Source organism: Carcharhinus amblyrhynchos, chromosome 13 (assembly GCF_965287045.1).
Source record: "Carcharhinus amblyrhynchos chromosome 13, sCarAmb.v2.hapA, whole genome shotgun sequence".
NCBI lineage: Eukaryota > Metazoa > Chordata > Chondrichthyes > Carcharhiniformes > Carcharhinidae > Carcharhinus > Carcharhinus amblyrhynchos.
The window spans coordinates 67,242,750-67,493,209 of NC_137336.1; the positions used below are offsets into that span (position 1 = coordinate 67,242,750).

A 250,460-nucleotide genomic window follows, 5' to 3' on the forward strand; every position below is an offset into this window, starting at 1 on the left:
TAAGATGCTTACAGAGAAGAATTTCATAACAACACTGTACAGACAGAGAAAAGGTCAGGAAAGGGATATTCCTTCTCAAGTGTTGCAAAAGAGGAAACTGACAACAAATCATTGCGAGGTAACATATCCCTCCATACACAGGATTAGGATTCCTCCATATGCGGTATCTCTAGGAATTGTAACTCGTGTTTTTTCATTCATTAACAAAATTTGGGCATCAAAGGCCAGACCTGCATTTATTATCTATCCCTAATTTCCCTTGGGAAGGTGGTAGTGAACTGTTTTCTTGAATCGCTGCAGTCCCTGTGGTGTAAATACACCCACAGTGCTGATAGGCAGGGAATTCCAGGATTTTGATCAAGTGACAATGAAGGAATGGCGATATATTTCTAAATCAGAATGGAGAGTGACTTGGAGGGGCACTTGCAGTGATGGTGTTCCCAGGTATCTGCTGTTTTTGTCCTTCTAGATGATAATGTTTGTGGATTTGGAAGGTGCTACTTAAGGAGCCTCAGTGAATTCCTGTAGTGAATCTTGTGGATGGTACACATTGCTGCCACTGTTCATTGACGATGGAGGGAATGAATGTTTGTGTATCTGTATCCATTTCCTAGGACAAGGGGGGTGGATTTTCCAGCTGTGAACACCCAAGATCAAAAATTCCCGTCCAAGGTCAATGAACTTTTGCATTGTCCTTCCCTGCCCACTGTAGCTCCTGTGGTGGGCAGGATGGGATAAATCTGCCCAAAGATTTTGGGCAGCAGCATTCTGAAACATTGCCCAGCCTTAGAAATTGGGCCCTCATTGTCCATGTGCATTACCCCTTCCCTACGAATTTGAGCCTGTTTTAATCCTAAAGCTTCCCAAATCCTGGTGGATTGTATCCGCTGGGTTTCCCCCTTATACAGTAAGAAGTCTCACAATGCCAGGTTAAAGTCCAACAGGATTTGCTTTTGGAACTGGCTGTTCCTTCATCAGGTAGATGGGAATTCAATTTCTCCTCAGCCTCCCTGTGTTCCAGGAAAAAACCCCAGCCTATCCAATTTTCAGCTAGAATTCAATATCCTTGGAAATCTCTGTTATTCGATCATACCTTGCTGTAATGTTGTGACCAGGACAGTATACAGTACTCTAACTGTGTCTTAACCAGTGTCTGATACAGTTCAGACACATCCCTCCCTGCTTTTATATTCTATGCCTAAAGGCAAGTAACAGACATTGGTGAACATGCACTCCTATGTTCCTCCGGAATACAAACATTTATCATATATTCTTTTCTCTTATTAGCTTTCCCCAAATACATTATCATACATTTCTCTAGAACGAACTCCATTTTGTTCTGCCCACCTGACTAGTACATTGATAGCAGTCTCCTTCTCTCTATCAACCATAGAGTTTTGTATCATCAACAAATTCCCTTGCTTCTCTTATTAACCTCAGATACTTCACCTAAAGCCCAGGTGTTTTATCTGCTACCTCCAGGCATATACACACTCTGACACGCACACTCTCATACAAACATACTCAATCTCACCCACACACGCAGGCACACACATACACATGTATACACACACTCACATATATCACAAATATTTGGGTGTGGTAGAGGCAAACTATTTGGTGGTGGTAGAGGTGAACTTGCTGGGGTCTTTTAAGACACTTCTGGATGCGTACAAGGGATTTAATAGGATTGAGAGTTATAGATAGGCCTGGTAGATATGGATATGATCGGCCCAGCTTGTGGGCCGAAGGGCCTGTTTGTACTTTAGTGTTCTATGTTCTATATCATAGAGCCATAGAACTCCCTACACTGCAGAAGGGGGCCATTTGGCCCATCGAGTCTGCACCAACGCTTCGATAGAGCATTTTACCAAGGCCTGTCCTACCCCTGTAATCCCAAGCATTTACCCTCCTAATCCTCCTCACCTAGACACCTTTTGGACACTCAGGGGCAATTTACCATGGCCAATCCACCTCACATCTTTGGACTGGAGAACTTGGAGAAAACCCATGCAGACACGGGAGAACTTGCAGCCTCCACAGAGAGACAGTGACCCAAGGTCGTAATTGAACCAGAGTCACTAAGTGCTGTGAGGTAGCAGTGCTAACCACTGTAACACCATGCCACCCTAAAACCCAAATTACAATCCAAATCACACAATTCCTGCTCCTGTTATTTTATGCAGCACTTCTCTCGTGCTCTTGGGATTTTTCTTGAGTTTTGAATAGAATTGTCATTGATGTATCTAAATACAACCAGCCCCGTGTCCACTTGAAACATCTCAAGCTCTCATCTGGCAGGATGTTTACAGAGTTCTACAGTTCTACACAGAACTGTCAAGATCCACTAATTTGGAGCAATAATGTGGAAATATGGATGTTGCTGTCATTAAGTTGCTTCAGTTTCAATGCATCATTCCTTGTGATGGTAAATTATTCTCCTGATATCAATGGCTGTACTGGGGTCACAGTAACCCTGACCCCCTATTAGTGTAACATGTGGTGCTGGATGAGATGTGTCCACTTGGATTAGCCGAGATATTTGTGTTCCATGTTGAAACTATTACAGACATTCACCACAACATACTTTCCGCCTCTTAACTTTCCACCCCATTTTCCGAATCTACAGCTGTGAATCCAATTTACCAAAATTCCCACATCAATTCAGGAATGATTACTTTACACATAAAATAACAGAGTGCTGATGATTTACAAATTTGCTTAACCTGATTACCCATGACAAGTACTAAAAAGGCTCACAAAACGATCCCTAAATCATCACCACAAACTTGCTTTGACTTGTGCCTCCCAGAAGGATTGGGTAACTGGCTCCTCTAAAAACATGGAAAACTGATGGATCCTTCTCCGTGGAATCTGACAGATAATCAGCGATGACCAGGATGGGTTTTCAAATACTAGCTTTTTTTTCAAATTTCCCAGCACTTGTTCCAAACCGACTGTAGGGAATGGCAGCAGTGTGCTTTTCAGAGGAGGCCCTCACACGGGTGCTGGATGGGGCAGAGCAGAGGTGGGACACACCCTACCCCAGTTCCAGGAAGAGGCCTCCCACACCTGCCTGGGATGCAGTGGCAGTCCTTGGCAGTGCCAGCCCACTCCAGAAGAGGATGGGACAGCAGTGTTAGAAGAAGGTGAATGATCCTCTTCGCTCAACCAGGGTAATTGAACCACCCTCCCCAAGTCTCACACTGGACCCTTCTCACACACCTCTCGCACCTGCAACCCTTCCACAGGAGGGGCAACTTCTCCAACACCACACCCAGCACCAGCACAGACACTCACACCCTGGTGGGTTCATTAATAGACAGACATCTGGGTCACTCACTGGTGAACACCTCAAAGCTGATAATCCACAGGTGGAGGTTCACTTACCGTGGTTGAGCGAAGGAGATCATTCACCTTCCTCTAACACTGCTGTCCCCTCCTGTGTGTGGCACTGACAAGGGGAATCAGCACTTGAAGGGATGCCATATCCTAGGTCTCTGCTGAGCCCTAGGTTGATGATGTGCCTCTCGGCTCAGTTGTTCCACAGTTGCTGGCGCTGCAAAGGCAGTGTTGCGAATCTCGGGAAGGGGTGACAGCAGTTCTTCTCGGGCTGCAAAGCTGAGTGGAGGAGTCCAGTGACTTCTTGTCTGAGGAGATAGTGCTGAGACCTTGGCGTAGGAAGTATACTCCATGGCAAGAGATGTTCACACTATGGTCAGCTCATTACCTCCATGTCTAAGTGTGTGAACTCCATGGTGCAGGGCTTTGATTCCATGGTGCAGATACTGATGGGAATCAATGAGTGTCTGCGCTAGAGGAAGGGGCTTCTCACTCCAGCTGCCCCTCTGTCCTGTGGAAGGGCACATGGGACCCAGGAACCCAAAGAAAAAGGGATGTGTAGGACAACAGCCCAAAGCCCCCCAGCTAGCAGACCCTGGGTATTTCCGGCTCACCTGATACTCCCTCCCTCCCTGTGAGTAACATGCCTCCAGATCCTGATACTGAGGACAGCAGCAATCAAATATCCATGCTGCCCGAAAGCAAACCTGAATCCTGAAGGTCCCAGCACTCCATGGACTCCTGTCAAGGTCATCTCAAGCAAAAGGAGCGTGAAAGTCAGCAGGCCATCTCAGCCTCAACTATGGATTCTGGGGAGACACCTAGACATAGCATACATGTGAAGGAGATTAAGAAGCAGTAGGCACTTAGTGGGCATGGATGAATATAGGCACTAGTATAGATAGAGCACCATTTTTTTTTGTATTTTAGAATTATACCTCACTTAATTCGCCCACAGAGTCTCCACGCTGCCTGTCCATGCCACTAAGCTTAGGGGAACAACTGCGCTTACCTCAAGTGTGAGAATGGCAATGCTTTGTCCCTTCCACACTGGCAACGCAGTAAGCAGCCACTGTTGCTACCATGCCTCTGGAGCAGCATGGTGGTCATGATGTGGGTATGCCGGCGTTGGACTGGCGTAAACACAGTAAAAAGTCTGACAACACCAGGTTTTAGTCCAACCTATTTATTTGATAATATACTCACAAGCTTTCGGGTTAGTCCCTTCGTCAGGTGAATGGAGAGTTCTGGCCTCAGACAGAGCATATAAAGCACAGACAGTTTAGAGATTACTGATTAGAATGCGAATCCTTACACCTAACCTGCTGTTCAAGACCTGAAGTGGCTGACAATGTGAGTGGAAGGAGCACTGATCACAGTTTAAAGAGATGTGTATTGTCTCCAGACAGTACAGTAAGTGAGGTTTTGCAAACCCAGGCAAGTCACAGGGGTTACAGATAGTGCGACATGAACCCAAGATCCCTGTTGAGACCGTCCTCACGTGTGCGGAACTTGGCTATCAGTCTCTGTTCAGCGACTCTGCGCTGTCGTGTGTCGTGAAGGCCGCCTTGGAGAATGCTTACCCGAAGGTCAGAGGCTGAATGCCCGTGACCACTGAAGTGTTCGCCAACAGGAAGGGAACAGTCTTGCCTGGTGACTGTCGAGCGATGTTCATTCATCCGTTGTCGTAGCGTCTGCATGGTCTCCCCAATGTACCATGCTTCAACATTCCGGCCTCAGGTCAGTGTCTGTGTGGCATTTGCACATTCTCCTCATGTCTGCGTGGCTTTTCCCCGGCTGCTCCAGTTTCTTCCCACAGTCCAAAGATGTATGAGGGGTCAATTAATCTTGGGACTGGGGCAGAGTAATGTGTCCAGCAAACTGTGCCAAAGCTGACCCAGTGTCAAGGGGATTAGCTGAATTGTCCCACAGCTGCTGGAGCTGCAAAGGCAGTCATGTATCTCAGGAAGGGGTGACAGCAGTCCTCCTCGGGCTGCAAAGCTGATTGAAGGAGTCTCAGTGACTTCCTGTCCGAGGAGATTGACCCTAGTGTCAAGGGGATTAGCAGGGTAATGTGCAGGGTTATGGAAATAGGGTCTGGGTGAGATTGTGGTTGGTATAGTGGGCTGAATGGCCTCCTTCTGTACTATAGGGATTCTATGCACTCCCAGGTCTCAAGAGATGCAGAACTGAGGTGCCTTCCATGACCCCTTGAGATCTTCCAATTCACACAAGCACTCTTGACAATTGGTTTTGCAGCTCCAGCAGCTGAGGGATAATCGAGCTAATCCCCTTGACACTAGGTCAGCTTTGGCACAATTGGTTTTGGCCTTTCAGGCAGCATCTCCTCTTAGCCTCATACTGTTGCCTGAGTGTGGGTCTCACTCACACTACAGTTATTTTCCTCCAAGTGCAAGGCCCTTCTGGTCACATGAAGGGAGACACACTCTGTTCCTGATTCCCCTACTATCCTGACAGTCCAGCCTCTCATTGCACCCCACCCAGGTAACTCACTGTTGTCCCAGTGCTCAGCCTCTTTTTAAGCCCTCCCACCTTCTGGTCAGCTCCCATTAAGGGCATTCCCTCAGCTGTGATATGGACAGGAACCCAGGAAAGAGGAAATGGGAAGCACTGTCTGCGTACCAGCTCTCACAACCCCTTTAGAGCAAGGAGCGCCTGACCCCTATCCCTGAAATGGTAATTCTGGGATCTTCAACCCCCAGTCCCAAGTTGCAATTATCTGTGTGCTTCTGCATGCCCCCGGGTGCCCCCTGAGCAGTAAACAGCTCAGAGGAAGCTGGCTGCCAGGTTGCTTACCTCTGAACTCCCCTTCAGTGGTGAAGGTGCCAGGGTCATGTTTATGCGGAGCTGTTACAAATTCACCGGCATGACATCACACCAGTGTCCACTGAATATCCAGTGAGGGGGGCAGGGAAGTCCCAGAGAGAGTGCTCGCTAATGACATGCTAATGTATTAAAATGAGCTTCCTGCATTCCCACAGTGTGTTTCACGCCAATCCCAGGCGTGAGGGACCTAGGTGTGCAAGTTCACAAGTCCTTGAAGGTGGCAGCACAGGTGGAGAAGGTGGTGAAGGCGGCATATGGTATGCTTGCCTTTATAAGAAGGAGTATAGAGTATAAAAGCTGGCGTCTAATGTTGCAGTTGTATAGAACGTTGGTTAGACCACATTTAGAGTTCTGCGTCCAGTTCTGGTCGCCACACTATGGGAAGGACATGGAGGCCTTGGAGAGAGCGCAGAGGAGGTTTACCAGGATGCTGCCTGGTATGGAGGGTCTTAGCTATGAGGAGAGATTGGGTAAACTGGGGTTGTTCTCCCTGGTAAGATGGACAATGAGGGTAGACCTAAGAGAGGTGTATAAGATTATGAAGGGCATAGGTAGAGTGAATAGTGAGAAGCTGTTTCCCAGGTTGGATGCGAAAATCACGAGGGGTCACAGGCTCAAGGTGAGAGGGGCGTAGTATAACTCAGGTGCTAGAGGGATTTTTTTTACACAGAGGGTTGTGGGGGCCTGGAATGCACTGCCAAGTAGGGTGGTGGAGGCAGACACGCTAGGGCTGTTTAAGGCTTACCTAGATAGGCACATGAGCAGACTGGAGATGGAGGGATACAAAAGAATGTTCTAGTTGAAGTTCGAGAGCCTCAGGATGTTCCTGGGAATTAATAGATTCCTATCAGCCGTCCAACAAGTTTTAAGGCTCACCTGTCTCTTACGTTGGAGCTATTGGGGATCTTCCGTGAATGTCTGTACAGGCTGTTATATGTTTTATTGATGTCTCTTTTTTCACATCCACAGGTGATTCGGTCCGCCTTATTGGCCAACAAGGGGCATACACGCGGTGGGTCGTGCCAGGGCTGATCTTGGATGTTTCTTCGAGAGTTGCCTAGTGCTTCACGTCGTTAGTGTACGCTTATTCTGGACCAATTGACAGGCAACACGACAGCTCAGTGACTGTCACTGTCTGCTGTACAGTTACAGAGACCTGGGTCAGATCTCCGACTTGGGTCGGTGTCTGTGGGAGTTTGCACATTCTCCCCGTGCTTGTGTGGGTTTTCTCCGGGTGCTCCAGTTTCCTCCTACACCCCAAAAAGGCTGATTGGTGTCAATAAATTGTCCCTAAATTGGATCTCCCTTAATCTGGTGCATATATAATTCCCTAAATTTTCACTCTTTTATTGTGCAGTCCACTAGAGGTAGACAAAAATCGTAGGTAGGAGAAAGACACTCACTGAGTGTTAAATTGGGCGGCGCGGGCTTGTAGGGCCGGAGGGCCTGTTTCCTGTGCTGTTCTTTGTTCCACTGGCGAGGGGCCAGTAAGACTGAAACTTGGAAATTTGCCAGCGCGAATCGCGCTCTTTGGATTTAGAGCATGCGCCACCATTTCCACAGACGGAGAACGCTGACTGAAAATCCCCCATCCCCATATCAGTATCAAGTGCTTCCAGGTCAGCTTTAGCATAGTGTGCTGGACCCACTACCCTGCACCAGTCCCAATATTAATTGACACTTCCACATCCATCAATGTAGCATCTCCATTCCCCAAGCCAACTGTCCTTTGGCCTTTCTGAATGAGTTTGCTCAAATAATGTGAATCGATTAACAGCTTTTCATGCTGTGGCTCAGAAAGCCTCAAGTTTAAAATCTTTATCCTTGTGTTCAAGTCCCTGTGGCTTGACACTTCTTGATCTCTAGATCCTCCTTTCTTCTGAATAATCGATATTCTTTCAGTGTTGGCCTCTCGTGCAGCCTTGATTTCTCTTTCAGTTGGTGACCACCTTCAGTTGGCTAGACCCTCAACTCAGGAATTCACCCCCTTTTTCACTCCCTTGACATCTCTCTTTCTCAACAATAATCTTTAAAATCTACGTCTTTGATCAATATCTGATTACCTGTCCAAACATAACTCAGTAATTTATTCATACATTTCAGAGTGCAGTTAAGAGTTGACCTGTTGGTAATGGAACTGGAGTCACATTCAGACCAGGCCAGGTAAAGATAACAGCATTTCCTCCCTAAATAACATCCATGGAGGCACCACTCCATACAGAGTGTTCAAACACCACTGTCTAAATGTACACTGTGACAAAAATAATGAATGGAATGTAAACTCCATCACTCAGCAGCAATGTCATTGTACATAATGTTGAGGGACACACATATCCAGCAATATATGTTTGAAAGGGATTGCTGGGTGATGGAGGTCCAATATCCTTCAGCACAGCCTGACAGGAACCGTCAGCTGCTCATTCACAGGAAGGCTGCGTCTAAGCCTCGACTCAGTCTCACACCCTGCACTGCAAATGGCAAAAAATCCACCTGAATAACCATCCACCAGTGAGCATAGTTTTCAGGGAGAAGAGCCAAGCAGTAAAATGTCTGACATTTCAGCCACTGCAGCTTTAACATGACTTCAGTAACTCCTTGTCAAACCTGGCCATGTTACTGAGTGACTTTGCTCAGTAACATTTCACAAGTGTGTCATTGCTTTATGAACAGATGGAGGACAGTAGCAGAGATCACAACTGATCACAAGAGTGTGATCATTGAATGTGCCTATTGACTTGATCAATCTGATCTTTCTATTCCCTTTCTCAGGGACTGGAATTTTCCCTGGGTAGCAGGCATTGGGACTGGAAATGGGACATTTTGACCCCTGACAGGCCAGTTTCAGTTCCACTATAGGACTGAACTCTAGTGAGTACATGAGCAGCAGTGTGCACATTACCCGTACACTGTGACAAAAATAATGAATGGAATGTAAACTCCATCACTCAGTGACAATGTCATTGTACATAATGTTGAGGGACACACATATCCAGCAATATGTTTGAAAGGGATTGCTGGATGATGGAGGTCCAATATCCTTCAGCACAGCCTGACAGGAACCATCAGCTGCTCATTCACAGGAAGGCTGCGTCTGTTGTTACTGCCACACTCCTGTATTGTCTGAACACTCCCAAATCCCCATGTCTAACCTGTTTCCTCCCCCCTCTGCTTCCTGTAGTATATGTATATAATATACTTTGGGGTTTGGGCTACGCATGGCCCTTTTAAAAATATGGGTCAGGGACCCCTGGGGGATTAGCACAATCAGTGTGGGACTTGCTTTTTCAGTCTGAGTTCTGACTGTGGAACGGTGCACACCAACAATAAAGAGCTCCCGTTGTTATAGTTGGCAAGTCTACTTCATGGCTCTTTAGGCACCGGAAGTCAATAGGTGTATACATAACAGTTCCCAGTTGTGAACATTCTCCATTCCCACGTCATCCGTGTTTCCTCAGCAAGCATGGGATCTTTCTGAGGAGTGAGTCCACACCCAGGGAAGGGATTTGAAATCAGATGAGGTGATTGGAGATGGGGAGAGATGAGTGGATAGTATCATTCATTAAAAGGCAATTAGCAAAATAGAGAGGCAGAGTGGGACGGGAAGGGAGTGGATAATATCAGTGGGGAGAGGGAGTGTGCGGCTGTGACATGGAGATACACGTTCCATCATTAATCAGAGTAATTGATTTTAAACACATTTCATGCTTGGACCATTATCAGAAAATACTGCACTCATACAGCAAGTGTTTCTTGTTGTATATGAAACATGGACAGACACTTCGACCAGTTCATATCACTCAAACACGTTACTCAGGTGCCCTTATTTACCAATGAACAAACAGACAAGACTCAACCCAATTTTATTAACAACTTCATAAATATAAACACACAGTTACTATTTGCAAATTATCTATTTGCCTAAGATAAGATAGCCTAAGATTCTAACACTACCCGTGCTGATGGACTTGACTCAGCTGTGGGTCTAATTCTGAGCCTCTGCTGTCTCAGGGTGCTAGTCTGCGAAGGTGATTCTCAAATGCCCTCTTCTATTGTCTCTCAGTTGCCATTGAATCTTGTCCGGAATCTTCTTCACTGCTGAGTCTTCACTAGGTATGGCATGGTGGTACAGTGGTTAGCATTGCTGCCTCACAGCACCAGCGACCCAGATTCAACTCCCAGTTTGGGTCACTATGTGGAGTTTGTTCTCTCCATGTCTGCATGGGTTTCCTCCGGGAGCTCCGATTTCCTCCCACAGTCCAAAGATGTGCTGGTTCGGTGCATTGGTTGTTCTCCCCCATGGTACCTTAACAGGTGCCGGACTGTAGCAACTAGGGGATTTTCACTAAAAATTTTTACATGAAGTAACTTCATTACAGTGTTAATGTAAGCCTAGCTGTGACATTAATAAATAAACTTTAAACTAGGTATGGCTTCCAGGTGTCTCTTATCCCCTTCATCTGCATCCTTCTGGAAGCTTCCCTGGCTTGCAGCCAATGAGGTCACTGGCTAGAGGTCATGAAACCCAATGAGGTTGCAAATGCCTTACTTGGACGACATTAGGTGCACCCTAGGTGACCATCACCAGGTACGCATATTCCACGAAGCCCCCTCCAAATAACATCGTGATGGAAACCCGAAAGCCAGCCCGAAGCCAGGGAATACACAAACCACCTGCCAAATATGGTCAGGGTCAAGTCTTTCTGATTTCCGTTCCTGCTTGTTCCTGACCTGTATTGTTTTTGACATTGGTTTCTCGGGGTTTCCAGTGATCCCCACTGTAGCAGTTTAATATAGAGTGTCCAATTCTCCAATGGGCCTCTGATTCAGGGCCATCTGGCCACACTGTAGACTCTTGGATGGAGTTAGTAGATTAGTTCCACACTTCCTATACTTTCCCCATAGACCTGCAGAATCTGAGGACCCTTTCAAGCAGCACCTTCCAGATCACAGCACACTATCTTTTTCCTCATGTGGCAAAAGAGCAAACCTTTTGCCAATCACATCAAATCTGTTATGTCTGGTTACTGAATTGTACTGATGTACTTTCATTGACTTCATTAGAAACACAGAAGATACTTATTGATAAGAAAACCTGTACAGCAGTACAGCAGCCACCTGGCTGCACCTACTCCCCTACATGTCTCCTGCCTCAGAGAGGACTCCGGGGTAATTATCCAATTGGTACTCTAAGCCAGGTGATCCTTACTCTGCTGTGTTGTCCTTAAAGAAACAATTACCACAAATCAGCATATCTCTCCCCCTTTAATTCCTTTATACAATCTTTAACAATTAAATCATTCCATCCTAAATTCTAGCTAAACATTATGTAGATGAGTTGGATAATATAAATCAAGTCTTTGAGGGTTTTTGCTGTTTCTTGTAGAGCGGTGTAATTCTGCGGCCTGAGATTTTTCCACAGTATCGATATTAATGGAACTGCGATAATGGATACCTTTTCTGGCATTTCTACTTGATTCAGTTATGTCTGTAACAGATCGATCAGATACTTCAGTGTTACGAGTTCAAAACGTTTCTTGATGACAACACTGACTGCAAGTGGCGTCTTTCTGCTCCTCAGGTGATCCATGTTTACAAATGATCCTTCCTTCCATGTCTGTTTTATACGACAGGGGTTCGATCTCAGAGACAATAATTCAGAATCTAACTTGATCCACCGCCAAGTTTCATGCGATGATGCCATGTCATATTATGTATTTAATACAGGCTTTTTATAATGCATGCAGGCAAATAGCATCACAGTACAACTAAGTCTTATGTCTTGACAGTTATTTCACAATCTTGGTCTGTCACGTGTGAAGGGAAAGCTGTGGTTCTGTTTCTGGTACTCAGTCATGTGATAAGTTTTTTTCTCTATTTCCAACATTTCAATTCAGTATCTTTTTTACTGACCATTTTAAAGGTTCTTGTGCTCTTCTATTAGTATGACCATTTCAGTAATCTTATTCTGGTATCTAATCTCAGTTTCTTTCTCCGTTCAAATTGCTGATTCTGTGTCAATTTCAATGTTTTTATCTCTCCAGTTAATTTCTCATTGCCAAGTTTTCCTTCTTCAAGCTCATTCTCCAGATTCAATTCTTCACTGAGTTTGTTCTTATTTCTAGTTGCCTTTTCATGGAGCTTATCCTATACTGTCTCACCAGAGAGACGGTGTATAGTGGTAATATTGCTGGACTAGCATTCCAGAGGCCCAGGTTAATGCTTTGGGGAGATGGGCTCAAATCCCACCACTGAGCTGGTGAATTTAAATTCAATCAATAAATCTGGAATCTAAAGCTAGCCTCACTAATGGTGACTATGAAGCTATCATCAATTGTCATAAAAACCCATCTGATTAACTAAAGTCCTTTAGGGAAGAAAATCTGCTGTCCTTACCTGCTGTGGCCTACATACAACTACACAACCACAGCAATGTGGGTGACTCTTAATACCCTCTGGAATGGCCTGGCAAACCACACAGTTCAAGGGCAGGTAGGGATGGGCAATAAATGTTGGCCTTGCCAGTGACACCCACGCCCAATGAAAGAATAAGGGATTAATTTCTCAACTTCATTTTGTAAATTTTTGCAATTCTTCTTGACTTTGCTGTCAATAATATCTAATGTCTTCTCTAGGACTTTATTTTTGCTGATTCCCCTTTACGTTCAGTAGTTCTTAGTTTATTTTGAAGTCTTTAATTTCTGTGTTTCTTCTAAAGGGAATCCATTATGTTCTTACCGGACATATACATTGCACACATGGAACCTTCATTTCTACTTGTCTCAACTTCAGCCAAATTGTTTTGGCTTCATTGTTGATTGCATCTGTTTCTGACAAAGTGTTGACTTGCTTCCATTCTGCAAATCTCTCATTGTTCTTTATTTGGTCACTTTTTGTCTTTCTTGACCCTCCTTCTGTGGTCTTTCATTCCCTCCTGGGGTCTGTCATTGCCCTTCTTCTGGGATCTTTCATTGTCCTTCTTGGGTCTTCCATTGCCTTCTTTCTGGGGTCTTCTTTTGCTTATAGACCTTTATTTTGAGAGTTACCCTCCATCTGCGATCTCCTCCAATTTTCTTGTCCATAGCTGTTTGTTTCTTCTTGTGATTGCTGCTTTAAGTGTGTTATCTCTTTAAATGCATTGCTGCCTTAAGACTGTCATTTTTTTCACTGAGCTGGGAACTGAGCTTTCTCTGTTTTTCCCTTGTTTTGGCACAAACCTGGCTGCTCTCTTCTGAACGTTTAAAATTTCATTGCTGATGGAAAGCCCTTTTAGTGATCTCTGCAGATATTTTTATTCTGGCTGTTTGAAGAGTCCATTTTTAAATTCTTTTTGATGTGCTGGGTTTTTTTGTCAATTTCAGTGGCACTTGAAGTCCGCTGGGGCCTGTTGTTTTTAAACTGATTAACTTTTTTTAAATCAGTTGAAAAAAATGATTCATTTTAAAACTTCAGGACTTCTGTGTCTGCAGTATATCAATTGCTACCACAGACTCTACTCTGACTGGGAGCTAGTTAAGTTAAACTTAACTTTATTTATTAGTCACAAGTAAGGCTTACATTAATTCTGCAATGAAACTACTGTGAAATTTCCCTAGTCGCTTCAATCCAGCACCTATTTGGGTCAATACACCTAACCAGCGCACCTTTTAAATTAGAACCATAAAACATTACAGCACAGAAACAGGCCTTTTGGCCCTTCTTACATAAGAACATAAGAAATAGGAGCAGGAGTAGGCCATCTAGCCCTACGAGCCTGCCCCGCCATTCAATAAGATCATGGCTGATCTGTCTTGGCTCAGTTCCACATTCCCGCCCTCTCCCCATAACCCTTAATCTCCTCTCTTATCAAAAACCCATCAACCCGTGTCTTAAAAATATTTAGCGAGGTAGCCTCCACCACTTCAACGGAGAATTCCAGAGATTCACCACCCTTTGAGTGAAGAAGTTCCTCCTCAACTCCGTTCTAAACCACCCCCCCTTTATCTTGAGGCTGTGCCCCCTAGTCCTACTGTCCTTTCTGAGCAGGAAGAGTCTCTCCACCTCTATCCTATCCATCCCATTCATCATCTTATATGTCTCAATGAGATCTCCCCTCATTCTTCTAAACTCTAACGAGTACAAGCCTAGTGTGTCAAACTATTTTTCTACTTAGTCCCACTGACCTGCACCTGGACCATATCCCTCCACACCCCTCTCAAGCATGTACCTGTCCAAATTTTTCTTAAATGTTAAAAATAAGCCCGCTTTCACCACTTCATCCAGCAGCTCATTCCACACTCCCACTCCCTTCTCTGTGAAGAAGCCCCTCCTAATATTTCCTTTAAACCTTTCCCCCTTCACTCTTAACCCACGTCCTCTAGTTTTTTTCTCTCCTAGCTTCAGTGTAAAAAGCCTGCTTGCATTCACTCTGTCTATACCCATCATAATTTTATACACCTCTATCAAATCTCTCCTCATCCTTCTACGCTCCAGGAAATAAAGTCCTAACCTATTCAACCTTTCTCTGTAACTCAGTTTCTCAAGTCCCGGCAACATCCTTGTAAACCTTCTCTGCACTCTTTCAACCTTATTAATATCCCCCCTGTAATTAGGTGACCAGAACTGCACACAGTACTCTAAATTTAGCCTCACCAATGTCTTATACAACCTCACCATAACATTCCAACTCTTATACTCAATACTTTGATTTATAAAGGCCAATGTTCCAAAAGCACTCTTTACAATCCTATCCACCTGTGACACCACTTTTAGGGAATTATGTATCTGTATTCCCAGATCCCTCTGTTCTACTGCACTCTTCAGTGTCCTACCGTTTACCTTGTATGTTCTACCTTGGTTTGTCCTTCCAAAGTGCAATACCTCACACTTGTCTGCATTAAATTCCATTTGCCATTTTTCAGCCCATTTTTCTAGCTGGTTCAAATCCCTCTGCAAGCTTTGAAATCCTTCCTCACTGTCCACTATACCCCCAATCTTTGTATCATCAGCAAATTTGCTGATCCAATTTACCACATTATCATCCAGATCATTCATATAGATGACAAACAACAATGGACCCAGCACTGACCCTTGTGGCAAACCACTAGTCACAGGCCTCCACTCAGAAGCAATCCTCCACTACCACTTGCTGGCTTCTTCCATTGAGCCAATGTCTAATCCAATTCACTACCTCTCCATGTATACCTAGCGACTGAACCTTCCTAAGTATCCTCCCATGTGGGACCTTGTCAAAGACCTTACTGAAGTCCATGTAGACAACATCCACTGCCTTCCTTTCATCCTCCTTCCTGGTAACCTTCTTGAAAAACTCTGATTAAACATGACCTACCATGCACAAAGCCACGTTGACTCTCCCTAATAAGTCTCTGTTCATCCAAGTATTTATAGACCCTATCTCTTAGTACTCCTTCCAATAATTTACCTACTACTGACATCAAACTTACCGGCCTATAATTTCCTGGGTTACTTTTTGAGCCTTTTTTTAAGCAACGAAACAACATGAGCTAACCTCCAATCATCCGGCACCTCACCCGTGGGTACCGATATTTTAAATATATCTGCCAGGGCCCCTGCAGTTTCAACACTAGTCTCCTTCAAGGTCTGAGGGAATACCTTGTCCGGTCCTGGGGATTTATCTACTCTGATTTGCCTCAAGACAGGCAGCACCTCCCCTTTAATCTGTATAGGTTCCATGACCTCCCTACTTGTTTGCCTTATTTCCATAATCTCAATGCCAGTTTCCTTAGTAAATACAGATGCAAAAAACCCATTTAATATCTCCCCCATTTCTTTTGGTTCCATGCATAGCCGATCATTCTGATCTTCAAGAGGACAAATTTTATCCCTTACTATCCTTTTGCTCTTAATATACCTGTAGAAGCTCTTAGGGTTATCCTTCAGCTTGACTACCAAGCTGTCTTCTTTTAGCCCTCCTGATTTCTTTCTTAAGTAGTTTATTGCACTTTTTATACTCCTCAAGCATCTTATTTGTTCCCTGTTGCCTATACATGTTGTGCAGTTTTGGTCACCGCACTTGCGCAAGGATATTTTGGCCTTGGAGGGAGTGCAGAGGAGGTTCACTAGGCTGATACCAGAGATGAGGGGGTTGGACTATGAAGAGAGGCTGAATAGACTGGGTCTGTACTTGTTGGAGTTTAGAAGGATGAAGGGGGACCTTATAGAGACGTAAAAGACAATGAAGGGGATGGATAGGATAGAGGTAGATTCTTCCCGCTCAGAAAGGATAGCAGGACTAGAGGACACAGCCTCAAGATAAGGGGGGAGCAGTTTTGAACGGAGTTGAGGAGGAACTTCTTCACTCAAAGGGTGGTGAATCTTTGCCCGTTGAAGTGGTGGAGGCTACCTCGCTAAATATATTTAAGACACGGGTAGATAGGTTTTTGGTAGACAAGGGAATTAAGGGTTATGGGGGAAAAGCGGGAAAGTGGAACTGATCCACTTCAGGTCAGCCATGATCTTATTGAATGGCGGGGCAGGCTCGAAGGGCTAGATGGCCTACTCCTGCTCCTATTTCTTATGTTCTTATGTTGTTCTTCTTTATCAGAGTTCTAATATCCCTCGAGAACCAAGGTTCCTTATTCTTAGAAATCATAGAAAGAAAATCACAGAAACTCTACAGTGCAGAAAGAGGCCATTCAGCCCATCGGGTCTGCACCAACCACAAGCCCTCCCAGGCCCTACCCCCATATCCCTACATATTTACCCGCTAATCCCTCTAACGTATGCATCTCACAACTCTAAGGGACAATTTTTAGCATGGCCAATCAACTTAACCCGCACATCTTTGGACTGTGGGAGGAAACCACAGCACCTGGAGGAAGCCCATGCAGACACAGGGAGAATGTGCAAACTCCACACAGTGACCCAAGCCAAGAATCGAACCCAGGTCCCTGGAGCTGCGAAGCAGCAGTCTGAATGGCTAATTAACACACCTAATCTGCCTTGGAGGTAAAAGTCACTCCCTCCCAGAGCATTCCGTTCTCTCACTCATTGCCTTGTCTACGATTGAATTTTCTTCCATATGAGGTATGGAATGCCGAGTGCAGCTGCTTACGTTGGGACAGGTTCATGTGCTACCGTGCCACCCTTATTCACTTTGCCTTTAATCATGACAGAAACATACAAACTCTGCACTCTCAAAATTTCTCCTTTGAAGGCTTCCCACTTACCAATCACATCCTTGCCAGAGAACAGCCTGTCCCAATCCACGCTTTTTAGATCCTTTCTCATTTCTTCAAATTTGGCCCTTTTCCAGTTTAGAACCTCAACCCAAGGAGCAGATCTATCTTTATCCATAATCAAGTTGAAACTAATGGTGTTATGATCACTGGAACCAAAGTGTTCCCCTACACACACTTCTGTCACTTGTCCTAACTCATTTCCTAATAGGAGATCTAATATTGCATCCTCTCTAGTAGGTATCTCTATATATTGATTTGGAAAATTTTCCTGAGAACATTTTACAAATTCCAACCTTTAACAGTATGGGAGTCCCAATCTACATATGGAAAATTAAAATCCCCAAGTATTCCAACTTTACGTTCCCTGCAGTTGTCTGCTATCTTTCTGCAGATTTGCTCCTCCAATTCTCGCTGACTGTTGGGTGGTCTATAATACAACTCTATTAATGTGGTCATACCTTTCCTGTATCTCAGCTCTACCCATATGGCCTCGGTAGACAAGCCCTCTAATCTGTCCTGCCTGAGCACTGCTGCAACACCTTCCTTGACTAGCAATGCCATTCCCCCACCCCTCATCTCTCTGCCTCTATCACGTCTGAAACATCGGAACCCTGGAACATTGAGTCGCCAGTCCTGCCTCTTCTGTAGCCAAGTTTCACTAATGGCTATAATATCATAATTCCATGTGTCAATCCATGCCCTCAACTCATCTGCCTTCCCCACAATACTCCTGGCATTGAAACAGACACACCTTAGAAGATTATTACCACCACACACAACCCTTCTATTTGTGATTTTGCATGAACTAATAACATCATTTATTTTCACCCCCGCTCCACTATCTGCTCTGGCACTCTGGTTTCCATCCCCCTGCAAATCTAGTTTAAACCCTCCCCAATAACATAGAAAACCTCCCTGAAAGTATATTGCTCCCCTTGTAGTTCAGGTGTAACCTGTCTCTCTTGTATAGGTCCCACCTGCCCCAGAAGAGGTCCCAATGATCTAGAAATCTGAAACCCTGCCCCCTACAGCAGTTCCTTAGCCACATGTTCATACGCCCAAGCATCCTACACTTACCCTCACTGGCACGTGGCACAGGTAGCAATCCTGAGATTACTACCCTTGGGATCCTGCTTTTTAACTTCCTACCAAGCTTTCTATACTCACTCTTCAAGACCTCAACACTCTTCCTTCCAACATCATTGGTACCGATGTGTACCATGACATCTGGCTGATCACCCTCCCACTTCAGAATGTTGTGCATGCGATCAGAGACATCCCTGAATCTGGCACCCAGGAGCGACAAACCATCCAAGAATCTCTATCACGACCACAGAACCTCCTGTCTGTACCTCTATCAAGTCTCCTATCACTACCGCTCTCCTCTTCTTCCACCCTCCCTTCTGCGCTGCAGAACCAGACTCAGTGCCAGAGATCCGGCTTCCGCAGCTTGTCCCAGGTAAGGCATCCTCCACAACAGTATCCAAATCGGTATAGAACATAGAACATTACAGCGCAGAACAGGCCCTTCAGCCCACGATGTTGCGCCGACCAGCTTTTAAAAAAAAACACTAACCCACTAATCTAAACCAATCCCATTTCGTCCATAAACCTATCCACAGATCTCTTAAACGCCCCCAAACTAGGCGCATTTACAACTGCAGCTGGCAGGGCATTCCAGTCCCTCACCACCCTCTGGGTAAAGAACCTACCCCTGACATCAGTCCTATAACTACCCCCCCTTAATTTAAAGTCGTGCCCCCTCGTGCTAGCTTTCTCCATCAGAGGAAAAAGGCTATCACTATCTACCCTGTCTAAACCTCTAATCATCTTATATGTTTCAATAAGGTCCCCTCTTAGCCGCCTTCTTTCCAGCGAAAACAACCCCAAATCTCTCAGTCTCTCCTCATAGGATCTCCCCTCCATACCAGGCAACATCCTGGTAAACCTCCTCTGCACCCTCTCCAAAGCCTCTACATCCTTCCTGTAATGTGGGGACCAGAACTGCACACAATACTGCACACAATACACCAGAGTTGTGTACAGTTGCATCATGACGCTGCGACTCCTAAATTCAATCCCCCTACCAATAAAAATATACCTGCTGTGGAGGGGAATGGTCACATGGGCACCCTGCTCTGCCTGCCCTTTCCCCTTCCCTTGTCTGACGGTAACCTGTTGTCTGTGCTTTTGGCGAAACTACCTCCCTGAAGCTACGATCTATAAACTCCTCATTCTCCTGAATGATCTGGAGGTCAATTGTGGGAGGAAACCCATGCAGACACGGGTAGCACATGCAAACTCCACACAGACAATGACCCTAGTCAGGAATCGAACCTGGCGCAGTGAAGCAGCAGTGCTAACCATTGTGCTACCGTGCCACCTCTTTTCAGCCTCTTGATCTTTCTGTGCTTTGGCACACATAGCTTCTTGGAAAATGTTTTCTTTTTCAGTTAGAAGTGTGTTTAACTTAAAAGAAAGGGACAGCGAGAGGGAACAGGAGAGGGAAAGAAGAGAGATAGAGAAGAGGGAAAGAGTGACAGATGGAGAGAGAGAGGGAGTGAGAGAGTAGGGGAAAGATAGAGATAGAAAGGGAGGGGGTGAATGTGAGAGAGAGAGAGAAAAAGGGGGAGAGAGGGAGGAGAGAAAGGGATAGAGGGGCAGAGAGAGAAAAGGATAGAGAGAGAGAGACAAAGAGGAAGAGAGGACAGACACTAGTTAAGATTGTGTTGCATCTTAGACTGTGTTTTAGTCACAATGGGACTGTCTGATTATGGTATTGCTCTGTTTTGGTATTTGCTTCATAACACTGTCAATGCCATTTGGTGTTTGTGCCAGGCACAGTCTTGGTTTTGGTTATATGCTCATGATTTCTCCTGGATTCCACCATCATTGGGTGTTGGACATAAACTTTCCATCTGATATTCAATTTGGGTTATTTGTTACTTATATGCCAAAAATGGACATCTTACCTCCTCTCCTGTTTTTCAAGTGATGTATCACATACTCCTGGGAGTATTGAGCAGTAATGACTGGGGAGGTTCGTTTGCACGCATATGTCTGGAATGTAATTCCACACTGGTTTCGCAGTATGAAGAGAAAGTTTGCAATTCTGGAATGAAGAGCTATGTGCGGTTTAAATTGTGTGGATTTTGTTGCGACACTTGAATGTAATGGATCCCAGGGATGTGGGAAGTCCAAGCCATTGTCTCGTGCTGCATTATGGCGTTGGTTGGTTAAATCATCACTTGTCACTTCTATGAGTACATACATTACAGTGACAAGTGGAACACTATTTGTACCTAGGGGACAGAGGGGAAAGAAAACTGGTATCCAGATTTGCAAATAGTTATGCTCATCCTTCATCAGTTGCAAAGACTTCTGTTGATATTACAGTGTCAATACATTCTATGATGCACTCCATGCTGGATTCTGTCAGTTTGTGCAGCAATGGTCTGGTCATCCTCATCATTTGGCTCCATAGCATGACCATTCATCTCATGGATCTTGTCTTGACATTGTTTGGTGCGCAGCCCTGATTCTTTGGAATGCCAAATCTCTGTGGCTTTTTGTTATGTCTTCTTTGAAGCTGTCTAATATTCCCTGGATAATTATTTAGGTCAGTACCCTGGAATTGTCAGAAGTCAGAGAGCTCAGACATGGCAGGAGAGTCCTAGGGAGCAGGAGTATTGCCCATTGGAAGTTAAAATTACTTGGTCAATTACTATATCAACACATTCATTGGGCCCCAATGTGGATCTTTGAGTAATCTGCCTGGTCTCCTCTGACCCACAGTCTTAATTATAATGGTTTGTTTATCTGATTTAGAACACTAACATCCAGAAAACACAGTTTGACCTGTTGTCAGAACAAAATAAATTCTGATAGAAGTTCTGTTGCCATCCAATTGACTATTGGAAATTTTGTGGTCATCTTTTAGCTTTTCTGCTTTTAAAACTATGCAAGTTTCCTCCAGCTCTTGTTAGAATTTGGTTTTGAGATACAATTAACACCACTGCCATAGCTGGTTATAGGATATTGCTGAACTGCAATGGTGACCCTGTTGAGCTCTTCCTGATTTTTCCTGGTTTATTTCCAAGCTCCATCCACAAAACAGGATTCCACAAGGAGGTGGCTGCAGGACTTCCAAAGTAGAATCAGTGAGAAAAGCTTTTTACAGGCATCATCTCGCTGTTAGGAAATATTACTGGATAGACCCAGTTTACCAGCCAAGTCTGCAGTATTTAGTATCAGCAGGAATAAATTATCCTGTCTGTAGTTCTACTTAAGGTGAGACCACATGCAGTTTGCTATTTAACTACTGTTCAATCTTAAACTTTGGAGCAGTTATACTTTTACTGATGAAGCTCTCTCTCTCAAATTCAAATAATCTGACTGCGACCTGATACCCACTGGCTGGAGGGAACTGTAATCCCAGAATGAAGGAATAATATAGATATAGGACATCTGCAGTATTGTAGAACTGCTTACAGATGGTGAACTTTAAGAATGGTTTCACTTTCACACCAGTTTCTTCTATTGCATGTGAACAATTGAGGCTTGTACATTTTTCAGTCAAATTTTCAAAAACCATTACATTATTCTTCTTTGATATAGATGTATCAACCATGCATAAGGATTAGTGAAGCAGGGTTCTTTAAGGTAAAACTATACACAGCTAGTGTTCACTAGGAGATGAAGGCTGGGATTTTCCAACCCACCATGGCTTTTTTTTGTTAGCAGAGATGGCTTGCCATTGCATCTTCCAGGCCTGCCAAGGTCCAAACCATTTTGTATGACTCACCCACCCTTCCACTGGGGAATCTGCCGAGGAAGGATTCACCTGCAGTGGAACTGGAAGACCCTACCGGTGGGAAAACAGGATTTTCCTGCCTTAAATATTGTACCTTACTGCTTGAGGACTACCTGCAAATCATGAGAAATCATCATATGCCGTTGAGGTATGTAATCATTGACAGCAATTTTAAGATCTGCATATCATATCGCAACAGGGCTCTATCCTCTACATTACAGGTGTAGGTTCAAGCCTAGCTTCGAGCCTGTGATCTTGGCTAACAGCCCAGTGAAGGAAATGCTGCATTAGCAAAGACGTCACTAATAGAAGGAAATGGAAGCCTCAGACCCCAGAAGAGTGAATGAAGAAAGGTTTCATGGCATTTCTTTGAAGAGTTGTAATTCCAACATTAATTCTTCAACATTAATGTTGAAGCTATGGTAGGTTACAGGAACCATGGTGCACAAAAGCTCTAAGGAGTTTAGTCAAGAAGAAACGAAAAGCTTACAAAAGGTTCGGGGAGCTAGGTAATGTTAGAGATCTAGAAGAGTATACGGCTAGTAGAAACGATCTAAAGAAGGAAATTAGGAGAGCAAGAAGGGGTCATTAGAAGACCCTGGTAGGCAAGATTAAGGAAAACCCCAAAACATTCTACAAGTATGTGAAGAGCAAGAGGATAATACGTGAAAAAATAGGACCCATCAGGTGTGACGGTGGGAAGGTTTGTATGGAACCGGTAGAAACAGCAGAGGTACTCAATGAATACTTGACTTCAGTATTCACAGTGGAAAAGGATCTTGGTGGTTGTAGTGCAGATTTGGGCATGTAGATATTAAGAAAGAGGATGTGTTGGAGCTTTTGAAAAGCATCAAGTTAGATAAGTCACCAGGATCGGATGGGATGTACCCCAGGTTACTGTGGGAGGCAAGGGAGGAGATTGCTGAGGCTCTGGCAATTTACTTTGCATCAAAGATATGGGAGAGGTTCCGGAGGATTGCAGATGTGGTCCATTTATTCAAGACAGGGAGAAGTGATAGCCCAGGAAATTATAGACCAGTGAGTCTAGCCTCAGTGGTTGGTAAGTTGATGGAGAAGATCCTGAGAGGCAGGATTTATGAACATTTGGAGAGGTATAAGGATGATCAAGAATAGTCAGCACAGCTTTGCCAAAGGCAGACTGAATTTTTTGAGAATTTGTCTAAACACATTGATGAAGGAAGAGCAGTAGCTGTAGTTTATATGGGTTTCAGCAAGGCATTTGATAAGGTGTCCCATGCAAGGTTTATTGAGAAAGTGAGGGGGCATGAGATCCAAGGGGACATTGCTTTGTGGATTCAAAACTGGTTTGCCCACAGAAGGCAAAGAGTGGTTGTAGATGGGTCTTTTTCTGCATGGAGGTCGGTCACCAGTGGAGTGCCCCAGGGATCTGTTCTGGGACCCTTGCTCTTTGTGATTTTTATAAACGACCTGGATGAGGAAGTGGAGGGATGGGTTGGTAAGTTTGCTGATGACACAAAGGGTTGGAGGTGTTGTGGATAGTGTGGAGGGGTATCAGAAGTTGCAACAAGACATTGATAGGATGCAAAACCGGGTGGAGAAGTGGCAGATGGACTTCAACCCAGATTGGAAGGACATGGAGACTCTGGAGAGTGCAGAGGAGGTTTACCGGGATGTTGCCTGGTATGGAAGGACTGGGGTATGAGGAAAGATTGAAGAAATTGGGGGTCTTTTCCATTGAAAGACGCTGACTGAGGGGGGATCTAATAGAGGAATATAAGATTATGAAGGGAATAGATAAACAGAGGTAAGCTATTTCCTATGATAGACACATAGGACAAGGGGCCATGGACTTAAGGTGAGGGGGGAGAGGTACAACACAGATATTAGAGGTTTTGCACACAGAGGGTAGTGGGGGTATGGAATGCTCTGCCAAGTAAGGTGATGGAGGCAAACACGCGAGAGTCATTTAAGAGTAACTTAGACAGGCACAAGTGGGTTGGAGATGGGTGGATATAGGAGATTGTTTTAAATAAGGGTCATTAGCATTGGGGCGTCCCTGGTAAGGTAAATGGATATGGTACAATAATAATGTTTTTTTTCCTTTTCATTCACAGGTTTTAAGTCGGTCCGCCTTGTGTCCAACAAGGGGCGTACACGCGATGGGTCGTACTGGGGCTGCTCTTGGTTGTTCGAGATTGGCCTAGTGCTTCATGTCGTTAGTGTGTGCCTAAACTGGACCAGATACTGGGCAAGACGACAGCTCAGTGACTATCACTGATTGCTGTGCAGACACATGGATTTGGGCCGGTGTCTGTGGGAGTTTGCGCATTCTCCCCGTGCTTGCGTGGGTTTTCTCCGGGTGCTCTGGTTTCCTCCCACACCCCAAAGATATGCTATTAGGCTGATTGGCAGTAATAAGTTGTCCCTACATCAGTTTCCCTCAATCTGGATGGCCATAAAATATTAGACAAGGGTCGTGGGTGGAGAGGGGGACTGGTGGTGATGAGATGGCAGCGCGGGCGCGTTGGGCCGAAGGGCCTGTTTCCTGGGCTGTTTTTGTTCTTTGTTCAGATAAGTGTGTGGTGATTCATTTTGGCAGGTCAAATAAGATGACAGAATATAATATTAAGGGTAAGACTCTTGGCAGTGTGGAAGATCAGAAAGATCTTGGGGTCTGGGTTTGTAGGACGCTCAAAGCAGCTTAGCAGGTAGAGGCTGTTAAGAAGGTGTATGGTGTACTGCCATTCATCAATCAAGGAATTGAGTTTAGTAGTCAGGAGATAATGTTGCAGCTGTATAAGACCCTGGTCAGACCCCACGTAGAGTACTGTGCTCAGTTCTGGTCGCCTCATTACAGGAAGGATGTGGAAGCCATAGAAAGGGTGCAGAGGAGATTTACAAAGATGTTGCCTGGATTGGGTGGCATGCCTTATGAGGATAGGTTGAGTGAGCTCAGTCTTTTCTCCTTGGAGGGATGAAGAATGAGGGGTGACCTGATAGAGGTCTATAAGATATTGAGAGGTATTGATCGAGTGGATGCTCAGAGGCTTTTTCCCAAGGCTGAAATGGTTGCCACAAGAGGACACAGGTGTAGGGTGCTGGGGAGCAGGCACAGAGGAGATGTCAGGGGTAAGTTTTTCACTCAGAGGGTGGTGGGTGCGTGGAATCGGCTGCCGGCAGTGGTGGTGGAGGCAGATTCGATAGGGTCTTTTAACAGACTTTTGGATAAGTACATGGAACTTAGTAAGATAGAGGGCTTATTTCTATGTTTCTTACTAACACCATGAGTGTGTTTGAACTACTCCTTTATCTCATTGCTGTTTCTGGGATTTTGCTTTGTGGAAATTGGTTGCCATGTTTGTTTTCAAAACAACTGTGAAGATAGTGCTAAAGTGTTTCAATGGCTGGGTAGGAGTTTAGGGAGGCCTGAGAATGTGAAAAGTACTGCACACATGCAAACTCATTCATTCATGGTGACAACCTTAAAATTTTGATCAAGCTACTTTGACATTGGCTGGAATATTCCGGTTCATCCCACCGGGAGGATCTTCCTGTCCCGTCAAAGTCTACGGCATTTTGTCACCAGGGAACAGGCTACAAGGGGTCACCTTCAGCAAGACCAAAAGATCCCAGCACCAGGAAGGGCTGGAAAATCCCACCCACTGTCTCTGTTATCATTTATCGAAGGCCAGCAAGACGTAGGTAATTAAATTCACTCCAGTTGTGGTGTCATATATGAATTAAAAACCAATGTAAGCTATTGGTAACATTGAACAGCAGATCTCCCTCTGATTAACATAGAAACTTGTAGCAGGAGTAGATCATAAAAACCTATCTGATGCACTAATGTCCTTTAGAAAAGGAAATCTGTCATCCTTACCTGGTCTGGCTTACCTGTGACTCCACAGCCACAGCAATGCAGCTGACTCAAAATGCCCTGAATGAAAGGGCATTTAGGTATGGACAACAAATGCTGGCCCACACATCGTGAATAAACATTGCTGTGCAAATACACTTCTTGTCCCCGTCACCCGAATGGGAATTCTTGACTGGAGACTACAAGGTTCATATAATTCTCCACGATCCTGATGGAAAGCCATGCATGACTTCATTTAATATGGGGATCAGATTTTAGTGACCTGTTGAACAAGTGTGCCTCTGCAGCCCGAGAGATGCACAATCTTCCTCTGCCAGTTTTGCCATTGAGGATTTGTTAGAATGCACTTTGCCACATTTCCCGCAACATTGGTGCTATGGCAATCCCAACCAGGAGCAGGGAGCATTGTTGCAGGATTCATCGGAACACACAAAGTTCTCCACCACGTGAAGGTGACCCTCCTGTGATATTTCTACAGGCATACTTTAACCTGGTTGATCTTACTTCTATGCTCACCAGCATACGATCCAGAGATTGCTCCAGAAATTGCCTGCTACCTTTGAGATTCTGCTCTTGAAATCTAAAAACACTTGACTGAGTTTTTTTAAATTCATTCTTGGGACATGGGCTGGCTAGCTAGCATTTATTGCCCATCTCTAGTTGCTCTGGGAGGGAAGCTGACAATCAACAACGTTGCTGTGGCTCTGAAGTCACATGTAGGCCAGATCAGGTAAGGATGGCAGATTTCCTTCTCTAAAGGGCATTAATGAATCAGATGGATTTTTCTGACAATCAACTTCATTAAATTTTATTTGATCTTTTTGACCTTTTGAGTATAGTTTTGTTTGCTTAAAATCTATGGAATCTTGTGATTATTCTTTCAGCAAGTGACCTGAATCTCAAACTGTGTCTACTGAGATCTGGTTGTACAGGTACACAGGTCACTGAAAGTGACAGTGCAGGTGAAGGTTGTCAGGAAGGCATATGGCATGCTTGCCTTCATCGGCCGGGGCACTGAGTTTAAAAATTGGCAAGTCATGTTGCAGCTTTAAAGAACCTTAGGCTGCACTTGGAATATAGTGTTCAATTCTGGTTGCCATGCTACCAGAAGAATGTGGAGACTTTGGAGAGGGTACAGAAATGATTTACCAGGATGTTGCCTGGTATGGAGGGCATTACCTATGAGGAGAAGTTGGAGAAACTTGTTTTGAGAAATGACCTGATAGAAGTCTACAGGATAGAACATTACAGCGCAGAACAGCCCTTCGGCCCACGATGTTGCACCGACCAATTAAAAAAGCAATGACCCTCTAACCTAAACCAATCCCTTTCCATCCATAAACCTATCCACGGATCTCTTAAACGCCCCCAAACTAGGATTGAGAGAGGATAGTCAGAAGCTTTTTCCCCCACGATAGAAGTCAATTACTAGGGGCACAGGTTCAAGATGTGAGGGGCAAGGTTTAAACAAGATGTACGAGGCAGATTTTTTTTTTTAAACACAATAGTTGGTGCCTGGAACTTGTTGCTGGAGGTGGTAGTGGAAGCGGATACGGTAGTGACTTTTAAGGAGCGCCTTGACAAGTACATGAACAGGATGGGAATACAGAGATACGGTCCCCGGAAGGGTAGGGGGTTTTAGTTCAGTCGGGCAGCATGGTCGGTGCAGGCTTGGCGAGCCAAAGGACCTATTCCTGTGCTGTAATTTTCTTTGTTCTTTAAACAAAGCTGATTTAGTACCTAACCAGATCTTGCAAAAAATGTGGGGGTCATGTCCAAGATCGTAACACAATTCAATGACTTTATGGTGTTCAATATTGAACATCAGTTTGATGCTGCATGCTTCCAGAGAATTAGTGCAATGCCCACCTCTTTCTACTCTGCCAGGGGACCATCTACCCACTATCCCGATTTCTCTGTGGCCATGAGGTGATCACTGCCCGGGACATGCGATTGATTAGCCAACATTGCATGAATAGTTCCATTTTCATACATCCCTTTGTTCAGATGCTACTGGACCTGGGAAAACCCATGCCTTCATCTGGTGATAAGTGAGTCAATCCAGAATTCCTAGATGGCCTCCATTTCACTGGGTCCCATGGGTGAAGGAGGAACAGCAGACATACAGTCACAAGTTTTGTAATGGGAACAAACAGTGCAAGACAAGATGACTGGAACTCTGTGAAGGGTCATCCTGACTCAAAACATTGGTTCTATTCATTCTCCACAGATGCTGTCAGGCCTGCTGAGATTTTCCAGCATTTTCTGTTTTTGTCTTACCCAAGTCTCACAACACCAGGTTAAAGTCCAACAGGTTTATTTGGTAGCACAAGCTTTCAGAGTCCTGATGAAGAAGCAGCGCTCCAAAAGCTTGTGCTACCAAATAAACCTGTTGGACTTTAACCTGGTGTTGACAGACTTCTTACTGTGCCCACCCCTGTCCAACGCCAGCATCTCCACATTATGTCTTTTCACCCTGTGCACCAAATTTCCACTTTGAACCCAATTCCCAAACATACTCAGTCTCTGTCTCACGTTGGCCAAAGCTCCCCCGCTATGTGTCGCTTACTGACTGTGCACATTAAAAGTCCTTTTCTTATGAAGAGCTGTGATGAGTCATTCATTAGCAAAGCTTTCTGCTGTAATAATCAACATCTATTCATGCGAGGGTTGATTGACAATTAACTGCCATTAAGGCAGCTGCCTGTTTAACTAGCCCATTTAACCTTCTTAATGGCAGTTAATTTTAGACGATTAATTTTAGGTTAGAATCTGACTATGTTGCCCCTTCTAACTTGCCATTTTGATCAAGCTTTTTGTCACCCTTTTTATAAGGTCCAATATCAAGTAAGCTTTAGAAATGCCCGATGAAGCAGTTTGGGTCATTTTACATAGAAACTAGAAGCAGGAGTAGGCCATTCATTTTGATTAAGGCAGATCATCAAATTCAATATCCTGATCCTCCCTCCGCCCCCCCCCCCCCCCCCCCCCCCATATCTCTTGAGCTCCAAGAGCTAATGGGAGGTGCTATCAAAAAGGCCTCAGAGAGTTACTTTATGCAATACACAGTGGCCACTGCAACCAATAGTTATTTGAATACAACTGAAACCGGATCATTGGGAATGCAAATTAGGAGCAACACTCAGAAATATCTAGCATAAAACCCCAAATTTTGTACAATGGATTGGAGTGGTTTTGAGCAAACTATTATATTTTAAATTTAGTTTTGGTTCTGGACTGACCCTGAAATTTTATGAAGCAAAGTAACTGAGTTGGAATGTCTCTCTCAGCTGTTGAAAGGCCATGAATTGGGCCCTGTGGAGCTATTGATCTGTCCTCGTGACCCTTGGTAATGCTGCTGAATTCTGACAGTCTCAGATGCATCTTTAGTAAGTTGTAGGCCTCTCATTGCTGATAGATCAAGGCCCAATTCCTCATCAAATTACCCACTGGACCAAAAGTCACTGAGCAGATGATGCATAGACCACAGCCAAAAAAGGTTGATAATGGATAGCAGCTTTTGTAATTTGCCTAATGCTGGCCCCAGACACATCCTTTCCAACTCGGCCCCGATTAACCTGAGTCTTCAAAAAATCTCAAGAACTTATTATTTCAACTCACAAGCATTTTCATGAACATAAGTGAAAATCTGTGAATGCAAGTGACTTGAAAAAATAGGGAATGTTGGAAATACATCACAGCCCTCCTAGCAGCTCAGAGACAAACTTGCCAGTGTGGTTGTGATGAAGGCTGCATCGCTGAAACATTAACCCTTCTCTTTCCAATTCTGCTCAATAAATTGGAAAGCCTTTTAGAACTAGATCATATCATGCAAGAACCAATCAACTGCTGATTAAGGAGCCTGAATTCTAGTACAGTAAATACAGCATTTTCCACTGAGATATTCAGCATAAGTCATTACTCCTCGGACAGATAAGGCATGTCGTTAGATGCAGAATAAAGCTCCCCCTACAAAGTTCCGTCAAACATTTCCAGGACAGGGTTAGATACAGAGTAAAGCTCCCTCTACACTGTCCCCATCAAACATTCCCAGTACAGGAGCAGCACAGGGTTAGACACAGAATAAAGCTCCTCTAATGCAGCCCTCAAAGTAAAAAAGTGCCAAAATCTGCAAATTTGCAGTTAAGTCTGAGCATGGAACTGGACAGGGCTCATTATAATTCAAGGCATAATCAAGTGATTTTACCCATATGAGGAGAATTTTCCATTGCCTCAGATAGCAGCTGGATGGATTTCCTTCGGATGGACAGTGAACACTTCAACTTGAGGACTGCACAGGAACAGGAGTACATTATTCAGCCCCTCAAGCTTCCTTCAACCATTCAATCTGATCCTGGATTAACTATGTCTTTATCCTAATAAAAGCAAAATACTGCGAATCCTGGAAATTAAACAGAAAATATCAGATAAGCTCAGCAGGCCTGGCAGCATCTGTGGAGAGAGAAAGAGTTATATTTTCATTCCATATGAAGGGTTCATAGAAGGGTCATACAGACTTGAAATATTAATTCTGTTCCTCTCTCTACAAATGCTGCCAGGCATTTATCCAACAATTTCTATTCTCATTGCATCTTTATCCTCTCTGATTCAATAATCCCCAAAATCTTTAGCTGACAAAAATATTTTGATCAGAGAGCGTTCTAGACATCCACTGCCCTTATGTAAAAAACAAGTCGCACCGGACACTGCCCCTGAATAGGCTTGCTCAAATTTCAAAATTGTACCTCTGGATTTCCCTAACAGAGGAAACAGTTTCTCTCTATCTGAACAATAAGCACCTTAATTAGATCATCCCTTAATCATCTTTGTTCGAAGTAATACAAGTCAGATTGTGTGTGAATGCTGCAGTATTTATACATCTGCTATATTACTGATGACGTGCAATTGAAAGTCACAGCACGTCACCTTCCTTGTGAAACCCATGGCACTTCTGTGCCTACATTTGTCACCCCAAGGGCCAGACTACGTCTTAAGTGATGATCTGCAACAGGCTTCATATTTTGTAACTGAAGTAATTTATTAAGCACATTCCACGTTAAAAGCTTAAACTGATAAACAATTTTCTGTACATTTATAACAGTCTTTATGAACTGTCAAGACACGTACTTATTTCCACTGGAAAGTAGGCAGGGTTCAGAGGTTTCAAACATAATTACATGACATAATCATTGCATCCCAGCGCTTCCAGAGCATCAGTTGTACTGTCCCTTAACAGGGTCTACAGCTGTGAGCAGTAAGCATACTCGCAGAGTACAGCCAATGTCAAAACAGCTCCTTAATCCTTGGATCCTCACATTCCTGCTACATGGTTCTGCAGCTGACAACTGAGAAAAATTCCTTTGCAGTGACATACTGGGCACAGGACTTTGAAACAGGTCTTTAAATTAAAGCATTACAAAATATACACCTAACACAAAGAAGACACCAACTCTGTGTGGCTGCACACCTTGTGTCTCAACTTGTAAAACACAAGCAGCTGAGTCCCTTTCTCAAGGAGAGAGATAGAGAAAAAAAACAGTACAGAATCTCAGCTTTGGCCCTGACAATGTTCTATTCTAGTTGCCAGTTTTCAATATACACATAAACCATTGAGGCAATACTTACAGGTAACTGCTTGTGCAAAGATAATTACGTTAGTTGAGATGTCTTAAAACAAAGCTTTCACTTTTACAAAACATGTGCTCCAGTAAATCAGAATGTTTCTTCTTGTTTGAGGGGGTGGGAAAGCAGAGGAAACATTTTTATATAACCTGAAGCTTGTCCGGCAGATAGGTAGCAGGTGACCAAGTCTGAGTGAAACACAAGGAAGGATATGGAATATGTATGAAAAAAGATATTCAACAAATACTTGGGCCAAGAATTGTATCTAACTATATACCATTGGGAAGGTTTTGGGGAGTGGCAGGGTCAGAAACAGTCCCAGTTATTAAATCAATTTGTTTTCCAAATTTGTCTGATGAGTTGCATGAATTAAAATTTGACAGGGCTATTATGCTTTAAAAAATCTTTGAAAGGAGAAGTAGTAATGTGAATGGCCTGGGATTTTGAATGCATTTTGCTTTAAATCGCAGTAGTGGCATTGGTTTGAAAGGGGAAGGGGCACAGCAATCTATGCATAAATACATGCTTTTCACAGTTAGTGCAATATAGCCCTCCATAAGATTCAAGAACATTTTTGGAAAGAAAACAAAAATCCCAAGAGAAGGTTCAAATAGGTTACTATACAATCAGCACACGACGTTATATACAACTAACTACATTCGACACAGCTTGAATTGCATGTAATCTTTGAATATAAGCAGCTAACACTTCTATTTACTGTTAGTAATATATATATAATATATATTATATATATATATAAAAAAACCCTTTTTCAAAAGGCTCAAACTTTAGGAATTCATCCGATGCATTGTTTCCTTATGTCAAACATGCATCCCTTTGTAATCTAACTGAAGGAGAGAAAGGCAGCCAAATTGAGAGGCTTCTTCACAGGTTGTGGCAGAATTATGCTTCCTAATACATACTGAAGCTTCAAGAAATTCTGCTCGTTGTTCTAGAACAATATGGCACCTAAACAAAGAAACAAACGTTCGAAAAATGACTTCTTCATCCCCTTTCCTCAGGGCAAAGTGCAAAGCGATACCGAATGAGCCAAATCCTTTCTCTAATCAAAGGTTTGGCAGCATGTCCATTTTGAAGAACCCATTTCTGAAACCCAGCTTTAGGAAGCAGAGACTGTTCGTCCTTTCTGAACATAGTATGGCAGATGGCAAGGTTCCTCAAATGCAAGTTCTGCTGTAAATGCCATTTCAGAGTCCACTGAGGAAAGAAAATACACGAGGAGCATGCGCAAGAGACGTGGAGGGGGAGCGAGCGAGTAAGAGTGAGGGAGAGATTGTGGGGGGGGGGGGGGGAAAACAGCAAGCGAGCGAGACGACGGGGAGGGGGAGCGAGCAAGTGAGAGTGGGGGAGGAGCGAGCAAGCGGGGGGGGGGCGGGGGGGGAAGAGACAGCGGGCGGGGGGGGGGGGAAGAGACAGCGGGCGGGGGGGGGGGAAGAGACAGCGGGCGAGGGGGGGGGGGGAGAGACAGCGGGCGAGGGGGGGGGGGGGAGAGACAGCGGGCGAGGGGGGGGGGGGAGAGACAGCGGGCGAGGGGGGGGGGGAAGAGACAGCGGGCGGGGGGGGGGGAAGAGACAGCGGGCGAGGGGGGGGAAGAGACAGCGGGCGAGGGGGGGGAAGAGACAGCGGGCGAGGGGGGGGGAAGAGACAGCGGGCGAGGGGGGGGGGAAGAGACAGCGGGCGAGGGGGGGAAGAGACAGCGGGCGAGGGGGGGAAGAGACAGCGGGCGAGGGGGGGAAGAGACAGCGGGCGAGGGGGGGGGGGGGAAGAGACAGCGGGCGGGGGGGGGAAGAGACAGCGGGTGAGGGGGGGGAGAGACAGCGGGCGAGGGGGGGGAGAGACAGCGGGCGAGGGGGGGAGAGAGACAGCGGGCGAGGGGGGGGGGAAGAGACAGCGGGCGAGGGGAGGGGGGGGAAGAGACAGCGGGCGAGGGGGGGGGGAAGAGACAGCGGGCGAGGGGGGGGGGGAAGAGTCAGCGGGCGATGGGGGGGGGAAAGAGTCAGCGGGCGAGGGGGGGGTGAAGAGTCAGCGGGCGAGGGGCGGGAGAGACAGCGAGACAGAGAGAACTGGGGGGAGAGAGAGCACGAGCGCGGGGTTGGGGGGGGGCCGAGCTCTCTCTAGGGAGAAGGGGGAGAGAGTGGGCGGGGGGGAGAGGAAGACAGAAAAGGGGAGGGAGCAAGAGATTGAACGAGAGCGGAGGGAGGGGCGAGAGCTTGTAAGCATGACAGAAAGAATGCAACTGCGCACGTGCAAGAAAGGGGAAGAGAACCTAATGTGTGCGAGAGACCCAAAGTGCACGAGCCTGGGTGCAACAACACCAGAGGAAGAAGGGGGAGGGGCAGGGGCAGAGCCGAAGGGGGAGGGGGAGGGGCAGGGGCAGCGGCAGAGCCGAAGGGGGAGGGGGAGGGGCAGGGGCAGCGGCAGAGCCGAAGGGGGAGGGGGAGGGGCAGGGGCAGCGGCAGAGCCGAAGGGGGAGGGGGAGGGGCAGGGGCAGGGGCAGCGGCAGAGCCGAAGGGGGAGGGGGAGGGGCAGGGGCAGGGGCAGCGGCAGAGCCGAAGGGGGAGGGGGAGGGGCAGGGGCAGCGGCAGAGCCGAAGGGGGAGAGGGAGGGGCAGGGGCAGCGGCAGAGCCGAAGGGGGAGGGGGAGGGGCAGGGGCAGCGGCAGAGCCGAAGGGGGAGGGGGAGGGGGAGGGGGAGGGGCAGGGGCAGCGGCAGAGCCGAAGGGGGAGGGGGAGGGGCAGGGGCAGCGGCAGAGCCGAAGGGGGAGGGGGAGGGGCAGGGGCAGCGGCAGAGCCGAAGGGGGAGGGGGAGGGGCAGGGGCAGCGGCAGAGCCGAAGGGGGAGGGGGAGGGGCAGGGGCAGCGGCAGAGCCGAAGGGGGAGGGGGAGGGGCAGGGGCAGCGGCAGAGCCGAAGGGGGAGGGGCAGCGGCAGAGCCGAAGGGGGAGGGGCAGCGGCAGAGGGGAAGGGGGAGGGGCAGCGGCAGAGGGGAAGGGGGAGGGGCAGCGGCAGAGGGGAAGGGGGAGGGGCAGCGGCAGAGGGGAAGGGGGAGGGGCAGCGGCAGAGGGGAAGGGGGAGGGGCAGCGGCAGAGAGGAAGGGGGAGGGGCAGCGGCAGAGAGGAAGGGGGAGGGGCAGCGGCAGAGAGGAAGGGGGAGGGGCAGCGGCAGAGAGGAAGGGGGAGGGGCAGCGGCAGAGAGGAAGGGGGAGGGGCAGCGGCAGAGAGGAAGGGGGAGGGGCAGCGGCAGAGAGGAAGGGGGAGGGGCAGCGGCAGAGAGGAAGGGGGAGGGGCAGCGGCAGAGAGGAAGGGGGAGGGGCAGCGGCAGAGAGGAAGGGGGAGGGGCAGCGGCAGAGAGGAAGGGGGAGGGGCAGCGGCAGAGAGGAAGGGGGAGGGGCAGCGGCAGAGAGGAAGGGGGAGGGGCAGCGGCAGAGAGGAAGGGGGAGGGGCAGCGGCAGAGAGGAAGGGGGAGGGGCAGCGGCAGAGACAGACAGACAGACACAGATGGGCAGATTGAGAGAGAGATGGACAGAGAGACTCTGACAGAGAGAGCGCAAGATAAGGACAAAGAGGGAGACAAACAAACACATGTACACAGCGAGAGAGACAGACAGAGAGAGAAAGAAGGATCGGAACAGAAAGACAGGCACGGAGAATCAGAAAGACAGATAGATGGGCAGAGAGTGAGAGAGATGGTTGGGGATGTGGGGGAATGGGAAAGGTATAATGTACTGTACTGATAGCTTGCTGGCTTCAATCTATCCACATCCACAGAAACCAGATCACCACAACTAAACATGGCTCTTTGAGCATTTGTCATCTTCAGGCTCCATATAGCCAATATCCAGTAATAATTCCAGCCCCTGTAAACAAACAGAAGTATAGATTGTAAGTATTAGGTTTCAATTAGTCATCCCCTCTACCCATATTTCACCACCTTCCATTCCGGAGTGCAAAATCCAAATTGGACACCAGTGCAACAGTGAGTGAGTGCTTCATTCCCAGAAACACTGCCATTCAGATGAAACAAATGAGGTCCCATTCACTCTTCCAAGTGGATGTTAAAGATGCCAAGGCTGTATTCTAAAAAAGAGCATGCAAATTCTTGAGTGTACTGGCCAATATTTCACCCCCATTCAACAACACGGAAACAAATTATCACATTTTCACATTGCTGTTTGTGGGAGCTCACTACACAGAAACTGTTTTTCCCTACATTGCAACAATGACTAGACTTCAAAAAGTTTTCTGGCTGTAAAACACTTTCGGATGTCTGGAATCTGTGAAAGGTACTTTTGTTTTTATTTAAATGATGAAAGGTTTGCAATAAAACCAACATGTTTAATGGTCATAGTTCAGTGGGTTTCTATGATCCAAATAAATAATACAGCAGTGCACACACTTGGGAATGTGTTTGCAAGAAAGCGTGCCAAAGCCTGTGCAGATGAGCATTTGGGTGCATCAGTGTAGCGAGGGTGCATCTGAGAGGCTCCAAACACAGATACAGTCACATTATATGTGTTATTTCACAAAACCAATGACCTAACAATAAGCCCTTTCTGAACAATCTGATTAACATGATGGACATATTAACTCAGTTTTGCAGCACAGAAAGAGGCTCTTCAGCTGATCATGTCTATGCCAGCCATCAAGCACCTATCCATTCTAACCCCATTTCCAGCACTCAGCCAACCTTCACTGTGCATAAATTCTAATTCCCAAATTTCTCAATTCTCCCCAAAGATTCTCCTGAGCGACCTCTCCACTCCTGACCCTATTTCCTCACATCATTACAGGAATGATAACATTAAATTCAATGAAACTCCTGAAAAAAATTGTCGCAGTTCTGCTGGCTAGATTTGTCCAGCGATCAAATTCGCACACAGGTACACACTCACCTGGTGTTTGTCTTGTTCCTTCACAGGATGTCAGCATCGCTGGCAAGGCCAATACTTGTTGCTCATCCTTAAATGCTCAAGTCACAGGGTTCAAGTCCTACTTTTATCCTGAGCACATAATCTAGGCTGACACTCCAGTTTGGACTGAGGGAACCATGCAGTGTCAGCAGAGGTTAAAAGATCCTGCTGATTTTTGATTCAGCAGTGAGGGCATTTCCCATAAGCGAAATCCATATCCCTTGTGAAGCACAGTGTACTGGATAATCATTCTGGGACTAAAGAAAACACTTCTCCCTGTGCTTATGGGAAATGTTTGGGATTGATCATGTCACCAAATACTTCCAGCTTCGGAGACTAAAGAACATACTCCGGATATAAACTCACAGATGATTGGTTGCAGCAGAGAACCCTATACTTAGATACACAACCCAAACATTTAGAGAATGGAAACAGTAGCATCTCTATTTTCTCAAGAATTTTATAGTTCCACTCATATGGAAATTGTGAGAGACTATCACCAGGAAGTCTCATTTCACTTCACACTGCAGGATCCCTCCATATTTACAATGTAGGATCGGTTAGCTCTCATATCCAAGGATCTCTCCTTAATTCCCTACTATTTCTCACCCACATGCTGCCCCTTGGTGCCATCACGCAAAAACATGACACTCAGTTCATCTCACCACATCTCTTTCAATCCCCAATTCATCACAATGCTTGGTCAACATCCAGTACTGGATGACTAGAAATTTCCACCAACTACATATTAAGGCGGAAGTCAGTGTCTTTGGTTTTTGCTGCAAACTCTGTTCCCTTGCCACCAGGGCCACCATTTCCTTAGTCACTGTCTGAAAACTGAGCCAGACATTTGCAATCTTGGTGCCAGATTTGACCTCAAGATGAGCTCATGACTTCATACTCGTGTCATGACAAATGATACCTAACATCAGCTTTGTAGCATCAGCGATTTCGGCCCTGCCTCAGCCCAGAATATCTTTCCCTTTCCCCATCTCCAACCTCTGGCAGTTCTACAACCCTTTGATCGCCATGCTCCTCCCATATCAGACTCTTTTCTATTATCCATTTTAATCGCTCCACCTTCTTCAGCCATGCATTTAGCTGTATGGTCTCCAGCTATAGAATTTCCTCACTAAATCTCCCTTCCCCCTCTATCCTCCTTTCACAGACACTTTAAAAACCTGCCTTTTTGACCAAGCCTGTCCTAATATCTCATGTAGCTTGGTGTCACATTGTTTGCTAATGCACCATGAAGCACCGTGCAATATTTTACTGTGAGAAAGGCACTATATAAACGCAAGTTGTTCTGGATGGAGCAAATGAGCTGTGCCAAATTTGTGCAGAGTTTAGGGCTTTGAGTGTAAAAACAAGAAAGCAAGAGGGGATGGTGTTATAAATGTTATGTAGAAGCCAAATCTAGGTGCACGCAGCCCACAAAACTGTTTTTAACAATAAAAACTAGCTTTAGCCAGCAAAATCTTGAGTTTATTTATACAGAGCAGTTCTTCCAAAAGCACCAACAATAATAGAGGGAGTAAGGGGCGTGAGTATGGTTGGTGGCGTTCCGGCAAATAAGGTCCAGGTGAAGGCGGGGATGAAGGCGCTTTATCTGAATGCGCAAAGCATTAGGAATAAAGTGGATGAGTTGGTGGCGCAGATCGACACAAATGGATATGATCTGGTGGCCATTACAGAGACGTGGCTGCAAGGTGACAGGGACTGGGAGCTGAATGTCCAGGGGTATCAAGTGTTTAGGAAGGATAGGCGGGAGGAAAAAGGGAGGGGGGGGGGGCGTAGCTCTGCTGATAAAGGATAGCATCAGGGTGGTAGCAAGGGATGATATTGGAGCTAAGGAGCAGAACGTGGAATCGTTGTGGGTAGAGATTAGGAACAGCAAAGGGAGGAAGACGCTAGTGGGTGTCGTCTATAGACCCCCGAATAATGATCTGGAGGTGGGGCGGGCTGTTAACGCGCAAATAAGTGCGGCGTGCAGGAATGGGACGGCCGTGGTTATGGGGGATTTCAATCTGCATATTGATTGGTCGACCCATGTTGGACGTGGTGGGCTCAGGGAGGAGTTCTTGGAATGCTGCCGGGATAATTTCCTTGAACAGTGTGTGTTGGAGCCGACGAGGGAGCGAGCTATCTTGGATCTGGTGCTATGTAATGAGGCGGGTAGAATTAGGGAACTTGCGGTGAAGGATCCTCTTGGGGAGAGTGATCATTGTACGGTGGAGTTTCTGGTGCAGATGGAGGAGGAGAAAGTGGGTTCCCGGACACGCGTCCTTTGTTTGAACAGAGGGGAGTACGGTAGGATGAGAGAAGAATTAGCGAATGTGGACTGGGGGAGCGCGTTGGAAGGTAGGTCTGCTGAGGAGCAGTGGAGGATCTTTAAGGAGATCTTTCTTGGTGCTCAGCAGAAATTTATTCCGATGGTCAAAAAGGACCGTAGGAGGAGAGGTAATAAGCCGTGGATAACGAAGGAGGTGAAGGAAAGTGTTAAATTAAAAGCGGAGGCGTTTAGAGTAGCTAAGAGTAGTGGGCGAGAAGAGGATTGGGAGAGGTTTAAATGTCAACAAAGATTGACAAAGAAGTTGATAAAGAAGGGTAGGAGAAACTATGAAGCTGGGCTAGCGCTTAATATAAAAAAGGATAGCAAGAGTTTTTATAAATATATAAAAAGGAAGAGGCTGGCTAGGGTGAACGTTGGTCCCTTAGAGGATGAGAAGGGGGACTTAGTGGTAGGGGATGGGGAAATGGCTAAGGTATTGAATAACTTTTTTGTTTCGGTCTTCACGGAGGAGGATGTGAATAATTTACCGGATGTTAGCGATGGAAAGGTGGTAGGACTGGAGGGTCTCGATGACATTACTGTTACTAGAGAGGTGGTGCTCGACAGACTGGAGGGGCTGATTGTGGACAAGTCCCCAGGACTGGATGGAATGCATCCGAGGGTCCTGAAAGAAATGGTGGAGGTGATAGTGGATGCCTTGGTGGTTATTTTCCAGACGTCGCTGGATTCCGGGGAAGTGCCGGAAGATTGGAAAACGGCTAATGTTACGCCGTTGTTTAAGAAGGGTGCCAGGCAAAAGGCGGGGAATTATAGGCCTGTTAGTTTAACGTCTGTTGTAGGTAAAATGTTAGAATCCGTCATCAAGGAGGAAATTGCGAGGCATCTTGAGGGGAACTGCTTGATAGAGCAGACGCAGCACGGTTTTGTTAAAGGGAAGTCGTGTCTGACAAATTTACTGGAGTTCTATGAGGATGTGTCTAGGGCAGTGGATAGAGGAGAGCCGGTGGATGTGGTCTTTCTGGATTTTCAGAAGGCGTTTGACAAGGTACCTCACAAGAGATTATTGCAGAAGGTCAGGGGGCATGGAGTTGAGGGTAGGGTGTTAGCGTGGATAGAGCACTGGTTGTCAAATAGGAGGCAGAGAGTGGGGGTCAACGGGTGCTATTCGGATTGGCGGATGGTGACTAGTGGAGTGCCCCAGGGGTCGGTGCTGGGGCCTCAGCTATTTACCATTTATATAGATGATCTGGAGGAGGGAACCGAGTGTAGGGTGTCGAAATTTGCTGATGACACCAAAATTGGTGGAAAGGCAAATTGTGCGGAGGGTGGTGAGAGTCTACAGAAGGATCTAGATAGGCTGGGCGAATGGGCCAGGAAATGGCAAATGGAATTTAATGCTGGCAAGTGTGAGGTGGTCCACTTTGGTAGGAAGAATGGTAGGAAGGATTATTACTTACGTGGAGAAAAACTGCAGCAGGTGACGGTGCAGAGGGACCTCGGGGTCCTTGTGCATGAGTCACAAAAACCCAGCTTGCAGGTGCAGCAGGTGGTCAGGAAGGCAAATGGGATGCTGGCCTTCATTGCGAGGGGGATTGAATATAAAAGTAGGGAGGTCTTGCTGCGGCTGTATAGGGCATTGGTGAGGCCGCAGCTGGAGTACTGTGTGCAGTTTTGGGCACCGTACTTATGCAAGGATATTTTGGCCTTGGAGGAAGTGCAGAGGAGGTTTACTAGGCTGATGCTGGAGTTGAGGGGGTTGAGCTATGAGGAGAGGCTGAATAAATTAGGCTTGTACTCGTTAGAGTTTAGAAGAATGAGGGGAGATCTCATTGAGACGTATATGATGATGAATGGGATGGATAGGATAGAGGTGGAAAGACTGTTCTCGCTCAGAAAGGATAGTAGGACTAGGGGGCACAGCCTCAAGATAAAGGGGGGGTGGTTTAGAACAGAGTTGAGGAGGAACTTCTTCACTCAAAGGGTGGTGAATCTCTGGAATTCTCTGCCCGTTGAAGTGGTGGAGGCTACCTCGCTAAATATTTTTAAGACGCGGGTTGATGGGTTTTTGATAAGGGAGGGGATTAAGGGTTATGGGGAGAGGGCGGGAATGTGGAACTGAGCCAAACAGATCAGCCATGATCTTATTGAATGGCGGGGCAGGCTCGAAGGGCCAGTTGGCCTACTCCTGCTCCTATTTCTTATGTTCTTATGTACAAACTTTGAGTTGGTACTAAATAAAAATGAATACAGAATAGTTTGGGTCTGAGGTATTCAGCATCTGAGATCTGACACTGTGCTTCCAGCTGCTTCAAATGGTCATAAACAAGGAGTACTCTTTTAGAAAACAAAGATTACTCTCCCCAGATCTAACAGATCAAGAAAGTCAATTTCCGAAACCCAAATTTCCTAATCGATGACTTTGATGTCGAGACCTTTCACCAGTTTAGGAGGTTCAGATTGAATGGGATGACCAGCAGTCCGGCTGAGAACACTGAAACAAGGGCACAAGATCCTTGCATTAGTGTGTCAACTTCTCTCAAGGCTTCCTTTTAGGAATTCATCCCAGAACTCACACAGTGAACAAAGAACCTTTCTATAAGCTGACGGATGAAACCCTGTGTAGTTTTACACCTTCACCATTTCAAATACAGCTGCCACCAACACCGACATCCCTCATTCACTGCACTGGAGGTTGCATACAATACAAAACCACAAAAGGTTACATCCTCCAGGTGCGTCTCTTTACAAATTCATGGTTTGAGAACTCCCCATTAGCTCAGCTGGCAAATGTCTGACCTGGCAATGAACTGCACAGGCTGAAAAGACCCTGGTCCCGACTATTTGCAGGATCGCAGCCAGAGTAGCAGCAGGGACTTCGTCCTTGTATTAGGTTAAAAAAAATCAGGAGCAGTGAAGAGAGGGTGAATTCAACCAAGGCCTCCTAATGTCAGATTGGGTACCCCATATGGCAAAACGTCCAATTAAATGTTGTTGAACTTTGTACAACCAGAATGTCAACTAATGCCCATAAAAGTGAAGCCCAACAGCAGGAAGAGTTATATACTGAATCCCCGAAATACCAGGCTTTACTGAACAGTACAACACCAACAACAAATACATTCATAGCTGCACCCTCAGCAGCATTGCACTTTCACCTCTGATTCACAAGGTTGTTGGCACAAATCAAACTCAAGGCTTGGGCACATAATCTAGGCTGATACTCCACAGCAGTACTGAAGGAATGCTGCACTGTCAGAGATGCTGCATCAAGACTCTCTGCTACTTCTTCAATGGAGGAGAAAGATCTGTGCATCTTTTAAAGACATTTCCCCCTCAACCGACATCACAAAAACAAATTATCCACTCCTTATCTTAAAGCTACTTGAGGGAGCTTGCTGGATGCAAATTGGCGCTTCTTACAACATGATTATACCTTAAAACTATTTTATGGTAAAGTGCTTTGGGATTTCCTGAAAAGCTTGCATTTACAGAGTAATTTTCATGACAAGGGCATTCCAAACTGTATGAAAAGCCAATTAAATACTTTAAGGGACTGTTTTAATCAAAGAAACAAACAGCTAATTTGTGAACAGCAAGCTCTCACAAATCCACTGAGACAGAGTATCCATAATCAGTTTCAGCATCATGTTGATGGAGCATCTGTTCCCCACTGAGGAGCAAATATCAGCCCGGACACTGAAGAAATGCCCCTTTCTCATCTTCAAACAGCATGGGATCTTTTACATCCACCTGAGAAACAGACGCTGCTTTGATTAAATGTTTCAGTGAAGCATAGCACCTCCCAACAGTGCAGCACACCCTCAGTACTGTGCTGGATTTTATTAACATCGACTGAAACAGATTCCAAAGAACATGGTTTGGTCCAGGATGTGATTAACAGTAAAGTTTATTTATTAGTCACAAGTAAGGCTAATGCAATGAAATTACTGAGAAATTCCCCTAGTTGTCACATTCCAGCATCTGTTCAGGTAGTTGCAACTAACTAGCACATCTTTCAGATTATGGGAGGAAACTGGGGCACCCGGAGGAAACCCAAGCCTTCATGGAAGAACACGCAAATACCACACAGACAATGATCCAAAGCCGTGAATCGAACACTGGCGCTGTGAGGCAGCAGTGCTAACCACCACACTGCCCAAAATATAATCTCTGTAGTTACTTGTGAACTTGCTGATGTGTCCACAAGTTCGATCACTGGGTGAACCTCTTCCCACACACTGAGCAGGTGAAGGGTCACTCCAGAGTGAACTCACTGGTGTACAAGAGGTCTGATAACTTGAACTCATTCTCACAGCGAGAGCGTCTTAACGATTTCCCATCAGTGTGAACTCAAGAGTCAGGGTCATAGAGGTTTACAGCCTGGAAACAGGCTCTTCGGCCCAACTTGCCCATGCCGCCCTTTTAGAACATAGAACACTACAGCACAAACAGGCCCTTCGGCCCACAAGTTGCGCTGCTCATATCCATGCCTACCAGGCCTATCTATAACTCTCAATCCCATTAAATCCCATGTACTCATCCAGAAGTCTCTTAAAAGACCCCAGCGAGTTTGCCTCTACCACCACCAACGGCAGCCGATTCCACTCACTCACCACCCTCTGAGTGAAAAACTTACCCCTGACATCTCCTCTGTACCTGCTCCCCAGCACCTTAAACCTGTGTTTTTTTTAAACTCCTAAACTAATCCCAACTGCCTGCATTTGGCCCATAGCCCCCTATACCCATCGTACCCACGTAACCACCTAATACTTTTTAAAAGACAAAATGTACCCGCTTCTACTACTACCTCTAGCAGTTTGTTCCAGATACTTACCACCCTCTGTGCGAAAAAAATTGCCCCTCTGGACACTTTTGTATCTCTCCCCCTCACCTTTAACCTATGCCCTCTAATCTTAGACTCCCTGGCCTTTGGGAAAAGATGTTGACTACCTACCTTGTGTCTATGCCCCTCATTATTTTATAGACCTCTATAAGGTCAGCCCTCAGCTTCCTACACGCCAGAGAAAAAAGTCTCAGTAGATTCATCCTCTCCTTATAACTCATCAAGTCCTGGTAGCATCCTAGTCAATCTTTTCTGCACTCTTTCTAGTTTAATAATGTCCTTTCTATAATAGGGTGACCAGAATTGCACACAGTATTCCAAGTGTGGCCTTACCAATGTCTTGTACAACTTTAACAAGACGTCCCAACTCCTGTATTCAATGTTTAAAGCAGGTCCCACAGTCTAGGCATTTAAATGATCTCTTGTCATTGTGAACTCACTGGTCTCTCCTTGGTTTAGTCCGCTGATGTACAACAAGGTCAGATGACCACCTGAATCCACCCCACAGAGCACCTAAACGGTCAGTATGAACACATTGATGGAGTATCAGTCCTCTGGAATTCTTATAAAACTTCCTACAGTCTGAGCATTTAAAAGGACTCTCATCATTTTGGTGATAGTGACCACAATTCAATTACGTTTACTTTAGTGACGTAAAGGGATAGGTATATACCGCAGGGCAAGAGTTATAGCTGGGTGAAAGGAAATTATGATGCGATTAGACGAACATTAGAACATAACAGAAGCAGGAGTAGGCCATCTAGCCCTGTGAGCCTGCCCCGCCATTCAATCAGATCATGGCTGATCTGAAGTGGATCAGTTCCACTTTCCCGCTCTCTCCCCATAATCCTTAATTCCCTTGTTAATCAAAAACCTATCTACCCGTGACTTAAATATATTTAGCGAGGTAGCCTCCACCACTTCAACGGGCAGAGAATTCCAGAGATTCACCACCCTTTGAGTGAAGAAGTTCCTCCTCAACTCCGATCTAAACTGCCGCACCCCCCCCCCCCCCCCCCCCACATCTTGAGGCTGTGCCCTCGAGTCCTGCTATCTTTTCTAAGCGGGAAGAATCTCTCTACCTCTACCCTATCCATCCCCTTCATTATCTTATACAAGATTTAGGGTGCATAGAATGGGGAAGGAAACTGCAGGGGATAGGCACAATTGAAATGTGGAGTTTGTTCAAGAAACAGCTACTGCGTGTCCTTGTTAGATATGTGCTGTCAGACAGGGAGGAAGTGATCGAGCGAGGGAACCGTGGTTTACGAAAGAAGTTGCATCTCTTGAAGAGGGAGAAGGAGACTTACGTAAAGATGAAACGTGAGGGCTCAGTCAGGGTGCTTGAGAGTTACAAGTTAGCCAGGAAGGACCTAAAGAGAGAGCTAAGAAGAGTCAGGAGGAGACTTGAGAAGTCTTTGGCAGGTAGGATCAAGGAAAACCCTAAAGCTTTCTATAGGCATGTTAGGAATAAAAGAATGACTAGAGTAAGATTAGGGCCAGTAAAGGACAGAAGTGGGAAGTTGTGAGTGGAGTCTGAAAAGGTAGGAGAGGCGTTAAACAAATATTTTTCGTCAGTATTCACGCAGGAAAAAGACAAAGACAATGTTGTTGAGGAGAATACTGAGATACAGGCTATTAGACTAGACGTGATTGAGATTCATAAGGAGGTGTTAGCAATTCTGGAAAGTGTGAAAATAGATAAGCCCCTTGGGCTGGATGGGATTTATCCTAAGATCCTCTGAGAAGCTAGTGAGGAACTTGCACAGCCTTTAGCTTTGATCTTTATATTGTCATTGTCTACAGGAATAGTGCCAGAAGACTGGAGGGTAGCAAATGTTGTCCCCTTGTCCAAGAAGGGGAGTAGAGACAATCCTGGTAATTATTGACCAGTGAGCCTTACTTCTGTTGTGGGCAAAGTTTTGGAAAGGATTATAACAGATAGGATTTATAATCATCTAGAAACATAGAAAAACTACAGCACAGTACAGGCCCACAAAGTTGTGCCAAATATGTCCCAACCTTAGAGATTACTAGGCTTACCTATAACCCTCTGTCTTACTAAGTTCCATGTACTTACCTAAAAGTCTCTTAAAAGACCCTATCGAATCCACCTCCACCACTGTTGCCGGCAGCCCATTCCGCGCACCCACCACCCTGAGTGAAAAACTTACCCCTGACATCTCCTCTGTACCTACTCCCCAGCACCCTAAACCTGTGTCCTCTTGTGGCAGCCATTTCAGCCCTGGGAAAAAGCCTCTGACTATCCACTCGATCAATACCTCTCAACATCTTATACACCTCTATCAGGTCACCCCCATCCTTCGTCTCTAAGGAGAAAAGGCCGAGCTCCCTCAACCTATCCTCATAAAGCACGCTCCCCAATCCGGGGAGCATCCTTGTAAATCTCCTCTGCATCCTTTCTATGGCTTCCACATCCTTCCTGTAATGAAGTGACCAGAATTGAGCACAGTACTCCAAGTGGAGTCTGACCAGGGTCCTATATAGCTACAGCATTATCTCTCGACTCCTAAACTCAATTCCTCGATTGATAAATGGCAGTACACCAAATGCCTTCTTAAACACAGCTTCAACCTGCGTAGCTGCTCTGAGCGTCCTATGAACTCGGACCCCAAGATCTTTCTGATCTTCCACACTGCCAAGAGTCTGACCATTAATATTATATTCTGCCATCCTATTTGACCTGCCAAAGTGAACCACTTCACACTTATCTGGGTTGAACGCCATCTGCCACTTCTCCTCCCAGTCTTGCATCCTATCAATGTTTCGCTGCAACTTCTAACATCTTTCCACACTAGCCACAGCACCTCCAACCTTTGTGTCATCAGCAAACTTACCAACCCATCCCTCCACTTCCTCATCCAGGTCATTTATAAAAATCACAAAGAGTAAGGGTCCCAGAACAGATCCCTGGGGCACTCCACTGGTGACCAAACTCCGTGCATAATATGACCCATCTAAAACTACTCTTTGCCTTCTGTGGGCAAGCCAGTTCTGGAAAGGAATAATTTGATTAGGGATAGTCAACACTGTTTTGTGAAGGATAGATTGTGCCTCACAAATCTTGAGTTCTTTGAGAAGGTGACCAAAGAGGTGGATGAGGGTAAAGCATTTGATATGATGTATATGGATTTCAGTAAAGCGTTTGATAAGGTTCCCCATGGTAAGCTATTGCAGAAAATATGGAGGCATGGGATTGAGGGTGATTTAGCGGTTTGGATCAGAAATTGGTTAGCTGTAAGAAGACAGAGGGTGGTAGTTGATGAGAAATGTTCATCCTGGAGTTCAGTTACTCGTGGTGTACCGCAAGGATCTGTTTTGGGGCCACTGCTGTTTGTTATTTTCATAAATGACCTGTATGAGGGCATTGAAGGATGGGTTAGTAAATTTGCAGATAACACTAAAGTTGGTGGAGTTGTAGACAGTGCAGAAGGACGCTGCAGGTTACAGATGGACATAGATAAGCTGCAGAGCTGGGCTGAGATGGCAAATGGAGTTTAATGTGGAAAAGTGTGAGGTGATTCACTTTGGAAGGAGTAACAGGAATACAGAGTACTGGGCTAATGGTAAGATACTTGGTAGTGTGGATGAGCAGAGAGATCTCGGTGTCCATGTGCATAGATCCCTGAAAGTTGGATCCCAGGTTGATAGGGTTGTTAAGGTGTACGGGTGTGTTAGCTTTTATTGGTAGAGGGATTGAGTTTATGAGCCAAGAGGTCATGTTGCAGCTGTACAGAACTCTGGTGCAGCCGCACTTGGAGTATTGCGTATAGTTCTGGTCGCCGCATTATAGGAAGAATGTGGAGGCATGGGAAAGGGTGCAGAGGAGATTTACCAGGATGTTGCCTGGTATGGTGAGAAGGTCTTATGAGGAAAGGCTGAGGGACTTGAGGCTGTTTTTGTTAAACAGGAGGAGGTTAGGAGGTGACTTAATAGAGGCATACAAGATGATCAGAGGATTAGATAGGATAGACAGCGAGAGCCTTTTTCTTCAGATGGTGATGACTAGCATGAGGGGACATAGCTTTAAATCGAGGGATGATAAATATAGGACAGATGTCAGAGGTAGGTTCTTTACTCAGAGAATAGCAAGGGCGTGGAATGCCCTGCCTGCAACAGTAGTGGACCTGCCAACATTAAAGGCATTTAAATGGTCATTGGATAAATATATGGATGATATTGGAATAGCATAGGTTAGATGGGCTTTAAATTGGTTTCACAGGTCAGTGCAACATCGAGGGCTGAAGGGCCTGTACTGTGCTGTAATATTCTATCAGCGTGGACTCACTGGTGTCTGCAGACGGGATGAACTTGTGAATCCTTGAACATAAGAAATACGAGCAGGAGTAGGCCATCTAGCCCTTCGAGCCTGCCCCGCCATTCAATAAGATCATGGCTGATCTGTCGTGGCTCAGTTCCACTTTCCCGCCCTCTCCCCATAACCCTTAATCCCCTCTCTTATCAAGAACCCATCAACCCGCTTCTTAAAAATATTTAGCGAGGCAGCCTCCACCACTTCAACGGGCAGAGAATTCCAGAGATTCACCACCCTTTGAGTGAAGAAGTTCCTCCTCAACTCCGTTCTAAACCGCCTCCCCTTTATCTTGAGGCTGTGCCCCCTAGTCCTACTGTCTTTTTTGAGCGGGAAGAGTCTCTCCACCTCTATCCTATCCATCCCATTCGTCATCTTATACGTCTCAATGAGATCTCCCCTCATTCTTCTAAACTCTAACGAGTACAAGCCTAGTTTATTCAGCCTCTCCTCATAGCTCAACCCCGTCAACTCCGGTATCAGCCTAGTAAACTTCCTCTGCACTTCCTCCAAGGCCAAAATATCCTTGCGCAGGTGCAGCGCCCAAAACTGCACACAGTACTCCAGCTGCGGCCTCACCAATGCCCTATACAGTCGCAGCAACACCTCCCTACTTTTATATTCAATCCCCCTCGCAATGAAGGCCAGCATCCCATTCGCCTTTCTGACCACCTGCTGCACCTGCAAGCTGGGTTTTTGCGACTCATGCACAAGGACCCCGAGGTCCCTCTGCACCGTCGCCTGCTGCAGTTTTTCTCCACGTAAGTAATAGTCCTTCCTACCATTCTTCCTACCAAAGTGGACCACCTCACACTTGCCAACATTAAATTCCATTTGCCATTTCCTGGCCCATTCGCCCAGCCTATCTAGATCCTTCTGCAGACTCTCCACACCCTCCGCACAATTTGCCTTTCCCCCAATCTTGGTGTCATCCGCAAATTTCGACACCATACACTCGGTTCCCTCCTCCAGATCATCTATATAAATGGTAAATAGCTGAGGCCCCAGCACCGACCCCTGGGGCACCCCACTAGTCACCAACCACCAATCCGAATAGCACCCATTGACCCCCACTCTCTGTCTCCTATTTGACAACCAATCCTCTATCCACGCTAACACCCTACCCCCAACTCCATGTCCCCTGACCTTCTGCAATAACCTCGTGAGGTACCTTGTCAAACGCCTTCTGAAAATCCAGAATGACCACATCCACCGGCTCTCCTCTATCCACTGCCCTAGACACATCCTCATAGAACTCCAGTAAATTTTTCAGACACGACTTCCCTTTAATGAAACTGTGTTGCATCTGCCCTATCAAGCAATTCCCTTCAAGATGCCTCGCAATTTCCTCCTTAATGACGGATTCTTTCCTATGCTCGGTGAAAGATTTCTCCCCAGTGTGACTGTGCCAATGAGTTTCCAGTTCAAACGGATATTTGAATCTTTCCCCACTTTATTTTGTTCCGACAACAGGTCGTTTTCCGGATCACTGTGTTCTAAACCAGATAAACAAACCATTACAATTAAAACTGCTACAGACAATGAAGATCTCCACTGACTGAAAACATATAAGAACGTAAGAAATAGGAGCAGGAGTAGGCCAACTAGCCCTTCGAGCCTGCCCCGCCATTCAATAAGATCATGGCTGATCTGTCGTGGCTCAGTTCCACTTTCCCGCCCTCTCCCCATAACCCTTAATCCCCTCGCTTATCAAAAACCCATCAACCCGCGTCTTAAAAATATTTAGCGAGGCAGCCTCCACCACTTCAACGGGCAGAGAATTCCAGAGATTCACCACCCTTTGAGTGAAGAAGTTCCTCCTCAACTCCGTTCTAAACCGCCTCCCCTTTATCTTGAGGCTGTGCCTCCTAGTCCTACTGTCTTTTTTGAGCGGGAAGAGTCTCTCCACCTCTATCCTATCCATCCCATTCATCATCTTATACGTCTCAATGAGATCTCCCCTCATTCTTCTAAACTCTAACGAGTACAAGCCTAGTTTATTCAGCCCCCTTACCTTCTGCAATAACCTCTTGTGAGGTACCTTGTCAAACGCCTTCTGAAAATCCAGAAAGACCACATCCACCGGCTCTCCTCTATCCACCGCCCTAGACACATCCTCATAGAACTCCAATAAATTTGTCAGACGCGACTTCCCCTTAACGCAACCGTGCTGCGTCTGCTCTATCAAGCAATTCCCCTCAAGATGCCTCGCTATTTCCTCCTTGATGACGGATTCTAACATTTTACCTTCAACAGGCGTTAAACTAACCAGCCTATAATTCCCTGCCTTTTGCCTGCCACCCTTCTTAAACAACGGTCTAAGGCCATCTTTAAAAAAATCTAGATAGAATTCCCTAACCTTCTAAACTCCGGATCAGAGGAGACCAGGCAGATTACTCAAGATCCGCATTGAGGCCTAACGAGTGTGTTGATATGGTAATTGACAGTAGTTTCAACTTCCGATGGACAACTCTCCTGCTCCCTGGGAGTCTCCTGCCATGTCTCCAAGTCTGAGCTCGACTTCCAACAATTCCAGGGTACTGACCTAAATAATTATCCACGGAATATTAGACAGATTCAGAGAAGACAACAAAAAGCCACAGAGATGTGGCATTCCAAAGAACCAGGGATGCACAAAGAATGTCAAGACAAGGTCCATGAAATGAGTGGCCAAGCTATGGAGCCAAATGAGGGTGACTATGCCATTGCTACACAAAGTGACAGAATCCAGCATAGAGTGCATCATAGAATGTATTGACACAGTGATACCAACAGATGAAGGATCAGCATAACCTATATGCAAAACTGGATACCAGTTTTCTTCCCACCCCCGCCCACAGGTACAAGCACTTAACACACTGTAATGTATGTACACTCAGAAGTGACAAGTGATGATTTAACCAACCAATGCAATAATGCAGCAGGCGACAATGGCTTGGACTTCCCACATCCCCGGGATCCATTACAAGTGTCGCTACAAAATCTGCACAATTTAAACTGCACACAGCTCCCCATTCCAAAGTTGCAAACTTCATTGTGCGACACCAGTGTGGAATTACATTGCAGACATGTGCGGATGAACCTAACTAGTCATTACTGCTCAATACTCCCAGGAGTACGTGATACATTACTCAAAAAACAGGAGAGGAGGCAAGATGCCCATGATTGGCATACGGGTAGCAAATGACCCAAACTGAATATCAGATAGAAAGTTTAAGTCCAACACCCAATTCATTGGATAATAGAAACCCACACTGCAGAAAGAGGCCATTTGGCCCATCACGTCTGCACCGACCACAATCCCATCCAGGCCCTATCTCCACATCCCTACGTATTTACCTGCTAATCCCTATGCATCTCAGGACACTAAGGGGCAATTTTAGCATCAACCTAACCTGCACATTTTTGGACTGTGGGAGGAAACAGGAGCACCCAGAGGAAACCCACACAGACATGAGGAGAATGTGTAAACTCCACACAGATGGTGGCCCAAGCCAGGAATCGAACCCAGATCCCTGGAGCTGTGAAGCGGAAGTGCTAGCCACTGTGCTACTGTGCCGCCCAATTCCCGTTATCAATTGATGGTGGAACCCAGGAGAAATCATGAGCGTATAACTGAAACCAAGATTGTACCTGGCACAAACACCAAATGGCATTGACAGTGTTACGAAGCAAATAACAAAACAAAGCACTACCATAATCAGGCAGTCCTATTGTGACTAGAACACAGTCTAAGATGCAACACAAGTAAAGCAACTTTAACTAGTGTCTGTTCTATCTCCTCTTCTTTCTCTTTGTCTCTCTCTCTCCTCCCTTTCCCCCACGCTCTCATTTCCACTTGCTCCATATTTTGCACTATTTTTCTCTCTCCTCTGTCGCTCCTCTTTCCCTCTCTCTCAAAGAGAAGCACACTTTTAAGTGAAAAAGGAAACATTTCCCACGAAGCCATGTATCACAAAGTGCGAAAAAATCAAGAGGCTGAAAAGAGGATGGCACGGTAAGCACAGTGGTTGGCACTGCTGCTTCACAGCACCAGGGACCCAGGTTCGATTCCCGACTAGGGTCATCGTCTGTGTGGAGTTTGCACGTTCTACCCGTGTCTGCATGCATTTCCTCCAGGTGCTCCAGTTTCCTTCCACAATCTGAAAGGTGCGCTGGTTAGGTGTATTGACCTGAACAGGCGCTGGACTGTGGCGACTAGGGAAATTTCACAATAACTTCATTTCAATGTTAAGCCTTACTTGTGACGGATAAATAAACTTAACTTTAACACTCCCTACATTTACACTGTTTCACCCCATTATGACTGTGTTGGTGTTCCAATAAGTTAGATGATTGGCCTAATCCTTGCCCTCACACAGAAGACATGTACAGTTTCTCCTCACTGTGACTTTTTCTTTCCATGTTCAAAATCTGATTATACGCAGATTATGATAAATTGGGCAACTCCATCAGAGCCTGATGGGATGTTTTAATTTCCTGTTATCAAATCCTCCCCTTTGAATATTGAGCTACTTTATTCAACTGCTCTCTATTATTTCTTGCCGCTCCTCACAGCTCCAAGGACAGCCCACACTGGAGTGTCATTTAAATCCTATATTCAAGTCTCTGAAGTGGACTTGTACCCTCAGCTTTCTGGCTTAGACGCAACAGTGATATGACTGAGCCACAGCTGACACCTGAAAGGTAATGTAGAAATACGAGCTCTTGCTTCTGCGTCTGCAAGCTTTGATCTATTTCAAGGCAAAAAAAAAGTGACCCATAAATCGGAGTCTTCATTTTTTGAGTGACTGCTTTTGCAAATCACTCAATTTTCTGGACACACCAAGACTTGACTATTTCATTCAATGAATGTATAGGTTCTGCTTCAGTGAATTGCTCTTGTCTCTAAAAACTACTAAAGAGCCAAAAGTGCTCGTTAATATGTTCCAAGTGCAACTTTAAGAGAAGAAGGGCTTTACAAAATCATGAAATGAGACAGAAATCATCCCCAAAGTGGAATTAACAGGTTTGTGGTAATACCGCAGACATAGCCTGCACACTGCTAGCAGACAAACCTAACCCTCTCCTTCCTCATTTATGAATACAACTGTTAAAGCCTATGTTATAATGGCCAGATTGGCACTAGATCAGCTTTGAAGATGATGTGATGGAAAATGTACTCATTTACTGCTGCTATGAAATTCTGCACTAAAAGATCAAAGTCAAGATGTAAGGTGGGATAAGAACTACATTTTTGTAGGACTGTGATAAAATAATGCCCTTTAATATTATTTTTATTGGCCATGCTTTATCCTTTGAACTTATTTTTGGCAGGTAATTAATTGGGCAAGAATCCATACCTAAAGGCTGTACCCAAAAGGAAAGAAAACACTGTTCAGATATTTCAGCAGCAAGATTTTAAAATAAATGGAAGTTGATAAGAGACTATATTGGTAATCTCCCAAGCAATGGCACTGCATGGCAGGCTCAGTGCTTAGAGAAGGCCTCAGGTCAATTATGTGATTTTAACTCTTACCACCAGAAGAAGGAGCCTGACAGCTTTTTGCAACTCGAACCTTTAAGCAAAAGATTCAAAGGTCTTGTAGAAACATAACTGTTTTCTATGGTAGTTTTGCAAACGTGGCCAAATGAAGCGTGATTCAACTTTGTGAGAAATGAAATTCAGGATTGTTAAGTGGGAAAAGACATCCCATCAGCAACCTGGGAAAGTATGTGTTTGAAGATACGTTTACTAATGCAGAGATCATTACAGTCCTTTGCTCAGGCTGTTCATGAAAGTGCTGCATTATCTGCCCAACAATATTCAACAAGAGATTGAAATTGGGCCACAAATTAACAGTACTTCTTGAAGCTTGGATTTGGTGTGCTGGACAGATTCTCGTGGTTCATAATCTCTGGGCATCAGTTTCCCACTTCTCTCGTACAGGCAGAGAGAGCTTCCTGGTGCAGACAAATGTCTGAAAGACCAATTTATATCTCAAGTCATTACCTCAGACCTTGGATGAAGGCTTATTGAACAGTAAGGAGAGAGCTGAGAGGAAAGTAGTAGTAACGTTGGTTTACATGCAAGGAATTACTACTTACAACTCCCACCAGCAATTGCTGTTATCCAATCCTTTGATTTGGGCAAACTCCATAAGTATATAAACCTGCTGACAGGGTAGCGCCTCATCAGATAGGTCTACGAAGAGATATCTACAAAAGTTTTCACTTGGCTCCAATTGAGATGTGTACGTTGATAAAAACCTGGTACTTGTAGAATATGACAATACGGAATGGATTGTTAGGTAAGCCTGCTCTCTAGATTGTGAGAGGCCATCCTGCAATATTCAGTTGCACCAAAAGACATGATTGTGAGCAACGGACAGAAAAATGGAGGAAGACCAAAAGAGAACACGATGCACTGATACCTACAACTCCCAAGTTGATACAAATGAGTGACTCCATGCAAATAAGCTTGTGATTTATTGTACGAGTCTGCCCCCTCTCAGTGAACTGCCTGACTGAATTGAAGCAAATGTTGTCAATTTGAACTTTTCTTTTTTAAGGAGTCTGCTTGATTCCCATCAGGGAGGCAAGCAAATCCCCATCAGGGAAATAACACTCTTTGGGAGCCACACTATAGTACAAACATAATCCTTCCTTTCCTGATCTACAGAAATGATCTATAATCTCCTCCAGTCCTATAATCATTTAGGGTCTCTGCACTCCTCTAACTCTGGCCTTTTGCCTCTACTTTCACTGTTCAACTTTTGGCAGGCTTGGTTTCAGATGTTTAGGCCCTAAGCTCTGGAATTATCTCAATTAATCTTTCACCTCTCCATCCTCCTTTATGATGCCCCTTAAACCCTAGTTTATTACAATACAAATTTTAAAAACAAATCTACCTTAATAGCTTCTTATACAACTCAGTGTCAATTGTTTCCTTAATGACGCTCCTGTGATGTGCCTTGCTATAGTTTACTGTATAAATGCAAGGTATCATATCATTGCAAAAGATAGACGATTGGTCTAAAATGTAAGAGACAATCAATGTCAATGGCCTAGTCTCTTCAAGACTAATAGCTCACTGATCCAACAAGTCCTGTGAATTGTTCAAATTACTAATGAAAACCAGTCTGCATGAGGATCCGGTCTCTTCCCAATAGGCCCAGACTGAGGCCAGATTGAAAGCAACATTGTTGAGGAACATTAAAGGCACTAACCATGGTTAGTTCACATCTTCATTTGGTGCAGCGTTTGAAACCAGAGAATGTTTTAATCATTTTACCCATGAAATGACACAGACAAATGACACCAAACTGGACAAACCTTCAATGAAAACACAACAGAAATGGTACCAAATACGAGCAAAGATAAACTGGTGCTTTAATGTCAGAATGCTTCCATTATCCATTGCAAGGTTGGGAAAGCACATGCTGATGACATCACAGCAGCTTAAAAGATCAAAAGGAACGGTCATCCATAGAAGAACATTTTGTTCTTTTCAATTCCTCTTCACTCCAACCGTTTCCCCTGGTTTACAAAATACTGCATCAGCTTTGCCTATTCCCACTGTTCAGCATTTACGAATGAATAAATGTCCAAAGGCACAACATGTTCTTATACAGTCCTATGCCTCTTGTATACTGTTTTCATTGGAGTGATGATTCTGAATACGAACTATAAAGACAACTCCAAATGCACAAAACATTTGCAATAAAAGATAGCAAACACATTCACATTGGACGGTGTTCACCTCAGGCTACAGACATGTAACCACTATGCCTCAAAGAACAAAGAACAGTACAGCACAGGAAACAGGCCCTTCGGCCCTCTAAGCCTGTGCCATCATTGGTCCAGCTAGACCATTTGTTTGTATCCCTCCATTCCCAGACTGCTCATGTGACGATACAGGTAAGTCTTAAACGATCCCAGCATGTCTGCCTCCACCACCCTACTTGGCAGTGCATTCCAGGCCCCCACCATCCTCTGTGTAAAAAAACGTCCCTCTGATATCCGAGTTATACCTCACCCCCCTCACCTTGAGCCTGTGACCCCTCATGATCGTCACCACCGACCTGGGAAAAAGCTTCCTCCTACTATTCACCCAACTATACCCTTCATAATTTTGTACACCTCTATTAGGTCGCCCCTCATTCGCTGTCTTACCAGGGAGAACAACACCAGTTTACCCAATCTCTCCTCATAGCGAAGACCCTCCAAACCAGACAAATCCTGGTAAACCTCCTCTGCACTCTCAAGATGGGGGGTGGGGGGGGCAGTTTAGATCAGAGTTGAGGAGGAACTTCTTCACTCAAAGGGTGGTGAATCTCTGGAATTCTCTGCCCGTTGAAGTGATGGAGGCGACCTCGCTGAATATATTTACGTCACGGGTAGATAGGTTTCGGATACAGGGGAATTTAGGGTTATGGGGAGAGAGCAGGAAAGTGGAGCTGATCCACTTCAGATCAGCCATGATCTTATTGAATGGCGGGGCAGGCTTGAAGGCCTACTCCTGCTCCTATTTCTTATGTTCTTATGACCTCTTTCTGCCCTTCTAACTCCGCGTTTGAGTTCTTTCCTACTTTCTCTGTATTCCTCCAGAGTTCCGTCTGTTTTCAGTTGCCTGGACCTAATATATGCCTCTCTTTTCTTTTTGATCAGGTCCTCATTTTCCCTGGTTATTCATGGCTCTTGAATCCTACCTTTCCTGTCCTTCCTTTTTTACAGGCACATGTTTGTCCTGTAGCCTCATCAACTGTTCCTTAAAAGACTCCCACATGCCAGATGTGGACTTACCCTCGAACAGCCTCTCCCAATCAACTGCCACTAAGTCCTGCCTAATCTGGCTATAGTTAGCCTTTCCCCAATTTAGCACCCTACTCATAGGACAACCCTCATCCTTGTCCATTAATATCCTAAAGTTAACAGAATTGTGGTCACTATATGCAACATGTTCCACTACTGAAACTTTGACGACCTGACCGGGCTCATTTCCCAGTACTAGGTCCCATATAGCCCCCTCTCTAGTTGGGCTATCCACATATTGTTCCAAAGAACCTTCCTGTATGCATTTTACAAATTCCTCCCCGTCCAGACCCCCAGCACTAAGCACTTTCCAGTCTATGCCAGGGAAATTAAAGTTTCCCACTACAACAACCCTATTTTTTCTGCACCTGTAAGAACATAAGAAATAGGAGCAGGAGTAGGCCATCTAGCCCTTCGAGCCTGCCCCGCCATTCAATAAGATCATGGCTGATCTGTTGTGGCTCAGTTCCACTTTCCCGCCCTCTCCCCATAACCCTTAATCCCCTCTCTTATCAAAAACCCATCAACCCGCTTCTTAAAAATATTTAGCGAGGCAGCCTCCACCACTTCAACGGGCAGAGAATTCCAGAGATTCACCACCCTTTGAGTGAAGAAGTTCCTCTTCAACTCCGTTCTAAACCGCCTCCCCTTTATCTTGAGGCTGTGCCCCCTAGTCCTACTGTCTTTTTTGAGCGGGAAGAGTCTCTCCACCTCTATCCTATCCATCCCATTCATCATCTTATACGTCTCAATGAGATCTCCCCTCATTCTTCTAAACTCTAGCAAGTACAAGCCTAGTTTATTCAGCCTCTCCTCATAGCTCAACCCCCTCAACTCCGGTATCAGCCTAGTAAACCTCCTCTGCACTCCCTCCAGGGCCAAAATATCCTTGCGCAGGTGCGGCGCCCAAAACTGCACACAGTACTCCAGCTGCGGCCTCACCAATGCCCTATACAGCTGCAGCAAGACCTCCCTACTTTTATATTCAATCCCCCTCGCTATGAAGGCCAGCATCCCATTCGCCTTCCTGACCACCTGCTGCACCTGCAAGCTGGGTTTTTGCGACTCATGCACAAGGACCCCGAGGTCCCTCTGCACCGTCGCCTGCTGCAGTTTTTCTCCACGTAAGTAATAGTCCTTCCTACCATTCTTCCTACCAAAGTGGACCACCTCACACTTGCCAACATTAAATTCCATTTGCCATTTCCTGGCCCATTCGCCCAGCCTATCTAGATCCTTCTGCAGACTCTCCACACCCTCCGCACAATTTGCCTTTCCCCCAATCTTGGTGTCATCAGCAAATTTCGACACCCTGCACTCGGTTCCCTCCTCCAGATCATCTATATAAATGGTAAATAGCTGAGGCCCCAGCACCGACCCCTGGGGCACCCCACTAGTCACCAACCGCCAATCTGAATAGCACCCATTGACCCCCACTCTCTGCCTTCTATTTGACAACCAATTCTCTATCCACGCTAACACCCTACCCCCAACTCCATGTCCCCTGACCTTCCCTGACCTCCCCTGTCCAGAATCTCCTTACATATCCATCCCTCCTCTTCCCGTGGGCTGTTGGGCAGCCTGTAGTATACCCCCAGCATGGTGATTTCACCCTTCCTGTTTCTGAGCTCCACCCACAGCGACTCATTACATGACACCTCTAAATTGTCCACCCTCTACACCGCTGTAATATGCTCCCTCACCTCGTTTAGCCCCACCTCTGTCTCACCTAAAACACTTATAACCCTGGAATATTCAGCCTCCTACGATAGAGAAACTCAACCATAAATCACTCACCCAATATCACCACCAACGGTAGCCCTTCCACCTGCACTACAGAATGCATCAAACCAGGTACTGAAAGGCACTGATTTCTGACCAAACTTCTGGGGCTCACTGGTTAAAAAAACATCTTAGTTGAAGAATAACTAATTGAAATTAAAGAAACCAAAACACAAGACCTTTTATATGTTTTCAGCAGTGGTAGAGTACAAGGTTAAACCAGCCAGGTTATCATATGGGAACAATTTTAATCAGGTTACAGCAATGAAAATGAATTCAACAGCAAGGAATGAAGAATTTGTTCTTGGCCAAAACCTGTCAGGAATTATATTCTGAACTGCATATGATTTCCTTCAACAGCTGAAGGAGAGAAATGGGGAGTGTAGGCAGCACTGCTGAGTTGGGACTGTTAAAACTGTAGCTTCACTTTCTACGAAAATGTATATGATTACAACCAAGGCCCATATCAGTTTCTGTTGGAATGCAATGCACAATACAGAAATACCGCCAATATCCTTAAGATTAAAATTCAACTGGCCAAAGAAAAATACTGTATATAGATTTCCAAGTGATACATATGTGCAACTTTGCTGTGGGGAACTATCAGAACCACTAACTCTGCTTGCTCCATTGGAAAAAGGAATACATTCAAGAACTGGTTTAGTAATGCAGTGTGCAACCGACGTGCAAAACAGGTTTCACTGTGTGGAGTTAGCCGACTATGGTCAAGTGGTAAGGGCATTTCCATTCACCATTGTTGTCCAATGAATTCTGCCTGGAACTTCCAGCATGGACATCGAGTGAGAACTGAACCAGATTCAGTTGCCCACTGTACAGTCTGGCTTCACACACGATTTGTTAATTGGGACAGGTGTTAGGGTCACCTAGGCTTGTGGATCTATGCTGCATAAGATAAACTGTCAAATACAAATGCTGATTTAACAAACTGGGGATGTGACATTGGTTTCACATTCACATGAGGAATTCTAGTGGATGAATTTGGTGACTCGAGGAAATATGCCAAGTGATAGCTCACCTTAGAGCAACTAGAAATTTCTTTTGTGAAACTGTTCCACCTTCTGTAATTATGATTTTTTAAAAAATTTCTAATCTGTTTTAATTTGTCTGTCACTATGAGGCACTACACAATAATCAATATTCAGGAACTCAATTTGTTAGCAAATACAATTAAGAAATTTCACAACATTCAACAGGCCAAAATTCAGGGTGACATCTGTGAAGATATGAAAGACCTGATCTCTTTAAAAACACACATTGTGTGATAAGTAAAACTTGAGCTGTTCTTATGTATTATTATACAGGGAGATATAGTAATGTACATTAAGCTTGTGGCAACTTCTTGGAAGGAGGCGAGTGTGCAGCGTGTAACTGCTCCAGTTTACATCCCAACTGATGAGTGTGTCCCTAGAACCTCTATCAGATTGCAATAGCACTCTTCCTGCGTCAGGTGCTGAATTCACTTGCGTGCCACTGTGGGACTGCGTGGCTGCACAAGGGCTTCTAGTGTGCACATCTCCGTTTACTAAAACACATGACCCAGCCCATGCTGCTTGTACTGTTTGCTGCTTAGGGAGTTTCCAGGCTTCCACGTAAGATAGACTTCTTTATAGTGATCTATTAGCGGGGTGGGGGTGCTACATGCAAGGAAGGAGAAAGAGGTTGAGAGTGCCACTAAGTACATTGGTCATCCACTGTGTGGAGCTGATGGAACAGAGGTGACATCAAGCAGTAGCCATGTAGATTGACATGTTAAGCCACACAGCAAAAATTACAGCTAGGATGTCAACTTTCTGTTGGTAAAAATTTTGACCATCTGCTTGCTATAATGTCTTTGTTCTCCTGAGAATAAGGTGAACGTCAATGTTGTAGATATATTCATACGAAATTGTGAAGTCACGCATGGTCTTAATGTTCTTTATCCACTGAAGATGTAGATGAAGGCATCACCAGCATATGAACAATAAAAAAAAGTCTTCAGCTACTTTGGAATGGGTGTGTCAGGGAGCAGAGTTGATGCAAGTGGCATTCATTGTAGAGAAGTCAAGAGTGGGCACTCCAGAGCTGAATTCCATAAACTTGAAGGCTAATGCTAAAGTGGGAACAGGGAAAAGGATGTTGGGCAAGATGCAGGGGAAAAGCAAGCAGGGAAAGGGGTGTCGGGCAAGCTGTGGAGGAGGAAGAGCAGGTTATACAGACACAAATTGATGTAACTGGCTTGCATTTGCTTTGAAAATACAGAAATCTCTAAGGCAACCGAAGTGTGTTGTCCCAAGCAGGTGATGTTTGGCGTGACCTGAACGTCCATGCATGAGGATGGGCATTTACCAAATGCCCTCTTGATCTTCCCTCTCCAATTCACAACTCTTAAAAAGAAAACTCAAGGGTCAGGTTCAGTTGCTCTTAGCCAGAATATTGAAGGTACCTTCTCGTATGGTGGTGCAGCGGTTAGCACTGCAGCCTCACAGTATCAGGGACTCTGGTTCGATTTCCAGCTTGTGTGACTGTGCGGAGTCGGCACGCTTTCCCTGTGTCTGTGTGGGTTCCCTCAGGTACTCCGGATTCATCCCACAGACTGAAAGACATGCTGTGTGCAGTTTTGGGCGCCGCACCTGCGCAAGGATATTTTGGCCTTGGAGGGAGTGCAGAGGAGGTTTACTAGGCTGATACCGGAGTTGAGGGGGTTGAGCTATGAGGAGAGGCTGAATAAACTAGGCTTGTACTCGTTAGAGTTTAGAAGAATGAGGGGAGATCTCATTGAGACGTATAAGATGATGAATGGGATGGATAGGATAGAGGTGGAGAGACTCTTCCCGCTCAAAAAAGACAGTAGGACTAGGGGGCACAGCCTCAAGATAAAGGGGGGGCGGTTTAGAACGGAGTTGAGGAGGAACTTCTTCACTCAAAGGGTGGTGAATATCTGGAATTCTCTGCCCGTTGAAGTGGTGGAGGCTGCCTCGCTAAATATTTTTAAGAGGCGGGTTGATGGGTTTTTGATAGGAGAGGGGATTGGGGGTTATGGGGAGAGGGCGGGAAAGTGGAACTGAGCCACGACAGATCAGCCATGATCTTATTGAATGGCGGGGCAGGCTCGAGGGGCCAGATGGCCTACTCCTGCTCCTATTTCTTATGTTAGGTGCACTGGCCATGCTAAATTCTCCTTCAGTGTATCTGAACAGGCACTGGAGTGTGGCGACTACGAGTTTTCAGAGTAACTTCACTTCAGTGTTAATGTAAGTCTACTAGTGATGCTAATAAAAATAAACTAAACTAAGTGTTAATCCTAAAGTGAATGCTCTATCATTAGTATATTTAGTATCTTCATTTATTTCTTCAGATATTCTTCAATCTGGTATTTTACACTGGCACTGCAGTGAACATCAAACAAGAGCCACTCAATATTATCATAGCAGTGTTGGCAGGAAGTCAGTATGAGGTGGGACCATTCTCAGTATGCCCAAATGTAAATCCAAGTTACTGGGTGCAGCAGAGCTCAGAAAGAGCATGCACATTCCTCAAGAAACTATCACAGGACATCCCTTGTACAAACATTACCTACTTGTAGAGCAACTATAGTACAGGGGTAAATTCATGACAACTGAGAGGAGAATACAGTGAGAGAAAAATCAGGCTGGTTAAAAAGTGAAATGGGAATTACCTGCTCCAGGTAGTGGCCTTGCATTCCGTTATCTGGAGATGTACGTGTACGTCCTTGATGGAGAACGTGTTTCATTCTGGTTACTTGATGGCACATTCAGGAAATCCCAGATCAGAATGGTATCATCATGGGAACTACTGATGATCTGAAACTCATCGAACTGTAGTCGAAATACCCGGCCAGAGTGTTCCTGTAATCAAAGTAGTGGGTCATTGGCATGGCAATATACACAAACAATTATTGGAAACAAAAGAGGCTTCCCCCACACACTACTCAGGAATATTCTAATAAAATATGACTACCCTCTACTTGACATTTGATTGATATCTTGTGATCTAAGCCTTTCAGAACATTTTAACAATATACCAAAAACTCATTTGTCAACATCACCTGCCAGGTGAAGAAATGTAAACTCCAGAGGGAGGGGCCTTGCAGACTGCTGTACCTGTGTCTATCTAATTAGCCCCATACCCCTGCACTTTCCCTGTAGCATTGCAAATTTTTTTCAAGCACATATTCAATACTCTTTTAAAGTTGAATCTGCTTCTCCATCCTTTCGAACAATGCATACCGGATCATAAATCACTACCTGCAACAACTCTCCTCATCTCTCCTCTGGTTCTTCTGCCAATGATCTTTAATCCGTTTTCCCTGGTTACCAACTTTCCTGACAACAAAACAACTTTTTTCATATCTTTCAAAATCCTGTTACAAATATTTTCATGGGTCACAAGAGATGCCCAATGGAGGGGGAGCAAAATGTGGACCACTACCATACTTGTTCCTTCCCTTCGGTCTCCACGTGAGACAACTGCTACACAGACAAGCATCAGTTACAGGTGACTGCCTGGTACAGCTCCCCTGATGACTTAATGAGAGCTGGATGCTCCCTTCTGGTCCAATACACATTCCATGACTTTGATGTATTTGATGTGTAAGTAGAAAGGAATACTGTCAGAGGGGAGTACTGTCACACGGTCACACAAAGCTGCACAGGAAAAGTGCTGTGTGAAGCCTCTCTCAGCTCATGGACTCAGAATAGCAAGATACAGCCACAGCAACTCATCATTAAAATAAACAGGAAGGTCTGACAGCTCTGGTAGAGTTTTTCTTAACGTGTGGTGGGCTCTCCACATCCTTCCAATGCTGGATAGGCTCTGGCATGAAGCAAACCATCATCTTCCAGCCAGGGATCATAATTTATTTTGACTGTTCCAAACCCTTGAGCAAGTGTTAGTCTTTAACCTGTCAACGTGGCTATAATATTCTGCTAAACGCAATCATCAGTTTCAACAACTTTCTTCGTTTTACAAAAAAAGGCTGCTGCAAAATGCAAGATTCTGTTTAAAACTCTACACTACATGTTGAAAAAAGTATTTTGACAGGGTGGGCACATTAGTTTTTTTGTTGCTGGGTTTTCAGTCTGAATTGAGCCCAGACTAAAGGAACGCAAGCTGCTGCTTCCAGCTTTGAGCGAGAGCCTTACATGATAAGAGTAAAGCCAATTCAGATATAAGATGACACAACAGTCAGAGATAAAAAACACGTCAGTTTGGTGCGCCAGGGGTGCTATTGTAATGCTGGGGTTGGTGGGGCACCACAGAAAAATCTTTAAACTGCACCTCAATATATGACACCTAGCCTGGACCAACAGCACAAGACAACAAATTAACATCTGGTGTAACATGTTATTTGCGTGACTTCCCGAACAACTCAGTGGGTTATACAGTGAGCAGCTGAGTCAAATATATAATATGCAGAAAACCTGGAGGATAAAACTAGACCCAGTCCTTACACCCACCCATAAGGTGTTTATTTAAAGTTACACATCACAAGCATTCAGCTCCTCAACAACCGGAGTTTCAGTTCCTATTTATACTCATTTTGTTGCAAATAACTAAATGAAACAAAGGGACAATGAGGCACAAATGAATCCCCAGTTAATACCCACCACTTGTATACAATATCCAAGTAACAAGATATACCAGGACAGTTCCAGATTCACTCCGTGTTTCTGTGGCACTGGAATTAAGACTAAATCAGGAAAGGTTGGTAGGGCCTTTTTCCTAAAGTATAGTAGTTGGGTTCACCTGGCAGTCACTTTCACTGCTTTTCATTTTTGCTGTTAAAACAAAATTAAAGTTTCGAAGCTGCCTCAGAAAAGGTGGGGTTTTGAAGTCTCACTCTGCATAATTACTCCAGATCTCTGGATTACAATCCCAGTATCATAACTACTGCACTATCCTACCCAGAATCTAGACTTCATAATGCTGCAGCTCAAATAGTTTTGCTCAATACTACATGGTTATCAAATCATACATCACACCAGGAGGTCATTCACATAATCGTGCCTGATCTGTGAAAAAACTATCATCCACTGTCCCATTCTTCCCCCAGAGCCCTGCAACATGTCTTTTTAAAGAACATCAAAAGATTGGTAACTCTGAAGTGTGGATACATACCACCAAAGTGCGTAGACATAAAGTACTTGCAGGAGCACGGGGATCGAGGGCAGCTTGCAAGTCCCATACTTTGATTTTGCTGAAGAGAGAAGGAGACAAATATATATGTTAATCAGAGAAATATCATATAGCCCTGGGAAACACTGAGCAACAAAGAAGAGTTTCCTCCCACACCCCAAAGATGTGCTATTAGGCTGATTGGTGTAATAAATTGTCCCTAAATTAGCCTTCCCTCAATATGGAATGCTATAAGCATAGACAAGGGTCATGAGTGGAGGGGGGACTCGTAATGTTAAAATGGCGGCGCGGGCTCGTTGGGCCGAAGAGCCTGTTTCCCGGGCTGTTTTGTTCTTTGTTCAAAGTACCAAACTAGAACACAGTGCACTAAAGGACAGCAAGATTTCAATTCTGACAGCTATATATGTGCATACCTATCCCTTCTACCCATTAATTCACATACATCACTGGAAATGTTTCACAATTAGCTGGACGTGCTTGGATGAGACTGACTCTCCTGCCAATATACCAAGCACAATGTTAAGTGCCAATTGTTTATCTCGCTGCTGCTAGATGAATATTGCTCCATGAAATTTGGGTGCAAAGAAGCCATGAAGGATGTTAAATAAAAGGTTTTTTATGTTATGTTTTGTTCCGGAAAGTTTTAGTGTATGTATGTAATGCAGATACTGTTAAAGATTACAGACGTGTGGGTGAATGCAAGGGGCCTAAAGGGCTGAGAGAACAAGGCTGGGACATGGGGATTAGGACATTATGTGGAGGAGAAATACCAATTCAGACTGATTGAGTTTAATTGTTTGGATTTTTTTTCTCTGTAATCCTACATGTAGCAGCTATTCTATCAATAAAAACATAAATTGGGAGTATATTAAACATTGAATATTATATTTTTAAAAATTAGTGCAATAACGGGTCTCCAACATAATAAATCAAAGCCCAAGTTTTTACCACCATTTTGAGCATTTGAGATTGATCGTTAAAATGATTCCAAGAGAAGGTGCCAGAGTTAGATGAGAAGTTAGGAAGTATTTATTTTCTCAGGCAATCACCCTGCCAATGTGTGTCACAAGTATATCCATAGTCTTCCAAATGGGAGTTGGGACAGATTTCAGAAGATGATATTTTCAAATAGAGGGGCAAAGATTAGCAGGATTTGCATACTCTCCATTTGATTACATGAGAGAATTTGAGAATTTCCTGGAATTTGCCTTCTGGTAACTTGACTTTCCCAGCAGATTGAATGACCTGGGGACACGGGAGGAATGGCATACATGCCTTCATCATATTATAGCTTTCACTTGTTCTTCCTGTGTTCTGTATGTTGCCAGTAGCAGCAGATTTTGATATTTGCCGTTGCAATTTATCCACAAATGAGAACACAGTGTTCTGAGCTCAAACAGAATAAAAAGAAGAACGTAAGCAGTACTTGCATGTGTCCATGGGAGGTTTTCCAATATTACAACAAAAACTGCACTTCAAAAGTATCGCATTGGTTTTGAAGAGTTTTGGTACATCCCATTGTCATGATGCACTATTTGGGTGCAAGGTCTTCCTTTCCAGATTCCCTAAGTATTGTCCACAATCAGGACTACATACCCATCGTAAGCTCCACTCACAATCCTCTTGTTGTCAAATCGAATGCATCGGACTAACTCCTCATGCCCTTCTAAGACCCGCAGGCAGGCACCACATTCAATGTCCCACAACCTGCAAAAGGGGGAGAGCAACAATCCAAACAATTTCAACATTCTTACATTACAAAGAATTAAACTGACATTTATGCTACATTGATGAACAGATACATTCCTCTCAATTCTATTCCCAAAAGGTGGAGGTGCTGGTGGAACTGTTTTCCATTTGGGACTATCCCAAGTATCGGTACTCGCATTCCACCAAGTCAATTACAGAAAATATGCTTACCCCCAACCTCTCCACGGCCTTCCTTCCCCCAGCCATTTGTCTAGCGATGATTTGTTCAGGGTAAGCTCTTGGACTGGTCCAAGGACACCTTCAGACATTTTTCTAAAGGGCCAGTTCAGTAATGTCAAGAGAGCAGTCAAGCATGAAAGCCTCAAACATTTCCACACCAACAATAAAACTGAATCTGTACAAAGTTAAACTTATCCGTCCACTGGACACAATAAAGAACAGGAGGCACAGATTGGGGGGGGGGGGGGGGGGGGGGGGTGGGTGGGTGGGTGGGTGGGGGGGGGGGGGGGGGGTGGTGGAGTTACTTTGCCCCTTCCTTTGGTTGAGTTTTATCTTATTTGCTGTAACTTCTTATGCACAGTAGGAATATGAAGATTACAGAATCACAGAATACTACAGTGCAGAAGAGGCCCTTTGGCCTCGAGTCTGCACAGATGCATGAAATGTGCTGACCTGCCCACCCAATCCCACTTGCCAGCACTTTGCCCATAGCGTTGAATGTTGTGGCATGCCAAGTACACATCCAGGTACTTTTTAAAGGATGTAAGGCATCTCGCCTCCATCACCCTCCTAGGCAGTGCATTCCAGATCGTCACCACCCTCTGGGTAAAGAATGTTTTCCTCAAATCCCTCTAAGTCTCTCACCCCTCACTTTCAACTTGTGATCCCTCTAACTGACCCTTCAACTAAGAGGAACAGCTGCTTCCTATCCCCTCATAATTTTGGGCATCTCAATCAGGTCACCCCTCAGTCTTCTCTGCTCCAACAAAAACAACCCCAGCTGTACAATTCTCTTCATAACTTAAACATTTCATCCCAGGCAACATCCTGGCAAATCTCTTCTGCAGCCCCTCCAGTGTTCATGTCCTTCCTATAATGTGGCGACCAGGAGTGCACGCAGTCCAGCTGTGGTCTCACTGAAGTTCCATACAACTTCAACATGACTTCCCTGTTTTTGTAATCTATACCCCAATTGATAAAGGTGAGTGTGCTATATGCCTTTTTCACCACCCTATTTATGTCCCTTACTGCCTTCAGAGATCTATAGATAAACATGCCAAGGTCCCTTTGTTCTTCAGAACTTCCCAGTGTCAGACAATTTCATAGCGTACTTCCTTGTCAAATTACTCCTTCCAAAGTGCATCACCTCAATTTTCGGGGTTAAATTCCATCTGCCACTTATCTGCCTATTTGACCATCTCATCTATATCTTCCTGTAACCCAAGACACTCAACCTCACTGTTAACCACCCAGCCAATTTTTGTGTCGTCAACAAATTTACTGATGTTACCCCCCCGCCCCCCCAAGTCACTTATATAAATGACAAACAAAAGGGGGCCCAGCACAGATCCCTGTGGCCTCTGGTCACTGGCCTCCAGTCACTAAAGCAGCTGTCCGGCACCTGTCTCCTACCGCTAAGCCAATTAAGAATCCTCCTTGTCAGGAGGCTCTGCATTCCATGTGCATTAGCCTTCTTACTAAGTCTCCCATGTGGGACTTTGTCAAAGGCTTTGCCAAAATCCATGTAAACTACACCAACCATGCTACCCTCATTCACGCACTTGGTTATATGCTCAAAAAACTGAATTAAATTTGTTAGGCATGACTTCCCTCTGACAAAACCATGCTGACTATCCCTGATCAAACGATGCCTCTCCAAATGGAGATAGGTTCTCTCCTATAGAAACTTCTCCAGTAGTTTCCCAACTACAGATGAGACACTCACTGGTAGTTCTCTGGTTAGAAAAAAAATCAAAGTCCGTCCAGTTCCCATTCTACTGTCAGACATGCATGATGAAATGTTGTTGATAAACCTGGATCACTGAGGAACAACTTGTTCCTCCCAACCTCACCAAACATACCCTATCTCAAATTACCCGTAATACACAATATTATTTTCTGAAAGAATCTAAGTAAAATTCTAACTACTTCCAATATCTTTTTAAGGAATCTGTTTTATAGATCGAAAACTCATTCACTGCAGTAACATTTCTGTAAATTAGTTTTGAACGTGCCTCCCAAGTGCAATACTTGTCCTACTTCTAAGGTGAAGCAGCTCGGCATTGTCTTATGGTCTGACTACAACTCCCAAAACATCAAATTAATTCTTCCCTTTTTCAATGACATGCCCAATTTACATAACTTTTCCTCATTATCTAATACCTTCCTTCCCCTCAAATTCAGATTTTCCCCTCATCTATCCAACCTCCTCCATTATTCTTATTCACCATCTCTTGAGTACCACTGTCACACTGAATCAGCCATGCTGAATCAGACTGACTTGTCCTGATTGAGATGGGATAGAAAATAAATACCTATCTCTGTCAGTCTGAGTACTTTATAACATTAGGTTTTTTTTCTCTGTTGTTCAAAATGGACAACTGCCGCATAGCAAAATGGCCCCAGGTGATCACATGCTGGCTTCTGGAAGTTTGAGTAGTTTGAGAATGAATAAAGGCTAACATCTCATGTTCTGAACCTCTAATCTGCTGCTAACACATTACCTGCTCCAAAACACACTGTGTTTTCAAATATGGGCCTCACTTAGCAACCTGAAAACAGTACCACATGACTGAGACTTGGGCTATATGGCTTCCTTTAATTAACAAGTTGTTGGAAGTTATATTAGCAGTTAGTTACAGTTTGACCTCCACAGAGAAAGAGCAGCTCTAGGAAAGGAGCCTGTGTTATCCAGCATCTTACCATCAACCAGGCAGCAGCAGAAAGAACCCTGAGCCTCATCAAAGCTGTGAAATTACTGGAACATCAGAACTTGTGCATTCAAAACTAACTCAACTCTACATGCCTTCTCGTGGAAGTCTCGCTTCACACTTTTGATTCCAGACTCTGGATACACGGAAAACCTTACATTATATTTTATTGTGGTCAGCATTCGAACTTCGTTCCTTTTCCTTATCCCATAGGGGCAGAGCTGTGCGTGCGCGGGGTGTGAGAGGTGTGGGATGTGCACGTGCGTGCGTAACAAGAAACCAACCCCTTTTACTTTATCTTACCTCAAGTTTGTTGTGCAAGTTGTTCATAGAGAATTGGAACACGCCACGTTTAAGGAATGGGGACAATATGTCATCACTTAAAAAGGGGTGAATCATAAATCAAAATAAACTCCTCTGTTAAAAGACAAGTAGTGAAAGGAGAAATCATGGCCGTTATGAACCCCTTCCTGTCCAATAACACTGCTATGGAAAACTACTATAGCTTAGGCTCCTATTCACTGATCAACAACCTTTGTGTGTGGATGCCTGGAAGAGGACAGCAGTCAGCTTAAATGTGACTCCTTGAATAAACAGATCAACAGCATTGGGTGTTAGGCTCCCACAATGTATGCCAAGACCTGGAACATTACACCAATACTAGTCTGAATGTAGCGAAGAGATCAGCTAACTGCATTAGGTTCTTAATTAGTAGTATTAGCACATAACAAAACTGCCAAAAATATTATGCAAAGGCAGCTCAGTATTTATAAAGTGACCAGTCTATTGGTTAGAATAGGCATTACAACTGGGTGCATGATAAATTGTTATTGTTCCATATCTTATGCAGAATGGGATCAGACAGCTAGAGGCGGCCATTTGGTCTGTTGTGCCTGTGCCAGCTCTCAAAGCAATACAAATGGTTCCACTGTTCTGTTCTATCACTAAAGGCTTATAATGTGTTGATCATTACGTACAGATACAGAGAAAGATTCAACAGGCTATAGACTCTACCTGATGGTGTTGTCTGAGGAGCCACTGACAACTAGCCGGTCCCGATACTGAAGGCACGCTATTCCTCGTTTATGGCCATTCAAGGTACGTACAAATTCACAAGTGCTTGTGCTCCACACCTGCACGGATGAACACAAAAGATGTCTCAAATCAGGAAACAAATTTTTTTTTAAAAATCTCTACTTTTTAAGATCACATCAGACCAAAATAGCAAAGTTCCAAGCTTCTTAATGAAAGACATCTGATAAATAGATAAATATGCATCTCTACTCCTTCAAAGAGGAACAATCAGAGAAAGGGCACTGTCCAAATGTATTATTAAGCTACAAAGATCTCCTACATGACCTCGATCCCCAGTTTGAGCTGTTAAAATTCATTTAAACTGCATCACCAAAAGGGTCTACAACTGGACCTCCATCCTCCTAAGCTGTGGAGAAGGAAGAAAAATCCAGCAAAGACACCCAGTACTCATTGCTATCAAGAGACTCAGAGAAAAGACAAGAGTTTGCCAGTTACACCCCATAGCATCTGACAACCCGCCAACACTCACTAACAACCATTACTCAAACTGTCACCATTTGGGTACGGTATCAGAGTGTCACTTTATTCAAGGAGCTAAAGAGGGAGAAAACTGAGAACTACACCGCAAAACTATGGAAGACAGTGAAGCTTGGGGCACTAAATATACAATGAATACAGAATCTGTGATCAGAATCTAAACATCTTCCTGCTTTACAGTTCCAGCACTCCAGAGAAATCCAATGAGATCTCCTGGACACATGAATAAGATGCTGGAAATAACCGACAGGTCAGTCAGTGCAGGAAAGAAAACATTTTGAGAAGGATCCTCTTCATGATAACAAATATGCTGTGCCTCATATCTTTCAAACAGCATTCTGTACCAAATAAATACAGTGGCGAGGTTTGAGGCAGCCTAAGCAAAGAGAACTAGTGAGTCTAGTTCTCTTTGCTTAGGCTGCCTCAACCTCGCACTGTTCTTATCTTGGTACAGATGCCTGTTGAAAGATATGAGGCACCAAGCATAGTTCTGCACAACTGAGAGTGGGTAGGGAGAATTGCACCCTATCATGCCAAGTCAATGCCTACAAGGGTACTGGCAGAAATAATGGCAGTGTCTGTATACACAGAAAGAAGTCTCATAACACCAAGTTAAAGTCCAACAGGTCATTTGGTAGCACAAGCCACTGGCTTTGGAGCGCTATTAAGCACACAGGGAGCAACTTGGTAGATAAAAATGGAATCAATTACAAAAAGTAAAGAATCCTGGCCTCTTTCACAGAAGATTCCAACTAGTTAAAGCATGATTATTAGTCATGCAGTTACAGACACTGAAAACACACGGTGTCGCAGCAAGCACAGACTAAAGAAACAAAAGTAACAACTGCAGGTGCCGGAAATTTGAAATAAGCTCAAAACCAAAGGGACGAAAACACAAATTAAATAGGCAGGATTATTGGAGCAAAGAGTTGACATTTGAGGGTAGATTTTCTTTCAGCGCAAAACAGAGGAAGTTCACTCCATAGTGAGTACTCCAAGTTGGAGGGGAATGGTGAAGACACAGAGGACAAGCCAGTCAGAGCAAACTTACATACCGTTAGGTGAGGCGGGGTGCGGCCTCAGTGAGGTGGGAAGGGGGGGCCGGTGCGGCACAAACTCGGTGTGGGGGGGGGGGGGGGGGGGGGGGGGGGGGTGTGGTGGTCAGAGGGGCACAGCCACAGCAAGGAGGGAAAGGCACAGCCATAACAAGGATGGGCAGAGGCTTTTTAGGATAAATGTTTAAACTCACCTTTATAGTTCGGTCACCTGACGCTGATACAATATATTTGTCATCAAAGTCTACCACATTGACCGCTGCCCGATGACCAACTAACACCCGCCGAAGAGTGATGTCAGTTGGAGAGGCCATGTCCCACACAGCTATAGATCTGTCCTTTGAGCATGTGACCATCAGCCCATTACTGAAACGAAGGTGCAACACTGCCTCATTGTGATGAATTAGCGTGTTCAAAACCTCCGCCGTATTAACATCCCAGACCCTAGGAAATAAATCAGTGTTGTCAGGGCCTGTCACTGAATTACAATGTGACAATGGACATATGCTATAACACTGGATTGAATTGAGAAAAAGTTTAAATAAATAAAAACAATACAAGGAATTTTTTTCTCCAGTTCTATAGATGGTATACACTTTCACTGACACAACCTGGCCTGTCACATACCTCATCTGAGTGACATTCACGTGGGAGCCTGAGTAAGGGTTACAGACCGTTCCGCATTGAGAAGGGAATCACCTTTCAGCCTAGTTCACTCACACTACCTTTGCTCATTTAGAAAGCTGAGCAATTTAATCGTGTGGATCAAGTTTTTTATTCTTTCATTTGATACGATTTGTTGACATCAATAACTGCCCCTGAACCTAGTTTTTAATTATAAATCTCTGATAGTTTCATGGTCACCATCACCGAGACTAGTTTTATTCCAGATTTATTAACTGAATTTAAATTCCACTAACTGCCATGGGTCAGATTTGAATCTGTGTCCCTATTAGCCTGAGTCTCTGAATCACTAGTCCAGTGACATTAACATTTTGTCATCATCTCCTCCCATATACACACTACTTCAACAGCCGAGTTAACAAGGCTCATGCTGAGGTACAAAACTCACTCCAGGGTCTGGTATAGTAGAACATCTCAGGGCAGTTCGAGGAATGTCACATTGTGGTGTTTGCCAGGATTTGGATGAGATGCCAATTGCAGTGGTTTAGATGGGCAGTATAGCCCTTACAAAGAAAATGAGGGAGTCTCCAGGCAAAAGGGCCAACACCATCTCTTTAACCTTAAATTACAGTTCATCATTCATCTCGCTTGCTGTTTAGGAATCTTGCTGTGTGCAAAATTGGGCGACATGGTGGCGCAGTTGTTAGCACTGCTGCCTCAGTGTCAGGGGAGTTATGGGATAGGGCCTGTATGGAACTGTTTTCGGGGCAGGCTTGATGGCCTCCTTCTGTACTGTGGGGATTTTATGATTCCATGAAAATGGAAGTTATTTTTCTTACTCTTCTAGGGAAAGCTAAAAATCTATTTGTAAAAGAGGTGGCAGTCAACCTTCATTTCAGCAGGGCGAAGAGCTAAGGCATCCAACTAGTCAAATGCCTTTGTCAATGGTAGCACTTTCACTTTGGTATCAAACTGTTGTGGGTTCAAATCTCACATCAGACACTTGAGGATATGAAGTAAGTTGCCACTTCAGTGAAGTACTGAGGGAGTGCTGCACGAGTAGAATCTTTCAGGTGGGACCTTAATCCACGGCCCTGTTTACCCTCTCAATTGGAGGGAAAAGTTCCCAAAGCACTTTTAGAAAAAAAGCAGAGTTTTTAGGTTGTGGCCAATAATTAAGCCTTTAAAATTGCTAAAACAAGTTATTTGTTTTTTTTATTTCAGTGAACACATTTCAAAAATTGGCCATGAAATCTTGCAAATTCTTCCCTTCTTGCCATCAGACAAATTATTCAAGAGAGACAAATGAAAATAGAGGTAATCACTGTTCTTGTGTTCCCTCTGACGGTTGATATCTACCATCTTGGCAGTGTCCAAGAGCACACTGCAGAGGCAAATAAATAGCTAAAGATCTAGATTTTAGGTCACTGGATTCCTGCATCTTACCGGACTGTGGAGTCTGAAGACCCAGTAACAATGACTCTTTCATCATACTGCAGACACAACACAGAGCCTGTGTGACCCGTTAGTATCTTCAAACACTCCAATGACTGCTTGTCCCAAATCTGGAAACAAAGAAAACCATAAACACAAATGATCTTTGGTGTTGATCAATCCTCTTTACTACTGTTCTTCCCTAAACAGTAGTTTAGGGAAGCTTATGTGGATATTGAGCTTATTTTTCCATCTGTGCCATAAACGGGGACAGAAAAATGATCACGTTTTCATGATATACTCATTCTTAACTCCATCTCCAACTCCAACTGTTCCCATCTGACCATCCAGCATCAAGATATTCTCTTCCAACCAAAACTCATGAGCTCCCACAGAGAATTTATTCCTCGAGCAGGTTCAGAACAATTAGTGCCGAGTTAACTGATTCCAGCTGGTAGTATAACTGGCTTCAGCATGCTAATATTAGGGGGAAAGAATGACATGGGGTGTTGTTCCTGATCACCGTTTAGTTCGGTTTCCGTCCGGATTGTCCGAGTCTCCTGGAATGAAAGGTTAATTTCCCGGACACACAAACACAGCAGCCCCACAAACATCCAAAAGGATAGCAGAGAAAGCATTTTCTAGACTGAGTACCATAACCACCATTACCAACTGCCAGAAAGATTGGTGGGCACAAGATGTGATGAACAGCAGGCTCGCAGGAAAGTCTTGAGATGAAAACTTCTTGAATTTGATGCAGCTGGAGTATGCAACTCATTTGTGGGTAAGCGTGTGGGACACCATGGGATAGAAGACTCTTCAGCATTTATTTGCCAGTATACAAATATCCAGCATTCTTTTAATACTCCTTCTCTTAGCTCCAGCTTCTAATCCCTCCACCATAATTTTTCCAATCCCCCATACCCTCACAACCTGAGAGATTCTGTGCTTTTGGATGAATTTCAACACCACAATATAAACAATTGGGCTTGCACTAAACTCAAACCTTGTCACCTCGAAAACCAAGCAATTTAACAACTCAAGTGAGCAACTTGGATGAGATTCAAACTCCACAGTGGAAGCAGCATATGACAACGTTTATATGCAGTGTTTGCAGGAGTAAATCAAAGAATATACTGAATTTTGTGAACATTTATATACAAATTACATTTAGAAAATTCTAAACCAATCACACCATTTGTATGTAGGGTGTCACCATTTTGCAATATTCAATATGGTGAAACCGATAATGCTGTCGCTTTCATCACTTACTTTGATCGAATTATCTCTCAGACCACTGATTATTTTTTCATCATCGTATTGTAGACAATAAACTCCTTTGCTGTTCTCTGACCGGCACTGGATTCTCTGAAGGTTGTGTCGCCCACACCTCCAGTTGGATTCTATGGTCTGCAGGGAGAGGAAAGTGAACAAAATCAGCACAAAGTGCTTGGAATGCATGTTGGAAAGGCAGTAGGTATTGTAACAAACCAGAGATTTTTGTAGTTTATATGATTTTTAAATAGTCAGTGAAGTGCAATGTAAAAGTGGCCATTTTTACGTGAATCCATGATGATCTAACTGCATAGTTACATCATAAATGGATGATGTGTGCTCGAATTGGATATTGGCCAATGTGTCAATTCAGCTTCAGAAAATAGCTGTTTGAAGACTGGGGCTGGCTGCTTGAAATGGAAATGCAGACTGTTTAACAGACTGGGGAATAAATTAATTACTCTGGCTGCTAATCCACTGGTGAAAATTGGCAGGAGAAAGTGTAGTGCCAAGGCATTAACACCCAACTTCATAAGGTAGACGTTTTAAAGGGATGGTTGGAACATAAAAGTAGTCCCATGGCACGTCATAAACCTTGTTATTCCACTTGAGTTCTGTTTGGAGATCTGAAGGTTGAACCACCCACTTATAACCTCATATCTGCAAAAAACTGCTTCATACAACAGTTCTGTCTAACTTTAGCAAGGAATAGCTTTGCAGGAGGAACTGTTTTTTTTTACCCATTGCACATTCCTTTCTTTAATTATTATATTTTCAGTAACTTATAAAGTCTTGCTGTAGTAAAATAGAAATCCATTTGATTTAGCCTGAACATTTTGGAAGGTTTCTGTTTTCAAATCCAACAAAAGTAGCCGACATGATTGCCATTTTGCCAAACACCATAATTCACTGATGACTGTCATTCACCTGGCATGTAATCCCAAACATAACACATGTTATGTGTTATGCTCATGGGAGAACTGGCTTTGGAATAAATGAGGGGTTTTTTTTTGCCATGAACACAGACCAGAGCAGAGTTCTGAATTTTCGTAGCCCCCACATAGCTAGAGTTTAGTGCTATCACTTGATGTAAATAGCCTTCTCTTACAGATACATGACGGCTGATTTGTCACCTCAAATCCTTCACACCATTGTACTTTGGAATGTCAGCTAAAAATGACACTTTTCAAAAGGGCAGAATCTTTCATTGCATTGTAGGTTTTTCCTTCCGGATGCAAATTCTATGTTTCCATTGGTATACTTTATCAAAGTCTCTACGTACTTCATTCAATCTGTGAAGTTGCAAACATCACTGCCACTTGAATTTAGTTTTATCAGCACCAATTTCCAGAACTTCAGAAATCATACAAAACAGGTTCAAAGTGGGGCAAGCTGCTCTGGCACCTGCTTCCATGCTCACTTTATTGGCTCAATAGATCTGAATGATTTGCACTGCACCCAGCAAACAACTCAACATGACCATTGTATGCACTGATGTCTGAAGTGGTTTATAGAACAACTTGGCATTAATCTATCTGTGCCTTGAAGCTTAATATGACCCAGCCACCCAACATTGGACATGCCAGTAATCACAACATCCAACATTGGATTTAATTTTATGAAAAATTCTGTACTTATTCGTATCGGAGTCAAGCCAGCTGGACACAAATGAGTGGATAGGGTGAAACCATGGCTATCAGGTGATAGCACAAAAGCCAACTATGCAGTGCTATGTTTTTCGTTTAAAAAAAAGTTAAATTCTACCTATTTTTGGCATCACCTCAGATTCCTCTCTTCTTGTTGAGTTGGATGGTACCACCACTCTGCCGCATTCACTGAGGAGAGGGAGTGTCTGGTCCTGGTATGAGAACAGTACCACACTACACAGCATATCGATACACTGAGCGCAGGGGAGTGTCTGACCCAGGTGTGAAATCAGTATCACACTACACAGCGTGTTTATACACTGATGATAAGGGGTTGTCTGGATTTGAGGGAGCTCAGCACCACACCATCCAGTCTCCAAACACTGAGTCATTGGACAAGTCCATGAAATTTAAGTCTGCACTCCCATGATTGCTCCACTAAGCAGTGCACTCTCTGTCCCATAGACACATTCGAGTGATTACTGTCAAATTTCTCTAGGTCAAAGCAAATCTAGGCTGGTTACTGGCCAAAGCAAGAAGAGTCAGGTGAGGGAACATACAGGTGGCAGTGATCACTGTACTGTAAGGTTTAGGGTGATGATAGAAATGGATAAGATAGAAATAGGTAAGTAAAAATAATTAACTGGAAGAGAGCCAACTTTAATGGGGCAAGAATGGAGTTGGCCCAGTTAGACACGAACAAAAGGTTGGCAGGAAAATCTAACTGGACAATGGGTTACCTTCAAAACGAAAATGGTCCAGTCAAAATCAAGATATATTCCCTTCAAAGAGAAAGGTAAACAAATCCAGAGCCCCCGGGGTGAAGAAGGAGATAGAAATTAAGATACTAATATGCGTTTATAACCATGAGGAATACAGAAGGTAGGTGAGAACTCAGAAGTGTAAAGGGATTATGAGAAGACTGGCAGCCAACATGAAGTAGAATCCCTCATCTGTCTACATGCACGTAAATAGAAAGAGTGGCAAAACGAGTAGAGCCTATTAGGGGCCTAAAGGGAACTTGCACACAGAGGCTGGGGACATGGCTGAGATATGAATAAAATACTTTGTATCCATCCTTGCTAAGGAGTTAGATGCCATCCAGAATATGGTGGCAGACGAGAAAATTCTGTCCCTAGAAGGGTTCAAAATTGATGAGGAAGTGTTGATCAGACTGTCAGTACTGAAAGTTAACAAGGCACTGGGACAAGATGAGATACATCCAAGAATATGGAAGAAAGCGATAGTGGAAATGGCAGGGACCCTGGCCACAATCTTCCAGTTTAGAACCGACAAGGTGGTCATCTCTGGGCTACTGCCTGAACAGTGTGCAGACGGGCGTAGGGTTGACAGGATTAAGGAAGTGAATGGGTGGCTCAGAGATTGGTATGGGAGGAATGGGTTTGAATTTATGGGGCATTGGCACCAGTATTGGGGTAGGTGGGACCTGTTCGGGCGGGATGGGGCTGGTCTGAACCGTGCTGGGACCAGAGTGCTGGCGAATCGAGTAAAGAGGGCTGTAGACAGGGCTTTAAACTAATTGGGGGGGGGGGGGAGAGAGAGAGAGAGAGAGAGAGAGAGAGAGAGAGAGAGAGAGAGAGAGAGAGAGAGAGAGAGAGGAGGGTAGGTGACCTTACGAGGTCTAAAGTTAAGGAAAGGGTACAGGTAAGGGAAGAGGCTGAGGATGTCCCAATAATAGAGGGAGTAGGGGGCGTGAGTACGGTTGGTGGAGTTACGGCAAATAGGGTCCAGGTGAAGGCTGGGATGAAAGCGCTGTATCTGAACGCACGAAGCATTCGGAATAAAGTGGATGAGCTGGTGGCGCAGATCAACACAAATGGATATGATCTGGTGGCCATTACAGAGACGTGGCTGCAAGGTGACAGGGACTGGGAGCTGAATGTCCAAGGGTATCAAGTATTTAGGAAGGATAGGCAGGAGGAAAGAGGGGGGGGGGGGGCGTAGCTCTGCTGATTAAGGATAGCATCAAGGTGGTAGCAAGGGATGATATTGGAGCCAAGGAGCAGAACGTGGAATCGTTGTGGGTGGAGATTAGGAACAGCAAAGGGAGGAAGACGCTGGTGGGTGTCGTCTATAGGCCCCCGAATAATGATCTGGAGGTGGGGCGGGCTGTTAACGCGCAAATAAGTGCGGTGTGCAGGAATGGGACAGCCGTAGTTATGGGGGATTTCAATCTGCGTATTGATTGGTCGACCCATGTTGGACACGGTGGGCTCGAGGAGGAGTTCTTGGAATGCTGCCGGGATAATTTCCTGGAACAGTGTGTGTTGGAGCCGACGAGGGAGCGAGCTATCTTGGATCTGGTGCTATGTAATGAGGCGGGTAGAATTAGGGACCTTGCGGTGAAGGATCCTCTTGGAGAGAGTGATCATTGTATGGTGGAGTTTCTGGTGCAGATGGAGGAGGAGAAAGTGGGTTCCCGGACACGCGTCCTTTGTTTGAATAGAGGGGAGTACGGTAGGATGAGAGAAGAATTGGCGAATGTGGACTGGGGGAGTGCGTTGGAGGGAGGGTCTGCTGAGGAGCAGTGGAGGATCTTTAAGGAGATCTTTCTTGGTGCTCAGCAGAAATTTATTCCGATGGTCAAAAAGGACTGTAGGAGGAGAGGTAATAAGCCGTGGATAACGAAGGAGGTGAAGGAAAGTGTTAAATTAAAAGCGGAGGAATTTAGAGTAGCTAAGAGTAGTGGGCGAGAAGAGGATTGGGAGAGGTTTAAATGTCAACAAAGATTGACAAAGAAGTTGATAAAGAAGGGTAGGAGAAACTATGAAGTTGGGCTAGCGCTTAATATAAAAAAGGATAGCAAGAGTTTTTATAAATATATAAAAAGGAAGAGGCTGGCTAGGGTGAACGTTGGTCCTTTAGAGGATGAGAAAGGGGACCTAGTGGTAGGGGATGGGGATATGGCTAAGGTATTGAATAACTTTTTTGTTTCTGTCTTCACGGAGGAGGACGTGAATAATTTGCCGGGTGTTAGCGATGGAAAGGTGGTAGGACTGGAGGGTCTTAATGACATTACTGTTACTAGAGAGGAGGTGCTCGACAGACTGGAGGGGCTGATTGTGGACAAGTCCCCAGGGCCGGATGGAATGCATCCGAGGGTTCTGAAAGAAATGGCGGAGGTTATAGTGGATGCATTGGTGGTTATTTTCCAGACGTCGCTGGATTCCGGGGAAGTGCCGGAAGATTGGAAAACAGCTAATGTTACGCCGTTGTTTAAGAAGGGTGCCAGGCAAAAGGCAGGGAATTATAGGCCGGTTAGTTTAACGTCTGTGGTAGGTAAAATGTTAGAATCCGTCATTAAGGAGGAAATTGCGAGGCATCTTGAAGGCAATTGCTTGATAGAGCAGACGCAGCACGGTTTCATTAAAGGGAAGTCGTGTCTGACAAATTTACTGGAGTTCTATGAGGATGTGTCTAGGGCGGTCGATAGAGGAGAGCCGGTGGATGTGGTCTTTCTGGATTTTCAGAAGGCGTTTGACAAAGTACCTCATAAGAGGTTATTGCAGAAGGTCAGGGGACTTGGAGTTGGGGGTAGGGTGTTAGCGTGGATAGAGGATTGGTTGTCAAATAGAAGGCAGAGAGTGGGGGTCAACGGGTGCTATTCGGATTGGCGGATGGTGACTAGTGGAGTGCCCCAGGGGTTGGTGCTGGGGCCTCAGCTTTTTACCATTTATATAGATGATCTGGGGGAGGGAACCGAGTGTAGGGTGTCGAAATTTGCGGATGACACCAAGATTGGGGGAAAGGCAAATTGTGCGGAGGGTGTGGAGAGTCTGCAGAAGGATCTAGATAGGCTGGGCGAATGGGCCAGGAAATGGCAAATGGAATTTAATGTTGGCAAGTGTGAGGTGGTCCACTTTGGTAGGAATAATGGTAGGAAGGACTATTACTTACGGGGCGAAAAACTGTAGCAGGCAACGGTGCAGAGGGACCTCGGGGTCCTTGTGCATGAGTCGCAAAAACCCAGCTTGCAGGTGCAGCAGGTGGTCAGGAAGGCGAATGGGATGCCGGCCTTCATAGCGAAGGGGATTGAATATAAAAGTAGGGAGGTCTTGCTGCAGCTGTATAGGGCATTGGTGAGGCCGCAGCTGGAGTACTGTGTGCAGTTTTGGGCGCCGCACCTGCGCAAAGATATTTTGGCCTTGGAGGGAGTGCAGAGGAGGTTTACTAGGCTGATACCAGAGTTGAGGGGGTTGAGCTATGAGGAGAGGCTGAATAAACTAGGCTTGTACTCGTTGGAGTTCAGAAGAATGAGGGGAGATCTCATTGAGACGTATAAGATGATGAATGGGATGGATAGGATAGAGGTGGAGAGACTCTTCCCACTGAAAAAAGACAGTAGGACTAGGGGGCACAGCCTCAAGATAAAGGGGGGGCGTTTTAGAACGGAGTTGAGGAGGAACTTCTTCACTTAAAGGGTGGTGAATCTCTGGAATTCTCTACCCATTGAAGTGGTGGAGGCTGCCTCGCTAAATATTTTCAAGAAGCGGGTTGATGGGTTTTTGATAAGAGAGGGGATTAAGGGTTATGGGGAGAGGGCGGGAATGTGGAACTGAGCCACGACAGATCAGCCATGATCTTATTGAATGGCAGGGCAGGCTCGAAGGGCCAGATGGCCTACTCCTGCTCCTATTTCTTATGTTCTTATGTTCTAAGTTTTCTCCAGACTCAAAGAAGGTGCCAGAGGATCAGAGAATTGCAAATATTACGCCCTGGTTCAAAAAATAAGTTGCAAGGATAGCCCCAGCAATTATAGACCAATCAGTTTATCAGCAGTGGACAAGCATTTAGAAACAATTATTGTCAATAGGATTAATAGGAATTTCACAGTAACTTCATTGCAGTGTTAATGTAAGCCTTACTTGTGTCTAATAAACAAACTTTTAACTTTAGTCACATGGGAAAATCAACATAGGTTGATCAGGAAGAGCCAGCATGGATTTCTAAAGGGGATATCATGTTTAACTAACTTGCTGGAGTTTTTTGAGGAGGTAACAGAAAGGAGCAATGAGGGTAATGCTGTTGTGTGGTTTATATGGACTTTCAGAAGGCATTGAATACAGTGCCACAGACTTGAGAAAAATTATGGTTTATGAAATAAAACAAACAGTAGCAATGTGGACACAAAATTGGCTGAATAATAGGAAGCAGAGTGTAACAATCAATGGATACTTTTCAGGCTACAGGAAGGTTTGTAGTGACATTCCCCAATGGTCAGTACTGGGACCCTTGCTTTTCTTTATACTCACATAAATCATCTCGATCTTTTGTGTGCAGGGGACAGTTTCAAAGTCTGTGGGTGGCAAAACTTGGAAGTATTGTAAACTGTGAGGAGGACAGAGTTAAACTTCAAAAGACAAGTTGGTGGAGTGGGCAGATAGTGGCAGATGAATTTCCATGTGGAGAAAAGTGTTAGATTGTGCATTTTGGTAGGAAAAACATGGAGAGACAATATAAAATAAGGGATAAGATTCTTAAGGAGGTGCAGAGAGACCTGGGTGTTTACGAGTACATGTTATTGAAGGTGACGCTTTCGTGGGCTTTGTTAAGAACCTGAGCAAGGAGGTTATGCTAAACTTACAAGACACCTGTTAGACCTCAGCTGGAGTAATGGGTACAGTTCTGGGCACCAGTCTTTAGAAAGGATGTGAACACATTGGAGTATGTAGTAGAGGTTTGGAAGAATGGTTTCAGGGATGAGAAACTTCAGTTATGAAGTTTTACATCCCTTGATTTCTTGAGACATTAAAAATCTATCTATCTCAGCACAAATATAGTCTTGTGGAGCATCCACAACGTAGAACATAGAACACTACAGCGCAGAACAGGCCCTTCGGCCCACGATGTTGCGCCGACCAGTTAAAAAACAATGACCCTCTAACCTAAACCAAACCCTTTCCATCCATAAACCTATCCACGGATCTCTTAAACGCCCCCAAACTAGGCGCATCCACAACTGCAGCAGGCAGGGCATTCCAATCCCTCACCACCCTCTGGGTAAAGAACCTACCTCTGACATCCGTCCTATAACTACCACCCCTTTATTTAAAGCTATGCCCCCTCGTGCTAGCTTTCTCCATCTGAGGAAAAAGACTATCACTGTCCACCCTATCCAAACCTCTGATCATCTTATATGTTTCAATAAGGTATTCAACCTTCTAGTGTAGACAGCTTCAAAGATCCACAATCCTCTGAGTGAAGAAAGTTCTCCTCATCTCGGCCCTAAATGATTGGATCCTGAGACTGTGCCCCCATGTTCTATATTCCCCAGCTGGGGAGTATAGTGTCCATCCTATCAAACCCCCTCAAAATCGTGTTTCAATTAGGTCTCTCATTCCCCTGAATTCCAGCGAACATACACCCAATTTACTCAGCCTCTAATCATAGATAACCTTCTTATCCCAGGGCTCAATCTAGTGAATCTGCACCAAGCCATCTCCAAAACAAATATCTCCTTCCTTCAAAACGGCATTCAGTATTCCAGGTGTGCCCCCATCAAACCCCTGTACAATTGCAGGAAGCCTTCTCTATTCTTGTACTGCAATAAAGACCACAAAACTATTTGCTTTCTCAATTATTTCCTGCACGCTAACTTCTTATGTTCCTTGTACAAGTATATCCAAGTCCGAACATCAACATTTACAACTTTCCTGTCTTTTAACAAATATTCTGCTTTTCGACTGATACAACCGAAGTGGATTACCTCACAAATTTCCATTATAGTCCATCCACCACCTTGTTGCTTATTCACTTAACCTGTCTCTTTGCAAAAATATATAAATATTCTCAAGACCACAAGGACTTCAAAACAATCTTTCCGTTTGAGGCATGGAATCTAGAATCCAGTATTTAAAGATGAGTGAATGGGCAATATCTTATGACATGGGTGGAGGGGTCAGAATTTCCATTTAGATTTTTGCCTCACCATGGAGCACCATATGCCCCTTCCATCAGGCGCTGCTGAGATATAAACAGGAGACACACCTCCAGAATATTTATGCAGACAGAAGATTTATCTGATATATTCCAAAAGAAGCCTACAGTTCATGCTCAAAGTATCCTGCACTTTATTTTGGCTCCATCCACTAGTCCATTGCACAATTTCAACTTTCTAAATACACCTTCCACCAATTGGGATGAGTATCTTTGCCCTAATATCATGGTTTTAACTTGAAGTAATATTAAGAGGGTACCTTCTCTGTCACAGATTATTTCACATACCATGGATTTATGTTGCTATATCTATCCTACAATATCAACTGCACAAGCCTGGCACAACAGAAATTGGTATATCTATTATTGCCCTGTCATATTTAGGTCAGGTATTTCCCATGCTGGTGTTTCTTGTGAGATGTGGTGATACCAGCGTTGGACTGGGGTAAGCCAGAGTAAGTGGAGTAAGTACTCTAAGTACTGGAGTAAACGGAGAGGATCTCTAAGAGGATCATGCATATCGACTTCTTACTGTTTCTTGTGTGCACGTTTCCTACATCCCATTATATCCTCAACACATTGTGGATGAAACAACAGGAACAAATGCAAACTCTACTCAGCTTTTTAGAAAATACAAACTCCACTTGATAAAGGCAACAGTTCCTGACCCCAGCACAGAACTGCTCTGGTTGGCAGGGAGATATCACAATATAATATTATCTAATATTGCTGCTTTAAGTGAAACCAACCTAGCAGAGGAGGGGCAGCTAACAGAGCTATCAGCAAGCTATATATTCTTAGCCAGTTTAGCTCAGTTGGCTGTACAACTGGTTAGCAATGCAGGGCAACACCAAAAACGCAGGCTCAATTCCCGTACCGGTTGAAGTTATTCATAAAGGCCCCATCTTCTCAATCTCCCCCTCTCCTGAGGCATGGTGATCACAGGTTAAGTCACCACCAGTCAGCTCTCCCCCTCAAAAGGGAGGGCAGGCCATGGTCATGTGGGATTATGGCATCTTTACCTTATTACACATTCTCCCAAACAGGCAAGTCGAAGGACAACTGAACCATATAATCACTGCAGAGGCCATTTGACCCATCGAGTCTATACAGACTCTTCGAAAAAGGGTTCCACTCAGGCCTTCCCCTCTGTCTTATCCTCAAAACTCCGTGCATTTACCATGCTTAATCCACCTAGACCTACATTGAGGTGCTGGCTTTGTGATCAAGTCCAAAACAACAAAAAGGTTTGGATATTCTCCCTGAAGGGACGTAAGTGATCACATCCTGACTCTACGCCAACCTCGTGAACAATTATGTGTTAAACATCAGTGCGTATGCTCCACAATGACGAGTACCATGGAAATCAAGGGCAAATTCTTCAGTACTTGGACATCCCACAGGAGGACAAGCCCACCACGACAGGATGCTTTATTGCAAAAAAAAGCTGAAAAATTAGACTTGGGATGATGTACTGTGGAATCAGTGTTTGGGGAAATACGATCGTAAAAGCATGTTTCTCCTGAGTCTTTGCACCTACTGGACTATGTCAATCATCAACGTCACCTTTAGACAGAAAGCAAAGTGCAAAAATACTCAATGTACCCAAGGTGCAAACAATGACATCAGATGGACTTTACCATCACCAGTACAACATAAAAGATGATCACCAGGATTAGAATAAAAATTGAGTGGAGTGCTCTACAGATCACAGGACGCTGCACTCTAAGGTGAATTCTACTATCTTACTGCGAAAACCAGTCTACATTAAACCCCCCAAGAAAGCTCATTGTTCAGAAACTGGTATCCGCAGAGTGCTGAACAATTCAGACCGATCTTGAAGTAGCCACGGTCAACTTCTAGTTCTGAAAGTTATGAATTACCAAATAAAAGAACTGCCACAGGGGAAATACACAGCATATGCAGCATGATTGAGAAACTATATGCATCCACTGCTTAGAAATCACTCCAGGAAAGAATGGAGGCTGCAACAGGAGCTGTGTAGGGCACAAGGTGTTTGAACAAAGAACAGGACAGCACAAGAACAGGCCCTTCGGCCCTCCAAGTCTGTGCCGACACAGATGCCTCTCTAATCTAATATTTTCTTGCCTCCACGTGGTCCATATCCCTCGATTCCCTGCCTATTCAGTCTGTCCAGATGCCTCTTGAATGTTATAGAATCTGCTTCCACCACCTCCTCTAGCAGCACATTCCAGACATTCACCACCCTGTGCATGAAAAACTTGCCCCTTACATCTCCTTTAAAAACTTCTCCCCTCGCTTTTAACTATGCCCCTGAGTAACTGACCCTTTGACCTGGGAAAAGGACTGACTGTCCACTCCATCCAAGCCTGTCATAATCTTGTAAACCTCTATCAAGTCCCCTCTCATCCTCTAATGAAAAAAAATCCACGTTTGTTCAATGTTTCTTCATGGTCCATATCCATAAAACCAGGCAACATCCTAGTAAATCTCTTCTGCACCCTTTCCAATAAATCAACATTCTTCCGGTAGTGTGGCGACCAGAATTGTATACAATAGTCCAAACACAGCTTAACCAAAGTCTTTTACAGCTGCAACACAATTTTTCAGTTCCTATGCTCAATGCCCCAATGATGAAGGCCAGTATGCCGTACGCCTTCTTGAACATCTTGTGCACCTGAGTTGCCACCTTCAGGGAACCGTGGATCCAGATGCCTGGATTCCTCCGAATGCTAATATTTCTAAGGTCTCTACCATTTACTGTATAATTTCCTTCTGCAGCAGAGTTATCAAATCGCATCACCTCACATTTGTCCGGCTTAAATTCCATCTGCCATCTTTTGCCCCAGGTCGAGGGGCTGAATAGCCTACTCCCATTCTATACTTGCCTGAAACAGAATAAGCTGGGAATCTGGCAGGAACATACAGCGGATTTATCAGCCCCTTGGGCCTATTGCACCATTCAGCCTCTCGGGCCACTTTGTGTGTGGAGTCTGCAGGTTCTCCATGGGTTTCCTCCAGGTGCTCCAGTTTCCTCCCACACTCCAAAGATGTGCAGGTTAGGTTGATTGGCCATGTTAAAGTTCCCTTTAGTGTCAGAGGGTTAGCAGGGTACATACAGTCAGAGTTTACAGCATGGAAACAGGCCCTGGTCCATGCTGCCCCTTGTTTTAAACCCTGAAGCTAGGCCCAATTGCCCACGTTTGGCCTATATCGCTCTATATATATCTTACCCACATACTGTCTAAATGTTTTTTAAAAGACAAAATTGTACCCTCTTTTACTCTACTACCTCTGGCAGTTTGTTCCAGACACTCACCATCCTCTGTGTGAAAAAATTGCCCCTCTGGACACTTTTGTACCTCACCCCTCTCATCTTAAACCTATGCCCTTTAGTTTTAAACTTCCCTACATTTAGGGAAAAGATATTGACTATCAAGCTGATCTGTGCCTCATTATTTTAAAGACCTCTATAAGATCACCCCTCAGCCTTCTATGCTCCAGAGAAAAAAGTCCTAGTCTATCCAGCCTCGCCTTATAACTCAAGCCATCAAGTCCCAGTAGCATCCTAGTAAATCTTTTCTGCATCTTTTCTGTACTCTTTCTAGTTAATAATACCCTTTTGATAATAGGGTGACCAGAACCGTACACAGTACTCCAAGTGTGGCCTTACCACTGTCTTGTACAACTTCAACAAGACGTCCCAACTTTGTTTTCAACGTTCTGACCAATGAAACCGAGCATGATCAATGCCTTCTTCACCATTCTGTCCACCTGTGACTCCACTTTCAAGGATCTATGAACTTGTACCCCTAGATCTCTTTGTTCTCTAACTCTCCCCAACGCTCTACCATTAACTAAGTCCTGCCCTGGTTCAATCTACCAAAATGCATCACATCGCATTTACCTAAATTAAACTCCATCTGCCATTCATCAGCCCACTTGCCCAATTGATCAACATCCTGTTGCAATCGGAGATAACTTTCTTCACAGTCTACTGTGCCAATCTAGGTGTCATCTGCAAACTTGCTAACCATGCTTCCTATACCCTCATCCAAATCATTAATATAAATGACAAATAACAGTGGACCCAACACTGATCCCTGAGGCACACCGCTGGTCAGTTTGAAAAACAACCCTCTACGACCATCCTCTGGCTTCTGTCATCAAGTCAAATTTGTATCCATTTAGCTACCTCATCCTGGATCCCGTGAGATTTAACCTTATGCAACAACCTACCATGCAGTACCTTATCAAAGGCCTTGCCAAAGCCCAAGTAGACAACATCAACTGCACTGCCCTCATCTACCTTCGTGGTTATCCCTTCAAAAAATCCAATCAAATTTGAGACATGATTTTCCATTTACAAAGCCATGCTGACTGTCCCGAATCAGTCCTTGTGTCTCTAAATGTCTATAGATCCTGTCTCTCAAAATACCTTCCAACAACTTACCCATCATAGAAGTGAGGCTCTCTGGCCTGTAGTTCCCATGCTTTTCCTTGCAGCCCTTTTTAAACAAAGGCACAATATTTGCCACTCTCCAATCTTCAGGCACTTTACTTGTGAGTATTGATGATTCAAATATCCCTGCAAGGGACTTGCAATCTCCTCCCTAGGATCCCACAATGTCCTGGAACACACTTCATCAGGTCCTGGAGATTTATCTTGATGCACTTTAAGACTTCCAGCACTTCCTTCTCTGTAATATGTACACTCCTCAAGACATCACTGTTTATTTCCCCAGTGTTCCCTAACATCCATGCTTTTCTCAATATTAAATACTGTTGAGAAATATTAATTTAGGATCTTACCCAGCTCTTGGGGATCCACACATAGATGACCTTGTTGATCATTAAGAGACCCTACTCTCTCCCTTTTACTCTTTTGCCCTTTATTTGTAGAAGGTCTTTGGATTTTTCTTTGCCTCATCTGCCAAAGCAATCTCATGTCCCCTTTTTGCACTCCTGTTTTCTCTTATAACTCTAGTCCTACACCGCCCCCCCTTCTCTTCAAGGTATTCACTTGTTCCCAGCTGCCTATGCATTTCATGTGCTTCCTCCTTCTTCCTGACCTGGGTCTCAATATCCCGAGTCATCCAGAGTTCCCTACTTCTGCCAGCCTTGCCCTTCACTCTAAGGGGAATGTGCTTACCCTGAACCCTGGTCAACACACTTTCGAAAGCCTCCCACTTATCAGATGTCCCTTTGCCTTCCCACAGGCTCCCCCTATTAACTTTTGAACATTCCTGCCTGACACCATCAAAATTGGCCTTGCCCCAATTTAGAATTTGGGGTTATGGGGATAGGGCCCGAGTGGGATTGTGGTTGGTACAGACTCGATAGGCCAAATGACCTCCTCCTGCACTAAAGGGTTTCTATGAACTAAACCAAAGCACAAAAATACCTTTTCTTTCCAACATGCAGATTGCGCATACTATTACTTTTTGTTGTGGATCTATCACAGAGTACTGGCTTGGCATTAACCTATGATGTGGAAATGCCAGCGTTGGACTGAGGTAAACACAGTAAGAAGTCTCACAACACCAGGTTAAAGTGGTTGGACTTTAACCTAGTGTTGTGAGACTTCTTACTTGGCATTAATTTAAGGCAGAGACAGTCCAGACGTGTCTGAGACATGAAAGCTATCCTCCCAATAATGTTTTAAAATAAACACTTGTTATGGAATGGACATGAGAAATGGCTGGAGACTGGTATCTCATCAGCTGAAGTATTCATTGGGGGGGGGGGGGGGTTGGTGGTGGTAATGTTGCTTGGTACTGTTTGAGCGTTTTGTTTACTAAATGTTCTCAAACGTCAACCCATGGAAAGCAACTCATCTGGATGGGATACCCAGGCATTGCACTCAGATCCTGCATGGATCAGCTGGCAATGATATTGGCAACATCTTTAACCTCTCTTTATGCCAATCTGAGGTCCCTATCTGCTTCAAGAAGATGGCAATCATCCCTATACCAAAGAAAAGCCAGGCAATCTGCCTTAATGAATATCGTCCGCTGGCTCTGACATCCATCATTATGAAGTCCTTTGAAAGGTTAGTCATAGCACCAATCAATTCTGGCCTCCCTGATTGCGTGGATCCACTACAGTTCACCTATCACCGCAACAGATCCATAGCAGATGCCGTCTCCCAACCCTACACTCAACTCATGGAACACCTGAATAACAGGTTCCTATTTATTAACTACAGCTCAGCCTTTAACACCATTATTCCTACAAAACTCACTGCCAAGCTCCGTGGCCTGGGGCTCAGCTAATCTCTGTGCTCTGATCCTAGACCTCCTGACCCACAGACTGCAATCAGTAATGCCTTTTCCACAATTATCCTCAACATCGGTATCTCACAAGGCTGTGTCCTCAGCCGCTTATGATACTTCTTTGACACCATTGACTGTGTGGCCAAATTCTCCTCCAACTCAATTTTAAAGTTTGCTGGTAACACCACCGTAGCAGGTTGGATCTCAAACAACGATGAGGCAGAATACAGGAACTGGTGCAGCGGCAATAATTTCTCCTTCAATGTCAACAAAATAAAGGAGATAGTCACCGACTTCAGGAAGCAAAGTGGAGAACATTTCCCTGTCTACATCAATGGGGATGAAGTAGAAATGGTCGAGAGCTTCAAGTTTTTAGGTGTCCAGATCACCCACGACCTGCCTGGTCCCTCCACACCAACTTTATAGTTTAAAAAAGCGCACCAACGGCTCTACATTTTCAGGAGGCTAAGGAAATTTGGCATGTCCACTATGACTCCCACCAACCTTTACTGATGCACCATAGAAAGAATTCTTTCTGGTTGTATCACAGCTTGGTATTGCTCTTGCTCTGTCCAAGCTCGCAAAAAACTACAAAGGGTCGTGAACAATGTCCAGTCCATCACACAAACCAGCCTCCCATCCATTGACTTCGCCTCGGTAAAGCAGCCAGCATAATCAGGACGCCATGCACCATGGATATACTTTCTTCCACCAGTCTGAGATCACGTACCAATCGACTCAAGAATAGCTCCTTCCCTGCTGCCGTTAGACTTTAGAATGGACTTACTTCGCATGAAGTTGATCTTTCTCTACGCCCTAGCCATGACTGTAACACTACATTCTGCACTCTCTCACTTCCTTCTCTATATACAGTATGTTGTCTGTATAGCGTGCAAGGAACAATACTTTTCACAGCATATTAACATGTGACAATAATAAATCAAACCATAGCAAAAATTAAATTATCCAGCGTCATTACGGAAGCATGAAGTGAAGGACAATTTACTTTGCAACTCGGAAAGGGTGCCCTTCCGGGCAGACTTCCGGAACGGGAAACTGAAGTTGGGAGTTAAAATTGGCCAAGAACCTCGGATTAAAGGCCCTTCAAATATCCAAGGAGTAAACTATTAAATGTGATTAATGTCTCTGCCTTTGGTAAAGTTCATAATGCATTTTTTTAAAAAAGCGTGCAAAATCTTTGAACCCATCAGCTTATGACTCCCAATACAACACACACATTAATGGCTGCATTTATCAAACAGCACATTATGAAAATGTTGAGATGAGACTACTGCCTGCACACAATCTGACAAGATATGAAAAAGACAGCAGTTAAACTACAGGGAGAAATACTTCAATGACAGTACTGTCATTCTGCCTCACATGAACAGAAATCTACAGCTTTTGATATGTGGAATAGATTCTCAGAGGTTTTTCCTCAGGGCTGAAATGGCTGCCAGAAGAGGACACAGGTTTAGGGTGCTGGGGAGTAGGTACAGAGGAGATGTCAGGGGTAAGCTTTTCATTCAGAGGGCGGTGGGTATATGGAATCGGCTGCCGGAGGTGGTGATGGTGGAGGGGGGATTCGATAGAGTCTTTTAAGAGACTTTTGGATAAGTACATAGGACTTAGTAAGATACAGGGTTATAGGTAAGCCTAGTAGGTAGAGATAGAACATAGAACACTACAGCGCAGAACAGGCCTTCGGCCCACTATGTTGCGCCAACCTATTAAGAAAAAAGCAATGACCCTCTAACCTAAACCAATCCCTTTCCATCCATAAACCTATCCACGGATCTCTTAAACGCCCCCAAACTTGGCGCATCTACAACTGCAGCAGGCAGGGCATTCTATTCCCCCACCACCCTCTGGGTAAAGAACCTACCTCTGACATCCATCCTATAACTACCACCCCTTAATTTAAAGCTATGTCCCCTCCTGCTAGCTTTCTCCATCCGAGGAAAAAGGCTATCACTGTCCACCCTATCTAAACCTCTAATCATCTTGTATGTTTCAATAATGTCTCCTCTTAGCCGCCTTCTTTCCAACAAAAACAACCCCAATCCCTCAGTCTCTCCTCATAGGACCTTCCCTCCATACCAGGCAACATCCTGGTAAACCTCCTCTGCACCCTCTCCAATGCCTCCACATCCTTCCTGTAATGTGGGGACCAGAACTGCACACAGTACTCCAAGTGTGGCCGCACCAGAGTTTTGTACAGTTGCAACATGACGTTGCGGCTCTGAAATTCAATCCCCCTACCAATAAACGCCAAGACACCGTATGCCTTCCTAACAACCTTATCGACTTGATTTCCAGCTTTCAGGGATCTATGCACATATACACCTAGATCCCTCTGTTCGTCAACACTATTCAGAGTCCTACCGTTAGCCCCATACTCTACACATCTGTTATTCCTGCCAAAGTGAATTACCTCACACTTTTCCGCATTAAACTCCATCCGCCACCTCTCGGCCCAGCTCTGCAACTTGTCCAAGTCTCTCTGTAAACTATGATACCCCTCTTCACTATCTACCACTCCTCCAACTTTGGCGTCATCAGCAAATTTACTAATCCATCCTTCTATACCCTCATCCAGATCATTTATAAAAATTACAAACTGCAGTGGCCCCAAAACAGATCCCTGAGGCACACCTCTCGTAACCGAACTCCATGACAAATACCTTCCATCAACCACCACCCTCTGTCTTCTATCAGCTAGCCAATTCCTGATACAATTAACTAAATCACCCTCAATCCCATACATCTGCATTTTCTGCAGAAGCCTTCCATGGTGAACCTTATCAAACGCCTTACTAAAGTCCATATATACCACGTCAACTGCCTTACCCCCATCCACCTCTTTGGTCACTTTTTCAAAAAACTCAATAAGGTTAGTAAGGCACGACCTACCCTTCACAAAACCGTGCTGACTATCTCCAATCAATTCATTACTCTCTAAATAACTATAAATCCTATCTCTAATAATCTTTTCTAATACTTTGCCCACAACAGAAGTAAGACTCACCGGTCTATAATTCCCGGGGAAGTCTCTATTCCCCTTCTTAAACAATGGGGCAACATTCGCTATCCTCCAGTCTTCTGGCACTATACCCGTGACCAACGACGACCTGAAGATCAGAGCCAGAGGCTCTGCAATCGCCTCTCTTGCCTCCCAGAGAATCCTAGGGTAAATCCCATCCAGCCTAGGGGACTTATCTATTTTCAAACGCTCAAGAATATCTAGCACATCCTCCTTATCTACTGCAATACTATCCAGTTTACAACCCTGTAACCCAGTGTTCTCCACAACTACGTTTACGTCTCCCTGCATGAATACTGAAGAGAAATATTTGTTCAGTGCCTCTCCAATCTCTTCCGGTTCCACACATAACTTCCCACTGCTGTCTCTGACTGGCCCTAACCAATCTTCTATTCTTAACATATCTAAAGAAAGCCTTAGGATTAGATATGTTTGGCGCAACTTGTGGGCCGAAGGGCCTGTTTGTGCTGTAGTTTGTCTATGTTTCTATGTGCTGTTATAGTGAATATTAAAACTAGAATAAAAACCCACTCAGAGCAGGTGGTCCATGCACCCCTCAGCCTCCCCACCATTGTTGTGATCTGGACCAGCAAATTCTTCCTGTGAAACAAAACCCAAAGCCAAGTTAAATTAATTTGCAAGATGTCTAGTCCAGAGATTTAAAAGGACAGCCTGTGACTGCATGGGTGGTTTCAAAAAAATCTACATTTTGCTGAAATGTGTGGAGACCAACCAAGCATATTTATCATAATAATAACGAAAACAGAAAAATGCAAGATAAACTCAGCAGGTCTGGCAGAGTCTGTGGAGAAGGAAACAGTTGAGGTTTCAAGCCCGTATCACTCTCCTCCTGAGTTTTTCTAGCATTTTCTGTTGTTATTTCAGATTTCCAGCACCCAGTGTTTCGCTTTCATTTTAGTATACTCAGCAAGTTATCGATAGGGCTTTGCCATGATTGAAAAATTGGCATCAAAAATTGTTTTAACAAATAGGCTTTTGTGCTATTTTACCCCTTGCATCTGAAGCAGGCTGTTCCAAATACCACTGATTGGGCTTTGACCCAACCCCCCACCCCCCAACACACACCCACACACCCCTACTTTACAATAACTGGACAATAATAGCTTATTGAATGAATAACATAATTCCTGAATATAGAAGCTGATATATCAGCAAACAGAGATGCAGGTGCACATTTCAATCTCATGACTGGGTGTAATTCTATTTAGTCATCATTTCATTTCGAGCATTGTAGGAAATTTCACAAAATTTTGCACGACCAAAAGAATCCCAGTGCACTGTACATGAACACAGCAATGGGAAGAGTGCCCACGTTTCACAAAGGAGGAAGGCTTCTTTTTTCTGTCAAGCTGAATTTAGATTGGCAAAGGAGAGAACACAGATGTTAGAACAAAGAAATAACATTTGTTTAGGTTAAAGAAATCAATCTTGGGTGGGCAGAATTGAAAGGGATGGATCGCAACCATCCAAACCTCAAACATCTCTCAAGATTCCTTTTGCTGGAATAAGTCTATGGCGTACTTGAGAGCTCAAAAGGTACAAAAGCATGCCCTGCAATGTGGGACCTGAATGCCATCATTAGTTCATTATTCATGAAGACATTATTTTTTACTTTGTACATCAGAGGAGAACAGAGTCTGAAAACATACCACAAACACCCAGATTATTGCTGTCTACTGACAACTACATCTAATAAACAAAACGTTATGCCCCATTCACGGGGTACAGTGGTTAGTACTGCTGCCTCAGCTCCAGGGACCTGAGTTTAATTCTGGCCTCAAGTGACTGCCCATGTGGAGTTTGCACATTCTCCCCATGACTACATAGATTTTCTCCAGGTGCTCTGGTCTCCTCCCACAGTCCAAAGATGTGCAGTTTAGATAGATTGGCTATGCTAAATTGACCATTAGTGTCAGGGGGAGTAATAGGGTAAATACATGGGGTTACGGGGATAGAGCCTGTGTGGGATTGTTGTCAGTGCAGGCTCAATGGTCAAACGGCCTCCTCCTGCACCATAAGGATTCTACGAATTAAGAAAAGCACTCTTACTTTCATGACTGCAACAAGTTTCTACACAGCAGTTAGTACACTACATGGGTGCAGAGCTGCACTGAAGTAGAAAAACTACTGACCACTTTCACATGAATATACAGGTACCGAGATCAAAAAATCTATGCTTGTTGTTCTTCTGACAGGGTACAGCCATTCAGCAGAAAAGCCAAGACCACAGGACGGCAATGCAGATTTGCATTCAGTAATTAAGCTGTGGAGTTACAGGGGCGTGACGTCAGTGTGGAAAGGCTCATGCCAGATTTTGATGTGCATTTGGTTGAAAAGCCCGCCAATATCTGCTGCTTTACACACTCACACCAAGAATGGCCAGCTGGTCGCAGTACTGGAAAATTCAGCAGCAGCCCGCCAAGCTGGAATCACCCGCCTGCATTGTGGGAAGGGACATAAACTGATGAGGTTTTAAAAGAAAGTTGCACGTTTTCATCACTGACCAACTCCCAGAAAAGGTTGCAGTAAAATGCTCGTTTCTAAACCTTGTAAAAAAAACAGTTCACCATGACTCAACTATGTAAAATCACTTCACATCCAACGAATTACTCTGAAGTAAAAGTTCAATGTTATAAATACACTGCAAAATTCCACAAATAACAAGGAGGCTGAATGACCATTTGATGAGAGAGAAGTGTGATGTTGGTTATGATACAAATAGTGCCGTGCAATCTGCCTGACAGGCATCACCTCATCAGTATAGCTCCAAAACTAGAGGTCAGCCAGCAATTATATAAATGATTCTGATCCAGTGAGGGTGACTGGAATACTGGGATCACTCCCATGATCTTCTATTTTGCTGATGTTAATTGGGAGGCAAATATTGTGCAGGGACACTGGGGAGAAACCCTTATTCTCTGATTTAGTACTGTGGGATCACACATCCAACTGAGGGAGCAAGGGAGGCTGCAATTGCAAGACAGCACCTCTAACAGTGCAGCACTCCCTGACAACTACACTGAAGGGTCATCCTAGGTTTTGCTATGGAACTTGAGCACACTATTTTGGATTCAGAGGCAAGGACACAACCACTGATCCAGACTAAAAATTTCAACACTGAGATAGATACACTGCAGTTCAGGGTCCTTGCATGGTTTCTGTGAGAATGCGTGGAAGCAGAGTTGGGCCTATTAAAGATGCAAGTTTAATTCAATAAAGATTTTAGTCCTGATAATACTACCCTTAGCATAAACAGACACATCCCAAAGCAGCTGGAAAAATTGTATAATTTGCCTTTGAAAAGAAAAACATAGTTCTTTACGTAATGCATTTTTCTTCTAAACGGATGGAATGTCTGTGCTGCAGCCAAAAAGACCTTGGTTAATATTTCTGAACCACATCAAGAGTTTACAGGCTTATCCACATCATAAAAGATGTATTTTTTTAACAAGGTACGTCTTTATGAATAGAATGTATTCACTTGTAGTTAAAGTGTATAATGAAGCTAACTGATGGATAAAGAACAATACAGTCCACATCACCTTCCAGACAACAGCTGTTTTTTAAAATTAAAATGGTAAGATCAAGCTGATGACAAATGAGATGGTGGGTCTTTTGGGATGTCTGTTCTCAGCCTTAACTGAATCGATACTTAGAATCTGTGTGTTCTGCAGTGTTCTACCTGATGAAGGAGCAGCATGTGAAAGTGAGTGGCGTTTGCTACCAAATAAACCTGTTGGACTTTAACCTGGTGTTGTGAGATTTCTTACTGTGTTTACCCCAGTCCAATGCCAGCATCTCCACATCATGTTCTGCAGTTGGCCAGCTGGCAAAGGTACCAGTCAGCATCCATAACATAATTACCCTTGAAGATAGGTTAAACTACATTGAACAGAGCTTCTAGCAACGGCACACCAATGAGGCACGAACAAACATCTCTCTCTGGCCAAACTGGCAGATGGACATATTGATAATGTAATGGCTATTCACGTGGGAGAAATGAGCTGAGTGGAGTGTGTCAGATATCAGCGCTGGAAGAGGGGGACTGAGTGGAGTGTGATGGATATCAGTGCTGAAGGAAAGGGGCTGAAGGGAGAGTATCTGATATCAGTGCTGGGGCAATGATCTGAATGGAGAGTGCCGGATATCAGTGCTGGGGGATTGGACTGAGTGTGTGTCAAACATTAGTGCTGGGGGAATGCGCTGAGTGGAGAGTATCGGGTATCAGTGCTGGGTGAAAGAGGCTGAATGGAGAGTGGCAAGTATCAGTGCTGGGGGAATGCGCTGAGTGGAGTGCGTCGGATATCAGTGTGGGGAGAGGGACTGAGTGGAGAGTATCGGATATCAGTACTGGGGGAGCGGGACTGAATGGAGCGTGTCAGATACATTCCGTTGGGGGGAGGGAATCGAGATGAGGTGACAGAGCTATGAGGTTAGCTCCCAAGTAGAGAAGGATTGTAGACAGTATGAGAGGGAAGTTAGACAGGTGATCGAGAAGGGAAGCGCCCAGGCCGAGGGTCTGAGGTGTGTCTATTTTAACGCCAGGAGCATAGTGAATAAAGTGGATGAGCTTAGGACGTGGATTGCTGCTTGGGAATGTGATGTGGTGGCCATTATGGAGACTTGGATGTCTCAGGGGCAGGACTGGGTACTTCAGGTGCCGGGATTCAGATGTTTCAGGAAGGACAGGGAGGGAGGCAAAAAAGTGGTGAAGTGGCACTGTTGATCAGGGACAGTGTCACGGCAGTAGAGAAGGTGGATGCCGTAGAAGGACTGTCTACGGAGTTTCTGTGGGTGAAAGTTAGGAACAGCAAGCAGTTGAGGTGTTTTCTATAGGCTGCCCAATAGTGACAGGGAAGTTGAGGTGCAGATAGGGAAACAGATCCTAGAGAGATGTAGTAATAACAGAGTTGTCGTGATGGGAGACTTTAATTTCCCAAACATCGACTGGAATATCCCTAGGGTAAGGGGTCTGGATGGGGAGGAGTTTGTTGGGTGTGTTCAGGAGGGTTTCCTGACAGTACGTGGATAAGCCTACAAGAAGAGAGGCTGTACTTGACCTGGTGCTGGCTAATGAACCAGGACAGGTGTCGGATCTCTCAGTGGGAGAGCACCTCGGGGATGGCGATCATAATTCCATCTCCGTCACGTTAGCATTGGAAAGAGAGAGGATCAGGCAGGCTAGGAAGGTGTTTATCTGGAGTAAGGGGAAATATGAAGACATCAGGCAGATAATGGGACGAGTAAACTGGAAGGTAGTGTTCTTGGGGAAAAGTACTGAAGGAAGGTGGCAGATTTTCAAGGAATGTTTGTCTGGAGCTCTGCACAACGTTCCGATGAGACAGGGAGGTTTTGGTAGGTCACGGGAACTGCGGTGCACGAAGGTTGCGATCAACCTAGTCAGGAAGAAAAGAAAGGCATACAAAAGGTTCAGAGAGCTAGGAGATGTTAAGGTTCGAGAGGAGTATAAGGCTTGTAGAAAGGAGCTTAAAAAGAAAATTAGGAGAGCCAGAACGAGTCAAGAGAAGGCCTTGGCGGGTAAGATTAAGGAGAATCCCGAGGCCTTCTACAAATATGTGAAGAGTAAAAGGATGAGAAGTGAAGGGGTAGGACCTATAAAAGGTGAAGGGGGAAGTCTGTGTGGAACCGGAAGAAATGGCAGAGGTGCTTAATACTTTGCCTCAGTATTCACGGTGGAAAGTGATCTGGGAGGTTTGTGGCGGACTGAAAAGATTGAGTATGTGGACGTTAAGAAACAGGACGTGTTGGAACTTTTAAATTCTATCAAGATAGATAAGTCGCCGGGACGAGATGGGATGTACCCCAGGTTACTGTGGGAGGTGAGGGAAGTGATTGCAGAGCCCCTGGCGATGACCTTTGCGTCATCGATGGAGGCGGGAGGGGTTCCGGAGGATTGCGGACGTGGTTCCTATTTTCAAGAAAGGGAACAGGGATAGCCCGGGAAATTACCGACTGGTGAGTCTAACCTCAGTGGTTGGTAAATTGATGGAGATGATTCTGATGGACAGGATTTATGAGCATTTAGAGAAGTTTAGCATGATCAGAAATAGTCAGCATGGCTTTGTCAAGGGCAGGCTGTGCCTTACGAGCCTAGTTGAGTTCTTTGAAAATGTGACTGAACACATTGACAAAGGAAGAGCGGTGGATGTGGTCCCCCATGCAAGACTTCTTGAGAAGGTGAGAGGGCATGCGATCCAAGGGGCTGTTGCCTTGTGGGTCCAGAACTGGCTTGCCTGCAGAAGGCAGAGAGTGGTCGTGGATGGGTCTTTTTCTGCATGGAGGTCGGTCACCAGTGGAGTGCCCCAGGGATCTGTTCTAGGACCCTTGCTGTTTGTCATTTTCATAAATGACCTGGATGAGGAAGTGGAGGGATGGGTTAGTAAGTTTGCAGACGATACGAAGGTTGGTGGCATTGTGGATAGTCTGGAGGGATGTCAGAAGTTGCAGCATGACATAGATAGGATGCAAGACTGGGCGGAGAAGTGGCAGATGGACTTCAACACGGATAAATGTGTAGTGGTCCATTTTGGCAGGAACAATGGGATGAAGGAGTACAATATCAAGGGTAGGAGTCTTAGCAGTGTTGAGGAGCAGAAGGAGCTTGGGGTCCAGGTCCATAGAACTCTTAAATCGGCCTCGTAGGTGGAGGATGTGGTCAAGAAGGCGTATGGTGTACCGGCCTTCGTTAATCGAGGGATTGAGTTTAGGAGTCAGAAGATAATGCTGCAACTTTATAAGACCCTTGTCAGACCCCACTTGGAGTACTGTGTGCAGTTCTGCTCGCCTCACTACAGGAAGGATGTGGAAGCTATTGAGAGGGTACAGAGGAGATTTACAAGGATGTTGCCTGGATTGGGAGGCATGCCTTATGAAGATAGGTTGAGGGAGCTAGGTCTCTTCTCCCTGGAGAGAAGGAGGTTGAGAGGCGACCTGGTAGAGGTTTATAAAATGTTGAGAGGAATAGATAGGGTGGATTCTCAGAGGCTATTTGCCAGGGCTGAAATGGTTGCTACAAGAGGACACAGGTTTAAGGTGCTGGGAGCAAGTACAGGGGAGATGTCAGGGGTAAGTTTTTCACTCAGAGGGTGGTGAGTGAGTGGAATTGGCTGCCGTCGGTGGTGGTAGAGGCAAACTCGCTGAGGTCTTTTAAAAGACTTCTGGATGAGTACATGGAATTTAATGGGATTGGGAGTTACGGATAATTCTATGGCCTGGTAGGTATGGATATGATCGACACAACTTGCGGGCCAAAAGGCCTGTTTGTGCTGTAGTGTTCTATGTTCTATATCAGTGCCAGGGGAGCGGGACTGAGTGGAGTGTCAGATATCGGTGTTTTTGGGGGGGAGGAGGGAGGGAGGAAGGGAGAGACCAGTGGTATGCCTCAGGGATCAGTGCTGGGTCCACTGTTATTTGTCGTTTTATTAATGATTTGGATGAGAATATAGGAGGCATGGTTAGTAAGTTTGCAGATGACAGCAAGATTGGTGGCATAGTGGACAGTGAAGAAAGTTCTCTGATTGCAACAGGATCTTGGTCAATTGGGCCAGTGAGCTGATCAATGGCATAAGGAGTTTAATTTAGATAAATGCCAGGTGATGCATTTTGATAGACTGAACCAGGGCAGGACTTATTCAGTTAATGGTAGGGCGCTGGGGAGAGTAACTGAACAAAGAGTTGTAGGGGTACAAGTTCATAGCTCCTTGAAACTGGAGTCACAGGTGAAAGAGTGGTGAAGGCGGCATTCAGCGTGTTCGGTTTCATCTGTCAGAACACCGAATACAGGAGTTGAGGTGTCTTGTTGAAGTTGTATAAAACATTACTAAGGCCACATTTGGAATACTATGTACACTTCTGGTCACCCGATTATAGAAAGGATATTATTCAACTAGAAAGAGTGCAGAAAGATTTATTAGGATGCTACTGGGACTTGATGGTTTGAGTTATAAGGAGAAGCTGAATAGACTAGGACTTTTTTCTCTGGAGCATAGAAGGCTGAGGGGTGATCTTACAGAGGTCTATAAAATAATGGGGAGGCACAGATCAGCTAGACAGTCAATATCTTTTCCCAACATAGGGAAGTGTAAAACTAGAGGGCATAGGTTTAAGATGAGAGGGGTGAGATACAAAAGTGTCCAGAGGGGCAATTTTTTCACACAGAAGGTGTTGAGTGTCTGGAACAAGCTGCCAGAGGTAGTAGTAGAGGCGGGTACAATTTTATTTTTAAAAAGCGTTTAGACTGTTACATGGGTAAGATGGGTATAGAGGGATATGGGGGTTAAATGCGGGCAATTGAGATTAACTTAGTGTTTTTTAAAAAAAAGGCAGCATGGACAAGTTGAGCCGAAGGGCCTGTTTCCATGCTGTAAATCTCTATCATTCTATATCAATGCTAGGGAGAGGGACTGAATGGAGTGTCGGATGTCAGTTCTGGGGAGAGGGACTGAGTAGAAAGTGTCAGATATCAGTGCTGGGGCAATAGACTGAGTGGAAAGAGTCTGATATCAGTGCTGCGGGGAGAGGAATGATGTGGAGAGTCTCAGAGCTCGGAAATGGGTTGATTCAGAAACTCAACGCAAAAAAGTTATATTTGCAGATTGTTCTAACCCCTTGTGTAGTGACAGCAAAATGGAGGATTTGTGGAGTTGCAGTAGCAATTCAGAGAAAATTAGCAAGTGAGCTCGAGCTGTGTAAGCTAAAATAGATGGAAATAAAAACTGGATAAGTGGCAAGGGCAGAGGAAAGAGGAGAAGGAAAAATTTCAACAACAAATGTTGTTGAAGCAGCTCAGAAGAAACAAGAGGGATGTGAGAATGATCATGGACTGTACTCTAGTGATGTTCGATAAGCGCAGAACAGTGAAGAGTAATGATGTGCTATGCTGCCCAATCAGTACAGCTTCAGTGTAAAGCCTAGTGCTGACAGTGCATAAACGCTGGATATCATACTCAGTTCTGGTCATGAGGACACTGAAAAAACTGCACAGCAGGTGGTCAGCAAGGTCGATCCCTAATGTTGAGACTGAGTTATGAGTTAAAATCCACTTTGACAAAGGGTCCTATAGACTTGAAACATCAGCTCTTCTCTCTTTACAGAAGCTGCCAGACCTGCTGAGATTTTCCAGCATTTTCTCTTTTGGTTTCAGATTCCAGCATTTGCAGTAATTTGCTTTTATTTATTAGGAAATTACTGTCTGTTTAGGATAATATATTTAGTTCTGGGTGTCCCACTTTAGGAAGAGTGCCAAGGCCACAAAAATTCAGCCAAAAATGAAACCTTTGGGAACTTTGTTGAGAACTGATTTGTAATTGCTTTGCAAAGATTACATTACATTGTAAAAAGATTTCTGCTTTCACCCCCAGAGATATTTTCAGCAGGTTTTTTTTGTAGAAGAAAAATACATAAAAAGGTGCCACATCTTAATGAAAAATATTCTGCTAGGCAAAATGAGTATTTTAGCACATGGCAGAAGGTGTTGGTGACTTAATGCTTTAACCAATCAGAAGGCTTAATACAAGAAACGCTCTCAGCCAAACAGGGTCAACTGCTCAAAAGGAAGACACTTCTTGAAAAGCAAAACTGCACTGCCATAGCCTACAGGGCTATGGAGCAAACTGGAAAATGAAATTAAAATGGACAGTTCTGTCTTGGCTGCCAGGGACACAATGGGCTGAATGGTCTCTAGTGACAAAAATTTTTTGCTTCCATGTTTAATGAAACTAAAACACTAGAACAGATGGATGATCAATTGTCTTAATACTTTGTAGCTAAACTTGGAATGCCAGTTCCCCAGAAACCGTATCCTACAGTAGCAATAAATTTTCAATGTTACACAACATACACAAGAGTGTTGGGAATGGTGACAGAATAAAGACAGTTAAGGCTGCATTAGTAACTAACCACATAAACTGGGATTAAAAAGCACTTCAAAATTCAGCTATCTACCTTAAACTCAATCTGGAAAACCAGGATATCACAAACTGGCTTCATGTGACCCTGAGTTAGAAACCATAGAAAATTTACAACTCAGAAACAGGCTTCTTGGCCCTTCTTGTCTGTGCCGAACCATTTTTTGCCTAGTCCCACTGACCTGCACTTGGACCATATCCCTCCACACCCCTCTCATCCACGTACCTGTCCAAGTTTTTCTTAAATGTTAAAAGTAACCCCGCATTTACCACTTTATCCGGCAGTTCATTCCACACTCCCACCACTCTCTGCGTGAAGCCCCCCCTAATATTCCCTTTAAACTTTTCTCCTTTCACCCTTAACCCATGCCCTCTGGTTTTTTTCTCCACTAGCCTCGGTGGAAAAAGCCTGCTTGCATTCACTTTATCTATACCCATCAAAATCTTAATACACCTCTATCAAATCTCCCTCATTCTTCTACACTCCAGGGAATAAAGTGCTAACCTATTCAATCTCTCTCTGTAACTCAGCCTCTCAAGTCCCGGCAACATCCTCGTGAACCTTCTCTGCACTCTTTCAACCTTATTTACATTCTTCCTGTAACTAGGTGACCAAAACTGTACACAACACTCTAAATTCGGCCTCACCAATGCCTTATATAACCTTACCATGACACTCCAACTTTTATACTCGATACTCCAATTTATAAAGGCCAATGTACCAAAAGCACTCTTTACGACCCTACCCACCTGTGACACTACTTTTAGGGAATTCTGTACCTGTATTCCCAGATCCCTCTGTTCAACTGCACTCTTCAGAGTCCTACCATTTACCCTGTACATTCTCCTTTGACTTGTCCTTCCGAAGTGCAATACCTCACACTTGTCTGCATTAAATTCCATTTGCCATTTTTCAGCCCATTTTTCTAGTTGGTCCAAATCCCTCTGCAAGCTTTGAAAACCTTCCTCACTGTCCACTACACCTCCAATCTTTGTATCATCAGCAAATTTGCTGATCCAATTTACCATCTAGATGACAAACAACAATGGATCCAACACCGATCCCTGCGGCACGCCACTAGTCACAGGCCTCCACTCAGAGAAGCAATCCTCCACAACCACTCTCTGGCTTCTTCCATTAAGCCAGTGTCTAATCCAATTTACTACCTCCCCATGTGTACCTAGCGACTGAACCTTCCTAACTAACGTCCCATGAGGGACCTTATCAAAGGCCTTGCTAAAATTCAGTTCAGGTTAACTGTACGTACCTCTATATCCTGGATAATCTTTGGGTATAATCCTCTATAAAATGAATTTGGCGGACCATCAGCAGGCCTATTTTTAAACAGGTACTGTTCCCTAGGAAGGAAGGACATAGATGCGTAAATAGCAGTAAAAACACATTAAAGGTCAGTGTTAACATCGACATTTGTGTGTTAAAGATCGTTTGCCCAGCTAATAGTGAAAGGAGGAATTAGAATTTGATAGTTATACTGATCACACTGCAGTGTAGCTCACAAGTTTTTGAAAGGCACAAGGGTCTTTGTGCCTTCCCCACACGTCCTATTCTCAGCTTTACCAGATCCCAAATCCTCAGAAATTACATGCAAATATCACCAGAGAACTAGCAATACCTTCAATATTTTAAATTGCTTGGCAGCACTAGTGATATAATTTGGTGTCACCTCACTGCATCACAGCTCTTGGTTACTTTATCTGGTCAATACATTTTCCCTTGGTATGTGGAAGTAAAATAACAGCTGAAGGAGTTAGGCAAAATCCTCACACATGCAGGGAAAATCTACGGGAAATATTTTCATTAATGATTATAGCATTTTAAATTTTGTTGTGATTGGGCCATGCTTACAATTTTATCAATGACATTGCATAAAAACATAAAAGGCAGACAGCAGATGAAGCATTTATTAAAAATACAAAATCGCTTATTCAAACTTTTCACCTCTGCAAAACTCAGAATCGCCGTGGTATAGAAGGCTGCCATTCAGTCCATCGAGCCTGTACTGAGAACAATCCCCCCCTATTCCCGTAACCCCATATATTTACCCTGTTAATCTCCCAGAAACTAGAGTTAATTTAGCATGGCCAAACAACCTAGCCCGCACATTTTTGGATTGTGGGAGGAAACTCTCACAGACACAAGGAGAACATGCAGGTGACAGACGGTGACCTGAGCCAGGAATCGAACCCGGCTCTCTGGCGCTGAGGCAGCAATGCTAACCACTGTGCCACCATGCCATCCCCATCTTTGTCACTATGCCACTCCATGACATTATTAATGGGGAGGTAGGCATAAACATTGTAACATTAGTTTTTGTTTTGTATGTTTTGTTTCCCTCCCAATCACCAACCATCTCAGCTATACTTACCCACAATGTTTTTACATTTCTGCTGCATTCCTATACAGGAAAAACAGGTTATTTATTCTTTTGGGAAGGACAAGTGCCCTTTTAAACAAACTAAGAAGTCTCACAACACCAGTTTAAAGTCCAACAGGTTTATTTGGTAGCACGAGCTTTCGGAGCATTGTCCCTTCATCAGGTGAGCGATGTTTGGCAAAATAGGGCAGCACAACGAAAGCTCATGCTACCAAATAAGCCTGTTGGACTTTAACCTAGTATTGAGAGACTTCTTATTGTACCTATCCCACTCCAACCCTGGCATCTCCACATCCACCTTTTAAACACGGCTGTCTTCACAATGGGAACAAGGCAACTTCTGAGCAAACAAGGTACAAACCAATTCACTGGTTCAAATCCACAAACATGACCTAGTTTCCAAAAGTATCTGTTAGATTAGTTATTCTCAGCTGGGATGTTGATAGCGACTGATTTCAGCACCCATGGGTTAACTTGAGGCTGAAGAGGGTAGGGGAGAGCTCTGGAGGAGACTGAAGAGTCACTGGTGCCCCAGTTTCAAACCTGGCTCTCAAAGATAGGACACAATATATAGATACCCTTACACCACCCATTTTCACCTGACATGCTTCAAAGCAGAAGGGTTCAGATGCAATGTAGCCTTTTTACAGTTAAAAAATCCAAACTTTCACAGAGAAATAACCATTAAAAAACAGGACAATGAGCCAAAGAATGAGATAATAGGAGCGGGTAATCAAATGTCTACGTTACCAATACTATTATCTTGAATACCTCAATTTGATCTCCCTTCATTCTTCTAAATTCCAGAGTGCAGAGGCCTTAACTGATCAATCTCTCTTCATACGACAAACCCCTCATCTCTGGAACCAGTTTAGTGAACCTCTTCTGAAGTCAAAGTCATAAACTTAAAGAAGAATCTTCAGGGAGGAGGAGATAGAGATTTAGGGAAGGAATTCCAGAATTTACAGAAGTCACTGTGCCCTGAGATTCTCTAAATTCATATCCAGAAGTCTCTTTTTTCAGAAAAAGTAGGTATTCCTTATGGAAACTGAGATTGCTCTATTTCAATTGATTCATCATGTGATCTATGTAACTCACCATCCCCTCCTCTCTGCAAGCCCCCTCCACAGCGGGTCTGTGCGTACCATCCGCTCAATCAGCTTTTTCCACAGCATGCCCTCGCCAATCACCCGCTGCCATTCTTTACACACCACCTCAGCAGCACATAGTGACTTGGCATCCAGGTACGACAGAATGTTCTCCGCTATATGGTCCAATCCTTGGGCTGTGAACACAAGAATATTTGAGAAAAGCACATCCATTAATAGGGCTTTCCACTACTTAACACTTCTAGTCACAGGGCAGTACCTGGCAACCCATTATGTAACACAAGCGGTGAATTCTTTTCAATCAATCGCCATACTGTCACCACGCCCACCCTAATGGTTTTGTGGGTAAACATGGCAGGGGGCATAACCCCCAACCTCTCACTGAGAAGTGTCCAGCGTCAATTCTTGAACTGCACTAGTTTTGCTGATCTCAATTCAGCAATAATAATCATTCATCTCAGCATTCCTCGTGGGAGGGTAAAAGGACAGCCAGACAGATGGACAAGCTTGTTACCCAGTGGGTCCCACTGGAACATCTAGGTCTTAGGATCAGGCTCATCTGCGATTTCATTCTCTTCCCACCATCGCCTACTGCTTCTCCCTGTCCAGGTCAGAAAGCAGTCATTTGAGCAAGAGTTTTTGCCAAACGACCCCCAAGAAAGGGGAGAGATCTTGTTTCAAGCTTCAACCAAATATACTGAACATATTTCAACAGCAAGGAACAACCTCATGTTAGGGAGGCAGGTATCATTTTCAATTTGAATGAAGACTTGTACAAAAGACTTTGCATCCAGCCACTAAAGCTTCAGCACACCATGAAATAAAGTAAGTTGTGATCCACAACATAAGCTCCGAACCAAACCAACTCCAATTATTTTGCCACTAAGTAGTTGACAGGCCATTTAATCTCTTCTTACTCAAGTTCTTCTACACATTCCCCTTTTCATTTTTTACCCCACAACCCTATTGAAGTATTTTGCAATCCTTCATTTTCCAAATCTAAAACATCAATCTCTCTTTCTGCCTTTTCCAGCTGTTACTGGATTTGCTGTTTTCATTTCATAGGTTCGTAAGATATAGGAGCAGAATTAAGCCATTCGGCCCATCGAGTCTGCTCTGCCATTTGATCATGGCTGATATGCTCATCTCCATTTTCCTGCCTTCTCTCCATAACCTTTCAACCCATTACCAATTAAAAATCTGTCTAACTCCTCCTCAAATTTACTCTGTCCTAGCATCCACCTTAGGATAATGAATTCCACAGATTCACAACCCTTTGGGAGAAGTAGTTTCTGCTCAACTCTGTTTTAAATTTGCTACCCCTTATCCTAATGCTATGCCCTCAAGTCTGAGAATGCCCCACCAAAGGGAGCATTTGCTCCATGTCTACGTTATCAATACCATTTATTACCTTGAATACCTCAATTTGATCTCCCTTCATTCTTCTAAATTCCAGAGAGCAGAGGCCTTAACTGATCAATCTCTCTTCATATGACAAACCCCTCATCTCTGGAACCAGTTTAGTGAACCTCTTCTGAAGTGCCTCTAAGCCACTACATCTTTCCTCAAATACTGGGACTAAAACCGTGTACAGGTGCAGCCTTACCAATGTCTTGCATAGCTGCAACAATACTTTCTTACCTTTAAATTCTAGTCCTTTGCTATAAATGCCAACAGTTCATTCGCTTTCTTTGTTACCTGCTGTATCAGCATGCTAGTTTTCTGTGACTCATCAACGAGGATACCCAGATCCCTCTGCACCAGAGCACCCCTAAGTCTCTCCCCATTTAGATTATAAGTCGCCTTCCCATTTTTGTGACCAAAATGCATGACCTCACACTTATCCACATTAAACTCCAGCTGCCACAATTTGGACCACTCTCCTAACCTATCTACATCCAACTGTAAGTTTATTTCCACATTGTAACTTACTGTCCTACCTATTTTTGTGTCATCTGCAAAGTTGGCTAAAGAACCTTCTATCCCTGTATCCAAGTCATTAAAATAGATTGTAAATAGCTGGGGCGTCAAGGACCAAACCCTGTGGCACCCCACTAGTTACTTCTTGCCATCCAGAAAAAAATCCATTTACCCTGACTGTCTTCTGTCCATCAGCCAGTCACCTATCCAAGCTGATAAATTATCCTAATTCCATGTGATTTAACCTTGTGAATTAACCTTTTGCACAGCACCTTATCAAATGCCTTCCAGAAATCCAGATATACTACAGGATCCCCTTCATCCACTTTGCATGTTACATCCTTAAAAAAATTCGAGCAAGTTAGCCAAACATAATTTGCCTTTCATAAAACCATGCTAACTGATAGATAGTGCTTTGACTTTCCAAACATCCTAGTATTGCTTCCTTGATAACTGATTCTAATATTTTCCCAACAACAGATGTTAAACCAACTTCCCACATTTTGTCTCCCTCCTTTTTTGAATAGGACATGACATTAGCATTTTGCCAATCCACTGGAACCTCTCCTATATCTAGGGAATTTTGGAATATTATAACCAAAGGATCCACTATCTCCGCCACCGCTTCTTTTGATATCCTAGGATGTAAGCCGTCAGGTCCATGGGACTTATCTGCCCTCAATCCCAACAGTTTGCAGAGTAACTATTCATTCTTATTTGCATCAGATGCCCCTTTAAATTGAGAACAAATTCAAATGCATATTTCCCTTGTGTACAACATTAACTGGTTTGACTGAAACCTGGCAGAGACCATACAAGATACACAGTTTAGAGGCAATAATGGGTGAACCGCCCCACCCACCCACTTAAAAAGAAAACTTAGCTGCTCTGTACTCCTGGTGATTTTGTGATGCTGATTCAGCACGTTGCATGAGCATTCTATGAAAGAATGCAGCGTTACGTATGGCACAGACATGCAAGGTGAACTGGTACAGCCATCACGTTCAGACAGAGCTGCCTACAAACATCAACAACTCACCCCACCCAAACTGGACAATATTTTAGACACATCCACTCCAAACGAGGAGAAGTACTATGTTTAGAGCTTTGTTACTGACCTAACCCTATTTCCTAACACCATCCTTACAGCCTTGTGAAACAAGTCACAAAATTTCAATGCTGCATTAAAAACACTATAGTAGTCCTCCCCCTCTGATTTGAGGGTGACTGGACCTGCAAGCAGGCAGGTGCAGACTTCTCATACAACAGAACCATACTTAGTGCTCCAAATGTCACTGAGGCATGAGGTATGTTTTGACAGGATGCACACCCTTACAAAATTAATTGCCCAAGGCACGGAGGGATCTGGGAGGCAGGTTCACAAATCACAAAGTATCCAAGGCTAATAAGGCCATTTAAAAAAAAAATCAAACCAAACACCAAGGTGCATTTCTAGAGGAACAGAATTGAAAAGCAAAGCTGTTACGTTAGATACCATGGCTCAATCACTTTAATGCTACTCATTATGAAAAGGACATAATGGAAAAGCTGCAAAAACAAAAAAGAGCTGAGAGGATATACCTATCAGGAAAGATTTAATAGGCTTGAAATCTTGAAAAGAGATGACTGAGGAGTGACATGATTACAAGGCTTTTAAGATTATGAAAAAATTTGGTAGGGCAGATGTTAAGATGTTTCCACTTGTGCGGGAAACCAGAACTAGAGGCATAAAATATCTGGAATTAAGAATCTACTGATGACCATGAAACCATTGTCGATAGTCAGAAAAACCCAGTGGTTCAATAATGTCCATTAGGGAAGGAAATCTGAGTCCTTACCTAGTCTGGCCTAGATGTGTCTCCAGGGCCACAACGATGTGGTTGACTTTCAACTGCCTTCCAAAGGCAACCAGGGATGGGCAATAAATACTGATGTGGATATGCCGGCGTTGGACTGGGGTAAACACAGTAAAAAGTCTGACAACACCAGGTTTAAGTCCAACCGATTTATTTGATAGTAAACTCACAAGCTTTTGGGGTTTGTCCCTTCGTCAGGTGAATGGAGTGTTCGGGCCTCAGAACTCTCCATTCACCTGACGAAGGGACAAACCCTGAAAGCTTGTGAGTTTACTATCAAATAAATTGGTTGGACTTAAACCTGGTGTTGTCAGACTTTTTACAATAAATACTGGCCAAACTGATGCCTATCTTGCACTGATTAATTAAAAAATAAATGTGAGACAGTCACTGAGAAATATCTTTAGTGACCGAGAGGGTGGGGCGGGGAAGGGAGAAGTTAGGGAATTAATGAAACTTGCTATCACAAGGAGTATTTGAAACAATGAGCATAAAAGGTATAGCCAAGGGGTTATGACACGTTCATGAGCACAAACATCAGCATAAGCCTGTTTCTAACGCTAGGCAATAGAATCGTCACCCAGTAATAAACTTCAGCAACAGCACTTTATCGTTTGCAATACAACAGGTCCAATGATGTGCTGATGGAACAAGTTGAAAATTTTAAGTTTAATACAGTCCCACAGGGTTAACAGTACCAGAATGTCCCTGAATGTCCAGATGCACTAAGAATGCCTGAGGTGTCAGCCATGGTTCATTGGGAGCACTCTTGCCATGGGTTCAGAAGGTCATGAGTACAAACCCACCCCAGAAATTTAAGAATGTAATCAAGATAGACATTCTGTTCAGTACTCAGGGGGTGCTGGAAGTGCTGTCTTGTGGGTGAGTTTTAAACTAAGACCATGTCTGCCCTCAGATATTCATAAAACATTCCATAGCGCTTGACGGATGAGAATTGTCCTGCTATCCTGGACAAGGACCATAATATTACTGAATGAAGAAAAACAGATGATCGCGTCATTATCTCATGCTGTTTATGGGACTATGATGTGATATTATGCGATATGATGCCATATTTTCTCTCAAGAACAGAGTCTACATTTCAAAAGTAATTTTTTGGCTGTGAAGCACTTTGGAAAGGCTGTGAACGCTGCAATATAAACGTGAGTCCTTTCTCTTCTGTTGTTACGTCAGCACCAGCAAATTGCCAGCGTTATTAGTGTGCCTTGTATTTCCTTTAAAGCTGCGCAAGATCTCAGTCAAGATTGTCAGCATACAGCAAGAGTTCAACAGTCTACAAGGGCTAAACATTTTACACTCTTTTTGATCTAATTAACTTCAATTGCAATGTTGTCACCATCTATTGGCAGTAATGCATTCTAAGAAAATTTTCACTGAATGAAAACACTTCAATTGTTTAAAGTACACTTATTTCAACCGAAATTATTCCTGTGCACCCAGCACCTGCGCCAGGGGCATCAAGCGCCCAGCACTGGAATGGTTCAGTAGGACCTCTGCTGACTGAACTGGCTGAGTTCAAAGGCCTTGGCTGTCAGCTAGAGTTTGCAATTTGAATCCTAACTATCGCTGGTGCAAGAGCCAATGTGATTAACTGCTTTTGATATCAGGACAACATTTGATCAAATGTGGCACCAAACAGCAAGTAAAATTGAAACGAATATGGAGTGGGGAGAACTCTCCATTGCTGGAGCCATGCCGATCACAAAGGAAAACGCGTACGTTTGTTGGAGGTCACTTATCTCAGTCCCAGGACTGAGAGCACAGCAAGAGTTCCTTAGAAATGTAGCATAGGCCCAACCGTCGCCAGTTGCTTCAGTGACCTTCCCTCTGTCATCAGATTAGAAGAGGAAACATTTGCTCTTAATTAGTAACATCCAATTTACTTCTATATTCAATAGTTGTGGGGGATTCAGTTTGTAAGTGTGTTTCTTTGACCACAAATGAGACTTCAGGATGGTATTTTGCCTCCCTGGCACTAGAGTCAAGGCTGTCTCAGAGCAATTACTGGACATTCTGAAGGGGGAGGGTGAACAGCCTGTTGTCTTGGTATACATTGGTACAAACAATATAGGTTAAAAAAGGATGCAGTCCTAAAAGCAAAACATAAGGAGTTACGAAAGCAAGTTGAAAAGTAGGACCTCAAAGTGACATCAGGATTACTACCTGCGCCACATGCTAGTCAGAGCAGAAGCAGCAGGATACATCAGATGAATGCGTGCTTAAGAGGTGGCGCAAGGGGGAGGGTTTCAGATTTCTGGGGCATAGGGACCAGTACAAATGGGCTGCACCTGGGCACGACTATGACTGATGTCCTAGGAGTAGTATTTGCTCAAGTGGTTGGGAAGGATTAAACTAAAATGCAGGTGTTGGGAACCTAAGCAAGAAGTCAGAGGAGAGGCAAGCAAGGATAACAGCAAAAGGCAGAAAGGGGAATAAGTAAAGTGATAGGCAAATGAATCAAGGGCCAGAAGTAAACAGGACCAAAGTGAAAAATAATGGGAACGGATGTCGTTGAAAAGACAAGTCCTAATGCTTTATGCATTAATATGCAGAGCTTTTGCAATCAAGTGGATGAAATATTCGCACAAATAGATGTAAACTGTTACGACATAGTCAGGATTATGAAGACATGGCTGCATGGTGACCAAGGATGGGAACTGAACATCCAAGGGTATCCAATATTTAGGTTGGACAGTATAGAAAACATGGTGAGGTTGCATTGCTGGTTAAAGAGGATAATACAGCAATTGTAAGGAAGGATATTAGCTCCAACATCGTGGAATTTGTACGGGTTGAGCTGAGAAACACCAAGGGGCAAAAAAATGCTGGTGGAGGTTGTATACAGCCCTCAAAACTGTGGTGGTGATATTGGGGATGGCATTAAACTAGAAAATAAAGATGCATGCAATAAAGGAACATCTATCATTATGGGTGATTTTAATCTGCATAGATTGGGCAAATCAAAATAGTTAATATAAGAACATAAGAAATAGTAGCAGGAGTAGGCCATCCAGCCCTTCGAGCCTGCCCCGCCATTCAATAAGATCATGGCTGATCTGTCATGGCTCAGTTCCACATTCCTGCCCTCTCCCCATAACCCTTAATCCCCTCCCTTATCAAAAACCCATCAACCCGCGTCTTAAAAATATTTAAGAGGCAGCCTCCACCACCTCAACGCGCACAGAATTCCAGAGATTCACCACCCTTTGAGTGAAGAAGTTCCTCCTCAACTCCGTTCTAAACCGCCTCCCCTTTATCTTGAGGCTGTGCCCCCTAGTCCTACTGTCCTTTCTGAGCGGGAAGAGTCTCTCCACCTCTATCCTATCCATCCCATTCATCATCTTATATGTCTCAATGAGATCTCCCCTCATTCTTCTAAACTCTAACGAGTACAAGCCTAGTTTATTCAGCCTCTCCTCATAGCTCAACCCCCTCAACTCCGGTATCAGCCTAGTAAACCTCCTCTGCACTCCCTCCAAGGCCAAAATATCCTTGCGTAAGTACGGCGACCAAAACTGCACACAGTACTCCAGCTGCGGCCTCACCAGTACCCTATACAGCCGCAGCAAGACCTCCCTACTTTTATATTCAATCCCCCTCGCTATGAAGGCCAGCATCCCATTAGCCTTCCTGACCATCTGCTGCACCTGCAGGCTGGGTTTTTGCGACTCATGCACAAGGACCCCAAGGTCCCTCTGCACCGTCGCCTGCCGCAGTTTTTCGCCACGTAAGAAATAGTCCTTCCTACCATTATTCCTACCAAAGTGGACCACCTCGCACTTGCCAACATTAAATTCCATTTGCCAGTTCCTGGCCCATTCGCCCAGCCTATCTAGATCCTTCTGCAGACTCTCCACACCCTCCGCACAATTTGCCGTTCCCCCAATCTTGGTGTCATCAGCAAATTTCGACACCATACACTCGGTTCCCTCCTCCAGATCATCTATATAAATGGTAAATAGCTGAGGCCCCAGCACCGACCCCTGGGGCACTCCACTAGTCACCAACCGCCAATCCGAATAGCACCCATTAACCCCCACTCTCTGCCTCCTATTGGACAACCAATCCTCTATCCATGCTAACACCCTACCCCCAACTCCATGCCCCCTTACCTTCTGCAATAACCTCTTGTGAGGTACCTTGTCAAACGCCTTCTATCATAGAGGAATTATCCTGGAGTGTATATGGGATGGTTTTCTGGGTCAATATGTTGAGGAACCTACAAGAGAACAAGCCACCCAAGACTGGGCATTGCGTAATGAGAAAGGAATAATTGGTAATCTAGATACGTGAGGCTCTTGGGGATGAGTGACCATAACATAATAGAATTTTTCATCAAGATAGAGAACAATGTAGTTGATCCTGAGACTACTGCCCTGAATCTTAACAACGGTATGAGGCATCAGTTGGCTATGATGGGTTGGGGAATGTTACTTAAAAGGATGGCGGTGCATAAACAATGGCAAACATTCAGTGAGCGCAGGATGAACTGCAACAACTGTTCATTCTTTTCTCGTGTGGAAATAAAACCATGGTTTACAAGAGCAACTATGACAGTATTAGATCCAAGGAAGGTCTAACACAGACAGGAAATATACAGTAAATGGCAGAACCCTCAAGAATACTGACAGGCAAAGGGATCTGGGTGTACAGGTACACAGTTCACTGAAAGTGACAGTGCAGGTGGAGAATGTAGTCAAGGCGGCATACGACATGCTTGCCTTCATCAGCTGGGGCATTAAGTTTAAAAAATTGGCTTTATAGAACTTTTGTGAGGCTGCACTTGGAATATAGTGTTCAATTCTGGTTGCCATACTACCAGGATGATGTGGAGGCTTTGGGGAAGGTACAGAAATGATTTACCAGGATGTTGCCTAATATGGAGGTCATTAGCTATGAGGAGAGATTGGAGAAACTTGGGTTTGTTCTCACTGGAGCAACAGAGGTTGAGGGGAGATCTGATAGAAGTCTATTTTATGACTTATTTTATGACAAAATTGTGAGAGGCATGGACAGAGTGGATAGTTAGAAGCTTTTTCCCAGGGTGGAAGAGTCAATTACTGGGGGCGCATAGGTTTAAGGCGCGAGGGGCAAGGATTAAAGGAGATGTACGAGGCAGTTTTTTTTTTTTACACAGAGTAGTGGGTGCCTGGAACTTGTTGCCGGGGGAGATAGTGGAAGGGGATATGGTAGTGACTTTTAAGGGGCATCTTGACAAGTACATGAATAGGATGGGAAGAGGGATATGGTCGCCGGAAGGGGAGGGTTAGGGTTAAGTCGGGCAGCATGGTCAGTGCAGGTTTAAAGGGCCGAAGGGCCTGTTCCTGTGCTGTAATTTTCTTTGGTCTTTGAAAGCAGGCATTCAAATTGGCATTCGAGGATTGGGAGCAGTTTAGAATTCAGCAAAGGAGGACAGAGGTTGATTAAGAGGGAAATAGATACGAGAGAAAGCCTGCAGAGAACATAAAAACTGACCGTTACAGTTGCTTTAAATAGACTGGTTACGACAAACGTAGGTCTAACCCAGTCAGAAACAGGGAATTTATAATGGGGAGCAAAGAAATGGCTGACCAACTAAATATACACTCTGGTTCTGTCCTCACAAAGGAGGACACAAAGAACATACCAGAAATGTTAGAGAAAACAGATTTCCAGCATTCATGGTTTCTTGCTTTTAATTTAAAGTTCTTGTGCAATTTGTCATTTGATTCTGAACCTCTACGCAAGCTCATTGCAAAAGGGAAGTTCAGTCATATTGGGGCACAGAACAAGTAGCAGCTTTCACTCCAAAAAACTAGTAACGACAATGCCAGTATTGCAGGATTATGATGTCAATGACAAAGGCACTCTGCCAGCAGAATAGGACTTGGAGAAATTCTCATGCAGTTATGCATTAATGCTCTGCATGCAAACAAAGTGAATGAAACTATAGAGCGTTTGAGTAAGAGTTATTGCCTTTGCTTGTCAACATTTTCATCAAGACCTGTTTGGGAGAAACCAAGTGACAGTAGAATATGACCGTAAACCCCTTCAAAGCATTTTTCTTAAACTGTTTTTATTGGCTCCAAAGCATTTGCCAAGGATGTTATTTCATTTTCAGAGATATCATTTGGAAGTGAAGTATACAAAAGAGAAGCAGATGTACATCACCGATATGAAGTCAAGAGTTGCACTCGGCAAAAAGCAAGAGCACAGCACGTGCTGGACGTTATCAACCCAGCAGAGACATTGCATCTGACAGGCAAGCACCTTTCTTGGATCAAGCAAACTATAATTCTCCAGTGCTGCAGGACGTTGTGATGAAATGATGGCCAGAAACCATTAAAGATATACCTGTTGCTCTAAAAGCATACTGAGAATACAGGGAAGCAATGATTGCTCAAGGTGGCATATTGCACAAAGAAACTAGAGTAACTAGAGAAGCAGAAAGAATGCTGAAACACATCCATGAAAGTCATTGGGGAATTAAGTTTAGTCTGAAGGCAAGAGAAGCAATTTGCTGGCCAAACATGAAGAATAAGCTTAAGGAGTCCATCAGCCAGTGTACTGCTTGCAATGATGATCAGGCTGATCGGCCATACATGATTCCATCAGATTACGGATGAAGTCTGGAGTAGATCTCATCCCTGTCTTTGGAACAGTAAGAAGTCTCACAACACAGATAGCAAAGACGTGATTAGCTGGAAAGACTCATATTCCAACCATTCTTCACATTTCATCTGTAATTATCTTGCAATTGTGTCTCTGCCTATACATGCCATGTTTGTGAACCTACTTCTCCACTCACCTGATGAAGGAGCAGCGGTCCAAAATTCCAAACAAAACTGTTGGACTTCAACCTGGTGTTACGAGACTTCTTACTGTGCCCACCCCACTCCAAACGCTGACATCTCCAAATGTTGTCTTTGGAACTAATTACCTCCTCACAGGGAGTGAGTCTTACACTACCAAAGTAAGACAAGCTAATGTCAATGACTGCCAGTAATATTGCAGATTGCCTGAAAGCACATTTCAGCCGTTATGGCATTCCTGATATGGTGACAGGTGACAGTGGTCCTTGGTTCATGTGCGAAGAATTCAGTTACTTCATAAATGGTTGCAAAATTCAACATTACACATCAAATTCACACCATCCCCAGACAAATAGCAAGGCTGAGACACAATGTAAATTGCCAAATGGATAAAAAAAAACAGTAAATCCAGCCCAGATGTGTACATGGCAATTCTCGAGTGGAGAAACACACATTTTAATGGGCATGAGAAGATTTCAGTCCAGCAGCTGATGCCTCACCATTTCCAAAATACTCTTCAATAGCTTAAAAAAACACTGAAGTCAGAAGTAGCAACAGGGTCGAGTGATAAAATCAAAGTGGCACAACGGAGACAAATTTTGCATTGATAATGTTGCCAAATCACTGCCAGAGTTGAGAATTGAAGAGCTGTTCAGAGTACAAACATTCAACATTCTCAACAAAAGTCAGCACACATTAATCACCTTAATTGTATACAATGAAAATGAATAATCAACTATATTGTCATAACCGCAGACACACCCATACAAAAGAAACTGCACTTTCACACAGACAGCTGATGAAGAATGTGGGAGTTCGCCAAGTGCACAAGGATAAACAAAATCAGCTCCAGAGCTCATCCATATCCAATAAATGCAAAGGATCAGCAGCAATACTTGCTACAGCAGTGAAATTCTCCAGAGAGGGAGCGTCACCCAAGGGAGGAGCAGACAGCAGGTGAACAATTAATAACATTCCATCCATGTACCATCTGAAAACCTGACTGTGTTTAAGATTGTATACAATGTACGTGTAGGGACAGATTGATCAAATTGAAATGACCAGTTTTCTATTTGCATGATTTTCATTGTAGACCATGTGCATGCCTGACCTACAACAGTAAATTAGTGTAATTTAAAGAGGATGCTTGGAAAAGTGCCAGAGGCTTGCCATAGTCTGATTAAAGACTTGAGTGCAGAACATCAAGATACTATCAAGATTCACATACCCAGGATGCCCAGGTTCTTCTGTACAATCACTCCACATTTAAATAAAAAGCTGCTTTTTTATTCTTCCTGCCGAAGCGGACAAGTTCACATTTCCCACATGACATATTTCTGTAACACCTTGTCATGTTACTTTAGGGCCTTTCTGAACAGCAAGCTTACACTAACAGCAATGAGGCTCATGACGAACAAATATGTTTCTAATGTTGTTGGTTAACAGCAAAATCTTGACTTGAGATCCAGCAGGATTTCATCTCTGAATAGTGCAGTGGGATCTTTTGACATCAACCGGAAAAGGCAGACAACTCCACAGGTCAACAGCGCTTCTCTGACAATGTAGCATTCCCTCCTAAGAGCACAGTCTCATTTAACAAGCATGTTTTGTTTACTTTTCATTCATTCAGGATGGTGGTGAGCTACTGTCTCAAATCGATGCAATAAATGTGGCTCTTAACTCTGAAGACATGCGGCATCTTCAGTTACAGTTCTTTTTCATTCAGCTTCATCTGGAGAGTTATCTCTCTGCCTCAGATTCAGATAATGGTCTGCATTGGCTTTTCCCATTGCATCGCCACATCCATTGACTACCAAGTCATCCACGATTGCTTTCAGTCCTAGATCATCATTGACTATCTCATGCTGCTGTTGTTGACACTCATTCCAGAGCAGTAAGAATGCCACATGGCATCACAACCATGGGTGCCTTCCAAATCGCATCCAAAACGTAGTCAGGAAACTGCTTCTTTCATCCAACTTCACACCTACAGCTCTAATAATCTTTATCTTTGAAAGATATGGCAACATTTCTATTGATTGGCATGGAGTAGTGAGAACTTTTCAAAGCCTTGATATCCTTTGGATTTGTACATTCTTTCAGTTATCCAGTTTGTTCCACTGTTAACTTGCTGCTAATTCAGTCTGTAAGAGGTGTCACTTTCTTCATTGCTCCAACCTTTTGGAGCCCCTCTATATTGTTTTTCAGACTAGACTTCAGGGCAGAAGGAGCTCTCTTTGGAAGAAGTTGAGTTGGTCTTAGACACTCATCCACTTGTAGATGATGTTCACCAGGAAGCCATTTAAGATCCACGAAATGGCTTTGTGCCATGTGAAAAACTGCAAATCTCTCATAGCACATGGAGAGTCACCATCTTTCCAGCAAAAGTCATCTTTTGCTGGAAAGATGAAAAGCAGGCCCATAAAAAGGATTGCTGGAGAGATATCCGATGTTGAACCTGGCAAATCACTTATACCATAGAACAGGTTGATACCATCATGTCTTGGGGAAAAATGGTTTATGATTATTGGATTGATTATTGCGGAAGGACAGCATCAAATTAATGTGAAGTACCAGCTATATCCCAGTGTTGCGTCGAATCATGAGCTTTGCAGACCTCACTCAAATTGCTCAGGGTGGTGACCTAAAAATAAAGCCAAATAAAGCCAATAAGTTTTTTGCCTCGGGTCTTCACAGAGAAGGACACGAGTAGTTTGCCAGATCTTAAAGATAGAAGGATGGTAGGAGTTGAGGGCCTGAATGCGATTACTGTCACTAGAGAGATAGTGCTTGATAGACTAACGGGACTGCAGGTGGACAAGTCCCCAGGACCGGTTGGAATGCATCCCAGGGTTCTGAAAGAAATGGCAGGGGTGATAGTGGATGCCTTAGTAATTATTTACCAAAATTAGCTGGATTCCGGGTAAGTGCCGTAAGATTGGAAAACGGCAAGTCTTACGCCGCTGTTGAAAAAAGGTAGCAGACAAAAGGCAGGGAATTATAGGCTGGTTAGTTTAACGTCTGTAGTTGGAAAGATGCTTGAATCTGTCGTCAAAGAAGAAATAGCGAGGCACCTAGAAAAGAATGGTTTGATAGAGCAGACGCAGCACGGATTGGTTAAGTGGAAGTCGTGTTTGACGAATTTATTGGACTTCTCTGAGGATGTGACTAGTGCGGTAGAAAGAGGGGAACCGGTAGATGTGGTGTTTTTAGATTTCCAAAAGGCGTTTGATAAGGTGCCTCATAAAAGGTTGCTACAGGAGGTTAGCGTGCACGGAGTTGGGGATAAGGTGTTAGCGTGGATAGAGGATTGGCTATCTAATAGGAAGCAGAGAGTTGGTGTCAATGGGTGCTATTCTGATTGGCAGTTGGTGACTAGTGGAGTACCGCAGGGATCGGCGTTGGGGCCACAGCTATTTACCATTTATATCAACGATCTGGAGGAGGGGGCTGAGTGTAGGGTGACGAAATTTGCTGGTGACACGAAGATGAGTGGAAAAGCGAAATGCGTGGAGGGTGTGGAAAGTTTGCAGAGGGATCTGGATAGACTAAGCGAGTGGGCGAGGACCTGGCAGATGGAGTATAATGTTAGCAAGTGTGAGGTTAACCACTTTGGCAGAAATAATAGTAGGAGGGATTATCATTTAAAAGGCGAAAAGCTGCAGCATGCTACGGTGCAGAGGGACCTGGGGGTGCTTGTGCATGAGTCGCAAAAACCCAGTCTGCAGGTGATCAAGAAGGCTAACGGAATGTTGGCCTTTATAGCGAGGGGGATAGAATATAAAAGTAGGGAGGTCTTGCTGCAACTGTACAGGGTACTGGTGAGGCCGCAGCTGGAGTACTGTGTGCAGTTTTGGTCGCCACACTTGCACAAGGATATATTGGCCTTGGAGGGAGTGCAGAGGAGGTTCACTAGGCTGATACCAGAGATGAGGGGGTTGGACTATGAAGAGAGACTAAATAGACTGGGTCTGTACTCAGAGTTTAGAAGGATGAGGGGGGAATCTTATAGAGACATATAAGATAATGAAGGGGATGGATAGGATAGAGATAGAGGGATTCTTCCCGCTTAGAAAGGATAACGGAACTAGAGGGCACAGCCTGAAGATAAGGCGGTGCAGTTTAGATCGGAGTTGAGGAGGAACTTCTTCACTCAAAGGGTGGTGAATCTCTGGAATTCTCTGCCCGTTGAAGTGGTGGAGGCTACCTCGTTAAATATATTTAAGTCACGGGTAGATAGGTTTTTGATAGACAAGGGAATTAAGGGTTATGGGGAGAGAGCGGGAAAGTGGAACTGATCGACTTCAGATCAGCTATGATCTTACTGAATGGCGGGGCAGGCTCGAAGGGATAGATGGCCTACTCCTGCTCCTATTTCTTATGTTATGTTCCAAAGTTAAAACTGAAGCTATGTCATGAAGTGATGTTAACTCCCAGAGGGTAAGCTTAAGCTGAGAGCCTATGCAAACAGTCCAAGCTTTTGACTTGTTTGAACTGAGATGAGTAAATTTTGCAAGTGCTTACTGACTGGAATTGTAGATCATCTTTCTTCCAATTGCATAGGCTCTCAGCATAAGCTTGCCCTCTTGGAGTTATCATTTCATGACATAGCTTAAATTTTAACTTTGGCTTTATTTTTGGGGCACCACCCTGAGCAACTTGAGTGAGGTCTGCAAAGCTCATGATTGGACACAACACTGGGATATAGCTGGTACTTCATATTAATTTGATACTCTCCTTCCACAATAATCAATCCAATAATCACAAACCATTTTTCGCCATGACATGATGGTACCAACCTGTTCTATGGTATAAGTGATTCGCCAGGTTCATCAACCAACATCTCTCCAGCAATCCTTTTTATAGACCTGCTTATCATCTTTCCAGCAAAATGGTTGTGTGCAAGGTGATTCAGCTCCTTGCAGTTTCAATATTGCGTTCGCCATGCTGGACGTACTTGCTTTTTTGCGTGGTGCTGTCAGCAACAGTATTCTGGCCTTGATCTTTCTGCTAAACCTTCTGCAAATAGGTCTTCCTTCTTTCCACTGTTTTGTGCTGGGAAGATCTGAACTGCCTCTCAGAAGAGTTCAAAGCCTGGTCAGTTCTCCCATTATTACTCTGCAGCTGACCATTTAAGAGCTTCTGCATGTCAATAGTTTTCTTGAGAAAAAGCTTCTTTTTGTTCAGCGAATGTGCTCCCACAGTAGGATCGCTTATTCCTAAAACAATCTTATCTCTGATCATATCATCCTTCAGTTGCCTGAGCTCAACATTCAGCTAGATATCTCAAAGCAATCATATACTGGGCAACGGTCTCCCCCACTTCCTGAGCTCTGGCATTGAGCACACAGAATTCTTAAGTAATATTAGTACAAGGCTTAAAGTTGATCTTTAAGAGCTCTGAAATTTCCTAAGCCTGGCTCTTCTGTTTCTTAGTGAGAGCTGCACTAAAGCTGGTGGTACTCTGCCCAGCACTGATAAGAGTTGCTGCTCTGATTTGGTCAGGTTTTTTGTCTATGGCAATTTTATAGTTTTGCCATTGAGACAGGGCATCTCTGTAGGAGCAGCTACTAAAATATTCAAAGCCACACTGACTCACCAAGCAGTCAATATCCTTCGCAAAGTGGCAGACAGAAATTTTAATGATTCTCTGCTGTTTAGCAGAGCTGCTGGCTTATACAGTTATAAAAATCCACTCAACTTCAGGTGCACACTTCAGACACCACGTTCCAGGTGTTGCATAAAATGGCTTGCTTGCAAGCCTTTATACACCAAAGATTACAACAAGTCACATGACTATGGCACACACCACATAAAGACAAAGACATTCTCCAAACAGTATCCATTGGTATTTAAAAGATCAATAGGTGATCTTATTGATATTATTATGCTGGGGAGATACGACAGAGTGGATGTTGAAAGAATGTTTCTCCTTGAGGGAGAGACTAGAACCAGGAGACAAATTTTAAAAATAAAAAAAAGTTCCAGTTAAAATGGAGCACAGGCACCTGGGTGTTCTGGAGGCTGGCATGCACAAGATGAGCTGAACGGCCTCCTTCTGCGCTGTAAAACTTTTCTATGGTTCTAATAGGCCCAATAGATATAGGGGGTCAGAAGGAAAGATGGAGTTCAAATCACCATCAAATCAACCATGACCTTACCTGACAGGTGGAGCAGACTCAAGTGGCCTAATGACCTATTGCTGCTCCTATTAAGCTCATAATTCATATGTTATGAGAGCCTTTTCTGAGACATCGCTGACTTGTACAATAGCAAGCAAAATGGTTATCCAAACTTAAAAATATGACACACATACTTGCGACCTTCTATCACACTGGAGATGGATTGAGGAACGGCCTTGCGTTTGTCACCAAATTCCATGCCTTAACCAATATTGAAGCACAAGTAAGTCAGGATGCATTGAAATGGCTCATACGCTCTCAAAATTTGTAATGATAGCTTGTCCCAGAATATTTATAAATGAATGGGAGGGATCAGTAAAAGAAAGTAAAACACGAGTTAACTGGGAAGGTGTCCCAGGAGCTAAATAATGCTCATGTAGCCAGGGTTTCAACTTGCACAGAATTGTACTTTTCAAAAACATGTTTAAATGCATTCAAGGCAGGCATCATTATTTAAAATTATTCCATTGTTGACCCAGTTGAGGTAGGAGGAAAAATACAGAGTCAGAGTCAATCAGGCTACTATGCGAAAACAACTTATATTTTAAAAATGGACAAGGTTTTATCCTGACTTGCCATTACTCATATCAGAGGAATTTCTAACCTTTCGACAAACCAGCAGTCTCGTTATCAGTAATACCCCTTCCTGGAGCTGACCAAAGCTTCTTTGCATTTCTAAAGCAGAATTCTGGCCACTAGAGAGACTATGTTGCCAAGGGCGCCAGCATCCGATGTGATGTTAATGGCCTGACCATTACCTGCTCAGAAACACAATGGGTTTCAAACAGGGCCTCATCAACCTGAAACTACACTGTCACATGTCAGAAACTTGAGCTGCCTGAATGCCTTTAATTAATAGACTGTTTGGATCTTATCTTCAATGACTGTTCTGACCTCTGAAGAAAACAGGATTCCAGGCAAATGGTCTATCACTGTCTACTATCTTACCAAACAGATAGTAGCAGAAGGAACTTTGTTCACCACTGGAACACTTGAATTAGTGCCTTCAAGTCTAAATCAACTCATGTCTTCTCCCCTTGTCAAAGTCTCGCTTCTGTAAAAGTGGATGACACAGTCAACTAACTTACGCTTTGCAAAAGCACTCCATCAGACTTGTGAAAAACCATAACTTGTATTTTTATTTTTGTCTGGCCCTGTACTCCTTTCTTTCCCTTCTCTCTCTTTTACGGCAAAATGGGGCAAAGATTGCAAAACCCCTTTCTGCATTTTTTGTGCATGTGAAATAAACCAATCCGTTTATTTTATCTTATCTCAAATTTGATGTGCAAGGTATTCCTGAAGAATTCGAACACTCCAAATTTGATTTGGAGAACAAAAGCCACCATTTATAAAGGGAGCAATCAAAAATCAAAAACACGCTTGCACGTTCTGTTTACAGACAGGTAGTGAGGGGAGAAATCAGGGCTGTTCAAATTAACCCCCATCTTGTTAATGATTGCACATAGGAAGGATACAGAGTGTCTGCTTTAAAATGTCAAATATATTCTAGTCAAATGCTCTTGCAGATGAGTCAATCTGTAAGCTCTCTGGTGTGTATACAGCAAACCCAGTATGCAGCATACCTTCCCCATGGTCTGGCAGCTCTGGATCATAGCAATTCCATGTAAAGCCAGCCCACCCCAGGAAACCACAGCACCAGCTGTGTATGTAGAATGCACATCGATATCACCAAATTGCCCATAAGCTCAGTGTCTGTGAAGTAAACATTTCGAGGAACAAATTCCAGTTGGATGAAAAGGCAGAGTTATGGGGAAAGTGAACATTTCTAAATTGAGACTGATAGATTTTTGTTGGGCTAGGGTATTAAAAGAGATGGAGGCAGGTCGATAAAGTGAAGATAGACCATTATCAAAAGAAATGATTGAAAAATGTTTGATGACCTGAATGGCCTAACACACTGCTTTCTTGTAGATAAGGACTTCCTAGGTCAGGTTCTAAAAACAACCACCACCGCCACCACCACCCACCCCCCCGGCTTTTCAATCAACATAACACTGGATCCTATCAAGGAGGACACAAGCAGAACACAAGTGCAACGTTTCCTTAGGAAATCCTAAAGAGACATGAAACTATATCCCTTAATTCAGTGCTTTGGCTGGAGCAATAAGCAAGCAGTGCAGCCTATTTATAAAAGCTAGAATGACAAAATGTCAGCTGGCCAGGATGGCAGAGAAGGTATTGGGGGAGGGGGGGTGGGAAGGAAAGAAAGTAATATTGATTATTTCAGAAATGGGATCAATAGCATCTTCTGCAGCTGTTATAATCAGAGAAAACTGTACTGTCTGGAAGCATGGAGTCAGGGGTTTAATGACCCTCTGCAGCTGGCAATAGCACTCTGGATCTCATCTATTATCCTTAGATTTAAATCTTCTAACTGCAGTATAACCATTTACTTAATTATTGAAACCGTAATCCACATGTCCTTTTTCCACAGTATGCCTTCTTCTCAGGTTACTGAAAAGAATGAAAATATTCTCGAGAATGCAAGGAGAAAAAGAGCAAAAACGACAAAGCAAGACTGCCCCCAGCAGCCAGGCACACAGCCCCAGAGGTCCCACTTCCTGCATTACTCCAGGAACCTAAAGCCCTCCCACCTGTACCGTCTTTCCAGCCAGGCATTCATCTGTTCTACTCTCTGATTTGCGTACTCACTAATGTGTGGCCCCGAAAGTAAGCTTGAGATTACTACCAATGAGGTCCTACATAGTCTCTCCTTATTCCCCAAAATCTAACCACAGATCACATTCCTCTTTCTACCAATGCCACTAGCACCAATATGAAGAACAACTTCTGACTGTTCCCCCGAATTCAAGATGCTGAAAAGCCAGCAACAATCTCAACCTTGGCACAAATACACCATCATAGAAATCATAGAAACCCTACAGTACAGGAAGAGGCCATTCGGCCCATTGAGTCTGCACTGGCCACAATCCCACCCAGGCCCTATCCCCATCTCTCTACATATATACACACTAATCCCTCTAACCTACGCCTCTTAGGACACTAAGGGCAATTTTTTAGCATGGCCAATCAACCTAACCCACACCATCTTTGGACTGTGGGAGGAAACCGGAGCACCCAGAGGAAACCAACGCAGACACGAGGAGGATGTGCAAACTCCACACAGACAGTGACACAAGCCGGGAATTGAACTTAGGTCCTGGAACCTCATCTGTAGCAAAGTCTATCTGTTTGTTCCCTTAACTATAAAATCCTCCCACTGCATGAGATGGGACCAAGGTGCTTTGTCATATCTCTCTTTATTATACTATTAATTAAGAAATGAACTTTAAACTTAAACAGTCCTCAGCTGAAGGAGAGTTTCTGTGCATTTTTCTTTATAGGAGGGACACTGCAGACAGACAAGTTACTAACCATCCATTGTGTCAAGTTTACCCAATTCCTGATCTAAGTGGCTTCACGCCCCAGATCTGGGAATTGGCAAAAACGCTGTGGCTATTTGAAATAGTACTAACCTTCCAGGTTACTTTTGGACATACAATGGATGCCCATTTAGAAAACTCAGAATCAAAACATCTTCAACAATGTCTTAATTTTGTTTGCAGTACAGGATCATGGATCATTAGCCAATGAAACAGGAGGTATGTTTGAAGCACTAACATAATTGGCCAGTGACCCAACCAGCAACTGGAGAAATTGGCTGAAACTCCCCAAGGAAATGTCGCTCATTTACAACATCTCTTTACGTAGGTTACAATATACATACCACACCACAATAACTCCATCTACTGGCTGTGGGAATGGAGTTTCACACAAGACCAGCTCCATTACTGCAGCTTTATTGAATCATTAAACAATGCTGTAAGTCAGACTTTGATTTTTGTTCAAACTGACAGTCACTCCTAAAGGCATTGCCTCTTACTGCAGTACAGGTAAACATCCACCACCCACACCAAATGGTCACTCCTTGTACACAGCTGGACAGGTCATTGGCATTTAATGACAGGAGACATCATAGAAAGCAAGAATTGGAAAATGTTGGTGGGAGCCACTTATCAGCCCCTACAGCTAATCACACCATTGGACAGAGTATTAGCAAGAAATAACTGGAGTTTGACACAAATGTATTGCAATAATCATGGGAAACTTTAATCTGTACATATAATGGACAAATCAAATTGACAAAGGTGGTGCAGAAGATGAGTTTTTGAAGAATGCTTTTGTCAGTTTTCTAGGATACATTCAAACTGGGGACAAGATACTTAAGATCTTGTTTTGAGCAATAAGATAGGTTTAGTCTCATTGTAAATAATACTCTGGGAAAAAGATCAAAATGCACTTAAATTTCAGATTAAGATTAAGAATGACACAATCCCAAACAGGAATGCTAAATGTAATCAAAACCAATAACATGAGTGGCTACAATTGCTTGGACAAACAGACTAAAAGATATGGCACCTAAAGTCAAAATGTTCAACAAAAATACATTCCATTGAAAAACTAAAACTCAAAAATGATTGATCCGAGGGGCTTACTTATAATATTGCAAGGTATAGGAGCTGGAGGGTTGGGAGAGATTTAGAAACCAACAAAAGACAGACGAAGCTGATTTTGCGGGGTGAGGGACATCGTGGCTGATCTATGCCAGCCTCAACTTCTTTTCTGTGCCACTGCCCCATAGCCCCCTAATTCCACAATTTAGCAAATATTTATCCACTTCCACTTTAAACACTTCTGATGATCCACCTTCCAGCAATTTTTGGAGCAGAGAATTCAAGACAGTTACCACTCTGCAAGAAGAAATTTCTATGCACCTCAGTTTTAACTGACCAGCCCTTTATCTTGTAGCCATATGTCCTCTTGGTCTGCACCTTTAAGACCTGATTACTTGTAAAGACTCACATTCCAACCATTATTTTGTAAATTGAGTTTGTGTCTTTATATGCCCAGCTTGTGAACAGAACTCCCACTCACCTGATGAAGCAGCAGCACTCTGAAAACTTGTTGTTTGTGCTACCAAACAAACCTGTTGGACTTTAACCTGGTGTTAAGAGGCTTCTTACTGTTCCACATGACAGCCAGTTTTCAATCCATGCTAACATACTTCTTCCAATTCTATGGCTTCTACTTTACGTAACAGTCCCTTAAGTGGCAGTGTTAAATGCCTTTCGGAAATCTAAATACACTACATCTACACGTTCTCCTCTATCTTCTCTCCCTGTTACAATCCAAAAGAATTTGAGCAAATTTGTCAAACATGATTTGGTTTTCATACAAACATTGATTATATTCAGCTTTCCTAAATGATTAGCTATTTCCTCCAGCATCGTGCTAATAATAGATGTTAAACTAACTTGCCCCTACCTTCCATCTTGTAAAAAACTGAAATACAGAAAAATGCTTTAAAGTGTCATACAGACTCAAAACATTAACTCTATTTCTTTCTCCACAGATACTGCCAAACTTGCTGAGCTATTCCAGCATTTTGTTTTAATTAAGTAAACGATAGTCTTTTCAAGGTAGAAACAGAAAGGATCAGAGGAAACAAGGAAATGGCAGTGATTATACAAATTACCTTGTGCTTTTTTTCTACACTGGAGGAAACAAAACAGGTTCTAGGCAGAGAAGGTGAGTAAGGGGTAAAGGATGCAAGGTAAGTACTGGAAAAAGTATTAGAGGAACTTAATGGACTATAAGCTGACAAATTCCCGGGATCTAATGGCCTGCATCTTAAGATTCAGAAGAGGTAGCTACAGTTTTGGCCACAATATCTAAGGAATGGTGTACTTGCCTTGGAGACGATCTGCAAGAAAGTCATCAGCAGCAGTAACCCACTGAATGTTTGTTTCAAATCTTGTATAGGTCAAAGTTCACAGGCATAAACTGTACCACATTATAGGTACCAATTATTAAAACGAACCTCTTCCTGACAATACAGATGTATTGTTGCATGTGAACAACAGACCGACAAAAGCCACGTTATTTTGACCATACACTGAGGTAACGAGAGGCTCCTTTTTAATCACATGTAAAGCCCTTCACTTACATTCCATTGCCTTAAACCTGGTATCCCTAAGGCTTTGCTGCAAAGGGATACATGAATAAGTATCCATTGTTTCCATTAATTGCAGGTGTCTAGTTGCATTTTTTGGGGGATGTTGGATCATATAGAGGACATTTGTTTGCATGTGCTCTGAACGGAAAACATTTTGGATTCAAGTGGCATAGCACAGTCTGAAACTGCTGAATAATTGGCATTAATTTGAATGGGATAAAATTCTGGGAGCTTTATTCTGCATTCACTATATCTAGGTTGGGAGTGTTTCAGGTCAACACCAGGCACCAGAAATAGAAACGAGAGAGAAAAAAGGCTTGCATTTATATAGCACCTTTCATGAACAGCAGACATGTCAGAGTGCTTTTGAAATGCAGCCACTGTTGTAATATAGAAAGTGAAGCAGCTAATTTACACACTCCCAGAGATAGTAAATTCATAACGATTAGATAATCTTCTTTGTCATGATGTTAATTAAGGAATGAACATTGGCCAGGGCTCCCTTTCTCTCGTTTGAAGTTAAGCCATGTGGTCTTCATGGCGTACAATTCTGAAATCCAAATTATGAGTTATCATGAGGATCAGCTCTTCCCAAACCCCAAAATCCATAAAATTCAAAAATAGGGCAAACTAAGAAAGAAGAACTGAGTTCACACCAGACCAAGTGACCTACGTTTTCAGTATGAACGTCAGAGCCATGCAACTACAGGTTAGATATCTTCGCCTGAAACTATTTGCATTAACCAGTGGAGCTGCAGTGGAAACACTGCTTCACTCTGGCCATGCACTCATCCCACAATCACCAGAGTTAGGACATCAGGAAATGGGTCTGAGCATCCTCTCTCCTATCAAGTACTCACTGTACCATCCAAGCTACGTAGGTCACGAAATTAAACAGCCTTATAGAGCCACAAGTCAAATAATGCCACAGTAGAAAATGGAACAATTTTCTATTTCCAGTGCCTGGTGTTGACCTGAAACACTCCCAACCTAGATAAAGTGAATGTAGAATAAAGTTCCCTGAATTTTACCCCATTCAAATTAATGCCAATTAATCCAGCAGTTTCAGATTGTGCTATGCCACTTGAATCCAAAATGTTTTCCGTTCAGAGCTCATGCAAACAAATGACTGTCAATCCAGTCTGTCCTCTGCACGAACCAACATCCCCCAAAGAATGCAACTCACTACATCAGTCATCAACTCCCATACATTTCCTATAATCTCAGGCAGGTGCTGAAAGTTCTTTGAATAAAGCTTTACAAAAAAAGTCCTGAGCTTAATCTGGTTGGAAAGTTTCCTTGTAATAAAAACATTTCTAGGGATAGGAAAAAGCAATTAGACACAAATGCTCTCTTTCTTTCAACAGATTAATCCCACTTCTCTCCTTTCAGGAAATACATCTCATCTTTTTTTCCATTTATTCACTCTTGGGTTGTGGGCGTGACAGGCATTGACTGCTGGCTCCAGCAGTCCAAATGTGACTTGCTATGACACTCCAGAAGGCAGCTAAGAATTAACTACACTAGTATGCAATGAGAATCACATATAGGCCAGACCTAGAAAATAATGGAAGCTTCCTTCCCTAAAGGACATTATTGAACCAGTCATGATAACCTGGACAACTTCACTGTCATTTTTACTGATATCAGATTTTTATTTCCAGATTGATTTATTTTCTGATTGTCAATATGCCACAGAGGGATTTGAATTTATGATTTCAGGGACACTGGCTCAAACCTTCAGACCACCAGTACTGGTTACAGGCCTCCATTATCACTATGCTGGAGGCCTGTGGCCAGTGTTGTGCCTCAGGGATTGGTGCTGGATCCACTGTTGTTTGTCACTTATATTAATGATCTGGATGAGAATTTAGGAGGTATGGTTAGTAAGTTTGCAGATGATATCAAGATTGTTGTCATAGTGGACAGTGAAGGTGGTTATCTAGGATTGCATTAGGATCTTGATCAATTGGACAGTGGGCTGATGAATGGCAGAGTTTAGTTTAGATAAATGTGAGGTGATGCACTTTGGTAGACTGAACCAGAGCAAGACTTACTCAGTTAATGGCAGGGTGTTGGGGAAAGTTATAGAACAAAAATCTAGGGTACAGGTTCATAGCTCCTTGAAAGTGGAGTCACAGGTGGACAGGGTGGCGAAGGCAGCATTTGGCATGATTGGCTTCACTGGTCAACACTGAATACAGGATTTGGGATGTCTTGTTGAAGTTGTACAAAACATTTGTTTGGCCACACTTGGAATACTGTGTACAGTTCTCGTCACCCCATTACAGAAAGGATATTATTAAACTAGAAAGAAGAGGAGCTTTACTAGGACGCTACCAGCACTTGATGGTTTGAGTTATGAGAGGAGGCTGGACAGACCAGCACTTTTTTCCCTCAAGCGTAGGAGGCTTAGGAGTGATCTTAATGGTCTGTAAAAAAGGAGGGCTATAAGTAGATAGTCAACATCTTTTCCCAAAGGTAGGAGAGTCCAAAACCAGAAGACATAGGTTTTAAGGTAGAGGGGAGAGATAATAAAAGGGTCCAACAGGGCAGTTTTTTCACAGAGGGTGGTGAATATCTGGAATGAGCTGCCAGAGGTAGTAGTAGTAGGGGCAGGTACAATTTTGGCTTTTAAAAAGCATTTAGACAGTTACATGGATAAGTCGGGTATAGAGGGACACAGGCCCAACACAGACAATTGGGACTAGCTTAGTGGAAAAAAAAACAGCAGCAATGGACATTGCTTTGCTGTAAACCTCTATGATTCTCTGACTGCTATACCTGACCCGTTTTATGGTGCCCACTTCAATAACTGCCCCTCAATTAACCGAGGTCTAAAAACACTCCCTTCGGCTTCCTTGCTAACTCTTAAATTCCAATTTTTGATTGATGCAATAGAAAGTTATTTTTCAGAAAGAGAAATAGTGTGGGCTGAAGAAAAGGCCTGTGAACACAGCAGTAGCATGTCTCTCCCCTACCCAAGAAAACAGTTAGCAATATTTCACTTTATATATACAGGAAATACAGCAATTTAAGAAATGTTCTATGGTTCTAAATGTTTCTCTAGTCCCACTCTTAATATTCAACATTAGAAATGTTTCCATTGATACAAAATATTTCAAATGTAGATGCTTATTCTGGCTGGTCACCCGTTTCCCTTCAAGAATATTTGTTTAATGTTAATGCTCCAACACATTGAACTAAATGTTCCACAAGCCCAAACACGGATCATTGGCCAGTTTGCATGCAATTTAGGGACTTAAGCAGGCTACCGTGCACTACGCTTTGCACCGGGTGCCCTGCCCATGGGGCTAATTTATTATCCATTACCAAATATATCTCGCTGACACCAGGGTTATGTGGAGGATGCCCAAGATCTTGGTGACCAAAGGCCAAATCCTCAAGTGAGCAAGATGAAGTCATGTTCGGTTACTAAATCAGTCTGACACCATGCAACGCCACTGAGCAGCTCTTGCTGATCCAAATATATTTATTTTGGAGGAAGGTGAGGAAGAGACACACAAGCAAAGAAATTCAGCACATAGAATACAACTTTTCTGATTAAAATAGAGATTTGATTCTCTTTAATACTGTAAACAGCCCCCTCTGGAGGCTGACTGCCTGAGCTGAGATGCACTTTTAAACATTCTGAAAGATTTGTTTTCACATAGGTGGAGAAGGGATAAAGAAGCCAGTTGAATCCAGATGTGGGTATGCTATCAGTTCAAATGTGGCTTTCATCTGTTATTCCAGCTCTATCCAGTCAAAGCATTAACCAGTCTCACGCTACACTCTGAACGAAGCTATTTCAATAGAGTTCCTTGCGAGACAGGAATCCCATATGGTGTGGTGAATATTAAACTAAAGGGTTTGGGAGATTCCATCTTGCATACCAGTTTAAAGCCCAGCCATATCATTAATTTCCATGGCATGAGATGAATGAGAGTTTTAAAAGCTTGGTTCAGGAAGAACAGTCAGAGTAACACTGCCATCTCCTGGTTATTTGGTAATATGTACAAGCTATTTGGTCATCATGCCTGACCACATTTCCAGTCAGTTGTCTGACTCTGAAAAAGTCATATGGACTCGAAATTTTTCTCCATCCATCTGCCAGACCTGCTGAGATTTTCCAGCTTTTTTTATGTCAAAGATAGATAGTTATTTACCTTTTATTGGTAGAGGGATTGAATTTTGGAGCCGTGAGGTCATGTTACAACTGTACAAAACTCTGGTGCGGCCGCACCTGGAGTATTGTGTACAGTTCTGGTCGCCACATTATAAGAAAGATGTGGAGGCATTGGAAAGGGTGCAGAGGAGGTTTACCAGGATGTTGCCTGGTATGGTGGGAATGTCTTATGAGGAAAGGCTGAGGGACTTGAGGTTATTTTCATTGGAGAGAAGGTGGTTACGAGGTGACCTGATTGAGGCATATAAGATGATCAAAGGATTGGATAGGGTGGACAGTGAGAGCCTTTTACCTCAGATGGTGATGGCTAATACAAGGGAACATAGCTTTAAATTAAGAGGTGGTAATTATAGGATGGATGTCAGAGGTAGGTTCTTTACTCAGAGGGTAGTAAGGTTGTGGAATGCCCTGCCTGCAGCAGTTGTGGACTCGCCAACTTTAAGGGCGTTCTGTGGATAGGCATATGGATAACATTGGAATAGTTTAGGTTAGAGGGGCATTGGATTGGTTCCACTGGTCGGCGCAACATCGAGGGCCAAAGGGCCTGTACTGCGCTGTAACGTTCTATGTTCTTATTGGTCTGTACTGGGCAGATGGTTGCTGCAGGTATGAGGAAGAATTGAGATAAATATATGCGAACCATATGAGACACATCGTATAACATTAAGGTATTTTAGATTAAATGGAACTATGTTGAGACTAATTCTATAAATAACCTGTGACACACAAGCTGTTAAAGAGGACTCAAAGTGTTTTATCATAAAAATAATGCATCTTTCGAGAATTAAGAGATCATTTAATGGCACATTTTGCATTGATGTCAGTCATGTCATCAGAAGCACAGCTACCTTTATTGTCCTCAGAAAATATTGAGGAACTGGCTGGTGCTTTAGCTGGGTTAGACAGTGGCCTTTCATCTCAAAAAGCTGATGAGAGGAACAACTCTTCACCCTTTGCCTGTATATGAACTAAGGTTGGGCAGAATCTGTTCAATTTCTCAATGTAGGGCACAAACCTCTCCCTAATCCCAACAGGCCCACAGACAGCAGGTGTGGGAAATACCACAGTGGTGCTCAGAAAATAGTAACCTGCATTATACCTAATCTGGTATTGCGTGGGGCTGTCAATTCATTTGAAATGGGAAAAAGTGTTGTTTTGCAACAAAAGAACTAACTTTGATGAGCCTTCAAAGCCATTTGTTATCCTGACGCTTAGGTTAGTGGGCCACAAATTTGTTGCTGGAATTAGTAACACACCACTTGGAGCAAAGTCATACAATCAGAATTACAACATGCCAAAAAGGACAAACTACTGGGCATTTTTGTAACGATTCCAGAAATACCAAATGCCATAAAGCTCTGCTCAGAGTGTGGGTAAGTTTACAACCTGATCTTGAAAGCACTGTAATTATCCATAAATATCCTGAAACAGCATTAGTAATACAAAACAGAAGAAAAAATTCTTTCATAGCGGATTTCTTGAAGCTTTACGACAAATGATTACTGAGGTAGAGACTATAATAAAGTTTAAAAGTATTTGAAAAGGCATAATAAGATACATTAAAGAGCAGTGAGATGTTAAAGTTAGTAGCTCCAATTGAAGAGCTATCACCAGGACAGGTACAGTAAGCTGAATGAATTGTCTGCACTGCCATTTAAATATCAAATGCAAAATATTCTCTTTGTTAGGTGTTTGGAAGTTAACAGGGTTAACAGTCAATTTGAGACGAAAACAAAAATAAAAGACAACTAACAGATTATCAGGTGTCTAAAGGAATAATGAGATGCGATTTACCCGGTAACGATTAGTAGGCGACTAGAAAAACTGGTGTGTGAATTACCATATCAGAAACATTGCTTATCAGAGGTCAGTAGTGCTATACAAATGCTAACTTCTAAAGGCAAGGAATTTGAGATTGACAGCCGAAACCACATCAGAGGCTGAACATTGGGGAAGGAGGTTGGTGTTACATCCAACAGCCAAGTACGCTAAAATCTTCAGAGAGGCCAGTTCTATCTCAGCAGAGCCACAGAGGCCCAATCCATCTAACCTTTACAGCAACAGCAGATTGTAGATATTCTCCTTTAAAAGACACAGTTTCGTACCTTCACTGAACCAGCAAAAGATGGCTTCCCAGGTTTGGTCACCTAAGCTGTATTGTGTGGTAGCTATGAGCTGGATTTGACTTATAGAGTTAATAAAGTGGATGTTGTTTGGGAAAAGGGGTGCCTTAGTTCAGAGAAAGTGGGTGTATTTTTAGAACAAAAGATTATTTCAGATAAAGTGGTATGTTTAGTTATTACTATACTTGAGTATCATGGTGTACATCAGTCGTTCTTGCTGTGTGTTTTTCTTTAATAAGTACTCTACATTCACTGTTTACATAAAGACTGGACCAGTTCCTCACTGGGCTGTATATTGCTGCTCACATTATTCCAAACGAATATACACCACTAAGCCAGTGTTTCACATTATCCTTTGGGGCTTTGAGACACTCTTGCAGCTAGCATCAGGGGAGAGGGATTCTTAACAACTTGTATTCTTCAGGCTTTGCAAACCTAAGCTTAGCTTCATTTAAGTACAGCTTTAGTCACCTTGTCTTATAACTACCAATTTCATAAAAATAGAGGTCATCATAAGCCATTGCAAAAGGGATTAACAGAGATGGTGAAGTCAGCTTATATTTAAAACTATTTTATAATTTGTGCTTTGGGAGTTCTTTTTCAATGGCCTACACATACTTTTAAAACCATCCGAGATTAATTTACCAATGTGACAGACGAGAACTTATTGTACATTCCCATTTTATCATCCAAGCTCCAGGTATGTACCTGAATACTTGTAATCAGGGAAAACTTATCCTTCCCACAGTCATCTTACCTGTCTTTACCAGATATTGCGTCTGTCCTCTCTCTATTAACCTCCAAACCAACCAAAATCATCTTCCTCCTGTCTGTTTCTCAAATTAACTCATTCCCAGCTTCTCAGAATGATCAAGCCACTTGGCTCATTCAGCCGGCCTTTCTTCCTGTGAGCCCCACCTTGTGAACGCAAATATCCTGCTCTTAGGTCACTCAGTAACTTACTCGTGCTTCCAAGTTGATTGTTTGCAACTTTAATCATACATGACATACTGGGCTTTGGCTCTTCATCTCGACTTCTCAAATTTCTATTAATTTAAAATGCCTATACCCAAAGAGGTTCTCACACTGTTCACATTCACTCTCTCATACATTATTGCCCCTACCTGGTAAAGCAGTGATGAAGTCCCGCTGCAACATTGGTTTCAGATACGAGTTAATATGTCCATGCTGGTAATGGCACATCCGTGAGATTAAGTGCTCCACAAATTCCACCTGATCAGATTCAGACCACTGGTCAAAATATTTAATACACAAATCCTTCTCCTTTTCGTAATTTCCTGAAGGTCGCTTTCTGGAGACGATCATAGAAGGGGGTCCATTAGTGATCTGGGTTCATTAATCGGAAAAGGAAATAAAAGAGACGAAAACATTATGGATACTTGAATTCAAGTTCCACACCAAATCAATACAGATGCTTCGATGCTAAACAGTTTAAAGACTGCAGCAGACTTTCGGCACTAAGCTGAGATGGGTGGGGGTGGGGAATAGGAGCAAGAAAGCAGCATTCAGATCTGTCAAAGCAAATAGGCTTTTAGGAAATATTTTAGACATCAAGGTCTGCTGAGCTTGATAAATCAGCATTCTCCTTTGAAAAATATTCACTTGACAGAAAACATGCACAATACACGAGGCAGCTCAAATTAAATAGGTGCAATATATCCAAAGAAAATATGCAGAAATTGTTTTTAAATCAGCTCTGTGATCTTGGCCTACATAAGCTTTAAGTACAAAAATTAAATCCTACCTACTTTTAAATTTGGTGCCTCATAGGTGTTAACTTAAAAAAAATGACAACAGCAGATCATCCTAAGTGAGGCAAAGAGACCGATATGGTATTGATCTGGTCATGTATCTCTCCATGGTGTTATACTGGGAAACTAGGTCAAGCAGCAGGAGAGGCAGAAGAGCACAGCACAGAAAATGAGATTGAAATATCAGAATCACTGAGTTAGCTAATCTCAGTCAGGACACAGTAATTATCTCATCCACTTCTGATCTGGAGAAAGGCTCGCATTACAACTTTGGGATGTCTCAACCACACTCAAGCTTTTGGAGTGGGGCTGATCAATGAGAACAAGAGTACAATCCAACTGTCTCCAAGCTCCTGATCAGTGCTCACTGCAGTAAACGTGCATGTGTGGATACTGAGTTGGGACACAATCAAAGTCAACTACAATGTTCTGTCAAACAACCTGTGGCCAGAGTTCTGGTCCGAGGAGACAGGCTAAAGTAAAAAGAACAAAAGCATGTAAAAAAAAAAGTGGAAAAGAGTGGTGTGTGTTTGGCTCAAACAATGTAAAACCCGACATTAACTTAGTGACAAACAGGTTAAGACCAAGGCGAGGACATTAAGTTCATTCTGTAGGATCTGGTTCGCCGGTTAGCTCATCATTTCTTAATTCACAGATGTTCTTGAAGCCTTCTTTTGGAACCTCAAATTGATGGGAAAGTGCTCCTACAATGTTGTTAAGTAGGGAATCCCCGGATTTTGATCTAGAGGTGATTGAAAAATGGTGATACGTTGCCAAGTCAGGACTTGGAAGGGCTGATGTTCCAATGCACTTGTGGCATCTATCCAGTTGGGTGCTAGAGATCGGGCAGTTTTGAGATGGCTGCTGTCAAAGACACCACAAACCATCAACACACCACACATCTGCTCCACGATGGAGGAGAGGGAAGGGAGGGCAATGAGCGATCAAAGATCCAATTTACTGAACTGAGAGATGCAAGATGGACTGAGGGTATTTGATAGAACATTGGGATGTAGCAGTATCCCTTACTCAGTATCTAACCCCGTATTGTACCAGTCCTAGGAATGTTTGATGGGCACAGTGTAGAGAGAGCTTTACTCTTTATCTAACCCAGCCGTTAACATCTTCAGGTAGTACTGGTCCTGCTGATATTCCCAAGACTCAATTTCATATTTCCAGCAATCACTTTGTTCATCAACATTCCTTACCTTGTGCAGAAAATGTCACCGTTAATTTAAGAAAAAACAAGATATTAAAGTTTCCAACCAGCACATCTAAATAAAGACTTCATGAACAGAGTTAATTTTCATTCAAATGTATATTTTTAAGCACTGAATCGCTACAGCATAGTGAGTGTTGACATGACTACACTTACATTTGCGGCCACTTTCTAAAGAACATTTGTTCAACCTGCAACCTGGGTGTTGCACGTGGCCCTGGATGAATTGATGAAGTAAGAAGTCTCATAACACCAGGTTAAAGTCTAACAGGTTTATTTGATAGCAAAAGCCACTAGCTTTTGGAGCACTGCTCCTTCATCAGGCGAGTGGGATTTCAGTTCACAAACAGGGCATATAAAGACAAACTCAATTTACAAAATAATGGTTGGAATGCAAGTCTTTACAGGTAATCAAGTCTTAGAGGTACAGAAAATGAGTGGAGAGAGGGTTAAGCAAATGAGAGTGATGTCTATTGTCTCCAGAAGGACAGTTAGTGAGATTTTGCAAGCCCAGGCAAGTCGTGAGGGTTACAGATAGCGTGACATGAATCCAAGGTCCTGGATGAGGCCATCCTCATGTGTGCAGAACTTGGCTATCAGTCTCTGCTCAGCGACTGTGTTGTCGTGTGTCAAGAAGGCCGCCTTGGAGAACGCTTATCTGAAGATCAGAGGCCGAATGCCCATGACGTCTGAAGTGTTCCCCAACAGGAAGAGAACATTGTCGGTGATTATAGAGCGGTGTTCATTCATCCTTTGTCGTAGCGTCTGCACGGCCTCCCCAATGTACCATGCCTCGGGACATCCTTTCCTGCAGCATATCAGGTAGATAACATTGGCTGAGTTGCAAGAGTATATACCATGTACCTGGTGGATGGTGTTCTCATGAGAGATGATGGCACCTGTGCCAACGATCCAGCACATCTTAGAGGTTGCTGTGGCAAGGTTGTGTGGTGTCATGGTCACTGTTCTCCAGAAGGCTGGGTTGTTTGCTGCAGACAATGGTCTGTTTGAGGTTGTGCAGTGTTTGAAGGCAATAAGTGGGGGTGCAGGGATGGCATTGATGAAGATGAACATCTCGCCAATGACATGTTAAAGACTCCAGAGAGGATGCTGTAGCTTCTCTGCTCCGGGAAAGTACTGGACGACGAAGAGTACTGTGTCTGCCACATCCCATGTTTGTCTTCTGAGGGGGTCGATGTGGTTTTTCGCTGTCGGAACTATGGACTGATGAGTTCAGCGCAAATCTTGTTCTTGTGAGGGCATCTTTCAGCATCTGCAGGTGTCTGTTGCGATCCTCCTCATCTGAGCAGATCCTATGTATACGGAGGGCTCATCCGTAGGAGATGGCTTTTTTAACATATTTAGGGTGGAAGCTGGAGAAGTGGAGCATCATGAGGTTATCCATGGGCTTGCAGTACAGTGAAGTGCTGAGTTGACCTGACCTTCCTTGATGGAGGTGCGCATGTCCAAGAATACAACTGATTCCGGAGAGTAGTCCATGGTGAGTCTGATGGTGGGATGGAACTTGATGTCATCATGTAGTTGTTTCAGTGATTGTTCACCATGAGTCCAAAGGAAGAAAATGTCATCCATGTATATAGTGTATAGCATCAGTTGAAGGTACTTTGTGGTGAAGAGGTCTTGTTCGAACCTATGTATGAAGATATCGGCGTTTTAAGGTGCGAATTTGGTCCCCATGGCTGTTGTGTCTAGATGAAGAACTGGTTGTTGAAGTCCTGGACGACGAAGGATACTCTGTCCACCGTGTCCCGGTTTGTCTTCTGAGGGGGCCAGTGCGGTTTTTCACTGTGGCGTGCCAGAACTGTCGACTGATGAGTTGAGCGCCATATCCTGTCCTTATGAGGGCATCTTTCAACGTCTGTAGGTGTCTGTTGCGATCCTCCTCATCTGAGCAGATCCTTTGTATACGGAGGGGATTGCTTCTTTAACGTGTTTAGGGTGGAAGCTGGAGAAGTGGAGCATCGTGAGGTTATCTGTGGACTTGCGGTAGTGAGATGCTGAGGTGACCATCCTTGATGGAGATGTGCGCGTCCAAGAATGCAACTGATTCCAGAGAATAGTCCATAGTGAGTCTGATGGTGGGATAGAACTCAATGTCATCATACAGTTGTTTCAGTGACTGTTGACTATGAGTCCAAAGGAAGAAAATATCAATGTATCTAGTGTATAGCATCAGTTGAAGGTCCTGTGCAGTGAAGAGGTCTTGTTCAAACCTGTGCATGAAGATGTTGGCATTATTGAGGTGCAAATTTGATGAAAGCATTGATAAAAGAGTCAGTGTGAATATATTGTCAAGGAGCTCTCCTCCAATCACGGTCTGTTTCATTACTGATGAACAAGAAAGCAGGGGAGGACACGCAGGAGAGGGAGGGCGGGGGCTGCGCGGCAAAGGGCCTGTGAGAGAGAGAAGAGAAAAGGGGAAAATGAGGGAGGGGATATGATGACATTTAGGGAGAGAGCACAGTGATTAGCATCTCACAGCACCACGGACCCCTATTCGATTCCTGCCTTGGGTGACCATGTGTGGAGTTTCCACATTCTCCTTGTACCTGCATGAGTTTCCTCCTAGTGCTCCGGTTTCCCCCCCAACAGTCCAAACATGTGCAGGTTAGGTGGACTGGCCCTGCTAAAATCGTCCTTCAGTGTCCGAAGACGTGTAGGTTAGAGCAACTCATGAGGTAAATACATGGGGTAGGGCCTGGGTAAGATCCTCTGTTGGAGAGTCAGTGCAGGCCCAATCAGCTAAATGGTCTCCTCCTGTACTGGAGGGATTCTGTGATTCTAAAGAGAGTGCACGCACGGATGTATGCACTGAGCGAGTGTGATGATTGAAAGGACACACACTGTGTGCACGTGAGGGGGGTGGGGTGGTTGTGTGCGCTTATGAGCAAAACAGACAGGTGATAGTAAGGGAGTGTTTGTTTGGCTCAGTCTCAGGTGAGGGTGACACCTTGAGACTGCAACTAATTTTGACACTTACCTTTTCACACTCTAATGGTCATCTTTATTTATTTTTTTTTAAATTGTTAATTGACTTTGTCAGTGACTTTTTTGTTCAGCAAGTTTTTCCATTTGTCAGCTCTTTTTTGAGAAAAAAGATGTGTTTGGTCAAACCTCATCTTTCCAAAATTTGCTCATTCTCACCCCACTCGCTTAGAGAGATAAAATTGAAATCTACCCTCATGCTGCATGTGAAAAGTTTGGACACGCCTGATTTAAATGATCAAAGTCCATAATGTTTTGAACACTTTACATGATTGAACTGAAGCTACACAGTGCTTCAGCCTAATGACATAACTGTGCTTAAATAACCAAGACCAAATGTCTGACATTGATATTGAATACATAACAAACAAAAGGATGATGATTCCAGGCAGCACCAGTGATCTCTCCAAGCAGCAAAAACGTTAACTTCACTCAATTAGGAATGAATTACTCCAATTAAAACTACATAATCAATCCAAAATAAATATTATAGGCTCTACCTGCGGTTACGATTGTGAAGTTCCATTTTCAACATTCTCAACAGTTAAGGACTCAATCAAAATCTAACATGGTAAAGTGTAAAGAGTAAAGGGCTAGTTTAGTGTGCTGCCACCCATATGCAATTGGCTTTGGACCCTGATCCCCAGCCTGGTCTTTACCCTGAGTTAGGAAACAGCCAGACAAATTGTGAAGCAACAGGACTAGGCCTCAGGCTATTCTCTACTTCAATAGGACTCTGGACTCTTTTCATATACAACCAGGTCCTCAGATTTTCTCCATTAGATTTTGGCTAAGTGCTGGGAGAGAAGTGGCAGCCCGGTAATATTTTCAGCTTTCAACAGCCCACGAGACACACAGCCCCATCTTGCAGCTCACGTTCTTGGACACATTTCAACTTCAGAATCTTCATTCTTCATCTGCAAGGTCTCCCATGGCATCTGACTCCCCAACTTCCTTCATTCCTGCCATCTCTGCTCCACCTTCAGCTGTCTTGACCTCACACGGTGCAGTACCATTCTTCAATTCCCCTCCTTCAAAAGTCTGATCCATCACCCATTCTTTGACCATGCATTTACCAAAGTCAACTCTTCTCTCATTGTGTCCAGGTTATTTTTGTCTGGAGTCTTCTGGGATGGTTTTACATAGCTTCAACTACAGGCGAAGTTTAGAGAGTGAACTCTGCCAGCTTGCAGATGAGTTGGATTTCAGTATTGGTTGCTATGTGAAGAGTCAACATCAAGAATAGAATTATAGATTATGTCCCATCTGGAGAAGCACTTGAAATTGTATAACTTAAAGGTGAAGTAGTCAAGGCATTGATATATCACGGTAGTGGGAGCAATTGAGATTAGTCAAGCGTATACTGACAGAACCCTTGCTGATTCTTAATTCAGTATGTTTAGATGCTGGACAGCACCTCATCCATACACTATATGAGCCTAAAAGAAAGAGATTGCTGGAAGTACTCAACCAGTCAGGCAGCATCTGTGGGAAGCGTAACAGAGCTAACATTCTAGGTCGATGACCATTTATGAGGCTAAATGAACTTTATAATGACACTGATCCGTAGATATGGAGAGTCCTGACAATTTCCCACCAGCTACAATGAAAATGCTCATGAAAGAGCGAGGTCGCAGGTCTACTTGATGTTACCTACATCCATGGTACTCAGAGTTCCCTGCACTCAACTCTTACCTGCCATACTGTATTCTTCTTGGGAGACTCGTCTTCATTCTGATCCTCCATACCAGATGTATTCTGCAATGCAAGAAGCAGATGCATCAACAGTTGGGAATTGTGCAGGGAAACATTAAATGCTTCAGGGGCATTTGTATTCACAAAAGACAGATAATTCCAAATCTAAACCCTTCTGTACAAACCGCTTTCCATCTCAAGACTGATGGGGGTTTTGAATTTTGTGCAGAAGCTAAGTTCTAGAAATGTATGTCGTGAAGCTTGCTAATAGGAAGTTGGTGATAACTTATTCAATAAGATCCACAAGATTACAGGCTTTAGAAAACTAACTCAGTGGAAACAACCTGTGGCCCATCACTGTCCACAGTACTAATGGGGGATTAGGGTAAGAAGGTGTCTTCCCCCCTCCACCCTCCCATTCCACTATAGGACAAAACATACAATGTGTTGCACTATATTATTAACAGAGTTTTCAATATCCAGAGAGCTACAAAATCCAACTGGAACCTGGAACCAGAGCACTCAAACTGCAATTCTGAACACCACCCCTGGTTATCACACAGCATCATAGAATCCCTTCAGTGTATAAGGAAGCCATTTGGCCCATCAAATCTGTGCCAACTCTCCAGCAGTTCATCTACCCAGGCCTAACCCTGCCCTATCCCTGTAACCATACACATTTACCCAGCTAATCCCCCTAATGCGCACATCTCTGGAGGAAGCCAGAGCAACCAACGCAAACCCACACAGATCCAGAGAGAATGTGCAAACTCCTGTCACCCAAAGCTGGAATCAAACCAAGGTCCCAGGCATTGTGAGGCAGCAGTGTTAATCACTGCACCACTGTGCCGTCCTTCTATTTCAAAGGTTCTTCCCTGAACTCTCAATGGATTCAGGAGTTTAGTAGAACAATGCACAATATTTACCAGTATGCCAGCCATAGCAGCATGTTCACCTCAGTCAAAAGGTCTAGGTTCAAGTCCTACTTCAGGATTTGAGTACAAAAGCAAAGACCGACACCCTCCAGTGCAATGTTGGAGGAGCAGCACACTGTCCAAGTGCAGCCTTTCAGATGATATGTTAAAATCAGTCCCCACCTGCCAGCTCAAGATGTAAAAGTTCTGATGGCACCTTTCCAAAGGGCTGGGGGTTATTCCTTGTGTCCTGACCAATACACATCCCACAATGGACTTCACAAATGAACAGTGCAGAAAGGCATGCCATGAGCAACTCCAGGTATACCATAAAGTGTGTCAACCTAATGACGCTACAAAACAAGACTACTTGCCTGCCAAACAACTTAAGCAGCAAATAATAGACAGAGCTAAACAATCCACAACCAACAGTTCAGGATGCAATCCTGCTACATCCAGTCGTGAATGGTGGTGAACAATGAAACAATTCATTAGAGGCACCTCCACAAATATCCCTATCCTGAGTGATGGAGGAACCTAGCACATCTGGGCAAAAGGTAAGGCTGAAACATTCGTAACATCTCTAGCCAGAGCTGCCAAGTGGGTGATCCTTCTAGATTTCCTCTGAAGGTCCCCAGTACACAGATTTCAAGTTTCAGCCAATTTGATTTACTCCACATGATATCAAGAACGAGCTGAAGGCATTAATACGGCAAAGGCTATGGGCCCTGATGATATTCCAACTGTAGTACCAAAGACTCCATAGTGCTCCAGAACTTGCTGCAGCCTTAGCCAAGCCGTTTCAGGACAGCGACAACACTAGCACCTACCCACCAATGTGGAAAACTGCCCAGATACATCCTTGTATATAAGAAACATGACAGATCCAACCCAATTACCATCCCATCAGCCTACCCTGGATCATCAGTAAAATGATGGAAGGGGTCAACAGTGCTGTAAAGCAGATTTACTCAATAATAACCTGCTCAGTGATTTGTGTTCCACCTCAACTCCTGACCTCATTACGATCTTGGTTCAAACATCGACACAAGAACCGAATGCCCGAGGTGAGGTGAGGGAGACTGCCCTTGACATAAAGGCAGCATCTGACCAGGTGTGGCATTAAGGAGCCCTAGAAAACTGGAGTCAATGGGAACCAAGGGAAAATTCTTCACTAGTTGGAGCCATACTTGACATTAAGAAAGATGCTTGTGGTGATTGGAGGTCAATTATCTCAGCTCCAGGACATCACTGCAGGAATTCCTCAGGATAGTGTCCCAGGCCCAACCTAGGATCTTCAACGGCTTCATCAATGACCTTCCTTCCATCATAAAATCAGAAGTGGGGATGTTCACTGATGATTGCACAATGTTCATGCCGTTCCCGGCTCATCAGATATTGAAGCAGTATATGTCCACCAATAAACAGTAGTAGCTGTGTACAATCTATAGATGCACTGCAGGAACTCACCAAGATTCCTTAGGGGGCAGCACCTACCAAACCAATGACTACTATCATCTGGAAGGACAAGAGTGACAGATGCCTGGATCACCACCACCTGGGGGTTCCCTTCTAAGCTATACATCATCCTGACCTGGAAATATATTGCCATACCTTCACTGTTGCTGGGTCAAAATACTGGAATTCTCTCCCTAATGGCCCTGAGTATACCTACACACCTCATGGACTGCAGCGACTCAAGGCAGCAACTCACCACCACCCTCCCAAGGACAACTAGAGATGGGTAATAAATGCTGGCCTAGCCAGTGAGGTCCACACCCCATAAATTAATTTTTAAAAATTATCCACTCATTATCAAATCCTGTTTCTAGGAATTTGCTCACTGTAAACTGGCTGCTACATTTTCTACATTGCCAGTGACTAGATTTTAGAAAGCATGTCATTGGTGGTAGAAAGTTTGTCGTGTGATTGGAGAAGTACTAGGTAAATGCAACTTTCTTTCTTTTCAACCCACCACAGGTCAAGTTTTCAACATTTGACACACGACCAATTGATAAATTTTTTTTTATATGGACATTCCCTTCTCAAATGATTCCATTTCTAGAAAACAATTTAACATCTCAAGCAATAACTGAACTCATTACAACTAAATGATAGCCCTACCATGGTATAAAGCTGACAAAACCCATCCCTCACGTGGCCATGTTGTTCACGCTGAGGTGACTGAGATGTGTGTGCATGTGTTGGAATTATTGATTCATTTACTCTACCAAACTCTTTCATAATCTTAAAAGACTTTTATCACTGAGAAAAAAGCCTGTTTAGTCTTTGCTGAGGCAAAACCTGTTTTATTGCATTAACCTGAGCCACTAATTATAATTTAATTATCTGCATCCTCTGATTCCTTAACTCCTCCATTCAACTTGGATACTTATTTTCAAGGAGTGACTCCCCCCCGCCTTATTCTTCCTACCAAAATGCTTCCATCCCAATTTTAATATTACATTTTATTTTCTAATCACTTATCCATTCTACAAGTTTAACATCTTATCCAATCAGAAAAATTCAATCCAAAATAAGGATTGTACAGTCATAGGTTGCCCAAGGTGTTTATTTGGACTTGCAATTCTGCACTCTGCTCTTTCCTGATCATAATTACATAGTCTTTAAAAGACACAGGTATTCTCCACCAGGTGCTATTAGCTAAGAGTTCAGAACTGCCATACCTAGGAATAAACTTTGGCCCGCTGTCCTCCACCAGGTTAAACTAGCCAGCAGCTATAACACAGGCCCAGCCTGGTTTGCGCAGCCCCCACCCATATTCTCAGGATACTTAAGGCTCTGGGAAAAGTAGAGCAATGGAACAGGTCAGGTGGACGTCACTGGCTAGACCAGCATTTATTGTCCATCCCTAATTATCCTTGAACTGAGTGGTTTTCTGGGCTACTTCAGGGGGCAATTAGAAGTCAATCGCATTGCTGTGACTCTGGAGTCACATGTAAAGATGGACCAGGTAAGAACAGCAGATTTCCTTCCCTAAAGGGCATCTCCCACTTTCTATGTCTTTTAGCTTTGACAAAGGGTCATCTGGATGAGAAACATCAGCTCTTTTCTCTTCTTACAGATGCTGCCAGACCAGCTGAGATTTTCCAGGGTTTTCTCTTTTGGTTTCAGATTCCAGCATCCACAGTAATTTGCTTTTATCTGGGGAGTGGGATTTGAACAGAGCCGAAGGTGCAAGCTACAGAGCCACAAGTTTACAATATGAGGATCAAGTGAAGAGCTGAAACCCGTGGGACCTCCTTCAGATAGCTCATCAATTAACCTTTGAACTGATACACAAACTCCCTCTGTCTGGTCAGTTAGTGGTACTACCTTGGAATTGTTTTTAGTTTACAATTTTGTATTCTACTAAAATAAATCTACCCTCAAAAAAAAAATCAATGGTCAAGTAATAACACAAAATGAAGGGGGGGTGGAAACAAGAGGGAGGAAGACAAGAGCAGGGAGGTGAGTGGGAAGGGGAAAGAGACGGAGGGAAAGAAAGGTGAGAGGTGGGAAGTGGGAGTTGGAGATGAATAAAATAGAGCAAGTGAGTCCAATGGGCAGGTGGGCTGCCAGACAAACTGTCACTGAACAAATTTCAATGCTAAACTGGTTGAATTTACAAGCAAAAAAGCTTCTAGTCATCTTTGTCATCTTTTCAGTCGATTAACAAATTAATCATTGAGCCCTACCCTTTGTACCCTGGAGATTTCAGTTACAATGAAACCCAATAAGCGATGAAAAGGAGGGAGATTTCTTTTTACATCTAGCATCTATCACAATAACGACCCCTGTTAGAAGCAGCGAGCAGCAAGAAATTCAATATATTTTCCCATCATGGCTGTAACATATTGGGCTCTGCTAGGCACAACTCAGCACACATCTGAGCAATCAGACCGCTTCCTGGCTGTTACTCTGCTCTTGGTACTGTTAGTTATTCCTATTGCAACAAGGAGGAGAAAAATAACTTCCCATCTCCCTTCAGCACAAATATAATCATTACTTACTGCAATCCACTGGAAAGCTAAAGTCAAAGATTAGCATTGATATTGAGCTTTGCCACAGTGATGGCTGTCTGCCTTAAACTGCAAATCGAAGGGGAGAAAAAAAAAGCTGAGTTAACATAGCAGTAAAAAAAGCCAATATCCTCAGGGCTGAAGAGATGGCTGATGTCTGATAGGGTACTCAGCTGTAATAAGTATGTGTATGTTGGGGTAACCTATGTTCGAGACCAGCAGCTAACATCTCTGTTATTTCCTAAGCATTGTCCAACTCAAGGGCATTTAGTACATTATTTTGTTTTTAGATATCTTCATTTATTTTTATGAAGAGTTTGAGCAGCCTCTGTGCTGCAGAATAAATGCTCGTTTCAAACACAGAACTCTATAATCAAACATCCGAGTACAAAAATCATTAATGTATTAAAGGTAAAGTTGCCACAGTCCCAGCTGACCATGGCTGCTCTCCTCTTAGAGGGGGAGAGCTGACTGGTGGTGATTTAACCCGAGGATCACCAGGGCAACGTTGAGAAGTCAGGGCCTTCAACTGGTACAGCAATTGAACCTGCAGAGTTAGCATTATCCTGCATCACGATCCAGCTGTCCAGCCAACACTACCAAACCAGCCCTTATTAATGTGTTACAGTCAAATGGACCATGTTTACAACTAAAGATTTCTTTGATGGTTAGGGAGTGGGCTTCTCCTTTTTATTCCTTTTTTAAATAGATATATGAAAAATTGGACGTCATAGTGACACACTGGTTAGCACTGCTGTCTCACAGCATCAGGGACACAGGTTCAATTCCAGCTTTGGATAACTGCACAAGTTTACAAGAAAGGGTTGAGAGCTTCAAGTTTTTAGATATCCAGATGATCAACAACCTGTCCTGGCTCCCCCCATGCCAACACTATAGTTAAAAAAGCACATCAACACCTCTACTTCCTCAGAAGACTAAGGAAATTTGGCATGTCAGCTGCAACCCTCACTAACTTTCACAGATGCACCATAGAAAGCATTCTTTCTGGTTTATCACAACTTGGTATGGTTCCTGCTCTGCCCAACACCGCAAGGAATTACAAAAGGTCGTGAACGTAGCTCAAACCATCATGCAAACTAGGTTCCCATTCACTGACTGTCTGCACTTCCCACTGCCTCAGCAAAGCAGCTAGCATAATTATGTATCCCACACACCCCGGACATACTCTCCTCCATATTCTTCCGTCGGGAAAAAGATACAAAAGTTTGAGGTCACATACCAACTGACTCGAGAACAGCTTCTTCCCTTCTGCTGTCAGACTCTTGGGTGGACTTACCTTGCATTAAGGTGATTTTTCTCAATACCTTAGCTACGATTGAAACATTACATTCTGCACTCTCTCTTTTCCTTCTCTATGAATGATATGCTTTGTCTGTATAGCATGCAAGAAACAATACTTCTCACTGTATGTTAATATATGCGACAATAATAAATCAAGTCAAAACGTTCTCCCCGTGTCTCCGTGGGTTTCTCCAAGTGCTCTGGTCCCACTGTCCAAAGATGTGCAGGTTAGTAGATTTGGCCAGGATAAATTACACCTTAAGTGTCCCAAAATGTATAGGTTAAGGGGATTATTGGGGTAAATACATTGGGTTACAGCAATGGGGTGGGGGATGGGGCCGGACGAGTGAAGGAGCAGAGAGAGATAAGATTTTACCTGTTAAAAACCTGTTTAAATAAGTTTAAAGCACTTTGTTCTTTGTAGAACTGTTTAAAGCATTTATTTTATTGTATTTACTGCTTTAAGAATTCTGAGGGAGTGGTTAGGAGGAGTTGTGGGCCAACCAGCTTTAATTATCAAGTGGTCACACGGTGAAGCCTTCCATTGTTTGCTGGAGCAGACGAGTGAAGGAGCAGAGAGAGATAAGATTTTACCTGTTAAAAACCTGTTTAAATAAGTTTAAAGCACTTTGTTCTTTGTAGAACTGTTTAAAGCATTTATTTTATTGTATTTACTGCTTTAAGAATTCTGAGGGAGTGGTTCGGAGGAGTTGTGGGCCACCAGCTTTAAATCAGCGCCAGGTTTAAAAGGAGGCCTGGTGTAGACAGCGGGCAGCGTATGAGCAGGCAGCGGAGTGAGAGGGAAGCAGAGTGAGCAATTAGGGCTTAATATCAAAAGGGCTGGGGAGAAAAAGGGTCAGGTGAGTTCGTGTGGAAATTTTCAAAATTACTGCAGTGAATAATGGAGGGGCATGTGATGTGTGGTTTTTGTATGATGTGGGAACTGGTGGACCCCAGGGTCCTCCCCAGTGACCATGTCTGCAGTAAGTGCAGGTTGCTGGAGGAGCTCCAGCTCAAGGTAGATGAGCTGGCCTCTGAGCTACGGACGCTGAGGCTCATCAGGGGGAGAAAGGGTGCCATTGTCAATGGGGTGCAAGTAACATCCACCCCCCGTAGACTGGCTAACTCTAAGGGTCAGGAACAAGAGGGGGCTGCTGAGAGGAGGAAGGGGGGTGGGGAGAGGAGGCCTCAGCCTCTCAAGCTGCATAACAGGTTTGAGGTTCTTGCTTCCAGTCTGGACGAGAACGAGGGAGGTGAGGTCGGTGAGCAGACTGCACATGGTACAGTGATGCAGCAGGCCATAGGCAAAGAGAAGGGGAAAAGGAACGTAGTTGTAATTGGGGATAGTGGGGTGAAGGGTTTTGACAATGTCCTTTGTCACAATGACAAAGTGCACAGAAGGGTGTGTTGTCTGCCTGGTGCTTGGGTCCGGGATGTCACATCTGGGCTGCAGAGGAACCTGGAGTGGGAGGGTGAGAATCCGGTCGTAGTTGTTCATGTGGGTGCCGACGACGTAGTCAAAATGCGAACTGAGGATCTGGGGAGAAAGTATGAAAAGCTGGGAACGGAATTAAAAACCGACAAGGTGGTCATCTCTGGGCTACTGCCTGAACCGAGTGCAGACGGGCGTAGAGTTGATAGGATTAAGGAAGTGAATGGGTGGCTCAGGGATTTGTGTGGGAGGAATGGGTTTGAATTTATGGGGCATTGGCACCAGTATTGGGGTAGGTGGGACGGGGTTGGTCTGAACCGTGCTGGGATCAGAGTGCTGGCTAATCGTGTAAAGAGGACTGTAGACAGGGCTTTAAACTAATTAGCTGGGGGGGGGGGGGGGAGGGTGTGAGGGTAGGTGACATTGCAGGGTCTAAAGTTAAGGAGACGGTACAGGTAAGGATAGAGGCCGAGGGTGTCCCAATAATAGAGGGAGTAAGGGGCGTGAGTATGGTTGGTGGCGTTCCAGCAAATAAGGTCCAGGTGAAGGCTGGGATGAAGGCGCTTTATCTGAATGCGCGAAGCGTTAGGAATAAAGTGGATGAGTTGGTGACGCAGATCGACACAAATGGATATGATCTGGTGGCCATTACAGAGATGTGGCTGCAAGGTGACAGGGACTGGGAGCTGCATGTCCAGGGGTATCAAGCGTTTAGGAAGGATAGGCAGGAGGGAAAAGGTGGGGGGGGGGGGCGTAGCTCTGCTGATTAAGGATAGCATCAGGGTGGTAGCGAGGGATGATATAGGAGCCAAGGAGCAGAAGGTGGAATCGTTGTGGGTAGAGATTAGGAACAGCAAAGGGAGGAAGACGCTGGTGGGTGTCATCTATAGGCCCCCCAATAATGATCTGGAGGTGGGGCGGGCTGTTAACGCACAAATAAGTGCGGCGTGCAGGAATGGGACGGCCGTGGTTATGGGGGATTTCAATCTGCATATTGATTGGTCGACCCATGTTGGATGCGGTGGGCTCGAGGAGTTGTTCTTGGAATGCTGCCGGGATAGTTTCCTCAAACAGTGTGTGTTGGAGCCGACGAGGGAGCGAGCTATCTTGGATCTGGTGCTATGTAATGAGGCGGGTAGAATTAGGGAGCTTGCGGTGAAGGATCCTCTTGGGGAGATTGATCATTGTATGGTGGAGTTTCTGGTGCAGATGGAGGAGGAGAAAGTGGGTTCCCGGACATGCGTCCTTTGTTTGAACAGAGGGGAGTACGGTAGGATGAGAGAAGAATTAGCGAATGTGGACTGGGGGAGCGCGTTGGAAGGTAGGTCTGCTGAGGAACAGTGGAGGATCTTTAAGGAGATCTTTCTTGGTGCTCAGCGGAAATTTATTCCAATGGTCAAAAAGGACCGTAGGAGGAGAGGTAATAAGCCGTGGATAACGAAGGAGGTGAAGGAAAGTGTTAAATTAAAAGCGGAGGCGTTTAGAGTAGCTAAGAGTAGTGGGCGAGAAGAGGATTGGGAGAGGTTTAAATGTCAACAAAGATTGACAAAGAAGTTGATAAAGGAGGGTAGGAGAAACTATGAAGCTGGGCTAGCGCTTAATATAAAAAAGGATAGCAAGAGTTTTTATAAATACATAAAAAGGAAGAGGCTGGCTAGGGTGAACGTTGGTCCCTTGGAGGATGAGAAGGGGGACTTAGTGGTAGGGGATGGGGATATGGCTGAGGTCTTGAATAACTTTTTTGTTTCCGTCTTCACGGAGGAGGACGTGAATAATTTGCCGGATGTTAGAGATGGAAAGGTGGTAGGACTGGAGGGTCTCAATGACATTACTGTTACTAGAGTTGTGGTGCTCGACAGGCTGGAGGGGCTGTTCGTGGACAAGTCCCCAGGACCGGATGGAATGCATCCGAGGGTCCTGAAAGAAATGGCGGAGGTGATAGTGGATGCCTTGGTGGTTATTTTCCAGACGTCGCTGGATTCTGGAGAAGTGCCGGAAGATTGGAAAACGGCTAATGTTATGCCGTTGTTTAAGAAGGGTGCCAGGCAAAAGGCGGGGAATTATAGGCCGGTTAGTTTAACGTCTGTTGTAGGTAAAATGTTAGAATCCGTCATCAAGGAGGAAATAGCGAGGCATCTTGAGGGGAACTGCTTGATAGAGCAGACACAGCACAGTTTCCTTAAGGGAAGTCGGGTCTGACAAATTTACTGGAGTTCTATGAGAATGTGTCTAGGGTGGTGGATGTGGTCTTTCTGGATTTTCAGAAGGCGTTTGACAAGGTACCTCACAAGCGGTTATTACAGAAGGTCAGGGGGCATGGAGTTGGGGGTAGGGTGTTAGCGTGGATAGAGGACTGGTTGTCAAATAGGAGGCAGAGAGTGGGGGTCAATGGGTGCTATTCGGATTGGCGGACGGTGACTAGTGGAGTGCCCCAGGGGTTGGTGCTGGGGACTCAGCTATTTACCATTTATATAGATGATCTGGAGGAGGGAACCGAGTGCAGGGTGTCGAAATTTGCTGATGACACCAAAATTGGTGGAAAGGCAAATTGTGCGGAGGGTGGGGAGAGTCCACAGAAGGATCTAGATAGGCTGGGCGAATGGGCCAGGAAATGGCAAATGAAATTTAATGTTGGCAAGTGCGAGGTGGTCCACTTTGGTACGAATAATGGTAGGAAGGATTATTACTTACGTGGAGAAAAACTGCAGCAGGCGATGGTGCAGAGGGACCTCGGGGTCCTTGTGCACGAGTCGCAAAAACCCAGCCTGCAGGTGCAGCAGGTGGTCAGGGAGGCAAATGGGATGCTGGCCTTCATTGCGAGGGGGATTGAATATAAAAGTAGGGAGGTCTTGCTGCGGCTGTATAGGGCGTTGGTGAGGCCGCAGCTGGAGTACTGTGTGCAGTTTTGGGCGCCGTACTTACGCAAGGATATTTTAGCCTTGGAGGGAGTGCAGAGGAGGTTTACTAGGCTGATGCCGGAGTTGAGGGGGTTCAGCTATGAGGAGAGGCTGAATAGATTAGGCTTGTACTCGTTAGAGTTTAGAAGAATGAGGGGAGATCTCATTGAGACGTATAAGATGATGAATGGGATGGATAGGATAGAGGTGGAGAGGCTCTTCCCGCTCAGAAAGGATAGTAGGACTAGGGGGCATAGCCTCAAGATAAAGGGGGGGCGGTTTAGAACGGAGTTGAAGAGGAACTTCTTCACTCAAAGGGTGGTGAATCTCTGGAATTCTCTGCCCGTTGAAGTGGTGGAGGCTGCCTCGCTAAATATTTTTAAGATGCAGGTTGATGGGTTTTTGATGAGGGGGGGGATTAAGGGTTATGGGGAGAGGGCGGGAAGGTGGAGCTGAGCCACGACAGATCAGCCATGATCTTATTGAATGGCGGGGCAGGCTCGAAGGGCTAGTTGGCCTACTCCTGCTCCTATTTCTTATGTTCTTATGTTCTCATGTCAACTTGAGAGTCAGTACAGATCTGATGGGGCAAATGGTCTCCTTCTGCAGTATAAAGATTCTATGATTCCATATTCATTTCTTAATACAGAGAAGAGAATATATTCTTTATGTTACTGGGCCTCTGGATGAAATTTTTGCAAACTGCTATTATCCAGAATCCAGGGAAGTGTTTTACCTCTCCGATGTCAGAGGCCAAGGGTGGCACCAAGTGACTGCAGTGAGGGAAAGTGTTGGGGGGGCAGGGAGAAAGATCATGAACAGCCAGCAGTCTTGGTCCACATCAGTACCAGTGACATATGTCCAATGAGGGATGCAGTCCTGCTGTCTGAATTTAAGAAGCTAGGTCAGATATTAGCAAATAGGACCTCAAAGGTAGTAATCTCCAGGCTACCCCTACTGCCATACGTGAGAGCAGAAACGGAGGATAAAGCAGATTAGCGTTTGGCTAGAGAGATGGTTCAGGAGGGAAGGCTTTAAATTATTGGGCACTAGGGGAAGATAGGATCTGTACCAGCTGGACAACTGACACTTGTGCCAGGACTGAGTTGTTTGCAGGGCATTTTACTAGTGCTGTTGGGGAAGGCTTAAACTAACATGGCAGGGCATGGGAACTAGGAAATAATATCAGAATACTAAGGTGCAGAGGTTTCTGAGAGAGATAGCAAACACTAAAATAAAAAACAGTAGAAGGATTAAAGAAGAAATCACTATAAAAACAAATTACTGCAGATGTTGGAATCTGACAAAGGGTCATCTCGACTCAAAACGTCAACTCTTTTCTCTCCTTAGAGTCTGCCAGACCTGCCAAGATTTTCCAGCATTTTCTATTTTGGAAGGAGAAGTCAGGGTTGCTGTGCACATGTGGATGCATAGAGTGTGGTAAAATAAAATTGGGGAGTTACAGGCACAGGTTGTCATGTGAAAATGATGTGGCTCTAACAGAGACCTGGTTCAAGGAAGAGGTGTTTAATACCTCCAAATGCAAGAGAAAGTAAAGAAGGGATGGTGATATTGATAAAGGAAAACATTATAGCGCTGGAGAAAGAATGGCTTAAAGGAATCAGGAAAAGACCATTTGGCTAGAATAAGGAACAAAAAAAAAATCCAATTACACTGTTTGGTAGAGTCTATAGGCCACCAGCTGGTGAGAAGGACGAGGAACAGACTTACAAAGAAATTAGAGGAATTTAATTACTGGAATATAGTAAAGTAAAAATAAAGTTATTTATTAGTCACAAGTAAGGCTTACATTAACACTGCAATGAAGTTATTGTGAAATTCCCCTAGTCAGTACACTTCAGCGCTAGTTCAGGTCAACACACCTAACCAGTATGTCTTTCAAACCGTGGGAGAAAACCAGAGTACCCGGAGGAAATCCACGCAGACACGGGGAGAATGTGTAAACTCACAGAGACAGTGACCCAAGCTGGGAATCGAACCCGAGTCCCTAGTGCTGTCAGGCAGCAGTGCTTATCACTATGCCGCTCCAATACAGATTGGGATAGTAGTAGCCTAAAGGACAGACTGTGCGCTCAGGAAAATTTTCTATAGCAGCATATGTCCAGTCCAATGAAAAAGGACGCGCTGCTGAACTTGGTTCTTGGGAATGAGGAGGGCCAAGTAAATCAGGCAACAGTAGGAGAACATTTAGGAAACAGTGATCATTGTAATAAGAATTAGGTTGGCTATGGAAGAGAACGAAGAACAACCACAGTAAGAATAATTAACTAGGAGAAAGTCAACTTCAGTAAGGTAAGAAAAGATCTAAGCCAAATAAATTGCAACAAAAGGTCAGCAGGAAAAACAGCGGTTAAACAATGGCCCATGTTCAAAAAGGAGATACTTTGGGCAGAGTCAAAGTATATTCAAACAAAAGGGAAAAGGTAGGGCTAACAAAAAGGATAGAAACGAAGAAGAAAAAAGTGTGCTTATGACAGATGTCAGGCAGAAAATACAATTAGAAGTAGGCTGATTGCAGGAAGTTTAAAAAGATGAGAAAGCAAACATGAGAAGTAAAAAGTATAACAAGAGACTGACAGCCAACATAAAAGGGAATCCCAAAGTCTTCTGCATATAAATCATAAAAGAATGGTACTGAGAAGTAGGGCCAATTAGGAACCAAGAAAGGTAGAAGCAGGAAAGAATAGCTGTGATATTAAATTAATATTTGCACCATATCTATCAAGGAAGAATTAACCAGACTGTGGTGAAATAGGACGTAATTCAGGCACTAGATGGGTTTATAATCAGATCAGCCATCTACATGACCAGATGAGATACATCCAAAGATACTGGGGAAAGTGGGTGGGAATTGTGAAGGCACGAGACAATTTCTCAGCCTTCCTTCGGCTCGAAGATGGTGCCGGAGGACAGCGGAATTGCAAATGCTACACCTTTGTTCAAAAAAAGGGGGCAAAGCTAAGCCCAATTATAGGTCAATCCATTTAACCTCAAGTGATAGGAAGTTTCTAGAAACTATAATTCAGAACAAAACTAGTTATCACATAAATAAATGCTGGTTAATTAAGGAAAGTAGCACTGATTTCTTAAGGGATAGTGTTCCAAGGATGAGAAACTTCAGTTGTGAAGATAGATTGGAAAAGTTAGGACTGTTTTCCTTAAGAGAAGGTTGAGGAGATTTGATAGAGGTATTCAAAATCATGAGGGGTCTGGACAAAACAGATAGGGAGTAACGGCTCCCACTTGTGAAAGGACAGAGATTGAGAGGGCACAGATTTAAAGCAATTGGAAAAAGCAGAAGCAATATGAGAAAAGGCTTTTTCACACAGCAAGTGGTTAGGGTCTGGAATGCAATGACTGAGTGAGTGGTGGAGGCCGGTTTAGTCAAAGAATTCAGAAGGGAACTAGGCTGTTAACTGAAAAGGAAGAATTTACAGGGTTAGAGAGAGAACGCAGCAGAATGGCACTGAAGGAATTATTCATTCAGAGAGCCAGTTTAGACAGAATGGGCCAAAGTGCCTCCTCCTATGTGGTAACAATTCTGAGATTCAGCTCAGGGAAGATGGCCTGAGCAAAACCTCCAGAGCTACGCTGCCAGATTCTAGCAGCAAAACACTGCAACAAAGCCAAATGCCTGGACTGAAATTCCCCCTTCAGTACCTAAGGACACAGAGGTTAATCACATGGCTCTGAAAAAGAGCCATACAGACTCAAAGCATTAACTCCCCTCACAGATGCTGCCAGACCTGTTAAGTATTTCCAGCAATTTTTGTTTCATTTCAGATTTCCAGCATCTGCAGTATTTTGTTTTTTAATCAAAGTCTTGACCAAGACTAACAGGGTATTTTCCCAGGAATCAAACTCGTTACCTTGGGACTGTATGACTTAGTTCAGCGTAGGATCTTTCAGCCAGTTATCTGGCCTCTTCCTCTCTGCAGTAAGTGTTATTCTGTATGGTGCATTTAATGGCCAAATAACCTTGTATTAGTATGTGTCACACCCTGGATAAATAATTTCTCAGGATTGTCTGTATAACCAGTCAGGCCTTGATCAGATTGGTGTGATGTGACCTGCTCTCCTACACTGCCCTTAGCATGAATCCATACAGGAAGAGGAAAGTGAAAGCCAAGGAACGATTGTATAATTGGTAATCCAATCAGAAAGTTGCCAGGAACACAAATATTCAGCAGTGTTGCTAGCCCTGGTCAACAACTCACTAATGATCCTTTGTCATCAGTATAATCCCCAAGATTCATTAGATGAAGCCCAGTTAATATTTTAGCAAATTATTTATCAACTGATTATCAACTCAGTCTGAAAAGGTCTGGCACTGTGCACTATTGTATCCTCACAACATCTGCCTTATAAACCAACCCTATTTAAATACACCAATTCTGTGAGAAGGCCTCTTGTTGCTAACAGTACCTGGCAGCTAGAATGTTTCTCCTTCAGGGTATTTAGATCTTTCACCACTCATTCATATCTTCCTATCCCTCTAACTTCCAACGAGACTCCGATGCCACCTCCATCACTCAAGCTATCTTCAAACCATTCCATTCTCTATTTTGTGTCACATGTATCCAACTCTGCAGAGTTTGCCCGAGACTTAGGAGCTCTGATTTCATACCTGGAAAGGCCATTGCTTCTCGGCCTTTTGGCTAAGACCAAGCATCAGATCAAGCCCAAGATTGGGCGCAATGCCTCATCTTTCAGCTTGGATCTGGTTTGCCTCTCTTGTAGGAACCATGAATAGCATTCAATTGGAATTTGAATTTGGTCTTTGGAACAAAGAATGGATTTGGGTCCGCCCAGTCCAGTCTAAGCATTGGCTTTGTAACTTAAAAGAAAGGAAGTAAAAAAGTAAAACCTAACTACCTGATTGATGATCCTTCTCTTAGCCAATGACCTCCAATCTTGTTCTCTAACAATGAATTGCACATTTTTTGATCTCAATCAACAACTATAGTTACTACCTCTCAACGTCCAACATGGTGAATTCAAATTCTAAACACTTCACCACACAAGTTGTTTTTCTTGCCTATAGCTCCATAAGGCACAGCTTTCTACACTAGTTGGTTCTTATCCAGGGCCTCAAAAATTGTGGAATCCTTTATGTTCTTCACTGCCAGCGACCCCTCCCCCCAGAATTCCTAAGGATTAATAGGTGCTATTTAAATGTAATGACGGCACGGTGGCACTGCTGCCTCACAACGCCAATAACCCAAGTTCAATTCTGGCCTTGGGTGACCATGTGGAGTCTGCACATTCTCTCCTTGTATATGAGGATTTCCTCCAAGTGCTCCAGTTTCTTCCCACAGTCCAAAGGTGCAGGTTAGGCTGATTGGTCATGATCAATGTGTGGTGTTATGGGAATAGGGTGGGGGCAGTGGGCCAAGGTAGAGTGTTCTTTCAGAGGGTTAGAACATAAGAAATAGGAGGAGTAGGCCATCTAGCCCTTCAAGCCTGCCCTGCCATTCAATAAGATCATGGCTGATCTGAAGTGGATCAGTTCCACTTTCCCGCTTTCTCCCCATAACCCTTAATTCCCTTGTCTATCAGAAATCTATCTACCCGTGACTTAAATATATTCAACAAGGTAGCCTCCACCACATCAATGGGCAGAGAATTCCAGAGATTCACCACTCAGTGAAGAAGTTCCTCCTCAACTCCGATCTAAACTGCACCCGTCCCCCCCTTATTTTGAGGCTGTGCCCTCTAGTTCTGTTTTCCTTTCTAAGCAGAAAGAATCTCTCTAGCCCCTACTCCATCTAGCCCCTTCATTATCTTGTAAGTCTCTACAAGATCCCCCCTCAGCCTTCTAAACTCTGAGTACAGACCCAGTCCATTCAATCTCTCCTCATAAGGTAACCCCCTCATCTCCAATATCAGCCTACTGAACCTTCTCTGTACTCCCTCCAAGGCCAATTTATCCTTTCGCAAATAAGGGGACCAAAACTGCACACCGTACTCCAGTTGCGGCTTCACCAGTGCCTTGTACCATTGCAGCAAGACCTCCCTGCTTTTATATTCTATCCCTCTCGTTAAAGGCCAACAATCTATTCGCCTTCTTGATCACCTGCTGCACCTACAGACTGAGTTTTTGCGATACGCGCACAAGGACCCCCAGGTCCCTCTGCACAGCAGCATGCTGCAGCTTTTCACCTTTTAAGTAATAATCCCTCCTACTATTATTTCTACCAAAGTGGATAACCTCATTTGTTAACATTATACTCCATCTGCCAGGTCCTCGCCCACTCAGTCAGCCGATCCAGATCTCTCTGCAGACTTTCCGCACCCTCCACGCAATTCGCTTTTCCACTCATCTTCGTGTCATCAGCAAATTTTGTTACCCTACACTCAGCCCCTTCCTCCAGATTGTCTATGTAAATGGTAGACAGTTGAGGCCCCAGCATCGATCCCTGTGGCACTCCACTAGTCACCAACTGCCAACCAGAAAAGCATCCACTGATGCCAACTCTCTGCTTCCTGTTAGATAACCAATCCTCAATCCACGCTAACACTTTACCCCCAACTCCGTGCACCCTAACTTTCTGCAGCAACCTTTTGTGAGGCACCTTATTGAACGCCTTCTGGAAATCTAAAAACACCACATCCACCAGTTCCCCTCTGTCTACCGCACTCGTCACATCTTCATAGAAATCCAGTAAATTCGTTAAACACGACTTCCCCTTCATGAACCCGCGTTGCGTTTGCTTGATCAAACTGTTCTTTGAGGTGTCAATGTTGGTGCAGGAATCAGGGTTGGTGCAGACCTGATGGGTCCTCCTACACAGTCTAGACATTCTATGAACCCTAATTTAAAAATATAGTTACATACTTTTCCATTTGTTTTAGCACAAGTTTATTTTCTATCTCTTGTAAAATTTGTGCTAATTTGATGTGGGCTCACATGGAGCTGTTTGGAGGAGTAACCAAAAGTTGAGTAAAAGGTGGATTTTAAATAGGGTGTTCAGACAGAAGAGGTTGATACAAGAGAGGAGAAGGTGATACAAGAGTTTCAGAAGCACAGCCTCTGTTGGGATGATTACAAAAGGTCAGAGTCAAGAGTTTGGAGAGAGATGCGAATTGCAAGAGGTGTTGGGAAGTCTGAAGGGAATTAAACATGAGGATGAGAATTTTAAATTTGAGGCATTGAGGAATCAAGAATGATTGATGAATTCTAATTAAGATAGTGGCACTGGAGTTTGTCAGAAGTTTGAGGATCAGAGGCCAGAAAGGAAAACACTGGAGTAAAAGAGGAAAGCAGAGGAGGAAATCTAATGTCTGTCTAATTATACTAACCATACCTATTAATGAAGAGAAAGCAATCAGTCATTCATTTTTCCACTTAACATCTAGCAAATCTAGGACTGACCCATCATATTCAGCTGATACAGCTCACTCGACTGAGGAGCAAATGGAGCCAGTTAACACTACTTATTATACATTACTAAATAACTCATCAGTTGGATTCGTGTGCCAATTTAATGAGAAGGCTCCTTACTTTCCTGACAATAGAGGGCAAGTATAAAATATGAAGCAAACAATACAAATCTTTCCATTCCCTAAAAAAGCAATAATTAATTGCAGTAAATCAATGTCTGGCTTGTATAGAGGTTTAAATCGTTCAGGCTTCAAAATTCACAGATTTCACACCAGGCTCAATCTACAAATTACATAAATCACTGGCATTTCATCCAAACTTACAACAAATCATTTTAAATCATTTCTAGAAGAACTCAATGGCTTCCAAAGTTTCAGAACATTTAAGCAACCAGCAGTGCTGATATTTTGGTGCAATAGAACAGACCACAAGGAGAACTGCACTTGATCAAACAGCTGAAATCCAGGAACATAGGAATAAGAGATGACCACTCAGACGCTTGAATGTCTTCAGTCACTCAGACGAATTGGTGCTCTAACTTCACATACATACACCTTAATAAGTTTAGTTAACAAAATTATAAAATCATATTTAAAATTTACAATTGATCTAGCATCAACTGCCCCTTGCAGAAAAATGCTCCAAACTTCTACCAGAACAACTGTATGTAGAACAGCTTGTTAATTTCAATCCCGCAAGATCCGGCTCTAAATTGCAGACACTGCTCTCTAATTTCCATTCGGCACCAACTAGTCTATCATATCTTGAAAACAGCAACCAAAAACCACTTAATCTCAAATTCCAGGAAACACAAAGAACAAAACAGCACAGGAAACAGGTCCTTCGGCCCTCCAAGCCTGTGCTGCTCATTGGTCCAACTAGACCATTCATTTGTATCCCTCCATTCCCAGTCTGCTCATGTGACAATCCAGGTAAGTCTTAAACGATCCCAGCGTGTCCGCCTCCACCACCCTACTTGGCAGTGCATTCCAGGCCCCCACCACTCTCTGTGTAAGAAATGTCCCTCTGATTTCCAAGTTAAACCTCGCCCATCTCACTTTGAGCCTGTGACCTCCTCGGAATCGTCACAACCTTACTTTTTCAGCATTTAGGTCCAAAAGAGGTAATATCAAATTTGTCTACAATATTCACAATCAATCAATATTTCTTGGTAATTTAGTATTTGTAGCTACAATGCCACCTTTGTATCATTGGCCAATCTGGATGTGTGGCTTTCTATCTCATTCAATTTGTTAATGCATGTTATGAAAAATTTGAGGTCCCAACACAGATTCTTGCAAGACACCATTAGTCACATCCTGCCAATTATCCCTTCTCACCTCACTCTGCTCAGCCAATTTCCTAACCAGCTCAATCATTTAAGCAAACATTCTATTATCAGGAATTTTAGCAAGTGTCTTCTGGAAGTTTGTATAAATAATACCCATAGACATACCCATCCACTACTATAGTTACTGCTTCAAAAAAAAAATCAGATTCGTTAGACATGACCTACTCTTTACAAATCCTTGCCAGTCCTATCTGACAAACTGAATATTGTCAAGATGCTCTCAGCTACTTCTCCTAAACCTCAGGGGTGGAAATCATATGGTCCCAGGAATGTCACCCTTAGGAACATTACTTTCTTAGTTACCTTCCTGATGTTCATTTGGTGCTCTTACTTTTCTTAAGATTTTCAGCAATTTGATTTGATTTTCTACTATAAATGCAGGCATAAAATAATTATTCATTGTGCTATCTTCTTATTTTCATTGCTAATATTAGCATTATCTATTCCAGCAGCTCAATTTCTCTTGACCCATCTCTTTCTCCAAATAAAATTGTAAAAAATGATCTTGATTTTAATATCCCCTACAAGTTTTTTTTCTATAACTCCCTTTTCATAGTTCTGTTTTAACATTCTTTTGTTTTTTGTGTCACTCATTTGCTTGATACTTTTTTTTTTAACTTTGTTTTAGGAATTTAGGCTATTTCTTCGCTCGAGTTGGGCATGGCTCCACGTTTTGCCATTTTACCCATTAACAGACTTGTCCTTAATCTAGATTCTTAGTAGTCGTTTCACATTTCTTCATTTCAAATACTGCATTAATTCATGTTGTCGTCGTTATTAGATGAACATGAACACTTTAATTAAATCTGGTTCACTACCAAATTTAATAGGGCACCCTACCTTGTTGGTACACGAACATATTATAAAAAACTGTCGGACACACAAGAAATTCTTCATCTTTTTGATATGTGCCTGTCTTCTTACCCAATCTGTGTGAAAGTTAAAATCTCTCCTTAAAACCACTCTGCCTTTGCGACACGCTTGTTTAATCGCTGAACTGACATTCTACCATTTCACAAATGTTACCAGGGAGGCCTTTGCACAACTTCCTGTACAACCTCGATTTTAATTCTATTCAAATTTTCACTGCCTGCTTACCTCTAATTATGCAATTTCTCAATGAAATCATTTCCTCCATCACCAAGATGAATCCTCTCACTCAATTATCTCCAGTTTTCCTTTGGACATTATGACTGGATCCATATAGTTCCAATCTTGATTATCTTGCAGCCATTTCTCAATAACGATGAACATATCAAACCCCCTGAATTTACCTCTGTAATTAATTCTATTTGTTCCTTATACTCTGATAAAGAAGCTCTTTGAGCCACACACCCTAACCTGTTCTGCATAAATTGTTTTATTCATGTTTCCTGCTTTCTTTCCTGGTTTAATTACTTTCCATACTTTAATTTTTTTCTTTATTTGAAATGCATAAAGTACAACTTCTTTCTACACCTTTACTCGCCTCTCTTGTTTCTTTTCAATACATACTACCTGAGTACCCTGCCCAACTCCCTCACCCCATTCCCCCAACTCACTTGTTCAAAGTCTTTATGACTGCTTTCCTTATCCTTTTTGCTAGTACCCTACTAACAACCTAGGTAATTCAGGTGGAATCTCTCGCAACATTACATTTCTTCCAATAAAAGGAATAAAATGTCTTTACACCAATCTGAAGGCCCTATCTGCTTCAAGATGACAACCATTATCCCAGTACCAACAAAAAGCCAGGCAAAATAATCATTAAGGCAAATGACTATTGTCCGGTGGCTCTGACATCCGTCATTGTGAAGTGCTTCGAAAGGTTAGTCATGTTCAAATCAATTCTGGTCTCCCAGATTGTCTGGATTCATGACAGTTTGCCAATCGCCGCTGCAGGTCTAGAGCAGACGCCATCTCCCTGCCCTACACTCAACAGTGCAACATCTAGATAACAAAGATAAACAGAAGTCTGACAATATGTCAGACCTCTATTTATTTATTACAGTTCAGCCTTCAACATAATTTCTACAAAACCAATCTCTGTGGTCTGGTGCTCAATTTCTCCCTCTACTACTGGATCCTGAACTTCCTAACCCAGAGACCACAATCAGTAAAAGGACAAACATCACCTTCACAAATCATCCTCAACACCAGTGCCCCACAAGGCTCTGCCCTCAGCCCCTTAATATACACCTTATTCACCTATGACTGTGTGGCCATACTCCTCTCCAACTTGACCTTCAAGTTTACTGATGACACCACAGTAATAAGAACATAAGAAATAGGAGCAGGAGTAGGCCATCTAGCCCTTCGAGCCTGCCCCGCCATTCAATAAGATCATGGCTGATCTGTCGTGGCTCAGTTCCACATTCCCGCCCTCTCCCCATAACCTTAATCCCCTCTCTCATCAAAAACCCATCAACCCGCGTCTCAAAAATATTTAGCAAAGCAGCCTCCACCACATCAACGGGCAGAGAATTCCAGAGATTCACCACCCTTTGAGTGAAGAAGTTCCTCCTCAACTCCGTTCTAAACCGCACCCCCTTTATCTTGAGGCTGTGCCCCCTAGTCCTACTATCCTTTCTGAGCGGGAAGAGTCTCTCCACCTCTATCCTATCCATCCCATTCATCATCTTATACGTCTCAATGAGATCTCCCCTCATTCTTCTAAACTCTAACGAGTACAAGCCTAGTTTATTCAGCCTCTCCTCATAGCTCAACCCCCTCAACTCCGGCATCAGCCTAGTAAACCTCCTCTGCACTCCCTCCAAGGCCAAAATATCCTTGCGTAAGTACGGCGACCAAAACTGCACACAGTACTCCAGCTGCGGCCTCACCAATGCCCTATACAGCCGCAGCAAGACCTCCCTACTTTTATATTCAATCCCCCTCGCTATGAAGGCCAGCATCCCATTAGCCTTCCTGACCACCTGCTGCACCTGCAAGGGTCAGATCTCAAGGGTTAGATCACATCTCTCTAATGGGTCAGATGTCAAGCAATAATGAAACAGTATACAGGAAAGAGATAGGGAATCTGGTGAACTGGTGCAACAACAATAATCTGTCCCTCAATGTCAACAAAGGAGATAGTCCATCGACTTCAGGAAATGTAGTGCTTCTGTCTATGTTAATGGGGATGAAGTAGAAATGATCCAGAGCTTCAAGTTCTTAGATGTCCAGATCATAACAACCTGTCTGATCCCTCCACACTGATGCTATAGTTAAGAAAGCTACAAACGTCTCTAATTTCCCACGAGGCTAAGGAAATTTGGCACGTCTGCTACGACTCTCACCAACCTTTACAGATACACAATAGAAAGCATTTTTTTCTAGTTGTATCACAACGTTGTATGGCTCCTGCTCTGCCCAAGCAGCAATAAGCTACAAAGGGTCGTGAATGAAACTCAGTCCATCACTCAAAGAAGCCTCCCATCTATTGTCACTTTCTACACCTCCCACTGCCTTAGAAAAGCAGCCAGCATAATCAAGGTTTCCATGCACCCTGGACATACTCTCTTCCATCTTCTTTCGTGGGGAAAAAAGATAAAGTCTGAGGACACATACCAACCGACTCAAGAATAGCTTCTTCCCTGCTGCTATTAGAATTTTGAATGGACTTACCTTCATTGAGTTCATCTTTCTCTACACCCCAGCCATGACTGTAACACTATATTCTGCACTCTCTCCTCTCCTTCTCTATGTACGGTATGCTTCGTCTGTATAGCATGCAAGAAACAATGCTTTTCACTGTATACTAATACACGTGACAATAATAAATCAAATACAAGAGCTTGGAAAATTAAAAATAAATATTGTACTTCCAGGTGGTTCTGAGTTGCTTGAATATTTTACTCTCCCATCATCGTACTTCACTCAAAATGCTGGGGAAAGATTTCAGTTATTCAACACTATAGACTGATAACATTTAAGGTTTTAGTTTCACAGCTTCCTACTTCAATTAAAAAGGAACATCCGATAATGAGCTCCTATCTGATTGAATGTTTTTCTGCCCTGTGGGATCTGACTTGTATGATGTTGTGCCACTGCATTATTCGTGACGGAAAAATTAGAGGTGACTTTTACACTATTATAGTTATGCTGCTGTTCACAGTGAACTGGAACCTATTGCTTTTCAATAGGGATTTGAAAGAGCTACCTGTGACCACAGTGACACTTGTTTTAATCATATGCACTCACTTTAGTAGAAACCCCTTCCGTTAAATCTCAGTGTTGGTAAATGTACTTCACATGTAACATTTACTTCAATGGCTTCCATTATTCTGTAACCTCCAAGCAGTGTAAAGCACTCAACAATCAAAAAAAACAGACTGAACTTCACATCTTACCCACTAAGATTATTAAAATTCACATGCATGGAGTATATGAATACAAATATCGAGAATACATAATTTTTTGCAATATATTTATCACGTCTTAGTCACTGCCCAACTGCAATTGGCCACATCTGGATTCCTAATTGGCCATGTCGCTAACAGCTAATTCACCTAACTGGGTTGACATAAGCTTCATAACAGGTACACAGTCAGTACCTAGACGTTTGCTTAAACACCTGATAATCTTAGAAAATACAAGCTCAAGGGCCCTGTTTATTTGTTGCCGCAGCAAAAAATGATGACCATAACCAACTGATCCAAATATGAATCATGTTTAGAAAGGGACACGCAGCTTTCTTCAGCATTCATGTTAGAGGTTTTTCACCGTGAGACTGCATTCCATAATTAGGTACGTTAAACAGGGCAAATTTAATCTGACATCATGGATTACAGTAGAGAACACAAGAGGTAGTGCTCTGGAGGCCAGAGTTGATAATGGTGGCATTTTTGTTTTAATGCAATCTTTCATGGGGCATGGAAGTCACTGGCAAAGCCAGCATTAGTTGCTCATCCTTAATTGCCCTTGAACTGAGTGTCCAGGTTGGCCTTTTCAGACGGCAGTAGAGTCAATCTCACTACTGTGGGTCTGCAGTCACATGCAGGCCAGACCAGGCAAAGACGGCAGATTCCTTTCCCTAAAGGTTAGTGAACCAGATGGGTTTTTAATGACAATCAATATGCTTCATGACTATCAGTGAAACCAGCTTTCAAATTTCAGATTTATTCACTGAATTTAACTTTCACCAGCAGCTGTGTCCCCAGAGCATTGGCCTGCCCTTTGGGATTTCTAGCCCAGTGACATCACCACCTTGCCACCATATCCCCCAACATAACTTAGCCACACAAAGCACATGCTGGTCTGCACAGGAGCTGAATGAGCAGGAGGAAATGGTCACTGGACAGAGTTCCTGTCCCTTACCAATAATTAAGAACATAAGAACATAAGAACATAAGAACATAAGAAATAGGAGCAGGAGTAGGCCATCTGGCCCTTCGAGCCTGCCCCGCCATTCAATAAGATCATGGCTGATCTGTCGTGGCTCAGTTCCACTTTCCCGCCCTCTCCCCATAACCCTTAATCCCCTCTCTTATCAAAAACCCATCAACCCGCTTCTTAAAAATATTTAGCGAGGCAGCCTCCACCACTTCAACGGGCAGAGAATTCCAGAGATTCACCACCCTCTGAGTGAAGAAGTTCCTCCTCAACTCCGTTCTGAACCGCCCCCCCTTTATCTTGAGGCTGTGCCCCCTAGTCCTACTGTCTTTTTTGAGCGGGAAGAGTCTTTCCACCTCTATCCTATCCATCCCATTCATCATCTTATACGTCTCAATGAGATCTCCCCTCATTCTTCTAAACTCTAACGAGTACAAGCCTAGTTTATTCAGCCTCTCCTCATAGCTCAACCCCCTCAACTCCGGTATCAGCCTAGTAAACCTCCTCTGCACTCCCTCCAAGGCCAAAATATCCTTGCGCAGGTGCGGCGCCCAAAACTGCACACAGTACTCCAGCTGCGGCCTCACCAATGCCCTATACAGCTGCAGCAAGACCTCCCTACTTTTATATTCAATCCCCCTCGCTATGAAGGCCAGCATCCCATTCGCCTTCCTGACCACCTGCTGCACCTGCAGGCTGTTGGAAAACACATCAGCCTGCATACAGGTCAAGTCAGTGAGGAATGGGATGAATTGGAACATGCAGCCTGACTGGAGGAGAATATTGTTACACAGCAAATATTTATATCACTCAGTACAAGTCACAACTTTTATCAGAAAAAAGAGAATTGAGGACAAGGCACAAAGCGAAGAAATCCCAGACAGCTCCACAAAAAGGTATATTGCAAATTGCATAATTTCACCTGAAAACTCTTTAATGGTAGCTGATATAGGTAGATCTAACACACTTCTTGTGAATCAGTGAATGATTCAAGATTAATCTAATCTTGCAGTTCAAAATGAACTTTACAAATCAAACCAAGTAAAGAAAATGAAATACAATAGAACCAAGATTACAGTCTGAAGTTGTTGAGGTTTCCAACAATAGTGGAATCAATGGAAACTGGGGGAAACCCTCCACTGGTTGTAATCACACCCAGCACAAAGGAAGATGGTTGTGGTAGTTGGAGGTCAATAATCTCAGTTTCCTGACATCAGTGCAGGACTTCCCAAGGTTGTGATTTAGGCCCAACCATCTTCATCAAACACCTTTCCATCATCATAAGGTCAGAAGTGGAATGTTCACAGTTGACTGCACAATGTTCAGTATCATTCACAACTCCTCAGATACCGATTAAATGACGGTTCATGTCCAAATGCAGTGAGGCGTTTGACAAAGTCCCTCATGGTAGGTTGGTAGAAAAGATTAAGGCTCATGGAATATAAGGCCAGGTATCCAGATGGATTGATAACTGGTTTGGTAAGAGGAGATAGAGTAGTAGTGGAAGGGTCCTTTTCTAGCTGGAGGTCTGTCACTAGTGGTGTGCCACAGGGCTCAGTACTGGGACCTCTTTTTGTAATATACATAAATGACTTGGAAGAGGGAGTAAGTGCATGATCAGCAAATTTGCAGATGACACTAAGATGGCTAGACTGGCAGGCAGTGAGGAGCAGTGTCTGGCAATACAACAGGATATTGATAGGCTGGTATATTGGGCAGATATATGGCAAATGGAGTTTAACCCTGATAAATGTGAGGTGATGAATTTTGGCCGAAATAATGTAGGGGGAGTTATATGATAAAGGGTAAACCTATAAAGAGTATAGAAACGCAGCGGGACCTGGGGGTGCAAGCGCACAAGTCTTTAAAGGTGGCAGTACAAGTGGAGAAGGTTATGAAGAAAGCTTATGGTATGTTAGCCTTTTTAGGAAGGGGTATAGAGTATAAGAGCTGGAGTCTAATGTTGCAGTTGTATAGAACGTTGGTTAGGCCACATTTGGAGTACTGCATCCAGTTCTGGTCACCTTACTAGCGGAGAGGTAGAGACCCTGGAGAGAGTGCAGAGGAGGTTCACCAGGATGCTGCCTGGTATGGAAGGACAGGGCTATGAGGAAAGATTGAGCAAATTGGGGTTGTTTTCCCTTGAAAGACGGCGACTGAGGGGAGATCTAATAGAGGTGTATAAGATTATGAAGGGTATAGATAGAGTAAACAGTGGTAAGCTTTTTCCTATGTCAGAAACACACATTATGAGGGGCCACAGGCTTAGGGTGAGGGGGATGAGATATAACACAGATGTTAAAGGGAGGTTTTTCACACAGAGGGTACTGGGGGTATGGAATGCTCTGCCAAGCAAGGTGGTGGAGGCAGGCATGCTGGAGTTGTTAAGAGTTACTTAGACAGGCACATGAGTGGGTTGGAGATGGAGGGATATAGGAGATTGTTTTTAAATAAGGTTCAGTAGCCTTGGGACGTCCCTGGTAACGTATCCCGGCCTGTTCTGCGCTGTAATGTTCTATGTTCTAATGTTTTACTCTTTTAATTCACAGGCGCTTCGGTCCACCTTATTGTCCAACGAGGGGTTGTACAAGGGCTGCTCTTGGTTGTTTCGAGAATAGCCTAGTACTTCATGTCGTTAATGTACACTTAAACTGGACCAGATGCTGGGCAACACGACAGCTCAGTGACCATCACTGTTTGCTGTGCAGACACATGGATTTGGGCCAGTGTCTGTGGGAGTTCGCACATTCTCCCCGTGCTTGCATGGGTTTTCTCCGGGTGCTCCGGTTTCCTCCCACACCCCAAAGATGTGCTGTTAGGCTGATTGGCAGGAATAAATTGTCCCTAAATCAGATTCCCTCAATCTGGATGGCCATAAGACATTAGACAGGGGTCGTGGGTGGAGAGGGGGACTGGTGGTGTTGAGATGGCGGCGCGGGCTCGTTGGGCCGAAGGGCCTGTTTCCCACGCTGATTTTGTTCTTTTATTCCATTCAATTAGGCACTTTTCATCCTAGCAGACAAAACATTTGAGTTTTTAAAGTTCATTTTATTGGATGTGGCCGTCACTGGCTCGGCCAGCATTTATTGCCTTTCCCATAATGAATGTGCAGGGTTATGGGGATGGGCCTGGGTGAAATGCACTTTAAGGGTTAGAACAAAAATACCTGGAAGCTCCTGTCCAAGAAACTTGGAAATATAATCGTCGTTCCTTCACGGTCACGAGGTCAAAATCCTGGAATTCCTCCCCAACAGGGCTGAGTATCTACACCTCGGGGACTGCAGTGGTTGAAGGCAGCAGCTCATTACCATCATTTGAATTGCAACTAAGGAAAGGCAATAAATGCCGACCGAGCCAGTGACGGCCACATCCAGTAAAATTAGCTTTAAAAACGCAAACGTTTTGTCTGGAAGGATGTAAAGTGCCTAAATGAAAGATGAGGTACTTTTCCTGAAACTTACATTGAGCCTCACTGGAGCAGTGCAGCAGGTCAAGGACAGGGATGTCTGCATGAGAGCAAGGTGGAGAATTCAATGACAGGACACAGGAAGATTAGGATTATGCTAACTAACAGAACACAGACATTCCACATGATTTCACGCTGAACCAGGATATCAATCACCCAACGCCACCATGAACCAGGGGAGTCAGTCACTCACCATCACCCTGAACCAAGAGATCAGTTACCCATCTTCACCATGAACCAGGACACAGGGGATTAATTACTCACCATCATCTGGCACTGTGAGCCAGCAGTGCTAGCCACTTGCCATCGTGCTGCCCCATGTGACTAGGGGAAAACAATGGGGTATAGAGGAGGTAGCTACAAACTGGAAAGATTGGCACTTACATGCTAAAAAGCTGGGTCCACAGGGTGGGTAACATCACAGGGAAAAAATGAATGATTCTCCAGTTATTGTGCTATGGATGTAAGGAATACTGTAGAAGCAGCTACCATCACAACCACACCGAGCTGCAGAAAACAGTTCCCTCAAAATTAAGGAATTGCTAAAAGGGCAGCTGGTTAAAATCAAAAACTTGAACCAAGATTATGCCTTCACTGAAACTGTAGATGATTTTCCAAAAGTGGACTGTGCGGCAATTATCTGGATTTAGCGCTCAGTTGTGTAATACTGGATGCTGTTTGGGAACAAGGGGCATCTCAAAGTTCAGGAAATGTTGAGAACAAGAGGGAACCTCGTAACACTGTGCATGTATAGCCATCAGTGTAGTTAAGTATACTTTTGTAGTCTATTATGGTCCTTCTTGTTTGCTTTTCTTTTAATAAATATTCTTTATTAATTAACCCCATGCCAACTTGATTGAACATAGAACATAGAACATAGAACATTACAGCGCAGAACAGGCCCTTCGGCCCACGATGTTGCGCCGACCAGTTACAAAAACAATGACCCACTAGCCTATACCAATCCCTTTTCGTCCATAAACCTATCCAGAGATCTCTTAAACGCCCCCAAACTAGACGCATTTACAACTGCAGCAGGCAGGGCATTCCAATCCCTCACCACCCGCTGGGTAAAGAACCTACCCCTGACATCCGTCCTGTAGCTACCCCCCCTTAATTTAAAGCCATGCCCCCTCGTGCTAGCTTTCTCCATCCGAGGAAAAAGGCTATCACTATCCACCCTATCTAAACCTCTAATCATCTTATATGTTTCAATAAGATCCCCTCTTAGCCGCCTTCTTTCCAACGAAAACAACCCTAAATCCCTCAGTCTCTCCTCATAGGACCTCCCCACCATACCAGGCAACATCCTAGTAAACCTCCTCTGCACCCTCTCCAACGCCTCCACATCCTTCTTGTAATGCGGGGACCAGAACTGCACACAGTACTCCAAGTGCGGCCGCACTAGAGTAGTGTACAGTTGCAACATTACACTGCGACTCCTAAATTCAATCCCCCTACCAATAAACGCCAAGACACCGTACGCCTTCTTACGCCTTCCTCTTTATTTGCATATCTTTTCTCGAAGTATACCAAATTGACCACTAAGAACCGATGTCCCAAGTTACCCTTCTGGGTTTTAGGACACCTTCGCATTTAACATCAGTGGAGTCCTTAACACACTGAAATGAGGACTTGTAACTGGACACTGACAATCTCACGGTTCCAGGCAAGGCAAAGAGTGCCCAGGCAGGGCAGTTTTTCCCCTTCTCAAGTCAGTCCCAAGCTCAAAACTTGAAGCTCATTTCTGTCATGCGATTTCCAGTAAATTACTACCCATTGACTTTAAACCATTTTTTCTCCAGTTAAAATTGATTGCAACACAAAAACAACTCTCTCCATCAAGTACCATACTGCTCAGGTGATTTCACAGAATCACAAAACTTTTACAGTGCAGCAGGAAGCCATCCGGGCCATAATGTTTGCGCCAGTTCTCCAAATGAGATTATGGCTTGGTGCCACCCTCTCTCCCTGCACAAGGTTTCTATTCAAGTAATCATCTAATGTGCCCTTGAATGCAACAATTGAACCTGCCTCCACATACTTCCACTGCATTGCAGGCTCAAACCACTCGTTGTAAAAGATTTATCTCACATCACGCTTTTTTTTGGCAAATCACTTTAAATCTATGCCTTCTCGATCTTGATCCTTTTATGAATGGGATCACTTTCTTCTCATCTACTCTACCCAGCCCTCATGATTTTGAACATCTCTACCAATCTCCTCTTCATCATCTTGTCTCCAAGGAGAACAGTCCCAATCTCCCCAACCTATCCTCATAACTGAAGTTTCTCATCCCAGGAAGTATTCTTGTAAATCTCTTCTGCACTCTCTCCAATGCATTCACATCCTTCCTTCGGTCTGGAAATTTCTTGGAAAAGGCATTGCTTGCTCCTAATCCAAAGGTGAGCATGTGAATGTTTAATAAGGAGGAAATCAAGCTCAACTTTCAAGTATCCAATAATGCAATATCCTTCCATATTTTGAAAGAAAATATTGTCCTGGTAGATATGATTCTAACAATGGGTCACCACAAACAGCATCAGAACTTCAAATGGATAATGCAACCAACTGTGCCAGAAAAAGCTGAAGGTTAGCCTGTTGACGCGTGGCTGTGTCGAATCCACTAAGAAAGGACCATCTCACACTTGCTTAGTGGTCAAAAATGAGATGTTGAAAATTATTTTTTCAACCATCATATGAAGGGCAGGTGGATAAATCCTGAATTTGACACTAGGGCACGAACAAACTTGAGATTCATTCCCTCACTGCACACTCAAATGGCCTCACTATATTGGGAAAGGTTAATGAGGTTCCCATCTTCAGAACTGGGAGTTAATACAAATGGGAATGGCAGGTATATTGCATCTGCTTCATTCCATAAATAATGGAATCCGGAATTACAACCTAACAGTCAGCATGGATTCCGAAGGAGACAATCACATCTAAAGCAAGGTGGTTAAGGAAGTAACGTCACAATTAGGTGGTGGAAAGGCCTGTGGTCATATGTCCAGAAATCCAAAAGGAATTTAACAAAGTCCCATAAGAAAGGCCATTAATCAAACACCGTTATTCCTCATTCTCACCGGAATGGGTGAGAAACTAGCTGAAAGGTAGAAAACAATGAGCATGCATGAGAAGATTTAAATAATGAGTAGAGTATGGTGCCCCAGGGTCCACTGTTGGAGCCATGATCTTTTGTTTACATAAAGACATGAACTCAATCAGAAGTGTTGAAATTTGCTGACTAACATAAGAACATAAGAAACAGGAGCAGGAGTAGGCCATCTAGCCCTAAATGTGATGGAATTGGAAAAAACAACTCAAAATCTAGTTAATTGGCTGTGATTCTGTTTGAAAAGCTTAGTGGTCATTAAAAGGTGCTGTATAAATACAAGACTTGCTTCCAGTATACTAAATTCAATTGCTCTTCTCAAGTGCAATTAGGGATATGCAATAAATGCTCGCCTAGCCAGTAATACCATTGCCCATGAACAGATGAATTAAAAAATTATCCTCTGCATACTAGATTAAAATTCTGGATAGCAACTGTAGATTATCCCACCATATCACCAATCCTCCAAACTATTCGAAAATTTCAATTCTGCTTACTAAAGCATTCTCCTCAAAGCAGAAGTTGAGACAGCAAAAGGACTGGTGTAATACAGCAGAACCAAAGGTTGTAAAATACAATCAGAAGTTGTATTTTACAACCTCACAACTCAAGATATCACCACATCAACCATCTTACATTTCATGACACTTGCACCCTCATTAAAATGCCTGGCTGAAATCACAATTTGCCAAAAATCCAGGCTCCAGTTCGGGATAACAGAACAAATCTCAACTAATAAAATATTTAATAAATTTTCCAAGGAATTAAAACTTCTCATTCAGAAGCTAAATAAATAAATCAATGGAACTAAAACTAAGCTCTGAGAATGATTGCCAAAAGGGTGAGGAAAAATTCAAGGTAATTTTCTTTTACTCTAGGTCTTATTTGTTCACCTCCTCTGTGGCTGAAGGGCTGGCGTAGAACTACAAGCTGACTTCCAGTTATCATTCTAAGTCATCAAAAATGAACTGTGACTGGCCATATGACCAAGGAAGGTATCATAGTCAATGTCCTTTGACAGATGTCACTGGGGGGGCCAGGGGCGGCAGCTGGCACAGTGGGATGTAGAATGATGCATTTAGCTGACTTGTTGGCTGACTACTCCAGTGCCATACTGTGCAGCTACTGTCAGAGGTGCTGTCTTTCGAGTGAGATGTTAAATCGAAGCCCTATTTGCCCTCAGTTGAATGCAAACAATCCCACAGCACTGTTTGGAAGAAAAGCTGGAGGCAGATACCCCTGGTGGTCTAATATTCATCCCTCAATCAACATCACATTATAAATTACCTGGTCATTAGGAAAAGTCACCTTAATCCCAGCTGACCATAGGCTGCTCTTCCATTTGAGGGGAAGAGCTGACTGCTGGTGCTGTAACCTGAAGATCACTCAGGCAAAGGGCAAGGTTGACGAGACAGGGACTTCATGAATAACTTCAGCCGGTACGGGAACTGAACCCACACTGTTGGCTTTATTCCACATCATGAACCAGCCATCTAGCCAATTGAGCTGGTCATCATCACACTGCTGTTTGTGAGGGTTTGCTGTGCATAGATTGGCCACCCTGCTCCCTGTATTGCAACAATGACAGCATTTCAAAAAGTACTATAAATTTCTTTCCAAACCAGTGATCATGAAGTAAGTTATTTAAATGCACCTATTCTTTTAGCATTCTTTTGCCCAGGCATAGAGGGGCCAACTCCAATGCTGAAACCCTACCACCTCATCCGTCCTGATTTCAGGGCGGGCAAGGTTCCCAGAACAGAAAACTGTTGGCCTCAGGCAGGATTTTACAATCTCACCTGTAAAATCTGGCCTCTAGTGTCCCCCCTGCTGCCTGGTTGAGATCAGCGAACACAGAATAAAGCAAAAAACAAATGTGGAATCTCCCAAAATCTCCAGGTCAAATGAAATGCTCGACAGTGCTTTTACCAACTGAACATAGAAGTAGTCATGTGTTAAGTGCAAATGTGAAATAGGTTACTATCATGAATGGAATGCAAGGATTGGCAACAAGAAACTATGCTGTTCAGGGACATATCAGGACACGCAAGCTGCTTAACAATTTTCATCAACTAATGCTCGATATAAAGGTACACAATGCTCCCATTGTAGGATTCAACCAACTCCATGGAAATTTAAATATTTCAGTGTGAAATTAGGAGACAATTCTTCACACAGAGTGAAAGAAGTTTGGAACTCTCCTCCACAAACAGCAATTGATGCTTGATCAATTGTTAATGTTAAAATAGAGATTGATAGACATTGTCTTGCATAATTTAGTCAGGAATAATGTTTCCTTCCTCAGCGCACTTGCATTTGTGCATGCATGCAGTAACATGTGCCAGGAGACTGTAAAAAAACTCTTCACATAAAAAGATCCCTCTGCCCACTTTCTGCATTATTCTGAAGCACTCAGCACTTTTTGGAGCATCTCTCTGCAAATACTGATAGTCATATAACCCAGCTGCTCACTCTGTGTGTGAATATAGACAGCCAATACAGTTTAAAGCTTATTTATCAGTGTCACAAGTAGGCTTATATTAACACTGCAATTAAGTTACTGTGAAAGTCCAAAGATGCACAAGTTAGGTGGATTGGCCACGTTAAATTGCTCCTTAGTGTGAGGGTGACTAGTTAGGGTAAATGCATGGGGTTATACAGATGGGGCCTGGGTGGGATTGTGGTCAGTGTAGATTCAATGGGCCATGTGGCCTCCTTCTGCGCTGTAAGATTCTATGAAGATCCCCTAAGTTGCCACACTCGAGTCTTTTCAGGTACACTGAGGCAGAATTCAGCATGGCCAATACACTAATCACCACGTCTTTCAGATTTGTAGGAGAAATCCGAAGCACCCAGGGGAAACAGGGAGAGCATACAACTCCACACAGACAGTGACCCAAGCGTCCTTGACGCTGTGAGGCAGCAGTGCTAACCACTGTGCCACCAACATCTGTGAACTCTGGGGGCTACAACGCAAATATGGAGCTGGTTCACTTTCTAGCAGGGAGAGTAACCAGGAACTAGAAACTCTCCTGTTTACCTGCAACCCCCGCTCAAAGGCAATTGGGTAAAACGTTGTGCCCAAGTGAGGTTAGCTAGTTCAGAGGCAAGGGATCATATCTAAAGCCTTCTGGTCCATGTGACTTAGCAAGGCATTGGACAATGCCTTCACTCAATAAGCTAGAAGTTTAAAAATAAGGTCACCTAGAACAGTATGACAAAGTGATTCCTATATTATTCAAGCACATCATAGACAATTCAAAGAATTCACATTGTAACTGCAAAGACCTTTGGGAGTTGAGGAGAAAATGATCTGCTTGCATTTTGTATTAATAATTTACAAAAGCAAAATTGAATAGGACATAAAACTCCAAGTTAGGAACAAAAAGAGTGGCTGAATCCAAGATTAAAATGTATACAGGTCTCAAGCCTGATTTCTGTCATCCCTCAGGTTCTCCTTAAGAGTCAATATGCCCAATGTCCACATTACTCCCAGAGTGCAAGAGTTTCTAGACAAGAACTTCCTTCGATTTATGCAAAAAGGGTGAAGTTTTTGATTGGGCTACTTTTACATCAGATCAATTCATTCAAATAATGTCATCAGCCCCATACAGTCTTACATGACAAACAGATTCAGTGAAAAATATTCAACTAAACATTTTTGCAATCACTCAGCCATGTCCTGAGCATCAAAATGGGACAGAAACTCCTGGGCAAAGAAACACTGGTGACAAATTTCAATACAGCATTCTGCATTGCTTATATCCACAGGACAGAGAAGCAAAACAATGGTATGTGCTGTAAGTGGGCTCAGTGTCAAATTGCAAACCCTCAAACAGCTTGATGCTGCTTCCTCTTACCCACAAACTACATTTTCAGTCATTAACAGCTCAGGAAGTGGAATCTCGAGGAGCAGCAGCAAGGCTCCACCCCATGTTCATGTTGAAATATTTGAGTCGACTGGCACGGTCTCTTCCCATAACAACTCACAAAGACAATAGCAGCTAAAGGATTAACAGTAAACCACAATGGTGCATCAAAGGTAATTAGGTTGGAGAGAAGGTGACAATTTTAAATCTCTCAATCTACAGAACAGAAACAGGGTAATTGGACCATGCTGCATAAGAGCCTTTTCTCACTTCAACTACCTCCTCTTCCCCACACCTATCCACATTCCAATCTTACTAACCCCAGATTTAGATGACAATAGAGCCCTCAAGGGAAAAGAGGAAGTGTTCACCTACTGCACCAGCTAATTGCTCATGCTTACAAATCACTTTGAGAATGTCATTAGCTAAACTCCAACTGAAAAGTTAACTAGTTTATCCCAGCCACAGGTGACTATGATTGAGTTACTGCTATTTGGTGACAAGCGAACACAAGATACCTACTCAGTGTGGCATCCATCCTGGGTTGTGTATTTGAAAACTCCTACAATTTGGTAGTCTTGTCACAGAAAGCAGTCACAATTTGACAATTATCCGTTGAAAAGTACATCCTTGGCACGCCCCATAAAATCTTATTATTTGCAAAATCTATAACATTTCCCAGTGGTAAGCTGCCTGAAATGCTAGCTCCATTTCTCTCTCCATACATGCTGCCTGGCCTGAGTATTTCTTAGAAATCTCAGAAACCCTACAGTACAGAAAGAGGTCATGCAACCCATCAAGCCTGCACCAACCACCATCCCACCCAGGCCCTACATAACTACCCACTAATCCCTCTAACCTATGCATCTCTGGATACAAAGGGGAATTTTAGCATGGCCAATCAACCTAACCCGCACATCTTTGGACTGTGGGAGGAAGCCGGAGCACCCGGAGGAAACCCACGCAGACACAAGGAGAATTGCAAACTCCACACTGTGACTCAAGCCGGGAATCAAACCCAGGTCCCTGGAGCTGTGAAGCAACAGTGCTAACCACTGTACTACCGTGCTGTACCAAAGAACAGTACAGCACAGGAACACAGCCTTTGACCACCAAGTCTGTGCCAACTAGACTTATCTAATATTTTCTTGCCTCTACATGGTCCACATCCTCTATTCCCTGCCTATGTATCCAGATGCCTCATGAACATTGCTATAAATTCTGCTTCCACTACCTCCTTCAGCAGCACATTCCAAGCATTCACCACCCTGTGTGTGAAAAACCTGCCCCTTGCATCTCTTTTAAACTCCACCCCCCCTTTCACTTTCTACCTAAGCCCTTAAGTAATTAACCCTTCAACCTTGGGAAATAAACTGACTATCCACTCTATCCAAGCCTGTCATAATCTTGTAAACCTCTATCAGGTCATCCTCCAACACGCCAAACGAACACAATGCAAGTTTGTTCCACCTTTCGTCATTGTCCACAGCCTCCAAACCAGGCAACATCCTGGCAAATCCTTTCTGCACCCTTTCCAATGCATCAACATCCTTCCGGTAGTGTGGTGACCAGAACTGTACATACTACTCCAACGCGGCCAAACCAAAAAGTCTTATACAGCTGCAACATGATTTTCCAATTCCTATATGCAATAGCCCAATCAATGAAGGTCAGCATGCCATATGCCTTCTTGACCACATTGTCCATCTGAGTTGCCACCTTGAGGGAACTACAGATCTGCACACCTATATAGAACATAGAACATTACAGCGCAGAACAGGCCCTTCAGCCCACGATGTTGCGCCGACCAGTTAAAAAAAAACAATGACCCACTAATCTAAACCAATCCCTTTTCGTCCATAAACCTATCCACGGATCTCTTAAACGCCCCCAAACTAGGCGCATTTACAACCGCAGCAGGCAGGGCATTCCAATCCCTCACCACCCTCTGGGTAAAGAACCTACCCCTGACATCCGTCCTATAACTACCCCCACTTAATTTAAAGCCATGCCCCCTCGTGCTAGCTTTCTCCATCCGAGGAAAAAGGCTATCACTATCCACCCTATCTAAACCTCTAATCATCTTATATGTTTCAATAAGATCCCCTCTTAGCCGCCCTCTTTCTAGCGAAAACAACCCCAAATCCCTCAGTCTCTCCTCATAGGACCTCCCCTCCATACCAGGCAACATCCTGGTAAACCTCCTCTGCACCCTCTCCAAAGCCTCCACATCCTTCCTGTAATGTGGGGACCAGAACTGCACACAGTACTCCAAGTGCAGCCGCACCAGAGTAGTGTACAGTTGCAACATGACGCTGCGACTCCTAAATTCAATCCCCCTACCAATAAACGCCAAGACACCGTATGCCTTCTTAACAACCTTATCTACTTGATTCCCAACTTTCAGGGATCTATGTACACATACACCTAGATCCCTCTGTTCATCCACACTATTCAAAGTCCTCCCGTTAGCCCTATACTCAACACATCTGTTATTCCTACCAAAGTGAATCACCTCACACTTCTCCGCATTAAACTCCATCCGCCACCTCTCGGCCCAGCTCTGCAACCTGTCTAAGTCTCCCTGCAAACTATGACACCCTTCCTCACAATCTACCACACCTCCGACTTTGGTGTCATCAGCAAATTTACTAATCCACCCAGCTATACCCTCATCCAGATCATTAATAAAAATTACAAACAGCAGTGGCCCCAAAACAGATCCCTGAGGCACACCTCTCGTAACCGAACTCCATGACAAATACTTACCATCAACCACCACCCTCTGTCTCCTATCTGCTAGCCAATTCCTGATCCAATTTCCTAGATTACCCTCAATCCCATACATCTGCATTTTCTGCAGAAGCCTACCATGGTGAACCTTATCAAACGCCTTACTAAAATCCATATATACCACGTCAACTGCCTTACCCCCATCCACCTCTTTGGTCACTTTCTCAAAAAACTCAATAAGGTTAGTAAGGCACAACCTACCCGCTACAAAACCATGCTGACTATCTCCAATCAATTCATTACTCTCTAAATAACTATAAATCCTATCCCTAATAATTTTTTCTAAAACCTTGCCCACAACAGAAGTAAGACTCACCGGTCTATAATTCCCGGGGAAGTCTCTGTTCCCCTTCTTAAACAATGGGACAACATTCGCTATCCTCCAATCTTCCGGTACTATACCAGAGACCAACGACGACCTGAAGATCAGAACCAGAGGCTCTGCAATCACCTCTCTTGCCTCTCAGAGAATCCTAGGGTAAATCCCATCCGGACCAGGGGACTTACCTATTTTCAAACCCTCTAGAATATCCAGCACATCCCCCTTATCAACTGCAATACTGTCTATTTTACACCCCTGCAACCCAGTGTCCTCCTCAGCTATATTCATGTCCCCCTGCGTGAACACCGAAGAGAAATATTGGTTCAATGCCTCACCAATCTCTTCCGGTTCCACACACAATTTCCCTCTACTGTCTGTAACTGGCCCTAATCTTGCCCTAACCAACCTTCTGTTCTTGACATACCTATAGAACGCCTTAGGATTCTCCTTAATCCTATCAGCCAAAGTCTTCTCATGTCCTCTTTTAGCCCTTCTTAACTCACTCTTCAACTCCCTCCTAGCCAATCTAAAGCTTTCTAATGCACTACCTGAGCCCTCAAGCCTCATCCGAACATAAGCCTCCTTTTTCTTTTTAACCAACGAATCAACTTTCTCTGTATGCTAATATTTCTAAGGGCTCTACAATTTACTGGATACTTTCCTTCTGCAGTAGACCTTTTGTCCGTGTTAATTTCTATTTGCCATCTTTCAGCCCAGGTCTCCAGCCAATTTACATCCTGCTGTATCCTCTGATAATCCTCCTCACCATCTGCTACTCCCCCAATTTTTATATCATCTGCAAATTTATCAGGGCAACTAAATTTTCCTCCAATTCATTTATATATATTGCAGAGGCCCCAACACTGATTCTCGTCACAGACTTCCAGTTAAAAAAGTACCCTTTCACTGTTACTCTGCTTTCTATGCCCAAGCCAGTTTTATATCAATCTTACCTGCTCGCCTCAGATCCCATATGACTTCACCTCTGTGTCTGCCTATGAAGAGCCTTATCAAAGGTTTTACTAAAGTCTATGAATACAAAATCCAATGCCCTGCCCTGGTCAATTTTTCTTGTCACTTCCTCAAAGAACTCAATCAAGTTTGTGAGACACGATCACCCCACCCCAAAACCATGTTGCCAAGGCTAATAAGCCTATTCTCTTCCAGATGTGAATTACCCTGTCCCTAAGAATCGTCTCCAATAATTTTCCCATGAATAATGTAAGGCTCACAGGCCTGTAATTTCCCAGATTGTCTCTTTTGCTTTTCTTAAACAGAGGAACAACGTTAGCAGTCTCCATTCATCTGGTACTTTGTCCATGGCTAAAGAGGATAAAAAGATATTGGCCAAACCTCAGCAATTTCTTTCCTCACTTCTCAGTATTCTGGGATAACCATATCTGGCCCTGGGGACTTGTCCATCTTAATGTTCTTCAAAGCCTCCAATATGCCCTCTCTTTTTATCTCGACATGCCTTAGAATGTCAACATCCTCCTTTCTACATTCCTCATCCACCACATCCTTCTCCTTTGTGAATACTGATGCAAAGTACTCGTTAAGGACCTCACTCACCTCATCTGGCTCCAAATTCCCTCCATTGTCCTTGAATGGACCCACCCTTTCCTTAGCCACCCTCTTCCTCCTTGCATACACGTAAAAAGCCTTGGGATTCTCCTAATCTTGCCTGCCAAAAACATTTCATGGCCCTTTTTAGCCTTCCTAAATCCCTATTTAAGCTCTTTCCTGCTCTCTTTGTATTCCTCAAGAGCTTATCTGTTTTCAATTTCCTGAAATTTATGTATGCCTCCTTTTTCACTAAGCTCATAATCCCTCATCATCCACAGTTCCTGCATCTTGCCATCTTCATCCTTCATTTTTACAGGGACATACTTGTCCTGAATGGTTAATGACTGACTTTTAAAAGGCCACGACGTATCGTATGTGGATGTACCCTCAAACAACTACCCCAGACTACATTCCTTTGCTCCTGCCAAATACTGGCACAGTTTAGCCTTTGCCCAGTTTAGTACTTTTACTCTGGGACTACTTCTATCCTTTTCTAGAAGTATTTTGAAACTTATAGAATTGTGATCACTGGTCCCAAAATCGTTCCCCACTGAGACAATCACCTGCCCAGGGCTCGTTTCCCAGAACCAGGTCTAAGATAATTGAACTCGGGAAGGGGCTATCTACATAGTCTCAAGAAGCACTCTTGGATGCTGAAAGAAACTGCCCCGTCCAAGCCCCTAGCACTAAAGGAATCCCAGTCTACGTTGGGGAAGTTAAAATCACCCATCACAACAACCCTGTTATTTTGACACCTTCCCACAATCTGCTGACATATCAATTCCTCCACTCACGCTGGCTATTCAGAGGTCACTAGGACAACCCCAACTGTGTGATTGCACCAGTCCTGTTACTGAGTTCTACCCATATGGCTCTCTGCATGATCCCACCAAGGTGTCTTCCCTCTGTGTAGCTGTGACATTCTCCTTAATCAGTAAAGCAACACCTCCACCTCTTTTGCCACCCTCTTGATCGCACCTGAAGCAAATCCTGGAATAAGCTGCCAGTCCTGCCCTTCTTTGATCCAAGTCTCCATAATTGCCACAACATAATAGTTTCATCTAGTAAACCAAGCTTTAAGTTCATCTGCCTTACCTGTCATACTCCATTTCCAGAACATTATTTTCTTTTTTTTGTGTAAGGCTTCCATCTACAGTTTTTTTTGCCTTTGTAAGATGCAGGATGCCAGCCTGAGTTCTCAAAAGACAGTTTTCAATTCTCACAATCAAGTGTCAACATCAAGCACTCTAAAGCACAATCAGACAAAGATCAATACACATACAAAATACTGTGGATGCTGGAAATCTGAAGCAAAAACAAGTAGAATTGGAAATGCTCAGGTCAGGCAACATCTATGGAGGGAAACAGCATTAACACTTCAGGTCAATGACCTATCAGAACAGAAAATGGCCGCCCTGAACTGTCTCTGAAAATGTTAATTCCATCTGCACACAGAAACAAAGATTTTATTCTCTGTCAATAAGATTTAACACCAACCTCAAAAGGGCATTCCTTATTGCACCACTGCTTCCAGTTTTTCCCACACAGCAGGAGCTGGTTATTATCCTGCCTCTATCATTTCCCACATTATCTTGCTTTCTGATTGAGTGCCCTTTGTGGGCAGTTTGTGCTTTAAGTTCACATCTTTCATCTGGATTGTGTACCTAAATTAACAATTCTTTGAAGTGGAGGGGTATTTTCATCTCATTTGTCTGGGCTGATTCAAACTCATCCCACAGAGATGAGCAGATTAACTGGCTGCATCATCAATTCTTTCCATCGACCTTTCTATTCCTGTCAGCACCATTTCACTCCAAGTGTGGACTCTTGTATGTATCTATGCTACATACAGGCTGACCACTCTCCTATAGTCGCCAAAAACAGTAACTGTACACAAAGTATTAAAATGTAGAAAAGCATTACATCACAGTTTGATATGCATTGAATTTTTCAAACAAGCTCATATCACCACATCAGATGGGAATGTGATGTGGTGGCCATTACAGAGACTTGGATATCTCAGGGACAGGACTGGGTACTTCAGGTGCCAGGATTCAGATGCTTCAGGAAGGACAGGGTTGGGGGCAAAAGAGGTGGTGGAGTGGCACTGTTGATCAGGGACAGTGTCATGGCTGCAGAGAAGGAGGATGCCATGGAGGGACTGTCTACAGAGTCTGTGGGTGGAAGTTAGGAACAGCAAAGGGTCGATAACTTTGCTGGGTGTTTTCTATAGGCCGCCCAATAGTGACAGGGAAGTTGAGGTGCAGATAGGGAAACAGATCCTAGAGAGATGTAGAAATAACAGAGTTGTCGTGACGGGAGACTTTAATTTCCCAAACATCGACTGGAATATCCCTAGGGTAAGGGGTTTGGATGGGGAGGAGTTTGTTAGGTGTATTCAGGAGGGTTTCCTGACAGTACATGGATAAGCCTACGAGAGGAGAGGCTGTACTTGACCTGGTGCTGGCTAATGAACCAGGACAGGTGTGGGGTCTCTCAGTAGGAGAGCATCTTGGGGATGGAGATCATAACTCTATCTCCTTCACGATAGCATTCGAAAGAGGTAGGATCAGGCAGGCTAGGAAGGTGTTTGTCTGGAGTAAGGGGAAATATGAAAACATCAGGCAGAAAGTTGGATGAATAAACTGGAAGGAGGCATTCTTGGGGAAAGTACAGAAGGAAGGTGGCGGATATTCAAGGAATGTTTGACTGGAGCTCTGTACGATAACGTTCTGATGAGACAAGGAGGTTCTGGTAGGGCGTGGGAACCGTGGTGCGTGAAGGTTGTGGTGAACCTAGTCAGGAAGAAAAGAAAGGTGTATAAAAGATTCAGAGAGCTAGGAGATGTTAAAGATCTAGAGGAGTATAAGGCTTGTAGAAAGGAGCTCAACAAGGAAATTAGGAGAGCCAGAAGGGGTCATGAGAAGGCCTTGGCAGGTAATATTAAGGAGAATCCCAAGGCCTTCTACAAGTATGTGAAAAGTCAAAGGATGAGAAGAGAAGGGATACGACCTATAAAAGGTGAAGGGGGAAAAGTCTGTGTGGAACCGGAAGAAATGGCAGAGGTGCTTAATGAGTACTTTGCCTTGGTACCCACGGTGGAAAGTGATCTGGGAGGTTGTACTACAGGTTTGCGGCAGTCTGAAAAGATTGAGTATGTGGATGTTAAGGAAGAGGATGTGTTAAAACTTTTAAACTCTATCAAGATAGACAAGTCACCAGGACCGGATGGGATGTACCCCAGGTTACTGTGGGAGGTGAGGGAAGCGATTGCAGAACCCCTGGCGATGATCGCTGCGTCGTTGATGGAGACGGGAGCGGTTCCAGGGGATCGGAGGATTGCGAATGTGGTTCCTATTTTCAAGAGAGGGAACAGGGATAGCCCAGGAAATTACCGACCGGTGAGTGTGATCTCAGTGGTTGGTAAGCTGATGGAGAGGCTTTTGAGGGACAAAATTTATGAGCATTTGGAGAAGTTTAGAATGATCAGAAATAGTCAACATGGTTTTGTCAAGGGCAGGTCGTGCCTTACAAGCCTAGTTGAGTTCTTTGAAAATGTGACTGAACACATTGATGAAGGAAGAGCGGTGGACGTGATTTACGTGGACTTCAGCAAGGTGTTTGATAAGGTCCCCCATGCAAGACTTCTTGAGAAAGCGAGAGGGCATGGTATCCAAGGGGCTTTGGCCTTGTGGGTCCAGAACTGGCTTGCCTGCAGAAGGCAGAGAGTGGTTGTGGATGGGTCTTTTTCTGCATGGAGGTCGGTCACCAGTGGAGTGCCCCAGGGATCTGTTCTAGGACCCTTGCTGTTTGTCATTTTCATAAATGACCTGGATGAGGAAGTGGAGGGATGGGTTAGTAAGTTCGCCAGCAATACGAAGGTTGGTGGTGTTGTGGATAGTCGGGAGGGATGTCAGAAGTTGCAGCGTGACATGGATAGGATGCAAGACTGGGCGGAGAAGTGGCAGATGGACTTCAACGCAGATAAATGTGTAGTGGTCCATTTTGGCAGGACCAATGGGATGAAGGAATACAATATCAAGGGTAGGAGTCTTAGCTGTGTTGAAGAGCAGAAGGATCTTGGAGTCTAGGTCCAAAGGACTCTTAAATCGGCCTCGCAGAAGGCGTATGGTGTACTGGCCTTCATTACTCAAGGGACTGAGTTTAGGAGTCAGGAGGTAATGCTGCAACTTTATAAGACCCTTGTCAGACCCTACTTGGAGTACTGTGCGCAGTTCTGGTCGCCTCACTATAGGAAGGATGTGGAAGCTATTGAAAGGGTGCAGAGGAGATTCACAAGGATGTTGCCTGGATTGGGAGGCATGCCTTATGAAGATAGGTTGAGGGAGCTGGTTGAGGGTGGATTCTCAGAGGCTATTTCCCCGGGCTGAAATGGTCGCTACGAGAGGGCACAGATTTAAGGTGCAGGGAAGCAAGTACAGAGGAGATGGTAGGGGTAAGTTTTTCACTCAGAGGGTGGTGAGTGAATGGAATCGGCTGCCATCGGTGGTGGTGGAGGCGAACTCGCTGGGGTCTTTTAAAAGACTTCTGGATGAGTATATGGGATCTAATGGGATTGGGAGTTATAGATAGGTCTATGGCTTAGTAGATATAGATGTGATCGGCACAACTTGTGGGCCGAAGGGCCTGTTTGTGCTGTACTGTTCTATCATTGTCGTCATATAAATAGAAATTTCAGTCATACCCATATTACTTAAGATAATACAGACTCCATCCATGATGATTGAGGGATGGATGTTTACCAGGACACCACGTAGAACTCCCTACACTTTATCAAATAATGCAACATAATATTTTATATCGCATGAGGATTATCCACTCGTCTCAAATAAGAAACTTCAATAATACTTAATTCCTTAGCAGTGAAGTGCTTGCCTGGATTGTGTCTAGAGTTGGGCTTGAACCCACAACCTTTTGGTACCGGAGTGCTATCCACCAAATTACATTTGACAACCAAAATGAAATCCATTCCAAGCTAGCATACAATCCAAGGAAACACTTGAACAGCCTTCATAAAAATCAACTGAATGGTCTGCAAATCAATAGAGTTTCTAGACTTTGGTGCTTCTATCAAATTTGGCAATATTCACAGTAGTCCTTTCTTCAGGTTTAAGGTGTAGCTTCCGCTTTGTAATCTGCATCTCACTGTTTAAGAAAGATGAAGCCAAGAAACGCAACAGCCAGAAAACCCCAAGTGTTAAACATTGGTCTTTTCTTGTCCAAAATGACCATCTGATCAGTGGACATAAGTCATCCTAAAAGCATACACCAGATCTTAACCCCTTAACCCCAATCCATTCCTAGATAGTCTTCCACATCTAATTCTGTTCAGAAAAGTCCAGAAACAATGCCAGAATAAAAAGCCCCGATCGAAGAGAAAATTTACAGCTCAGCAGATACAGACTACACACTGGATACCAGATCAAAATCTCAAGAAAAGGCTCACTTTTCTAAGAATGTATGTACAAGTTTAGGGTAACTAAATCTTATAGTTGTGTGTGCGTATTGAGACTGGATCTGCTGTGTACGAATCTGAGCCTTCTGGCATAGTGTGCTAGCTTGAAATTAGGCACAATTTAGTCCATTGTACTGCATAATTCATTTCATGATTCAGGATGACAAAAGGCACTCTACAGAAAATGTAGTACTTCAGTTAATTAGGTCAGAATCACAGCAGCTAATTTGCAATGTCCCACAGACAGCAATATGACAACGACTAGATGCACTGATTTAGCAATGTTTACTGTGGGATAAATATTTGCTAGAACAATAGGGAGAAATCCTCAACTCATCTCCAAAATGGTACCATGGCATCTTTTCCTTCCATCCGAGAAGACAGAGGTCCCCATGTTTAATTTACCTGAAAGATGACCTCTCGGACACTGCAGCCCTCCTTCAGTATCACAGGGAAATGCCAAGCTGGATAACGTGCTACTCCCTGGATGGCCAAAGCACTACTACTGAGACATTGATGACAAGTGACTTAATATGATACAAGTCATCCTGTCTCATTGTTACTTGAGAGAGAATGGCCCGTAGCCAGATCCATGATTCTATGATATCACCAATACTATGTGGTGTTTCCCCCATATTTCTATATTTTTTTCTTAAAATCATACAATGTTTTGGCCTCAACTACTTTGTGGTAACAAATTCCACACTTTTATCCTCTGGGTGAAGGACTTTGTTAGTCCCAAAACATTGATCCCGTATCCTCAAACTATTACCCTTAGTTCTGGACGCCCTCCATCATCAGGAACATTCTTTCTGAATGCACCCTGTCTAACCCTGTTAGAAACTTACATGATTCTATGAGATCTCCTCACACTCTTCTAAACTCCAATGAATACAATCCTAACCAACCTAGTTTCTCCTCATACATGTTTTCACTTTGTTTTTAATTCGAGTGTTATTTTTGCAATTTAATTTCCTCACAAAATATATAAAGCACACAAGTGAACCTTGGCATATTTCACAGTTCTAGCTTAGAGCATGGCAAAAAACACTGTAAATGTTAAAACCATAGATTAACTGTACTGGTTTGTGAATTAAACTAGAGTGTTATTTTGTGGATGGCAGTTACAAGAACCCTCATTAAACCAATGAGTTCAAACTGACTACTTTAAAACCACCAGATCTCGCAAATACAACTCCCAATGGACAAGCTGCCAATGAGATCAAATCTGACCAGTGTTTGCAAAGTTTGCATGACAAATTCCTATATTTGCATTTCAACAGTTAAGTTATTCTGAGTGATAACTTGTACAGTAATACATGTACAATTTCCTGAGTTAGTGAGGTAATGGGGAAGTCAGACAGCTGAACACTATGCAGTAACTGATGCCAAAATGTGTGGCCACACATGTATTTGCTCCAAATGATGAATGGATCCGATCATGGTTCAGCATGTTACTTGGGCAAGATATGCAAATGGGTCCAGCAGATGTACAACGGTATCCACAGCCATTTTAAAAGAGGAAAGGCCATGTCAGAATAAGTGAAGAAAAATCTATACATTCAAATTTTTAAATGACGGAAATTGCAATGATCAATGGAATTTCTCTTCTACTCCTCCCACTTCCGCAACTAGCCAGCTTGGGATCACAACTTGCAAAACAACGAGAATGTGACTCAGGTTCACCTCCTCATCTTGTCTCTGCTCCGCACCTTTAACAGGTTTGACAAGATGAAAAACTTGTCACAGGAGCTTACTGTAGAATTGGTTGCTGAGCACAATGTGTAGCTGAACCATACCAAGCAGGCAATTTAGGCTCAATTCCCAATCTCAGCTGGATTAGCTGATCAACTATTATCCCTTGCCTCAGAGGACAAAATCAGTCAGGACTCACTCCTTACCCAATGACCTATGACAGCTGGCACCAGCAGGCGAGCACATGGAACAAACAGAAGGCACCCAGTGTATTGTGTCCCAAAATCAGGCACAGTTCAAGGCGAGAGAATATGCTTAGTTCAAATAAAAAGTGAAATACGTTTCTTTCCTTCGCTCTCTTACTTCACACCAACCAAACACAACGTTTCATAAGACTATATTCCTTCTCAGCTTGTGCTGCAAAACCCATTGTTTGACCAGCCTTTGGGACATACATCAGTGAGGCTCAGGAATATCCACCCCTGCAGAAGACTGTTCAGCACCCAGCAATGACCTTATCCAGATTAAATAGGCTTATATGGAGGAACGGTGCAGAAAACCACATGCTAAAACACGGCCTACAGTACACAACTATGCTTCCCAAATGGAATGTGAACAAACAATACTCTGGGAAGTGTCAGATACATACGCATCAAATTCCATCACGAATTTCAAAGAGAAAAAAATTCAACTGATTCCACTATTGTTTATATGTTTCAACGTAATAGGGCAAAAGATTTCCAGAAGAATGAACCACTTTCCAAGGAAATACTTGCACCCTCTATTTATTTGTGGCTTTATTATTAATTTATAATACAATCTAACAGCTTTCAGCTCATTTAAGTACAATTGAATAACTAGACAATTAAACAGCTATAAAAATATTCTTTAAAAAGAGTCAGGGGAGATCAGCACAAACAAGTTCCATTAAGCTGCAAAAGCAGCATTTTCAGAGTCAAATTGATGCAGATTTGAATAGTACTTCATTCGAATGCTCAATTGCAACATGCATGAGTTTCACAAACCAGTGTGTTGCACGCATTCAGCCCAGGTGTTTGAAGAAAGCTCCACAAAGGCTACATTTGGCCTCCGTACTCTTAAATGAAGCAAAAGAGCAAAATTAGGTTGGATAAAAGGTCATCAAGGGTCAACTTAGATTTTCTCTTCACAGATGCTGCCTGGCCCAGAGATTTTTTGAGTATTTTGTTTTTATTTCAGAAGCAGCCAACAAATTGCATTCAGGTACATTTTTAATCTCTTCACTGAATGCTGGGAGCAAAAGCAAATCTGACATTTGTTGCCCCTCCCTAACTATCCTCAAGAAGGTGGTGAGCTGCCTTCTTGAACAATGATGTAGTGATGCTGGCACTGGACTGGGGTAAACACAGTAAGAAGTCTCACAACGCCAGGTTAAAGTCCAACAGGTTTATTTGGTAGCAAAAGCTTTTCGAGCGCTGCTCTTTCATCAGGTGAGTGGGATTTCAGTTCACAAACAGGGCATATAAAGACACAAACTCAATTTACAAAATAATGGCTGGAATGCGAGCTTTTACAGGTAACCAAGTCTTAAAGGTACAGACAATGTGAGTGGAGACAGGGTTAAGCACAGCTTAAAGAGATGTGAATTGTCTCCAGCCAGGACAGTTAGTGAGATTTTGCAAGCCCAGACAAGTCGTAGGGTTTACAGATACTGTAACATGAACCCAAGATCCTGATTAAGGCCATCCTCATGTGTGCGGAACTTGGCCATCAGTCTCTGCCTGGCGACTCTGCATTGACGTGTGTCATGAAGGCCACCTTGGAGAACGCTTACCCAAGGATCAGAACCGAATGCCCGCGACTGCTGAACTGCTCCCCAACAGGGACAGAACACTCTTGTATAGTGATTGTCAAGCGGGGTTCATTCATCGTTGCCGTAGCGTCTGTATGGTCTCCCCAATGTACCATGCCTCGGGACATCCTCTCCCGCAGTGTACCAGGCAGACAATGTTGGCCAAGTTGTAAGTGAATGCACCATGTACCTGGTGAATGGCGTTCTCACATGAGATGATGGCATCCGTGTCGATGATCTGGCATGTCTTGCAGAGGTTGCTGTGGCAGGGTTGTGTGGCGTTGTGGTCACTGTTCTCCTGAAGGCTGGGCAGTCTGCTGCAAACAATGGCCTGTTTGAGGCTGTGCGGTTGCCTGAAGGTAAGAAGTGGATGCCTCGGCAAGATGCTTGCTCCCACCAACGACACGTTGAAGGCTCCGGAGAAGATGTCATAGCTTCTCCGCCCCAGGGAAGTAACGGACGACGAAGGGGGACAAGCACAGGGCACGGTGGACAGAGTGCCCTTTGTCATCCAGTACTTCCCTGGAGCAGAGAAGCTACGACATCTTCTCTAAAGCCTTCAACCTGTTGTTTTTAGTGGGAGCGAGCATCTCGCCAAGGCCAGCCTGCACCCCCACTTCTTGCCTCGGGCAACCGCACAGCCTCAAACTGGCTATTGTCCGCAACAGACTGCCCAGCCTCCAGGAGAACAGTGACCACGACACCACACAACCCTGCCACAGCAACCTCTGCGAGACGTGCCAACTCATCGACACAGATGCCATCATCTCACTTGAGAAAGCCTCCAACGGGTACACAGCGCATACACTTACAACTTGACCTTTTGCTGTCTGCCTGATACACTGCGGGAGAGGGAATGTCCCGAGGCATGGTACACCGGGGAGACCATGCAGTCTCTGACAATAGATGGATGAACGCTACTCGACAATCATCAGGCAAGAGAGAGCGTTCTCTTCCTGTTGGGGAGCACTTCAGCGGTCGCAGGCACTCGGCCTCTGATCTTTGGGTAAGTGTTCTCCAGGGCGGCCTTCACGACACACGACAGTGCAGAGTCACTGAGCAGAGACTGATCGCCAAGTTCCTCACACATGACGACGGTCTTAACCGGGGTCTTGGGTTCATGTCACACTATCTGTAACCCCCACGGCTTGTCTGGGCTTGCAAAATCTCATGGCTGGAGACAATACACATCTCTAACCTGTGCTTAACGCTCTCTCCACTCTCACTGTCTGTAACTTTAAGACTTGATTAGCTGTAAAGTCTCGCATTCCAACCATTATTTTGTAAATTGAGTTTGTGTCTTTACATGCCCTGTTTGTGAACTGAAATCCCACTCACCTGACAAAGGAGAAGCGCTCCGAAAGCTAGTGGCTTTTGCTATCAAATAAACCTGTTGGACTTTAACCTGGTGTTGTGAGACTTCTTAGGTACATCTGCTGTGCTGTTAAGAGTTTTTCAGGATTTTTGATTCAGCGACATGAAGGAATGGTGATATATTTCCAAGTCTGGATGGTGAGTGACTCAGAGGGGAACTTGCAGGTAATGGTGCTCCCAGCTAGCTGCTGCCTTTGTCCTCTGGGTGTTGTCAAAACATCCTTGATAAGATGCTCCATGGCATTTTGTAGATGGCACACACTGCTGCCACTGTGTGTCAGTGAGGAGGAAATGTTGAAAGTGATGGATAGGGTGCTAACCAAGCAGGCTGCTTTATCGTGGATGGTGTTGAGTTTCTTGAGTGTTGTTAGAGCTGCACTTATCCAAACAAGTAGAGAGTATTCCACCACACTGTGCCTTTGTAGATGGTGGAATGGCTTGGGAAGTCACTCACCATAAAATTCCCAACCTCTTGAGCTACTCGTTACCCCAGTATTTATACGACTGGTCCAGTTAAGTTTCAGGTTGAGATGGTGATTGACTGGCACTTGTTTGGCAGGAACATTCATGGTCACTTATCAGCCTAAGTCAGAATGCTGTCCAGGTCTTACTGCATGAGGGCACAGACTGTTTTAGGAATTGTGAATAGAACTGAACACTTTGCAAACATCCCTACTTCTCACCATATCATGGAATGGCAATAAGCTGAAGATGACTAGGCCTAAGGCACTAAGCTTGAGTAACTCCTGCAGCGATGTCCCAGTACTGAACTGATTGACCTCCAACAACAACCACCTGTTTTGCAAGGCATAATGCCAATGAAGAGATTTTTTCCTTGATGCTGCATTAGGTTAAATGTTGCCTCAATGTCAAGGGCAGTCACCTCAAACTCAGCTCTTTTGCCCACGCTTCATTGACACTGTGATGATATTAGCTTAGTGGTCCTGGCATAACTCAAATTGAGCACCAGTGAACAATTATTGATAAGTGCCAGTCAATAGTGTTGTCGGACTCCTCCAAATACTTTGCTGAAGAGTAGACTGATGGGGTAGTAATTGGCTGGGTTGGATTTGTCCTAATTTTTGTGGACAGGACTTCCTTGGACAATTTTCAACATCAGTTAAAAGTCAGTGCTGTAGCAGTACTGGAATAACCTGGATAGGTGCACAGTTAGTTCTAGAGCGTGCCTTCAGCACTGCAGCCAGGATATTGTCAACTGTCAGATCTGTCCTGCTCAAGGAGATTGAGCAAGTAGGTTCTCTCACTATCTGCTTCAGGTCCAGTCTGGCAGGACTCAGCCAGTTCAGTCAGTAGTTGTGCTATTCCACTTATGGTGATGGTCACCACCCAACCCAACCCAAGAGTACATTCTGTATTCTTGTTATCCTCAGTGCCTAATCCAAAAGATATTCAACATGGATATGAGTACCAATTCATCAACTGAGAGGATGTAGGGGCATATCAGTAGGATGTTTACTTGCCCATGTCTGACCTGAATCTGAGATTTCATATGGTCAACAGTTGACACTAAGGCCCCCCAGAGTCAATCCCTCCTAACTGTATACCACTGTGCTGTCACAACAGAGCAGGCCATAGTCAGGGAAATTAGTTGAATGGTAGACAATGGAAACAGAGACTCAACAAGGCTGGAATTGAAGCTGAAAGGTCAAGGGGCTGTAGGGTTACACATGCTAATATCAACAGTTAGTATGTGGATGAACACAGCAACTTGCCTTTTGCCTTCAGCAAGTTTATTCTACTCTCAACTTGCAAAGGCAAAGTGCTTATGGTTTTCCCACAGCAACTGTTCCAGCTGTGTTCATTTATACTCCTTGGGGAGAGTTTAACCATATACCATTATATTTAATAAGGCATTTAGCTTAACAATGTAGTTGTCACAGCATGCACTTGCTAATACTGACAACAGAGGTCGGGAGGCAAGGACAGAAAGGGATTTGAACACAAGATGGAGAATTTTTAAATCTCAGGTCCTTTTCAATTAATACCAATACAATGGCTCCACCTGCGTTCCAATGAACAAGAATTTCCATTTCTAATCTGAGCACCTATCCACAGTAACTCAAGATTCAAACTAACAGCCCATCAATGTCAAAAAGGTCCTTATGACAGAAACAAGCTTGAGCACAATTCACAGGATGCAAAAGGCAGTGGAGAAGTGAGTCACCTCTTGGATTGCATGGTGAGATTAGAAAGTAAATCTAGACACAAGTGAACTCAGCTGTGTTATCGTCCAAAGTAGGACCGTATGCCAATATTGACTGTCACAGATTACACCCAAGTGCCCACTTGGCTGAGGCCTGGTGACAATGAGCTGACAGTATGCTCAGGATAACAGTGCAGACTGAATCAGCATCTTCAGGAAGGGGAAAACCAAAACCCACAAGAACACCATACATCTTTCATTACAGCTACAATCTTGTAAGGTGCTAGACAGCAGCAAATGTACAAACATGATTCAGTAGCCATTAGTTGAAACCCATCTTAGAATAGAAAGTAAATCTAAGAATCAGGGAAACATATTTAACATTTACTGCTGCCGCTACGTTGAGTTGCACAACCAAGCAGACTTCAGCACCCAATGGCACACATGCATGTTAAACCACAAACTGGTTTAACATGCATACAAACTCCAGGTTCTGAAATCAAGTCAAACCTTTGCATCATCTTAAATATTGAAAGCAAGATTGGAAAATGTTCAGATTTCTCTGCATGACCAGGACATATACACTGGTGAACTGATCGTAATACATCAGCATATCAACCTTCCAAACTGAACAAAGCAACTTCTCCAGTGTAAGTACAAAACTATAGAATTGTTCAATTAGTTAAACATGTCAAGGATGTCAAGGCCCAGCACAGAACAGAATACACCCATTCTCCCCTGCCCCTTTTTGGCAGTTTCACGCACAATCTACCCAGCCCTTCAGATGTGAGCCCAAGCTGTGAATCTCAGCAATGTATTGCAACGAGCTAGGTGCTACAGGGGTCACTATAACAGGAATGGCTAACGGTTCAAAGGCTAAGGTATGAAAGCCAGCCCTTCTGATTCATGCAACCTGATATCACAGCAGACTTCCAACAGAGCAAATTTAAATACATCATTCATTCAAAAGCTGTTTCTGTCCCATCCTGACTGCATCCATGAAACATTACTGAATCCTTGCAAAAGCAAGATGCACTGCACCATAGAGGTTTCAAATTGAAATTCAGAGCACCAGCATTCTATAAACAATCAGTACGTTGACATTACCAGTTTCCTCATTTCACACTGCTGCTAACCAAACCCCTTACAAAAACAGATTGCTTCAGCGTAATCTGCATTTTATTGGGGTGCTGCAACAGGAGTTATCTAGAGGCCTTCAAGAATGAAAAACTAACCACCTAACAATCAGTTATGACCATTCTGTGGATGGTGAAAAAGGCCATTTAACTGGAAGGGGAGTTAGGAAGGAGCAGTCTTGGGATGAAACCATCAGGAATTCATGGTGAGGGCTGTGGGAGTGAGGTTAGAATCTTCTGAGCAAACATATTCACTTCAATGGGCACAGCAAACCTACAACTGTGTTTTCAAACTTCTCTAGATTTGAACAATGCATCTTTTGAACAGGAACTATGCGTGGATGAGCTCTATTTAAACTGATTGCTATTAAAAAGAGATAGAGACAAATCTCATGCTCGGTAAGGGGAAGTGAAACGCTAAAACACACAATTCTTCCAGACACATGGCAACTTTCACATCATGTAAAATGATGATCCATACACACACACACACACACACACACACACACACACACACACACACACACACACACACACACACACACACAATCAGTCTGGTTGTAACTCAAAGCAAAGTTTTCTGCTCTCTATTCCACTCTTCTCCTGAAGGTGCCAACTCTTACTGGACTAGGACTCCGTAGGCCCAGCCCAGGAACTGCAGCAGACATCAATTTGCAAGCCAAGTGAACACAACAGTTTGTTTGACGATGAAAAACATTGCAGCCAAAAGCAATAATTCCCTCTGCTAGTGCATATGCTTGCACTCTTTCCCAAAATAATCATTGGACTCGAGCAGAAGCAGGAATACCAACTGCTTCTTCCTCCCTACCATTTTGACATGGCTTTCATGCCGTGGTCATTCCAGTAGTCATCTTGCCGTGATTGGCTAACAGTATCATGACCAGCAGCCATAACTCAGCTCGAACTCTCAAAGGCAGAATGTGGGTTCAAGCTCAATTTGCAAATCTTGGACGCAAGATCTAGGATGACATTCCAGCACAATATTGCACTGTCAAAGTCACTATTTTTTGGATAATCTTCTCAAGTGATTGGAAAGGATTCCAAAGCATTACTCTGTAGAAGAGCAGGGGAATTCTTGGTTAATAATTGACCCTTGCCTAACATCACAGATTACTTTGCAATGGCTTTTTGTGGGATCTTGATATGTAAACTGCCATCATATTGCAGCATTGACCACAGTGCAACAGTACTTTACTGGTTGTAAAGCACTTTGAGGTCCCCAAAATTATGAAAAGTGCTTTTTTTTTAAAATTAAATGTGAATTATAGTTTAGCTACATAATGTCTCAGCTAGAAAAAGCAGTATCTCAGAACTAGTTTACTAGTTAATCAATTGATTAGCACAAAAACTGGTCAGTTCAACTTATTCCAACAGCTCCAAAGAGTCTAATTCCAAAAATGGATGCAAGTTTGCCAACATTTCTGGTCCACAACATTCTGTCAAACCAGGTTTCTGACATTACTGGCCTAATAACACAATGAGTTTATATCAATTGTTCCAGGGAACACAGGATGTAAAATCTAACTGGTACACACTGCACTATCAATCCAGAAGCTAAATGTCATCAGCTATATAGCAAATGACATAAAAACATGCCACATGCAAAGACATACAAAATTTTACATTTAGTATTGTTGTAGAACATGATAAATTTACACATTAGCACACACAACACTAAGCCGTACAAACAAAGCCAAACGGGATTTATCAAAATAAATAAATTTAACCCTCTGAGTGCTGCAAAACATAGCTTACAGAATTAAATTTAGACCAATGCCAATACAGATTAAATAGTTTCAGGTCCATGCATTTTAGCAGAAGAACTCTGTAACCTTGAATCCTCTCCATATTCCAAGCTCATTTTTCAGACTTGCTCTTCCATGTTGCAATGGCCTAAACTGATTGCTTGAGCTTGTTACAATTTTCTTTGGCCCTGAAATTTTGTCCCTGAAAGGGAAACCTAGTCTAGTTATTCAAGGAACAAACAATAGCCCCTTGTCCTCCCCGGTTTCTATCAGGACACCTCTAAACACACTACAGATAATTTTCCCCCTCGTTACTGTGTAAACTGTTTCTCATCTTAGTTTGATGGGAAGGAAAAATCGAAGAAGTAGTTTACAGTGTCTGTTACAAACTACAGATCATTACCCTATTCTCACTGCCAACCACAAAAAAGTGAAGAGCAGATGGCATCAAGCAGCCTAGAGCATGGTGTTCAATGAGATATGCAACATCAACCCTCAGCAACAAGCAATCACACAGGCAATACCCATGGGCCCACCAGCAAAACCCAATAATACCCACAGACCTCTCCCCCCAGCTCCCAGTAACACCCACAGGCCCCACTCACCCACCCGAGCAACATTCATAGAACCCCCAGCAACCACTTCAGCCAGCCTAACAGCAAATATAGCTAGTGAAACTGACCTGGAAGAAACTCCACATCGGCCCTCCCCACTGATCCCATAGCCTGCACAGCTCAATGATTCTTCTCTTTATTTAGAGGTCTTCCTCCAGTCTCAGAGGCACCATTGGATAGACAGAGGCAAACACAAATACAACACCAAGTTGCAATTGATCATGAATGAATCTGGCAATGAAGAGCCAACATGCAATTTGGCCAAAGATTGCATGATAGCCAAGCCCCCAGTCATACACTCACTTGATATACACATAAGGAACCCTTTCCAGCAATAGTTACAGAATGATGATTGGGACCCCAAGCCAAGAGTACTGAGACCAAGTAGAGTGCCTCTACCTCCACTGTGGGCAAAGTAAGCTAATGCAGCACAGGCTGACTTTAGCTTCAAGCTTTAAAGAAGCATATTAGCACGTACAGTGAGAACCCCTCACCCTCCCTCCTCAACCTCAACACTGTCCAACCTCCAACCTGACTAAAACTGGTCAGTACTCAGAGGGTTACAAACACAGTCACAGAACCAGAACAAAAAAAACCACAGTAAGTAAAGAAGATAAGGCACCTGGAGACATCTGACACTGGGCATGCTCTGCAGGCATCTCAGTGCGCACATGCTCTCTACCAGGTTGGAGCAGCCTAGCCACAAAGACCTGGGCACAGAACACTGCAGGATAACAAAAGGAAGGAAGAGAAGCAGTTAGAAGCCAGACACGATCACATTGAAGTAGACAGCTTTATTTGTTAGCAATTATCAGCACTAAGCATAGGTTGCATTCCAAGAAGTAGTTGAAATAAGCATTGACCCTCAGAAAATTGTTTAAGGTTACACATGAATATATTAGCTAAGCAAAGTGCAGTGCTAGTAGAATCATCACGCAGAACTATTAGGAAAGCAAAAGGCCATTAAATCCATCAAGGGCATGTCTTTTTCAGAGATGGACCATCCTTCCCAAATTTTTCCAGCTTCTCAATTCTAATTTCAAGACTTCACAACTGCTCAGCACATATGATTAAACAAGTAACTTTTTTTTTAAACATTTCTTTTTTTTAAAAAAACCAAATAATCCCTTCAGTAATCATTTTATTACAAACTAGCACTGCACTGGAATAACTATATATGGAAATCAGGCTTTGTATAAATACCATCAACTTCCCTTTTGAAAGTGCCTTGGGAACATATGGATAAATATATAGATGTACAATAAAGTTTTGATTTAAAAAAAACACAAGTTGCCAACACAGGGTTGGAAATCACTTCTAAAAACAGTTATAACTGCCTAAAAATCAAACAGTCATTTCTATGACCAATGAATACATAAAACTCCCGCTGCAGCTACGATCAAATCTCACTTCATGAGGTTCCACACTTCAATCAAACCGAGTTGACCAACTTCACTAATTGCCAGCAGCTGGAATGGCCTCAGCTCCTCTTTAAAAAGACTTTTTTAAAAAGTGCAGAGTATGCACATGGTGGAGGAATAGTGCACTCGGGCTTCTAATTCTCCACAGGAGGACAGCTCTCGACATTCACTGTTGAGACTCATCTGAAAACTGTCATTGGAATATTTTTGAAAACTAGAATTAGTGTAATATTTTTAAGGAACATGAAAAGGCTGTCAGACTCAAAAAGCCTGCCCACAGATTAGCCATTCAGCCCATTTTAATCTCACCCTTCCTTTGTATTAAAACATCTGATGCCTTAACTAATTTCAGTGTCTGGTCTTAATTATCCCTCTTTGCAATCCACTGCAGTAGTTGATCATTCACTGTAAAGCAGCATCTACTGGCACTAACTGAAACCTACTTGTCACAACCTTGTCTCTTACTCTGGTGTGCCTGAACATGTGGCTTTGGATTTACACCACATTTTCTACCACATTAAGTACTCCATATGACATCTAGGATCACCCAGAGGTCTTGAAGACTACAGAACCAGCACTCAGCAAGTCATTCTAATCTCTTTGCTGATCTCTTTACTCTTCCTGCTCTAAGACCTGGGTAGCCATTATATCACTGAACAGGACTAAGCAATATTATATACAAGCGCAGGCTGATCAAAACCCAAACACGGCTTTACCACGATTAGCAGGCCTAAGTATTTGAACTCAACTAATTTAACAATTTAATCTTGTATCCTATTTATTTTCTTAATTGTGACCTCAAGTCAACTAACATGCCCCAGCTTGTGTGGCGCCTTATGACAACCTAGCTCACGCTAACCATGAATCATTATGCTCCTGTCATCAGCGCACACACACCTATACTTGAGACAACAGACAATGCCACAGAGAGATTCCATTCCAACTTTGAGCAAGTGCCTGCTGGCTGATCCTCCTCAGAGATTACCGTGCCAGTCAGGGAGGATGCAAATCTCTGGAAACACAGTAAAAAGTCAGACAACACCAGGTTTTAGTCCAACTGATTTAGTCCAACCAATCTCTGGAAAGGCATGATAGGCAAAGAAAGCAAACTCCGACTGAGTCTTTTGAATCTAGAACATGGCCTTGCCATAACCAACACCCTGTTCCACCAATGAGAAGAGCACAAGACCTCATGACACCAAAGTCCAAATGCTGGCACTGGCTTCATTGTGCCAGAAAGGGATCAGAGAGGTCTCCACATTACCCACACTACAGGTACTGGCAATAGATGGATCTCCAGCTCTTCCTAGCCATCACTTCTTTGTCTTGTGTTTTATGCGGTACCACTGCCTTCATGTGCCTATAAGGCTGCTGCTTTTCCCTTAGGCTTTGATGAATTTTTCCATAAATGAAGGCTTTGCGCTTGCACTCAATTGGATTCTATGTCACAGTGACTGGTTCGATTAAAAACAACCATGTTTCCTGGTAGAGGGACCAAAAGCTTCTTTGTAGGTGCTTATTTTAGTGTACTTCATGGACAGGTATTGGCAACTGACAGACTGATCACCACCTTGTCTGATCTACTATTTCCATCAGCCTGACCCTCAAACCGTGGAGGCAACAGAATCAATGCTGCCAGAAAATTATCATTGACTTCAAAGATTCCATCAAGATGGTCCTCTTCAGTCAGCACCTCACTAACAAACACTCGATTCTCAAGTCATCACCAATCACACCACTGCCATACTGCTTAGTCAACCATAAAGTCCATTAAAACAAGCACCTACAAAGAAGCGTGTGATGCAATTCAAGGTCCACTCCCCATTTCTACTGGCATAAAGCTCTTCCTTCAGTTTTGGTGAAAGGTCATCCAACCTGAAACATTAACACTCTCTCTCCACAGATGCTGCCCCAACTTGTGTACTTTGAGCACTATGTTCTTATTTCAGATTTCTAGCATTTGGGATATGGAAACAGTAAATAAATGTGATTCAAACTATTTCCTCGCACTGTTGGTAAACACTGACAGGCTGCTTATGCCATATGGCCTATTTTATAACTTCTATATACTTTCATGGTAATTTTCTTCTCCCTCTGCACCCCTCCCCAGTATGCAGGGATTGTTACTGTCACCGAGCATACATTCACTTACTAAAGAAAACACAACACAACAGCAACATTCCACTTTGAAAACAAATAAAAACTGCAGAGAAATTAGTCATTTCCAAATTACCCCAAGATACTCAGGCAAGTTGATTCAATCCACCAAAAATCAATCATGTTTTGGCTAAAGCAGGCAGTCCAATGTTCCCATTAGGCCAAGAATGAATGAAATGCCAAATAGATGAGGCGCAAGCCTGGTCAACACACAAGAGAATACATTAATAGCAAGGGCAGTGCTGAGAATAGGGATGCTCTGGGACACTGCCACTTCAAAAAGTTTATATTTGTTTCTATCTCTATTGAAACTAGTTTCTAACATCCACATATAATCTAAAATCAGTTGCCATAGTCACACAAGAGACTACAGCATCATAGGGTGTTGCTGTAAGCTGTAAAGCAAAGCTCTCCACTTCAATAATGCTTCAAATCTGTGTTTAAACCAGACAATTCCATACAGCAAATTAAACTGCTCCCACAGGGAAATAGAGCCATTTCAACAAGAGTACTCTATGGCCAGTGGATATTGCTAACCACTTTCCCACTTTAATCACAACCCTCAACCTTCATCCCCATGAAGCCTAGCCCTATGCCCCCTTGCTCAAAACCTCCTTTCCCTTCAAATCTCTCCCACACCCCCAACACTCCCCTCCCCTTGCTCCTCTGCATGGTCACCATAACCTTCAATCCCAACTTCCCACCATGTGTAACCTTCAACTCTTTCTAAAGAGCTCTCTTTTTGACTCCAAGTTCAAGAGTTCGCTGTTCCACGGCCTGGTAACTGTTAAACTGTGGTATGAGCAAAGCTATATAATGCACAGCATTTAGATAGAAATCGGAAAAATAAAAATTACCTTTTTAAAAACAAAAATAAGAGACTAAAATACTTTTTAACTTGTGGAAAAAATTCATAAAACACACCATAAATGTTTGCTTTAGGTCAGTTTTCACTTTACTTACCAGAATCCAAGAATTTTTTCAGATACCTCTTCGTAACATTTGAGCAATCTCCGCAGGAGGCTGTGATATCTGTCCTTCCAACTCAAACTAACTAAATAAACCCCAGCTTTCAATCCACCTGACTATTTGATCAGGGAGCTGCCAGACTGCAAGGTAAACAGCATAAGTGAACTGTTTGTACAGGTGAGCATGAGGCCGCTCTTTCATACAGGCCATTCAAAATGGATAATTTCAGAACAATTAGTCAGTTTGGGATGAAGGGGTTAGAAACATTTGAGACTTTGTTGGAATCCGGCACACGTGATAACTGAGCTCGACAAAGTCGCAAGATCCCAACTGCTTAGTTCTTCGCAACTCAAGTGGCAAAACTATGCTAAAAGTAATTTCATTTCTCCTGATTTAGAAATATCTCAAATGGCCAAGAGATACTAAGCAGCACATGCTCGGACACAATTCTAATCTTTCCCAATGTTTAAATAGTATTATTTATTTACGGATGTGGGCATTGTTGACTGGGCCAGCGTTTATTGTCCATCCCATTTCGAAGGGTATTTAAGACCATATTGCTATGTATCTGGAATCACGTGTAGGCCAGGCCAAATAAGGATGACAGATTTCCTTTCTGAAAGAGCATGAGTGAACCAAACAGCTTTTTATGGCACTCATTTTGTGGTCATCATTAGACTTTTTTTTTTATAAACTGATTTCAAATTTCACCATCTGCCAACGTTGATTTGAACCTAGGTCTCCATTCTTACCCTGGGTGTCTGGATTACTAATCCAGCGACAATACCACTACCTCCCCATGCTGATATTTACAACTGAGCATTGCACAAGGGTAGACACCTAGTATGCAACACCACCTACACCACTGTCTCCCCATACTGATATTCACAATCAGACATTGCATGTAAGGGCAGGCACCTAAACACCCCCCCGAAGAGTCAACAGCATCATTCAAGATGGGGATGAAGAGGTAGTGTAACAGGCTGTAAACAAAATAAACTGTAAAGTGCTAAGAGGTGAAAGTATTGCTTGGTCCCTTTTAAAAAGCAGTGTTTTGCTGTGTTTAAAAAGTTAAAAATGCAGGTGCATATGGTGCTAGTACACAGGCTGAAACATTGTATCAAAGGCCAAACAGCAGTGTTGCCAAGACAACAGGCTGTTTTTGAATTTTAGTCTAAATTAGGCACTTAGCAACCAGCAACCTATTAGATTTGAAATTGATGTTTTCGTAACCTGAAAACCATTCATATTGTGGGAAATACTGATACGTCATCACAGGTATAAGAGATGGGGGCACAAACTGGAAAAGCACCTGCCACCACTCTCAGATCCAGACACAGATTTGCTGGCTCTCATAGCTGCATTTATGTCTTAAAAGAAAGTCTCGTCTCAATAGCGAAGAGAGCAAAGACAGAAGATGCTGCAAGATGCCAAGCCTGATTGCAATTTAGAGAGCAATTAAAAATTCTATTCTTTTTCTTAACAAGTGGGAATTGTATTTATCTAAACAGCATTCCATTAGAATAGTGCTTATTTGGTTTGTTAATAGTTTAGTTAATCTGTTCACTGTTAGACAATAAAATGTTATTTGTTGATTTTAAACGAGAGTCTCTGGTAATTATTTTTGATTTAACCACAAAAAGTTGCTGAAGAGCAGATTATACTACTTCTCAAACATTTTTAACACGTTATGAGGCAAGCTTTGGGTGGTGGTGTGAGTTCTCAGAGTGGGGAATTAATCTCTGCTTCATAGCACCATGCTAATGTCCATTTGCATATGTGCACGAGGAGTACCAGACTTAAACAGCTCATGAGGAGCAATTATGGAGCGCAGCATCTCAGCCCCTGAAGCTTCGATACAATGAGGGAGCACTGACAAAAAGAAAACAAAATGTTCTGAAAGCAAGTCTAGACAACACTGGTGGTGACCTGAAGGAAAAAAGGATTAAAGGAATATTGGGAAAGGGTGAAACTTGGTTAATGTTTCTGATTTGTTATTGTCACATGTATTAGCATACAGTGAAAGGTATTGCTTCTTGCGCATTATACAGACAAAGCATACCATTCACAGAGAAGGAAAGGAGAGAGTGTAGAATGTAGTATTACAGTCATAACTAGGGAGTCGTGAAAGATCAATATAATGCGAGGTAGGTCCATTCAAAAGTCTAATGGCAGCAGGGATGAAGCTGTTTGAGTCGGTTGGTACGTGGCCTCAGACTTTTGTATCTTTCTCCCCATGGAAGAAGGTGGAAGAGTGTGCATCCAGGGTGCATGGGGTCCTTAATTATGGTGGCTGCTTTGCTGAGGCAGCAGGAAGTGTAAACAGAGTCGATGGATGGAAGGCTAGTTTGTGTAATGGATTGGGCTACATTCAAAGTTTCTTGCGGTCTTGGGAAGCGTACCAGCAACTGTGACACAACCAGAAAGAATTCTCTCTAATAGTGCATTTGTAAAAACTGGAGAGAATCAAAACTGACGTGCAAAATTTCCTTAGTCTTCTGAGAAAGTAGACGCGTTAGTAGGTTCTCTTAACTATACTGTCAGCGTGGGGGGGACCAGGACAAGTTGGCGGTGATCCGGACACCTAAAAACCTGAAACTTTCAACCATTTTTACTTTGTCCCCATTGATGTAGACAGGGGCATGTTCTCCACCATGCTTGCTGAAGTCAAATGCAACCTCCTTCATTTTGTTGACATTGAGGGAGACATTACTGTTGTTGCACGAGTTCACCAGATTCTCTTTCTCATTCCTGTACTCCATCTTGTCACTATTTAAGATTTGACCCACTGCGGTGGTATCATCAGCAAACTTGAAAATCGAGTTGAACGGGAATTTGGCCACATAGTCATAGACAGACAGGGGTGTTGTAGGGGCTGAGAACAAGCCTTGTGAGGCATCAGTGTTGAGGATGATTGTGGAGGAGATGCTGCCTATCCTTACTGATTGTCATCTGCGGGTTCGGAAGTTCAGGATCCAGTTGCAGAGGGAGGTGGTGAGGCCCAGGCCACGGGGTTTGGAGACGGGTTTCGTAGGAATAATGAAGGTTGAGCTGTACTAAATAAATAGGAGTCTGACATAGGTGTCTTTGTTTATCGAGATGTTCGAGGGTTGAGTGCAGGGCCAGGCTGTGGGCCTGTTGCAGCAGTAGGCAAACTGTCGTGGATCCAGGCAGTCTAGGAGGCTAAAATTGATTTGTGCCATGACTAACCTTTCAAAGCACTTCATAATGATGGATGTCAAGCCACCAGACGATAGTCATCAAAAGTATGCTGCCTGGCTTTCCTTTGGAACTGGGATGATGGTTGTCTTCTTGAAGCAGATAGGGACCCCGGACTGGTGTAAAGAGAGGTTGAAGACATGTGGAACTGGGATGATGGTTGTCTTCTTGAAGCAGATAGGGACCCCGGACTGGTGTAAAGAGAGGTTGAAGAAATGTGTGAATACACCCGCCAGCTGATCCGCACAGGATCTAAGTGCATGCTTGGATACCCCATTCAAAATGTGGAGATGCCGGCATCGAACTGGGGTAAACACTTGACTAAGGATCAGAGCCCCGAAAGCTTGTGGCGTTAACTACCAAATAAACCTGTTGGACTTTAACCTGATGTTGTGAAACTTCTTACTGTGTTTACCCCATTCAAGCCAGTTGATTTCCGTGGACTGACCTTCAAGAAGATTGCTCTGACATCTGCAATAGTGACCTCGATATAGGTTCATCCAAGGTTTCCAGGACGTAGGGCGTGCTCAAAACGGGCATAGAACGCATTGAGCTCATCAGGAAGGGGTGCGTTGGAACCAGCGTCTTGAAGCCCGTTACATCTTGCAGACTTTGCCATAGACGGCAGGAGTCCTTGCGGCTAGCCTGGGACGATACTGTCTTTTGGGATCTTTGATGGATCTCATTAGATCCAAAGGATGTGCAGGATGAACACTGACAGGTGGGTGAACTGACCAGATTCTATATCATACTCTGTCATCATCAACACTGGCCCCACGCCCATGTTTTTACAGAATTGGTGGGGACAAAACATAGCAATTTCTTTGGTAGTCTTTTCACTTGTCCAAGCTTGATATCACACAGCAAAGAATTCCAGTACAAGACAGTGCACAGAAAATCAATAACTTATGATTCCTAATTTGCCCAATACATACACCAAATATTTCCAGACAGAGCTCATCGCACCAAGATAAGAGCACTTATTCTTAAAATGTGGATGAAAGGATTTCTTGAAGAAGGCAGGCAGACAAGAGACTGATGGTTTCTGTGTTTTAGTCCCACTTTGTAGATTTGGATGAATTCAGAGGGCAGCAGTTCGCACCTTGGTATCCTTTGAAGGGGAATAGTTGAAGGGTATGAGAAAAAGAGAATCAGGCTGATTCTTAATTTCTGTGTGGTGACCCTGATGAAAAGTACTTGCATACAGGCTGAACAAGAATGGAACAGGCTCAGCTATGATGGGTTACGTGTTGAACCCAATGTCTGCATTCTCAGAAGAACCACCACCACTTGGGCAAAGCAGCAGTTGTTTTGTGTCTCGCGCAAAGGACACTGAAGCACAACATGGTCAAAGAATCCTCAGGAGAAAAACAAGAAAACCTACAAAATATATTAATGAAGTCCCAAATTAAAGCCTTCACTAAAGAAACCTTTCAACTTAAAATTATGCATTTGTGTTCTCTCAAAAACTATACATATGAATTTTAAATATTGAATTCATTCATTCTGGGCAAATAGTTTGCATGAATTTATTTTCAAATGCTACGAGCATGCAATACCCTAAAAATAATTTTAATTTGAGGCATGAATCTTGAATTCCAGTCTTTAGTCATACTTTTAATGTTAGTATGAAAAATAGACTAGATTAAAGGTTTTCGGAGCTTGTCTACTGACTGCTGTCTGGATGACGGGCCATGGGACAAATTTTGCTCAGGATTTTGAGACAAAACTAGACAATATAACATGTTGCATAGATAAAACATTTTCAAATACACAGAAAGAATTGAGAGCCTTACGATTATGTTAAGGATAGATCACAGGTCATGTAAACTGCCAGACGAGGCTGACCCAAGCCTGCAGTCTCAAGTGGAAAGAGACCATGGATTAAAGTTGTTAATAAGTGGTCTTGCCTCCATCCGCAAAACCTTAAACCAGTCCTGTCAGCAAGGGGGCCAAAAATAAATGAGCGCGTCAAAATTAAACAGAATAAAAACACATGGAAATAAAAGTTAAATAACACAGTTCATGGTACATCATCAGAAAAGCACTGCAGCAAAATAATTAAATGCAAAAAGGTTCCCATAATTGCTAAAATGTTTCTTTAAAATTCATCTTCAATTTGCACACTTCTTTTGAACACAGGAACAAGCCATTAAATCACAGCCCATTCTGCCATTCAATTAAAATACAGTTGATTCATGCTTCAACTCCATTTTCTTGCCAATATCCTTTGTTATTTGAGATCACAATTTCCAGTGGACCCTGTCATTCTCCAATAATTCACCAAGTGGTCATTCCTCATGCGGACAGCGAGAAAATGCAGATGATTTAACCGTGGGACCGTGACAGTGAAATCCGGTATGCTTCTCACTAGATCCCTATCTGGACAGCATTCAATGGAGCAATCATGATTACCCTTTCTGTAATCTCATTATAACGCTCCAGCTAACTCTGCACCAAGCACCTTCTTGGTCTGTCGAGATGATTTGCTTTAAACAGGAATCCCAGTCATTTTTAAAAATGTTGCAAGGATGAAAAGCTGCCATTTTAAGATTTTTAACAGGAATTATATACTCACATGTAAAAAGCCCTTGCTTCCCTGCCAATACAAGGGCTATTACAGACATCACTGACTACCTGCCTGTTTCACATAACTGTCTTTTTATGAATAATGAATGAGAGTTTAAGAGAACAGCTTAAAGAAGAAACCCTGAGGCCATAGCTCGCCAGTACACAGCCCTGACCCGCAGCTTACCCGAGTGGCAGAGGCGCTACTTACCCTGATCTCCAGCAGCACTTGGTCTTGTCAGCAGTGGTTTATCAGTTGAAAAGCACTATGTCCCGCAACAAGACAAGATCCCTCTGGTTATATCGTATGACAATGTGTGAACACCAGCAAAAACAACACCCACTGACAACAAACAGCCTTGGAGATATGCCCCCTACTTTCAGCCTTTGAACAGACATTATTCTTTTCTTATTCACAGCATCCTTTCATAATTTCTATAACCTGGCTGCTTTGACTGCTCATTACTCCTGTTCTTACAAGACTACACGAGGGAGGGGTTTTAGACATTCCAAATAGATGCAGCTCAGGGTGAGTTTCTCCAAATACAGGATGGAATTGTCAGTTGCCATTTTCAGTTTCTATCAAGTTGACAAAATTTACAGCAAAGAAACAGGCTATCCGGCACAGATAGTCTGTGAGCTGTAAATGCTACATGTGACACTCTTTCTACTGACCTCATCCTGCCAGCATATCTTTCCTCCCAAATGTATCTATGTGATTCACCACGAACTCTGTGGGAAAGAGTTCCACATTCTCCTGCTCTATGGATAATGGAGATTCTCCTGAATTCCCCCATCGGATTTAGTGATGATACAATCATATCCCCGTTTTAGACACTCTTCTACCTACTGCCTCCAGTACCACCTCAGTTTAGTATCCCAAGTGGAATGGCTGACCAGGTACAAATGTCACACCAGTGCCCAGAATCCATGGTGGTGTCCCTTGTGTGAAAGAGATACAAACATTAATCTGACTCATTACTCGTGCCCTGAATACAGGTTGCAACAGTGGCTCAAAAGAGGTTTCTTCAGATGGTAAACACTCAACATTTGTTAAAAATCAAAATCCTGATTCTTCAAGATGTTGAGACTTCATATTCAAACAATACCAGAGTGAAACAGGGTGCAGTGGGAATGGTAGCAATATATTAATGTTACTGAACCACTCCAGAGGCCTAGACTAATACTCCACGACATGCTTTCAAATCCTGCCACAACACGCATTCAAACCCTACCACGACAGGTGGGAAAATTTAAATTCCATTCATTAATAAATCTGGAATAAACTGCTAACTGCAGTAACTATCATGAGATTAATAAACTTGCACTATTGTCTCTAGGTAAGGATCGTTACATGGTCTGGCTTACAAGCGGCTCCTGAGCCACAGCAAAGTATTTGACTCTTATTCACCCTCTGAAAGCCACCTGGTTCTATTACCTCACCTTAGAAACAAAAAAGGCAAACCCCACTCTTTCAGCCAAAGTTCTCCTCATCAACATTTGGGGATATGCGTAAATGTGGGAGAACTGTACCTCAGACTTAATTCAGGCAACAGCCTGACATTGTCCATTAGGCATGAGTCAGTGAGCTTAACTATATTCAAGGCATCACCATCCTTACGGATGCCCTGTTCTATCAGCAGGACAAATTCAGAAGTGGCAGCACAGTATGTTCAGCTGGGGCAGTGTGGCGCTGGAAGTCTTCAACATTTTGATCAGATCAAACATGAGTAAGAAAGTCTCTTGATTACCAAACCATCTGGTGATGAATTGGTACTCCACCATGTTAAACACCAGTGGACAGAGGTAACGAGTGGCAAGGGTACAGAACTTACCCTGTGAGGCTCATCACCAAAAGTATCTTGACAGCACTATTGCTGGCCAAGCTGGTCACGGTTGCCATGCTGGGCCTGAGGCAATCAACATGACTGGGAAAACCTACTTGAGCTCATCCTCACTAAACGATATGTCACAGATGTGTCTGTTCATGACAGTACGCGTAGGAGTGACCACTGCACAGTCCTTGTGGCGATGAAACCCTAACATCACACTGAAAACATGCTTCACCATGTTTTGTGCCACCATGCTAAATAGGATAGATTCAGATCTAATCCAGCAAATCAAAACTGGCAATTTATGAGGCACTGTGGGCCATCAGCAGCAGCAGATATCCATTCAACCCCAATCTGTACTTCATAGCATATTTCTCACTCAAATATTACCATTAAACCTAGGATCCAACCCTAGTTCAATGAACAGTACAAGAAAGGATACCAGGAGCAGCATCATGCACACCTAACAATGAGGTGTCAACTTAGTAAAGCTAAGTGGAGAATATTCCATTGCATTCCTGACTTGCGCCTTCTAGATGGTTGACAGGCTTTGGGGGAAGTCTCAAACATGGAAAACAGCATGAAATAAACAAAGCCAAGCAATCCCACAATCAACAGAACAGCTTGAAGCTCTGCAGCTCTGCCACTTCTGGACATGAATGTTGGTGGTTAAAGAAACAGAAAGGGGCAGTTCCACATATAGCAATGATGGCAGAATCCAACATGTCCATGCAAAAGACAAAGATGACATTTGAAACCATCTTCAATCAGAAGTGCTACCACTTGGCATACTACTGAAATCCAGGCATCACAGAATCAGCCAATTCAATTTAAGCATGTTTTACAGTGAGTAACTCACCTCCAGACTCCCCCAAAATCTACTTACCATCTACAAGGTACAAGTCAGGAAAGCAATGGAATATTCTCCACTTGCCTGGATGAGTACAGCTCCAACACCACTCAAGCTCAACACCATCCAGGGCAAAGCAGCCAAATGACTGACGACCCACCTAGCACGTTCAACATTCCCTCACTCCACACCTACACAGTGACAGCTGTGTGCACCATCTGCAAGGGGCACTGCAGCAACTCACAAAGACACCCTCGGCAGCACCTTCTGAATTCGCGGCCTCTACCAGGTAGAAGGACAAGGCAACACACATGCACGTGCGCACACTTAGTTCCACTCCAAACCGCATTCTATTCTGACTTCGAAATATATCACTGCTCCTTCATTGTCACTGGGTCAAAATCCTAGGACCCCCTCCTTAATAGCACTGAGTGTGCCTACACAGCAGCGACTCAAAATTGCAGCTGACCATCAACTTCTCAAGGGTAACTAGGGATGGGCAATAAACGCTGGTTGAACCTGCGATGCTCATATCACAACAATGAATTTTTTTAAAAAAGCAACTTGAATGGTGATTATTGTCTGTAGAGTACAGTTTTGCTTGCAGGATTCATCTTTTTGCATTGTCAGAAAGTGTGGCTTGAAGAATCAGTTGAGGATTTAACAAAAGACCCAGACCAGAGCAGCATTGTGTTGCAAGAGAAGCCAACCTTTGGCCCAGACATTAAAGCAGCCTGCCTATTAAAAGAACCTGTGGTAGCAATTTCACCAAGAACTGAAGTTTCCTTAACTACCACCTCAAAAAGATAAACAGGGAAACTCAAAGAATTTGTTGATAGACACAAACTCATGCATTTCCTGAAATGAGATAGAGAATCTGGAGAACTGGTGTGGCGACAATAGTCTCTCCCTCAATGTCAACAAAACGAAGAAGATTGTCATCGGCTTCAGGAAGTGTAGTGTACACAACGGGACAAAGTAGAAAGGGTCAAGAGCTTCAAGTTTTTACGTGTCCAGGTCACCAATAACCTGTCCTAGTCCCCCCCATGCCAACACTATAGTTAAGAAAGCCCACCAATGCCTCTACTTTCTCAGAAGACAAAGGAAATTTGGCATGTCAGCTGCAACTCTCACCAACTTTTACAGATGCACCAAAGAAAGCATTATTTCTGGCTATATCACAACTTGGTATGGCACCTGCTCTGTCCAAGACCACAAGGAACTACAAAAAGTTGTGAACGTAGCCCAATCCATCACGCAAACGTGCCTCCCATCCAATGACACTGTCTACACTTCCCGCTGCCTCGGCAAAGCAGCCAACATAATTAAGGACCCCACCCACCCCAGACACACACACTTCCACCTTCTTCTGTTGAGGAAAAAGATACAAAAGTCTGAGTACTAACTGACTCAAGAACAGCTTCTTCCCTGCTGCCGTCAGACTTTTGAATGGACCTACCTTGAATTAAGTTGATCTTTCTCTAGCTATGACTGTGACATTACATTCTGCACTCTCTCATTTCTTTCTCTATGAACTGTATGCTCTATCATAGCACGCAAGAAATAATACTTTTCACTGTATGCTAATACATGTGACAATAATAAAATCAAAATCAAATCAAGTAGCAAGGTTGTCACTAAAACACTATCTAAATAATGACTGCTCTCTGTAGTGAGCCTGGCCACAAAGACTACACCTCTCCCTCACCTCCACCAACCTCCAATTCAAGGTCCGATTCTCATTTTTCATTCACTCCCCCACCACCCTCCCATGGAAAAATAATCTCCAAAACTCATTTCTACATAAACGTACTTCCTGAATTTATTTTAATCTGGCATCTGATATTCAATCTTATGCCCAAAGAGAACTAAGCCAGATAGAAATTGACTACACCCATGATAGAAACGTGCAAGCCCTTCTCAACGTACACACTATTAACCTTCACCTACAACATCATGAGAATTTGTTGCACAATTTTATAATTGTGTTGCTCATAATGCAAACACAGTGAAGCAGCAAGCTGGAAATAAAATGCATACAGATCATAAGAAAGGAATAAGAAGGATGAAAATTAAGTACCAGATTAGATTAACTACTAACATCAAAAGGGCAAAACATCAAAACCCCTTTTGAAAATGAACACAGCAAAAAGGAACGGTGATCTTTATTAGGAATAAAGCAGATCTTGAGGAGGCAAAGAGCATGCTCGATGTGAATCTTTTGCGTCTGTCTTTACTGGAAATGATGCTGTTCACATGACATGACAGGAGGAAGCATGAGTAATATAGGATAAAAATGAATGGAGGATGTAGTAAAAAGGCTAGGAGTCCTCAAAAGTAGAAAAGTTACCCAGATGGAACATATTGTAATTTGCTAAGGATAGATACTGCAATGGCTCCGAAAACAATATTCTCATCCTCCCAGTATATCCAGAAGCTGAGAGGGATACCACTTTCACTCCCATTTTAAAAAGATAAGATGGGGATTAAACTAGGAATCTACAGGCAGCCAGCCAAACATCAGTGGTGGGGAAAACTTACAAGCTACAACCCAATAACAGGTTAACTGCCATTTCCAAATGTATGGGCCCCAGTCAGCATAGATTTCTTAAAAGGCAAAGTGTGCACTAATAATGCGTCAAAAATTTTAATGATATAATGGAATGAGTGGATGAGGGTAGAACAATCAATGTTGCACGTATGGACTTTCAAAAAGGTGTTTGACAAAATTACAATCCATGGGGTGAAAGGTGCAGCGAGAGCAACACTAAGAGATAGAAAGCAGCAAGAAAAGGCAAACAGTTGTTTTACAGACCAGAAGGAAACATACACTGATGTTCCCCAAGGTCGATATTTGGCCCACTGCTCTTTTCGATATTTACTAATGACCTGAATGTGGGTGCACTGGAAATAATTTCTAAGTTTTCTGACAATACAAAACTTGGAAAGGTAGTAAATAATGAGGATGGTAACAAACTTGGAGGACAGAGATTAGTGAACTGGGCAGAAATTTAATACAGAGAAGTGCATATATTTTGGTAGGAAGGATGAAAAACGGCAGGGTTAATTAAATGGTATAATTTTGAATAGGGTGAACTTAGAAACCTAGGGTGCTTGTACAAAAATCCTAGTCGTAAGACTTATAAAAAAAATCATACAGCAGCCTTGGCTATATTAGTAGAGATGGCATAAAAACACAAAGTTATGCTTTTACAAATCACTGGTTAGGCCTCAGTTGAAGTATAATGTTCAATTCTTGGCACCATAGCTTAAGAAGGATGGCAAAGCCTCGCACAGGAAGGAGAATAGATTTTCTAGCTATATGCAGAGATTGTAGAAGCTAATGCTGTCCTGCACAGATCAGAATGAGTTCAGAAGACATTTGATATCATGAATCATTCTGAAGCCGTAAATAAAGAAACCATGTGCAGTGGCAGAAGGGTTAATAACTGGAAGACACAGGTTGAAGTCAACTGCTGAATCACGAGGAAACTTTTTTAGCCCTCATATCCAGCTTTTGTGATGAGAATCAAGAGGACAGCTCCATGCCCATCTCCTCAGTGATTGAAGTGGCTTTTTGTTATTTGAGATCAGTATGTGACAGTTCTGCTTTTATCTCATGCCCAGACGCAAGGATTTTACAATGAGGAAAACTGCTCATGAACAACAAAGTTAATTAGGGGAGACCAAGATCAGCTAACCACACCCAGGTACCAACTGAACCTTATGACATAGGTGGAATTAATTTACAATATAACACAAATGTGTTATTTTAAACATGTTTTGCAGGGACATACAAGTAATGCCATCTTACATTTATCTGTTTATGTCAATGAAGGATGTGGTGTCAGGAGACGAAATGCAAGTATGTTATGGTATCTAATTTCAAGGTGCAAAGTGCTTGTTGGGAAGAGGATCAGGCTGTTAATCCATTAGCAGCGGTCACACTACAAAACATGCACAATTAACAAAATAATCTTTCCTGATTCTTTCTTACAGCTTCCAAGTTAACAGAAGGGGATCTGGAATTGGAGCATGTGGATAAGTACTGTTCTCAAAAAGCAAACTGGTAACATATCTGGCTTGTATTTTTATTAAAAAATCGCCAAATTATAATTTCCCTTTCTAAACTTTGTCATCTCTGAATGTTTCAGATCTTTGCATTTGTTTCCAGTTTACTTCTCAAATGGAAGTTTACTTCCATTTCACTGAATGTCAGCCTCATCATGTGTAAGCAGAGTAATACTAGATTTTACAAATATACAGAGTATTAAAGCAAGGTCCATACCTGCCTGCACCCAATACCCTCCCACCTATGTACTTGCTGGCAACTACATTCTCTTCATTTATTTTTGATATACCTTCCTCCTCTCATGACTGGATAGCAATCAGGGAAAATAACTCATTCTCTGTGCCCTGAACTCAGGTGGACAGTAATTCCTTTCATGTTGTTCTGGCTAACATGACACTGAAATCCAGTCCATTACCGAAACCTTGGAGGAGACTGATCTAAAACTGAAAATGCTGGAAAATCTCAGTAGGTCTGACAGCATCTGTGGAGAGAGCATAGGAGCCAATGTTTCAAGTCAGAATGATCCTTCATCAGAGCTCCTTTTTTTGATCTATCAGGTTTAGAGCTAATCTAAAAATAAAACCATCAAAATGCCCTTTCTAAATAAAAGCAAATTACCATGGATGCTGGAATGTGAAACCAAAAGAAAAAATGCTGGAAAATCTCAGGAGGTCTGGCAGCATCTGTAAGAAGAGAAAAGAGCTGATGTTTTGAGGCCAGGTGACCTTTTCTAACAACTTGGCAGTAACTGTGCCTCTGGCTCAAGAAGTTCTAGCCCTCAAATACATGATGTTGGCTGTCTACCAAAGCAGTATTTGTAGGAGTCTGCACTGTCAGAGATGCGAGTCCCTCCAGTATGTTCCACTGTTCTGTTAGGATAGCCTCACTGTGTTTTCCAGAACGTTCCATCTAATTTTGAACACCAACTAAATACACCATCCTCATAGATATATATTAAATCAAGGTGCAGGTTGACCAGGTAGGCTTTGAAAATCTTACGTCATTGTTTACTGAAGCAAGTTCTCTCTTTGTTGTGGCCAATGCGTCCCTCAACCAACATTTCAAAAACATAACTGTTCCTATATCTCACTGATATTTGTCAGTCATTGCTTGCATAAAATGGCTGTTTCATCTGCCCATGCAACATTATACATTATACAAAACACTTGGAGGCAGAGACAAGTGAAGATGCAACAATGCAAGTACCACTCTATTCTTAACTGCAGAGCCATGCTTTTCCTAATTCCAGATGCAGTCTCCCTTCCTCTCAAAATGCCTTCTTGCCCAACTGATGAGAAGCAATTCACATCCTACTACTGCTCCAAATTTCACACCAAATTCTAGTGTTTCAGCAGAAAGACAGAAGCAGGAATTTTGTTGATACAGTCCCGTCCAACAAGGCAAACATGGCAGGCATAGTTAGCCAAGAGATCAGTAAAATTACCATTTGCACCAGTAAAAGAATATTTGTAAAATACCAACAGTAGCTTGGAAGTGATTCAGAATTGTGCAACAGGATTCATTAACTAAAAAGTGCAGCTAAAGTCCAGTCGACTAGACTCAGCTCGCACTTGGATGGAGAATATCTTGAACAATAATTAAATCATGAAACCTCATTCTCTTCAGTTTTTTTGCAGAACGTTCCTCCTCTCATGCCCTGAAGACACAGAATAGGGTTGTTCCAAAGATTCTGGTTGAAAGTAATTGAGTCTCTTGGGTACAAAATAGATTAAGAAAGACCCTTCATCAATTACATGGAAGACTATTCAAGCCCCCTGGACTACTGGTCAATAAAATCAAGAACTTTAAGTAGCAAGTTTATGAGGCATGGATGGCACAGTGGTGAGCACTGCCACCTCTCTGCGCCACGGACCAGGGTTCAATTCCAGCTTTGGGTGACTGTGCAGAGTTTGCACACGCTCCCCATCTGTGTGGGTTTCCTCCAAGTGCTCCAGTTTCTTCCCATAGTCCAAAGATGTGCAGGTTAGGTGGATTGGCCATGCTAAATTGCCCCTTAGCATCAGGGGTACTAGCAGGGTTAAATACATGTGGGTATGGAGATAGGCCAGGGTAGGATGGTTATTGGTGCAGGTTTGATGGGCCAAAGTCTGCTCCTTCTTCACGGAGGGATTCTAAGTTTTAACAGTGGACTCTCCTTAAGTAGGTTACTAGATAGGCCAGCTTCACCTCTGTGTGTATATGTGAAAATATCCTCACTCTCACACTGTAAACCTTGATGGTTCTGTATATGTGAAGGACACCATCAATGTCCCTTATTATTTAAAACTCAGCACAGATCTGGAATCAAACCTGGGATGTTTAAGATAAATTTAAGTCATGGGTAGATAGGTAATTCTGATAGGGAAATTAAGGGGAGAAAGCGGGAAAGTGGAACTAATCCACTTCAGATCAGCCATGATCTTATTGAATGGCAGGGCAGACTCGAAGGGCTAGATGGCCTACTCCTATTTCTAATGTTCATGTCACTTCAGCTACATCTTATACCTTCATACTACACATTAGGGGATTAAAAGTTCAAAAAATGCAAGTGACCATGCCAACAAAATTAATACAAATGAACAATCAGTGGAAAATTAAATCGTATACTCATAGGAAACAGAGGTTTTGTTTTAAGCAGAGAGCAGACCAGCATAGTATTTGACAAGTCATTCAGCCCATTAACTCTTTAAAAAAAGATCTATTTGAGCCCCATCTCCCTATCCTTTCCCCATGCATGTGTGAATCAGTTATCCAAATCCCCATCAAAAATTACTATGGCATTACCATTTCTGACAAACCTACCAGGTCCCTAGACGGAGAGGAAAATAATCTTCTTTTGACAAAGACCACGACCAAGCATTGAACTTTCCACAAAGAAAAATGGCTTGCACTTGTATAGTGTTTTTCATGGTCACTTGCCATCTCAATGTGCTTTACAACCAATGAAGTACTACTGATAGGTGGTCATACAAATTTGTAGGTCTCTAGCCTGCTCAGCATTCAATAAAGTCACGGTTGTGGCCTCTACTTTCCTCTCTACCAACACCCTCTAACCCCCTTGTTAGTCAAGCATATAAACAGACAGCCTTTAAAAATCTTCAAAGACCTTGCCTCCATTACTCTCTGGTGAGGAGAATTCTACAAACTAACGGACCATCTGACAGAAAAATCCTCTTCATCTGTCTTAAAGGCCAGCCCCTTATTTTTAACTATGTTCCTAGTTCTAGGCGCTCCTGCAAAAGGGAAATATTCCCTCAGGATCCTAGATGCTTCAATACGATCATCTCTCAGTCTTCTAAATTCCACTGGATATAGGCTGAACCGATCCTCAAAGTAAGTCCTACATGGAATCATAGAATCCCTAGTGTAAAAGGAAGCCATTCAGCCCATAGAGTCTGATTTGATTTAACAGAGCACCTTACCAAGGTCCACCCCAGCCCTATCCCTTAACACAATGGGTGCAGGAAAGGCATGTGCTGGTTAGGAGGAAGGATGGGAAAGGTAGGATTAGAGAGCCGTGGATTACTAGAGATATAGAAGACCTGGTTAGGAAGAAACGAGAGGCGTATGTCAGGTCTAAGCAGCTGGGAACGGAGAGAGCGTTGGAGGAGTACAGAGAGAGTAGGAGGGATCTCAAAAGGGGAGTTAGGAGGGCAAAAAGGGGGCATGAAATGGCTTTGGCAGGTAGGATTAAGGAAAATCCAAAGGCGTTTTACTCCTATGTTAGGAGCAAAAGGGTGGCTAGGGGAAAAAAATCGGTCCTCTCAGGGACAGACGAGGGGAATTGTGCTTAGAGTCTGAGGGAATGTGGGAGATCCTGAATGAATACTTTGCATCGTTATTCACGAAGGAGAGGGGCTTGATGTCTGGTATGGTGATTGAGGGAGCAGTAGACCAATTGAAAGATCTATCGATTAAGAGGGAAGTAGTGTTAGGGCTTTTAGGTAGCATTAAAACTGATAAATCTCCGGGGCCCGATGGCATTTATCCTAGGCTTCTTAGGGAGGCGAGAGATGAGATTGCTGGGCCTCTGATGCAAATCTTTGTCTCTTCTTTGGACACAGGTGAGGCCCCAAAGGACTGGAGGATAGCGAACGTGGTACCGTTGTTTAAAAAGGGTAGGAGGGATAACCCGGGTAACTATAGGCCGGTGAGTTTGACGTCAGTAGTAGGCAAGTTGATGGAGAGGATTCTTAGGGATAGGATGTATGAGCACTTAAGAGCGTTGCGATCTAATTAAGGATACGCAGCATGGCTTTGTAAAGGGGAAGTCTTGCCTCACGAATCTGGTAGAATTTTTTGAGGAGGTGATAAAAACGGTCGACGAAGGACGAGCCGTTGATGTCGTCTATATGGATTGCAGTAAGGCATTTGACAAAGTCCCTCATGGTAGGTTGGTAGAAAAGATTAAGGCTCATGGGATACGTGGCCAGGTATCTAGATGGGTTGAGAACTGGCTTGCAAAGAGGAGACAGTAGTAGTGGAGGGGTCCTTTTCTAGCTGGAGGTCCGTCACTAGTGGTGTGCCGCAGGGCTCAGTACTGGGACCTCTTCTCTTTGTACTGTATATAAATGACTTGGAAGAGGGAGTAAGTGGTGTGATCAGCAAATTTGCTGATGACACCAAGATGGCTGGATTGGCAGGCAGTGAGGAGCAGTGTCTGGCAATACAACAGGATATTGATAGGCTGGTATATTGGGCAGATATATGGCAAATGGAGTTTAATCCGGATAAGTGTGAGGTGATGCATTTTGGCCGGAATAATGTGGGGGGGGAGTTATATGATAAAGGGTAAGCCCATAAGGAGTATAGAATCGCAGCGAGACCTGGGGGTGCAAGTGCACAAGTCTTTGAAGGTGGCAGTACAAGTGGAGAAGGTTGTGAAGAAAGCCTATGGTATGTTAGCCTTTATAGGAAGGGGTATAGAATATAAGAGCTGGAGTCTAATGTTAATGTTGTATAGAACGTTGGTTAGGCCGCATTTAGATACCGCGTCCAGTTCTGGTCACCTTACTACCGGAAGGACGTGGAGACTCTGGAGAGAGAGCAGAGGAGGTTTACCAGGATGTTGCCTGGTATGGAAGGACTGGCTTATGAGGAAAGGTTGAACAAATTGGGGCTCTTTTCCCCTGAAAGATGGCGACTGAGGGGGGATCTAATAGAGGTATATAAGATTATGAAGGGTATAGATAGAGTAAACAGAGGTAAGCTATTTCCTATGATAGAGGGACACAGTACGAGGGGCCATGGGCTTAAGGTGGGGGGGGGGGGTGTGGAGGTATACCACAGGTATTAGAGGGAGGTTTTTCCACACAGAGGGTAGCGGGGGTATGGAATGCTCTGCCAAGTAAGGTGGTGGAGGCAAGCACGCTAGAGTTGTTTAAGAGTAACTTAGACAGGCATATGAGTGGGTTGGAGATGGGTGGATATAGAAGATTGTTTTAAATAAGTTTCATTAGTATTGGGGCGTCCCTGGTAAGGTAAATGGATATGGTGTGATAACGTTTTTTCTCTTTTCATTCACAGGTTTTAAGTCAGTCCACCTTGTTGTCCAACCAGGGGCATACACGCAATGGGTCATACTTAGGCTGCTCTTGGTTGTTCAAGATTGGCCTAGTCCTTCATGTCATTAGTGTGTGCTTAAACTGGACCAGATGCTGGGCAAGACAACAGCTCAGTGACTATCACTGTTTGCTGTGCAGACACATGGATTTGGGCCAGTGTCTGTGGGAGTTTGCGCATTCTCCCCATGCTTGCGTGGGTTTTCTCCGGATGCTCCGGTTTCCTCCCACACCCCAAAAATGTGCTATTAGGCTGACTGGCAGTAATAAATTGTCTCTAAGTTAGCTTCCCTCAATGTGGATTGCCATAAAACAATAGTCATTGTGGGGAGGGGGGGGGAGACACTGGTAGTGTTAAAATGGCAGCATGGGCTCGTTGGGCCTATTTCCCAGGCTGTTTTTGTTCTTTGTTAACACCACGTATTTACTCTGCTAATCCTCTAAACATCTTGGGACACTAGGGGCCAATCTAGTATAGCCAATCCAGCTAACCTGCACATTACTGGACTGTGGGAGGAAACCAGAGCACCCAGAGGAAACCCACACTGACATGGGGAGAACATGCAGATTCCACACAGTCACCCAAGACCAGAATTGAAGCTGGGTCTCTAGTGCTGAGGCAGCACTGCTAACCAGCGCCACCATGTCACACATCCCAGAAACCAGACCGTTGAACCTGCTCTGAACTACTTCTAATTAGAATTATATTCTTTATTAAATAAGAAAACTGTACACAATACTACAGTTCTCATATACACCCTGTACAACAATATCAAAACAACCCAAATTTTATATTCCGTTCCTCTTGCAATAAACAACAATGTTCCTTTTGTCTTTATAATCACTTGCAAACAAAACTTTTGTAATTCATGTACCAGGACACCCAAATCCCTCTGTACCTCAGAATTCTACAACCTCCTCACATTTTCCCATATTATACTCCATCTGCCAATTTTTAGCAGACTCCTTATGTCCTCTCCAATATTCAGTCTCTACCTAGGTTTCTCACAATCACAAATCCACAGCAATTGGACATTGCAGCCACTTACGCCAAAGAGCAAGGTCAATGGGAGAAATGCACCTCGACAACCAGCTGCGTAAGGATTCAAAAACTGAAATCAGCCGACAGCACATCCATTTAAGGTCTTTTGAAGTAAAATGTCAATTTGCACAGCAAGACCCCACTAAGCAACAAGAGTCAGATAATCTGTTTGAGTTAAAAGTTGAAAGAAAATATGAACCAGGATGATAGAATTTCTTCCCTGTTCAAATAGTGCCAAGGGATATTTCACACCCACTTAACAGGTCCAGTGAGGATTTAGTTTAATATCACATTCAATGATGACGCTTCCTACAGTACTGAACAATACTCAAGTCTCTGGACTGGGACTTGCACCCACAGCCTTCTGACTCAGATGGCAGCGATACCAACTGAGAGAAGTCTGGGTGGAAAGCCCGGATGTATTTACAAAGCACTTGTGAACCAGCTGTAGAGGGAGAAGCTCAAGGACATCTAAACCAACTATACGATCAGAATATCCTGCCTGCAGCGTGACTGCTTTTCACAGAGTTCAGAGATTTAGTACATAGGATTTTACTCAGATTAATGAAGACAAAAGAAACTGGAAGGAAAGGGAGAAAGTTTACTGTCTCAGTCATTGTAGATTTGTAGATTTATGTTTGACAAGGATATGGAGCCAAGGGGAAATGAGAGGCACAAATCTTCCATGATCTAATTGAATGGAGTGCTGAGTGGCCTTCTCCTGCAGGAGCATTTCAATTTCAAAACAATTTTAGTGTCACCCAGATGCACACTACCATAAGATCAACACACTTACAAAACACGATGGTGGGGGACAGATGGACTAAAAGCACCATTTTAACTTCTAACCAGACAAATCTAGGTATAAGATTAGCAACACTCATTCTTTCAGCCAGATATATTTAAACACAGGAGACTTGTGAAAAACTGAACATCCCACAGTGCTAACAGATATAGCATGCCTCTCTCCATTTAACTGTTAAAGGACTCTGTAGATATCTTCCCAAAAATTCAGCAATAAGCTACAAAAAGTAAGCAATATCAGAAAAGTCAACATTTGGGGCCACTAACTCAGTCAGTAATAAATTCAATACAGAATTCAGGAGAAATGTCTTTACCCAGAGAGTGGTGAGAATGGGGAACTCACTATCACAGAGTGGTTAAGGTGCATAACACAGACACATTTAAGCAGAAGCTAAATAAGTACAGAGGAGAAAGCGATAGAATATGCTGATCGGGTGAAGTGAGACACATGAAGCAACAAATCGATTGGGCTGTACTGTAAAACTCTGCAAAATGGGTTGTGTTGGGCACTGCTAGGCAACAGTGGTGGGTTCAAATAAACTAAAAAAGAAGTCCATCACATATTGAAGCATGGCTTAAGACTCCAAAGAGATTCACAGGAGTACTGTCAAACCACATAAGGAGCTATTAGGACAGATGAACAAAAAAAAACTTGGCTTAAAGTGGGGTAGCAAGATTTATGGAGGGAATTTCAGAGGCTGGGGTCCAAAAAGCCAAAGATAGAGCAGCTCTGCCGCTGGTGAAGTGATTAAACTCAGCAGGCCAGAGACAGAAACATAGAACAGTATAGCACAGTACAGGCCCTTCGGCCCACAATGTTGTGCCAAGCTATGTCATAAGAACATACCAAACCCAAGATCAAGTTATCCCACTCCCTATCATTTTGGTGTAGTCCATGTGCCTATCCAATAACCGCTTGAAAGTTCCTAAAGTGTCTGACTCCACTCTCACAGCAGGCAATGTATTCCACACCCCAACCACTCAGTGAAGAATCTACCTCAGACATCCCTCCTGTATCTCCCACCACGAGCCTTATAATTATGCCCCCTAGTAACTGCTACATCCACCTGAGGAAACAGTCTCTGAATGTCCACTCTATCTATCCCCCTCATCATCTTATAAACTTCTATTAAATCACCCCTCATCCTCCTCCACTCTAAAGAGAAAAGCCCCAGCTCCCTCAACCTTTCCTCATAAGACCTACCCTCCAAATCAGGCAGCATCCTGGTAAATCTCCTCTGCACTCTCTCTAATGCTTCCACATCCTTCTTATAGTGAGGTGACCAGAACTGAGTACAATATTCCAAATGTGGTCACACCAAGGTCCGGTATAGTTGCAGCAGAACCCCACGATGCAAACTCAAAACCCCCTGTTAATAAAGGCTAACACACTATAAGCCTTCTTCACGGCTCCATCCACTTGAGTGGCAACCTTCAGAGATCTGTGGATATGAACCCCAAGATCTCTTTGTTCCTCCACATTCCTCAGAACCCTGCCATTGACCCCGTAATCCGCATTCAAGTTTGTCCTACCAAGATAGGGAGTGGCCCTGAAGGAATCTGAAAATGAATGTGAGAAATTTTAAACCAAAGGCAGCATTTTTTAAGCAGGATGCAATACAAACGTTGATCGATGAGCACGAAAGAACAGGATTTGGTGGGAGTTCAGACATGCGCAGAAGGGTTTTGAATAACCTCCATGGGAAGTGAGAGTTGGAATAATCAAATTCAGAAATAACAAAGGCGTGGATAAGGTTTTTGGCAACAGATGAACGAAGGCAGGATTGGAGTTGAGCAGTATCACATAGGTGAAACTAAGCAGTATTAGAGTCTAGATATGCAGTCAGAAACACATCTCAGCACCAAATATGACACAAACATTGATTGCCCAAGAGCAGGAGGAAGTCGGTGGCTAGGGAACAGCGTTTATGGAGTTGGGGATCACAGAACAGCTTCGTTCTTCTCAATATTTAGTTGGAAGTTAATTTTTGCTCATCAGTATTGGATGCTGGACAGCAATGTGACAACTGGAGGTGCTTAGGGAGTGAGGTCAAGATGGTTGTTATCAGCCTACTTGAGGAAAGCAATGCTGAATTTTTGGGTGTTGTCACTGAGGGACAGTTTGTAGGTGAGAAAAGGCAGTGCAAAAAAGAATCTAAATATAACAAGCAGTGGCATATCTCACATGAATTAACAAACTAGGTGCCACCCTTGTATGGTATGGTTTAGCACAGGAAATTGCTTACTGATAAGCTTTTAATTGCTCCATTTATTATTTGCCTCCTCTTTTGGTGTTGAGGAAGTGCTTCGTGACCATGAACTACATTGTTTTCCTTGTGACAAACCTGTCAATGTTAGAGGTAAATTCACAATCCTGGATTCTAGCAGCTTAATCACACTCTGGTTCTCAGGGATACATACACATCAAAGGCTTTCACAACAAATTTCAATTCCATCCTATCCAAGTACTCACAGCGGCCTGTCAAAGACCAGAATACAAACCCCTGCTTATTGCCCCGCTCCCATCCCATTCTTATCCAAGGCCTGAAAACTTAATTATACTTTTTTTTTCCACCAGTTTGACAGACAAACTATGAGTCAGTATCAAACAACACTTCACAGAAAGGAGCAATCTCTTTGAATTAAAAGCCTAGCAGGTCACTCTCTACCACAACCAATATTGGCATTGAAAGATTCCTTATTCCCTCACTACAACTATATGACAACATTCTTACTTAAGTCATCATTGACAGCCACTTAAAATAAAAGCAATAATTGCAGAGTAACACAAGACACAATAAGCAGCACAACGAGCACTTATTTTTTGAAGTTGAGGATTTGTGTCAGTAACATTATGTCCAAGGGTGGATTGTGTACTAACCCTCTGGATATTTTCAAGGAAGAGCTGGACTACTTCCTGACTTGGGCAGCCTAGCAAATATCTTTCCCTGTAACATCTGATCCCTTTGACTTCAGCGGCTCCTTTCCAATTTTCCGAGGGAATGGGAGAAGACATTTCCAGAGTAATTATTTTCCTTTAGTTTTGCCTCTCACAAGAGAAGCAAAATGTTAGAATGTTACAGTCATACTGAGATGTGGAACTGGCTTCACAGAACTGCTGCTCTTTCCTTGTCCATTAACTTATGTGGCCCCTAAACATAACACAGCTTTACAATGTTCAACAGAGCTTGTTCAAAATGAGATTGAAAATGGAAGCCACGAATTTCAGGCAACTACATGACGTTACAGCCTACCACTCCTGCCTCTCAAACAAGTCACCCTAAACTGCCCCATTACAACATTTATCCAAACTGTTGTTCTTTTGCTATCTGATATCACAAGCTAAAATGATAATAACTTGAGATAACAGGAACTTCAAACAAACTTTAAAGTGTTTTCCTACATCCTTGCTGCTCATTGTGCCCCTTCCTGTACCCTTGTCCCTTCCTGCACACCCACTGAACCCACTGCAACTTCCTACACCCCCACCCAGCTCCTCGCCATGTTCCCTACCTGTACACAAGCAATACCGAACCCCTGCCCATATACCTCCCACAGCCAGCCCCCACCCCATCCCCCACACCCAACTCCTGCCCATACCTCCCCCTCACCCAGCCTGTATCTGTGCCCCCCCCAACCCACCCCATTCTGACCCGTCATAGAATCACTGAAACCCTACAGTGCCGGAGGCCATTTGCTCATCAAGCCTGCACTGAAACAATCCCACCTTGGCCCCATCCCTACAACCTCTCGTATTTACTCCTGCGCATCTCGGGACAATTTAGCACGACCAATGTACCTAATCCGCACATCTTTGGAGTGTGGGAGGAAACCGGAGCACCCGGAGGAAACTCACGCAGACACAGCGAGAAAGTGCAAACTCCACACAATGACCCAAGTCAGGAATTAAACCTGGGTTTCAGGAGCTATGAAGCAGTAGTGCTAACCACTGTGTCACTGGGCTACCCTCTTCCCATGCCACCCCTCGCCCATCCTATGCCTATACAGTCCCCACCCATTCCCCCCCAGCCCTACATCCTACCCCCTTCTCCCCCCACAAGTCTGAATACAGCAGTTGATTTGAAGGAGCGGCTTTCGGCGCTCCTACCAACACTGCAGTCTTTGCCGGCCCCCCCCGATCTCCCCAGCGCTTAATGGGAAGCGGGCTCTCCCGCCCCGCCCCGTGTTCCGGGGCTTCACTCACCATCAGTTCGATAGTTTTATCCTCGATCACGGACTCCGCCTCCATATCGATCACAGTCAGGGTGAATATGTTGCTCTCTCCCCCCCCACCCCCGCCCCCCGGGCCCGCTCCTTCGCTCTCGGCCTCACTTTCCCCCCGGGCCCGCTCTCGTCCTTCCTCCTCACTCACTCTCCCCTGGGCCCGCTCTCTCTTCCCTCTCTCCCCGGGCCCGCTCTCCCTCGCTCTCGGCCTCTCTCTCCTCCCTCGCTCTCGCCTCAATCACTCTGTGTCTCCCCCCGGGCCTGGGCCCCGGCCCCGATCCAAACCCAGACCGACACCAGCGTTTGACGTAAGCACGCTGCGCGCAGATCCAACCCTTTATTGTGACGTCACACGTTCGGAAACTGTGACGTGCGAATGAGCCCTGGCCCCTCCTCCCAGACCCCGTCCATTGTTTAGCCACGCCCACTCCGTTTAGGACACGCCCACTCCCAGCAGACCCGCCCACTCACATCAACCCCGCCCACTCACACAGGCCCGCCCACTCCGCCCCCCGCCCTAGGTTCCGCCTATTCCCACGTGACTTCACCCCCCCACTGGCCATCCGGCGTCGTTGATCACGTGCATTCCAGCAACAAATGAACACATACTTTGAGGAGGAACAGGGCATTTAGGTGTTGGAACCTGTTTCTCCTTTTTGATAACTTTGCCTGCATTATACCAATAACTAAAGCCCAGAAGTATTTATCTATGTGTAAAGTGATTTGGGACGTGGGGAAAGGTGCTGTATAAATGTGGGCTTTGTCTTTCGTTTCAGCTGCATACAATTAGCAGAATGTAGCAATGGTGAAATTGGAGTCCCAATACTGAGTCTCTAAGAACAGTTAATCACAGACCCATCAATAACTTATCATAGTGTCTACAAAGAAATCAGTGCACATACAGAACAATTCAATTTTGTTGAATACATGCCCAACCCGTTAACCTCCCACAAACTTCTTCTAACCTCCCCCCAATTTCCCAACACCCCTAATCCAACTTCCTCCTAAACTTCCCTCCAACGTCCTCTTCAAAACTTCCAGCCAGCCCCCCCTCCAACCCCAGCACCCCCACCACACGCCCCCCCATGCACACACCATTTGATTGGTTCTAAAATTGCAGGGATTTCCAAACAACATTCCTGACAGTTGTGCTGCTGTTGACCTTCAGGCAGCTTTGTGGTTTTCTGGTGGGCTTTTAAGAAAAATTGGATCCACTGAGCTGCCCAAAGATGGGAAGCAGCAGCACAGCAACCCAATGAAATTGACACTGAGACTGGATTGAAAAAGATCAGAACCTATTCTGATTTTATAAACCAATCTGCATCTCTGGCTGCTCGGTCTGGATGACAAGAAAATAAATTTACATCACAGTATCCAGCAACCACCCCCCAACCCCCCACCTCACAAGCCTCAGGCTCTAGTGTTTGGTACCGTCCACATCCTGCCTCACCCAGGTCCTTAGATAGGTTAAGGGAGTGAGCAAAATATTGGGAGATTAAAAATAATGTGGGAAAATATGAACTTGTCACTTTGACAGGAAGTACAGAAAATATTATTTACATGGATAAAGATTGCAGGACGCTGCATACCAAAGGATCTGGGTGTCCTTGTACACAAATCACAAAAACGTTAACATGTGAGTACAGCAAATAATTAGGAAGGCAAGTGGAATATTAGCCTTTATTGAACAGTGGTGGAATATAAAAGCAGAGAAATCTTGCTACAATCATCATTGGTGAGACCACACCAAGACTACTGAGTACAGTTTTAGTCTCCTAACTTAAGGATGTGTATTTTCTTGCATTAGAAACAGTTTAGAGAAGATTCACTAGGCTAATTTCTGGGATGAAAGGGTTGTCTTATGAGGAAAGCCAACCCTTTCCTCATAAAAGATTTGGCCTATTGGACTTCAGAAGAATGAGAGATCATTTAATTAAAACATATAAGATCCTGTGGGGACTTGACATGGTACATGCTGAGAGGATGTTTTCAATCATGGTAGAATCTAAAGCAAGAGACCCATTTTCAATGTAAGGAGTCTCCCATTTAAGACTGTGATGAAGGGAATCTCAGCTCTCAGGGGGTTGTTCATCTTCAGAATTTGCTTCCACTTAGAGCATTGGAGGTGGGGACATTGACTATGATCAAGAATAAGTAAGAAGTCTCACAACACCAGGTTAAAGTCCAACAGGTTTATTTGGAATCACAAGCTTTCAGACCGCTGCTCTTTCATCAGGTGAGACTCAAATAAACCTGTTGGATGTTAACCTGGTGTGGTGAGACTTCTTACTGAGCCGATCCCAGTCCAATGCCAGCATCTCCACATCATGATCAAGACTGAGTTAGATAAATTTTTGATCTACAAGAGAGTAAAGGTATAATAGCGTGGCTCCCTTCTGGCAACATCAAGATACTTTAGGCTTCATTAGGAGATTTATTTATTGATAAAGAGAAATTGGATGCAGGGGATTGCAGTCCTAGGCTGCCTGGTTCTCACCCATCACCTGGATATGCCTTGGTATGCCATGTTGCCATCTGGCAATGGAGGTCCCTCTACAGAGGGATCCTCCGCTGAAACATCGGACACCTAGGGTGGAGGTTCGTGCACGGAGCAGTGCCATGCAACCATAAATTGTACTAGTTCATGGACTGTCAACAATCCTAGCCATTTTGCAGTCTTGCACCATGTCTATGTTTATTGTCTTAGGCTGCACGTGCTTTTTTGTTTCCTAAAAAGCCTTTTATTGATGTTTTGTTTGCACATCAATCCCATGCTCCTGTTTTATGGTCACCCGGTGCGAAGGAGGGCGGTGATGGCAGAGGATGAGCGAAAATCTGGCAGATGGAGTATAATGTAGGAAAATATGAAGATATTCACTTTGGCAGGAAGAATGAAAAAGTAGATTATTAATTAAATGGAAAACGCATGCAGAATTCTGTGTTGTAGAAGGATCTAAGTGTTCTCATGTGTGAGTCACATAAAGTTAATATATAAGTACAGCATGTTATCAAGAAGGCTAATGAGTTGCTGTTCTTTATTATGAGACAAGGAAAGAAAAGGACAGCATTAAAGCAAAAGGAAAAGCATTCAAAGTGATGATGATTAGTGGGAAGCCTTTAAAAGCGAGCAGAGGACAACTAAAAGAGCAATAAGGGGGTGGAGAAGATGAAATAAGAGTGTAAGCTAGCTAGTAATAGAACTAGGAAGAGTTTTTTTCAATATATAAAAAGTAAGAGGGAGTCGAAAATAGCCTTTGGACCACTGGAAAATGAGGCTGGAAAAGTAATAATAGGAAACAAAGAAATGGCAGAGGAGCTGAATAGTTACTTTGCATCAATCTTCATAGTGGAAGTCACCAGTGGGATATCACAGCTCTGGAAGAATCAGGGGGCACAGGTGATTGGAGTGGCTATCACTAAGGAGAAAGTTCTGAAAAGGCGGAAGATGGAAAAATCACCTGAATCCCAGGGTTCTAAAGAGATAGCTGAGGAAATTGTGAAGGAATTGGTGGTGATCTTTCAGGAATCACTGGAGGCAGGAAGGATCCCAGAGGACTGGAAAGTAGCTAATGTAACACTACTTCTTAAGAAGGGAGGGAGGCAGCAGATGGGAAATTGTAGGCCGGTTAGCATGACTTCAGTCATTGGCAAGATTTTAGAGTCCATTACTAAAGGTGAGTACTTGTAAGTACTTGATAAAATAAGGCTGAGTCAGCATAGCTTCGTCAAGGGGAGGCTCACGTCTGACAAATCTATTGGAGTTCTTTGAGGAGGTAACAAGGAAGTTAGATAAAGGAAAACCAGTGAACATGATTTACTTAGATTTCCGAAAGGCCTTTCACAAGGTGCCGCACAGGAGATGTTAAATAAGTTAAGTGCCCCTGGTGTTAAGGATAAGATCCTGGCATGGATAGAGGATTGGCTGACTGGCAGAAGGCAGAGAGTGGGGATAAAGGGGTCTTTTTCAGGATGGCAGCTGCTGACTAATGGTGTGCCTCAGGGTCGGTGCTGGAACCACAACTTTTCACAATATACATTAACGATTTGGAAGAAGGATCTGAAGGCACTGTTGCTAAGTTTGCAGATGATACAAAGGTATGTGGAAGGACAGGTAGTATTGTGGAAGCAGGGGGTTGCAGAAGGACTTGGACAGGATAGGAGAGTGGGCAAAGAAGTGGCAGATGGAATACAATGAGTTTACGCCCTTTGGAAGGAGGAGTGGAGGCAATTTTCTAAATGGGGAGATACATAGGAAATAAGAAACACAAACGGACTTGTTCAAGATTCTCCCTTGGTTAACGCATAGGTTCAGTCAGCAGTTAAGAGGCAAATGCAATGTTAGTATTCATATTGAGAGGGCTAGAATACAAGAGCAGGTACTTCTGAGGCTGAATAAGGCTCTGGTCAGATCCCATTTGGAGTACTGTGAGAAGTTTTGGGCCCCGTATCTAAGGAAGGATGTGCTGGCCTTGGAAAGGATCCAAAAGAAGTTCACAAGAATTATCCCTGGAATGAAGAGCTTGTCGTATGAGGAAAGGTTGAGGATTCTGGGTCTGTACTCATTGGAGTTTAGCAGAATGAGGGGGGATCTTATTGAAACTCACAGGATACTGCACGGCCTGTATAGAGTGGACGTGGAGAGGATATTTCCACAAGTAGGAAAAACTAGAACCAGAGGGCACAATCTTAGTCTAAAATTTTTTAAAATATAGATGAGGAGGAATTTCTTCAGCCAGAGAGTCGTGAATTGTGGAATTATTTGCCACAGAAGACTGTGGAGGCCAAGTCATTGAAATGTCTTTAAGACTGAGATAGATTAATAAGGGGATCAGGGATTATGGGGAGAATGGGGATGTGAAAAATATCAACCATGATTGAATGGTAGAGTAGACTTAATGGGCCAAGTGTCCTAATTCTGCTCCTATGTCTTATGGTCTTATGATTTAAGAGCAAGGAGAACAAAGAACAAAGAAAATTCAAGCCTGCCTCCAAGCCTGCACTGACCATGCTGTCTGACTGAACTAAAATTCCCCACTTTTCCGGGGACCATATCCTTCTACTCCCATCTTATTCATGTATTTGTCAAGATGCCCCTTAAAAGTTACTATCGTATTTGCTTCCACCTCTGTGCAAAAAAACTGGCCTCGTACATATTTTTAAATCTTGCCCCTCACACCTTAAACCTATGCCCCCCAGTAATTGACTCTTCAACTCTGGAAGAGAGCTGTCCACTCTGCCCATGCCCCTCATAATCTTGCAGACTTCCATCAGGTCACCCCTCAACCTCCATCATTCCAGAGAGAACAAAAAAGTTTCTCCAACCTCTCATTGTAGCTAATGTCCTCCATACCAGGCAACATCCTGGTAAATCTTTTCTGTACCCTCTCCAAAGCATCCACATCCATATGGTAGTGTGGCGACCAGAATTGAAAATTCATTTCCAAGTGCGGCCTAACCAAGATTCTACAAAGCTGCAACATGTCTTGCCAATTTTTAAACTCAATGCCTCAGCTGATGAAGGCAAGCATGCTGTATGCATTTTTGACTACCTGCTCCACCTGCATTGCCACTTTCAGTGACCTGTGTACGTGTATACCCAGATTCCTCTGCCTATCAATACTCTTAAAGGTTTTGCCATTTACTGCATATTTCCCATCTATATTAGGCCTTCCAAAATGCATTACGTCACACTTGTCTGGATTTGCATTACATCTTATTTGTCAGGATTGTCTGGATTTAACATATGTACAAATGTTATACTTCAATTATACAGGTATATTGGTGAGACTACTGCCCGAATACAGTGTGAAATTTTGGTCCCCTTATATAAGAAGGATTGGAAATGCCTTGGAGGCAGTACAGAAGTTTACCAGTTAGATACCAGGAATGAGTCTTATGAGGATAGATTGGACAAGCTGGGCTTGATTTCACTGGAGTTCAGAAGATTGACTGAAGACCTTGAATGGTCTTGACAAGGTGGATGTGAAAAGGGTGTTTCCTCTCATCCAGACTTAGGGGGCAATGTTTTAAAATTAGAGGTTGCCCTTTTGGGACAGAGATGAAGACAATTTTTTTCTCTCAGAGGGTTGTACAACTTTGGAATTCTCTGCCTCAAAAGTTTTCTGGTGGATGTAGATATATTCATGTTAGGCAAAGAAATCAAAGGTTATTTGAGGTAGATGGGAATGCAAAACTCAAAACACAAACAGATCAGCCATGATATTATTGAATGGTGGAGCAGGTTTGAAGAGCCGAATGCTCCTATTTTGTATGTTCATGGGTTCTTAATCACAGAATTGTTACAGTACTGAATGAGACCATTCATCCCATCATGTCCGCACTGATTCTCCAAATGAACTATTTACCTAAGCTCTTTCCTGCCCTCTCCCTATAACCTTGCACATTCTTCCTTTTCAAATAACCGTCCAATTCCCTCCCCTCCATTGTATCAGTCTCCACCACACTCTGAGGCGTTACATTCCAGATCCTAACCACTCACTGGGTGAAAAGGTTTTCCCTCATGTTGCTTTTGATTCTTTTGCCAATTACTTAAATCTGCATCCTCTCATTCTCAATCCTTTCATCAATGGGAATAGTTTCTCCCTAATCCCTCTGTCCAGATCCTCATGATTTTGAATACTTCTGTCAAATATGCTCTCAATCTTATCTTCTCAAAGGAAAGCAGTGCCAATTTCTGCAATCTATCTTCATTATTGAAGTTTCCATCACTGGAACCATTCTCATGAATCTTTTCTGCACTCTCTCTAATATTTTCAGATCCTTCCGAAAGTGTGGTGCCCAAAACTCAACACAGAACTCCAGCTTGACTAAGTGCCTTAACTAAGATTTTGAGATAACCTCCTTGCTGTTATATTCAAGACGCTATTAATAAAGCTTAGGATTGTGTATACTTTATCAATTCTTAGGACAGCTCAGTGGTTAGCATTGCTGCCTCTCACTGCCAGGGACCTGGGCTCGCATTCCTGGCTTGGGTCTCTGTCTGTGCAGAGTTTGCACATTCTTTACATGTCTGTGTGGCTTTCCCCTGGGTGCTCTGGTTTCCTCCCACAGTCCGAAAGACGTGCTGCTGAGGTGCACTGTCCATGCTAAATTTTCCCTCAGTATACCCAAACAGGAGTTTGATGACTAGGGGATTTTCACACTGTTAGTGTAAGTCTATTTGTGACACTAATAAATTAACTTTTAAAAAAAGCTTGGCCTGTAACATTCAGCAACTTATACACATAAACATGGATCCCTCTGCTCCTCCAACCCCTTTGGAGTTGTAACCTTTATATTATCTCTCCATGTTTTTACTACTAAATGAATTGCTACATTTCACTACATTGAACTTCATCTGCTTTTTTTTGCTCACTCCGCCAGCTTGTATGTGTTCTTTGAAAGTTCTACACTATCCTCACAATTCACAGTGCTTCCAAGTTTCATATCAATCACTACTTCTGAAATTGTTCTCTGTACAGCAGGGTCAGTGCCACTACTGACAAATCTAGCTGGACCTAGACGAGATGCGTTGTCGGTAGCAAGGTGTTAGCGCGAGTGGGCGAAACGACCACTATGGACTCAGGGTGAAATTCATTAACGGCACAGCTTTATTTTCTTTACGTCAACGGAGAAGCACAGTCAGGACATACAATTGGACTGTCCCCAAAGCACTCTGCCCGTCCCTCACAGCAGGCTATAGTTATACCTGAACTTCGGTGCAGTATGCCATTCAAATGCTAATACTTTATTTACAGTATTCGACCTTAGCCATCCTGTCTCGATGTTTCCAAGTGTTGAGGAAATTGTTTTAAGCATGTGTTAATTGTTTTGTCTGATTGGTTATTTAATAGTCTAGAATCTCAGGGGTTTGAACCATGGGTGTGTCATTGATCTCAAAAGAGGTTTTGAGGGGCCAGGAATGTTTCCTTAACTATGCTAATTTTAGGTGTCTCCATGGGTTGTTTGACTGTTTTAAAAGTGCTGATTTTGATGGGGTGGAGATTTAGTTCCTGTAGGTGCCATCCTGTCCAGGTTCCCCTATGTGCTAGCCCTCATTTGCATTCTAAAAGCATGCTCTTGCCTACTGATCGGTGTCTGTTACTTTGTGATTCTTAGTGGAGAGGCTCTGAGTGTAACTTTAGTCTGCTTCCATTTTGTGTGCCCAATTTCACAAAATTTGTTGTCCGATAACAAAGTGAACCAAAAGAAGGAAAAACCAACTCAACCTCATCCTCACCTACCTGCCTGCCACAGATGTGTCTGTCCCTGACAGTATTGTAAGAAGTCTCACAACACCAGGTTAAAGTCCAATAGATTTATTTGGTAGCACAAGAATTTGGAGCACTGCCCCTTCATCAGGTGAGTGGGAGTTGTGTTCATAAACATGGCATATATAGACCAAAACTCAATTTTCAAGATATGAACCATGAAACAATTTACTGGAGGAGGAGGCACCGCAAAAGACAAGGCATTTGCAACAATCTTCAGCCAGAAGTGCTGAGTGAATGATCCATCTTGACCTCCTCCAGAGCTTCCCAGCATCACAGGTGCCAGTCTTCAACCAATTTGATTCACTCCGCATGATATCAAGAAACAGTGAAGCCACTGGATATTGCAAAGGCTATGGACCCTGATCAAATTCCAGCATTAATACTGAAGACTTGTGGTTCAGAACTGGGGCGGCACGGTAGCACAGTGGTTAGCACTGCTGCTTCACAGCTCCAGGGTCCTGCATTTGATTCTTGGCTTGGGTCACTGTCTGTGTGGAGTTTGCACGTTCTCTTCGTGTCTGCGTGGGTTTCTTCCGGACGCTCTGGTTTCCTCCCGTAGTCCAAAGATGTGCGTGTTAGGTTGATTGGCTATGCTAAGAAATTGCCCCTTAGTGTCCAGGGTAGCAGAGGTTAGAGGGATTAGTGGGTATAATATGTAGGGATATGGGTGTAGGGCCTGGGTGGAATTGTGTTCGGTGCAGACTCGATGGGCCGAAGGGCCTCTTTCTGCACTGTAGGCTTCTATGATCTATGAACTTGCCACACCCCTAGCCAAGCTACAGCTGCAAACTGGGGCGCCCACCTGGCAATGTGGAAAATTGTCCAGCTATGTTGTGTACATAAGATAAAGGACAAATTCAACCCGGCCAATTACTGCCCCATCAGTCTACTACTGATGGGAGAGGTAATCAACAGTGCTATCAAGTTGTGCTTACTCACCTTTGCAATATCCAGTGCCTTCAACCATTTCTTAATGTCATGTGGAGTGATGGAATATTCTCCACTTGCCTGGATCAGAGCAGCTCCCACAACACTCAAGTTCCACACTATCTAGAACAAAGTAGCTGGTCCACAAATGTTAACTCCCTCCACCACCGACACACAGTAGTAGCTGTATTCACCTTCCAAACTCACAACTGCTATCATTTAGAAGGTCAAGGGCAGCATGCCACCTGGAGATTCCCCTTCAAGTCACTCACCATCCTGACTTGGAAATATATTGTCACTCTTTCACTGTTGATGAGTCAATATCCTGGAACTCCCTCCCTAACAGCACTGTAGGTGTACCTATACGACAGGGGCTGCAGTGGTTCAAGAAGGCAGCTCACCACCACCTTCTCAAGGGCAATTATGTATGGGCATTAAATGTTGGTCTAGCCAGTGGCTCACGCATCCTGTAAAAATTATTTTTTTAAATTGAGTTGATACTATCAATGTGGAATCTTGATTTGTTTTTGTTGTAAGGTATTGGTTACAGTTTGATAGGTCTGAAGAAGATTTTGTGGTCATACGTATGTTAACTGTAAATTTTTATTGACTGAGAACTATTGACAAATATGTAGTGAAGGATGCAATTTAGGAGCTTGCTGGTACAAAAGGGCCTGTCCAACACTAGAATGATTCTGGGTGTTGGTCATGTGTTCTCTTACATCACGGGTGGTACTGTACTCAGTCCTACATTAACCCCAGATGTGCCAGACTCATATGCTATAGTTTTCCGATTGCATTTCTGAGGGACAGAGTATATTTGAAAAACTAAGGTACCAGATTCTGCGCTGGGTGGGAGTCCGGGCTGGGTAGGAACAGGGAGCAGGGTCCCACAGTTAACAGAGGGGAGTGGAGGGGAACTGAAAGACAAACTATTACAGATTATCTCTCTCTGACTGGATAGGAATAGAACCAGCCTAGACACTGCAGTGTTATTAGTGCAATGGGGATCACACTGTTGTATATGGGTGATTGGTTCACAGATTTTCCTATATTATAGCAGTGACTACACTTCAGAAATTAGGGTAAGCATAACGCATTTCACTCCAGATATGATTCCAATGACCCACTAGGAAGCTTTTATCAAATCAAATTTTATTTAAGATCACATAAAGAACATAACAAAAAGAATTAAAATAATTTTTACCAATTAAAATACTAAACATGACAAAGTATAATTCTATCTCCATTGTTCCAATTTAGCAGTATCCCCACGTAGACAGTAATCCCTTCTTTAGAACCAGTTAGCACACAAAACCAAAAATGCTTACGTGGCATCTTGATTTCTGGTCTTTAAAAACCTTTGGAGAGTGATCGAGGCAGACACCTGTTTTCTAATTTTCATGCTTCCAATCTCCAGAAAAAGCCCCGCACCCCAGACAGTAGAATCTCAGAGAAAAAAAACTTATTTCTTGGCAAATTGCAGTCTCTACTTCAAACAGAGCAAGAGATGCAGAAAAAACAATCTCTCTCTCTAAAGATCCCAAAAAGCAGACGGCCTAGAGTTCTCTGTGAAAGAATGCTGTGCCCAATCATATGACCTTATCTGTCAATCAACATAATCAAGCCTTATACTGCAATATCCCAAGGAATAACAGAACTCAGATTAAAACAAACATTATAGCACTTAAGATAAATGATGCTGCTGCAGAAACAATGGTGCTGCTCCAATAATAAAAAGTAAACTGCTACAACAGGCCCTGCGCAAAAAAATGACAAATTTCTTAAAGTCACACTCTTCAAAGGTAACCTGCTTTAAAGCAAGGAATTGGTTCTCGTGTTACAGTGTTACATGTGTTGGAAGCTGAGCATAGCCTCATTATCCTGTCATACTGTCAGCTCTTCACTGCTCTCTCAGATTGTTGGTTCTTTGAGGTTTGGTTTTTCAGTAACCCCTGACAATGCCTTAAGCGGCCATTCCTTCCAAGGCACTTGCAGCTGATTGCAGCTCCTGTATTGCTGCATGGAAGCTGGTGATTGAAGTTGAGTTTTGCTGGGTGCCGTGGTTGTTTGCTATTCCTCAAGGCCTCATTGCAAGAGGCATTGGGGCTGATGGCATCAAGAAGAAATTATAAAGATTAACTAGAGCAAAACCAGAAATGAGGGACTTCAGAAATGAGACTGAAGAAGCTCCTTACAGCACTTAAAGGGAAATTTTTAAAATGTGAAGCTTTTGATAAATAGGCAAAAGTGCTTCTGCTCGTAGTCATAACCTAAGGATACACATTTAAGATCATTTAAGGTGTAATAAACCAGGGTGAGAGGGGCGGGGGGGTAGGAATTATTTTCACACATTGAGTTGTGATCTGGAAGGCGTTGCCTGAAAGTGCAGTGGAAGCAAATTAAACAGGAACTTTCAAAGGACAATTGGACAAATACTTGAAAAAGAATAGTTTGAAGATTATGGGCTAGAAGTTCCTTCAAACAGCTGGCGCAGGCTCAATGGGCTAAATGGCCCCATCTGTGTTGTCAAATTCAAACTACTGTCCTGTTTCCCTACTTCACACACAATATAAGGTGGGGGAAGGTGTTAATATTGAAGCTGAAGTTTTGTTTAGTATCTGAACTGACAATGAATCTGTATCTCCCATTGCACAAGCATGGTGATATACATACATTAACCTTTTCTTCATCAGTCACACCTTTGCCCCTCCCCCATCCCACCCCACTCCACACCAAACAAACCATGGAATTGACTGTGGATGTGTGGAGTCTGGCAGCAGCATTGCTCACACCCATTGAGCAGAATCTGAATATTGTTTAATACTATTAACAGCCACTGGATGGAGCTTCAGTATTTTTCTTACTGATTTTAAGTTCAGTGTGATGTGTAAAATCTGGGTTCCCTGTGGTTTTTTTCACTCCATGCAAATTATTGTCTCAAATAACCGGGTGATTACACCAGACTGGTTATGTCATGAGGACAGGGGTCTTTCCTCAAAGTGAAAAGGATTGGCTATGTGAAAAGGAGCAGCACGGTGGCACATTCGTTAGCACTGCAGCTTTACAGTGCCAAGGACTAGGATTCACTTCTAGCCTTGGGTGACTGTCTGTGCGGAGTCTACACATTGCACGAGTTTCCTCCAGATGCTCAGGTTTCCTCCCACTTAAAAGATGTGTAGGTTAGAGTGACAGTATCATAGAGGTTTACGCATGGAAACAGGCCCTTCGGCCCAACTTGTCCATGCCGCTCTTTCTTTTAAACCCCTAAGCTAATCTCAATTGCCCGCATTTGGCCCATATCCCTCTATCTCCATCTTACCCATGTAACTATCTAAATGCTTTTTAAAAAACAAAATTGTACCCAACTCTACCACTACCAACTTGTTACAGACACTCACCACCCACAGTGTGAAAAAAATTGCCCCTCTGGACACTTTTGTATCTGTTCCCTCTCACCTTAAACCTATGCCCCCTAGTTTTAGACTCCCCTACTTTTGGGAAAAGATATTGACTATCTATCTGATCTGGCATATCTTACAGAGGTTGCTGTAGCAGGGTTGTGTGGTGTCATGGTCATGACACTGGACCATCGACATGGATGCCATCATTTCACATGAGAACACCATCCACCACGTACACAGTACATACTTTTGCAACTCGGCCAATGTTGTTTACCTGATATATTGCAGGATAGGATGTCCTGAGGCATGGTACATTGAGGAGATGTTACGCAGATGTTACGACAATGGATGAATGAACACCACTCGACAGGAGTGTTCTCTTCCTGTTGGGGAACACTTTACCAGTCACGGGCATTCAGCCTCTGATCTTCAGGTAAGCATTCTCCAAGGCAGCCTTCACGACAATGCAGAATTGCTGAGCAAACGCTGATAACCAAGTTCCGTTCACATAAGGACAGCCTCAACCAGGATCTTGGGTTCATGTCACACTATCTGTAACCACCACAACTTGCCTGGGCTTGCAAAATCTCACTAACTGTCCTGACTGGAGACAATACACATCTCTTTAACCTGCGCTTAACCCTCTCTCCACTCACATTGTCTGTACCTTTAAGACTTGATTACCGGTAAAGACTCGCATTCCAACCATTATCTTGTAAATTGAATTTGTATCTATATATGCCCTGTTTATGAACTGAACTCCCACCCACCCGATGATGGGACAGTGCTCCGAAAGCTTGTGGTTTGTGCTACCAAATAAACCTGTTGGACTTTAACCTGGTAATGTGAAACGTCATACTGTGCTTACCCCAGTACAATGCTGGCATCTCCACATCATTGTTCAACTTCAACCAGACGTCTCAACTCCTGTATTCAATGTTCTGTCTGATGAAACCAAGCATGCCGAATACCTTCTTCACCACTCTGTCCATCTGTTATTCCACTTTCAAGCTGTTATGACAATGTACCCCTAGATCTCTTTCTTCTCAAACTCTCCCCAATGCCCTACCACTAACTAAGTCCTGCCTTGGTTCAATCTACCAAAATACATTACCTCACATTTGTCTAAATTAAACTCCATCTGCCATTCATCAGCCCGCTGGCCCAATTGATGAAGACCCCATTGCAACTAGAGATAACTTTCTTCACTATCCACTATGCCACACCAATCTTGGTGTCGTCTGCAAGCTTACTAACCTCCTATATTCTCATCCAAATCATTAATAATGACAAATAACAGTGGACCAGCAGCCTTAGATCCCTGAGGCACACTGCTGGTCACAAGCCTCTGGTTTGAAAACAACCCTCTACAACCACCCTCTGGCTTCTGTCATCAAGCCAACTTTGTGTCCATTTGGCTACCTCACCTTATGGATCTCATAAGATTTAACCATATGCAACAACCTACCATGTGGTACCTTGTCAAAGGCCTTGCTAAAGTTCATGTAGACAACATCACTTGCACTGCTCATCTACCTTCTTGGTTATCCCTTCAAAAAATTCAATCAAATTTGTGAGACGTGATTTTCCACTCACAAAGCTATGCTGACTATCCCTAATCAGTCCTTGCGTCTTTAAATGCCTGTCTCAAAATACCTTCCAACAACTTACCCACCACAGATACGAGGCTCACTGGCCTGTAGTTCCCAGACTTTTCTCTGCAACTCTTTTTAAACAAAGGCACAACATCTGCCACTCTCCAATCTTCAGGCACCTCACCTATGACTAATAATGATTCAAATATCTCGGCCAGGAGCACCTACAATTTCCTCCCTAGCCTTCCACAATGCCCTGGATATACTTCATCACGTCACGGGGCTTTATCTACCTTGATGCGCTTTAAGACTTCCAGCACCTCCATCTCTGTAATATGTATACTTCTCAAGACATCACTATTTATTTCCCCAAGTTCCCTAACATCCATGCTTTTCTCAACACTAAACACTGATGAGAAATATTCATTTTGGATCTCACCCAGGTTAGGTAGGTTGGCCTTACTAAATTTTCCCTTAGTGTCCAAAGATGTGTAGGTTAGGAGGATTAATGGGATAAATACATGGGGATAGAGTGGGGGGGATGTGCCTGGATGAGATGCTAAGTCAGTGCAGACTTATAGAGTCATAGTGGGTTATAGCATGGAAACAGTCCCTTCAGCCTAATTTGTCCATGCCGCCCCTTTTTTAACTTGATGGGCTAAATGGCCTCGTTCTGCACTGTAGGGATTCTATGATTTATTTCTGGGAGTTTGATTTTAAATAAGAAAAGGGGCGGGGAAGGAAAATGTTAATGTTAATGTGAGAAAACTTCAATTGGGAAAATGACCACGTTCCTTTTTTTAAAGGCCATTGCAGGACTGAGTGATGATCATTATACCAGCATATTAGAGAACTGAAAATTACTGAGCCAGCCTGAGACACAAGACTAAAGTTTCTTTGGCAGTTGACGGTTTGAATAGTTACTATTTTACAGATTTTCTTTAGAGTCACTCACCCATCTTTTGGCAGCACCAGGGCGGGAGAGGCTGGACAGTATTCACCAGTGAAGCAGCTCCCGGTAAAAATAAACTATCCTCTGCGTGTGTTTGACTCTCTGAATTGCATTGCTTTCACACACTTGGATCAATTGGTGTAACCATTTGAAAGTTGGGGTGAATCTCGATTATTCTGTCGCTTTTATTTGATATACCTGCTGGTGAGTCCTGCAGGGTCTCAGAGACTGGGCTCCCTGGTCAGGCCTAGTGGCTGCTCTCCTTTCAGTCCCCATTTACTCACCCTCTCCCACCCTTCAGTTTGTGCAGCTTGGGACAATTCTGTGCCTTTAAGAAATGTATTTTAATTATGTTTCTCTGCAGGATGTTTCTATCAGTCCCTAGCATTTTATTGGTGCTGTCCTGCCGACCAGCATTCTGCATTGTTGCTGCAGCAGTGTAGTTGTTTCTAATGGCTAGAATATTGGTTTCGATCTGAACTATAATGCTGTTCTGCTGTTTTTCCCTGGGATTTTGCAGAGTAGGGCTTTGTTGGGATGATTGGCAGGTATGGTCATGTGATGAGGAAGCTGGTTTTACACAGACTATTCAAACTGAGATGTTGCTTTTGAGTTAAAAGGGAGCCGTCGCTGCAATAGCGACGGCCTTCATAGCGAGGGGGATTGAATATAAAAGTAGGGAGGTCTTGCTGCAGCTGTATAGGGCATTGGTGAGGCCACAGCTGGAGTACTGTGTGCAGTTTTGGGCGCCGCACCTGCGCAAGGATATTTTGGCCTTGGAGGGAGTGCAGAGGAGGTTTACTAGGCTGATACCGGAGTTGAGGGGGTTGAGCTATGAGGAGAGGCTGAATAAACTAGGCTTGTACTCGTTAGAGTTTAGAAGAATGAGGGGAGATCTCATTGAGACGTATAAGATGATGAATGGGATGGATAGGATAGAGGTGGAGAGACTCTTCCCGCTCAAAAAAGACAGTAGGACTAGGGGGCACAGCCTCAAGATAAAGGGGGGGCGGTTTAGAACGGAGTTGAGGAGGAACTTCTTCACTCAAAGGGTGGTGAATCTCTGGAATTCTCTGCCCGTTGAAGTGGTGGAGGCTGCCTCGCTAAATATTTTTAAGAAGCGGGTTGATGGGTTTTTGATAAGAGAGGGGATTAAGGGTTATGGGGAGAGGGCGGGAAAGTGGAACTGAGCCACGACAGATCAGCCATGATCTTATTGAATGGCGGGGCAGGCTCGAAGGGCCAGATGGCCTACTCCTGCTCCTATTTCTTATGTTCTTAATTGGAGATTGGAATCTGCCAGGAGATAAGTTTCTTTCTTGGGATTCTGCTGGAAAAGAGTGGCTCTTTTTTGGAGTTGCTGCTTTGGAAGCTGCAGAGAGAGAAGGATCCTTTTCTGTTTCTGTGGTCTGGAAACTGGGAATGCTGGAGGCTGGGTTTGCTCCTGCTATTTTGAGGATATATCCATCCCTAAAAATTGTTGCCTGGAATTTTGTCCGCAAGTGGTGAAAAGCTAGAAATCTGAAAATCCAGCATGAGTAACTTACTTTTGTATTAACTCATTTTGAAGAAGGGTGTATGTCTGGGGGACTTTGCTTTAAGTTAGAACAAAGATAGCTAGCTGTTGAAAATGATGTGTTCTAACTGTGTTCTGAAATAAACTGTTTGACAAAAGCTTCCAAGTAGGTCACTTGAATCATAAGACTTAAAATGTTATCTTTTTGCATTTTGTAATAAGGCTTTATGGCTGGTCTTAACTTATAAAAACAGAATAGATTTGAAATTTGAAGTTGGAGTTAAGCATTGAAATTGAGGTGTGACTACTTCAAATAAGTTTTGAAAGGTGCAAAAGAACATTTTCATTGTACAGGAAATTTGAGAGTAAACGGGCAGGTTTTAAAGTGTTATTGACACAAAAATAGTGGTGAAATGGGAACATTAAAAGTTTTAATATTCAGGAATCTGAATTTTCAAAAAGGTATTTGAAGGCAATGGAGGAATAAGATGGAAAAAATGAAAAGGGATTTATGACCATAGGGCTTCAGCTGTAGAAAGTTGCTGTGGGGTTAGTCCTACTAAAAGCCCCCTCCTGTGCTTGGAATGTGCTGGAAAAGCCGTGAAAATCTTTTCATTGAAGAAAAACAACTCAGGCTTTGGATCAAGAAAATGCTTGTCCTGAGTTTTGAGTATCACTTTGGGAAAATCACATCAACTTAGATTTATTCTGGGAAGTTGTGGATTTAACCACTTTATAACAAAAGCAATTTCTCAGTTTGGATAATATTTTCTTAACTTTATAGCTAAGTATCTATCAGGACTTGTTGCCAAAAATACAATTTTGGCAGTTATTCTATATGTTTCTTCTAACCTTTAATCTTGTGTGTTTAAGTTTTATCTTTTCTTTTAATAAACATTTTAATTCTTCACATTTTAAAAGTTATCACTGGAGTGCTGTAGTTTTCCCCTCTTCGTTTTCATAGAGTCATAGAACCCTACAGTGCAGAAAGAGGCCCTTTGGCCCATTGAGTCTGCACCAAACAATCCCACCCAGGCCCTACCCCCATATCCCTACATATTTTACCCACTAATCCCTCGACACTAAGGGGCAATTTCTTAGCAGGGCCAAACTAACCCACACATCTTTGGACGGTGGGAGGAAACTAGAGCACCCGGAGGAAACCCACACAGACACAGGGAGAATGTGCAAACTCCACACAGACAGTGACCCAAGCCGGGAATTGAACTCAGGACCTTGGAGCTGTGAAGCAGCAGTGCTAACCACTGTGCTACCATATAAGATGTGAAAAAAAATTGTGATTAGGCAAGACAGGTTTCAATCTGAAATCTGGCTTGCCCTGCATTGTAAGAAGTCTGACAACACGAGGTTTAAGTCCAACCGATCTACTGTGATCTTACTGTGTTTACCCCAGTCCAACACCAGCATCTCCACATCATGATTGCTCTGCATTATCAGATGTGGAGGTAACACCTATCCTTTCTAAATCCATGCTGGCTCTCTCTCTCATCGACTGAAATGTTGTGTTCAGTCACTTCATCCTTAGTTATAGGCTCTAATCATTTCCTGATTAGATTTTGGGCTGACTAGTTTATAATTCCTATTTTCACCTCTCACCTTCCTTAAATAGTAGGCTACATACAGTTTCCCAAGTTAAAAAGGACAGCTCCTGAATTAAGAGCTTTGTAAAAGTTAATGTCACATTTCACATTTGGGAGTTTAGCACAGGAACTGAGACTGTATGCACTGGATGAACTCTAGAAGCTGGAGCTTTATTCACCAAAACCTAGAGCTTAAGGGGAATTTTGAGCAGTTAAGTATTTCTTGTTCAAAATGTACCAGATAAGCTTGTTAGTACAACTGAATCCCAGCAGATTAAAGGACCAGTGGCTGCATGGACGCAAAATTGGCAGAGTGACAGAAAGTACAGAATATTGCATACTGAGATAATATAATCAGGGCCTAGTTTTAACGCTGATTAAATTGGATATCCTAAATTAAAGAATTCAGCATATTAAAATCAGTCAAACCTCAGGCACGCCAGTCTTGACTAAGGTCAAATATACAGAAACATGTCTATACCTGGCCCATTAATCAAAGGTCATTGCGCTCTACTTGAGACCCAGCAGGAGACCATCACACCCCATTGAAAAGCACCGGCCTATTGTTAGAAGCCCAGACTTTGTCACCTAGAGTTCCTACAGTTATCTTACATGGCAACAGGTTACATGTAAGCAACACCATGAAGATGGACAGCTGGGGGTGGCCCCAGTGTCCTGTCACACAGACATCAAGAAACCCAGTGGGTATTGGGAACCCCTCCCGGAAGCCTCATTGGCTGGAAGCCAGAAAAGATTATTATTTTATCTATTATTGTCACATGTATTAGTTTACAGTGAAAAGCATTGTTTCTTGTGCGCTATAAAAACACACCGTTCACAGAGAAAGAGTGCAGAATGTAGTTACTGTCATAGCTAGGGTGTAGAGAAAGATCAACTTAATAAGAAATAGGGGCAGGAGTAGGCCATCTAGCCCTTCGAGCCTGCCCCGCCATTGGATAAGATTATGGCTGATCTGAAGTGGATCAGTTCCACTTTCCTGCTTTCTCCCCATAACCTTTAATTCCCTTGTGTCAAAAACCTATCTACCCATGACTTAAATACATTTAGCGAGGTAGCCTCCACTACTTCAACGGGCAGAGATTCACCACCCTTTGAGTGAAGAAGTTCCTCCTCAACTCTGATCTAAACTGTCCCCCCCCATCTTGAGGCTGTGCCCTCTAGTCCTGCTGTCCTCTGAGCAGGAAGAATTTCTCTACCTCTACCCTATCCATCTCCTTCATTATCTTATACGTCTCTATAAGATCCCCCCTCATCCTTCTAAACTCCAACGAGTACAGACCCAGTCTATTTAGTGTCTCTTCATAGTCCAACCGCCTCATCATAGTGGATGCCTTGGTGGTTATTTTCCAGACGTCGCTGGATTCCGGGGAAGTGCCGGAAGATTGGAAAACGGCTAATGTTACGCCGTTGTTTAAGAAGGGTGCCAGGCAAAAGGCGGGGAATTATAGGCCGGTTAGTTTAACGTCTGTGGTAGGTAAAATGTTAGAATCCGTCATTAAGCAGGAAATTGTGAGGCATCTTGAAGGGAATTGCTTGATAGGGCGGACGCAACACGGTTTCATTAAAGGGAAGTCGTGTCTGACAAATTTATTGGAGTTCTATGAGGATGTGTCTAGGGCAGTGGATAGAGGAGAGCCGGTGGATGTGGTCTTTCTGGATTTTCAGAAGGCGTTTGACAAGGTACCTCACAAGAGGTTATTGCAGAAGGTCAGGGGACATGGAGTTGGGGGTAGGGTGTTAGCGTGGATAGAGGATTGGTTGTCAAATAGGAGGCAGAGAGTGGGGGTCAATGGGTGCTATTTGGATTGGCGGTTGGTGACTAGTGGGGTGCCCCAGGGGTCGGTGCTGGGGCCTCAGCTATTTACCATTTATATAGATGATCTGGAGGAGGGAACCGAGTGCAGGGTGTCGAAATTTGCTGATGACACCAAGATTGGGGGAAAGGCAAATTGTGCGGAGGGTGTGGAGAGTCTGCAGAAGGATCTAGATAGGCTGGGCGAATGGGCCAGGAAATGGCAAATGGAATTTAATGTTGGCAAGTGTGAGGTGGTCCACTTTGGTAGGAAGAATGGTAGGAAGGACTATTACTTACGTGGCGAAAAACTGCAGCAGGCGACGGTGCAGAGGGACCTCGGGGTCCTTGTGCATGAGTCGCAAAAACCCAGCTTGCAGGTGCAGCAGGTGGTCAGGAAGGCGAATGGGATGCTGGCCTTCATAGCGAGGGGGATTGAATATAAAAGTAGGGAGGTCTTGCTGCAGCTGTATAGGGCATTGGTGAGGCCGCAGCTGGAGTACTGTGTGCAGTTTTGGGCGCCGCACCTGCGCAAGGATATTTTGGCCCTGGAGGGAGTGCAGAGGAGGTTTACTAGGCTGATACCGGAGTTGAGGGGATTGAGCTATGAGGAGAGGCTGAATAAACTAGGCTTGTACTCGTTAGAGTTTAGAAGAATGAGGGGAGATCTCATTGAGACGTATAAGATGATGAATGGGATGGATAGGATAGAGGTGGAGAGACTCTTCCCGCTCAAAAAAGACAGTAGGACTAGGGGGCACAGCCTCAAGATAAAGGGGAGGCAGTTTAGAACGGAGTTGAGGAGGAACTTCTTCACTCAAAGGGTGGTGAATCTCTGGAATTCTCTGCCCGTTGAAGTGGTGGAGGCTGCCTCGCTAAATATTTTTAAGAAGCGGGTTGATGGGTTCTTGATAAGAGAGGGGATTAAGGGTTATGGGGAGAGGGCGGGAAAGTGGAACTGAGCCACGACAGATCAGCCATGATCTTATTGAATGGCGGGGCAGGCTCGAAGGGCTAGATGGCCTACTCCTGCTCCTATTTCTTATGTTCTTATCTCCAGTATCAGCCTAGTGAACCTCCTCTGCACTCCCTCCAAGGCCAATATATCCTTGCACAAGTGTGGCAACCAAAACTGTGCACATAGTACTCCAGCTGCAGCCTCACCAGTACCCTGTACAGTTACAACAAGACTTCCCTACTTTTATATTCTATCCCCCTCGCTATAAAAGCCAACATTCCATTTGCCTTCTGCTGCACCTGCAGACTGGATTTTTGCAACTCATGCACAAGGACCCCCCAGGTCCCTCTGCACGGTAGCATGCAAGGTAAGTCCATTCAAAAGTCTGACAGAAGCAGAGAAGCTGTTTTTGACTCGATTGGTACTTGACCTCAGACTTTTGCATCTTTGTCCTGAAGAAGGTGGACGAGAGAACGTCCAGGGTGCATGGGGTCCTTAATTACGCTGGCTACTTTGCCAAGGCAGCAGGAAGCGTAGACAGTCAATGGATGGGAGGCTGGTCTACATGATGGACTGGGCTACGTTCACAACCTTTTGTAGTTTTATGCGGTCTTGGGCACAGCAGGAGCCATACCAAGCTGTGATACAACCAGAAAACATGCTTTCTATGGTGCATCTGTAGAAGTCAGAGACAGTCATAGCTGACAGTCTTAGTCTTCTGAGAAAGTTGGTGGGCTTTCTTAACTATAGTGTTGGCATGGGAAGAACCAGCTCAGGTTATTGGTGATCTGGACACCTAACTTTAAGCGCTCGACTTTTCTTACTTCGTCTCCACTGGCATGTTCTTCTTTACGCTTCTTGATGTTAATGGCAACGTCCTTCGTTTTGTTGACATTGAGGGAGATTATTGTTGCCGCACTAAATTCTCTACCTCATTCTTGTATTCTGTCTTGTCATTGTTTGAGAACCGACCCACTACGGTGGTGTCATCAGCACATTTGAAAATTGATGGGGAATTTCTCATCGCTATGCTGACATGGAAAATCTAACTTGGCCTTAAAGATATATGATAAAGCTACCACAGCACCTGTAAAGAGGCACAGATTCAATCCACAAAGAGTTTCTATGCTAGCTGAGATACACCTGTTTCAGTTGTGATCCTAATCTACCCCAACCTGTGTTTCAGGTCTTCACCATTGTCCAATGTATCAAACTTATTCTCCATAATTAAAATGTCACAGAATACATAGAACGTAACCACTTCTAGTGGACGAGAAGGCACATTAAACGTCACACTGAACACACA

The 250,460-nt window shown here is 43.7% G+C and overlaps 1 protein-coding gene across 2 annotated transcripts; it reads right to left on the minus strand.

Annotated features, from left to right (window-relative positions):
* Nucleotides 1-35,080: 35,080 nt before the first annotated feature.
* On the minus strand, nucleotides 35,081-228,411 carry LOC145351961 (F-box/WD repeat-containing protein 11). 2 transcript variants are annotated; one of them, XM_080201795.1, is made up of 14 exons: nucleotides 228,096-228,411; nucleotides 200,019-200,120; nucleotides 143,574-143,636; nucleotides 137,006-137,228; nucleotides 106,752-106,938; nucleotides 104,526-104,616; nucleotides 75,405-75,542; nucleotides 74,145-74,263; nucleotides 72,269-72,518; nucleotides 70,462-70,580; nucleotides 66,404-66,514; nucleotides 64,790-64,868; nucleotides 62,328-62,517; nucleotides 35,081-35,554 (listed from the first exon to the last, which is right to left on the minus strand). In XM_080201795.1, exons 1-13 carry the CDS (start codon nucleotides 228,138-228,140, stop codon nucleotides 62,356-62,358), a joined length of 1,689 nt encoding a protein of 562 aa, XP_080057921.1. In that variant the 5' UTR covers nucleotides 228,141-228,411; the 3' UTR covers nucleotides 35,081-35,554; nucleotides 62,328-62,355. The 2 variants fall into 2 exon arrangements, with proteins under 2 accessions (XP_080057921.1, XP_080057922.1); XM_080201796.1 differs by lacking the exon at nucleotides 200,019-200,120.
* Nucleotides 228,412-250,460: the final 22,049 nt, after the last annotated feature.

Coding starts and splice junctions, on each gene's coding strand:
- LOC145351961 (XM_080201795.1), bottom strand. CDS start 228,140: ATGGAGGCGGAGTCCGTGATCGAGGATAAAACTATCGAACTGATG. Junction 143,637..200,018: donor CCAGTGTCAGATGTCTCCAG/GTGCCTTATCTT, acceptor CTTGCATTGCAG/AATACATCTGGTATGGAGGA. Junction 74,264..75,404: donor TGAGAGATAATTCGATCAAA/GTAAGTGATGAA, acceptor CTTTGTTTCCAG/ATTTGGGACAAGCAGTCATT.